We start from the raw sequence: 288358 nt of genomic DNA, 5'->3' as shown, positions 1-288358 counted from the left end.
GAAATGAGATACCATTTCACTAATTGCTGGAAAACAGAATGGGAAATTATGCTCAATAAGCTTGACTGAGAAGGTTTTAAAAATATAAAATCAAACCCAATTTGAAAATCATTAAACAAGTAGATTCATCTCATTGCTCATTACAGTCAGAGATGATTCTGGATAAATGCTGAACTACTGCAAAGCACAAATTCCTTCATCTTCTAGGAAAGCCAGTTTTCTGTGAGACCCATCCTGCACATTGTAATACAGCAAGAACCTCAGAGTTATTTAGCTGTCCCGTTCCCTGTGATATACACAGAGCTTCTTGTGTTGTGCCTCCCTATCAGCGTGCAGGGACTTGGAAACCTTCCAGAAGTGCTGTGCTGGGATGTTTTCTCCCTTTCCAGAGCAGGAACTCTGTGAGACATGCTGCTTCCCAAACAAGTATGGTGAGCACTGGCCCCAGCTGCTGCAGTGTTCCCCCCATCCCAATCCTGCTTTGCACTCTTCAAAACCTGATGAGAAGACTCCTTCCCTACAAGCTCCACAGGCTCCCCCCTTGCACACAGGCCTGTGTGCCATGCAACCTCCGCCTACATTTGCTGAGTCCTGAAGCAAAGCAGCTTGAAAAGGGGTTCAAAAAGGCAAGGTTCTAGTTATACCAAGGCAGAATTTTTTTCCTCCTCTCCTTCCAGCCTGTTAGAAATACCAAGGAGTTTATCTTCAGAGCTCCCAGAGCCTTTGAGGTTATTTTTGTACAGGCAAATGAAATCCCTCTTTTCATGTGAGGAATATTTGGCTCATATGCAGGTAATCTGAAGAAATTAATATTTCATATCCATGAAAATTTTGGATAAGCCTTGATCATGACCTGTTAATGCCATACAATGGGGGACTAATTTTGCCTATCATTTAGCAAGGTAGAGCACTGTTATGGTGTAATGAATGCACCCAAGAAAGCTTAGTGGCTTAACAATCACAGTAAAGCGTTCGTAACATATCACATTGACCGATCTCATGTTATTGCTGTGAAAAGATCCTTACCTGCTACAAATTGGTCCTGGTCGGCTAGATGGGTCAGCTGAAGACCTGTACCATATCCTTAGTGAAACAGTAGTACTGATCTATCTTTCAGCAAATTTTCTGAGTTCATTGCTGTCTTTTACATGGGAGCTGCTTTCCTGCTGACAAGGAAATTAGTGACTCAGTGGCTTAATAACACAAGGAACTGTTTAATAAGGCAAGGAGCTGTTTTAAACCATTTTGATCTCTTCTGAATTGGACAGCTTAAATATTTGGAATAGTACTTGAGCTTCTGTCTGAGTCTTTTCCCAGATGTAAGCTACATTTTCCTTGTTTCATGAACTTTTGATTTTCTGAGTAACTGCATCTAGTATCTCAAGAAATACCCCAAGTATGGACACGCAACAGGACATTTCCTTGCTCCCCCTTCACCTCAACCTCTTGCGTGCTTGTTTCAGATGAATTACAAGGAAAGGGAGGGAAGTGCTTTAGTAAGATAAGCTAAAATTGTTCTTTTATCTAACTATATCTGTAAATAGTCCACCTGAAGAAATTCTGCTGAGGGTATGCCTGTACAATGAAAAGCCTCTGCCTAGCTACAGAGTCACTAAGAGTAAGAATGAGAGGATAGGGAGAATATCAGGTTGGAAAGGAACCGTGAATGATTCGGAAGACACAAGAGAAATGACAGTCTTCTGGTTAATGCCATTTCACCCAGAGTCCTATGAACATGGCATTTACTTAGAGGTATCAGCTGCACCTCTGTGCCTGTTAGTTCAATCTCTTTTTTATCTGTAGCATTTAACCCCAGATCTTTTTGTTGTACTGAACAGATAAACATTTAAAAGCATGTTCTACCCGAACTGATAGAAAACATTATTTCAGGTTGCAAAAAGCCTTAAGACAAACAAGCAAGAACTATTTCTGGCTGAAGGGCCCCGTGGCAAGCTGGCATACAGCATCCTGTGGAAGGCTTGCCTTTCAGAGCCACTGTCAGGTTTCTGCTCCCCACTCAAAAGAATTTGGGAACATTTAGAAGCTGATTTAGATAGTTTCTAGAGAGATGACACGAACACATTACAACCACTGGCCAAACAAGTGATGGAGCACTCTGAATATTGCTGTTGAGGGAGTCTGCATGTCCCAACCTTCTGACTGGGGGGCAGATACCATGACGTATGCTTGTCTGGGTGCCAGCAGCAGCTTTGAAATGTACAGGAAACATTCAGCTATGTTCAAAATCCTCATTATTAGTTAAAAGATGATTCACCAAACAAAAGAAAGAATAAATTCAAGCATACTTATTCAGCCTCATCACAGTCCAAATGTCGAAACCCATAACCTCCAATGACGTTCTTAAGGCCCCTAAATTGTACATAGGGAAGGTTAACTGCCAGCAAATAGGATCCATCCAAGCTAATATTTAAGGTAGCCAGTAAAAAGTGGGCTGCAAGTGGGCCAGTGGGACTCGATTCAGTCTCATCACTGAATGATGAGAGCCTATCATTCCAGTTAGGAGTCCCCACCCTGAACCCTTCCTTGGAGGGAAGTCTGTACTAAATAATATTACCCCCACTGTTTCATCCATCAGCTCAATGGTTACAGTCCTTACCTAGATGTGAAGATCCACAGTCAGTTCCTTCCTCTGTTAAGAGATTATGAGCCCACACATTCTTCATAAATACTCTAGCCTCACAATATAGCCTATTTGTAGCTGACTTTCTCCCAATATCTCTTGTTGAAATTATTCCATAATTCAGTATTCATTGAAAGAGAAGGATGTTATTAAACATAACTATATTCCTATGGAATATACAAAAGAGAGAGATCTGGATTCCAGAAACCTGCTTCAGGGAACGTTTTGTATGAAATACTTAAGTATCTGCCATCTGAATCTCTGCCTCTCCAGAAAAAAAACCAAAAAAACAACAGCTTTACAGTCAGATTCCAGCATCTGGCTCATCTCCCAACACCCATGGGCCCTCTGTGTGCAAGGCTTTTCTCATGTGTATGCTCTAAGAATACCAACCTCTAGGTAATTATGAGACATGAAAGAATGACAACTTGGTAAATCTCACCAGGGTGGTTGTGAGTGAGATGTTTACTTCTGAACATGGTTGAAAAATCTTTATTCACTTGAGGTCTTTGGAGAAAAAAATGCGGGTATCTACACAATTTAGATCTCCAAAGGTAGCTGGAAATCTGAGGACCTGAATTTTGAACACAGACAGCTGTAGAGCAGCCACTGACAAATACACAGAGTTTCTTGTATGTGTCCTTTAATCTTGCTCTTAATAACAATTTCCTGGGCTGGTTCTCCACTCTACTACTCCTCTGGAGCCAGTGCTGTTATACCAGCATACTCTGCTGGTAAGGTCTGTGAGACCTGTTTCTGTTGTGCTTCTGGAGTGAACACCTTCAGCACCAGCCTCTTCTCAGCACCAGCCTCTTTTTAACATTTTCAGTTTTTTATTCTATATTGCCAATCAGATAAAATAATCCCTAAAATTGCCTGTGAAACAAAGTGTAGTTACAGATCAAGGACTGAATTACAGAGACAAAATGTTCACCATGCCAGATGAATTACTTCACCCTAAATATTTCACATGTATTTCTAAGTAACTGCATGTTCCCTCCAGAGAGTATCATCTGACTGACTTCAATTTTCAAATGTAATAAATCCCATAGCTTAAATAATTGCAGCTGCTAAGCTATCCTGTTTTATCCATTCTAACTAAACATTGCACAATGCAGAGAAATAGCCAAGGAAGTAGTTCAGCTAATCAGTTCCCAGTGGTAAGGACACCTATGCTAACATGAGGACTCCTCACCATGCTTTAAAGATCTGTTTTTATGGCAATATGTCCAGACCAATTGCTAGACCAATTCCCTGTCCCATGGAAAGTAAATTGTCATCTTGTGTTGTGATTTCAATTACCTTACACTGTCACAGCAACCTCCCCCCTTAGGCTGCGCTCTGCCTGCTGTGAGAAGTGGAAGAAGAAGTTTAAATGAATCAGTTTAGAAGACAGTGATGTTAGATGAGTGCAGATCCCTTTATGGAGATATTATTTTAACTATTGAACACAATATCTTTGTAAAAAAGATTCTTGTTTTTTGGGGGTAAAATAATTTGATTGCATGTAAAGTGCTGCTTTCTCAGTGATTTCTTAAATTATACTTAAGTCCCAGCTGTATTCCCTAGACAAATCATCTTTAAGCTAGGCAGAGAAATTAAAAAATACCTAAGAAGAGAATTCTGGCAAATGAAATACTGCCATGATAAGGTCATTCCTGAGTACCTCCATAAAAATAGCACAAATAATCTCCCCATTAATTTTTTTCTCAAATTACATTTAAAATAAAGCTTAGTAAAGTAATGAATGCATTTATTGCTACAGAAATAAGGTCATGGATGAAATGTTGTTCCTACTGACATCAGTGGATGGACATAATCTACCCAGGCTGGGTCTAGTGTTTCACCTTATTTCTTCATGCTTCTAGGAAAGCTGACGACCTCACCTGCCCAAGTAGGCTCCAGATACCGTCTTCTAAACTAAATCAATTTTCATGTTGAAATGGTTAACTGAACACAATATGAATAAAATCCTCAGTGACGGTTGATCTACATTAAAATACTGATCGATTCCTACATTTAGTCTCAAAAGCAGATGATCATGAATGTATGTAAAATGGTTGTGCAAATGATAGACAAAGGGTGGTTCAGTGCTTATCTCAGAAGCTGAGGAGTGTCAGAAATTGAAATATCTTTCTAATCACAGGCATAGTGACTTTTTTGCTCTTCCAAATCCTGCTCTGTTTTGCTCCATACCTTAAGCACCACAAGACCACAAGTTGCCTGAAACAGAGAATGTGCAGGACCTTCAATAATACCCTGCCATTGCTGTGTACATTATTATGGACTACCCTAGAGAGGCGAAGGAAATCATCTTCTCTACCCTTTCCTTCTTGTTTTATACACATTTACGCTATTATGTTTTTACTCCAGCTGGGACATCTGTCAAAGATTGAGGAGACAGAAATGGCAGATGAAATGGCTTGCTAACTCTAGATTTCTGTCTGCCAACTGGACAAGGCTAAACATCTAATGAAAGTTAACATGTGGATGCAAACCTTTTGTGAAGTTTGCTCCTTCAAGAAAACTTGCACTCAGCCACTAATAGACTTGTGCATATAGAAAGCCTTTCTCAACTTTTCTTTTTCACAGGAAAAAGCTAGGTAGAGTAGAGCATCCTCACTTATACAAACAGGACAAAAGAAAAAAAAAAACAACCAAAAACCAAAACAGAGGGGAAAAAAAGGCTAAGATAGATGCTGTTTCTACTGAAAACTTCCTCTAAATGAAGATGAACTTCTCTCTTTTGCTGGGCAAGAAAGCTCTTAGCACCCACTTCTAGCTCTGTGTCTCAAGGAAATAAGTGGCAATCCACACCAAACCAGACCAAGCTGTTTAAATACTTGGCATTGTACCTCACCTGGAACCCCTAATATTGTTTGCCAAATATAAGTAGTATTCATTTCCCACCATTGTTTACTGCAGGGTAGATAGGAAACCACAGCCTCCAAAAGTCTTAGCTGCTAGCCAGGGTATCCTGTTTGTCCTGTAAGAAGTCTGATCTTACAATGTCAATGTCAACATCTAAGAAGAATTACTTTTTTTTGTCACTCTTATGTTTGTTTCCACAACAGTGCTGGCCTTCTATCCCACTAATGTTCTTGCAGATTTCGTTTGTAATGTCATCTTGATAGCAATTGAAAGAATGCAGACATAAATTGTTGGATTTCACAGTTCAGGCTGGACTATGAGGAGCCAGATATTTTGTCTGATGAGTTCATACCCAGTACTATGAGAGATTATGATTCCCTGGCATGGGGCCTCTGTATCAGCTTGCCTTTTATTTTGACAAAAATCAGACAAAATAATTAGTGTTGTTACTCCAGCAATTATATCTATGCAGATTGCAAGTGGTTTATTGTGTGTCTTGGCTTTTTGGGTGTTTTTTTCTTTGCCCTTTGCTTGTACAGTGCCTCCCATAGCAGTGCCCTGCTCCAGCAAGAGCTTCCACAGACTCCAGAGTCTTGGCAAACAAAACCAGTCACAATAATGAACAGTAATGTTCAATATTGAATTAATTCCCATTTGGTAGCAAATGGTGATGCATCCTTAGGCAGTTCTTTCTTACGCTTACTAGATCTGGGATCACTTTTCTACTTCAGTTTTATAGGTCTCCTGAAAAAATACTTCCAGCAAACTGAGTTAAATGTAGAGGATGTTCAATGTGTTGTTTGATGATGTCCTAAAGTGAAAGGAGTGAATAAGAGGCAAATAGTAATATGAAATTGAAGCACTTCACAAAAGAAAAAGAAATAAATTGTTAATACCAACAGAGCAGGTGCAAAAAATTTGTTTCCTTCTGTTTTATAAAACCCAATAAACTTCATGGCCATGATTGAAATAGTAGGGAATGACTTAATATTTTGCAGACTGGTTGGATATTATAGCAATACAAAGCATAGGAAAAAGACTATAGAAAGGAGCTTTGCTACAAGCCCTGTTGTTTTGCAGAAGCATATTTTTCAGTTGTATCACCTGGAGAGCACCCGAAGATGCCAGAAAAGCAACATGGTTTGCTAAGGTCAGCAAGAATTATTATTTGGAGAGCACATGTGCTACAAGGAGCCAGTGATCAGGGGAGTTATGAGGGGGAATTACATATTTAGATGTGAGGAATGGCTAGAAGAGATAAGAGAAATATCTGTTCTGTTGAGGAACCCAAAATGGGGAGGGAAACAATTGGCAAAAGGAAGAAGAGGAGAGGGAGTGGGAGCCACTACTGTGAAGCTGACGCAGAGGATACTGACAGTATTCACAGCAAGGTTAAGAGTGAAGATGGTCATATTTTAATGCATTTTCTCTGAGGAAATTTCAGAAGTTTGTTTTATTTTTTCCCTTTCATTCTGCAAATATCAAAATGTTTTCTGATATGTCAAACTAACTTTATTGCATAGTTTCTTTTAAACTTTTATTCTATGCTTATTTCAGTATCACATTTACATCATATGTCAAAATAGTTAATACTGAGTTATGTAGGATGTTTGAAAGTTGAAAAAAAAAAGGAAGTTTATCTTTCAAAAATGGCATTTTATCTTTCATAAGGGCATTTCAGTGGGAATTCCCTTCAGGTTCCTTAAAAAGATTTTAACTGATACAAGTAAAATAAAACCTAAACTGGGAATTTTATACCAAGATTAGCCAGTCGAGTGTCTATTACCACTGTCAGGTTATAGAGACAGTGAATTATGTTAAATAGAGATAAATTATTTTCAGCATTAAATGAGATTAAATGAGGCAGAAGTAAACCTTCAGGCAACCTCTGAAAATAAGCATAAGGAGAGCTGCAGAGTTCAGACGTGAAGCTGTCGGTGTATTTGCACCAGCCAGCAAAGCCTTGGCAGTGATTTCTCCTCTGGGCAGTGCTTACCTTCCAGATCTGTACTCCATTTCCATAACCCAAGAGCAGGGGAAGCTACTGCCCTGCTTTAACCCCATAAAATCGAGGAGAATTTCACCAAGTGATCAAAGATAGAGGTGACAGAAGTCCATGCTCAGCTTTCTGTTTAAAAGAAAAAAAGAAAGAAACAAAAAGCTCTAAACCTTTGAACTGGTAGGATATTGTCACTAGTCGTGATCACTGTTTCACCCTTTGGGGGCACCAACACACTGTCCATGCCATATGCTCTCTACACAGGAAGTGGTGTTGACCTATTGCCTGTGTTACCAACAAACTGCTGGAAAAATTGGCCGGTTGGGTTGAGCACTGTGCCTCTCACCTTCTGGAGCAGAGGATGCTGCGTTATGGACCTTGGAAGAGAGCACGCTCCCATCTCTGTGAGCAGGACCCATGGTACTGCTCCTGAACTCATTTACGAGAATTTGTTGGAGCACAGGATCAATGATATTTCCTTGGATTTGCAAGTTGAAGGTTGTGAGCAAGCATCAGTGGTGCAGACAAACAGGCCCTACAGGGCAAGAACCACCAATGGAGTAACTTCAGATGTTAAGCCCGTTATAGTAAAGGGATTGTATCCCAGAAGACAGACTTTGCAGATGCACAGGAAACCTGAGAAAAATACCACAAATGAAATTATAACCAATGCAAGGAAAATCTGTGAAGAAACACACTTCAAGACTTTTGAGTAAGAAAAAATAAGACATTTTAAAAGCACCCGATTTCTAGAAAGTTCTGAATTTCAGCCCTTTTGGAAATCAAGCCTTTTCATTGTGCAGCACATTTTCAAAATCAGACAAAATGGTTCTTGAACCTCAGCTTGTTTGGATGCAGCAGCAAACTGAGCAAAAGCAGAATTTATTAAGCAGTCCTGAAACCAGGACATGGGGGAAGCATGTTTCTGCCCAGCTTCCTAAATGTTTCATCAAGCTAAGATGGGGCTTGTCAGTGATAATTTCAATTTGTTCTTGAAATGACAGACTAAAGGTTAAAAGATTGCTTCCCATTGCATAAATGAGACTCTTAACAGCCTCCTGCTGGGAAATGGTAGGTCAACGATAGCTTGAAAAGCCTTAGTAATTTCATAATAATAATAAAAAATTGTTCATTAAGAGAATGATATGATACAGTTGGCTGGAACAGCCAGGGTCCAGAACGTGAGCTATATCCTTAACTTGAGTTTTGACTGTCAGATGTAGTGGTGTTATCACTGCTTCTCTCATGGCAATATTTTAGGTTTTCAGAGAAGGGATCAGAGTTAGAAGAAACTCATAATTTAAACCAGTCATATGGCAATAATTAGGGTGTCACCTTCAAGAATGAAAAGTCTAGTGTCAGGCGAAAATGCTGGCTGTCCTGGGAGCCATGAGTGCCAAACTCACTCATTCTGCATGGGAAAGCAGTCAAGGAGAGAAAGAAATTGTAGCATTGTTATGATGACTCATTATTTCTCCAGCTTTGCCCCCCCTCAGGGCATCTCCTGGTGATTCTTCTCCCTCCCGTGATTATTCCCACACAAGACCTTCTGAATTATCACGTCAAACAGTTTATAGTGCCAATACCAACACATGTTTTGGGAGCGGCTAGGAGTTTTCTCCATTAACTGGGGCCTATAAGGAACCACTGGTTCAGATTAAGTTAGGAGTGAGAGAAATGGACTGCATGAGCATTTTATACCAGCAGCATGAACTACTTCATCAGTCCCTCCAGTTATTTAGGAAAGGTTCTTGTAATGAGCTGTCTGGGTTTGTTTTGGCTGTTGAAATTCTCTCATAGGTACAGAACAAAAGATCTGTGAGCAGAGAGTGACAGGTCCCTGGCAAAAGCACTCTGAAAAGAAAGACAACCTTTTGACCTTAAAGAAAATGTAAAGCTGGAGCATTCTGTCATCTAACAAAAAATCCATGACAAGGCTAGGGCTCAGGGGGTGATCGGGAAGATTTATTCACCTCCTTAGATGCAGTTAAACCTGCTAACATTATAGTAGATCTGTTGAAGGACAAGCCTGGATGGTACACAGAGGACACAGAATAACATAATGCAATTCTTTTACATTACAGTGCAAGTGCATTAAAGAAAAATCTTTCATGAAGAAAAAAATATTTGGACCAAACCAGTGACATATCCTGGTATTTACTAGCTGTACCAATGGGAGCTGCTGCTGGCCGGGTAGACTATGTTTTGGCAGAGCTTCTGCACATCATGGTCAGTCAACACCCTGTGAGGTGCTGCAGCTGCCTGGGGAGACTTGGAAGAAGGGATTGACTTGTGCAGCAGGGGACAATCATGACTTTGACGGTTGGCAGGAAACACAGAGCTGGCAATCTCACAGGGATGTTTGAGACTTTTTTCCCTAAGCCTATGAGGTTTATGCACTTAAGCTTAGCAGTTATCAGTCAGCATCTGAGAATGCATAAATAAAATATAACCTGTTCTTCATCCGCACCTCAAAACTTAGTTTTTCATTCTGCGCATAATATTATCCAAGCCCACAGGTCTGTGGGGCTTTGTCTGCTTAGCAGATGACTGACAGCACATCGTCTTTTCTCTACACATATATTTTTCTTGCCATTTCAGCTGTAGAAAAGTCACTTTGTGCTGCAAACATAGAGGATTATGCTGTTAACTTGAAAGATTGTCCTAGATAGCTTTTCATCTGTACAACAGTGGGATAAAATGGGACCTGATGGCATCCATCCAAGAGTACTGAGGGAACTGGCAGAGGTCCTTGCCAAGCCACTCTCTATCATCTATCAGCGATCCTGGTCAACAGGGGAGGTCCCAGAGGACTGGAGGCTTGCCAATGTGACTCCCATTTATAAGAAGGGTCGGAGGGAGGATCCGGGGAACTACAGGCCTGTCAGCCTGACCTCGGTACCAGGGAAGATTATGGAACAGATTGTCTTGAGAGCACTCACATGGCAAGTCCAGGATAAGAAGGGGATCAGGCCCAGTCAGCATGGGTTTACGAAAGGCAGGTCCTGCTTGACCAACCTGATCTCCTTCTATGACCAGGTGACCTGCCTAGTGGATGAGGGAGAGGCTGTAGATGTTATCTTCCTTGACTTCAGCAAGGCCTTTGACAGTGTCTCTCATGGCATAGTCCTTGAGAAGCTGGCGTCTCATGGCTTGGACAAGTGTACTCTTCGCTGGTTGAAAAACTGGCTGGTTGGACGAGCCCAGAAGGTTGTGGTGAATGGGGTGAAATCCAGTTGGCAGTGGGTCACAGGTGGTGTTCCCCAGGGCTCAGTGTTGGGTCCTGTTCTGTTTAATATCTTTATCGATGGTTTGGATGAGGGGATCAAGTGCACTCTCAGCAATTTTGCAGACAGCACCAAGTTGTGAGGGAGGGTTGATCTGCTTGAGGGTAGGGAGGCTCTACAGAGGGGTCTGGACAGGCTGGATCGATGGGCCGAGGCCAGTTGTATGAGATTCAACAAGGCCAAGTGCCGGGTCCTGCACTTGGGTCACAACAACCCCATGCAGCGCTACAGGCTTGGGGAAGAGTGGCTGGAAAGCTGCCCGGCAGAGAAAGACCTGGGGGTGCTGGTTGACAGCTGGCTGAATATGAGCCAGCAGTGTGCCCAGGTGGCCAAGAAGGCCAACGGCATCCTGGCCTGCATCAGAAATAGTGTGGCCAGCAGGAGCAGGGAGGTGAGTGTCCCCCTAGTATTTTGCACTGGTGAGGCCGCACCTCGAGTGCTGTGTTCAGTTTTGGGCCCCTCACTACAGGAAAGACATTGAGGTGCTGGAGCGTGTCCAGAGAAGGGCAACCAAGTTGGTGAGGGGCCTGGAGCACAAGTCCTCTGAGGAGCGGCTGAGGGAACTTGGGTGGTTTAGTCTGGAGAAAAGGAGGCTGAGGGGAGACCTTATCGCTCTCTACAACTACCTGAAGGGGGGTTGTAGTGAGGTGGGTGCTGGTCTCTTCTGTCAGGTGGCTGGAGATAGGACAAGAGGAAATGGCCTCGAGTTGAGGCAAGGGAGATTTAGGTTAGATATTAGGAAGAATTTTTTTACTGAGAGGGTTGTCAAACATTGGAATAGGCTGCCCAGGGAAGTGGTTGAGTCCCCATCCCTGGAGGTATTCAAAAAGCGAGTAGACAGCGTACTTCAGGACATGGTTTAGTGGGCATGGTTGATGGTTGGACTTGATGATCTTGAAGGTCTTTTCCAACCTAAATGATTCTATGATTCTATGAAAATGTTTTCAAGAATCCAATGAAACCATGGCAGAAAACCAGGTCCAAATGTTGTCTAAAAGGAGATCAAATGTTTTGTTTTAACTATAGCAGGAACAGAAAGGAAATGAGAAATTCAGAGCTATTCTACTTGGTGTGTGATATTCATGTGAGCAAGTTTTTATTATATTAATGATTTCAGCAGAAGTCAGGGAAGATATATAAATGACTCTTCAGTTTGCTGTCAGAGGAAAGTAATTTTACTGGTCCAGGCCTATACTATGCTATTTAAAAAACAGGGTCAAGGACTTTGAGAAAGATCTGCTTTATTCACCCACAGCAATGTATTTAAACTGTGCCCACACAGCCAGTGAAGCAGCTGCATGGCCCAGCATCCCCAACTGTCTTGGCTGGAGGCTGCATGGGATGCACCATGGCTCCCATCTGTGCAGTAAAGTTTGTGTTTCATGAAAACAGGGGATGGAGAAGGGAAGAGGGTGAAGGTCAAGATGCAGTGAGCTTGTGTACCCAGACCTAGGAGATGAGAAGTTGTTTGAGAACCCATGGTTTGCATGTAGTACAAACCCACAGTGTTAGTTGTGTCCTGACCAATGCTGGGACTGGTATAAAGCCAAAAAGAGTCTCATTTTTGATGCAGGATATGGTGCTAGAAGTCTCAAAAGAGATTAATTTTTTTGTTGTTCTGCTCCAAGGACAGTGAGAGGTCTGGCTTCCATTTCTTCAACCTTTAGGAAAGCCTCAGTGACAGCAAAGTTCATTACAGAAGAGAGTTTCCATCCTTACTAGAGTTTGCTACTTGGGATGTGCTTTTATGTTATTAGATGCACAAAAATGCAGGAAAGACATCTACCCATCACACCCCAAATAAAGTCTACAGAAATCATCTCTGATTCCTGCTAGAGACTGAACCTCTACATTTTGAGTTAAATCCTACTGCTGAGAACCTTTTGTGGATGAGGAAGTTCACACTGAGAAGTGATTTATGATTAACCTGGTCTACTTTTCAGTTGAGAAAAGATCTCGTTTCTATGCCCTTCTTTCTAGGCCCAGTTATTGTTGTGGAATCATAGAATGGTTTAGGTTGAAAGGGACCTTTAAAGATCATCTAGTCCAACCCCCTGCCATGGGCAGGGATGCCTTCCACTAGACAAGGTTGCTCAAAGCCCCATCCAACCTGACCTTGAACACTTCCAGGGATCGGGCATTCATGACTTCTGTGGGCAACTTGTTCCAGTGTTTCACCACCCTCATTGTAAAAAATGTCCAATCTAAATCTACCTTCTTTCAGTTTAAAACCATTACCCCTTGTCCTATTGCAACAGGCCCTACTAAAAAGTCTGTCTCCATCTTTCTTGTAGGCCCCCTTTAAGTACTGAAAGGCTGCAATAAGGTCACCCTGGAGCCTTCTGTTCTGCAGGCTGAACAACCCCGACTCTCTCAGCCTTTCTTCATAGGAGAGGTGCTCCAGCCCTCTGATCGTTTTCATGGCCCTCCTCTGGACCCTCTCCAACAGGTCCATGTCTTTCCTGTGCTGAGGACTCCAGAGCTGGATGCAGTACTCCAGGTAGGCTTTCAGCAGAGAGGAGTAGAGGGGCAGAATCACCTCCCTTGACCTGCTGGACATGCTTCTTTAGAAACAAGCCATTCTGTTTTGCTTTTCTGAGGCATTTGTGTGGGTCTTACTGTTCACTGCTAGCACTAATTGGATGTTAGAAATGTAGTGTCATCACCTACTCAGTGATGCTGAACAGTTCTGGGACAAAGCCTGAGAATACTACTATTCTTGAACCACAGTCCTTGACGATTGTGCCAGATGTGCAAATAGGGATTAAACAGTTAACCCAGTGTGCATTTGCATTTCACACTGCAACTGGTTTAATGGAGCAGAATCTGTAAATATTAAAGCCACTCAAACTGTTATCTGTGCTGGCACCAGTGTAAAAGTCTCTAGAAATAATCTATACATAAGAAGGTACTCTATGTTAAACATGGAGACTCAGAGACTATGTTAAACATGGAGACTCAGACTATGTTAAACATGGAGACTCAGACCGAGTGCAGCATTAAGCCGCTGCTGCCTGTGTCTACAGTGCTCTGAGAGTCTGAGAATGACTAAAGCACGTAGTGCACAAGAATATGCGCTTTAGTAGCCCATTGCACACAAAACCTACAGTTGCTGGCAGGAGGTGATGCCAGACACGTTGAAGAGGAAGCTGGACTTAGTTATCTTACAGATTTTTTGCCTAAACATCTTAATTTGTTAAAGGGTGGAATGATTTTAAGTTTTGTTTCCCATCAGGATCCAGTGCTTGGGCAACGTCCAACCCTGTGGGCTAGAGTCCAGCTCAGGCTGTATTTGCATCCAAGCAAGGCAGGCCTATGACTGAAATACAGGTTCTTGCATTGACTCATCAAGTAGTTACACAAATATCTAAGTACTTCTTGGAATATTGTGGCAACTCATTCTCTGGCTGCCAGTCTACAAACTGCATTTCACAGGAACTGTTTTGCTGATATTTTATCTTGGGGGCATTATTAGATGTTATGATTTAGGCAGGTCAATGCAGTTCTCTCCTCTGCCTTTTCAGCTTTCCAAATGGTTACATTAAAATCAAATTGCTCCAAACCTCCACTTAAAGATATATTTCCTGGTGGAATAAGTTCTGTAGTGATGGACATGCATTATTCCATGAAAAATGGAAAATAAAGAAAAAAAAAGCCATATTTTGTACTTTCTCACAACAGGCAAGAGCATGGCTTTGCAATTTTAACTCAGTTTAATGCACAAATTACTTAAGAATTATTGTATTCTCCTCTCATTCATGAGGAACTGGAAGCACACACAAAGGTTAAGAACAAGCAGTAAGGAAACGGAATTTGAGCTTCCTGACTTACCATCCTGGACCTGGGTGACTTGCAGCCGTGGTCCTCAGCCCCTGGAGATGATCTGAATGCACCCTGCCGGTCACCAGAGGCATGCAGGTTCAGTGTGTGACAGTTCTTGAATAATGGTTTGAGAAATAAGCCGAAGCTGGCTGCACAAACCTCATCATATTTCATGCACACAGCTGCCAGTCTCTGCACTGTTTGCTGTTGTTTGTCATTTGTGTCTTCTGTCACCTAGATAAGACATCACCAAAAACAAATAGCCGAATCCATAGAACAGAAAAAATGTCATGGCTCTGCAAAGCTTGCTGTGTTTTTTCTCTCCATGTATATATTGTGTTATTCTTTTCCTAAGCTCTAAAGGGAAAAAATGAAAACACAGATGTACTCTTCCTGTAAACATCCTGTAAGAAAAATGTTGTTAGGTACTCTTAGGCCAAATACACAGTCAATTTTTTAGGTTAAAGGTTAAGTTTCAGTTTGGAGAGAGGCTTTAAAAATCCAGGATCTGTAACATTTATCTTGTGTCTTTTGAGTAATATTTTCACTGCATTAGCAATGGTCTTATATCTATAGGGCAATATGTTCAGAGAAATCAGGCTGCTCTACTGCTGGGTTCACTGGTAAGTAATAGTAGCCTGGTTTTCTCAGACATCAACTGACGGCAGCCCTCTCTGAAGAAATGAGAGCTCTGTGTCTGAGCCTGTATTTATTTGGGTATCTATATCTAGATTTAGGAATGCTTTTTTAGCAGCCAAATGTGAACATATTGGAAATGTAAAAATTGCTGCTGGCAAGAGGTAGCGATGAGGAGAAAATCTGAGTTTCATCAGAGTCATCAGTGAGATGTAATTGTCAGACTGACCTTATTATTTCATGGAAAATAATGTAGTAAGGGACTGATTCTGTGTAGATTTTGTAGTGATGCAGATAGTGTGAGATAGAAAAGCCCTATCCACAGGATAAGGCCAAGGGTCACAGGAATGCAGCAATTCTTCCTTGCCAATTTCTTCCCAGGTGTTATCTGTCCACAAGGGAATATGAAGCAGAGCTAGAGGCAGGGCAGAACTGCATTTTTTTCTCTGTCTTAATTTGTCTTTGTCAGTAATGATGGCCAGACACTGACAAGGAGCCATGCTGCATCTTTCCCAAGAATTACAGAGCTACTGCTCTGGATGTGCATATTGGGTCAAATTCCTGCCAACAAGTCCTCTACTGGATTTCAGCCACGGCACAGGGACACTGCTGGCTCCCCTTGTCCCAGTGTCTCAGGGAAGCCCAGAATAACCACAGCCCAAGTTCAGTCTTAATTTGTTATTTACCTCATAATACCTTCCAGGAAGAACTGCATGACCACAGAAGTACTATCATCAATCTACTGCGTAGCAGGGCTCTTCAACTCAGTGACTTGGCTGCATCAGTCCTATTTTGTCAAGCCAGCTCCTTCAAGCATTAGCATGGGGATCATTACACTGTGCATAGCTCTGACAGCAAGATGGATGCTTGCCTTCCTCAGACAAAGAGCAAAACAAAGCCTGAGACGGGATGTGGCTCCTCCCTGTCCATGATAATTGAATGACAATGTTGGCACAAGAACAAATGGAATAAACAAATAGCAGACAGTTTAGGATAAAAATTCAAAAGTGGTGTGGATCATGAGAGCAGCGAGGTTTTGGAACAGCTGCCCAGAAAAAAAGGGAGCAAAAAGTCCTTACTAATTTTAAGAGGGACTTCAGCCCTTTTTTTTTATGAAAGAGATTTTAAGATGTGGTTTTCTGAGCAGGCAAAGACTCAGTCCCTTCCAGTCATATGTGCTGTGTTGGGAGATCTCCCTTCACTCCCAATCTCCACATTTATGTGGCTATCTTCCAGATGCAAGTTTGCCTGGTGACCTGATAAAGCCTGTGTTTATGTGCACAAATGACACATTCTAGAGACAGCCAAGGCTGGCACTAGCCTGATCACTATATATATGTGTCACGCTGCTGCTCACCTCTTGCACAGCTTCAACGTCCCTTGGAGGAGCTCTACTGTTTAATTAAATGTAAATCTGCAGGCAAGGCTTAGCTATAATTTTGTGCTTCCATCTCTGTTACCTCTTTTATCTGGGTCAAAGTAAACCCATTACCCTGAATATGCTGTACATCATAGGAATATTTACCTAATAGAAAGTGTAACTCTAATGTTTTTTAAATGATGTATTGATTTGCCTAACCTTGGGGTCCTTTCTAGGCATGTAGATGAACCCTGGAACACTTCTTTTATATTGACAGCAATATTTCAGGACCAGAAAAGAGATGCTCTGTTGTGCAAAAACCATCTCTGGGACTTTTCTTAAGTTTAAGACTTGCACAGCAGTGCTACACGGGTGCCAGGCCATACTACCCTTCTGATGTAAGACAGGCAAGGGCTAGTTCTCTGAGCAGATTCAGGAACTCTCAGAGGCTCACCTCTGTCCAGACCATTCCTAATGGGTGTTTGTACAGCTCTCAGTCTTGCCAACTCAAATCTAAGAGAGATTCTCTATGAAACATCTGTTCCCATTTCAAAGTTGAGTGACCACAGGCAGAGGCAGCCCATCGAAGCTGGCCTTGCACAGGCAATCTGCGGGAACTCACTCATATTGCAAAGTTCAGTGCTGCGAGGTGTGAAATCAAACTTTACGTAGGAAAATGCAGCTGGTTGTCTTCCTCAGGGACTTGGCAAGTGCAAATTCTACAGGCTATTTTGTGAATGATACTACTTAGACATATTTATCATTTGCAAGTTTGTCCTAAAATCTAAAATGTGTCTTCTCTGCTTCTATTTAAACTGATTGTTTTGTCTTGCTCTACCCCCACAGGCTGCCTAGAAAACTACCCCAAACTCTTTTCATTTTGTTCAAATATGTCCTCATTTAGATGTCTCACTTCTATACCAAATTAATACAATTTTATTATTTTTTTAGGTTTATATTTTCTAAATTTCAAATAATTTCTACTGTTCTTTGAATGGAAATTATTCTAGAGTCTTTCTGGGTACCAAAACCCAAAGCTGTAATTCTCTAGACCACCGTTTCTTCCAGCTTAAAAAGAATTCTTTCTTTTTATAATATTTGTCCTTCTCCAGTCTCCTGGGGCTTCACTATTTTTTTGTAAATGCATTTTTTTTTTTGGTTAAAAATCGTAATTATTCAAGCACATACAGTTTGGCCAGTTCCATAAGGAATCAAGGATATGTTCATCTCATGCTTTCAGTCTGAATATACCCCACTCACCTAAACAGTCTTTAATCTACTCTTTCCCTCTCCTGATGTGGACTTGCCTCCTCAATATTCATTAGCTGTTTAAACAACAATTGCTATTAGTATTTTTGTGAAAGCTACATCAGATAGGTCCTAAACAGTTTAATCATCTTCCTGATGATTATTTTCTCTTCCTTTCTCATAAGAGATATATAGGTGAAAATGTAGTGTATTACTTAACTTCTTATGCATTTAGTCAACAATGGGTTTAGTTGCAATTTTTGTACCTTTTTCTTTGAAATGAATTTTACCCCTCTGCTTGTGGCAATCAACTATAGATATCCATAGTTACTATCATTGTTTTCACTTTTTATTTCTCTTTGATTTTCTGGTTCTCCAGGTATGCCTCATCCAGCCTGATTAGCCACTATGGAAGTTTCCAATTTTTATTCCACAGGAGGACAGAATGGTGTTGCGTCCTTGATGTTGCTTTGTATAGGAACTGCCATCTCTCCTGAACTATTTTTTCCCCTTGGGATTCTTCTCCATGGGCACGTCTCCTCCCAGTTTCTGGAGGCTGTTAGATTTGCCCTTTTGAAGCACATTGCTAGCGGTCGTTCATCTGCTCAGATTCATTCCTTCATCTTAGAACCATGAACTGTATCAGGAAAAGATCATTTTCACTCAGATTGTTTTTTGTAGGTTTTTTTTAAAAGTCCTGATCAATCAAAGTAAAAACCAAGCCAACCAGGGACACTTTTAGAGCCTCTGACCACTAGGACAGAGAGAGTTGTTCCCCAGGCAATCCAAGGTATCATTGCAGTGTCTGAGTTGTGCCATATTGCATTCTCTATGAATATCAGGAAGAGGAAACGTGCCAAGAATGCAAAAATAGGTGCTTGGGTTTTTGCAGCTATAAGTGCGAAAAAGGTTACACAAAGCAAATATGCTGACTATATAGAGGAACACATATAACATGAGTCCCACTCCCAGAGGGGCTAAGAAATGCAGGACATTTGTGCTGATGAAGGGAAGGGGTGGCACAATGGTTTCAGCAGCAGTAGCTTGATGGGGAACACCACCTCCCTTGCAGAATTGACCTCACTGTCATGTGTGAAACTCTGTCTCCTCATGGCAAACCCAGGCAATTTTCCCATGAATGATGTTCAGTTCAGTTTTTCTCTCTCTTCTTCCTTTGGTCCCCTTTTCTATCCCTCAACACTCTTAAAATAAGAGGTTGCTTATTTCCCCTGCTGTCCCTGAAGGGTGCTGGCAGCCCAGCTTACTCCTTGTGGAGCTCTGGGAGAGGAAATCTTCATCAGAAGCAATTTTTTTGCTCTGGTATGTGCTCATCTGAAAGAACTGAAAGAACTGTCTTTCACTTGATATAACTGAGTCACCACCCATCAGCAATTTCAAAAAGACATAAGGAAAACCTACATTCAGAAAGTGTTGCAAACAGTAAAAAGATAAGTTTGGAATACAAAGTACCAACTGTTTTGCATCTTTCTTCTTGTCCAGATATTCTCTCCTTTCTCTTCTTCCTCAGCCACTTCCACCACCATATCTTACTTCTTGGGCACTGAAGTGTTTCATGCCTGCAGGTAGCAGGGCAGGTCATTGATAACACGGTGTGAACTCTCTCTGGTTCAAGTTTGTACATAGCTGTAATTGTGTGGTAGCTGAGTAAACAACATTGAACAACAATGCTGATGCCCCAGAAAGTTATATACAGAGCATTCCCTAAAAAATGCAGCAGGTGAAAAAGTGTGGAAATTAGATGATTTTTTTTTTTTCTGTTTTCAACGGCAAAAACTTTCTCAGAAAAAGACTGTTCTCAGAGGACCTCTATGCAGGGATGCACACGCAGTCCCTTAGCACCAGTTGTTGGAAACAAGATGGCAGCAGACCACCTCTGGCTGAATTATGGCTGCTTGAAGAAATTTCAAATGTCTTTTCTCTAGCGCTGGCAACAGTGCCAGCTACAGCAGATCAGGAAATGTAATAAAAACTGCTAAAAACCTCGTGTGACCTTTCTTACTGGTGAGGGCTGGATGGCAAAGGCACAAGGTCCCTAGCACTAGGGAAGACCCTTCCCACCTGCCCACAGCCTGAAGTGCTCAAACCCCCTGCATTTATCTGTATTCTTTTTGCTGGCAATTGATACTGGATAATTTTACATTTTTAACACAGCTATAGAAACCTACAACTTAGCTCTTTCAAAGCTTTTCTGGAAAGAAAAAGGGTAGATGGAGGCCTGCCATGCCTTGCCCAGTGAAACCTTCTATTGCCATGGTGTTTCTCAACATGAATACAACCCAGGTATTTTTGTTTGGTTGAGTAAATAATTTGTATAAGCATGTATGTGTGTATGCCTATGATGTATTTACTGAAGTGTTGCTGTTGGTGTTTGTTCAGCTAAATAAAATTTAAGAAATTTTGGCATAAGAAATGGCATAAGAAATCATTTTACATCCAATGCAATCTCCAGCTCCAAACCTATTAGAATAAGCATCCTGACATTTAGAAGAATAAGCATGACTGTGAATACAATATTGTCATAGACTTTAGAGAAAGCTGAAAATATTTAAAAGGAAGATGAACAGCTGCTTTAAACTGGAAAGGTGGGAATTAGTTCTTTTTTACATTATTTTTTTTTACACAATAGTTTCTGACTTTGTGTCTGCATTGTTTCCGCACTAGACTATAGATCTTAACACTCAGTGTTAGATCCCAACTGGGTCTTGAGCATTACTTATAATTCTTCTGTACAGAATAGTTTCATAACTTGAAATGAATATTTTCGCATCTGTAAACTTCTTTCTTTAGATGTGTCTTTCTCTCTTAATGTCTATTTCTTCCTAATAAATGAAAGCAGCAGCAGAAGCACAAACACGCTGCCCTGAGAGCTCTAGTAAAAACTTCTTCAAACTATTTCAGCACACACCCTGAAATAAAGCCTACAATGGCCCAGTCTGACTCAGCACTCATAAGTACTTTAGCCCTGTGAGCACTGGATATATTTGGGAAAAATCTGCATTACTCTGAGTGTAGTGATGCACAGTAAGAATTCAACACCAGTTCCTTTTTGTTCCCAAGATCTCCCTTAAAGTAAAGACACAATGGAAGTGTAAATGCTGGAAGCCAACAGGGTATTGCAACAAATATGCTGCAGAAGAGTCCCTTTTCAGGAGGGGGGAAAGCTTAGCAAAATTTTCATATCACAGAGACAACTATTTACATGAAGGAAAGCAAGTTTCAACCATGGCAAAGTAAACAACTTAAAAAAAAAAGAAAAAAAAGGGAAAATGTTCCAAATGCCCATACTGAATATTTACCTTTGAACAGTAAAATATATCACAAAGCATACCCTGATTCAGAGCAGAAAGAACCATGCCACTGAAGTAAAGTCTCTTTCGTAGGTACTGTAGCTACCTAAACTCTGATTTATATCCAGATGACAAGATGAAGAACTTACTGGTTTTCAGATAGATACAAATTCTGCTCAATAGCAAAACACAAAAACTTTGTCAAGTTTCAAAAACAAAATAGTGAATTTTAAAATCAGGTGTCTGTCTGCATCTCACTGAGCCTTGAAGAGATGGGGCTCCTCAAGTTCATCTTCTCAATGGTGCTTACTGCAGGCTCCTGTCTCTCAAAGCACATCTATATCGTGGCATTTTCAGAAGTACCTTATAGGCAGAGGTCCATGCAGACTGCTGAATTCTCCCGCCAGGTTGCAGGCCATACTGTGATGGGTAAGCCTATCCTTTTCCAGTATCTGATATTCCCATCACAAAAGATTTGGCTGCTTCCAGTGTCAATATTTGCACAGGCCCTCTTGCATTTTACGAAGTTCCCTGCTTTTCCCCTTCAGCAATGACTTTCACGTGCATGTTTTTAAATTTTCACATCCTTGACTGAGTACTTTTGCTCTAGTCTATTTTACAAATGCAAATTCTTGGCAAAGTTATTAGTTGACACCTGAAAGTATATTTTCCTTTGACTATATAACATCCATTGAACCTTGGGGAAAAATAAGCAAATAATCTTATATCTTTAGCTGCCTACATCAATTTGTGCAAAACACAGATAACAGGGTTATTTATACATGCATTTGGCAGGACAAAGGATTCCTATTTTTGAAGCATGGGAGAGATGGCAAAACATGCTACTTCCTTCATTTTATGAACTATGTGCTGGTAACATGTTGTCTGCCACTTCCTCCCCATTACTATGCCTGGACCCCAACGCTGCAAAGCCTAAAGATTTGAGTCAGAATGCCTCATGCCTGCAGGTTACGGTTGAGCTTTTGGTCCCAGGAGACTGATGCAGTCATGACAGGGGAGGGAAAAGCCAACCCAGAAAGCAACTACTATTACTGCATGTCAAAAAATGAGAAGCCTGACGCATTACTGTACACAAAGTAGACTGTGAGACGAGACACCCAGTCTTCAGCACAGGTCTTTCATTCACTTATGTGACAACCTGTGGTAGGAGAAAGTTGACATCAGAGGTATAAATTCAGCCCACAGAAACAGCAGACTTGAGACCAGGTGTCAAAAAACCTTCTTTACTTGATATGCAGCTGAGTCTAGATTCCACATTCGGGATTTGTTTTGATCTCATGTATAGCTGATGGTTGAAGTAACTTGCATGCTTTACCAGATAAATGGCTCCTGTAAGCTACATTTATTTATAAGACATTACCTTATAAAGACATTATTCTTTTTATTGATTATTCATTTTGTAAGCTGCTTGGAGTGGACCATAGAATAAGTGCTTTTTTTTTCCTCCCAACATCACACAAACAAGAAAGGAAGTTTTCCTTCTTTTAAATAGCAGAACAAACACTGAGAAACTCATCCTCCTAAGGTTTTATAACAAATCTGGCATTTTGCCTAATTTCACTGCAAATTTTCCCACATCTGCAGAATTCTTAAATTTACTCACATCAAAGCTGAGAAGTTCAACTAATCACCTATCCAATAACCTCCACCTTGGATATAAACACTTTTCGTGGAGTCCTTTTACTTCAGGAGGAGGTAGTACAGGCAGTCCTAGTTTGCCTGTTTTACAGTGTATTGTTTTAGTTGGGCTATTGGAGATGGCTGTGGCTCTGTGGTCACTCCCATAGTCTTCTGCACAACATTTCCAGCTGCCAAAACAGTCCTCATACCCTTGAGCTACCCTTTTCTCCCTCCCTCCCTCCCTCCCTATTTTTTTCTGATACCCATAGTGTGACCCAATCTCTGTGTTTTCACAGAGCTTTTAACTACCAGCCTGAGGCAAGCTGGAAGAAGCAGAGGAAGGAAGGGAGTAGACCAGGAATTCACTAAGGCAATTTCCCACTAGCCAAATGAGCAGAGTCCTGTAAATTTTCCACCTCAGCTGAAGACTGAAGTGAGGAAGACTGAGATGTGAAAGTGTCCCATAGGCTTCTGTAGGTCACTCAGCAATTCACGGCTTATTGTGGCTTCCAGACAGTGTCCAATACTGATTTTTGCTAGCAGAGCCATATCTCAAGCTGCTAGTTTTCCTCTCTGGACTATGTGCACAGCAGAAGAGAGAGGCATGACCTGGTCCCAGCCTGAGGTCCACTGGGCTCTGCCTTCTCCCTTCCCTGCGCCTATTCAGGTGACCCTTGTTGGGCTGAGTGTCGGGGTCCCTGTAACCCCACCACATGGCCATTAAATGCCTGGTGTGTGCCACAGCACATATCCATCTGCTTGAGGCACCACGAAGTTAACTGAGTTGTGACTTATGAGTTGACCTAAATGTCCATTCCTTTTTCCATGTTGCCCTGCATGTTTAGGCAGAGAAGAGGGCCTCCACTAGAAACCACAGATGACTTCTTCCTGCATGTAATTCAAAGTTTTTCTTTCTAGCTGTATTAATGGTTGGACTTGGTGACCTTAAAGGTCTCTTCCAACCTAAATGATTCTATAATTCTAACTTGTGTTTACTGTAGCTTTCTTATTTTTGAACTCATGTGATTCCTTTTTCTTCTTTTATTAGACCTTGTTCTTAAATAGGCCACATATATATCAGACTATCATCTGATAAAATGAACAAATTGCCTTTTTAAAAGGAAGATGATCCCCAGGGTAAAGCAAACAGAGATAATGAAAGCAAGCTGCAAATGTGATAATGGCAGGCTGATATCTACTGCCTTTTTCCAGTAATATCACAACTGACAGGTTTATAAAAAATTAATTCTCCTATGTAAAGTCAGCTGTCAATCTCCAGCAACATCGCTCTAAACAATGTGGTAGTGGTTTTTTTTCAGGAAAAGGAAGCTAAAAGGAACATCCTCTCTCTTCAAAATAAAATGCATCCATTTCAGTTTGGAATTCATACAGAATTTGCGAGTTGAACTTATTTTATTTTATAAATTATTATTTTATATTATTTTATAAATTAAATTTATTTTAGAAAGCAAATTTTTCTGGACTTAAGCATAGATTTGCACTTTTTTTGCAGAGACCAGGAAAATAACAGAATAAAGATATCACTCCTCAAGTTAATTTTTGCCATGTTTTGAATTTTGCACTTTGCAGGTGAAAACAATAAGATTTTTGTGGGAAATTGGTGCCAACTGTCAAAAATCTAAATAGGATTTATTGTTCAGGAAGGACACAAAGGAGCTCTGTGGAACTCCTAGGCAGACAAAGAGTTGCTTAGCAATTTCATGTAACATAATGTATGTGTATATATATATATATATATATATACACACACACACGTATGATTCATCCCCATTTCCTAGAAAGATGAAATGACATAGTAAATCCACATTGCTGCATGAAGGGTTATACTTTTCATTAGCATGCAGTGCAACCTCATAGACAATTATCACCATTAAAATAAAGTAATTCTAAGAAAATCTATATAAAATCCTGTTTTTCTTGGACAAAGAGAAACTATTCCTCACTAGAAGCTCTGGAAATCTTCCTGGGAAAAAGATGTCACCTTATTCCCTCATCTTGAGCAAGCCTTGCTTAAAACTAATCTGAAATGTCTCCCCTAGTCTCTCCTCCATGTTAGAAATACTTGACTGTGGGTTATACATCCTCTGGAATTTAGCAGTTTATTCATTATATAGCCAGCTCCAGGTTCTTGCATTCATGAAAGCAAAACCTAGTTGCTCTCTGTCAATCCACGCACAAACCCCAAATTTTTCCTCTTCAGCTTTTGCAGCTGGTGGCAAAGCCAGTTCAAGAAGTTCTTGGCCCTTCTCTTCCTTGGGTACTCCCATTTCTTCCCCGGGTGCTTCATTCCCACTGTCGCACCACACTGCCCGCTCATCTGCACTGGTACCACTGCTGGAGGGATGTGTGCTGGGAACCAAGGTAGGCACTTGAGCTAGTTTTTACACACAAAAAAATAAATTTAAATATTTTAACCCATATCAGTCCCCGATCTGTTTCCCAGCAGGACCCCTGGCAAAACAGCAGCATTGCAAAGGTCATACCCTGCTACAGGAAGGCAGGAATGAGGGGCTAACATGGAAAGGAATCTTGAAAGTGGCTGAGAAGCTGAATACCTGACTGCTGGGTTGTCCCTGGAAGAAGGTGGAAGGACATATCCGGGAATGAAGACAAAAGACAATTATGTTTTTAGAAGTAGGCTCCCAGGGTAATACTCAATGAACCAGATATTGTTAAGTGCTACTATTTTTTTTGCCATGCTTCAACTTTAATGGGCTATTTTTGACACCGGACTTATTAAAAGTATATACTCATTAAACAGGAAGGTGGCAAAGTGCAGCATTCCTAAAATAATAGCACAGTGTCATTTGTATCTCAGGGGCTACAAATTATGGCTGAAATTCCATGGTTATATTTCCAGTCAAACTTACTTGCAATGTTCAGATTTCAGGTAAAAGGGAAAATTCCTCCTCCCATCCCCTGGGTACAAGGATGATCACCCACTGGATAACAAGTTTCAGAGCTTTATAACTATTTCACTATGTAAATTGATGTTACTTGCTAGTCTGCTTGGCTCTACCTGTTCAGGAGATGCATTGGGAGATGTCTTGAATTTGATTCAGGAGGCATAGCAAAAAGTATTTGCTGAACAGACTGACTCACTTTAGGGAGGTGAAAGAGACTACGAAGGGAGGGAGGTAAATTAGACCTCACATGTATTACAGTAAATGCTCAGCAAATGCAATGGACTTGATGGGAGAAATATTCCAAGTACAGCTTTATGTGAGTCATTATATTTTACCAGGTGACTGACCAGCACATCCCCAAGGCTATTCTGTGCCTTCAATATTTCCTACTTATGATTAGATATAGCATCATTCAAATAGAGAATAATTGGGTTCTTATTCTCTTCCCACTCACATCAGTGCACACCAGGAGCCAATGGAGTTACAGGGGTATAAGGGCATTAGGTCTAATTGCCAGGCTTTCATATGAGTAGTCTGTTATTGAACCTTTACAACAAAATAGATTATTTTCAAGTTTTATCCTCAGGATTATTTCATCAGCTGTCCTCCTACCTTTTGAAGAAACAGCAGTACCTAGCATAGATTCAAGCAGGAAAGTGTAGGCTTAAGCAGCCACCTATACTCTGTGAAGAGATCACTGTCTGGATAGATATAGAAAATCCATTGTTTTTTTCAAACTGCAGTCAACAAGTTTTCGCATTGAAGATGACTCTCTAGGAGCTACTGATGGGCATAGTAAAACTGGAGGTTGTTAGAGAGTCTGCTTAAGAGCAGGAGTCAAAGGCTAATAACTTTCTTCGTGCTGGAAAGGGCTTTCTGCTGCAGGAATAGACTGAGCTCTGCCTGTAGACCATGTTTTGTTTCAAAACCTACGAGCGCTCCTCTTCCTGTCTGTTGAGTGTGTCAAGCCACACAGCTGCCACAATGAATAAGTTTGTAAATGATCTCCTCCTGGAGACTCCGAAAAAACACCTGAGTAACACCCTCATAAGGAGGGAGAGAGCAAGCATGAGCAAGAGCTCTGAAAGGAAAAGCAGTTAGAGAAGCACTCGCAGTGATCCGTGAGGGAGGAGACGATTGCAAGGCACACTGAGATGCACAGGAGGATGTGTCTGGAGCTTAGGCACGGCAGGGCTGGTCCTGGGGCAGAGCAGGGACATTCATCCCCCTCCAAATGGGCTGCAGGAATCTGCGCTGAGCACCTGGGTGACCCCATGCTCAGCAGGCAAAGGTATCTCACCCAAGGAAGTGCCCACATTCCTGAGACCTCACCCTCAGGGTGACAGCATTTGCCACCATGGGCAGCAGTTCTGGACTGACACCCTGCTCTGCCCGAGAGGGATGAATCCACCTCTAGAGCATTTGGCTTTCATGGGGGAGTGACTCACTGGGTTTCAGCCGACCTGCTGCTCAGTTGGCTGAGCAAAGCGCACCCCTGTGCCAGGGCCAGACCTGGCACCCTTGTGCAGGAGGTGCTGGCTGAGCTGTGAGAAAGCTTCTCGATAGAGAGGGAACCCGCACCCTATCCCTGCTTGTCTCCAAGGGGGCCCTGAACTCTGTTTTACTGAGGAAATCTGAGAAAAAGTCTCAAACCCCAGAGAAGAGTGACATGCCAGATTTAACTCTTCTGCCTGAGTTTTCTTCATGGACAACTTCTGCTCCTGTCCTCAGGAGCATCACCCTCATGGAGCACCCCAGCGCTCTGCGTGGCACTCCGGGGGCTGCTGGCCATACATCGTTTTCAGCTCAGCAGCCCATTTGCTGTTATTCGAGACATTGCTCAAGCGACGGGCCAAATATTCTCCTTGTATTTAGATTTACTCAACAGAAGATTCAATATCTGCACATACAGAGCCCTACCTTACCTGTTTCAGTAATCCACAAGGCTATAAAGGAAATTAGGAAGCCTTCTTTTTTGGCCAAGGGTTACCTGACTCATCCACAGCTGGGGTATGTCAAAATGCAGATTCTTTGAGAGGTATGTCTGCAACTGAATAAAGGATTTTTCCATCAGCAGCATTTCCCTGTCAGTGAGCCCTGAGGAAACATTTCAGATGCATTCTTGACACTGAGAATCTCCTAAGCTGCTGGGGACACCACATGTATCCTCCAGGACACAGGGACAGCTCTCAGCTGAAGTCATCGTTTTGCCGCCAGTGTCAGAGAAGCTGGTAGCAGCTGAAAACTGCTTTTTTTCTCTCAGCTCATGAAATGCACATACAGAGATGTGAAGTACAAGCCCACAAAAAGGGCTAAGCAGCACTGCTTTGGAGTCACACATCTGATAAAAATGTTCACTTCATGCCAAAGGAAGTCTTCCTGAAGCACACTTCATTCTCAGTTTTAATAATTTACAAGTATTGTGATATTAGCCTTGCTTTGTTATAAAAAGCACTGAAACACTAAACCAGAGTATGGAAGGTTAGGAGATTCTCTTTATAAGAAAAATATCTATGCTAGTTCGCTGAATAATGTCCAGAGGGGTATTTTTTTAAATGACCTTGTGGACTTTTCTCTCTTTGTTACATTCTGTTAATGTGTTCAGAGTTATTTCTAGAATTCAAAAAGGTAGGAGAAAGCCCTCATTTTCTTATAAAAGCAGACATTTTCTCAACCATTACCAGTAACCAGGTATTAATAGAAACATTGATACTGCAGGCCTCCTGATAACACCAGTAAAACAAACTGAATTTTCTATACTTATAGACTCAGGAAAAACATGTGTGTGTATATATATGTGTAAATATATATATACACACACACAGATCATATATCTTTTAAAATAGAGAAGTCTTTGAAATATACAGCCAAGATTGTTTCTACTGTCCATAATAAATAGAAATTTAAAGAAAGGACAAGACTGACACCCTTGTACCAGCAGCTTTATGAAGGGCACAGTGGCACAGCGCTGTGAAGGAGACTCCTCACAGGTGCATGATGCTGAAAGATGCAGAGCTCAGGAAAGAAAGAGTTAAATGCACAGAGTCTGTGTTTAAAGCCTTCTGTTCTAATAATCATGAAAAAAGAGGATAATCAGAGAACTCTCTGCTGAATGAGTAAACGACCACTTAGTAAAGGACCAGTGCAAAACATACAAAAATTTTTGCCATATCAAGTGAATCAAAAATAGTCAAAAGTCTCCAGTCTTCAGTCTAATAAAACTTTTTAACTTGATGCTGGACACAACACTCTCAACGGGTTAAAAGCCTGGGCCTCTTAGATGTCCTACCCCATGAGATTTGTCTAGACAAACCAACCACTTCCTTTCCTAAAGGATGTTCATACCACAACAGGAAAAGCCACAAGGCCTCGGTCATCTCCTCTTGTGTAAAATCCCACAGCAGGAAGGGGTTGGGGGATGGGGAAGAGCCCCTGCAGTTTTCCCCACCACCAGATAAATACTGGTGCTGGAGCTTGTCTCTGCAGACCCAGCTGTGGACTCCTACTCTATGGACGGCAATCAGCCAAGCCCATCATTACAGCTCTCTATCAGCCATGGTCCTTTCAAGATACCATGTCAAAAAAAATCCATGAGCTACATTAAACCAACATTTTCTATAGCATAGGCCCCAGGGAAATCTTAATAAAGCTCCAGTTTTTGTAGTGTTTTCTTCATAAAAGGCAAGAATAGGGTTTATGGCTCCTTCCATCCTTTTCATTTTCCAGCTCCTCTTTCCCTTTCAGGCTATGCACCGCCTTTAGGTGAAAAGATGGGCCCTCAACTTTAATAGCCTTCTGCATTCTTTCTCTGTCTCTTTTTTCATGTCCTGTTAAGATTAAGGCTTTTTTTAGTATATAAGAAATTAATATCCATAATTTTGAGTGTTGCTGCTACCCTCTATTAGCTGTATCACTTTATAGTCAATGGGGACCAATACACCAGCTGCAGAAGTAGGTAAATTATAAAAGATACAAAGTTCACCATGTAGCAAGGGTTGAGTGTGACAGGGAATAAGCAAGTAGTTTTTGCCGTGAAAAGCGGTGTCACGAAACAGTGTTGCTGTTATGAGTGTTGTTATGAGTGTTTTTGCATCCATCGCCTCTCAGGAAAACCATTTTCTCACTGGGACACAATAAAAGCCCATTTCACACTCAGTGCCTCTGTAGAGGGTCTCAGCACTGCAGGCACCAAGGCGAACCCTCCCCACCGCTGCAGCACCACCTCCAAGGCTGCAGAGGCTGTTACTGCTCCAACTGCTCGTCTGCCTCTCCTCAACTGTAGCATAGAATCATAGAATCATTTAGGTTGGAAAAGACCTTCAAGATCATCGAGTCCAACCATTAACCATGCCCACTAAACCATGTCCTGAAGTACCCTGTCCACTCGCTTCCCTCATACCCACAAAAATCACTGATGGAGGAAAGGCACTGGGGTTTATAAATAGGAGTGAAAGAATTAGCTGGAAGCCACTGGGAAGCAGAGATGCAACTGAGATTATAACTGAGCTTGATGATTCCTAATGACCTGGAAACATGTTGCTGAATGGAGAAAAGACAGAACATCAAAGCCTCAGGTAATCTGCTAAAATAACCCAAACACGAAACAAAAGACAGCACCTTCATTGACATGGCCCCAGTAGGACAGGTCCACCTTCAAACAGGACTTCTACTTACACATTCTTCTCCTCTAAGAAGTACATGGTCTCCACATTTGACTAATTCGAAATAACTGCAGCCTCAGCAGTTCTAAGGTACCAGCTCTTGCTCTGCTTAGTGCTCCCTCAACACTTCTAGAGCAAAGGCTCTGCTTCCCTGTTCCCTCCCTCTGCCACACTGACTCTCAGTAGACTGCTAAACAATTCACATTTATTTAAAATTAAATTGACAAGGAAAACCAAGGATTAAAAGTCCATGAATGACCAATTTGGCTTCCTGATGATGCTTTAGGCGCACAACACTACAAGATTCTGTTATCACTTAACTGATAAACAATTTAACATGCCATGAAAATCATTAGGTAACAAATCCAAATAAATGGGGTCCCCTACTATGAAGAAGTGAGGGGCTGAAGTTATCTGGCTCACCAGATGGATGGCTTCGCAGTGCATTCTGATTAACTTTTGTGCCAGTGCCAAGGCTGAGTTGTTAGTTACGCTGTACACTTGCTTTGTGAATGGATTTAAGAGCCAAAGAGAGAGTTCAAAGACAGTCCAGCTGTTGCATGAATACACACAGCTCTGAGCGTGCCACAGACCTCAGGATAACACCTCTTAAGAGTCTCTCCTTCCAAAATATTAGGTCATCACAGAGCTGATTGCTGCAGCTTTCAGAAATGTAGACGTGAACATAAATCTACCTTTGTGAGCACAGAAGGTCCTGCTGGTCACCAAGCAAGAGAGGGAAACTTTTTTTGCAGCAGTCCCAAGTTCACTTAGTGCTTACTGGTGCTGTATCGGTTGCCCCCAGTGCACAGCTCTTTTGAGCTTGTCCCTTATCTGAACACTGTAATTAATAGCCAGTTTGGGGTCTGACTGAAGCCTTTAGTGTCAGTGAAGAAAGGGACTTCCATCGGTTTTTGGGCAGCTTCTGCAGTGTCAGCGAGCTGAGTAAACACCAGCACTTGATGTCTACCTTGGAGTGACAGGTGGGAGGAAAGGCCTCTTGTGCAGTCTAGATGAACATGTTGTTCAGACTCATGGATGGGGATGAGCAGGTCTGATTGGTTGCCTTTTCTTCTGTAGCTGCTTAAAATCAGAACTACTCATGGAGAGAATAAATATTATGATTATATTTTCTTCTATTAATTAAAAATGAGAAACAGCACTGAGTCATCTTCAGTTACAGGGAATAATAAATGAATCAATTGTTACTAAAACCCAAACCACTGTTTGTCACGCTGATAGCATTTGCATTTATCTCCTGCCTCTCTCCAAAGTACTTTGCTGGTCTCCTTGAAGACTTCCTTGCAACTAATGAAGATTTCACCCTTGCAGATTATAACCTCATTGAAAGCCAGGGAAGCAGTAAGAACTGATGAACCTCTAAGCAGAAAAGATGATGTTTTCATGAAAGAGGTCAGAGAAACAAAGCAGCTTCCGAGTCGGGAGATGTAAATGTTGGTGAACCAGGCTTACATTGAGCACATGGGTACTGCCAGCTCCAAGCCGGAGTTGCTCTCCATGGGTGAGAGCCAGAGATTTGCTGAATTTGAAGGTGTGTTGGGAGAGGCAGCATTGGCCCACCCTGTCTTTTGCCTGGGCACCAGGTTGCCACTCTGTACCCCATCAGTGCTTCTGGCGATAGTGCCTGGCCAATGTCAAGCAGAGAACGTCACCTATGAATGGGCAACCAAGGCTTTGAGGCGGCCAGAGCTTGGGCTGCACAGACAGAGCTACAGCTGTCCCATCACCCAGCACCTCCATGTCTAGCAGCAGCTCAGAGAGGGCAAAGGACTGGTTGTCTCCTGCCTTGCTCAACAGCAGAGCAAGGGACCATTCAGGCAAGGCAGAATGTATAGGATTCACACGTATGGAAATGGGCATAATGCTTTTTAAACCACTAGCACTCACTGTTGCAGGGTACTAGCAAAGACAAGAACTAAATATAATTCAAATGGGAACTGAAAAATCTAGAAGCCATTGGATTTTTCAGTTGCACTAAACTATGAAAACTTTGGAAATGCTGTAAATTTCATGCTGTATGTCTGAGCAGGTGAATGTAGGGGAGGGTGGAGGAGCTGGGAGAAAATTTGTGGGCAGATTATTTGGCAATTATTGACATGAGGGTTCTTGTGCTTCCTCTCAGAAAGGAGCTAGTCCTCTGCAGAAACAAGATATGAACATACACTGAATAATAAATTGTTCCAGTAGGTCAATTGTCTTGCTCCTAAGCATCCCCAATAATATAAAGGAAAGGATAATACCAAAATTGCAATCTAACAACCCTCAAATCTTCTCAGTTTTCCACTTGGGTTTTTAATGCCTCTTTAATGCCTAAAATTGCCCTGAAAAGTAGATTGAAAAAACAGTTTTCTGGCTGCTGTATCACCACCAGTTTTTCATATTAGGACAAAGTAGTTTAAAATAAAAATGCTTACTTCCCTACCTGTCACTTGGTTTTATGGGTGTTTGGTTTTTTTTCCCCCTTTTTTTCATTTGTTTGTTTGTTCATTCTTTTGTTGTTTTGTTTTTATGTTTGGTGTTTTGTGTTTTTTTAAACAGCATGCTGGTTTCTTTATGTTTTGTGCTCCACCCACAGTAATAAAAATTCTTCTAGTGAGTTTTGACCTCAGAGATATTTCTATAAATTGATTGCTCTCATGAGCACCTGTCCACCTCCACAGTCTCTCCAACAGACTCTCAGAAGAAGTCTGCCCTAAACAGCAAGAAGTAATAAGCACCTCTAGTTATTACTGATTTCTACTGACCCCTTCTTGCATGACAATGATTATATTTTCTCCCTGAACTGACAATCTCCATAGTCTGATTTGGTTTTAATTATATGAACTAGAACACCCACGTTATATAGGTGGAATGCAAACTGGCCATTACTATGTGTATGTGTCAGCCATGATCACTTCGAGGTATTGTGGTTACTTTTTTCCAAATGTCTCCTTAGATTAACAGTTTAAAACAACAACTAACATCTGATATCATTTTGCACAATGCCATTTGTATGGACTGGATGGCCAGTCATCAAAGCAGAGTGGGCTCAGAAGGTTGCATTTTAACAGTATCATAGTAAGTCTACTAGAGGGCATCATCAGCACATGGTGAGATAAGAAAACAAAATTTTGGGGTTTTGCTGTAATTAATGATACTAGTAGTAGTGGTAGTAATAACAACAACAACAACAACAACAACAACAACAACTATGCTACTAATAATACATGGCTGTATATGCTGGTTTTCCCCATTGGTCTCAAAGTACTTCTACAAAGGCAGGTGAGATGTTTCAACTCCAGTAAAAGGTAGAGAGAAGGAAATGCATAATTGGCAACCGAACATCTACTTTTCACTGTCTAGTTAGGGTCACACCGTATCTGTCTCTCATTGTATTTGGATCTGTTGCTTTTGTTTCTCCAGTTCCACAACACGTGTAGCATTAAAAAACAAATAGGTGGTAGGGATGCTATATAAAATTTGCAGCTGCTTAAACCACAAAGGCATGGAAGGAAATACCTTACAGCAGAGCTAAGCTGTATTAACAATTTTCCAATTATAATGTGGAGAGTGCACTGAACTCAGAGGTGCTAGGTGTGCATATTATAAGCAAAGGCAGAATCGGTACTGGAGACATTTGGCCTACCTCATCTCATTAGGATTTAATGGCTAGTTTGTGTATCACACTCTGGTCTTATGAGGTCACCACTAAGCACTCTTGCTGACTCTGCCGAGGAGACAAACTCATGGCAAGTTGATGGAAATAACCTTTTCCCCCCCAGATACTAAGTTCAAGGAACCTGCCAGTTTCAGAGAAATGGGAATGGGTGAGGGGAGAGGCCATATTTTGGGCAAAATTCCTGATATGCTAGTCTAAAGGGGGCATATACATGTCATGCTTCTGTTTGGTCAAAGCACTAATGACCTGAAATATGGGCTGTGAGCCCTGGGGCAGGCAGACCCTCCTCTTGTCCCAGTGAAGGGAGCTGGTCACGCTCTGCAGTGTCAAGACCACAATCAACCAAAACTGTGACATTTCTGTCCATCTCTTTCAGAGAAGCCACAAACACCATGGAGTCCTGGTATTGATTTAATATCTGGAAAAATCATTGTAGTAGCATTTATTATTATTAGTGTTACAGCAGCACCTAGAGACCCATCCTGGGACTGGGAATCCTTTGCCCTGGCAAGAGGCAAAGAGAGGCTGGAGGAAGGTCCCTGCAGTGAAGATGTTAAAGTCTAAATGGAAAGGGCAGATAAAAGCTGGAGGGGGAAGGAGGTGAGGAGCAAAATGAAGGGTTTGCACCTGCCAGCAGACAGCCTGGGCTACACTTGGACTTAATGTAGTCTAAACACAACGGGACCCACAACCTCCTGGTGAGCTGGCTGTGTTGGCATGCAGTGTTTTAGCCTAAAGTTTCACATATAGGGTTACTTTGGGGCTTAACTTGTCAGGAAAAGCATTATTAGAAATTAAACAATATGAATTGTTTAATTTCTATGCACCAAAACAACAAGTTTCTTGTTCATTGAGGTAATTCCATCATTGAAAGAGCTACAGATGAGGCTTTATGGAAAATAAGCATTAAGATACCAGTGTTTATCAAAATCAGCTGGACTTTCTGAGTGTTGTTACAGTGAGCTGGAAACCTGCCATTCTGGATTTTATCCAAGCTACTGTAAAAATAAATCACTTTTTCTGCCTGCTGCCTGCATGAACAAACATTCATCAGAATATTTCATTTCTGCTTCATTCAGGAAATGGACAGAATACCCAAACAGTGCCCATTTTCTAATACTGAGGTATTTTGATTCATGATGAAGACACAGACCATGTTTTATTTAATGTATTTCCAATGTTAGGGTCCTTAAGTCTCATGTCTTGAAAACTAAACACAAAATTAGAAGCTTAATTACAGACATCCATGAAAATATTGGCCTTATTTCCCTTCTGATCTTATAATACATTCTTGAAAATTGTGTATCCCACCACTAACAATAAAGCTTTCTGTGTATTTATAGAAAAGAGAGAAAAAGCATTTGGCATAGTGTTTATCAACTTTCACTAGAAAGACTATTTTTCCAGTTTTCACAAATATGGCTTTATATGAGTGAGGAACTTAATGAGACTTAATGGAAAGTGAGTAGTTCCTGTATCTTACAGACAATGCTTTCAGGAACCAGCATTTCTTGAGAAAATATTTAAACAATTTTTTTTTTTTAACTTTTTTTTTGTAATTAATGCTGCCTTAAGGAAAGTATTCACTCTTTAGTGCCTGTGCATGGTTAGGAATGATACACAGCAACATATAAGCCTTACTAAAAAGAAATAAATCCAGGGATGTTCCTGTGCTTATTTTCCGGTGGCTTCCCCAAAGTAGTGTAACATTAGATAAATACGCAGTCTTCTCTGATGCTGTGGAGTGAAGGATATCCTCTGCTGTGGGGTCCCCAGCACCCTCTGACTGTTGGGGTCCGCAGCACACAACCTTTCTGGTACAGTCCCTTAGAATAGCTGTATTAGCACAAATTCTCAAAATCTGGTTCCCATTTTTAGTTGATTTCACTAGGAGAGAAAAAAAAGAAGAATATTTTGTAATTTTTCATCTCCTAAACATGAACTTTCCAGTCCTCAACTTGAAGCATCACCCTCAAAGCATGCTAGAATAAGATGACTGTATAGTTTAACCACACTAACAATTCCCCAACCAAATGGGATTCCCCAGATGTCACATCTGCTAAACCTAATGCTCAAACCACTGAGAAAAGACCTCTGCAAAGAAATGGTCTCAGCTGGTCCACAAACTGTTTTTGAGAGAGTATATCCTTCTTCTAAGCACTCTTTTTTCTGAGTCACACGAGGTGGTTCTGGTTAGAAAAATAAGAAGGGCCTTCTGGAGGGAAATAAGTGCTGTTTTGAATTTTTGCCAGGCTTTTTTCTCCATGTGATATTCTTTTTTGTGTTGGACAGAACAGCCATGGCAACCCTCCCAGCTGGTGTCAGCACAGAAGGAAGCTCAGAGGACAGTCTGCCTCCAGCGCCCGCCTGGCCCCACCAGACCGGCTTCTCCGAGACCTTCTCTGTCTGCCTTCACTGCTCTTTGCTGAGCTAGAAGGCTCAGCTGAAGACGGTTTGTGTATTTCAAAGATCCTGCAGGCAAGCTGCATCAATGATTCCCAAAGGAAGCTCGGAAAACTTGTGTTGCTCACAGGATTCAGTGTACGACGCTTTAGTGCAAGAGAAGACGTGTCTGGTAGGCTGGTCCCTTGGCTGCAAGTGAGCGCCTCATCCTGTGCTGTTCTCTGGCCAGAAATGTATCTGGCTTTTGGTCTTTCTTTGCTGAATAGATTTCAAATGTAAGCCTTTATTTTTTTATGGGCTATTTACTGTCATACCTTACATATTTAGAGAGCTGCTCAGAAGAGCTCTCGAAGACACCATGCAGCCTTTCTTCCCATGACATCCCACTGTCAGGACACGAAATGAGGCAGATGAGGAACATGCCTGTCTTTCTGCAGTGCCAGTGGACGAGGCAACATGCCTGCCTTTCTGCAGTGCCGGTGGGCGCTGTGGAGGAATCAGCAGGACCACTCAGTAGTGGTCGAAGACTGCATGCTCACAGGTACAGAGATCACTGACTCCCCTCTGCCATGGTCCACTGCACTCCCCTTCCTTGGGAGGCTTCCACTGAAGCCCCACTCTGTGCAAGTATGCAGGATACTTGCTTAGATCATCACTCTGTTAGTGATAAACACAATTTTTAATAAACTAAGTATGGAAATTCCCATTAACTTCAAGACATTTAAGCTGTAGGTTCAGCTTCCTTGGTGGGCATAGTTCTTTCAGTCAATGTGAATTAGTCATGGAGGTACCTTTTACTCTTTACACCATCTGACTAAATATGGTCCCAAGTGATGAAGTTGCAATTAAATTTTGTTTTCACAAATTTAATAAATGTGAGGTTTTCTTATTATTTGCTTTACATTTGCTTGCCCTTCCTCTTTCAGCTGTCTTAGTTGTTTTCCTACTTACATTTAACTGACTTGTGTATGTTTAGGATTTTGACACTTATTACGCTACAGAGTGGATTAGCTCTTCAGTTAATAAATAGCATGAAGTATTGTGCAAAAGCATGTGCTAGCCTATGTTTGAAATAGTCCTTAGACTTTTGGTTACCAGTACCTATTCCCAATTCTTTGTATTGCAGCAGGTATGCCCAAAGTTAGCCAGGTCAGGCATGTAGAAGAATAAAGTTTAGTCTAAGGACATTATTGATCCTTTCACCAGTAAAAACTGAAACCGGAAAAAAATGACAGCTTCAGATATCCACATTATCTTCTGTACTGAATAATCTGAGTGGTGGAAATAATACTGAGGAATGGGAACATCTAGCATTTGGACTTTACATAAACCAGGAACCCTCTTAACTGTTTGATTATCACAGTCATGAAATAACCAGAAGGACTAGGAAATAAACCTCTCGAAGTTGGGATTTTGGCACTATTTTGGAATGGAGGAGTAATTGCGCAGCATGAAATGGGACCTGGCTCACTGGTGATACTATGCTGTCAGCAGCAACTGGGTTTGCCGTGCTCTCTGCACTTCTGTCTGTGATTTAAAGGGAGTTACCAGGAAAAGACTCTTCTCATTCTGATGAAGCTCACTGATAATAAAATAGAAGATAGGTTTTATGAAGAACTAAAGACAATTTCAGTTGCCAGTATTTTCCTGGATGATTAATATCCTAAGGAAGGGAAGGAAGATGCATGGGATCCAGATGAGAGCATTAAAGACAGAATTAATAGCACTCAAATGCTGCTTGCCCAGTTCAAAGATACGGTTGTGAAGGTCACGTTGTTTGCTCATGAGAACATTCAAAAGCATATGCGAGTACCTCAGAATAGTTATCCATCAGATTACAATCAACAGGTATCAATCAGATTACACGGTATACTAGTTTGTTCAAGACATAGAAGTGACACCTAGGACAGTGGAAAGTGAAGGGGAGCTGGCTGCGGGTGAGCTTTCTGTATTGTAGGAAAATTTCTTGCTACAGCCATGAACTGAGCAAAATGAAATAAAGCAGATGAGACACAGTCATAACGCAAAATCTTTAGGAAATCCAGAATATGGACAGGAATATTGGTCACTAGTTAAAAGTGCTTGGATTCTTCAAAGGATTTTGTGATGTTTATGAGAAAACTGATGCCAGGTGGGACACCTGCAGAGATATGGTAAAGAAAGCGTTAGAAGGGATTATAGGAATAAATAAAAAAATAAAGGAAAAAGAATGGTCTGATAAAGATTGCAGGAAAGCAATTGAGATTGACATATAGTGAGGCTGCAGCCTTCAGAATCAGAATTGAACTCTGGATGTGAAACATTCTAAAGCCAGAGGGGAAGTCATGAGGCCAACAATATAAGAAGAAAGACAATACTTCCATGGCTTGGGGATAAAGATGAAACAGGATAGCAGGATTAGTAAAATAAACACATTTTATAAGGGTATTGATGCATGGAAGAGAGGATATTAACCACATCTATGTCTGATAAAGAACAAGTAAGGAAACCTTTTAGTTATAAAAAAAATCAATTACAGAAGAGCAAGGAGGAGTACTTTTATGTGTCCACTACGGGGAGATGGTTAATTGTAGGGTTTGGCGTTCGGAAGATCTCGCGATGTCACGGAAAGTTAGAGGGTTAGTCGCAGCCTTGTGATGTACCTGTAACCCCGCCTCCCCTTGTTAGTATAAAAGGAATTAACTGCGCAATAAAACGGGGAAGTTGGCGCTCACACTGTGTGTGTTATCTGTCTCTTTCCCTGGTCCGGGCCGACCAGTGATCTAAGCGTGGCACCTTGATATGTAGCAAACGCTACAGTTAATAGTGAATAAAAAGCTGTCTTCCAGACACATGACCTATTTATAGAAGAATTCAATTTTGAAGTGATTTAAGAGGCAATCAGGAGCTCAGAAACAACAAAACACCGGGTGTCGATAATTTTGCCGCTAAACTATTAGAAATGGGAAAGAATATGCCAATTCCTTTTCATGATGTAGAGGTTTGAAAAAGAATTCCAAGAGAATAAAATGCAGACATTTTCAAAAAAGGGAACAAATCAGAAAGAATAACACGCCCATTTTCTCACTCATTATGGCCAATGGTATCATGTTGCTGGTATTTTTTCATCATCACATTCCTTTTACTAAAGATATACAAAATATGTATTCTGGAAAAGTATATATTCTATGAATCAGCTGTATTCATTCTGTCATTATTGGAGCAGAAAAAATGTTAAGATTATTAGAATACCTGTATAATTTCCTTATAATTTTAAGATGGAGCCTGGCCTGAAATGGAAGCATGTGGAAAACCTGGTGCAGTTATCAGAATGGTATAACTGTGTATTTGGAGTGCAAAATAAGGTGTAGAAAATACGGAATTGCATCTGTCCCCATTTTTGAGACTAAGGGCAATACACTAACACTGCTGCTGGTTTATGCCTTTCTGAAAGGGGTAATATAGTTACATTACAACTCCCAAAATACCCAGTTTTTGCAAATGTAGGTGCTGCTGCTTTGGTAATCCTGTGACGGGGAAGTGAAGACTTGAAGAACATTATGAGAAAATTGGGACTGAAGTGCAATGAAGAGAAATCAAAGGCACAGTTGCATTTGGTTTAAATAGGCCAGGGAAAACTATGCCTTTAATGGAAAAAAAGTACAAAATTTGTGGGAGACGCAAAGAATCCCTACAGCCTTTAATACTACGATTTTATGGTAGAAGTTTTTAAAATTTAAATCATGATACAACTTTAAATCATGTCGTTCACTGGACAGAATCATAGAACATCTGTATATACCAAAAGAAGGTTTCTTCAGACATAATTTCACTTAACCATATTAAAATCATAGAATCATAGATGCTACAAACCATTTATTTGTATGGAATTACACTGTATTTCCAGCCACGTGTTATGCCAAGAATAAACAACTTCTTGAACTGTTACTTGTTGGTCTCACATTGAGTTTTGAGTCAACGCAGAGATATCCTTATATAATATTCAAGTAGTGTCAGAAGATGTCAGTTACTTAAAACCCACCCTGCAAACAGCCTTATAGCTAACTTTAAGGATGTGAAGTTTCCCTTTCCTCCTCATATTCCTGATGGTAATTCAGGGTCCAAGTGTAATGGTGCAGTACAAGATTGGCATCTCTGGCTTAACAGAATAATCAAGTCAGTATTATGAGGAGTGCAAATACATTTGTTTTTCCAGGCTGTAGGACTGATCCCACAAACGGCACTGAAGATTACTATCCTGCCTTTTTAATGTGATTACAGTACATGCAATGTAAAACTATTAGCAAAGGAGCACTGAGCTCCCACCTGCACCTATGAGAAGAATGATCATTTGGATGTACTTAATATCCCCAGCTTGGCTGAGAGTTCAGAGCAGCTTTCCATTAGAGGAAACAAGGGAAGATAACAACAGACATGGAGGAGACTCTTTGATGAGCAACTGCCTAGAAAAAAAGCCCACGAAGATGGAAAATATTATGGGCACCTACTTTTTCTAAAAAAAATGCAACTCAGTGTCTCAAAAAAGCTGTGAAATTGGATGCCATATGCCTTCCCCCTTCCTGAGGAAGCAGCTGCTTTATTCTCACAATACACACCCAGACCTATGGGGAGGCACTTTGGTTTCCGAGACAAACCCTGCGCGTCTGCAGGACCCGGCTCTGCCTGCTGCTGACCTGGCAAGGAAGCGAGAAGCAACTGCCAGCCCCAGCCATCACCAGCAATGCCATCTCCTGCTCTCCGGCAGCCTAAAGGCGCCGCAGAGGTCTCCTACTTTTTTTCTTTCTTCTACTCTCCCTGGTGTTGGCTAAAGCAGCAGCTGGTGGGGCAGGAAATGAAAATGGGAAGGGACAATAAGTACCAGTGAAAGTTATCCAGCACAGGTTGCAGAGTGGAGCTTAAATGATGTGGAAGGGTTTGAGGCTCGAGTGAATTTACATTACTAGGCTCTAGAGAAAGTGTTCCTGTGGAGGGACCAGACCTGTTTAAGAATCTGTGCCAGAGCTGATGCAGGTATGAATTGCACCAAAAAGAAAGTCTAGACAAAGCACATAATCTGCCCTTGCTGTGCCAGAGAGGAATAGTTAATTCCCAGGGTCTCACTTCGTGTTCACGGTGGGTAGCTCCTGCAGGACCTCTCTTTCCATCAAAGAGCTGTTTGCCAGTGTATTTTGCTTGTGCCACATTTGTGGCATTTTTCATTAATATGCTAGATTTTTATTTATTTTTTAATCCTCTCCAGAATGCTGTAACAGAGGCAGTATGGGGTTTGCTGACCTCTGCTTTCACCGTTGCATTTCTGTTTTCTCAGGGGTTATAATTACAAAATATAGAAAACATAGCAAAGAGGATCACACCGCTTTGCAGCTGCCAGACAGGAAGCCAGAGAAGATATATTTCTTCAGTTAGAAAGGCCTGTTCCTGCTGGCTTTTTTCCCAAAGGCAATTCCAGGCTGAGATCAAAGAGGCATCTTGTGTAAACTGAGGCTGCTAGCACAGACAGGAGGATTTTAGGCTTTTGGGGCGGAGGAGCTGGAGAGCACTTAGTTGGGGTGTGCTAGAGGATGATCCCAGGACTGCATTTAAGACTGGAAGGATTCATCTAGTCTGTCCTTTTCCCTGAATCAGGTTTGCACATGTATTTCACAGACTCACTGTGTAGGAGCAACATTTCTGCCCTGTTGCGGTTAGATGTTATACTTCTGTCCAGTTTCTTATGTGGAAAAATGGGACCTCTTGCTGTGTTTCTCCCTTGGCTGTGTAATTAGGGGCTTGCTGCTGCCCAGAGCCCTCCATGGTGAGGGAGAGAGAGAAAAGGATATGAAGGCATTAGGAGGTGTGGGTGGGAAAGCAGAGCTATCAAAGAATGCTTCATGGGGCAGTGATGAAGTGGGAGGGGGGGGAAGGTAAGAAAAAATGCAGTAAGTATGGAAAAAGTAGGCAAAATGCTTCTCAAGTATGGAAGACCTGATCTCGGCCGATCTCCCCACAGCTCTGCTGCTGAAGATCTAAACCACTGCAGTATTCCCAGAGTGCTCTAAGCCTTGATAATACACAGGCAAGGGCCTGGCCAGCAGCATCTCTACACCTTGCTATCCACAGAAATCCACTCCTGCTTTGTGGATAAAGGCCTTCATGCCTCCTAGGTCTCCTGATAGTAAAAAAGTCACACATTTAAAAATAATGTATATTACGACAGTGAGAGAAAGCAGACCAGAATCTGATGGGTTCATTTTCTATATATGGAAAAGTTTAGGACAGAAAACTGCAGTCATTCTATCCAGCAAATAATAACTTATTCTGAAAAGAAAAGACACAGCATAATCCAGTTGTCTAAAGGTTAAGGGAAAATATGAATTATATTACTGAGAAAAGTGATCCAAACCTTTAGGGGTAACACAGTGACTGGCAATATCATTGCATTTAATAGAATCTAAGGAAGAGCTTTTTCTTGCAGAATTACTGCCTTAAGGTAAACTCTATTTCTCCTTGTTTGCATTGATTTTAATTTTGCTTATACACACCTTAAAAAGCAAAAAAGTACTTTGTCCTTGTATAGAAAAGAATACAAGTAGACAGCAGAAAAAAATTAGCAAATGTGTCTTCTTTTTTTTCACTAGTAGAAAATTCATTTTCTTCAGTAAAAAAAAAAACCAGAAAGTTAGATTTTAGGCATATTTTTGGCTGAAAAGAGAAATATCTTAGTTTTTCTTTTGACGAATAAATATATCAAAGCTGCTTGCAGAACAAGGGCAGTACTTACAAAAATACTGATTTGCTGAAAACTTAATCTCACATCAAAATCAATTTTGAGAGAAAGCTTTTGTTCAGTACCTACCAGGCTGTTTGATACCCCAGTCAGGTCCAGTGGTGTCCCTGTTGCTGCTCCTGCTTGAGAGTAATTTCCCAGTGCTGGGCCTGCTCCATCCCCCTCCAAATCTTGTCAACTGCCCCACAGAGCTGCAGATCAATGCCCAAGCTGTAGAGAACAGCTCTGCCTTCTGACCATTTACTAACAGGGAATGGCATTTGGGAAAGGATGTTCCTAGAGGTTAAGTCTTCTGAAGATAGCTGTGGATCCACAGGACAAATTGTACCCTCAATCCTCCCCTGCACGGGGATTGGAGCTGGTTGAGCATCTCAGGTTCCTCAATAGCTCTCCATCATTTTTTTAGCTGAACATTATTGTTCAAGACCAACTGAAACCACAGTGAGTCTCAGCTGTTCAGCACTTTTCTCATCACTGGGCATTGGGAGGAATCAGTCCTGGAGCTTGTCTTCTCCGTCCTTCAGTCAGTTCACTCTAATTTGGTCTTCCTGCATCTGCATCCTGTAGGCAAAGGTCAATATAGTGGTTTAAGAGCTGTTTTAGAAACGTGTAAAATGATTAAGCAATATATCTTAGACCGTAAAAGTCATGGAGTTTGACATTGGATAGTCATGCTATACAGCATTAATGGTGACGGGAAGGTTTGCTGGCAGGGAAGATGGCTCACCTTGCTGTGTGACCGATAAACACAGTAAAGGAGACAGTTGGGTAAAGTCAGGTCTATTCCTCTGTCCACAGCTGGCTTCACATTTGTCATCTCCCTGTTGGCACAGACATTTTACTACAGGATCACTAGCAGGCATTAGTCACCCTGATGTGAGCAAAATAGAAGAGAAACCAAAAGAAAACCCTAAAAAGCCCCCCCCCCAAAGGCCAGCTCCATTTTTTCCTCGCAGAAAGGATGGACTCCCCACAGTGGTTTACAGTATAGAACAAATGTCTCCAAGATTTATATCTATACATTGGCTTGAAAAATCCTTCACAGGTTTCTGGCAGTCTTCTTGGAAAATGTTATGTCAGAGCTTTTCAGACATTACCTCTGAATGACAGATCTGTCTGTGTCCCTCACCACCCAGTCAGGACGTTCAGGGTTTCTGAGGATGCTTGTTTATCTGAAAGCCTTTGCTTTCCTTCCAGTTCTCAGGGTTGGACAGCAATCACTTCTGGGTAGTTTTACAGCTGAAAGGAAGGATTTCTTTGGTAATGATGCAATGACTTTTGAATAAACAACCCCCAAAACAAATCAGACCACTGCTGTCTGTTCCTTGGGCTCAGCTCCATGAATGACCAAGATTTCATTCTCCTCTTCAGTGATGGTTTGTGGCTTGACAAGCGTGTTGCAGAATTGCTTCATAAATGTGGGACTGTACCTTGGCAGAGCAACAAATGTTTCATTAAAGACCCAATGCTTTTCAAAAACTGACCTTTGAGACCATCTTTATCAAAAACTAACATAAAAATATTATTTTCAAGTTGTTTTTCAAGTTAGAAATGACAGTGTGCATGGAAAATACAGAGTACGGACTGAAATACATTGAAAGTAAGGCAAACCTTAAAAAAAATTATTATCAGATGGTTAATAGAATATGGAGGAGCTTCTGTAATTTCCTTTTCCCTTGACCTTTCTCACACTGATGCACCATCCAATTATGCATTTATCTCATTGAGTTATTGAAGAGGATCAGTTCTGAAAAATCTTCTTATTGATGTTTGAGTACCAGAAACTTCCTGTTTCTTTTGCAACAACAAAAAACCCTTTGGGGGCTCAGCTATAATAAGGGGATGAAATGTAGCATGGAAAATGCCCAAGCAAACTACAGTCAAATGTACCTCCATTTTAGTCAGCAGTTTGAGAGTATATTCTTGGGAGTATGTTGGAAAGTCGGTTGTCAGCTCACTTCAGAAAAAAGTAGAAACAAATTAATCATTAAAGTTAGCAGGCAATCCCAACTATTTAGAAGAATCAGGGACTTCTCAAACTCCTCTGCTTTGTTGTTTTACTGCTATACAATGTACCTTAATTAAAAAAAATAATGGCTGAGCTGCTTTGGGGGGGGACACTGGGGGCTCCTTGCAGACTCAGTTATTTCTCAGAGCAATTGATGCTTTATTAGATCATAGATTATTTGTACCAGATGGCTTCTCTACCTACTGTAAAGTTTGAAATGAAAGAAAAAAAAAAAGGTGTGATCAACAAAATTGGCAGTTCTGTTGGTAGTGCAGATTAGCAGTGCTGAAGAACAAACATGCTGAATTTTGAGATTCAGATCTGAGGTTCCTAAAACAAACGATCCCCAGGCCAGTGAAAAATTCCAGAATGTTGCTGATTGAAAAGCAGAGCCCAAGACCATACTGAGGAGCCCAGGATCTCGCCAGAGGGACTCTGTACTCATGTGATTCCCTCTTGACCATCCGCCCACATCTCTGTCCCTTTGACAGCACCCATGCCCTAGGCAAGCTAAAGTCTCTGCCCATGTACCTCCTGCTGCAGGACCAGGACCTGAAGGTGTTATTTTGTGCACTGTAACACTACTACTGAGCTTAAAAAATATGCTCATGCTAAAATAAATATATCTTTTTGTTTCATAAAAAGTACTGAATTAGCTTCTCCTTCCATAGTTATTCATAACAGTTACTCAAGCTTTGCATAACATTACAGTAATTTTAGAATAGGCTCATCTGCCTGCTGGCAGCAGTGAGTGAATGGCCCTGCTGAGTGCCTGAGAAAGGGACATGAATTAGAAGGACTGCCTTCAGGGGACCTACATGTGCTGCTTGGCCACCCTTGTTAACTCATTTGTGGTAATGAATGAAAAAAGTAGTCCTCAAAAAAACCCCCAAAACAGCAAAACATAACACCGATAAACCTGCAGCATACTAAAAGGTTGATATACTAGCTTGGGTACCTGTTTCTGAATAAGAGCTAGTTTTAATAATAAGAGTCTTGCTTTCCATGAATTTATCCAAGCTTGTGAAGTCTTCCAGACATTGGTCTTTTCTAATGGTGTGTATATAGAAACACAGAACAAGCCTCTGCTCCTGGACAGTTTGAATTTTTAAGTTTTTCCTAAAGGAGGAACAAATAAGATACATCACCAGTGATACGACTGTGCAATTTTGTTATTCATAAATCTGTATATACAATCTAAAGCAAGTTTCCATGGCTGGACTTTGTAACCTACATGAGGTTACAAACATCACTGAGGCCTGCATCATGAGGTCCTAACATCATGAGGCCTGCAAAGCTTAAAATTAATACTAAATACTGACACAGATGCACTGAGTGCTCTGCAGTTAGCAAAACCATATTTGAGCCTGGGGTGGCCTGTTCGTGCTGGTACATGCCTTAGCTGCTGTAAGGTAGGAGGCATGACATGCACACGCGGACCACTGCAGAACAAGACTTAAAAGCCTGTTCTGTCTTTTACCTTGTTCCCCCACTGCCTTCACTCCCACTCCAACTTTTTTCACAAAAAGCGTAACCTTGATATGTTTTCTTGACAGGCAAGGAGGATTTTCCCTGTAGGAACCCGGCTGCAGTATGAAATGCAGGCAGGCAGTGCAGGGAACATCATGCTGTGTGTGGTTTGAGGGCAGTGAGGGGCCACACAGCAACCATTGCTGGCTTGAAAGTGGTGTTCTAAGAGCTTAAAGGCTCCGAGGGAAGATTTTTGCATGGTTCTAAAAGAGTTGGGAAAGGTTAGAGGAATGGAGTCTGAAAACTCCTCCTTGTGATCATGCTCTGCAAATACACACAGCTGTGAGCTGAGCTAAGGAGTTAGGGTCACTAGATAATGTAAGGCATTGTCGTAATGGCATTTTTCAACTACTTCTGTCATTACCTTTGCTCAGAATTTTCATCTACATTTTTAAAGGGGAGTACAGAGAAGGTAAAAGAGAAATGTTTCTCACAGTGCTTGCCATAAGGAATTAAAATCTTTGCCTTCATTCTGGATGGGTAAATGTCCTTTGGCAACTGATGGCATTATCGATCTTCACTGCACGAATATAGCTAAACAGAAACCATGGGATCTATGTGTAACAAACAGAACAGGCAAACAGGCATGAAAAATAACAGGGTTTACTTTTTTTCAATTGATGTCTTAATAATTTATTTGTGCTGGGGAGGGAGGGGGTGAGACTATATTTAAAAGTAACAAGATGTTGTAATTCCACTCATTTAAAAAAATTCTGACTTTAAGAAGAAATAACATGTTATGCCTAAAAACTGTCTGTAAACTTATCCCTGACTTTGAGTCTCACCCCTTCTGCTTATACAGCAGTGTTGTGTACTCATTCACTTATTTCTTGGGCAGGTGAATCAAGATGAATGAGGAAACCAGTGTGATAAAACAGCATTCAGCCTGAGTAAGGATAGCCAAATGTGGTCAATAGTCTTTCCCTCATACTGGTAACTTTTGATGGAAGGTGAGATTAGGCTAAGTGAGTAAATCAAAACTGCTTCCAGTCCATACAAAAAGTTCATACTTGTATTTCAAAAACACAAGACCTCTATTGGATATAGCTGAACTCATCAAGCCTGTAGAGCAGCTCTTTGTGGTGGTTTTGGCTGGGGTAAAGTTAATTTTCTTCACAGTAGCTAGTATGGGGCTGTGTTTTGGATGTGTGCTGGAGACAGTGTTGATAACACAGAGATGTTTTAGCTGTTGCTGAGCAGTGCTTACACAGAGCCAAGGCCTTTTCTGCTTCTCACCCACCCCACCAGCAAGTGGGCTGGGGGGGCACAAGAAGTTGGGAGGGGACACAGCCAGGACAGCTGACCCCAACTGGCACAAGGGATATTCCAGACCACACAATGTCATGCTCAGCAATAAACTAGGGGGAAGATTGGCTGGTGGGGCCGCTGCTCGGGGACTGGCTGGGCATTGGTCGGTTGCTGGTGAGCAATGGGTTTCATTTGCATCCCTTTCTTAGGTTTCATTTCTCTCTCTTTGTTATTTTCCTTTTAATTACAATTTATTATTCTTGTTGCTGCTGTTGTTATTATTATTATTTTATTTAATTTAATTTTATTTCAATTATTAAACTGTTCTTATCTCAACCCACAAGTTTTCTCACTTTTTCCCTTCCAATTCTCTTCCCCCCATAGTGCTGGGGGCAGGAGGAGGGAGAGAATGGCTGCATGGTGCTTATTTGCTGGCTGGGGTTAAACCACAAGACTCTTTCATGCCAAATATGTTGCTGCATATTTTTTACTGCTGTCTTCAACTGTTTCTGAAGCCTGTGCAATTCTTGCCAGACTACTGGCCCTATAGGATGTGATGGTAATGTGTCTTGCTACAGGTGTGGTATGACAATAGAGTTAGGACAGGGGATGGAGATACATACATCAAGCAATTACTAGGATTAGTTGTAGACTCCTCTCACTCCCATGTGCCACAAATCTGTTCCAAATTAGATGTTGTGGAATCCTAAGACAAATGAGACAGCTGGAGACGTAACTGCATTCTTCTGTATTATCTTGGGTACACTTAAGCTTAATTGGCAACTATTGAGTTTACTAGCTTGGAACATATACAACACATCATTAAGTTTTTCTGGTTTATATTTATAAATGTTCTTATCCTCTTAATAATTTTTTTCTAAATAAACTCATGTTTCATTTCAGTGAAGCTCATACCTGTGTGGCAGAAATTTGGCAGTCTGAAACACTGTATGAAGGAGTAATATGACACAAACCCAGCTCCCTATTCAAAGAAACATTAACCTTTCATTATAAGCTGTAATTCCTGCTTAGAATTCAGTGCATACTTAAAAGGAGTTTCTTATATGAAATTATCAATTTAGTTGACCTCATAGATGAAGATCTTTGTGCAAAACCTTCAGAGGTTATGACTGATCACCAGCTTAAGTGATCACCAGCTTAAACTCTCATTTATTAAAGGACAGTGGAAAAGGTCCAAGAACTGCTCCAGCTGAAGTACCAAATTCCCTTGCTAACAATAGTGTTTCACTGAAATTGCACCTGTTAAACTGCCTTGCCTTTATGTTACAGAAAAATGGGCTGTGATTTTACCTTCAGGAGCCTCAGACAGTATGAAAAAAGGAACAGTGGCATGCCAGAACAGGATGGGCAGGAAAGCGAGGTGGCTTGGAGACTCCATCTCCAACCCAGGTGACCACTGCTTGGGGGTCCCTGAGCATGCGGACATTTTCTTTCCCTTTGGAGGGAACACCCTGGGGCTGCTGGGGATCCCTTGGTGCCCACCTGAATGCAGCTTTGGGACCAGGTGTCATGATTAAACAGAGTAACACACACGTAAGCATGACAGCTGCACCTAAACGTTTCAGAAAACTGTAATTATGGACTAATTTGCAACCACAAGCATACCTGTCCACCTCCTCTCTTTTGAAGGTTTGGTGCTCAAGAAATGACAGCTCCAACAGTATCATCACTGCTCTGGGAGCAGGAGTGGTGCATCAGAAAAGACTCAGAAATGCAGGGCTGCTTCCTCAAACACCAGCATAATGTATAAGCTGTCTCCCCTGGGATCCTCACTCAGAGCATCCAGGGAAGCCCAGGATAACCTTAATCCATGAGAGAGGGCTGAAGAAATTAGGAGTGCTTGTAGGCTGCCAGGATGACCGTACATAGCTCTTTACCGTAGCCTGCAAAACCATCATGAACAGCTAGCAGCCTTGAGAACGAGCATGCAAGTAAAGATAATAGGAAAAAGGAAAATTATCAATGGCATTTTACTTGTCCATTAGTGCAAGTTATGCATATAAGGTGAATAGCATGTTATACAGTTCATTTGCAGCTTCTTAGTAGTGACATGATTTTCAGTACTAAATCTTTGAATCTAGGCTTTCCAAAGGATCAAATGGATTTGATTGAAAGCAGAAAGTGTGAAGCAAGCTGAAAATTATGCATTGACTCCACTTAACACCATGCTATATATCTGTGATAACTAGTGACAAGTTCTGTGCCCAACCACATAGAAAATGAGAAAAATTATAGCATTAATCATAATATGGTGGTGTCAGTTTTCTGGAGAGTTTAAACTTAGATATGCGGTAGATTTTCAATTAAATTCAATTAAATGTTTTGCTAAATGTGTATTTATTAATCTTTTGTGAAAAGACATTGGACTAGATCTGAGGGTAATAATAGCATTATTTCATCTGCTCACACAGAATAAAAAAAAAAATATTATATAAACTGACACCATGACATAAACAGCCATAAACATAAGAATCAAAGAATTCCCCCACTAGCATCACACCAAAGGTCATTTTACTCAACTTTTAGGTCTCCACCAGTGAGCAGCAGTGGTAGCTTATGGACAATATGTATAGAGGTATGTCCAGCCAGTGGATTGGAAATTTCTAAGCTAGAAGTAGAATGTGAGCTATTGTGTTTAGTAAGTGCCAGAGGACCCATATATTGGTAATTTTAGCCACTGAAATATCCTGCAAAAATAAGTCCCATAATTCAATTGTACATTTTACAAGAAAGCAATTCCTTCTGTTAGTTTTAAATCTGCTGTTAACATCACTGAATACTGAACTAACTCTCATATTGCAAGAAATAATGGATAAGCATTGCTTGATGATCTTCACTTTACTATTTGTGATCTTACAGCTCAGTATTGTAACTTTCACGGCCTTCCCTTTTCCAAGCTGAAGAATTGTAATCTATTTAATCTTTATTGCAAAACCAAAAAGAAAAGAAAGAGACAAAGTGAGTACTTCAGGAAGCCTCTGAATTTATCTCTGGTTAAAACACTTCAGAAGAGGATGTCAACTGGAGCAAGAAACTTAACAACCTAACCCAACAAATAATTCCAAATTTTTAATTGTAGCATTTTTAATTGCAAACAGAGCTTATGTATACTGGCAGGACACAAAAAGCATTCTAAGCATCTGTACAAGCTTTCCAGGACTGCCTTTCCTTCTGACTTTGATGAACTTGTCAGAATTTATTCACAAACACGTTGCTATCAAGGTTGTGAGATCTCAAACGACATTAGGAATTAGAGATGAAGGCCAAACAGGACCCTTGCCCACTCAGCATCCATGTGACAACTGAGATCAGTTGTATAATGCTTCCTTATGAACTTCAACAGATATTAAAAACTGAAAGTGATTGCCTGAACCAACAAACTAACCCATCACTAAACTTTGTCAATAATACCGACATGACTTTGAAATGCAGTGATGGATGAGAAAGGGAAATGAGGAAAAATGAATACTCTGAGATGTTTGTCTCAATTTTATGCCAGGTATGTCTCTCTGGGGGAAGAAGAGGCTTTGGAGCTTAGTGACTGTAACACACTCAAGTGCAAGAATCCAAGAGAAAGGATCTTCACAAGGCAGCGAGTTGTCATAGAGGGATAATGTTGCATAGGTAGATACCAGAGCGTACCATAGGATTGCAATCACATGGCCTCTTTAGGCTATGGATTGGATTAGGAGACAATTAAACTTGGGTTTTTTCAAACAGAAAGATGAAATATTGTTTCATGTTTCAAGAAAAAAAACATGATTTACCATTCTTCAAAGTTTAAATTAATCCTAGAAAGCTGAATGATTTTTGCTATTCCTAACTGGAATCCTTTATTTTAAATAGATGTATTTAATTTTCAGTTGAATTGAAAATTATTTTGAAGACAAGTTGTCTCCTTTTGCAGAAAAAATTGCATTTGCTTGTTAATTTTCCTCCTTTTGAAACTCCTATTCAAATATAAAGACAAAGATGAAGCTACAGGCTTTGCTCTTAAAAGTGGTGCTCTGTCACTACCTTTTTGATCCACGAACATGATAAAAAACTCTTTGATGCAGCCTTGATGAGCTCCAAATGTTCTTGGACTCATGCAAGCAAAATGGATATAGCTTCAAAGCAGAAATTCTTCCAGCCCTTTGTGTCTATAACAGATGAGCACCACTTAAAAAGAAAGAAAACAGCAGAATTTGTACTTGGAAAAAAAAAAGTATAGGGTTTGAAGATATATTTCATTATGTTTAGTAGTATGTGAATCAGGTTCTACAATGATCTATTTGTAAGAAATAAAAATCTTCTATTCCAGTGGTATTCGGTTGCAAGGATATTTTTGTATGAATGTTACGTACATTTTAAAAATCAACTATAGTTTTTTACTGCTCCATGGAAGTCCCAAGTTGGGGAGCATGCTTCTGTCTTTGCAGGAAGTGAAACATCCAGTAGTTTGAACATGAAAGTGCAAATCAGGATCTGCAGTTGTATCATCTGCTATTGATTTACGCTTGACCTATTTTGTAAATGAGTTCACACACATAGATACAAACATTAAGAAAATGTGTGGCTGGACTTTCAATCTGTATTAACACTCAACAAGGCTATTGACACCTACAGACAGGGTACAACCTCAGATAATGTATTGTTATTAAAACACATCACTCAAGATGAAGCAGTTGTGATTTTAGCTTGTTTCCACAGCTGAAGCACTCCAATCAGCCATGTAACTTCTGAAGCCGTGAAAGATCAAGGATTCTGGCATTACAACTTCTATGGAAAAAGGGAACAAAAAGGAGATTCCATTTTGCTTGTTAAGTTGCTTGAATACCTTTGATGGAAATTTGTTTGACAAATGACAGAGCAGATTTTAAATCAACGGCTAAGATGAAACAATCTGCTGTAAGCAATGAGACGTTTAATAATGGACATCCTTCAGTTAAGACAATCTAATCAGTGGGAGGAGACTGGGGGCGCAGTGTAGGAGAAAATCCTCTCAACCTCCCATTACTTGTCTCACCTGTAACCATTCACCGTAATGAAATCACCCATTATTCACTGTAATGAAATCAACAGCAGATTATGCCATGAATCAAACTTACTGCTTTGCTTCCTCTACCCACTGGCTGAAATATAGCGCTTCTTAACAGAAATTGTACCTGCATTAAACTGATGTATCTCTGGACAGTTTCAGTTGGTGAGTACATAGCTGAGTGGGTGCTTTAGGGACGGTGTCTGTTAAGTGGGAAGGAGACTACAAGCAGACGGAAATTTTTCAGTGGAACATTTTTCCTCCAGCTCACACAAATTTGGTGAAAATTAAACATTTTTTCTGGAAAAACAATGTGTTCAACAAAAGTTTATACAAAAAGAAAAACTGAAGGAGTGTAGAACATTTTGAAATGGTGTGCTTCAGTCTTTCTTGATTGGAGTACTATTTAATTTTCCATTGCCCCTTTCAATGTTGTTTGACCCAAAATCAGGAAAATCCTGAGTATTTTCTACACTGACCCATCACAGTTTGGTACAACAGTACTTGGAAATATCTTAATTGATTCAAAGTCTCATTTGTTCTCCAAGACTTCATTCTATGGAATGAAATAAAGTTTGAAATTAAACAGTTTCCCTTGAAAGAAAAAAAATGGAGCTAGGCTGAGTTTTCATTAGAAAGAGGGTGTCCAGAGTTGCTCGGTTTTTCTGGCAGGTGGGGGGTGCTGTGGTGTGGTGTGGATAAGGCATTAAGGTACCATCAAGATCATCGATGTAGCATCCTTGAGCGACCTGTAACCAGCTCAGGTATTAGGAATTTTCTACATAGCGCCAGGCCAGTGTCTTCCCATTTCCATGAAGTAGCCAGCGCTGCATGTTGGGCCGGAGGCCCCCGGAGAAAGGATTCACATGATTTTGTGCTCCCTTTGTGCACCAAGGCACGATGTTCTTGTCTTGTCTTACCATGTGAAACACACAGCCCAGGAGACAAAGGAAAAGTCTAAACTCTCCTTACAAAGTCGTGATATTCCGGACAAAACAAGTCAATGCAGACCTTGACCTTTTCACTAACACAGCCAATAGGTGCCATTTTCAGAGGCATAAAGCAAAACTGCTATGTAACACACAGAGAGGTGAAAAGGAAAATTAGGACAGTGGAAAACACTGTCAACAGATGAATGTCTAAGAAGAATATCCTCACAGCAAAGCAACGCAGACCTCCTTGTCAGCAGCCATTGAGATGGTCTCTGGAGCCCAGCTGTGTGCCTTATCCATTACCCCCACTAAAAGGCATGCAATAATATTCAGCCCTGCAAGAATTTTCTCAAAATTGAAATGATCCACACATTTCGGTTTCTGCTAAGCGCTGCTGGCATCAGACTCCATGCTGAACAAATAACACTGTAAAGAGGGACCTGCCAGTGTCCTTCTAAAACTAAGACAACTCAGTAGTTTTGTCTGAGGTTTATAGAGAAGTTCTAACTTCTCTGTGTTTTCAGTTGGGGATGTAGGGCCAATTTTGGATGATGGAAATGAATGTGGCAAATGAAAAAAAAAGTTTGCATAAGCTACTAGGAAGTGAGTTATATTGTTTTCTACAACTGTCATGAGCTGGAGACAAATGTTTTTCTTCAATGTGACAGTCAATCCAGGATGCTGGAAGCTGATTTGCAATTCACCTGCCATTTCCATGGCTGTGATTGAGACAGACCCCACAATTCCTTGTCTGAGAGCTGTACACGGTGTCCCAGAGCTAGCTGATCTTGCAAGTTTTCTGCCTGCCTGCAGGTGCTTGTAAAGTTACTCTCAGTCTGCAGCTGCTAAAGAGCAGAGCTCTGCTCAGAGTGTAAAAACTAAGAGAAACCTTTCCTTCCTACAAAAGTAAAGAGGTATTCTAGGTGCTTGAAAAGGTGCTGGTAGGCTACAACCTGGGGAAAAACAGAGCCCTTTCCTGTCCTATTTTTTAGGAAAAAATGTTTGGAGTCCTCTTAAAATATGTGCAATCTTTTTCAGATCTTTGGTTTTTTGGCTCCGTTGTGTGGTTGAAATTCTCAGCCTTGCTGCTGAGCTTCCTCTTCTGACCTAGAAAGAGTCATAGGAGAAGGCTGCTGACTGCCTGGTTTGAAACAGAGGCAGGTTGTTCTAGCTAATCCCACCAGTCATTGTACCTATTATTAACTGGTTTTTTTCATACATGGCAAAGAAAGCCAGAGGCTGATAAATGATTATTCTCTTACCTGCCGGCAACACTTGCAAGCAGATGTTGCAACAGCCTTAATGAAAAGTGCTCTTACTCAGCACTAAAGACTTTTCCAAATAACATAGTAAAAATGTGTAATGTCTTTTCACTCAGCGTCATGCTGGAGAACTGTTACAGTTCCCCAGATAGCACCAGACGTGGTAATTTTTGCAATTTAGTGGAGAACAGAAGCTGGCTGAAGGCCTTCAGCCACATCTGTTTCTGGTAACTGTTCCCATGTTTGTGCAGGGTTTCTCCGTGCCTTTCTGGGCTGGGAACACATGAGCTCAACAGTCTGTCACTGCTGTCCTAGGAAAATGGGGTATATTAGTACTTCTCTCCTGCAGAGCCTTGCCTCATGGGTTCAGCACCTGCAGGCAGTGGCCAAAGGCTATTACTATTATTTCCCGTATTGTTACAGTGTCTAAAAATTTGAGACAAGAATTAGGCCTGATTGCAATGGGAGTTGAACAAGCGCAGCTGGAAAGTTCTGCAATGGAGGATTTATGGACCCTTGTAGCAGTAATCCTGATTATAATCATTTACAGGCTTACACTAGCAGGGCTGTGGCCATTTAGCCCGTGGAACATATAAGCATGGTGTGGAGCAACTTAAGAAAACGGCACAAAGGGATATTCACATGAAGCACTTCATTTATGTGCCAAGGTTTAGGAGACTAATACCACTTCATAGCCACTGACTGGTGGAGACTATCCAAGAAGCCATTCAGAACACTTAAATTAGGCTCCTGCACTGAATCACAACCTGAAAAAGCTTTTGCCTTGTCTCTCCTGAAAAAAAAAAAAAAAAAAGAAAAAAAGAGCACTTCCAAGTTGGACACAAATGGTAGATGCCAAGTTTAGGCATTTTTAACACCTCCAGAAACACAGTTTCACAAAAGGTGGACCCTATAATAAGTCTGATCCAAAGCACATCAACACTAAATTATTCTGATGAAATATGCAGTTTTATCAAAATTAAAATTTATTGTGCAAGTAAGCTAGTTGTAATGAAAAGGCTTGAAATAACAGGTGGAAGTTTTCATTTCTACTTTGTGATCTTGTTCCCCTTTTTTTTTTTTACGTTATTACTATATTAAATACTGATTTTAACATTATACCTAATGTTATAGGCATACAATCTAATGCATTTGAATGTGAGTCTAAGTAAAATTAATGGAAGCTCCTTAAAACTAACAAAATAAAATGCTTCTGTGTTCCTACAGCATTTTTAGAAATTATTATTATTCACCTATATAGATGCTGTTTGCCTACGAAAGATAACCTAACCTATATATGATATATAGATATATTTATATAAAAAATAAGATTTCTTGGTATAAGAGAGACATCATATCATACCTATATATGATATATAGATATATTTATATAAAAAATAAGATTTCTTGGTATAAGAGAGACATCATATCATACCTTAGCTTATTGGAAGTTTTGCAATGTCAGCCTTTTCACCACCATTTGGAATTAATAAATGGAAGATAAGAATGAAAGGTCACAGCAGATCAGACTGAAAGTCTGTACAGCTCAATATCCTCTCTCTGACTGTGTCCCAGAGCAAGTGACTGAAGGAGAAGATCGACGTAGGCGAGCATGTTGAGTGTACTGAATAGGCCAAGCACAGTCGAGGGGCTCAGGTTTTACAAGCCCAGTGTGGTTTCTGTGTATTCAGTAACCCTTAATGGGTTGCTTTTTCCTAGACTTGTCCATGTCCCGTGAGTCCATGTAAACTTTTAGCATCACAGTACTCTGCAGGCAGACCATCCACATCCCAAGCTTCTGGGAGTGTGTTTTGAATCTGTCTCCATTTGGTTTTCTTTCATGCCCCCTGTACTGGGAGACACAGCAAATGAACAGTCCCCGAAAGTCCACTTTCTCCCTGTGCCACTCATGATTTTATGGACTTTGTGATTTTTGGGAACACTGGAATTTCTATTCTACAGAAATTTCTGTGGAGCAGACTTCCAGTTCTCAATCACTTATATAGAAGATTGTAATTAGCAATAATGTCAGCCCCTTCAACAGATCATCCTCTAGTGGCTTTGGACATAGTCTTAAAGGTAGCATAAGAAGACATATTTTTTCCTAGGTATCAGGTTTTTTAGAATTGATTTTTACTTAGTGAACTGCAGGAAAGCACTCAGGCGCACACACACAAAGGCTGTTATTTGATTTCTCTGTTAAAATCAGCAGAGGAAAATCCAACACTTGCCAGTTTCATATTGTTCACATGGTTCCTAAAGATGATGGAGGGCTGTGAAAATTCCCAGCTGCAGGCAAAATACTCTTTCATTTGACTTGTGTTTATCAAGACTACATTGTACCATGAAAGGCAGAAGATTTGCAACTTTTGAGGGTATTTTGGAGACCAGACACTTAGTGTAATAAAAAATAGAGTAAGGCCATTCTAAGGTAAAAAACCCTATATTGATTAACTCTACTTTTAGCTGGAGAAAGTGATGTATGTTCTAATAGTGCACAGGCCATCTTTCAGCAAAATACCTTTCTATCATCTCAGATGGTTTGCTATTATGAATCTCACAAAGTCTAAATATACTTTGAAAACATTTTCAAATGTTATTCTCCAAATCCTAAAAAATGATGGCAACTCCAAAGACTTGCTGTTATTTTTGAAGCTACTGTGACTAACACTGAGGTATCTATTGGATTCACCTGCTGGGTAAAGCAGGTGGGGTGACTGAAGACAGAAATGTTTCATTTGACTGTTGCCCCTCAGAAATACAATGCAGAAATTGAGGGCATTATGAAAAAGAACAGGGCAGGACAATTTGGAAAAATTTTCTAATTTCTAATGCGCAGAACCACTACTGAGAATTCAGGTTTTTGTGCTTATTAGGGATATCATCTCTTATTGACAAGGCCTCGAAGAAGCACTGTGTCATTATTTGCTGTTGTACCAATTATGTGTGTATCATCTACAAGTACTTTGCATTTCCTTTTTATTAATCAACAAATCTGGAATACCATGAATAAGCAGCAAATTTCTGCTGAGGAGCGCTGGAAGAGCTTCACTGGGTAAAGATGCTCAGGTTTTGGACAACCTGTCAGGTTGGGGTGCTGCCGGCTGCGGTCGGAGCTGGAGAGCAGAGAACAGACCTGGAGCTGAACTGTTTGTACCAGAGCTGCTGCTGGCTTGCTTTGGCTCCCAAGGAGCCACATACTGCTCTGTGAGAGCCTCAGGAGAGCAAAAACTCTGTGAAGTTTTAACTGGAGCAGCTTTGTCTCATTCTTTCAGAAGTCTGTGATGTACTATGTTGTTATTATTAATAGCAATGTGTGCTGCATCCAGCACACTTATTATGCTTATTATTAATAACGGATGCTGCCGGATGATAATACTAATGCAAAAGGAGAAACAAAGCAACAACTTAAACAACTGTGAAAATGTTCATTGCTTCTTCAATACTCCATTAATCCCAAAGCAGTTATAAAACTTACTGCTGGATACTGGCTACAAACCAATGTGACAGATGGGGAATAAAAATAAGTGTCTTTCAAAAACGACCCACAGCAATATATTTCACTTTTACATTTTAGGCCTGAGTCTCTGCTCCTAGCCATGAGGTAACACAGTGTAAATATATACCTCTGTGAATAACTGTAATGAAAGGAGGTCCAAATGATATTTAAATTAAAATATATGGACATTGCTTAGAAATAATTAAACTCATTTTGGAATTTATTTTGCAAAGCATTATGGAGTTTACATTACCTGATAGGACTAATATGAAATTCAATTAATTGTGTGCTGAAAGTTCAAATGGCAACAAAGAATTGCCCTCGAGAGACTGGTCTCGATGTGACCCAAAAAGTCATACCCTTCTTACAGATGTAGTGCAAGGGAATGTTGTTATAAGGATTGCATAAAGGAAGAAATGGGCATCAAATTCTTCTCCCCTGCACCCACTCTTCACTACCATACTCGTTCTGCTATCCTGGTGTTACTGATGCTTCTACTGTCAAGACCACTGTTGACATAAGAGTCAACTGGATTACTCTTTTCCACTTCCAGTAATTTTCAATGTTTTCTAATTTTGTAGCATTATAAAATATTCCACAGTTGAGGTGTAGATACCTTTAGAATTTTCAAATACTTAGACATATAGGTACTGTGTTTGTTTTAAAAATAATAAAATTAAAATAATTGTTCTTTTTAAAAAAATGTTTCTGATTTCCATTTCTAAATGAAGTTTTTCACATTTTGAGGCTACACAAAGAAGTTGCCCCATGTTATGGTGTCAGGCATAGGCAACAAAAAAGTATCTATGGAAAAATTCCCACTCTCTGATGAAACAGCCACCCACTGATTTACACCTAGTTTGCTCCTTTCCATTTTGTTATTTAACTCTGTGATATCTGAGAGCTTTGCTTTTAATTACTGAACTCCTTTAAGCATGTCCCTTATCTACTTCTCAGAGCATCTGTCTCTTTTCAAAGATACACTTATCTGGTATGCCACTTATGATGCCTATTCATGTATCTTTAGGTTAAATATGGAATGTAAGTGCAGTGATTTATGACAAAGAAAAACCTTTTGCTGGAAGAATGATGGGCCTGGATTCTACCAGGATGAAAAATGATGGATGCAGGATTCCACCACATCTCTCGGTTTACAACCATATGGTCAGAAAGTGAATAACCAGTAGCAACTCTTCAGATGGCTTACATGAAATATATGTGCATGCTGAAGCAGAAAGGTATGCAGACGCCTAGAAAATGTAGCATTACGGCCTGAACGACAAAGCAACGGACTAGGACAGAAGCCAGGAGTAAGCTGGCTCCAGCTGGCTGTCCCAGCGAGCTGCCCTCGGAGATGGCCCCAAGCGCGGCATAGGGCTGGGGCAGGCAGGTCTGTGCTGCTCTCACACGTGCCGCACGTGCTGGGTGGACGAAGAACAGCCCAGCAGCAGAATGGTGATCCTAGCTCTGAACAGTTTAAAAGCACCGACATCATGTGGAGATCCTCAGAAAGTCAAATCAAGATCTTTGGTCTTTTCTTTTTCTTTAATGGCTAGATAGATTAACAAGAAAAAATCCTGATGTCAGATTTGATTGGCTGAGTGCAGTTAACGGCACGTAGCCCACACTGTCCTGCCAATCTAAGTTTTAGACCCAGCTTTGTCCATTGCTTCTGGTATTACTGCAGTATTTTTTTTACTGGATATTTTACTGCTAATGGGTTATTTTATATCTCATTGTTGCTGTGGGTTTTTTTCCTACACAACTTTCTTAGCAGTACTCCTAAAAGAATAAACCAGTAGCTGCACAGCAGCTCTGATGGATCTTCCAGCATCCAAAGCATCCACAATTAAAGCTCATTATTCCAGCTTGCTTTACAAGATAATACGTTTTTAAAAATCCCATTACAAGATAAGCACCCAAATGCTAATTAAAAACAAATTAAACATCTTTACATGCTTAAAAGCTGCAAGAACTTTATATTGTGACTGAACTGTCAACAGTAACCTTTTATTAGTAGTTCTGTGCACTGTAAAACTGCCACTCATATAGGAAAGAGAGTAGACGCAGTACATCTCGAGCATATGGAAAACAATGTCACAAATTATAAAAGCAGAAAATCTGAATAGGTTTTCATTAAATGCTTTGATAGTCATGAATTGATTGTAAACAAAACATCAAACATCAGGACAAAATCTATAGCCTGTTAAATATCCCAAACACAGTTCATTCCAAGTAGGTCTATGAAACAAGGACCCACATCAGTGTTGAAGTCTGTACTTTTAAAAAAATTGCAGCATAAACCAGGTATTTTACTAACAGACACCACTGATGGTCCCAGTCCAGAACAGTGGATCCAAGCATGATATCTGCTCCAAAAGTTAACAACAACACTCTGATTATTTACAGTGGGCAACACGAGCAAAACTGAGTGAAATTTCTGCATCTTGCGGATCCTTTGCAGATTTTTCAAATCTGCCTTTTCTGTAATTGCATGACCTTTTAAACGCATCTACCTAACTACTTAGATCAAAGTGATCAAACCTGATGATGAATGGCTCTAACCTTGCATCACTGCAATTATTTCCTGGGAAAACAAGATGCCACGGGAGAATGACCTGCTACAGCTGAAGTCTTCTACTTCTCTGCATCTGTTTATGCTAGAAAAGAACCTGGTATAAATCACCACCTGGAAGACACAAGGCAGCAGCCCACTCAGCCTCTCTCCTCCTGCCCCACAAAGTCCCGCTCCTGCAGATCTGCATTTATTCATACCAGGAGGTTATGCCAGCAGATGGTCTCACTGCAGCACATGCGATCCCTGGAGAAGACACTCAGCACGGCCACCAGGGCTCCGTGCAAGGAAGGCCACAATGAAGTGGAGCGAGCAAGGCACCACGACCCCACCAGAGACCGGGAGAACAAGGAGCAAGCAACTGAAACACCATCCATATTGCATGCAAAGACAAGCCTTCAGTGTGTATTTCTTTCTGCACTCAAAGGCGCTTAGCAAAGGAGGCTCTTCCGTGTCAAAACAGATGTAAAATGGGCACAATCATGTAGACAACATGGGTAGCTGGGGATTAAAACCCAAGTACAAAATCAGAGGCATGTGCATATGGGCATACAGATACACCTGCATGTCTCTAATTTGTCAAACACCACTTATTCATTGTACCAGAGCATCATGATCCCCTTATCACAAACAGATATATATCGGAGGGATAGCAAACCTAAGGTAAGTCTGAATCCTTTCTGGATTATGTAGTTCAGGTAAAAATAAAACTCAGTTATGAAGTAAATCTGATCTTACAAAACTGAGCTTTTGTTTATTACAGAGTTAAGACAAAATATAGCCTTTTGGTCAGAAAAAATTGTTCAGGCTGTAATAACACAGCTAAAATGGTCCTAAGTCTGCACCATTATTATTTGGGTTTTGCAAAAAGCCTACAAGGCTTTGCAAAGTCTTTGTGGAGATAAACCTAATATGCAGAGTCAGCCACTCTGCTTCAGAGAAAGCAAAATGTATCTTTTATATTCCTGATACTGGAGCCTGTAATGAAAGAGAGCACATGTTTTTCTCCCTTTTGCTTCAGCTCTATGTGTAATTCTTTCTTCTCTTCTTTTGGCAGTTGGCAACAAAAGAATTTCTTTTCCCTCTCCATGCTGACTGAAGTGACGTGGTCCCTTCCTTCCTTGCCCTCCAGACTGCTTGAACACCACTGTATATTAGCAGAGTGTAAGAGAAGGCATTAGGTATTAACTGAACTTCACAGAGTGAATCAGTGGCTATTTTACAAAGAATAGGTATGGGAATAATGAAGATGAATCATATACTCCCTGACCTGTAAGTAGTCCAAAGCAGAGAGCCATCATGAAACAAAGCAGGCAGCTTCTGTAAAACTTTAATCCTCTTTACTAGCTTCAGCTTTCTGAATGCACATGTTGCTCATCATGTGACTGTTACCCAAATGTCTGTTCTGTCATTAACTAGTAATTATGACCTTCTGTGTAGTTGATAAAGCATTTCAAACCCATCTTTATAAAGTATGCTCATTAAACAAAATTGACATGCAATCATTCCCTTCTAAAACAGGTGAAGTATTTCTCTAGAGCTTTATTTAGTTCCCCTTTTTTATTCTGAAAATAATTAGATCCTCAGAGTGAAGTGCCACACAACTTTGGTAAGGACAGCAGAATGACTCCTTTTCTCCTTTGTTATGTGACTATTGCAGCAGCATGTGTGTTCATAACGGAACGTAATGAAAGAGACATCACACCAAGTGCTCTCCAGAGGCAGCTTAAAAAGCCTTCTCCTTGCACCATTGCAGCCAACTACAGCCATTGTCGACATAGTACTGCCATCAGTACTACAGATCATTCAGAATCAACCTTTTGATTAAAAGTGGGTATCCAACAGGAATCCATCGACCCATGCCAGCAAACAAGCATTCAGAAGCTTTTATAAAGAAACTTCCCTTCTCTGAACCCAGCCCTACTGAAGTCAATAGATTTGCACTAATTGCAACAGACTCAGGTGGTCACATCCAGAACCCATGAGGAGAGTCACCCCTATGGCCTGGAGAACTGAACTTTTCTTCAACTTCTCCAAATTGCTATCCTGGATAACAACTGCAATCCTATCTTTTTAGACAGGAAGGGCCAGGAGCTCCCTTGCATGTAAAACATACGTTTTACATTTTACAGATGCAATTTGAGCCCTGTTCTCACAACAGGATAATTCCTTTCCTTCTGTGTGTGTCTTGGCAGGGATGATAGAGGCAGATGCTATTATTCCCAATATAAAAAGGGAGAATTTAGGCACAGAGAGATTAAGGATAAATATTTATTAATTGAACGTCCTGTTTGAAGCAATAGAATCTGAATTTCCAGAGAGCTTTGTGCTATTTAGAAATGTATGTGTTCAAAATACAAATTGCAGAGACTCCAGCTGCAGCTGTAATTTCTCTGTGCTTTTATAAATCAGAGGTACCAAGTCAGACAGCTGGAAAATGGGTAACACAGGGACTGCCTGTGAAAACTTTGGTTTACCTGATCTGTCCAGGGCCACACAGGACCTCAGTGGAAAAATTAGAAACAGGGTCCAGTTCTCTGCGACAATGTTCACTGTCATATGGTGACACCTCTTCCTTTAATACCCTGCCCAATCCTCTGCTTATTGTCCATTTTCTAGAACAAATTAAGCAGGATTCATTCAAACAGACCCTGATTCATTCCCAAAACAGCTCCACAACAGGCAGCACGTGAGGTAGGAGTCCTGAGGTTAAAAACCACAATGACGATGCACAATGCATTTTCCAAAATTGTTTTTCTCCACATTTCTCTGCTTTTTAAAAATCCTTTCCCACTATTAAAAAAAAAAAAAAACAAAAACCACAAAAAACCCACAGTAGCTGTCTAATATAAAAGAATTGCAGTATGTCATCTTTTGCTTGTTTGTTGGAGCAAACTGAAGAAAATCCCGAAATTTCAACATATTGATGAATATTGGTCCCAGCAGGAACTTTCTGATTCACTGCTGCTTGAGCTAACGAACCCTTAGTAATGCATTATCATCCTCCCTGAGGACCAGCCCTAGAGAGGGACAGAGATATTCTGTGAACAAGTTACGCAGAAGTTTGCTAGCAAGAAGAAACCATGAGCCTAGGAAACCCTGGGTTTTCTCCAAAGGAAAGGCAAACTTACTGGCACTATAGAGCCATATCTTTTCCCTCTACCTACCCCTTCCCAGATCTGGCTCTTGCCCCTTCTTTATTAGGCAGTTCTTCTGCAGTACCTGAGCTCTGGATGCTGAGATTGACAGGTCAATGAGGGTAGAAAGGGCCCTCTTAATTCTGCACCCAAACAAAGTGCAGCGGGCAGTGTGCTTCCCTGGGGAAGGTCTTGCTTAGCTTTATTTCCTTATTTATTTTTTCTTCAGGGAAATCTCTCTGGCAAACTTTAGTAAGTACCTAGTCTGTACAAAATACGTGAGCAGTGATAACAAAAGGTATATCCCCGGTGTCATCTTCTCCATGTTTCAATTTTGTGCTCCAAAACAAGCAAAACAAACAAAAAACAAACCTAAAACACAATGCCAACATTTTTTGGATAATCAAGATAGCACACTTTACACCAACCTGCATTTTAAAAAATGGGTAGAGTATGTTGTCAGAAATGAAATTAAAATATTCAGTCTCTGGTAGATGCTTAAAAAGAGAATTTCAGCTAAAGTGCTTAAATTCTAGCAAAGTTATATAACTGAAAAAAGGGACTAGTAGTGAGAAATATTGAGTAGGTTTACAATAAAGTTGGATCTGGAAGTAAAAATTGTATTAAACTACTTTTTTCCAAAAGTGATGCAGATACAGGTTTATGAAAATGATTTGTAAATTCGTGCTATATTTTGATCTTTAGTCATGAGAAAAATAGCTTTACAAAGAAACTCAGGAGCATTTTTTAACACTTTTAATGAAATATTTCTTTTTTTTTTCTCTTGATGTGACACTTTGACAAGCAATTTGCCTAACTTTGAAAGTTAAAAAAAGAAGCAAAATTATGTAGGAGAAAGCTTACCTTTCCATTTCAGGAGTGAAAGTGGATCAGTTTATTTTCAGGTCAGATCTTCAGGAATTATTCTTTTGCCTGGTTACTAAATCAGGAAAAAAAATCACCCATACACCTCTAAATAAGTGTCATGCCTGATCATTCCCTCAGTTCTCCACTTGCATTTAAAAATGTGGAAGTGAACAGATACATGCTTTGGCCCTATCCAATGAATACTTGAACATATGTATAATTACATCTTTATTCACAAAGTACCTACATGGTTTTGTCACACAATTAGGTCCTCTTGGCATTTGAATCTGAATGTTGATGAAGCAGATAAAGTGCCCCAGAACATTGTCTCAAAGCAGTGGCCTCCCATTGTTATTCTAAAAATCAAAACACTTCCTAGGACAGAAAATGAACACTTAGAGGCAGGATTTATTTCCAGGATAGCTGATGAACCTGTGAGAATTTAGTCAAAAAGAAAAAGGCTGAGCCCATGATGTTATTTGGCAGATGTCTCTGCACTGAAGGAACAGCTGTTCTTGGAAAGGTTTTGGTGCCTCTGGAGCCTGAGTTACAGGAATGGCTTGATGTCAATTTATTCTACTGGAGAGGGAAAAGGGCTCAACAATAAAATAAAAAGGCACTTCTATCGATAGGTGAACTTTGTACCTTTGAATGGTCCTTTGCCACAGGGTAGAGAACAGCCATTGAAATATTTGACTGGCTGCCACCAGCCCCATTTGGTCAATGGGATCAAATAATCAAAATGATGTGATCAAAACAAATCACATCAAAATCTTATCTTTCACCAAAATTCTGACTAACCGAGCAGCAAACTACTCCAGTGGATTAGAACAGCAATGTCAGGGGTTAATAATAAGTAGGGCGGCACCCATACCCCTAACACAGTCTAGGCTGTGTTAGAGGCAGAAGGTACAAAACCCAACATGAGAAGAGGCAATTGACCTGTTGTGTCAATACATTCATTAGACCAACAGTCCCTGGAAAAGCTTCTTCCCCAAAGCACTGGCTTCAGCTGCTGCTCGTTGCTTCAGGGAATTCTGGCAGCCTGTTTAATTTTTATCAATTAGCAATTAATTAGCAGTTTCTTACAGAAAACAACTGATAAACAAACATAAAATAAGCTCACACAGAATTCCCTGAAGATGACCTCCTCTTCAAAAGGCACTTGAAAAGAAAAGCTAGCATAAGATCTTTTAAAAAAAGGAAACCAAAGAAAACACTCTTTAGTTTCAAGTGATTTATTCAAAGTAGAAGATGGATGGTTTTTGCATCTTTGTCAATTGTTGGTTTGTACTTGACAAATACAGGGACCTTTGAAAAGACAAAGGCAGCACTACAATGGACCATGTTCCCTCCTTGAACAAGTTTGCAAAAACCCTTTCAAACAACAGGGACAGCACCAGGGCTAGGAATAGAGCAGGGGAAAACTGCCTATTTTAAGGGATACCTAAAAGACACTTTTGTTGGAACTGTTTTAATGGCTACTTGGAAGGTAAATGTAAAATGCTTATTAAGGTTACTTATTAATCGAGTCTCATTCATTTTCACCCCTGGGTCTTGCCTGAGCTTTAGCAGAAGTTAAGCTCCTTGAGGTATAAGGAAAGCACAATACTACTGATTTCATCTCTCCCTTGCTCTCATACACATGACATGTAACCCACAAAATCTTCTCACCTTGCCAAAGAACACATGAGCAACAAGAAACATAAAGCTTGCACAAGAAATACAAAGCTGTAAGGTTTATCTCTTCAAAGCAAAAGGAGACTGTCCACAACTGCAGCTGCATGATCCTTCATTTCTGATGCAATGATAAAGCTATATGATGCCAAATTTTTTGAAAGATAAAGAGGAAATGTTGGGACCAAGTATGGTATTTTACCATATGCAAGTGGAGCTATAAGGGGACCTGTAAGAACTGTGACCAGTCTTCATCTTTCTATTTTCTGAGCAAATGTGGAACTTTGAACAATTCATTCTCCCTGTTGAAAACTCCCTTTTCATTGAGAGGGGACGGAGGGGATCTAATTCGCTCATACATTTGTCGTTGTTACCAAGATGGAGCAAGAGCTGGGAGACCAGCTCCGGTTGTATATTCAGAAGTGGAGGGCTGGACTGCCACACCACTGGCTTCAAGGTCAGATTTTGGAAAGCCTCTCAGAGTGTCCTTTGTTCTATGAGATGTGTACATCGTCCTGTCTGCATACAGCAGCCATTGCCCTCGTGGGTGCAGGCTGAATTATACAAGTCACTGTCGACACTACTGTGTGCCAGTGGCCTTGTGAAGATTTAGCTGTTTCTTGGTGTTGCGAGCCTATTGATTCCTGCAGACTCAACAGCCTCTGAAGCTTAGCACTTTGGGGATGTTTTCACACACCACTTTCTCAGTGTGCCCTTTTCCCCTTTTTGGCCCCCTGTTTTCTGGAGGCTTTTCCTTCATCCAGACTTGAAGTCATGCACAGAAAAAGGGATTTCTAGGACATCCCTTTCTAGTAGTGTGTGCTTGCTGGAGATGGATTTAGCCATCCCCAGAGTTTGCTTGTCTATAAACACAAGAGTACAATATCTGCAGGACTCAATGGTGCTGTCTAAGGATAAAATGGTGTGCTGCAGGTCTGCTCTCGCACAACTGGGAACAAATCCCAGCAAAGCACTGGGCTGCTGCTGGAGAGGGAGCTCCTGGCAAAGACAATGGCAATGACTCACAGAGAGAGGAGAGCAGGATCCTGCCAGCCCCACAAGAACATGGTATCTCTTATCTGATGTATATGTTGATGTTGCTAAAGTGCTCCTTTTACTGAAAGCTGGGTGTCCCAGCTTAAGCAGTAATGTTGGCCCGTAGCTGGAAGAGCAGGCCAAACCCACGACAATTAGAAATCTCATGCAGCCAAGTCACTGGGCTTTATATCGTGAATCATAAGTCAGCTGCTGCTTTGAAGAATCGTTTTGGACTGCCATTTATGCCTGTGCGTTTTATCAACTTAACCTAGTGTTGCTGAATTCATCAATTCTCCCTTTCTGAAGGAATAGCTGTTAAAAGGCAGCACAGCTGTGAGTGCTCTGGAGGATCTGGCCATGCCAATACCAAGAGGGGAGTTTCAGAATAGTAGCTTTAAAACCCTCCTGCCACAGCAGAGCAAGGTATGATCTGATTTACCCAGGTGGATGATCAAGCTGTACATACAAAAGTCATTATTTGCATTCCAGGTGACTGGGGAGATTAGTAATTCACTCAAGTGTTTCTCTGGTGGCTGAAGAGCACATCTGAATCCCCTGCTATGTCTCATGACTGTACAGTTGGGAATGCAATCAGAAATATTAAGCAAAACTTCTGGATTATAGTGGCAGGCACTTGTGATGCTGAAACCTTAAGACACACGTGTCTTGGGTTTAAATTCCACACCAGTGCCTGGAACAGGGTGGAAGGGGAATTTAAGGCACCTGAAAAATAAATTTTCATCCCAAACAGACAGCAGTTAAAAAATTAACTCCCTCGATACCTCCTTGACAAGACTGTCCAACTGCTTAGGTATACTCTCCATGTACCCAAAATGTCCCCAGTCAGACCATCTTGCAGTGTACCCCTAAGCACACCTAATGTTGCGCCATCTAAGTCCCTGTCAAGACCCAGACTGGACAGACCAGGGACTCATGTTTAATTCAAAATTCCGTCAGGCTAAATTAAGGTGAAACAACACCAAATGATCAGTTAAAGATTTTATTCATGACAGAAGCAAACTAAACTGGGGAAGCGTGGTAGTAGGTGGCAGGGTTTCTCACAACAGGAATTGGCATAAGACTACTTCTGTAAACTGTGTCACCATATACATCAATTCAGGGAATAAGGAGATCCCTCCCGTCGAGTCAGGAGGTTCAGAGCAGACCCCCTTGCTTTCCAGACTCCTCCTCAGAGAAGGGTCTAGGGGTGGCTGGATCTACTTTTAGGCTCAGACTTGGTCAACAGTTTATATCTTGAAATGGATGAGGTGTAGGGATTGTGGAAAAGGAAAGAGAGAAGAAGACAGAGAGAGAAAAAGGAAGAGAGAAAGATTTCACCGGTCCTGGGTCCAGCGTTGGTCCAGTCAGCCGAGGGGTCCAGTCCCGGTGGGCTTGCACACCCAGGGCTTTAGTTGGTGTCCTTTTATCATTCTTGCCCCTCCTTTGGGCGGGCACCCGAACTCGTCAGGTTAATGAACAGTTTGTGAGCTTTTGGGCTTGGGGTTTTTTGTGGAGTAACTTCTCCTTCCCTGCAGACCGTGGCCGCTGTTTGATCTTTGTATCAGAACAGCTTATCAGAACAGGGAGCTGCGCACCCTCCAGCACACCCTCCCCCTCCTGTTGCTGATGTCTGAGCTGATGGGCTTTTCACCTTGGCTCCTTGCTGTGCAGGGTTTGTCTTTAAGCAGAACTTGCCCCACCACGATGTTTGTGACTTTAACTCTTTCAGTCTCTCACAGTCCCCTGTGGGATCAGATCTAGAAGTCATTGCCAGATTGCACCTCACACACAGCCACCAGATCAGGCTCCTCTGAACCTGTAGTAGTGTATTTGCTGCAAGATAGTGGCGGAGTAGCTAGATAACTCACTTGTCTAGAGGGGGGAAATGGAGATCCTTCCTCTCAGAACAGTGTATATTATACAAGCACTCGTCTCATACATTTTCTTTTTAGTGTAGCACTCTTGGTTCACTTCCTAACCATTAATCTCCAGTGCCAAGTTCTCTCTTGTATGTTCTCATGTTGGCCCAATGGACCTTGCCTTTTCTGCACTGCAGGTGAGATCCAGTGGAAAGGGAAGGAGTGCCCATAGGACACAGCTTGCTGACCCCTATGCTACCCTGCAGGGTGAAAAAGCTGAGTCTGAACTGTCTCAGGCTGAAGTATAATTGAACCTCCATCATCCACACAGTGGCTGGCTATTGCACAGCAGAGGCAGCAGTGGTATAAGACTCATCCTTAATATTTATGATCAGCTCATTCAATGGGGGATGGATGCTCTGCTCCCATCTTAAGGTATCAGTCTTTTCCTGTGTATTTTACTGGGAACCACAGTGTTTCTTCCAGGACTCTGTATTTCATCTAAATCCTTCAGTGAATCTTGCCTGTGCTTGTTTGTGTTTGTCTGCAAAGAACAACCATGGCCCTGAAATACAATGAGTGAAATGGTGGATAAATATAATTTGAAAAGGTCATCCTGTTAGTAAAATTGCATTCTGTGAACAAAAGATGACTGAAGACAAAGTGATCTCCAGTCACTTTCTAGTAATGAGAAGTACAAGTTAGCCAGGCTTTTTGATAGCAGTAGCTGAACTTTGCTCTCAAATCTGTATGACAACAGTTCTGAGAATGGTGATCTCCTACATTAGTTGAGGAACAGCATTTCTCCTCAGGGCCAATATTGGTGTCAATGTACATAAATCTTTTCAAGATTCAAGCTTTAGTTTCACAACCACTTCATCAGAAAGAAAGCATGGTCAGTAACCTTCCTCATACAGGAATCCTTGGCAGCAGTTATATGATTGTGATGTCTCAGATTTGGAAAACCTGCTCCATGCAATGAGATGACATTGTAAAGAAATAAAAACCAAACTCCCTTACAACTTGCTTTCACTTCCTTGTCTGAGTGAATGCTTCTAGCACACCTGGAGCCTTTGAGTTTACCTGATAATTATACAATGTTCTTAAAACACTGGTAGTTGACTATTCTAATTACTAGAAAATTGCTTTTAGGGAAGATGTTCACCAGTTAAATACACCTTGAATCAGATGTTTTCCTTCCAAGCTCCAGTCTTAGCATCTGAAGCAGTGATCATGTTACTATCACCACTGTGGTTGTAGAGCTTAACTACGTGCACTTGTATTACAGTTCTTCTGTCCCCTCTGGGCCCCATCCTGCCACAAGTTCTGTGTGAACTGATGCTTCCATCTCTACAGAGTTTTGCTGAAATCATGATAGTGGCTAAGGATGAAAGATGACCAAACTTCTTCATTCGAATATATTATTCATAAACTTGTTATTGGGTGAATATCAATGACTTCTAATACACGTCAATGAATATTAAGGAATTGGAGAATATTAATTTATTTGATTTTTTTTTTCAACTAGTGCTAATAAAAAAGTTTTGAGACCTTTTTTTAGCAAGAAGGAAAAAAAGACAATCTATGAGGATGTTTTTTTCACTTCAAAATGTGTCCAAAGGTACCTAGAAAGATTAATGTTAAAAAGAGCAACTTCCTTTTGTTTTGATTCCTTTGCAAGCAAATCCTCAAATCTGTACTCACAAAACTGTGACTGTTTTCACAAATCCCTTTGCCGAATAAGGTCCTGTGAAAAAGCTACGCTATACAATTGAATATCTGAATACCTATACATATATACATAACACGTACTTACTTGTCTTTTCCTGAATTAAATGAGAGCAATCAAAAGGGTCCCAAAGGTTCTTAGCTATATTTTAGGAAGGATTTATAAATAAATGAAATTTGGTAAAGAATTTTGAACAGTGCCTATTCATTATTAACTTTTTCCCATTTATAACTGTGTGTGGATCTCAGTTTCAATTTTCTTTCATTATGGGAAAATCCATTTCTTTTTTTTTTTCCCCTTTTGCTATTACTTTAGGGAAATTATTATTTTAAAATACAATATTCTTTCCCAGTTCCCATCATGAAAGTAACAAAAGAAATACATATCATACACCACTCTCTGGGAAGTCCAGATTTGTCTTTCCTTTTATTGAGGACATATTTTAGATTTGTTATGATTTTCAGGAAAGCCAGTGCATCAGCTTGTTCAACAAACCATTTTCACACAACTCTTCTTTATTCTCATTCCACGATTGCTGGCTGATATGACTATACACATCTTCTACCACTCAGAGCTCCAGAGAAGCTCTTTGTATTGCTGTATTTTATTAGCCTGTTATATTACATTAGCCTCCAGGCATTTGAAGTAATTAAAGGAAAAAGTTGCTTTTGGAACAGCTGCAGCGTAGTGACTGTGGGCAGCTCGGCGAAGATGCTGCTGCACCTTTAACATGGTCTAAACAGCCACGGCCACGGAAGTCACACTTCTCCTACCATGACAAAGGAAGGCACCATGGAAAGAAAACCTTATAAAGGGGGCTGCAAAGATTAAAACAGCAAGAAATTAGTTTGCATTTATTAAAAAGAATGAATGAGGATGAGGATTGTACTGGCTTTGCATGGCAAGATTGTGGTAGTGGGGTGGCTTCTGTGAGAAGCTGCTCCTGTGTCTGATAGCGCCAGTGCCAGCCGGCTCCAAGACGGACCCGCTGCTGGCCAAGGCCGAGCCCATCAGCGACAGTGGTAGCACCTCTGGGATAACAGATTTAAGAAGGGGAAAGAACTGCTGCGCAACAGCAGCTGGAGAGAATGAGAATATGTGAGAGAAACAGCCCTGCAGACCCCCAGGTCAGTGAAGAAGGAGGGGGAGGAGATGCTCCAAGCGCCGGAGCAGAGATTCCCCTGCAGCCCGTGGGGAAGACCCTGGTGAGGCAGGCTGTCCCCCTGCAGCCCAGGGAGGTCCACGGTGGAGCAGATCTCCACCTGCAGCCCGGGCAGGACCCCACGCCGGAGCAGGTGGGTTCCCGAAGGAGGCTGTGACCCCGTGGGAAGCCCACGCTGGAGCAGGATCCTTGGAGGACCTGCGGATCTGTGGAGAGCAGGAGTGGGAACAGGTTTTCTGGCAGGACTTGTGACCCCGCGGGGGACCCATGCTGGAGCAGTTCGTGAAGAACTGCAGCCCGTGGGAAGGACTCACATTGGAGAAGTTCATGGAGGACTGTCTGCCGTGGAAGGGACCCCAGGCTGGAGCAGGGGAAGAGTGTGATGAGTCCTGCCCCTGAGGAGGAAGGAGCAGCAGAGACAACATGTGATGAACTGACTGCAACCCTCATTCCCCGTCCCCCTGTGCTGCTGGAGGGGAGAAGGTAGAGAAAATCGGGAGTAAAGCTGTGCCCGGGAAGAAGGGAGGGGTGGGAGGGAAGGTGTTTTAAGATTTGGTTTTATTTCTCACTACCCTGCTCTGGTTTGATTGGTAATAAATAAATTTTTTTCCCCAAGCCAAGTCTGTTTTGCCCATGACTGTAATTGGTGAGTGATCTCTCCCTGTCCTTATCTCAACCCATGAGCTTTTGTTATATTTTCTCTCCCCTGTCCAGCTGAGGAGGGGGAGTGATAGAGCGGCTTTGGTGGGCACCGGGCATCCAGTCAGGGTCAACCCACCACAGGATAAAGGGAACTCTGAGCACGGTGGTCTATGAATCAAGCTCCTAACTTGGTATCACAAGAAGAAATAAGCATCTAAGGGGATCCATAAGTGAACACTCAGTCCTTCCCTCCCATGAGATATTTGAACTCTGACATCTCACTGCCATTCCTAGTTTTCTTTCTGGAAGATTTCTTGTAGTAAAACCCTTGTCTGGGAGACAGACAAGTTTTGAAGGTGGATAATGACTATGTACACAGAAAAGCTAGTTACAGTAATTTAGAACAGTTACCTACTAATTATCCTGGGGTTTTTTGTTGTTTGGTTTTTTTTCCCCAGAAATCTATAGATTTGTCCATAGAGTAGAAGGACATACCCAAGTTACAGACAGATACAAAAAGTAGTACTGGTAGCATCTCAAGAACTTGTATATATTCCTAAAAACTCTGACACATATTCAAAAATTTATGATTAAACCTTGTCAGAAAGTGGGCTTTTTTCCCTGTAAATTTTTGTCAAAAATCTGAAATCCAAATACATTTTTGTTTTCATCAACCCTGCAGAGAGTGCTCAGTGTGCTTCTGGCCTGAACAGAGATCAGGAAGGTGCAAATAGCTGCATATGATTGAGGCTATGACATTATCAAAAACTATCAGCTAGAGCTGATCAAGGAGGATGACTTTGAATAAAAAAAGCAGATTAGCCCTCAGAAGCCTGATAATAGTATATATCAAGAAAAGATGATTGACTTGATCTGAATGAACTTCACATGTTGGTTAATGAACCTTTCCATTTATTGCTGTCATGAGCCAGCTCAGCTGTAGGTTCAGAGACTGGAGACCCGCGAGATACATCAGTGCTAATGTTAATGGGCTGTTGCAGAAACACTTACCAGCTTTGTATTTGCAATACACATTTTTCACTTGGCATTATCTATGTTAAGTGCACAAAAGCATTGCTAGTTTGTACACTAGCCTATCTGTGCAGAATTTAGGCCTTAATATGTGAAAACTGATCCTGTATCCTGTTCACGCCAGGAAATAGATTTTATATATTTACATAGATGCTGCTGAAAAGGCTCTATTTGTTACAGCTAAGGAAAGAATCTTTCTGTCAGTAACAGTACAAGGGACAGCTACAATAAACTGCTGCCAGCAGGCTTCATTGTTTTTTAAGTCCCAAATGGAGTGTCCAAAGCTTGTAGTGATTTGAATGAGTTCCCATAGTGTAGGACACAAGAAATTGACTGGAGTCTTTCAACTACAGTCCTCATCAAAGTATTCTGTTTAATTTTCTGCCAGTTTTACAGCCAGCAACTCATTAAATGACCTGATAAAAAAAACAAAAGCCATCGATTTTCTTTGCATACATTTAAATAGAGCAGGGACTTTTCATTCTTTCATCCATGGCTTCCTGTACGAAGGAAAAAGCTGTCAGGCTTTTACACTTCCCAGTACTTTCCTAGAACCTGGCTATCACTTGGTCAGTGACTCTTAACACCCCTATCAGAAACAATAAGAGATGATTGTGGGCTTCTTTGATAAACGGGAGCAATTCTTATGGTAAATCTATAAAGTGCCTTTTGTTGCCAAATCTAATAAAAGCTCGAAAGGAAAAATATTTCTTCTAGCTGTAGGCAACCGGCCATAAACATCTGAAATGAAGACGAAACATGTCCAGATAAAAAATATTTTATGCACTTCCAGTGAGCTCAGTCTCAACTTGATCATTGCTAATCAAATCTTTACTCAGGAATATAACTTCTTGCCTTACAAGTGGGTACAGCAAAAGGTCAACCAATTAATACTAGTCTGAGTTTCACTTCTTAGTCGAAAGTCATAGAGCATATAGGTGGTTTTTTTCGGATTTATCTTCCATATTTTCAGTCACATTCTAGACACTGGATATGAAGCTCCTGACTGTAAATGAAGCAAGCAGTGAGCAGTAAGAATATGACCAAGGAAAAATGCAGTGTTTGAAGGTTAAGGATCTCTAGAAGACAATGAAACTGATAGTAGGTAACTTCTGCGAATAACAATATGAAATGGGTTTTTAAATAATCTGAAATCAAACCACAATTACATGCTCCTAGATGTCTAGTAATACCTTTACACATTACAATAACCTATAGATACGGTTATATAATGTCATGTGTCAAAATACAAGGACTGGAAAACCCAAACTGAGTTCCCTGCTAACAGATCCTACAGTGAGAAGAATATGAGGTTTTGGCTGGGATGGAGCTAATTTTCTTCCTAGTAGCTGGTACAGTGTTGCATTTTGTATTTAGTATGAGAAGAATGTTGATAACACACTGATGTTTTTAGTTGTTGCTAAGTAGTGTTTATACTAAATCAAGAAATTTCCAGCTTCTCATGCCCAACCAGCAAGAAAGCTGGAGGGGCACAAGAAGTTGGGAGGGGACACAGCCAGGGCAGCTGACCCAAAGTGTCCAAAGGGATATTCCACATCATGTGATGTCATGTCCAGTATATAAACTGGGGGGAAAGCTGGCTGGGGGCCGCTGTGCAGGAACTGGCTGGGCATCGGTCAGCGAGTGGTGAGCAATTGCATTGTGCATCACTTGTTTCGTATATCCTAATTCTTCTTCTTCTCATTATTATTTTCTTCCTTTTCTGTCCTATTAAACTGTCTTTACCTCAACCCATAAGTTTTACTTTTTTTTCTGATTTACTCTCCCATTCCACTGGGGGATGGGGGGAGTGAGTGAGTGAGTGTGTGATGCTTAGCTGCTGGCTGGGGTTAAACCATGACAACTTGGAAAAGAGCTTACAGCTCAAAAGAAGGCATACAGTTTTCAGATGCTGAAGCTGGCACCAAAAGTCTTAAAAGTTTGTCCTTGCTAGCAACCTTGTGCACAGATGCTGGTCTTGCTCAGGATCTTCTTTAATTCAGATAGAGATTAAATGGATTACAAAGCACAAAGTGGGATCTGCTAAACTGCTAAAGCCCTTGCAACAAAATTTTCTACAGTATGCCTGGAAATGGTAAGTAGAGGTATGAGGCCTTATCAAAATGGAACAATTCTCTCACTCCGTTTGGGGAGTGAGGTTAATCTAACAAAAAATATTGTATAAACTCATTAACTGAAAGAAAAGCAACTGACTCACTAGATGGTCACCCAAAGAAATAAGTCTCTGATCAGCTATTTACAGCTAGCAAGCAGAAGCAGGCAGACATGCTTATATGTAATCTCTTTTTTATTGAATTTCCATATTGACTGTAATGTGTATATACATCCCCACAACTCACTGAAATGAAGGATCAGACCTCACGACTTTTACTTTAACGACAGCGTAATCAGCAAGCAACACAGAGGAGCACACAAGAGCATGAAAAACTAGAACACAAAAAATGACAATCAGCATTTGAATACTTCTTCTCGAAAACAAAATTCTTTAGGATTGCCTTAGGGACAAACTGTAACTTTTCCAGACACACTCCAATGACAACAGGAACCTGCAGTTAACTTGCATTCTTTTCCTCTGCTCTAGAAGTATGAGACTGGAACACCTGCCGAGATATCAAAATCCTCAACATGTAACAATAGTTCATGCGTGATATACTCTCTCATTATACGAAAGAGTAAAGATGTTAAAAAACTCCTTCCAGCCCAGTCTATCATAATGCACACAAACCAGAATCAAGGCTGCATTGTGCTAAAATAAGAACTACAGCAGAGAACACCAATATAAATCAGAGCATCCTATTCTACATTGCCCATACATCCTATTTGATTCAAAGACACATAACCATTCCTTCTTCTCTTAATTAGGACACCGAGTTATTGCAGAATAGAAACTTGAGACGTGTAGGAAATAAAGACACCATTCAGAAATACATGGTTCAAAGACCATGTATTTCCAGAATTTCTTAATATTGTCATTACTTTCCTGTTCCAATCCTCCATGAGTCTTTAGATGGTTTCTTTGAACACAGACGGCTATCTGCCATAACAAATTTAGTCAGCACAGGAAAGCATGACCTTCTACTCCTCTCTTTTCTTATTTTCCATGCCTTTCCTTCACACTTATATAGTTACCATTGTGATATTGTTGACACAACTATGGGTATAAAATATACTATCTTGCTTTCACATAAGCTAAGGATTTCAGGCCACTCACATTTTAACAACTTCTTTCCCTGTGGCAATTTGAATTTATTCTCTCATTAGTCGGAACTAGAGGCTGTATTTCTGCCATACCCATTTCCTCCTATAGGAGTTGTTTGCAAGGTCTCATTGCTAAGGGAGGCACTTCTGGCTCTGAGAGAGCCATTGCCTTGCAGTTTGGAGGGACTACACATCAAACCTTTCTGTTAGGTGCCTTTCCCCAATAATTTCAGTGTCTTTACATTTATTTACTATATCACTCAACTTCTTTTAACTTTGCAAATCATAGTAGCACTGACACTAGTAGTCGTACTGACACATAGTAGTACTGACACTAGGTAGCCTGTCATCAGCAGTTTTTTAAGCTTACATTTTTTGAAATTCATAGTTGTTTCTGGAAGATGCTGGATTTGTAACTTCAGAGGCTATCTTTGATTTCTCCACCTAATGCATACACAATAATAAATAGCTGAATAATATAGCAGTAATACTACATTTTTGTATATAGCCTGATATATCTTAACATTAGTTATGTACCCAGATACCCCAGTTTTTCTGCACTTACAGCATAGGCATGCACATAATAAATCTATATAATTGTGCATGTGCAACTGCATGCCTGTTCCTTTTGAAAGATGGTCTGTAGTTTGAGAACAAAATGCTTGAGAAGTGACATACATGGGCACCCTGTCTTTTGCTATGGAATTCAGGCAATGACTTAGAATGTTTTTGAAAGTTGAGAGGAAAATGTGAACAAAATCCATCCCACCTGGACTTGGAGTGAAAAACTTCTCTTACAGATACTAAAGAATTGTGCTGGAACCTGTTAAAAGCAGGTACAAATGCATCCATAATCAATAGTGTTGAATCTAATTCAACATAGAGAGACTTAGCTGGGATCTTGCTATGTCTAATTTCTGTTTCTTGCTCTATTTATTTCCTCAATGGTAACAATGTCTCTTAAAATTTCAGCATGAATGGAGCAGCTGCTGTGTTATATCAGACCCTTCTTTGCAGCATTTTTAGTAGTGCATATAACGTTTCTCACAGAAATTGCCACTGCTGCTCTAAGATCTGCTTGATGTTTTGCAGAGTATCTTGATTATACAAGTATAGTCTAAGCATGCTTATATTTCCGTGGGTCTGATCTCCATGTGTCTAATCACAGCCTATACTCCTTGCATTCTTGATTGGTAATCAACTTCGTTAAAGCAAAATTTGAGAAATTACAGGAAGCCATGTTGTTGGATCAAGGAGAAGAGATACAAAACCACTGTGAATGCCTGATGAATGGAAGAGCCTGTGGGACAAGACAGAATAATTCACCCTCAACAGGAATTCATGAGGAAGAAAGTAATTGCGTCGAGGCCAGAAATGAGATCAGGAAACCAGAAAGGAGAATACTTTGTAAGGCATCAAAGCAGGAGTTAAAACATCCATGGTTCATTAGTAAGTTTGGAGCATGATGTCCTTTGAAAAGTAAAACAAAAACTTCGGTTAAAATGTCTAATTACTGCAGAATCTTTGGAGGCATAGACCTTACATTAGTCTGTGATATATGGTCCTTAATACAGCTGGCCTACAATCTGGTCAGTCTGAAGTCTGAGCAGCAATAATCATGTTAAATAATAATAACAATGCTATACATAATACCAATTTAAGGGCAAGTTGTGCTACACACGAGAGGCCAATAGACAATGAGTCGGTCTTTATGAAGACTGCAAACACAGTGGCAGGTAAAATGTTAATGTTTTATTAGGAGCAATGTGCATCTAGATGAGCTGTGATGAAAAATACCAATTTTGAAAGTATCCCACAGCCTTACCATAAAATATGCATTTCATTTTAACAACTAGAGAAAAGGAAAAAGAAAATTAAATTACTCATCGCCCTATGGAAAGACAAGCAGCAAATTCATCCATATTAAACCCACCCCAAGTATGTCTGGGACTTCTAAAATGGGCAAGCATTGCTGCCTCAGCACTGTAGGTGGATTGATGGTGCAGGCAGACACCACCAAGCCACCCTGCAGCCCCCCCAGCCCAACCTGTCTCCCCTCAGTAGCAGGATGGAAACGTGCTAGAGGAGACTCTGAGCTTCCACAGCTTCGAGAGGCTGCCACTTCTCAGATATTAGTGTCAGCTGGCAGCATCTGAAGACTCCTTCTGTGGAAATGCAGTCAAAAGCTGAGCAAGAGCCACCGTGGCATTCTGCTCCAGTAATATTGTGGTCCGCTGGTTTGCATGGGATTTCCCCGTGACAATGTCAGTGGTCGCCAAGCAGGATTTTAGAGCTGTGGAGAGATCAAATCTGAACCAAACCACACTGAATTTTTAAGTAGTCATTTTAAAAAGAATGCATTGCAGAGCGACAGTCTTCTGTGTATATCAGCCAGTGAGTCACAGCCTTTATTTTCGCCTAGTTTTATTGATTTTTCCAAAGATAGACCAGAGCAACTTGATATAGTGTGAAAATTGCTCCACTGTGACTTTTATATTAAAACAAAGCAAATACCCCTGAGATATAAAATCATTTAATAATGAATAAACCAACACATAAGGAACAAACAGGTAATAAAGTATTTGTTATTAGTTAATGCATACATAAACTCCTGAATCAACAAAGTAAAGTAATAAAATCTCCTGACCCCTGAAATAAAATACTTCCTCCTCTGCAATAAATGTTCAGGCATTTGCATGTCATTAAGCAAGTAGCTTAGAAACCTGCAAAGACAACAGGCAGGAATTAAAACACAGTCTAGATACAACAGTACCTCAGCAGAGGACTACCAGTCAGTCCACTTTCAGATAATATTGCTATCCAACACAATAACTGCTAGTTGAAGCAACAAAACCTGCTAAGTAAAAAGAAGCACATCACTGTTTGCACCAGTTCAGGGTTGATATTCTTTTTAATTTCTATAATTTGAGATCTGTTCCTTTACGATCAATGTTACTGTTTGCATTAGGGAGCAATATTTGTCCCTTTGTTGATTAAAGTACGTCAAGGGAATAAGCAGAGGGCAGTAGCCCTGAAAAGTTGTGTTGTTCTTTATGATCTAAACAGCAGCTTAAGAAATCGATCTTTTTTTCCATTGCAGTTGATGAGGCTGTTCAGATTTACAGCTCTTTGATGATCTGATCCTGAAAGCCAAAAGGAAATACTTGAATACTGAGAAGTGGAAAAATATAAGTAGATTTTGTGGTGCCTTGCAGCACAGTTTCATCTGTTTCAACCTATTAATAAAATGTGACTGGATATGCAGGAACAGAATCTGCATGTGATCCTTCGGTCAATGCCATCAAACCTGTGCCTAGTTAATAGGGTCAGCTGGCAGGGGGATGCCTACACAAGAGAAACACGAGACAAGTGACACACTGTAACTGCATATGGCAAATGGAAGACGAACATGTTTGATTTAAAATTAACGTAACATGAGAAATAAGGCATTTCAAAGACACACCTTTTTGTTGGCTCACCTGCTTTTTTCCTTCATCAAATCGATCACACAATAACATGAGCAGTATGATGCCATCATGGCACTGGGTTTCCCAACAAAGTGAAAAGTACTGAAGCTAGACTGTACATAAACATAAATATTTTCTGCTTTTTCTAAATGAAGTTAGAAAGTCTTTACTTGAAGAGTGACATCAATATTAAAGTAGCATTTAAATCTGAGATTTTACAACTGCCATGATAGCGTTGTCAGAAACATCCAAGTTAATTAAATTGAAAGAGGGTACCCTACAAAGTTGTTCTAAAAGCAAAACAGTCATTATTCTGATGTTCCTTCTCAAAGTGGGCAGCTGCTTCCCCGCCTGTGCTAAGAGTGGAAATCCATAGTAGAAGCTGCAGACTAGTTTGCATACTCGGAAAAGCACATTTGAATTAATAAATTGAATATGTGACAACAGGTATGCATCAGCAATGTGAATGTTGCCCCAAAATTAAAACATTATGTTTACTGTATTTCTCCTTTAAAGGATTTCTCTTTTAAAGAATCTCTCCTTAAATATTCCAGGGCTGAACAATCAAAAATATACCAGCAGTTGTCTACAGGCAGTGGTAGCAACAGATCCCAGCTCCTACTGATTCCATGTCCTGCATCTCCTGTGCGTCTCTACCCACACACAATGCCACTGAATCTTTTCTGTGTTCTGTCTCCGAGGGTGCCTCCAGCTCCATCACAGCCTCCGTACCTGCTGAGCTGAGTAGTGGCAGCATAGTTAGGATTAGTTCAAAGCTACAGCTGCTAAATGAAGCTCCTCTCTGGAGTGTATATTGGACAGAACTAAAACATCCTTTTCGTCAGTGGTATGACCAATTTGGATCTTTCCTGTTTACCCAGTCACTGATCTTCATCACAGTTTTTAGAATTTAACATTTTGGAATATCCTATCCACTGTCAAGTTTGGCTGAAATTAACTGATTACTTTAAATGCTCTATAAGGTGGATAAACAGGCTAAGAAAGGGAGAGTACAATCACCAAAGCCTTGTTCTCTTAGGGAACGAGGCAGAGAAGTTATACAAAATATGCTAGGGCATCTTGCGTTCATTCCTGTTACAATTCACTTCCTCCAATTGTAACTGCAGCTCACCATCAGCACAAAAGACCTCTAACAAGCCAGAAGCATCCTTTGCTGTACACCTGACTGGCTCATGCATCAACAGTTTCCACATCTTTATCCCATGTACAATACTTAGCCTTCAAAGTAATTTTTGGTTGCTAAGGCAAGGACAGAGGCTGAGAGCTGGATAGCATTAGGTGTTATTTATACATTGCTGATCCTGAAAAGCACTTCATTACTGACTGAATATCTAAGATGTGGTAAATCCCAAAGTTGACTGAGGGCCAAACTCTTAAACACTTTCTAGGATCAAGGTTCAGATGTACAAGATGATTTACTGACACAGCAAAGATGGGTCCTGGCCTTTCAGGGCACTCTGTAATGGAGATAATGAAGAGAGAGCACCAGCTGGAGGTAAAATTTCCAAAGCAAAAGAAAATACAGTGACATTTGCAGATTTGTATAGGGTTTTTTTTTTCTTAATATTTTCTTGATTATGCTATTTCCTCTATTAACCTGAGATAGCAGCATGTCCTGAACATAAAAAATAAGTGATAAATGGGGTTTGATGACAGTATTTTGAAGGACAGAATGGAAATTGTAATGGCAGAGGGCTCGTTAGAGGACAGTAACATGGAGAAAAGCTCAGAAGTACTTGTGGGAAAAGTAAGGGTGACATGTGTGAAATGAAATGACAAGGAACAAACCACAGGTGACTGAAAGTACCTAGGTAGAGCCAGGGCCATGAAAAGATTTCTGACCACAAAGCTATGTGCTCTGAATGTCTCCTTTAGTATCACAAGTATCAGTGGGTCAGGCTGCATGCCTTGTGCTACTGGTGACAGTAAGGAGTAATAGGATTTCTATGTAGCACATCACCACCACATGGGTATTTATCTGCTTAACATCAGGTACAAATTGCTATCATGCACTGAAGAGAATTTTTTTGTTAGGAGGAGGGGACTTTTGCTGCCAGAGCAGTTACATCCTTATCAATACATCTAAGCATTTTAGTGAAAAGCCAGAGTCTGTAAAAGCATGACTCTGGCCCATGTTGCACAATTCTACAGATGCGTTCAGGATCCTGCTTGCTTCCTCACTGAAGTCACACGAAGTTGAAATCTATCCAAATCTTTTAGTTAAGCCTTTTAGTCTGCTGCTCAGGCTGGAGATGCTGAAAGGTGAATCAGCGCATAAAGCTGAGAAGAGAGAGAACACACACAGCAAAGCGAGGAATGCCGAGCAATAGCTCAAAGTCTCAAATCAGCTCTGAAAAAAAGTCCATAATCCTAAATGAGCCTGTTGTCAAAGGGGCTCCACAGTTCAGGAAACTTTATGAGAAGAGCACTGACTACCTACATCTCAGTTAATCAGTGTGGGCCCTGTTTATCATTAATCAAGAGCTTGTCAGTTGTGAGCAACTTATTTCATTGGAAAGTAGGTCTAAAATGGGTCAGCTCATAGCTTTGAAGTATATATACTTCCCTTCATAAGTTTTAAGAGAAACTATACTGATTTTCTAGGATGCTTGTTAGGAGCAAGCATTTAAAATCAGGTCAGAGGTGTCCTATCCGTGATGTTTTGATTTGGACAATCACTGCCAAATCAATTTTTTGGGAAAAACACCTCATATACTTACATATATTTCAATCTGACAGGTCTGACTCATGCAACTCTTACGAGAAACAAGATCCAGTCATGTTGAATTAACTTGAGTAATACCCAAAATAATCAATGTAATCCCCGGTTTTATCCTCAGCTTGGTCGTGTTGAGGGCTGAAATATAAAACCTACAGAACCATTACCTCCACACATCCCCTGCATGCTGTTCTCTGCCTCTCCATAGAGGTGCAAGCATTTCCCAGAGCAGCTCTAGAGCACAATTCTGCTGCAAAGGGGAACCAGCCCTCTTAAAAGCCAGGCAGGAGCCTCTGCAGCCCTTACAGAGCCGTGCTCATAGAAATAACCTGAACAGAATGCAGGAGACATAAGGGAAGATGTGTACCACAGTTGTGTTCTCATTAAACACCTTATCTACCTTTTGTGGAGTGTAGTAGGTTATGACCCAATTGCCTGAAAGTCTCTGAGGCAACCCAGCCCAGTTTTCCTGTCACTTCATGTCCTGGCTATAAACTGAGGGGAGAGGATTCTGTCCATAAACCAAAATCTGTTTATTTAGTTTCTTTCCGAAGTATAGAAATGCCACCCTGAAAAGGACATTGTACACTGTTTGTAGGATATACCAGCATTTTTGCTACTTTAAAAGTCTAAGTTTTGTTTGCATTTAGTCTTGGTATGCTTTTAAAAGTTAGGTTCAACCTGTGCATGTTCAGGAAAACAATTTCAAGAAATGTAAAATCTAGATATGTAGCAGCCTTAGAAAAAATATTTTATTAGTTTATACAACAGGCAAAGGTAAGATCTGGATTTAGACTTCTTTAGAATTTCTCGTATTACCAGTGCTATGCCAGCAATTCACAGATTAGCCCATATAAACTGTGAAAAATACACCTATGAAGGGTGAGCTCAAAATCTTGCATGGCATGCAGGATGTTACAGTGGATCAAGCCATAGACTACAATAATACCCAAAATTCTGGGAGTGTCAAAGCTATGTTTGTTGGAACAAAAAATATCAACCATCTGATTTCTGTTCTGACAACCTGATTCTGCCATTCTTAATACAAATATTTTATCTGGTAGAATGATACTACTGAATTTAAGCATGCAGCTGGGGGCCCTGAAAAGGTGAGGCTAGATCCTCTGCAAAAACAATGTCGTTTCAGTGACTACAGACAAATAAAAATCTTTCAGCCACAGTCACTAACAGTAGAAATGAGACTTGGTAGAAAAGAAGAGGTGACATACATATATCTGATGAATATAGAGATCTTGGTGTTTAAAGAAGATGCACACTTCATATACTCTCTTACTTTCTGTACAGTGCTATTTTCTGTTCAACACTGTTTCTGTATTGTTTAAAAAGGCATTTCAACATACGTGCTGCACATGAGACTCTGGAGATCGCTGAGCTGACAGTACATGCCTGTTACTGAGGGCAAAGGAATAAATTACATGTTTCAAATAGAATGATATAAATGAAAGACATTCTTATAGAGAAAGAGATTGATCAGCATTAGTTTTAAAATAAACAGGAAAATGAAGTGAGCAAGAAGGTAGATGGATTCAAAATTAGCTGAAAGTCAGAGTTTATGAAATATTGGTTAGTCCTCCTGGGAACATAACAAAATTAGATACTATGATACCATTTAATGCAATGGCAAAAACAAAAATGAGGATGAAACTGTAATATTTAAGATTCAGATTCTATGGGGTTTTTTTCAGAAGCGTGTACTTTTTGCATTCATCCTAAATATCCAGATCTAACAATCTTCAGGCAATACAACAATGGATTTGTGGTAATTAACTTCCTAGAATATCAATAAATGAGGTATAATATATTTGATATATATTCTTACCTCTCTTACAAAAATAGAGCAAAAATAGAGATAGGGAGCTGCAGCCATGAAATAATTTCATGTGTTCTTCAGCCATGTATTTATTTTAATCATTAATATCAGAAAAATTTAGTACAGGGGCTGCCAAAGGTGTTTGAAATACATATCCATTCTCTAGCAAGAAATAGGCTGCTAACGCCTGCTTTAGATTGTGCAATGCTATGATCTGAAATGCTTAACTATTTCCATTTCCTTCAACTCAGCTATAAGAAATACTGCGTGTTCAGTCTCACCCTCTGGCTGCTAGGCATTGTCACAGCACTGCAATGTAGAGGTTGCAAATACTCCGAGAAGCTGATTTAGAACAGTCAAAACATACAGTTGCTTTGAATATTTTTTTTAATGTCTTTGGTAAGCACTGCAATAGATTATCTGGGGAGACAGTGGAGTCTCCTTCACAAGAAATCTTTAAAAACAGACTAGACAAATACCATAGTATCATAGAATTGTGGAATAATTTAATTTGGTAGGAATGTCATCTAGGTGAAGCCCCTATTCACAGGAGGTATAATTTCCACTTTAGACCTGATTGTGCAGGGTCTTGACTAGTTGGATTTTGAAAATCTCCAAGGTTGAAGACTTTGCAGCCTCTCTTGGCATTTAATCACTTCCACAGTGAAAAATTTTTCCTTATAGCCAGTGAGAATTTTTCTTATTGCAGCTCGTGACTGATGCCTCTTGCCTTCTTGCTGAGCCAATCTGAGAAAAGTCTAGTTCGGTCTTCTCTGTAGTTCACCTTTAAGTAGTTGAAGACGGATACTAGGTCTGTCCATATTCTTCTCTTCTCCAGTCTGACCAAAACCAGTTCCCTCAGCTTGAACTCATATACCATGTACTCCACCCCCCAGACCATATTAGCAGTACTCTGCTGGACTCACCAATTTGTCATTCCCCCTCTTGTCAGCCCCACCTTACAAGAGGCAGATCTGGACACAGCATTCCTGATGTGGCCTCAGAAGTGCCACCCAGCAATCAGCCCATTCTTTGACCTGCTGGTTATGTTCTTGCTAATGCAGCTCAATAGGTGGTTCCATTGCTTGCAAGGGCACACTACCGACTGGTGTTAAACTTGCTGTCCGTCAAGGCACCCACGCCTGGCTGCTTTCCGTCCAGTTTGCACCCAGCTGCATTATTCTGTCTAGTATGGAATAGTCTTTCTATATATTTATTTCTTAATTTACACATATATATATTTTTTATATATATATATATATATGCACACAATTATTTTGACCAAATCTTTTATCCTGGAGCTTTTTTATCGCTTTACTCAGTTAACATTCTTGCTTTACTCTTTGGTGTAATATTGAACACAAAAGCAGATAAGCTCTCCTGCTTTGTATACAGAAGTGGGTAAAACTTTTATAGCCTCAGTGAATAAACTCTTTTCACCTGTTTTTACCCTTGACTTGAGTGCTGTTGTGCTTTACAGTAGAATAAGATAAAAAATGGGCCATTTATGATCTACATGGACCTGAGCTTCTAATTATATTTTAAATTTTATCAAACGTCCTTGAAAATCACTTTTCCAGTAATAGATCCCTTTCTTAGCATTCATTCCCTAACAGTTCTCAGACCTTTGGAAGACCTCAGAGGGTTTCAAATTCAGTAATCAACAGTAAGTAGCAAAATGACTTGCTCTCACGCAAAGCATGGCTGAGTCACAGCAAGTTTTTATCAGTGACAGCTCTCTCTGTGTTGAACGTCTTTAAAGTCATCAGCTTTTCTAAACTGTGCTGGCAGACTATTTTTTTCTTTTGTCTAACATGCAGTGCACAATACTATGGGAGCTGTTTTTAAAAGGATAGCTAGGGAATGAGACAATTATTCTGAGTGTTTCTTCAGTGCCTCATTTTAACCTATAGAGTGGTTTTGGAGAAGTCTCCAACAGCAGATACTGATACCAGTACTGAAAATAGCATTTTACTGCTGTGGTGCAGGTTTTTCAATTTAGATTTCCAAGAATTTGCTAGGTTTGGAAAGAACTCCTGAAGTAAGGAGGACAATGAAGGAGAAAGTCCTTGGAGATGTTTCCAAGGGCACTAGGGGACTGAGGCCATTGCTGAAGTATCCAAATACCTTATATATTAGCCCTTCTAAGCTGGTGGGCAGCCATGAGTTTACCACAGGGAAGAAAGGGAGCAGGGAGGAAAACGGTTAAGCAGCTCAATGCATACCTTCCCATCCCCACTGGAACTGTCAAAATGAATTCACTTCACACTTGAGAGGCAGAATTGTAACAGGAGAATCGGAAACGTTTTTTGCTGAGTGTCTCCTTACTCAGGCAAGCACCTGCAAAAGTTCACAGTTACCTGCTTTCTGTTCCTGTCACAGCATCCCCAGGACTGTCACAGACTCACATAATATTTTGCCTTCTGGACTGGTGGGTCAGAATGATGTGCTGTCCCCATGGTACCAGGTCTCTAATCCTACAACTGACAGTAAGTTGTCATCTCCACACAGTTATATTATGGGGTGCAAATGTTGTGCTAGGGTGTGGGGTTTTCCACTCAGTCTGTATGAAAGAGTGTGACTAGATGACCAACAAGTTCGGCTGCCAGCTCAAACCTGTCGCTGATTATTTTCTGCAGCAGATCACCACAAAATAAGACTGAAAGGAATCTGGAGACAAGTCAGCCAGCCCATCTCCCTGCCTAATCCATGATGGTGGCTGTAAAATAGCTGCAATTTGTGATGAAAGTTCACAGTCGTAGCCCCCATATCAGACGGACCAGGGATCCGCTGGAAGTAATTTTATCTCCTTTGTGGCCTACATGCTTTGTTTTACTTTGCCTGGAAAACAGGGCAGGGAAAAGGAAGGAGATGATGATTATTTTGCTCTGAGATAGTGTGATGGGTTGACCCTGGCTGGACACCAGGTGCCCACCAAAGCCGTTCTATCAATCCCCCATCCTCAGCTGGACAGGGGAGAGAAATATATAACATAAAGCTTGCGGGTCGAGATAAGGACAGGAGAGATCATTCACTAATTACCGTCACGGGCAAAACAGACTCAGCTTAGGGAAAATTAGCTCAATTTATTACAAATCAGCCAGTGTAAGGTAATGAGAAATAAAACGAAATCTCAGAACACCTTCCCACCACCTCTCCCTTCTTCCTGGGCACAACTTCACTCCCGGATTTCTTCACCAAGCCCCCCCAGCAGCACAAGGGGGACAGGGATGGGTTTTACGGTCATCACACGTTATTTTCTGCCGCTTCACCTCCTCAGGGTGAGGGCTCATCACACTTTTCCCCTGCTCCAGCGTGGGGTCCCACCCACGGGAGACAGTCCTCCACGAACGTCTCCAACGTGGGTCCTTCCCACGGGCTGCAGTTCTTCACGAACTGCTCCAGCATGGGTCCTTTCCACGGTGTGCAGTCCTTCAGGAGCACACTGCTCCAGCGTGGGTCCCCCACGGGGTCACAAGTCCTGCCAGAAAACCTGCTCCATGGGCTCCTCTCTCCGCAGATCCGCAGGTCCTGCCAGGAACCTGCTCCAGCGCGGGGTTCCCTCGGGGTCACAGCCTCCTTCAGGAACCCACCTGCTCCAGCGTGGGGTCCTCCCCGGGCTGCAGGTGGAGATCTGCTCCACCATGGACCTCCCTGGGCTGCAGGGGGACAGCCTGCCTCACCAGGGTCTTCCCCACGGGCTGCAGGGGAATCTCTGCTCCGGCGCCTGGAGCATCTCCTCCCCCTCCTTCTTCACTGACCTGGGTGTCCGCAGGCTTGTTTCTCTTACATGTTCTCACTCCTCTCTCCAGCGGCTGTTTCCCCATCCCAACTTTTTTCCTTCTTAAAAATGTTATCCCAGAGGCGCTACCACTATCACTGATTGGCTTGGCCTTGGCCGGCAGCGGGTCCGTCTCAGAGCCGGCTGGTATGGGCTCGCTCTCTCTCGAACACAGGGGAAGCTTCCAGCAGCTTCTTACAGAAGCCACCCCTGTAACCCCCCCCGCTACCAAAACCTTGCCACAAAACCAATACAGATAGTCAGGGCACAGCAAGGGCTCACCCAGACCTAGGAGCTCAGTGTCCCGCAGTACAAACCATCTTGGACTGTATAACCAGTTCTTCAGATCTCCCAGTGAGACAAACAGGACAACTCCACAAGTAATCTATTCCTCTGCTTCACCCTGCTTACCATCAAAAAATACTTCCTGCTATCCATCCCTAAATCTTGGTTACTAAAAGTTAAGACCATGACATCTTACTTCTTACCTGCAGCAAGTAAGCAATCATATTCTGCTTTCCTTTTTGATGACCTCTTAGGTCTTCTCTCAGTATCTCTTAGACTGAACAGATTTCCTTAAATCTTCTTAACCCATGCTTGTTTGGCTGCTGATCACTCTCACAGCTCTTTGTTGGTCTGTCTGTACCCAACTGTTGTCTGATGGTTGAAAACAGTTCAAAAAGAAGCAGCTGTCGCATTAAAAGCCACAGCCATGGTCCTCCTTGCTTTCTGTCTGGGTATGACATTTGAAAGCTAAACACGGAAACAAGATAATTCCTTGCTACAGTTAGCTTCCTAAAAAGGGCTAAGCAGTCTCTTATCATTGTTGCAGAAAGGTTTGAATCATCTTTTTCTTAATGAAACTTGCTGTAAGTTAAAACAAGTATTACAAATTTTATGGATCTCATTCAAAAGGTCAATACCCCCACCCAAATCCATTCAGCAAGAAAAAGCCCTACTGTAAAACAAAGTTAACAACCAAAATTATAAGCCAGGAAAGCCTTTGATTTATTTTCACTAAAATGAAAAATGGCCATATGCCTCCAAATAAAATCCAGGACATTCCTAGCCACAAAACTAGCTCTTAAACAAATTTCAAATTTCATTCTTTAAAACATCCAATACATCTATCTGTAGAAGAATATTAGATTATTTTCAAGACTTGTTATGTGAATTATGCATCTTTTCTAATGACTTGGAATTCATTTTCTTCATAGCACATTGCACCCTATGAAAACCCCTATTGCCTCCAAATGTCTGATCATTTTCCACTGAATTAGAATAGATATTTAGAAACTGCATTTTCCCACTCCCCTACATAATCATTAGTTAACCAAATCTCTCTGCAGCCCTCAACTCTAGAAATCAGACATCAGCTGGGTTACAACAGCATTACTGTGTGTTTGAGATACCGCAAATTCCTGTTTTCCTCCAATTTTTCACAAAGAGCTTTTCCTGTGAAGGTTGCTCCCTAGCTAACTGCCCTTTAAGTTTACTCTTCCACATTTTTTTGTATTGCCTGCATGCCTCAGGGTCTGCTTCATTTAAAAAAGGCTGTCCGTTTTAACCTTTTATATTTAGTGTTTAAAATTCCAGAGTGAGCAGAAACCCTTCTCTTCCCAGGGCAAGGTGTGTGAGAGGCACTAGCTGCTGCCAGGTTGCTGGCTGCTGGCCAGGGCCCACTGCCTTTCCTCGGGGCAGGACCGACAGCATCCCGCTGGGGCGAGAGGAAGCAATCCAAACCAAGCAGCTCCACAGCACCTGCAGGAAGGACCTGATTGCCTCTATCTTGTGCCTAAGAGGCAGCAGCTCCTGCTGAGTTCCTGCTGGCATTCTGAATGCAGCCACTTTCTCCTCCCACAGAGTGGGAAAATAGGTCTAAATTCACGTTGAAAGGGGTGGTATAGTATGCCACCTTATTCTGTTTCAGTCTGCATGCGGATCACGCTAACAGGAAAGTGTTATACTGTGCTGATTCAGTGAGTGAATCTAACTTCTCACTATACTGATGCAAATTAGACAAAACTGCTTTGAAGTCATGACACCTAAATAAAATAACAATGTGAAGCAGGCTGACTAACTCCAGTGAAATAACTCCTGAATCCCATACACAAAAGCTGGGACAGTCAGGCAGCCATCAGCACTGAGGAAGAAAGAAACCTGGCAGAGAGGCTTTTCCAGCTGACATGTTCTGAGATGCTACAAAGAGTGGAGCAAGACCATTACACAAATGTTTGTGGGGATTCCATTTTTCTGCAGACAAGTACTGCAAAGACAGCTCAAATTCACTCAGTTTTGCACATGCTTCACTTGGAAAAGTGCTTATGGAGTACATAAATTGCATGTTCATTTACAGTCACCAGATTTACCCATTATGATGCAAACTGTCTGCATTACCCAGTATTTTTCCCCAAAATAGCTCCTATAAGTGTAAGAGCAAATCCTCCTGTATGAGATGTATTAAGGTCAGCTGACAGGTTACGATAATGTTAGATAGCGACAAGAAAGAATTGTATTTGTGAACCATAAGACACAAATGCTACATAGTTAATTTTGAGGACCAGGGCATGAGGGGAGGGCCAGGGAGGGAGAGAGCACAGGCTGAAGACAGCTGACAGAGGTGCCAAGTGTGTACATTCGGGTTTTCAAACGTCCGAAGAGTTGGGAGACCTCTAGAGGCAAATAGAAGCTGATTGAAGAATCCCTTGGGTTCTCCTCGATTTAGGTGTGTTCTCCCTGGCAGTTTTCATACTAACTTTGCCCATGGCAGGACACAGAGTAGTTGTGGGTCAGGAATCACAAATCATCTTCATGTAGGAAAAAAGACTTGAGCCATGAACAAATAAGCTTCTCTTTCTCAATTCTTAACTTTCCCAAGAGCCTCTCTTATATTGCTAGCACACTGTTTCTGTCTATCTCAAGTAGCTCCAAAGGACATTAGGGGAAGAGAAGTGCATAAAGACAATTAAGAACAAAAGAATTCAAATACAATGACAAAGAGATGCTAGAAGCATCTTATAAAAAATGAAAGGTGATGGGTTTCCAATCTATGAGTGCCAAATTGGAAAAAAATAATTATTTCAAAACCTCACCAAAATCTACAACATAGATGCTGAAAGCAGCAGAATCAGTAAAGGACTTTTAGGGTCCTGGAGGAGGACTCATCCAGGATCCGATACTGCACATCCAGATTAGGAACTTGAGAATGGTGAGCCAAAGCAGATAAGAAGATAAGTGGGGAGCCACCACATTCTTCAGTGTGAAACAGCCTTTAACTTGCTAGTGGAAAAATACAGACAACTGGGATGATTTCTAAAACATTGCCTGTCAGGAATCTTTTTAAGAGTTTCAGGGAAATGCACCCATGTACTCAGATTCCCCACCTGAGCCTTCTGCTCAAAGGAGCGGTGCTGCCTTCGCTTCCAAGAGCATAATACCTTTTGGAGGAAGAAGTAGATCCAAGATGTCAGGTTCCTAGGTTGGGTTTATACATCGTCCTGAGAACTTTAAAACCCATATCTGGCATCACTTTTATTGTCTGCTCAATCACTGAACCAAGAAGCAACCAAATTCCCAGAACACCACGCACTGGATGGGAAAACCTGCATTCGCGTCAATGCTCTAAGGAATAAATGGCATTTTAAAATGTAGTGGTTATTTACCCAGTTTCCAAGCAATAATGAGTACAGGAAGCAGAACCTAGAAAGAACCTGATTTTTCAGGCAATTTGCTTTTTAGAGCTCTTGATGCATTCACTGTCCAATTCCAGTCTGCTATAACTGCAGACAGCACTGCAATTAATGCTCAGACTTTGTGCCATTCAAATTCCAGATGTTTCATGAAAACATGGAACAGGCCGTTAGTGCCCAACATGCAAAAGCATTATCTAGAAACTCCCTGAGAGCAGCAAGAAGAGTATGTCATTCTCCAGAGGCAGCAGAAAGTATCTTTAACAGCGATTTATGTGCTGCAGAAATTTGGCAGTGTGGAGTGAAGGAGACTGGCTTTATAAACAGAAAAAGGATGTTCTCCCAAATTTGGCAACAAAGGCGGCAAAGGAAAAGGGGCAAGGGGGGAAGATAAATAGTTGCAAGAAATTTAGTTGTAAAAAGTACATCCAGTGGTCTAAAGTGTCGTGGTTTAACCCCAGCCAGCAACTAAACACCATGCAGCCGCTCACTCACTCCCCCTCACTCAGTGGGATGGGGGAGAGAATTGGAAAAAAAGCAAAACCCGTGGGTTGAGATAAGAATGGTTTAACAGTACAGAAAAGAAGAAACTAATAATGATAATGATAACACTAATAAAATGACAACAGTAATAATGAAAGGATTGGAACGTACAAATGATGTGCAGTGCAATTGCTCACCACCCGCCGACCGACACCCAGCTAGTCCCCGAGCGGCGATTTCCCGCCCCCCACTCCCCCCAGTTTATATAATAGACGTGATGTCCCATGGTATGGAATATCCCTTTGGCCACTTTGGGTCAGCTGTCTTGGCTGTGTCCTGTGCCAACTTCTTGTGCCCCTCCAGCTTTCTCGCTGGCTGGGCATGAGAAGCTGAAAAATCCTTGACTTTAGTCTAAACACTACTTAGCAACAACTAAAAACATCAGTGTGTTATCAACATTCTTCTCATATTGAACTCAAAACATAGCACCGTATCAGCTACTAGGAAGACAGTTAACTCTATGCCAGCTGAAACCAGGACATAAAGTTGTGTGGAGAACTATAGGCATTTCAAAACTTAGGCATACATGACTGTTTGCAATAATGTCACAATATTTGACTCCAATTTGCTGTATAAATACTCTACCTCTTATGTCCTGCTAGAGAGGCAGTAACAATGAGGAGCAGTGAGGAAGTCTTACAGTTATTCTGAGTCCAGCATAACCCCCCCGGAGAGCAGAGGAGTCCCCAGAAATGACTGAGCAGGCTGAGCCTGGGCAGCCTTCTAGACTGAGGCAGACAGGGAGTAGGAAAGACTGGAAGCAGAAGGCCTGCAGCAAGTCTGCACAAAGGTGCCGAAGTGACACAAAGAAAGAGATTTCCTCTGGGCTTAGAAAAGGCTGGGTGCAGTTTGTTGAACCTGTGAACTATGAAGAAGGACTGGAAGAAAGGACTCACCCTTGAGGACACAACTGTCAATGAGATTTATTTGCAACCTTTCTGTTTAATGTCTCACCCAGCACATCAGTATCTGCCCTACTTGAAGAGGAAGCTTTCCTTACTTATTCTACTCAAGTCTTTTGTGACCAGCAAAACACAGCTGTAAGGATTGGAAGCCTGTGGGATCATTTGGGCATCTGTAACACAAGAAGAAGGAAGAGAATTTTATCCTAAGCTGCTGGAAAAGTCATGTCCTGCCACACACTGAAAAACACAAGTCTAAGATATAGCTGAAAGTCATCTCCTACTGTTGAAAAATCAAGAGAGTAAATCAGAAACAACATTATCTGGAACTTTACAGAACTGCTGGGTAAGAAAATAACTAAGCAACACAGGAGTCAGACTTTCCGTTCTCAATTTCAGCATCACTACAGCCATGAGCACTGATAGACAAACCGTGAGGAAGCAGCACGAAAAAGGGAGAGCAGAGACATGTAAACATGTCCTGTTTGGTCAGCATGTAGGCAGTGAGAATAGGTAGAACACACTTGCTTTGGATGATATCTTTAATGAATTTATTGCTAACTTATCAAAATCCTCTCTGTAGCATGAGAGAATGAGGTTTTCATTCCTCCCTGGAGGTTTATAGTTTACTCCAATTTAATTCTCCTTTCAAAAGCACAAGTATATCTCTGACATCTGTGCAGACCATATACTGAGTTTCAACTCCTGTCGCAAAATCTTAAATACAGGAGTTCGTCTCAGTGAAACAGTCATGATAGCTGAACATTACCATATTGATGTGCTCCTCCCAGGCACAAAGTTTTGACTGAAATACTTTCAGAACTCCCCAGAAAACTCAGCCTAAGGCACAGGTGAATAGGTACTCACCTAGCAAGGAAAGTTTCAACACAAATATTTAAGGAAGAGCAAAGGATTTGGGATCTAAAAGGATGGTTTGGATACAGAGTAAGCTACTAGCTCTATCTACAAAAACTTTTTAGATGCTATTAATGTGAAAAGTAAAATTGCACTCTTACTTGGAAGAGTACTAATACAATATGAAATTGGATAAACTGGCTTATAAAAATCTATCAGGTAACTTGGCCTGCAGGAAGAACGTGCTAAAAGAATGCCAGGGGTATTTTTCAGAATTTGACCCTGCTGTTCAAGAGGGAATTTAGAAGTATAACATCTGCCACCAAAGTGGAGAAAAGGAGGAAAAAATTAAGACTCAACAGAAGGGGGAAAAGGCTATCAATAAGCAAAGAGTAACAATCCATAGCTAGAGATCCTACTATGAAAAGCAAGACAAAAAAGCCCCAGATGGATTCTTTACTCTGAAGCTGCTCTAACTCAAACAGGTTTTATACAAGCATAGATGGTAGCAATAGAATAGAAATGATGTGCCCTGTCACTGAAGCCAACAGCATGCTTACAAAGAGAAGCTAGCAGACAGGAAGCTAAGGCAAAATTTACCATGCAATCACTCCTCCAAGCTAGTGTCTTAGTGACACTTCCAGTGTGTGCAGAGAATGCCTTTGTGCCAGGTAACTTATTGTGCTTTGAAAATGGAGAGAACTGTCTTGTCTTTTGCATGGTCTAAATGAGTCCTGGAGGAAATCATTGTGTCTAAAGTAAGAAGTGACTATTCAGCACAACAGCTACTTCAGATGGACTTACCTGCATGATGGGCCCAAAAAGTCAAATTCCAGGCAGCATCACACATCATCATGTCTCTTAGAAATTATGAAAAAAAGTGGTTTGATTTCATCCCAAATTTATGATGCAATAAAATGGTGACTGATGAATATATTCTGTTCCCAGTGAACTCAGCATTAGACCGGGCAGGGGCTTCACGGGGATCAGGACTGGAGACACTGGCTGTATAACCTTAGTTTGAGATCTGGCAGTATGTTACAAGAATCGTCACTGATACAATCCCCAGTCCTATTATTTTAAGAAAACAAAGAAGCATCATTTAATTCAACTTAATGAATTTTCATCCTACACTAGCTCTATATCTAGCTTCAAAAATGCTCATTCATTTTGGAATATGCACTTCTAAAGCAATATTTTATTGTAAAATGTCTTGGAAATGTTGAATGCTGTTCAAGTTGGCTGGCTGAGGCACTGGGAATTGCTCTTTTATTGTATTTTGGAGTTGGGGTTTTTTGGTTGGTTGGTTGGTTTGGCTTATCACAAATACACACACCTGAAATATTCAATAAATTCCAAAAACTTGAAAAGAAAACAAGTCCTAGTGGACTTTGTACCAGGCAACAATACCTACAAAATGACTAAAATCCATCAACCTAGAGTGTGGGGCAGGATGAAGAGAACAAGATTTCTCTCCTCCCCAGTACTCCCCAGTCTTCCTTCTCAATGTGTTATTTTGTCCAGTTCCTCATCTACTAGTCATATTCCTCACAAATTATGAAATTAGCAACTTCAATATTTGTTTGCTACAACTCTTCTCTCAGTTACATAGTAAAGCACGTATGCAGTTAGTCTGAACACTCACCAACAAGTGAGTTTTTCATATAAAAAACTTCAACCAACTTTATTTGTCATCTGTTTCCTAGAAACAGCAATATCAGTACTCAAAAGTATAGCAAACTTCTGCTCAGTGTTTCTGTATTCCTCTCTTCATTCTTCTCTACAGATGTAAAGGAACTGCAGAAGTTACATTCTTGAGCAAACATTCTCAGTAGCGTACTCCAATCTATTTTTAGGCAACTGTTTTTCAGAGGTTGATGTCAATGAAAGTTTCACTGTCAACTCTTACTAAGGTATCCCAGTTAGACATTTTTCATTTTGCTCCACTAGGCTGACAGCTATATCCTTCTGGGGCACTTTGTGTTTGAAGAACACTCTTCTTGTAACAGTTGCTGAATGAAAAGATAATCTCCTGCCCTGAATGTTGTGAACTCGGAGGAAAAAATCCTTCCCAACAGAGCGTAGACATGGTCCCACTATACAAACCTTCAATATTTGGATTTCTTTATTGTCTGAACTAAACACATTCTTATAGTAAGAAAATTCATCTTGATATAATGGCCTTCCTCTGGGCATAAAGATCTGTAGCAGCTTCACAATAGCTATAAAAGCTAAAAAGATAAATCAAACAAAATCTGTAGTCAGCTCTCCTAAACATTTCTGCATTCTCAACCTTGTCCTGAAAAAAATCAAAACATAAAGCAACAGCAGCAAAAAAAGCAGAGTCCTTCACCTTACAAGAAAAAGCTTTCTTGAATCTTGAACAACTGAAAGAATATCTCATGACAATTTATAGGCTGTACTGGAAAGTAAAATGAACTTACAGCAACAAGTTCAGCCCACTGAATGTCATGTCCATATTGTTATTAAATGACATATATGATACTGGTGATGTGTCACTGAAGTTACTTTGGGAAGAAGGGAATTATATCCTGTCTCGCTTTCCTTGGAAAGGATTGGAAACACCTTTAAATTCGTTTGCTAGACCTTTAATAAGAAATGTGTCATCTGAAACATATTTCATACCACACACCATCTGATACTCTTGCAGGGCACTGTAAATAGCAACACTACTAGAAAGAATGAAAATCACAAATGCTTCAGTTTTCATATAAATGAAATATAAATATTCATATAAATATGGGAATAATATTTGTGTTAAACACTTTATTTGAGTATTAAAAGCTACTGACCATCAGTTTCCAACTCAGGTTTTAAGGACCCGATCTTGTAGAGACATGCGGTGAGCTAGTTTCTGTGCCTCGACAAAATTCATTAATCATCACCCAATACTGAAATCTGGATAAATAAATCACTACGGAAAATAATCTCCAAGCCTGCAACCAGATACAAGCAAAATGAGTTCAGTGATGTTCTGTTCAGATAGATGATGTCGACTTGTGCAAAGGATCAGGATTTGCATTGGATTGACATGCATTCAAACCAGTCTCACCACATCCCAAATGTTGCCCTTGGAATTCACCCTCTTTAGAAAGAGTGTATGGAAATTAATACTATTGAATTCATACTATGTCCTCAAACTGGGACTAGAAATTTTAAGGACCTCTCTCTGAAATTTTCTTCTGTGATTTGTAGCCTCCTTTGAGTATCCAGCTATCACTGATCACATTTAGCCTGTGCTCACAATTCAGTTGGTGAGATTTAACTGGACAACAAATGGATCAATAATATTGCTAGAATAAAGATGTGGAGTGTACATATGTATGCCTGAGTGGTGTGGAGAGAGGTGAGAGTCCCTGGTATACTTACTGCCTGAATTTGAATGATTTTCACACTCCTTCGTAAAACTGCAAGTTAAGTGATAGAAATCAGGCTATGACAAATTTGAAAAGATGAACCTTGTTAAATGCCTATGAGGTGAAGCACAACTCAGAACATTACTGAAAACCATGCCATATTTTTATTTTTAGAATATGGTAGCAAAAAGTAACAGTTTAAAAGTTATTTCAGTTTTTTTGAAAATGCATTAAAAATAAATCACACAGGAAGTTATGGCAGAAGATTTATTTTACAGTTGCAATTTATTGGCTGAGACATTTGTTATTTATGTACGAATTTCAGATTTTTCACTTACTGGTATCTGAAAAAAAACCTTGAATCTTTTTCCAAATTTCTTCTACAGCCAAGGTCCAGGGAACTCAAATAGAAAAGATGTTGTGGGCCAAGACTGAAATATATTGGCAGCCCTCTGATTGAAAACTTCCAATCCTCTTGCCTCTCAATATATGGTAAGAGCTAAAATGACCATTTTGGACTTACAAAGGTGACAGCTCCTGCATTTCCTCCCTTTCCAACCTTTTTTTTTTTCCTTTGGAATAACAGTGTGTTCAAAAACAGAACACAGAGGAGTACTTTAGACGTGACTACCTGCAAACACTTTATGATGATAATAAGAACTAAGGAGAGGGTTGTGCCTCAAAGCCATAAAAAATATCTAGAATGGGAATAGAAAAAGTGCCAGAGAAAATGAGGTTCCTCTGGGAGATCTTGTTACATTTTAATGTCTGGAAGCTCTAAAGCCAGACACCTCTCTGCACTGTGTCTCCATCTGTTTTAATTGGCTGAAGAAGGACCAGCCTCACAGTGCTTTTTCAGAAATACAGGACGGATCTAGGAGCTCTGCATGTGATTTCACTTATGTTTCAGGAGAAAAGGAGATGCAATTAAGGTAGACCTCAGAGGCACAGCTAGGACTGTCATACAAAGTGAATCATTAGGTTCAGATGAAGGTGAGCAAGATTTTTACGCTCAAACATTTCCCTCAAGACTTGTATTCTGTGATTTGCAGCTCTGAACATCTGACCCTCAGTGACTGCATTTAGTTTCTGTTAAAAGTTTGGCTAGTGAGATTTAAATGGACAGCTGTTACAGGAAAACCAGTGTCAAAGATAGTCAATCAATAACATTCCTGGAATAAATGTGTACTTGCACTTGTGTGCTTGTGTGAAAAGAAATGAGAGGAGAATAACACTGAAAATGAAAAGGTGAAAGTTTGTTACATGAGTCAACACAGTAAGCATACTTCTTGTCTCTGTAGTGCTTTCCTGCTAGTTCCCTTTTCCAGGCTAGCATTTGTCCACAATGCATGCAATCTCCTACTTGTTCTGTCATCAGAACCTAACTTTAAGTCCTTCAAGATGCAAACATTCTGATCCTACTGCCTTTAATATGTGCTGTATATTTACAGATCTACTCATAATTATGCTCCACATTCCTTACAGAAAGGTTAGCTATAAAAGTAGTAGCTAATCTTCTCATGCTAATCAAACTCTCTAGACTAACATGGGTTACAATTATGATGCTGGATGAAATGCTGAAAATTAGTCCCTACTCCACAGATTCCTTATGGACTGCAGAGTTCAGAAGAAGCAAAACTACAAGGGAATACAGACGTATCTGCTCAAACCCATCTGAACTTTTGCCTCTTCAACTCAGCTGCACTGTCTCTCAATATTGAATAAAGGTGGTTACCAATTTGAAATGAATTCTGCCAATTTCATCTTTACTTAGAACTAAGAAAAAATTCATTAGATTTCCTCTCTAGTGTGTCTTTGTGATACTGATAATCAACCATAAAGGCAGCTGAAACATTTCCCAGCTTTCCTATACTATATGATAATATGGCAAACCATGTATAAGGCATCTTCCTTCACACAGCTCAAGTATATGCACGCATATATAGTCCTAAGACTCTGGTAGGAATTTCATTGATTGGAGACAGTGTCTCCCCATAAAGGTTATGATTAATGCCTCCATCCTGCAAACATTTCTGTACCTGAGTAACTCTATGTCAGTCACTCCTCCCACTGCTGTGGGAGAACTTTCACACCCAACATAAGGAGATTCCCATATACCACTTGTTTGGAAGGGCAGGACTTCATTTTAGTCATGTCAAACTGAGTGACAAAAAAAATGACGATAACGATGTTTTGCATCAGTCTTCACCGGCAAGTGCTCCAGCCACACCACCCAAGACACAGAAGGCAAAGGCAGGGACTGGGAGAACCAAGAACTGCCCACCATAGGAGAAGATCAGGTTCGAGACAGCTAAGGAGTCTGAAGGTGCACAAGTCCATGGCACCTGATGAGGTGCATCTGTGGGTCCTGAGGGAACTGGAGGATGAAGAGGCTAAGCCACTATCCATCGTATTTGAGAAGTTGTGGCAGTCCAGGGAAGTTCCCACTGACTGGAAAAGGGGAAACATAACCCCCATTTTTAAAAAGGGAAAAAAGAAAGACCCTGGGAACTACAGGCCAGTCAGTCTCACCTCTGTGCTTGGCAAGATCATAGAGCAGATCGTCTTGGAAACTATGCTAAGGCACATGGAAAATAAGGAGGTGATTGGTGACAGCCAACATGGCTTCACTAAGGGCAAATCGTGCCTGACAAATTTGGTGGCCTTCTACGAGGGGTTACAGTGTTGGTGGACAAGGGAAGAGCAACGGATGTCATCTACCTGGACTTGTCCAAAGCATGTGACACTGTCCCACATAACATCCATGTCTCTAAATTGGAGAGACATGGAACTGATGGATGGACCACTCGGTGGATAAGGAATTGGCTGGATGGTTGCACTCAAAGAGTCGCAGTCAACGGCTCGATGTCTGAGTGGAGACCAGTGACGAGTGGTGTTCCTCAGGGGACAGTATTGGGACTGGCATGGTTTAACATCTTTGTTGGCGACATGGACAGTGGGATTGAGTGCACCCTCAGCAAGTTTACTGATGACACCAATCTGTGTGGTGCGGTCGACACACTGGAGGGAAGGGATGCCATCCAGAGGGACCTTGACAGGCTTAAGAGGTGGGCCTGTGTGAACCTCATGAAGTTCAACAAGGCCAAGTGCAAGGTCCTGCACATGGGTCGGGGCAATCCCAAGCACAAATACAGGCTGGGCGACAAGTGGATTGAGAGCAGCCCTGCAGAGAAGGACTTGGGGGTGTTGGTTTACGAGAAGCTCAACATGACCCAGCAATGTGCATCTGCAGCCCAGAAAGCCAACCATACCCTAGGCTGCATCAAAAGAAGTGTGACCAGCGGGTCAATGGAGGTGATTCTCCCCCGCTGCTCCGCCCTTGTGACACCCCCTCGGGAGTACTGCATTCAGCTTTGGGGCCCCCAGCATAAGAAGGACATGGACCTATTGGAGCAAGTCTGGAGGAGGACCAAGAAGATGATTAGAGGGCTGGAGCACCTCTCCTATATGAAGACAGGCTGAGAGAGTTGGGGTTGTTCAGCATGGAGAAGAGAAGGCTCCAGGGAGACCTTGTAGTGGCTTTCCAGTACCTAAAGTGGGTCTACAAGAAAGCCGGGGAAGGACATTTTACAAGGGCATGTAGTGGTAGGACAAGGGGTAATGGCTTTAAACTGATAGAGGGTAGATTTAGATTAGATTTAAGGAAGTTCTTCACTGTGAGGGTGGTGAGGCACTGGAACAGGTTGCCCAGAGAGGCTGTGGATGTCCCATCGCTGGAAGTGTTCAAGGCCAGGCTGGATGGGGCTTTGAGCAACCTGGTCTAGTGGAAGGTGTCCCTGCCCATGGCAGGGGGTTGGAACTAGAGGATCTTTAAGGTCCCTTCCAACCCAAATCATTCTATGATTCTATGATAAGGAGAATGACTAAGACTACGCTTACTGTCAAGAGCTGGATTTAGTCAGTTATGTGCCCATTACAGTTAACATTTTCCAGGTGAGACTTTTTAAAATAACATGGTGGTCAGAAGTACAGACATAACAAAAGTCCTGTCTAGCAGAATAAATGTTTGAGGTAAAATTCACCTTTGTTCACAGAACAAATACGAGCTTATAGCACTGCTTTGGTTTTACTTAAAATGTATTTTGAGGGGATAAATAAAGCCTGAATGATACACAGGCCCTGAGCCATTCTTACAAAGATATGAAATTTTATCTGTATAAAAGTACATAGATGAGTCTTAATAGATAGATTCTTGCATTGCCTGTAACTCCAAATAATGTGAAATTTCTCATATTAAAAAACATTAGTGAATCAATTAATGGAAAGGTTATGTTGATGGGACCTTACAAGTGTGTTTGATTTATGAAATATGCCTGCTGGTGGTTTGTAGAAATTTCATAGGGCTCTTGGAATAGTTTCAGAGAAGATTTGCATAATCTACAATATTTTATGATTTATATCCTGTACCTACACCAGAGGAGACATTTCTACCAGCTGTCGGTGCATTTAATTCTCCTGAAAAGCTCTTTTTTTTGATGCTTGGCTGAGATTCTCTCTAGAATCATGTAGAGCTACACACTGGCTTAGCAAGGCCCAGGGTATCAGCTTTTGAGCGAAGCTGGAAAATACCTGCTGGTTCTGAGGGAATTGGGTGCTCACTCTTTGGAAACATTCCCATTGCCTAGATTTGCATTATCCTGTTTGCTCTCCCTTTCCTTCTTCTGTACAGAGCAAGCAAAGCCCACTGTGTTTCTGCTACCCGTATGTATAATCACCGAGTGCTCTACTAATGAAAGCATATATTGCTAACTCCCAAATTAAAATAGTCTCTTCTACAGAAAACTGAATACAGTATAAATACTAATAACTGAAATGTCTATATCCAGGAATCTATTAATTTCTCCTTGTTGTTTGAAAACATGACTACAACTAATGTTCCGGTATTTTTCATTTCCAATTTTTGCTTCTGTGTTTCCTAATTACTGACTGAAGGGGTTTTTCTTTAAAAAATCTTTCTCTTTTAGGGGAATATGTTTCTTTTTTCTCTCACTCCAGAAGGTTTTGGAGATCCTCTAAGAAAATCCTGAGATGTGAACTGAAGAATAAATACTTGGATAGATTAGATAACATAAATTAAAACTAGAAATTTAAGCAAGGAGGCAAATGTAATTACCCATGCTTTTTTGTATGTTAAGAAACTAATTGAAATTATTGTACATGAAGCAACTGATTGGAATAAATCTATTGTGACAGTAAGACAATTTTTACATCATTCTAATGAGATGTTTAATGTCAGATAAACACATAAGTCTTGATTTTCAGGTTTCTACAAACAAAGCAAACATAAAATTAAACACAATCCATGAATTCTGAAAAGTGCTGTCTTAAAAAACACAGTTACTTCTTGAATGACTTGATGGCTTCTGAGATTAGATATAAAACACACAAAATTTCCATCATCAAGTTGTTTGTGACCCAGATATGGTGTCCTCCTGACACTTCCACCAGGTTGCTCCCCAATGATGCTATTTCTTCTCTCAGAATATTTCTAAAAGTAAACGCTCTTGTGTATCCAAATCATTAGAGGAATTGTCCACACATGCATTCTTTTCCATTTCTCTCATGCTTTATTCTAACTTTCTCTTTTGGTCTCTCTAACATGTATTATTTCTATCACATCTTCAAAAATGCTGTTCCTGAAACCTTCTTTCTCCATCCTTCTTACTTGGGAGCATTAGAGCTTCAAGTTGGAGGAGGATTCACAGATGCTACAATGGCAGCAGAAATAACATCTACACTGTAGAATAATCAGAATTAACACTTACCCAAGCACAGTGGTTCTCATATTTCAAGAGAGGACACTTGGGTCAACATGATGGTGCAACGCATATAAGAATTTGCAGTATTTTGCCCCGTAGGAAGTTGCTTCACCTATTACTGAACTTCAAACATGGGTAAGACCAATGACTATTGTCTCTATATTTGCTAAGAGAAGTAAAATATGGGGAAATGTATCTTTGAAGATATCTTGTATTATGTCATGCAGTAGCTCTTTTTAATGCCATGCTAACTTGCTAGAACTGAGTATCTAAGTGGTGCAGTATATCAGAGCCCGAAATACCTGAATAACACACATCGTGCCTCATTTTGAATATCTGTGTTCTGCTCTTCTAGTTTTACGCCTCCCCACTCATCAAATGTACTCACACACCTTCCTGTAACAACTTCCCTAATTTACATGTGTCTCTTGTGGCACACCACTTTTCTGTTCCCCCAGTAATCCTAGTCTAAATTGTTCATATGCATTCCAGCCGCTTGAGCATTTCTATACTTCTCCTGATGTTGCCTTCCATGTTTGGAATGGACTTCTTCAACTGGCAGTGGCTTCATAAAGCTATGTACTTGTGATTCTTCAAATCCCTAATTCCAGAGGGGAATTCCTCTTTTTCTGAAAATTAAAAGTTATCTGGTTAGGGGTGCATGGCCTGAACAGCAGCTATACCTACTCCATGAATTTCCTTCTCACAGAGCCGACATGTATATAGGCAGGCAGGGTTAGGAAACCTGCATTGCTGCTGATAGTGCTGTAACTATTGTCAGAGTTTTCAATCAAGTGACTTCTAGGAGTGCAAAGACATGATTACAAAGTTATATGGAAAAGAATTAAATATTCCCATGGAAGCCTTAAAGGGGCTGATCTAACTTGTGCTAAAGCTAATGGCAAATTCCCATTCATTTCATCCTGGACTGAATTAGGACAATTTTTTTACCATTTTTGTTTAAATGTTGTCTCTTACTCCTTCCATTTTGTCATCCAAATTAAGAATGTAGCCCTTACTCAAATGTATTATTTATAATCTGTTTATCAAAGGGTATAGCATGCCTACACGGTCTTCTGAAGACAGCTCAATGCTCACTCTTCCTATGCTTCAAGCAAACTAAATGTGAACAAACGCTTATCTGAAGATACTGTGCTCTAGGTAGTCCCTATGGGGTACACCATGCCATGTAGGAAAGATACACAAACTATGACAGGAAATAGTTCACCTCCAAACAGCTCACAACGCAGGCATCTGCAAAAAATTGTGGAAATATCTCTGCCCAATTCATGGGAAGCTTATAGGTCCAGCTGGGAACTTGGATTTTTATTTCAAGTTCTGCACCTGACAAACAAAATTAGGATAGTGCCAGCTTCACAAGTGGCATCCTTACTTGTACTACCACTAAAGGTAGACAAAATATATTTAGGAAAAAAAGATGGTGTAAATGAGACAAACCACAGAAACACACAACTTTCCATACTATATGGAAAAATGTTTTCCTTCATACCAGAATGAAATCACTGAAATCTTGGAACCAGGTTTTGACTTTCTTAGCTTTTCACATATGAAGGAACACTATAATCTCACAACATAAAACTGTAGCTCAGCCACCTCTTTTGTGCAGAAGTCAGAGTGTTGTAATGACTCCTGAGCACAAACAGAAATAAAACCATCAAGGTACAGTTAATAATAATTTTCCAGTGGTTATTTATGGGTCTGATCAGTATTTCACATGCATGCCAAACAGTAACTACTCATGCTTGCAGTCCCATGGGGCACAATGGAATTGCTTATAGCAGAACAAATCAAAGAGTTGCTTCTGCGTGCAAGGTAATGGTTAACAAAATGGGAATTTATAAAAAAACCACTTAAACCTTAGAAAAGCTATTTCCAGGTTATGGGATGACAGATTTATATTTCAGCAGATGAACACTACTCAGTAAGAAAACAGAGCAACATAAAATCTGTTTTGAAATAAGTATAAAAACAGTCATTGAGAATGCGATGCTTTCCAATCATAGAATGAACAGTATTAGCCGGACAACAAACAAAAAACCTAAACGGGTGGACTATGGAAGAAACCACAGGTAAACAGCCCATCACCTGCCTTCACATAGTTCAGCTGCTTTCTGTACCTTTTAAAGCAATCTGTACTTATTTGGTGACCCACTCACTCCCCCCCACCCCCCAAAGCCTCTGGAAACGAAAATATTCCAGGCTATCAGATATGAAAAAAAGCTCTCAATTTTTCTCCTTTCAACTTACTGCTGCAATGACAGGAAGGGGAATTCTCCTACTCTCCCTAGGCTTCAGCTCAGGGTTTTGCTTCTCAGCAGTTCATCTTCCACAAACGTCTCAAGCACTTAGAACCATGACACTTCCAAGCCCACCTAAGGGCAGCTGGAGTATGAGAGAGACACAACTGCAGCTGGTCCATGGCTCCAGACCTAGTGCAGCTAATGAAAACCTCCCCTAACTTCGCTGTTCCTGCCAGAGAAAGCTGTGAACAGTGAAGTAATTGTGGCATTATGAGAGCTCATAAAAGCATCTCCCACTGATTCTCCTTGCTGTCTCCACATGAGTAAAGGGTGAAACCTATAGTGAAAATTTAAATCTTAAAAGTGATGATGATACACATCAGTATTCCTTGAGTGTCTCATCTTTTATTGTAAGTTTCCCCCTGCTCCCCTCCCCCAATATATCCTAAAGAGGATGAATTTCTCTGATGGTACTATCTAGAAGCGCCCTTTTAAACAGCTACTGGAAAAAGTGGCAAGAGGTCCCTTTTTCTTGGAAATCGGTGCATGCCCAGCCCAGCGCCTACTTCTCAACTCTAAGCTCCCTTGCTCCTCTCCCTCCCTCCCTCCCTCCTCAGCATGGCCCGAGCTAAGTGGAAGCCGGCAGAAAGGCAGTCAGCTGGGTTTGCATGCAGGTTTCTACGAGAAGGGCAAGCTGTAAAATTTGTCTGTAGTCTGTAAGAGAAAGCGGTAGGTGGAAGAAAAACACTTGAGAACCGCTTCAGTAGGAGCTAACTTTCCATTCAGAAGCAAGCCAGACGATTTAAAAGCCAGTATCAAAGTTCCTTTTATTTGACGGCAGCAACGTCCTTCCCGCCGAAAGACGAAAGCTATTTTTAGCCGGGTGGTACCTTTGGAGCACGTTTGTTTGCCTCCTGACTCCATCTGCTGGGAAGACACCCTACTACCTGCTGTCCGCACTGCCACGTTTGGCAGGAGCGCAGAGGTGAATCACGGTGCATTCGCTCACTCTCCCACCCTTACCGTGGCTCTCTGGATATTTAAATATTGGGCAGCTTGGGGCAGCCACAGCAGAGAAGTAGTCCTCCCTGCAGTACTTCACGCACAATCACTCGACGCTCTCCCGCAACGTGGGGGGGTGTTGGCTCAGTTGCCTCGGGATGCCCGTGTAGCGGGGGGCTGCTCTTCTGAGGGGACCAGAGGCGCTGGGAACAGGGTCTTCCTCGGCCTCCCCTTCAGTTTAAAACGCTTACGTAACTTCTGGAGCAGAGGCGGGAATTTAGGTGACTTTGCCGTCCGGTGAATGCTGCGGCCACCCGCTTGTTCGTCCTCCCCGGCTCGGCGGACGGTAGGTAAACGGTTCACGCAGGCCGGAGGAGCAGCAGAGGAGACGGGACGGGAGGACGCGGGGCTGCACCCCCGGGGGCGGGCAGGGCCCCCCCGACAGCCCGGGCTCCGCTGCCGCCCCCACGGCCGAGGCAGCGCTCCGAGCGCCCAGGTGCCCGAGCGCCGGCGCTTGACGCCGCGCGCCCTCCATTCCCCCGGCTTTCCTCTTCCGAGAGGTGCCCGCGATGGGACCGAAACGCGGGCTCGGGTCAGAGGAACTTCTCCTAGAGGGGGGACTCCGGCCGGGCCCCTGGGCGCGCAGGGCCCGCGCTCCTGCGAGGAGCCGGCGCTGAGGGGAGCGGGACGCCCTGAGGCGAGGCGCCCTCACGGCGGGCAGGGCCCGGCCGGCGCGGTCCGGGGACCCCGGGACAGCCGGGACAAAGGGCTTTCGGCCGCGGGCAGCCTCCGCGGGGCCGAGCGGGGCGGCCGTCGCCTCCCCTCCGCGCGGCGGGGCTTCCCCTCAGGCGGTGCGGCGGGAGCGGCCCGCGGCCCCCCTGGCCTCGCCGCCCGCCTCGCCTCGCCGCCCCCTCCCCGCCCGCCAGCGCAGCGCCGGCTCCTGCGCGGCCGCCCCGCCGGCAGCAGGCGGCCGGCAGCCGCGGGGAGGCGGGCGCGGGGGAGGTGCCGCCGCCGCCGCCGCCGCCGCTGCCGCCGGGCGCTCTCCGTCCGCCCCGCACCGACGTCGGCGCGAAGCCCCGCCGGCGCCCGGGGGGGAGCGGGGGCTGGGCGCGTCGCGGGCGAGGCGGGCGAGAGGAGGCAGATGCTTCCCGAGGCACGGCCCCGCCGGAGGGGCTCGGCCCTGGCCAGCGCCTGTCCGTGTGCCGGCTGAAGTGCGCGGCCCGCCCGCCCCCCTCCGGGACGCGGGGACCCGGCGGGCGGGTGTCGGGGAGCGGACGGCCCCATGCGCTTCTCCCAGGAGTGAAGGGCCGTCCGGGCTGCGCCGCCGCGGGCGCCGAACCGCCGCGGAGGTGGCCCGAGGTGACGGGAGGCCGGGAGAGGTGCCGCGCCAGCGCCGGGAGCGCTGCCACCGTAAGTCCCGGCAACTTCGCCGCCCGCCGCCCCGGGGAGACCGGCCGCGGGGCAGGCGGGGAGGCGAGCGCGGCGGGGAGGGGGGCTACCCGGGGCGGGGGGCAAGCCCCTGGCTGGCACGGCAGCCACAAACGGGGGGAAGGGGGAGGAGGGAGGGGGCTGTCGGAGCTGTGAGCCGCAGCAGCGGCGTGTGCGGTGCCGCCCCGGCGGCAGGGGCGCGGGGCTGCGGGCGCCGGCGGCGCTGCCCGGCGTTGGCGGTCAGGGCGCGGGAGGGAGCGCAGCCTCCGCGGGGCTCGGCCGGAGCGGCCCGCCCGGCGCGGGGGCTCCGCGGGGGCCGAGGGGGTGCCGGGGAGCGGTGGATCCCGGCGTTTCCACTGAGGCTGTTGCACTGGCGAGCGGGTCGCTGCCGGTACGGTGTGGATCGTAGCGAGTAGCCGCTCTCCATCCTGGAAGTACGGGGCGTTTAGATGACACCCGAGTCACTCGTCCGTGCTTCTCATTTATGTCAGATACCATTTCCGTGTTATTTTTCGTCTGCTGGACCGATATCTGTACTTCCTTTGTCATTTCGCACCGCACATGTAAAACTAACATTCGTAGGTTTCAGAATATTGCCACTCATGACAGTAGGTTGATGCATGAGACTATTTACTGGCTGCGTCCAAGTACAATATAAATGCCTGCCAATTTTGTCTTTAAATTGCTATATTGATTTCATTCTTGCAGGCTTTTTGACAAGGTTAATGTAGTTGACAATTTGTAAGGAAAAGAGAAAAACTTCTATTTTAGTTACAGAACGTCAGTTGTAACCAAAATGATGAAAGAAATAATCATTCAGAAAAAGAGTAAATAGAAAGATGTGTATCCCGAGACCTCTGGAAGTCAATACTGTCAATACCTAACAGGTGCCTTACTGCCACACTTTTACATACACTGACTACCACTTGAACTTCTTAAGGGTACCACAGCCTGTGATAGTCTTCCCAGGAGTGTGCTCTTTCCCTGTCACAATGCAGTTGTCTGGCTAAAGGGAGTTTAGAATGAATTAATCAAGCCATTGCATTAAAATGGCTTTGTCTTTTTGTAGGCAGTGAATGAAATAAAGCTCTTGCTTCTGCTTCTTTTCCCCTCCAGTGTTCGTAGGATGATATTCAGGTGGGGAGCCCTTGTGTTTGATGGGTGGAAGGGTCCCTACACAGCTCTAGGGCTGAATGTATCAGGGCTGACCAGGATAACATTTCTCTGCTACCAACAGCTCAAACTGCAGGTGGTGTCGAGCTGAAGAGGGAATTCATATCACCACTCAGAATCCTAAGCATAATTGTCAAGTAGGTAAATTAAATACAGGCGAGCTAATATTTCCTTTTAATTTCTTCAGTCATCTGACAACCTTTACCAGTAAGTAACCTTTGCTTAAGTTATCTCTCTGGTGTTTACTGTAGCTGTCATACGCTGGCTGACATGGAGTTATTCTGAATGAACTAGACCATTGTGTTTCAGTACCTATCGGCATGTAGTAAAGCATGCTAACTTTATAAATCTTGACTAAATGTTGGCCCTGTTAAGATCAATGGCAAAATCCCAATTAACCCCTCCAAAGAGCGGGCTTCACCGTAGGTCTTCATTATCATTTATAGTGAGTACCAGCCAACTTTGGTTAGAAATTCAAGTGGCAATGTTTAAATTTGGCTAGTGATGGCACTTCTAATAACTCTCCAGAGCACTGCTTTAGAATCATAGTAAAAGCCACACAGGTCTCAATATTTTAAAAAACCCTGTATATAATAAACTGTATTGTGCTTTCAAGAGGAGTAGGCAGTTCAGATTTGTCTTATTCTCTGATTTTTATGGGCAGTTTCATCAGAGTAGATCATAAACAAGTTAGATTGCAGTTTGCATATGTACCATATTTTAACGGAGGTATTCAGACAGTATGCGCTGGGAATATTATCAGATAATGTTGCTTATGTCGAAGAAGTTCACAAACTGTTAAATATTTGACTTAATATAAAAATGTCAGCAAACAATTGAGCTATTATAACATAGTTTAGTTCTCTGCAGCTCATAAGCTTTAATGGGAGATGAAGGAACAGAAGCATCTTTTCTGAAAACCTTGTTGAAATATTACCGAGTAATATATTCACAAGGATTAGCTTAATAAATTGACTGAATCCAGTTTAGCAAACTTTTTTTCTTCATGTCTACAGCAGCGTGGTTTTGAAAACCATCTGAAGAAGTTGAGAATTTTCATTAAAGATGAAAACAATGTTCTACAGGGTGTTTGCTGAATTGTTTTTCTTCCAACTCTCTTCCAGATGGAGGTAGAATGGAGCTATGCTTAAAAGCTAGCCAGTTAGTATTATATGTTAATGCTTCTATGTAAGAAGCTAAATGGGCACTTGCAAGTCCTGTTATATAGTAGTATTGGCATGACCAATATAGCTACTAATAATTTCCACTAATTTTGTATAAGCAAAAATGGAAGAAAAAGAGCATACCTTGACTTAGAGTTCCTGAAAATCATGAGATAGAAAAAGGCTGTTCTATATTTATTTTAAAAATTATGCATGCAAATACAGTTTTGGGGAAAATGAGCAACTAAATAATTGAGCTATACTTGGCTGAAAGTTGTGCTAGCAAGTACCATGAAATTCAGTTCTAAAAATGCCCTTCGGTTCTACATATTAGTAAGCTGGTAAGCTCAGTTTTGTTTTATTTCTGGTAATTGATGTTTGGGTTCTAACTGTTGCCATTGAAGTCAATATTGAAACTCATATTAATGCTAGCACAGATCATACCTAGGCCTTTCAGGGGTGATCCTTTTATTCGCTGAGCACTTTCAACCACTCTTTGTGTTAGAGTGGCATCCAGACAGGTCCCTGCCTAGAACTGCAAGCACAGAGTAAAATTCACTCTCTCGAAAAAAATTGCAATGCAAATAGTCAAGAGAGGCTAAGACATTTTGCCGAAGGCCATGTAGTAGGCCAACAGATGATCTAGGTCTGAAAGGAGTACTCTGTACTTAACAAGGGTACACCGAGCATCTTTTAACAGGATTGAATGTTAATTGATTCTTTGATAAAGGTACCCAGAAATGAATGACCAGTGCCTTAAGGTTGTGTGTTATTTCCCTCTGATCTTGTTTACTTCAGTATTAACCTCAACGTTTACTAGCAGTAGCCTGCCAAAGAACAGCACATAATTCCACATTGTTTGTTCTGTGCTGGTTTTTGGTCTTACATCCACATTCCATTTGACATTGGTTTTAGTCACTTCCGTACTTAGGAAGGAGTGGGTCTGGCTGCTAGAAGCCTCTGGTACATGAGAGCAACACACGTGCCAGTGGCAAGACATGCCCCTGTGGCTCAGTCCTGAGAAGCAAAGTGTTGGTCTCTGGGTGGCTGCCATACCTGCGTGACAGAGCTGCTTTGGGTTCCTGAAATGACTGCTTCAGGTTGAGCCCTGGGATCTCTGCGTGGCGCTGCGTTACAGAGGTGGTGTTTTGTATGAGAACTTGCTACAATACAGATGCTGTGATGAATGGTTCTGATGCAGAGAAAGCCCAGATGTAAATTTCCTAAAAGGTAATTCTCATTCTTCTGAAGCAGAAGAAGCAACTGTGAAAGATCACACAGCTAAATAGCACTGTTAATTTTAAAAAATAATTTTGCTTGAAGGTCAATATTTTGTGCTGAAGCTTTTTGTTATTTTTGTTACAGTTAAGCTTCCGTGCATAGCTTTTGATGGTGGGATTTGGCAGGTGGAAGGAATGGAGAATCTGTATGCAAGACTGTTTTTAAACTGTCTTTCGTATTGGATAAAATTTGAACTGATTTTGCCTATGAAATGGGGAGACACACTGAATTGCTCATATGGAGAACTAGCTAATACAAAATGATGATGGCAGAGATACTGGGCACATCTTAGTCAATAAGGAGCCCTGCTAACAATGCTGGGCTTGGTATTCACCCAAAAGTTACAACTGGAAAATCCATGCCTCATGCTAGAGGTTGTATTTAAGGGCATGTTTCAGCTGGACACCTTTTAATCAAGATGGTATCCACAGTTGTTGGAGGAGTCTTACTTCAAGTGATCTGCTGAACAAACCAAGGACATGGTTTTGCCTCACCAGTGAGCCTGTGAGCCGTTCAATTGGCTCCATGCTTGAGGTGATCCTTGGTTAAGGATACAGATCCCCAGGGTGGGGAGGACCTGAGGGTGGTAGTTGCCCTCTGGTAGTGAGCTCCATTTGACTGCCTGTGCTGCTTTGTATGGACATATGCAAAGACTTACCATTAAACCAAGGAAGAACAAGAAATTTTGGTATTCAGCCATAAGAAGAAAGTGGAGTCGTTGACCATAGCTGGTAGGGAATAGCACTGGGAATGAGAGTAGATATGAAGCACATCAGAGGTATGCTGCCATGTATTATTTCATGGTTCCCAAAATGCCTTCTGAATTATGATCGTATGGTAGACAGATGAACTAGTACTGCTTTTAGCAAGTTGCATACTGAACTGCTGTAGTCCTGAAAGGTGAGTTACTGCAAGGATCAGCTTAACGTGTGCACCAGAGACCCAGGGAGGAGCTCTCCTGGGTCCAGGAGAAGATGGACTGATAGTGCAGAGCTGAAAAATGCAGTTCATATAAGTGCATCTTATCTATTACACCTCCACATAATTGCAGTACTCCTGGGTTTTTTTTCACAGTAATCCTGTGTGGTTCAGTAAAGGTGACATGGAATGGCATAATTTTTAAAATAAGCTTCTGGACCTTGGCTTTTTTATCATTTACTTTGGTTATACTTAATAAAAGACCTGGCACAGATTTTGCAGAATTAGCTGTTCACACCGCACTTTTAGTAGTGTTTTTGGAAATCAGCATGCATTTCAGTTTCACGTGTCACATTTCAGTGTCAACAGTTTCATGTGACACTGGTTAGCAAATAATTTCCTGCTTGGTCATATCCAGCAGTGTCTGTAAGAACTATACCACTTTGTCTGTGGCTTTTGGTGAATATTATTCGCTGTTACCAAGAGTTAGATGAATAATACATTTGATAAATTTTGCAGAATTTTTGAATCTATGGTTTCACTATATTTTATTCATGGTAGTTCTAGCAGTATGTACTTTAAAGGAGTAGAAAGATACAATGTGAGCTTGGTGGTGGCTTTGACATGTTTCGTTTGGGATGTCCTCATTAGCTTGGGGTAAAGCACAAGTTGAAAAATTGTTATTATTCAAAAGCAGGTGTTTGAAATGCCTTTCTCTTCCTAGATGTGCTACAAAGTGCTGAACTACCCTTCCACAATTAGAAAAGCAGATTTTTATTCTGTTGGTTTGTCCTAGAAATTGGACGCTAATGCAGGCAATGCCAAGTGAGTTCACAGACATATTTGGAGGTTGCTTGAGTCAAAATGAATTGTGTCTTGTCTTCAGAGTTGTCTTCTCAGAACTAAGCTGACAGTTAAAAATAATCTCTTTTAAATATGTGAAATGTTTCTGAAAACACAGTGTTGCTATTACAAAGATGTTAAGGCTCCATGGTTAAGATTGTGCTGAGATGTACTTGTAAAAGAAAAAGAAACTAAACTTGATTTTACTTTTTTATTAGTGACTGGAATGAGACACCACATTTGCCACAGTGTCTCTTCAAAGGTCAGCTGAATTTTCTGCGTGTGGTTTTTTTTGTGGTGAAATATTTACTTAGTTTTCAGCGCTCGCATAACAAAAATTGCTGTAATCCATGGCACTGTTAGAGCTTGATGGAAGAGTGAGAAAGGTAATCAAAGACTGAATAAATTCATAGAGTGAATTAGCTGTTTCTGTTTCTCTCAGGCAGCACTGAGGCAAGCTCTAACATGAGAAAGCTCATGTGACTGTAGCATTTCAGCTGTGATGCATGCAGATGGATGACTCCATTTCTGTTAGTTCTGATTTCCCTCCAGCTGATATCAGTAACGAATGTTAACTGCTTAGAAAAATCACAGGTAGCTCTGCAGTTGTATTTTGTTGATATTGTTTGTATCTGGATCTTCCCTGCACATTGTGTGTGCCAGAGCATTTATCTGTAGCAAATCAAGCTGTCTTGATTTAAGTGATCTGTGAAGAAGTGACGTGAATCCCACAAGTGATTTTTCTTTTTAAATTTACCCCTGTTATGATGCAGTACCAAACTGGTGATGCTCTACGCTGCCTTCAGTACAGAACCTATTTGTGTCTCACTTTCTGTTGCACAAGCTACATTCTTTTGTGCAGAGCTATCACCATGTGATTTGCTCCAACTTTCTTTCTTGATGTTTGTCTCATTCACATAGTCTTAGTTACCTGTAGCCTTAGTCTGTAGCCTGTATTCTGTAGTCTTAGTTACCTGTAGCTGTGCAGCTGCTTCATCACTAGGCGCTTCTCTTAAACTGCGCTCCCTTTTCATTGTTGAAACATGATGGTGTAATTCGCTGTACCTCACCTAACAAGCAGATGGTAAGCATCTTTGCATGGACAAGTATGATTCCCCACAAAAGGGGAATGAATGCTGTCCCATACAGTTACAGCTCTTTATATGTTGTGGGCTGTCATCTCTCATCCATTGGAGTACAATGAACAACAAAAGATACTTGATGATCTTTAGATTGTCATACTAGACCCTCTCCAAACTATACCAGCAGTCTGAAACACCCTGTGGGTGTGAGCATTTCATACTCTTAAACATGCTGTGTGCATTCTCCTCCAGCCTTAAATGTTGAAGGCCAGGAGAGAGAGGATGCTTACATCTTCACTACTTCGATTGCTTAGAGAAACTTCTTAATTTTTTCTTGACTTTGGTAGAGAAAGGTATCTAAGACTGCTGAGTTTCCTTACGTGACGAAAAGTTGCATCTCTCCTGATAAGAACTCCTTCTGTTCTCACCAGTCTCACCAGCTCCTAATGGGATCCTCATTTTCTTTTGTTTCCAAATTGCCACCCTCCAAACAACATGGAATGGGAACGGTGGGTTCGCTGCTGTTATCCTCACCTGTGCTGTTGCTGCTGGGGTGGAAACACTATGAAGACTGAAGGGTATGGGATGCAGCAACTACATCAAATAACAAGAAATTTAGAGAATAAAGTGTTTTGCAGAAAACTGAGAACTCAGAAGAGATGCTTTGAATGATATATGCACATGAGCATTTAGTGGTAGAGATGACCTTCTGGAAAGCTTTGTTACAAAATGCCTAATTAACTGCTAGACATCGCTGTCTTCCATTTACATGTACATGTACATTCATGCTCAAATATTTAATTTTGCATATGTAATGTATCAATAAGACAGATCACTGATACTGGTTTAGTTGATTATACAGGTGTTTGAGTGGATTATTGAATCTTAATGTTTTATATTGCAACTCTTCCAGGAACCCTATTTCTAACAAAGAAAAATGGCAAACAGGATTAGTGTGAGCCTGATTCAAAGGGTAGTTTAGTCTGACCAATTTAAAGCATCTCCGGTAAGTCTTTGGCTTTGCTTCAGGATGTTAAAGAACATCTGTTGAGAAACTGAAAGAGTAACCCATAGACAGCAGATCATGTGCTCCTGACCCTGCAGAGTTGTAGTGCTTGGAGTTTAGCAAATCCTTTAAGCCCTGGTCTTGAGAAAGACTCAGTGATGGGGAACAAATTGGGTGTGAGGAGACTTTTAATTTTCTGAGGGCCGCTTCCCCTACTACAGACTGCTCAAGAGCTTGACTCATTTAAGCCCTTGAGCTGTTTGCGTTACAATATTTTCCTCTGTGTTCAAATGTTGCCAAGTACGTTTGGGGTTGAAGCGGGATCAAGTAATAAATAATAATCATTGTTACCATATGTTCTCACAGATAAAGCAGGCCCAGTATTTTCTACTCTGCTGTTTTTTATCATATTTTTCATTTTTATTGTCTTATAGTATTTGATATTATGTGCTTCCTAAAGACTGGAGTAATTTCAGCACTGAAAAGAAAACTTGTATGTTTGGATTTATAAGTGTTTAAATGCCTGCTGACTTTATTGGCAATCAGATCTGCAGTGTTTTGAAGGAAATGTGTTTCTCCCATGAAATGCCTAATGTAATCAGAGGTCATCACTGGAAAAACCTGTAGGTAGTCACCGTATAACTGTATCACTTCTCTTTCACCTACCATCCAAAATAATTCACATCTGAAATCCACATGCAAACTAAAAATCCAAGCCCACTCCAGCATTTTGTCATTGGTGTAGCTGTTCGAGTTGTCTGCATAGTGACAGAAATGACACAGATCTCTGTATTTAAAGTAGTCCATGGTGAAGAATGTAGCAGCCTGCCCTTTAATAAGAGGAAAAGAAGTAGGGCTTAATGGCCTATAGAGCGTGAGAAATTAGTATGGTTAAGCCAGAAGGAGGTATGTATGTACTGTACACAGAAGGGGTCCTGTGGAACCTTGACTATTAACTGAAAGTATCTTCATACTCGCAAAATATTGGGACCATCTTTTATTAGTATCAAAGCCTATCATTTCTCTACTTGGTAAATAACTTGCAATGTATGGTCAGTATGTTATTTACTATAATTCAGGCCATCAAATATGTTACAGCTATGCCATATACCACATCAAAGAATATGTTTGATAAGAGGTTTCTTGAAGTGATTAATTGTGGTTTTCAACTCATATGTAATTCCACATGGAGAAATCATGGATATAACACTTAAAGATAGTTAGCTATGCCAATTACTTCAGTGTAGAATTTTATAGAATGTTTTTCAGTACTAATTTTACTGTTGAAAGTGTTCCATTTTTTCAATGAAAAAGGAAATATTAATGAATTGCAGGAATGTTTTAATGAAATCTAGATTTTTACTATCATTATAAAAATAGTTTTGCAGGTGAGCAGAGTTTCAATTATGTATAAAAGTATTTTATTTATAGTAAAATACTATTTTAATCAGAAAAATGCACCATGTACAGTGCAATGGGTGTCCTTTGGATGGACTAGGATGCAACAGCCTGGAGGAGATATTGGGAGAGAATACAGCCCTATTCACAGTGCATACTTACAGAAAAAGAAAACTGTCTCGATCTTCAAGCTGTTGAATATATTTGGAAAATTTTAGCCAGATAATTTTCATGGTCTCTGAAAATCTCCTCTAGTGCAGGATATATTGTTTTGCTTATGTCCGCAAGTTCTGGTCGCTGTTTTTCTCTGAGAAGTTCTTGTGCTACCATGCGGTGGAAAATGGACTTGGCAGTAGGTGGTTCTGAGTCAGGCCTGAACCTTCTACCATTTGTGTATGAACACACCCACACGTGTACAGCCCTGATCTTCCTAGAGTTTTGGTCTGCAATCACAGTTTTGAGGTAGTGTAAGCCAGTTTATGCTGCCTAACTGAGAGCAGATATAACAAGACTAAAGCACAAAGGAGGAGCAGGAAGAGGTACAAATAGTGTGGAGTGTGGGAAAATGGGAATGTTTCAGACATGGAAGAGGGATACTGAAACTGAGATTAGGAGTTAGTACTGAGGGCCAGAGGAGTGTGGAGTTTGAGACAGGAAGCATTTGAGAAGGACAAGCTTGTTTGACAAGTTAGATGCTGAGGGACAAACTGATATCTGAAAACCACTGACATTCCCAGGAAGAGGCATTTAGGGGCTGGTAGTGGTGGGAGCTGGTAGGACACCAGGACAATGGGATGAAGATGCATTGGAAGAGACAGAGTTCCCTCCCTGCTTCCCTACTAAATATACCACAGTCATGAAGCCAGGAAAGCGAGATAGTTAAGAAGGGGAGAAACTGAAGGCCAGGGAAGGAGTTTGGTACTGCAGTGGCAGAAGGCTTGGAAGGAGCTAGGTCTGACTAGGAATTGTGAAGGATACTGAAAGAATGGAGAGTGGAAATACGTGAGAAACAGCAGCTAATGTCTGGGAGGAGACAGGAGTGGAACAGAAGAAAGTTCGTAATGGAGGAGCTCAAGGTGAGAGAGGCAGTACCCTTGACAATATGCCAGTCATACATGACCTTCCAGAATCTCACCAGTATTCTGCTATCAGCAGATACCTGTGAAGATTTCTGGTGAGGTTTTATTTTCGTTTGGGACTTAAACATACAGGATGTCAGTCTGCCACTGTTGTGACCAATTCAGCCCTGCTGACATAGGCTTTTGCATTGGACTTTAAAGGTTCTGGTCTCTTTCATGAGCCATTTTCACCATGCGTAGTTAAAACACTGGCGTACTGATCTTAAGACAATGGTATTTATTCTTCATGGGTTTATTGTGCTGAGCTTCAGAGGGTAGGGTACAGAAGCTATCTGAAAACCTGGTTAATTTAAGGAACTCTGTTTAGTTCTTCGCATTCAGTGTGTGAGCAGGACTTGCTGACTGTTAGCTAGGTACCACTGTCTTTATGGTAATAGTCTAAACCAAGTTCACAGACAGAATCTGGAGAAAATTTTATGTTCCTCATACAAAGGCAAGAAGTGTACACCTTCTGAGCTTCCAGAAAGTTTCATTTAATGCACAGATTTGGTTGATGGAACCAGTTTTTTGCTGGACTGCAGGCAAACAGGGAGAAAGATTCTCTGTTTCTCATATTCTTTTGTACAGACAAATGAGAACATTTATAAACGTCTATAAGGGAAAAGTTCTGAAGCTGACAGAAGATATGTGGATGGATAGTTGGAGCCTTTTGAAGTATATGGTTTCAGAGAGAGTTCTCTGTTCAGGGAATAAATCTTAGGAAAGCTGAGGACCTAATGGGTCCTTTGGTGTGAGTGAATCAGCCAGATGTAACTGATTATAAAAAGACTGTTTTGCAGAGTGGAGTGGGGTGCTGGAAACTTCTAATACTATGAGGTAAAAATGAAATAAAAGTATGTATATTAAAGGAGGACACTTGAACATCTAGAATACCACTAGAATGGCTAGAGCATAAGAGATCAGATGGGAGGACACCTCAGTAATGGTGGTGACATGTAGATAGATGATAAAATGTGGGAGGTCAGCAGTCACTTGTATGCGCAGTCCCAGAGAGGAGTATCAACCACAGTTCACATTAGAAAAGAAGAATACTGCAGAGGCACAAACCCAGCAAATTGCCAGCGAGTGGAAGTATCACGCAATGAAATATGAAAAGCAGGTGTTTGAGAAGATGTGTGTTAAATACTGCAAAGCAAATTGAGGAGATCAAAGCCTTCAATGAAGAATGTCTCTGGGGAAAGCAGACAGCAGCAAAGTTGCAGTTAAAAAAAAAAGGAGATTTATAGTCATGAGACATGCAACTTTTAAAATAAATTAGGAAGAAATAGCCATAAAAATGAGCATCAGTATTTGGGTACAATTTTTGAGACTGGCTACAGGAAAAATGGAACCTGTGGCACAAAACAAGGCTTGTAGGATATGAGAACATTTATTCTATGTAGATAAAAGCCCAAGGATACAAGTAAGCGTCCAGTTATCTCTATTATAGATGCTCCTGCAGATTAATTTTGGATATAAAGTTTAGCTATTAATTAAATTTGATAAATACATTAAAAGCAGTGAAAACTGGAAAAGAATGTAGCCTGTTAAGCCTGTGTAATACTAAGTTTCTGTGTGTGTTTGGAGACAGAGGATGTCAACTGCTTGCTGCAAAATGTAGCTATTAGGCAGTACCAGAAGTACATACTGCACCGTGATAACTACTTCCACTTCGAGCCCCTTGGCAATAAAGATGTTAATTAGAAAAGTGAAGAAACCATGGGAAAAGGTGCACTTGATGATGGCAGTAGAGAAGGAAAAATGATAGGGTATTCCATGTATGCATAGATATTAAAGGTCTTTAAGGCAATGAATCAGGAACAAATCAACACAAGAACAATCATGCAATGATACAGGAACAAAACAACCCACTCAATGCTAAATGACATCACTTCCAAGCCCTCTCTAGCAAGCATATTCATTATGTTAGATGCACAATTTGGTACTGGAAAGTCAAATAGGACAAGGAGGGCAGCTAATTAATGCCTTCCAACACTTTATCCAGAAGGCAGCATTTAAAAAATGCCTGCTGATGAATCGTCTGTGCAAGATGTATCGAAGAAGAGAGGTCTTGAAATAGCAGAAATTCTCACCCTCTTACCAGAGTGAATGCCACTAAAAACCGATAGTGTTAATCACATGATACTGGGGACATTTCTAAACCACAATCGGATCCAAATCATTAGCGAGCAGATGAATGAGAACAGTTGGGCACTGGAACAGATTCCCCAGAGAGGCTGTGGAATTTCCATCCTTGGAGAAACTCAGAACTAGCCTGGATATGACCCTGAGTAACCAGATCTAACTTTGAAGTTAGCCCTGCTTTGAGCAGGGGGGTTACTAGGTTATCTCCAGAGGTGCATTCCAGCCTAGTTTTTTCTATGACTCAGGGAATTACTGTGGTCTGGAAAGGAGGCATGCAAGCATATCTAAAAATGGGAGAAAGAAAAAAGGGCTGAAAGCACTAATTGCCCCAGAGAAACTGGAACTCAGAGGAGGGGTAGCAACTTACCTGCTAAATAGCAGAAATTATGTCATCTCTGTAAGAACTTGAAGGAGAAAAAGTTCTATTCTATGGTCCAAGAATGGCCAAAGAATTTTAGAAAATACAGACACAGTTTACCTTGAAATAAAATGAAACATTCCATAGGAAATACCTCTACAGGATGTGCTGCACGAGCTGGGAACATTGCACTAGTGATGTACATTGGCAACATTTATGAAAACACAACAATACACTGTCATCTGTCTTTTAAATGTTTTTCCTTCCATGTCTTAGATCTTGCTTCTTCATCTTTCATACATATGGTATGTTGAGCTACTGAGAGCAGGTAGTGAGTTTTACAAGTCTGTCTTTGTTTGAGGAGAAAAATGCCAAGCTGTCAAATGGAAGCGCATTGGCTCCTCATCTGTGGAATCACAATAATACTGTCTCTCACCAAACAGCAGTAGTTTGAAGGTGAGTTCGTTGTCAGTAAAGCATTTATACTGCAGTAATGAGCACCAAGGAAGAAGCCATGTAAGGAAATGAATACATCTGTCTACCATGCAAGGTTTGATGTATGTACAATAAATGAAACCTACTAAATACCAGTGATAAAGTATTGAATCACTTTTCGTTCAGTGGGCACTGTTCATCCTCAAAAACCCAATGAAGAAGGATTTCAATGGAATGGAAAAAGAAGTGTGAGGGCAAGTAATTAAAAATTGTGGTACCTGTCCACAAGAAGGCTAAATAAAGGTTACCCAAGTGGCTTATAACTTTGGAGTTACCTTTATAATCTGGAGAGTCTTTAATCATCTGACTTGATTACATGAATTTAGTTTTATTAATGTAATTCCAAGAGAATCTATATGAGATAAGCGCACCAGTGACTTACAAGCACAGCAAAGTATCCTATGTTTTTTTGTTTAAAAGATCTTTTAGTATCATTGCACACAGAGTTTTGGCTAAAATTTTTATCCATTAGTAAAATCAAAGGTGGAAGGTGAAAACAATGCAAAAATTTAAGAGCCTTAGGCTGCAAATAAAAATTTCAGAAAGTTAAAGCTGATATACTTAGGATACTATTGAGAGCTACTATTAAAGTGATCTTAATGCCGCTGAATAGTTAAAGCTCATCAATCTTAAAGAAGGTGGCAGTATGACAGCCAGTCTGTTAGCTTTCATGTTTAATGTTAGTCCATGAAGAGCTGTCATTTTCTCTGTGGATCATTAGCATTAGCCTGATAAAAGAGGTACACCTCTGTTCTTCATCCTCTGCTTCCTTTTAAGGTATTTTTTTAAGAGTAGATTGCACACACTACAAGAGAAGTAGTGCTAGGGCATGAGTTAGCTCCTGCAACTGGAGGCACTGCCATCCTGTCACTGAGACTGAAGTGTGTCAGGAGCAAGTTTTTCTGTGACAGGAACTAATACAAGATGTGATCTGTTATTCAAAGTAGTTAGAATATGGGATACTGTAAAATAGCAAAGATACTTGTTTAGCATACTTAAGACACCTGTAGCATTACTCATAGTTTTTAATACCTGTTGCAATATGTGGATAACATACAGACAGGAATATCATACTGGTGAAATCCTGTTCGGTACACTGACTTCCTCAAATTCTGCTGAATCCCAGAGCAATACGATTATGTATGACAGAACTCCCAGTGAATAGTAAAAAAAGAGAGGGATAGACTTTTGGAGAAGGAGGAAACCACTTCAGGTATTCACACATTTGTTTGAGAGAGATCTGTCTTTCCTCTTTCTCTTTCTTGTTCAGCTTGTACACTGTTGCTCCTGAGCAGTTTCCTCCTCCTTAATTCTGTTTGACATTTCAGCAAGGTATTAGCCGGAATCCTCGCGTATGGTCAAAGCATGAGGGTAGAAAGGGTGAGAAGGTGGCCTTGGTGTTCTGAAAAGTTGGTGAATTAGATTTTTCTTATAATTTTATTAAAGCAGTGTTTCGCAAACTATTTTCCATAGTATCCTCATCCTAAGTGAACTTAACTCTTTAGGCAAACAGCAAGTAAGAAGCACTACCACACAGACAGGAGGAATGTAGTACTTCTCAAAGTACTGTACAAGCTAACTTGTGCCATGCAGCTTTTCCCAAGAAGAGGAAGAAGAAAATCTTATCTATCACCTATAGGTAGGTAGAATTAGGGTTTTCTGTAGCTAGGAGATGATACACTTTTACAGTATGGTCTGTGTGCATGATGCAAATTCCTGTCTCTCTGAAGCAAGGTTGCTATCCCATCTGCTTACAGATCTTGTTCTGCCATCCTGCTTAGAGCCAGTCTGGTTGGCTAATAATAAAAAAACCCTCTCTTTTGCATTTTTCTTCCCATAATTTCTGCAACCCTTGGGTAGAACTCTCTTTCAGGGATTGGGAAATGGTGTATAAGGGGCATTTCCATAAACAAGTCATAACAACTTGCATCACTAGCCTGAATTCATATATTTAAATCAGTGGTTATGCAGACTGGAATCAGAGCATCTGTCCTTTTATGCCTGGAAGTAGAATGGTAAAATACAATAAAAATGCATGACACAAAGTTAATCTCCTTGGTGTCTAATGAGGAGTCTGGGCTGATCTCAGGTCTCCCAGCACTGAGGCTGTGTGTGGTGGCCTCAGAAACTGTAATCCAGGGAATCTAGATGCCAGCAACCCTTTCAGCTTTTTCTGGTCAGCAGACACGTGGGACAGGGATGTGCCTGTTGCAGCAATGCTGCTCCGAGCCATGCTGGCTCGCTCTGGTGCTGGCGGGGACCAGAAGTGGTGTTGCCAGGCTGATGTAGCACCGAACACAAAAGACTGCATCCTTGCTCGCTGCCTCAGGCTGCCTCAGTGCCACTCTCAGACAGGCGCACATTTGCCCGCTCTCAAGCCTGGCACAAATGTGATGGCTTGTCCCTCCACTGTCCAAGGCATGGTCTTAGAGTTTTGTAATGTAATTGTTCCTTTTGAGAGTCACAGGCGTGAAAGCTCTGTGAGCACGCATTTAAAGAGTGGGCTTGACCTGCTGACAACCAGGTGCACCAAATTATTGTGCTGTGGTGATAGAAGTGGAATGGCAAGAAATAACAGGGTTCCCATGGAGGGAGCAGTTAGATCAATATAAGTAGGCTCATCCTGGGGTGGGTGAGAGGAAGAAACTATACTGATGGATAAAAAGCATACCTGTGCTGTTATCACATCAGTTGCTGCACCAAATACTTCTTCCAATTACAAAAAGGAGGTTAATACCCTTAGTAGGCATAGTGATACTGGTTTTAAAACTATGCAAACCAACCCTCTGGCCCACAGTACATCATACTGTTATTATATTAAAGCCTTAATTCTTAATTGGAAACAGTTGACTCATATGAAGTCCTCTTTGTACTGTCAGTGTAGTGAAGAGTGACCGTAGTGAGAATGAGAATAGGATCTAATGTGAAGAATTATTAGTTTGCTTATAAAATTAATGTCCCTTTGCATTAATCTGTTAGTGAAAAGGAATCTAGAGATGGTAGGTATAAATGTAATCCATGTTTGTTTCAAAGTCTTTTAACTCTGCTGCAATAGTATAATTGATACCAAGGGTAAATGAGGACGTGGCCCTCTGTTTTATTAGTCCTCTGACTAACAAACTGCACAAGAACTTAATACTTTTTTGATGGTTTATGTTTAATCTTGGAGACTGTATAAGCTCATGTCAATTCTGCAGGGTTTTTCTGATATTTCACACTCCACAATTGCAAGGGATGTTAGATACAACAAAAGTTGCTCCCTATTTGCCTGGCAGTTTCCCACTAAGCAGGAGTATTTTAAATAAAAAGGAAAACCAACAGTTGAAGCAGAATGTAGTGACAGAACAGTTAAGTAACAGGGCTGAGATAATCTCACAAACCCACGAAATATAAACTCAAAGCTGAAACCTCATTTTTAACTTTTCTTTTTGACCACATAACAAGGAGAGCCTAAAGTACAGTCTGATTTTCCCCTAAAGCATGATATTAATTCCATCATGTTTGCTTGTGTGTATCTCCGCATGTGTGTGCGTATATTGCATCTTTTACTTGTTTTCAATGGGAAGCCTGGACAGTGCCTGTTAGGCTAAGGGAGGAGAATGGAAAAGACTGGTGAATAGATTGTTAAGATGCAACCTTCTCAGGAAGGAAGATAGGCACCAGAAGGAGAAGAGTTAAGAGGAAAATACAAAGAATAAATGCTCATGAAACATGGCTATTGCTGCTGCTACTCCTACAAGAGAAAAAAGGATGCATGAGAAAGCTGGCAGAAAAGAAAGAAAACCCTGAACTTTTGGGAAACCCTGAGCTTAAGGAGCACAGGGAGCTGCTTCCCCCCCCCCCCCCCCCCGGTTTTAGGGAGCTTTCCTGCGAAGCCGGCTTTTTCAGTTTTCTCAGATCTGCTTATTTACCTCTACAGGTCTTTTACTGGAGGTTGATGAGATGCCCAGTAGGTGGCATCCTTTTAACACAGTGCTAAAGCCTGTTTTTTTTTTCCTTAAAAGCATTTTTCTGCAGAATTTAAATTGATTATCACAGAATCGGCAAATGCAGAAATTATACTGTTGTGAGGACTTGAAGTTAAAGCTCTCAAATCTGGAATCCCCAAGCTTCAAAAAAAATCTGTATTTGGGAATCTGAATGGAAGAGAGAGAGGAAGAATGTGTTTTCCCTCCTTGATTCAGAGCAAGTTTCTGAGTGAGTTTACAACAAGGTACAGCTTCACAGCACCTACTGAAACCACTTCTGTGGTTTTTAACTTAAGGACTCTGGTCTAACTTAAGGACTAATTGGAATGTGATGATTAGGACATCATGTTTACTTTTGAGCAATTGACGATAGAGATTGTACATCTTTCTTACAGTATGCATTTAATTTACTTCTCTTACATCTTGTTCATTTTTGATATGTGTTCATTTTTTTCTTCCCAAGAAATAATCCTGACGATAGCTGGGGCAATGGGTGTTATTACAAACCCATCTCTGCTTATGTGTTTGCACGTAATTCTACATATGAATGATATCATTGGATGTAGTTTGAATAGGCATGTGCTTCAAGCTGTTAGTGTTTGGCACATGACGTCAGTATCAGGTACCAGCTGCCCATTCGGTTAAACCAGTGCCCCATCTGAAAGCACATAGATGATTCACAGACTGACTGCAGGTGGAAAACAAATATGCTTAAAGTGTTTGGGAATGTGTAGTGTGTCAGGATACTGAGCAGCCAGGGATGTCTTGAGAAAGCATTTCCAGACATCTGTTCTTCAAATTGAACAGGCACCTCCTGGTATGCCTGCAGGTCCACCTTCTTTGGAGGAGAAAAGTGGCAGAAGTCTGCTCCAGTTCATCGTGGCTGGAAACTACCCCCAAAAATCACAGCCACTGTCTAATAATACAGGATCTGAAATAAACATATTTGGTAGCTGAGCAAGTCTCACTAGTTCTAAAGCCCTCTATGCACAGAATAGGATTGACAGATCTGCATCAAATGGAACATAGACTGTGATTTTTTTGAAGCAGTTTTCTCCAGCTGACTGCTCTGAAGTTTGTGAATTACGATGGGGATAAAGACACCATACTGTCCTTTGCTTATCTGCAGTGGGTCAAATCATGTCTCCAAGTCCTAGTCCTGTAACAAGTCAATGATGCAATTAATTTGCATCAGATTCTCAAGTCACTCTGAGAAGTGAAGTTTAAAAAAGTGAGGTTGAGGTACTGACCAGTTTTTATTCCTTATGTTATTTAAGTGAAGATTTATTCTAAATGTATATTTCATCCCAAATTGAGCTGAGGATGTTGTTTTAAGGGGCATACAGCTCTTTTAATATTCTGTATACATGCTTGCTCGGTGTTATGCTTCTTGCATATAGACCGATTAAAGAGTCCGTCTCCATAACTTCTTATATCCTTGCCTGCTCTGCCTGGCACAATCTGTCTTTAAAGAGACAAAACTCCCCAAAAAGACAACAGTAAAAAAAGATGGTGGATTATTGCTGGTAAATATTTAAAGTGAAAGAATATTTCCAGGGCTAGGAAAATCCCTTTTACAGCAAGAGTATAGGGAAACTTTTCCTGGTGGAAGTGTCAAAAAGCAGCACCACATTAAATGAATGTGTCTGATAATCTTCTAACCAACTGTGAACTGCAATGGCATCTTCCTGAGTCTGCAGACAGACCATCTCCGTTTATCAGCTACGAACCATAACTTTCCCAGGTTGTACCAGACTGAAATTCATATGGTAGGTTCATAACCACCCTTCAGAGTGTGAGTGGCAGTGTATGAATCACACCAATTTATAAAACTGCTGCTGCTGTTGGGAAAAAGCTCAGAGGAGCTGTATTACTAGGGTCAGAGGAAAGACCCCAATAAACAAAGTTTCAGACTGGGATAGACTGATAAAGTCTTCTGAAATAAGCAGGATGCTGGAGGAAAGTGAAAGGGCAAAATTTCCTTCTCCCTTCAAGCTTACGGTGGAGGTGGAGTTTTGATATTTGTGATAGACCCTGGGGGGAGGGAGATAATAATGCAAAGAACACCCTGGGGCAGTGCTCTCTTAGATGTCACAGCATACGCTGTCACAGCAGACAGACATATTTGTCTCGGCATTTGCTCACTGATGCTCCAAAGTTGCTTTAATGACTCATCTTCATTGTTGATGTTAAAGCAGTATGTGTCTGGTAGCAAGGACTGCCTGTGATCATAACTCAAGCTCTGTGGCAATTGCTGAACAGATTGGCAGCCTGGTCAGTGCATCTGTCACAGGTTAATGTGCAAGCATGGGGAGCTGTGCTGACACAGGAACCCCCAGGGATTTTTCAAGTCTTTTGTGTGTTGGAGCTTGCTCTTAGATTTAGCTGACGGGTGTGCAGAACCAAACACTGCTAAGCACGTACCTGAGGAGGGCCATGCAGGGAAGTTTCTTTTCTTTCCAATAAAAGGTACCCTTTACTGCTGTGCTAATAAATGGTCTATAGGACTGACACCCCACATATTTAGGCAAACTGAGATCCAGTTTGAAGAAATGAACAGTTTTTGAAGCATCTCAGTGCATTATAAATTATGTCAAATTCTTTAGGAAACCTTTATCCCTATGTATTACAGTCTCTTTAAATTATACTATTGTCAGTCTCAGAGTAGTTGGAGACTACTCTTCAGGGCTCTTCAGACACCAAACCAAAACACTATGCCTGTCCCAGAAGGTTTACCAGCTAAGAGAAGAAAAAGATGTAGTCAATGTTGATGGAAATGGAGCTAGTTACGATGATAGGCTGTAGTTAATAGCGACCTATTCAGTAATACTACAAGTTTATTTGGAGTGCTTCTTTCCTGCCAGATGTTTCAGCAAATGTGACAAAGTTTAATTATATAGTTACAGAGTTAATTAAGAAATTATAGCAGGCACTGTGTGAAATTAGGAACTGTAATCAGGAAGGAAAAGGTTTTTATAGATCAACTTTGAAAACAGAAGTGTGAGTAAAGCCAAGAGACGAGAGAGGAGGAAAAGAGACAGTAGGATGAATCAGGTAGGCTTTTGACACAGCATTGGCCAGTATGAATAAAGAAGACATGGCAGAGATCTAGATACTATATATTAGCAAACATGAGTTCAAAAGAAGTCATAATATTAAAGGAGAAAATACAGAAGTGATCCAGAAGATAGACTGGAGCAAGTACATGGAAAGTTTGAAGCAAGAAAAGTAATTTTTAAAAGGATCCAGAAAAGAATTGTACGTCAATGAAGTTAAGGGAGGATGGGGTCAATAGGTATGGGTCTTCAAGACGTGTCACAGCTAGACAGCTAAATTCTGGAGGGTGAGTCTTGAAAGGAGTTGCAATAAATAGCTGCACTGGATAAGCTGGCAGAAAAAGAGAACTATGTAGGCAGTAGTGACTTTTATGGCTGCAATCCAGTATTTTTTTTTCTTACTTAACGGTTTTTCCTTTTATCCTTTCTGCTTGATAGTAGTATTTCTTTAGAAACACATCTGTATTTGGTGATCCTCGAGATAGGTTTGTGGTTGGATTGTTGGTTTGGTGTCTGGTTACATGGTAGGTTGCTGGTTTTGTTTCTATGTTGCTTGTTTGTAAATGTCCCTCAGATTTGTCTCCTGCTTTATATCCCTCAAAATACAAACCTCATGAAAGAAAGCAAACTTCATGAGTGTAGTAGCATCTGCTTTATAATCAATATTTGATCCTATATTTTGCTTTTGAACCTAGTACCGTGAAGCACCTTTCAGTTGCTTTGTCTTGTTACAGAAAATGGTGTGGTCTTGACTCACAAAGGAGAGCTATTGATGGTGCAGTTGCAAAGCAGTGCATAGTTTGAAGAGGCAAATATTTACTTGAGCATGTTTGTTTTCATAATGTGAAGCAGTCTGGGTATTTAATAATTATGACTAGCTAGACCAAATTAGGTATGTCATGATCTTTGTTTTAGGCATGCTTTATGTGGCTCCTGCTTACATACCTGACTTGATATTTGGGCATGCCCTCAGTATCTAGTTGTCCTTCAGCTGAAATCACCACTAAGACCAACAGTTATAGCAGGTCAGGCAAGTCCCTAACAACTCTCTGCCATACCCAGAGTGGATAATTCTGAGATGAAATGATTGATTTCTTCATTGATTTATCGATCAGGAATTACACAAGGTCTAAGTTAACAAAAGAACTGAGCGGTTCAGAACGTGACCTCCCATACTTTGTGCCATGTTTATCTATTAATTACTTTTTCTGCAACCAGCTCTGCCTACCAGATTGGCAACACATATGCAAAACCCACTTAAAACTATTTCACCACAAACAGACAGAGGTAATGAGCTCATTTCTATGGAAATACTTCAATATTGTTATTATTGCCTGTCTACCAACTGATTTGTAAAAATACTTGTCCAAATTTAATAGCTTCTCATTTATCAAGAAAGATTGAAAAAATAATAGCATAAAAACCACATAGGAGGTAATTGAGTCACAAATAAGCTTGGCTTTCTGTGAGATAATTGATCTGACCTTAGTTCAGAAGAAAAATTGATTAAATCAGTGCTAGTAGGTAGCACACGTAAGGGAGAGAAGTATCAACTGCAAGACCAATAATTATGTATCTTGTGTGTTGCAATATTTCATCAATGCAAATCCGTTAATCCTTCTGAAGGTGATCCTGCTCACATTTGATAATGTAATGCAAAATACCTTTGCTTTGAATATGATGATCTGCCTGAAAAAAACAAACCAAGAAAACTGACTCTAAATTTACTCCTACTTGAAGTTTGCATGAGCTTTCATTGTTTCTGAGAGTAAAGGTGTGCATCAGAAAATTTGTTTGGAAAATTAGAGTGGGTGTCAAGCTCTAGTTGCTCAGAAGAGAATGCTTGAAACACAGAGGTGAAAGGGACTCATCCAAATGCATTAACTGATGCGTATATACTCTTCTAGTTTTCCTTTGGGCTCTGTAGCACTCCATGTTTCTTCAGCCTTTCACCTTTTTGCAAGCAGAATTGCCTCTGCCATTAATGAGAGTTATGCCTCAGGTCAAGCCTGAGAAGGTGAAGTGCTGAGCTGATTTGACACCTGATGTGTCAGAAGGTGATTTCATCAGGTGTCAAGGGTTTATTGGCTTTGGGATTGTTGAAATCATTCTGGAAAGTCAGCAAAGAATACAAGAGTGTAATCGGTGGTTCCTTAGATAGTGGTCTTTATCCAGAATCAATACTGAACCAACACTGCAGGGATGTTTGAAGACTAAACACAGAGAGCAGTCCAAAATGAGATTCTGATAATTAGTCAATGGTAATTAAGGACACTATTTAGTTTTTCTGTTTCTTTATGAGATTATTGCTGGTAACTATGCTGTCTAAAAATAATCCTCAGCAAGGTAGCACACAGCAAAAACTTGCAAAATGTTTCATTCTTCCCCTGGCAGCCTCTGATCCAGTCAAAAGAAGGCAGGAAGTTTTTGAGACTTTCTCAGAGAAGATTATATGAAAAATTATAGAATCCATGTCTTGTAATTACATTGTATGTCTATCTGTTCTTTCTTCATGCAGTGTCAATAAAATGTGAATTGCAGTTGTTCTCTGCTGTCCTAGATCCTGGCCCAGTGAAATATTTTATGTATTTGAGTGCTGCCAGTTGAAGCATGCAGAAAAAATATTTTCAAGAGTGGTCCTTAAATTATCATGTAGTACTGCTGTGAAGTGTTAAAAGACTACTCCGATGCATCTCAGAGACAGTAGATAGAAATTAAGATGATATGGTATTTAAAGGTGTAATTTTGAAATTAAAAGTGCCATACAAGCTGATATTATATCTCATACAAACAACTGAGGAAGAAACTTCCTCTACGTAACTGCCATAGTGCTTGCTATATTTTGTCAGTGTGTGTTCATAATACAGTGGTAGTTTCAATACAACAGAATTAGAATATCAATTGCCTGTTTTTATTAGAGCATATTAAAGTGTTTAACCAAAGTGAAATTGATTGCATTGAATTGCAAATTTCAAATGGGGAAAAGCAGTTGAAAATAAAATTAGGATCACTAGAGAGAAGTTAATACGCTCTTTAGCTTTCCTGTGCAATAATAGGAGCTTGAATTATGACTGCATATTCTGCTAAAATTGGGTTATACCGTTAGCTTTGTATATTCGGCTTTAGATAGTCTTTAGATTGTTTCCTGAAACTTCTCTGGGTCTTATTGTCACCACAGTTAGCTTGTGCATGTCTGCCAGAGGGCAGAAACAGTTCATAATGCCAGTCTTTCCCTAATCTCTGGTTTCAGTTTAGTTGGATGGGAACTGAATCACACAAGTTCACCAATGAACTTTACTATATTGCTAGTATAAAAATAAACAAGTATAAGGAGGCAGCGCGTTTTATTTTAATCTGATGTACTGCTCAGAGGTCTGCAAAACACAATACTCGCTGCCCTTAGGAGTAAATGGCTGCAGCTCAGCTGTACAGAGTGCTTTGCACTCTCCTGATGTTGAAGGTGCCCCAGCCAACTGGGGAACCAAGTCTGCTTATATGATGGAAAGACAAATCTCACTGAAGTTAGTATTGGGCATGATATAGACTTTTCTCCAGGGTATGGAAAGGGAGTGTTGGCTGGCACTCACCTGCATGAGAAGGAAAATGAATAATTTCAAAATACTAATCAACCAGAATTACTCTTCTGTTGTGCTTATTTTTAGCAGTCAGCAAGTAGTTTTAAACTTACACTGGTAAGTTTACTGAACAGCAGAAAAACATGGATAGTAAATGTCAATATTTTTAGGGTTTGGAACTGAACAACTTACCACTTTCAAACTATGACCAATGTGAGAAGTTTTCTAAATGTTTGAAATAAATAAAATAATAGAAACACCAAAGAAACAGAAACAAGCCTTCTTACCCAATTGTTTTATTATGCTTTGGATTTTTGTACTTCTCAACTTGGTGTCAGGAGTCATCTACAAAGACATCTCTTGAACAGTGTAGCTAGCTTGACTGATGAGCAGTAGTTTACATGTTGTATATTGCTATAGGACATTGCAAAAGTCATCACGTGGGCTTATAACTGGTTTTGTGTTTGCTAAATCAATTCAGGCCTATAGCTCACCATTTCCCAAACTCAGGCCACTTGTTGTGTTTGAGACTATAGAGGTGATGTGTGAAACAATGGCAGTTTTTTAAAAAAAAAAGTCCCAACCCTATACCAGAGTCCCACACATGTAAAGGAAACCAACTGGGGAAAATGCATGAACGTGCAAAATTTCAGCTGTTTTTCACAGGAGAAGTGAGAAGTATTTTTTTCAAGATGACCTACAGGTATTTTTTCAACAGAGTAGGGTGGTCCTTTCTTTAACATAGGTTGATGAATGCTGCTATAAACCCCACGACACTAGCAAGAAAAATTCTTCAAAGAATCTTCATTGTTTCTCAGGTTAAGTGGAAAGGAGCTTGGAGTTTGGAGACCTAAAAAGCTATCATTAAGACAACTGCACACTGAAAATATTAGATGTGCTTTTTACTGAAAAAAATGTGAACAGATCCTTTTTTTTCTCTTTAGAAAATAATTAAGTGCCTAACCCCTGTTACATGTTCTTATTTCCTGCATCTCCTTGCATCACCACCGATGGATATCCTGCAGTACCTCCGACTGCTTCTGCCGGCTGGGGGCGGCTCCCTATCTGGTGTGGGAGCTCCTTCTTGCTGACAGCTGTGTGCGAGGGAGCTGCTACAAGTGAAATTAAATGGCATGTGGAGCCTGACTGGAGCTCTAGAGATGGCAAAGGTTCCTGGAAAGCACGTTTGGCTGGAGAAAGTTATTTAAAGTTGTACCAATACTTTCCTAACTCGTGTCCATGATGGAGTACCAGGTGGCGTTCTCATGGAACAAGCTGTCCTTTTTTCCAGCTGCTAAGTCACATTAAAGTCAGCTAAAAATACATTAGTTTCCTGGTATTAGTTCTTTCCATGTGAGCAACTCATGTGGGGTAAAACAGGATTCTGAGGAGGAACAGAACTGGTTTTTGAGATTGCATCCAGGGTAGGAATGTGGATCTCAGATTTCAGAAATGAAGGAAAATGAGGTCTGTGAAGCCCTGAAGGGGAAGGAAGTTCATATTTCAGGTCACACATGGAAAGGGAAGATCTGTGCAAATTCTCTTACTGTTAAAATTTGTTCTGGGAAAAAAATTATTGGGGCTTAATAGCCTGAAATCAAAAGTGCCTCTTTAATTTATGTGCTGAAAGAAAGACCTTGTTCAACCTCCAAGCAGTTGCTATTGTGGCTGCACTGGAGGAAGGGAAGTGGTTCCCCTGCTCTGCTGCAGTTGTGAGTTACGTCAAGACATCTCCTCCTTTACCACCATATTACTGCATGTAGTTTTTGATCATGCAGTCATGGCAGCAGTAAGGGCCAGTCTTGTTCCTGATCAGAAGAGAAGTTCTGTTCTATTTCTGGCATCTGCTTTGGGTGTTGTGTTGTAATTGAGTCTTAATTAATAACAAGCTGTTCACATCAAAACTTAAATTAGAAACAACATGGGCATTACTAGATCACTTTGCAGTTGTGTTCAAATGATATGCAGCTGTACAAAAAGTACTTTTTGAGTTTCATGTTCATAAAACTTGTAGAAATTATAATTAGCCTCTTGAAGGCAGCCTTTCTGAAATCTTCTGTCAGTATAAGTTTGGAGCACCCTGCCTACATACAAGGGACTAATTTTTCTTACCTGCCAGAGAAAACTGTTCTGTCTCTTGTTATAAAGGTGTCCTCAAATTGGTGTGGCAGTAAAGTCTTGAACCCTAGTGATCCTTTGCTGGCCAAGAAAGCATATCAGTTCAGATCTTGCACCAAATTGTCCTGACTAGGGACTCTGGTGCAACTCTAACACAACTGGCTTTCTTTTGATTTAGAAAATACTTTATTATTCACAAATGAAGGGATGTGTGTGAACAGGTTGCCTTCCATATGACCAAATGGTCCCTAATTTGAGTGTCTGTGTAACACAGTGCCTCTTTTTAGTCTGTCATGCCTGCCTATATGTTATATTCATGTATATGCTGTGTAACACAGTGCCTCTTTCTAGTCTGTCATGCCTGCCTATATGTTATATTCATGTATATGCCTATATGAATAGTTCCTCTTCATTCCATGGGCCCTTAATCTCCCTGTGTACCTTATATTTTCTTGACTCACCTAGTCTCTTTTCCCTTTATTGTCTTATTTGTTAGCTCCACTGTAAAGCATTATATTGCATCTGTACTGCATTATACTCTTCTGGTATAAATCATGACAACCCCCCAACGTTTGTTTGTTTCTGCAATCTAATTAAGGAAAAAATTCACATTGACCTCTTAGGATCAGTGTTAATCGAAATAACAAAAATATACTTAGAAATTTTCAGTGGTTTTTGTAATCTATTTGTAACCTGTGCCCTCACACTTGCAAAGACATAACTTCGATGATAATTCTTACCACACAAAAAAAAAATCTTAGAGAATAATGTTGTGACTGTTGTCACATCTGGACTTGGAGTGAGCTCTTTTCTGGAGAAGTTACTACAAGGTTTCTTCATTAATCATGTTTCTGTACTACTTAAATGTGACATCATCAGCCTTGAAAAATATGATTTTGTTATTAATGCAAGCTGGGAAATGGGAGCTTGACCATATCCCAGTTTAGAATCAGTAAAATTAGAATGAAAACATTTCATATTATCCATAGTTCCTTTTGATTATGTATCAAAACTCAGTCTTAAAACTATTTATTAACTTGCTAATGGATGAATATTATGTGATAGAATAATTAAGGGATAAGTAGTTTAGGATTTCAGGTCAGGACTATGTAAGCATGTTTAATGTTTGGATATAATATTGGCTATTAGTGTAACGGCTATATAGAAAAAATTAATATAGGGGTTTTGCCGAATATTGATGACTTACAGAGGAGCAACAGTCTAGGCTAAGCCGTTCTGTATACAACTGTCTGAAGAAGCAATCATCATATTTAGGATTATAGTTATACTTGCTGCTAGTTTGACTGAATTCTTCCTTTTTGGTTTAATAATAAGAACTATTTTTTCCTCTCACCAAACTCTGCAGGTTGAATTTATTTTGATTATGAGAGATTTCTCTGTAGTAGCATTTACCTTCAGGTTGGACTGGGTGATTTATTACAAACTAATTTTTTGAAATGGCATTAACAAAATGTGGCAATAGTTTCCTAAAATCCCGTTGCAGGGAGGCACAGATGAAAAATAAAAATGTTTAAGGAGAATATAAAAAACAGGAAGGGAAAATTAATAGATGCAGAATATCTAACACAGCCTGATTTTAAGAAGATTCTCTAGGGAACGGGTTACAAAATCTTCTGACATTTCATACTAAGTATAATATTATTAGAGTAAAAAGAGGCCCTGTGGCTCAAATTTCTCTAAGGAGCGTTACTAGTGTAAAGTTTGTGACCCTCATCATTGTCATGGTTTTTATTATGTAATTTTATATGTTGCTCTGACAAGAATACCAGGAGTCTGCAGACATCGCAAAAGATTTACATTGTACATAATGGTATCAGTGAAATTAACACGTCTTAATTATAAAAAATACAGCTTGCTGAATTTACCGTGATGAAAGATTTTTCTTTCCATCTTTTTATATATGGATCATTGGACAGCACAGACAAAAAGGCTTCTGTGCAGGCTCGTGCTTGTGTCTTTGTAAAAATGCATGGAAAAAGAAAGACTTTGATGAATTGCATATGTCATAGGGTCCAATAAAAGCCTATAAGTTGTCATTAATGACTAGCTAAATGTGTGGAGTTGGTTAGTTTTTCTTCCATATGACCTCTGTGTGCTTACGTAGACATAAGTGAGTATACTGGATGCCAACATATCTGATTGGGATTAAGAGTGACGTGATTTAGATTGTCTTCTTGACTTCCTTTATCACTTTACACAAATTATTTCATTACATCAAGCCTGTCAGTTATTTCTTGTGGTGAAAGGAGACTTTTGACCATGTACTTAGTGGACTATTAGAAGTTCTGTGAGTAAAGTTTGATCGCCTTTGTCCATTCTCATGCCTTCTTGTCCGTCCTCATAATGATCTGTGCATTATAGGGAAAAATTTTGCAGAATCTTCTGTACTAATTATAGGTGATATAATTTAATACTGGTATTGATGTTATCAAAAGAGAAAAATCACTTGTGCTGATAACATGAACCGTATCATTGACTTTTCTGAAGTGTTATAGGTGTAATAAAAATCATAATTTTAAACAATGTACAGTGTCATAATAGAATCAACAATTTTGAGAAGTCTTAATTTCCTTTTTTGGTTTCATCTGAGAGACAAGAAAAATGGGGTCAGAAAGTTGTTCAACAATCAGTTTCTACAGTGGAAAGTTTTATTAAATTAGAATATAACCAGAAGTTTATAGGGAACAAAAAGTTCAAAAGGATCCCGAATAAGAAAAGTCAACAGTAGGCAGATGCAAAGCATTTTGATATTCCCAAATAAATTTTTTCAGTGATGTGTTGAATGGTGTTAACTCATAGAGGAAAATACAGACAGGGAGAATGTGAACTCAGCTCACATGAGACTACAGCAGCTCAGGCAGCTACAGAAAATTGTCAAAGGAATCAGGCAGAAATACGTTGTCTTAGTTTAACAGCAGAAATAGTATGATACTTCTTTTCCTCCATGTGTCCCCACAAAAAAATGTATTTAGATTTTCCTAATGGAATAGTATTTCCCAACGGAAAATTAGAACACTTCAGTGAAATAATGATTTTCCCTTGGAAAAAACTTGAAGACAAATTCATGACCTACTGTCATTCTAATATGCATCTAGTATTTTGTGGGTGATTGCCCTCAGAGGGCAGAAAAATCTTGGAAGACTGAAATTAAGGCTTCTAGTCAACATGCCGTACTTAAACAAGGCTCTCATTTGGTTCATCCTCATTAGTAAATCACCCAGATTATATAGACCACACTCCAGTGGCTTTCTGATACGATAAAAAGATTGCATACTTGATTTGTATTTATACAGTTCTGACAATTAAGTAACTCAGAGCTTTTAAGGCTTTTTAAGTATGGATACATCTCAGACTATGTTCCCAATCACTGCAATATTGTCATACTTCAAAACTGCTGGAACAGCTTCTGGCACATTCTTGTCCTCAGCCAGCTTAGAGCTCTCTCAAGGATCGCTGGGTGCAGTTCAGTAACTGGCATGGGCCAGGGACGTGCACAATAGGCAGCTGGGATGTGGATACCCACTTTTCAAAGAGAAGACAGTTTAATAGCATGTGTGCTGGTTATTGCATGCCTTAGTGCCAGGGAACTGTTTTAGACATGTTCATATTAGCAGTATAAATGTAATCTCAGGGTCTTGAATGTGCTACATTTTGCATTGTGCTCATTCAGAAGTTTCATTAATAATTTTCTATTTCTGTAGGCTGTACTTTAGAAAAGAACAATTGTATGTTTTACAATGTGTATATGTAAATCCATCTTTTTAAGTGCATCTTGCTGATATTAACCTGAACTCAGTCTTAAACACCCCATGAAATACAGCAGTCTACGATTCTAAATCAAGGACTGCACTGATAGGATTTTTGTCGTTAACTTATGAAAGGCAGATTTTTTCATGCTGGAATAAAACGTACCCTGGAGTCCTGCACAGAACATCCATTGCCTTTAGTAGAAGTCTATTTTGCTGCTAAGGCAACAGTAATAAGGAGGATCCGTTTCTCTTCTCCATGTCCATATAGATGTCTGCCTTGAGGGAAAATGAGACCATGATGAGACAGAGGGTAAAAGAGAGATTGTGCAAGAGGACTGCCTGCCACTATGGTTTCTCTCATTTTTTATTCTCAGTAGGAATGACCTGTGCATGCCAGAGACCTGAGAACTAATGCTTTTTTGCTGAATCAAAAATGTTTCTCTGCAAACATTTATGTTAAATAAACTTTCGGTCAGATGCACTGGATCGCCTGACCCAGCAGTGGTGGACCAGAGCCCCCAAGAGCTGAGGCCCTAAGAAAGCCACATGCCCTGGGGCTCCCCATCTTTCTCCTCTAGAGCCAAGAGCTGCAAGGCTTGACAGGCCCAGTCTCCGTAGTCTGGAGCCTGAAAGCCCTGGGCACACCTGTGGGCATGGGGGACTTGGGGCCAGCTGCTATGCGATGGGGAACTGGGGTGTAGCTGCTGGGGCAGGGGTGGGGAGGCAGGGCTGTGGGCTGGCCAGCCCGGCCGGCTGTGCGGGGCGCCGGGCTGGGGAGCCCCTGCAGCTGCTGGGGGAACCGAGGTGGGTGATTAGCAAGCGTGAAAGTGCCGGGAATGTCGATTTCACCGAGCAGCTGCTGGGTGCAGTGAGGTTGTTTCCTGGAGGAAGTTTCACGTGCTGGGGTTGTCAGAATGAAATACTCTCTCAGTTTCCAGTTCGTGGGAAATTGAAAAAAAATATTTTTGGTCTGATTCAGAGTAAAACCAAATAACCCTCCCTGCTTCCCCCCAAAACTTTTTCACGAGTCAAAAATCCTACTGTTCAGCCAGCTTCACTCAACAAACAGACCAGAGTCTTCTGGGAGAATATGCTTTATTCATGCTTGGACTGAGATCTGATTTTGCAGGCCAGCGCAAGGTTGAAAATGGAAATCTGATCTTAGACAACTTACCCCCTGTAATACTGACCTTCTAAATCAGCTGGTAGTTTCTATATTTGATCAGCTCTTTCATCTTCACGTGTGGTGTTAAAACTCGCCTCAGAAGCTAATGCAGAAGTGCTGATCAGAATTAATCGCGATGCTCTTTAGAAAACCAAATTAACATTTGGATTAGAGAGCCTGATACCTATTCCCTGAATGTTTGGAATATTAAAACACAACTCACACTGTAGATGTTAAATGTCAGTACTCAGAATAATATCTAAATCACATGAAACCCAAGCAAAGGAGACATCCAGATTATGGAGGCCTGCTTTCATTTTGTGACAGAAAGCACAAGAACGTTTTTTAGGGAGAAACTGTAGGTGTGGAACAAGCTTCCTCAATCTATATGGCATCTAAGTAGGACCATCTTCAGAGTTTCTTAAATGCCTTTCTGGCAAGGGTGATTGCAGGGCTCACCCTGTGCCACGTAATTTTTATACCATTTACTACTCGGGATTCATTTTTAATCTTGTGTTTATATTCTTGGCCTTGACCATTCCTGGTTCAATGCCTCATGTGTTGGCCAAGAAAACAGCCATTCCCATTAGTAGGAGCTTGTCTGGGATTCATCAGTGTGCCACAGATACTTAGGACAAGGGTTTTTTTTAATGGGAAGATGTGTCACCGACTGCTGAATTTGTGGTCTAGTTTACAGAGAGTGTGAATCATTACAGACCCCTGTGGTACATTTTGCATCTGGTTCCTGAGGTCTCAGCTCAGTCCCGTGTCACAGCCGGGACAGCACTGTCACACTTAACTAGACAAGCAGCTCTGGGCAAGAGGCGTTTACCGGTTACAGTGGACTGCACGACTTTACATGAGCATGGAGAAAGCAAGACAGCAAAGTCCTGGCACTGGGTGGTAAATAACATTCAGCTGAGTGAATCTTCAGCTGCAGTGAGATAGCAAGCTCACCACTGGAGTTCCTAATTCAGTCTGAATAAGTGTTGGGAGATCTCAGCTTACGTGGGAAAGGTGAACTGTGGTGTCCTCAGCGCTGGGGTTCGCTCTGCCTGTACTCTGGTGATGTGGTTGGAGGCTGGGAAGCTGTGGTTAATGTAGGCACCCCAGGTCGAGCTTACAGAATTTACTTGTGGTTTTCCTAGAGCCCTGAGTACTTACCGAGCAGCACTTCTTTCTGCAGATGCCACTGGCTTCAGGTAGAAGATGATGCTACTAATTTAACATGGAAAACTAGTAAAATCTGGCTTGAAGTAGTTACTTCAGCCAGCCTTTGCTCCTTGATAATCTATTTTATTTGGGGGTATTCTCTGATCTGTTAGGGAAAAGAGCATAAAAATAAATCCCTCTCTTCCACAAATAAAGAGACAAAATATTTTTCTGTGTATGCATCACTTGCTGCAAGGTGGCAATCAATCAGCACCATCCAGAGGGATACAATTAAGGATTCTTACATACCTTCAGAGAGTGGGCTGAAGTTACGCTGCTCCAAAAAGGACAGTAACATAACAAAGCTGAGTCCTTTGTGGACTCATCTTTGCAGTTTTCTGATATATTCCAGAGGCTTTTCCAGATTATATTTTTTATGTGATACCAGATTATTTTTATCACAGAATAGAAGAATATATCTTTTAAATATGCTACTGGGTTTGAGACTGTAACGTCATCATAAAATGATTACCTTAGCAGTGGTTGCACAGCTGTGTACTAGTATGTGATGTATGAGTGTTTCTGTAGAAATGAACAGTAATAACTATATTTTTCTGAAAACTATGGAGAAATACTTGGCTACATAATAAACACCAGGAATAATGTTCATTCTTCACAGAAGCCTCTAGAAGATGCTTAATTTTACAGAAAATATTGACAGTTCAAGAAATTAGTCTTTTCCATCCTCAGGTAGTTTTCTACTTCAGCTCAATAGGGAGGTACCTCTGTTTCGTATTTTTGTTTTCAAGGTCACTGTTGAAGTAATTGCTTTTTGCAGAGAATTAGCAGATATTCCATCTTTTCCTAAAACTCCTTGAGATACCTTTATGAAATGTCAGTGCAAACCCTGTTTCTCTCCCTGCAAAATCCTATAAAAGCTGAAATCTCTTAAAGGCTTGAAACTCAAACCAAAGTTATATTCAGTCATCAGGGGTCATTCTTAGTCTACTGCACCTCAGCTCTCACAGGACTGAGGCTGCGTGGCTGATTCAACACTCGCTGATGCCAATGGAGAAAAGTCCATTCAAATCCTTACATAGCAACCTAATGACATCAGAAGATGACAGGTGCTATAACTCATGTGCAGATTTAATACAACAGCTGGTTCAAAAATTAAGATGTACTAGTAACTGATAAACTGCCTTTTAAAGTTGTTCTCAAATTGGAGTCTTAAAAGTGCAGCCACTTTTGTTGAGGAGCTTTTTCATCAGAAATACTTGCCAAATTGCTTTAAAAAGCAATATGGAATTATCTCAGCAAAATGGTTCTAAAATATGTTCATTTTTGAGAGACTTCTTTCTTGATAAATAAGTCTATAAAGAAGAGGATCTTGGCAAGCCAACACCTTGATTAATAAAAAAAAAAAACAAAACAGAAAAAAACCCCTCACAAAATATTTCATTGAAAGCACAAAACTGAAGTTTTTTTAATTCTGTTATTGGAAAAACAGCATTTGCTCAAGAAAAAATAAATAGCTTAATTTGATAATGGGAAACAATCAATTAGGGAAACACTAAAACACTGCATTGGTGTGACTTTGAATCCATTTCTAGACCATCAAAGGCAGTCAGCTTCTTAATCTTGATTGTGAGAGGTCACTGAGAAATCACAAGTAAAATATTAAGAGGAACAGGTATTACGGAGATAACTGAATTGCATCTGCATAGGGTATCCACAGTTGTTTTGATGGAGAAGACTTTAGGAGTATACTGCCCACGTACTTCCAACTCAAGTTTCCTGTGTTTATTTTGCTAGTAAAATACTGTATTCATGGAAAGACATAAAACTCTTGGGATAACTCCCTGTACACATTACTGAGAAATTCTTCTGTAGTTCTTAGCAAAATGTATTTTTAGGATTATAGCTCTGGAGTGTTTGTGATTGTAGTCCTAAGAGCGGCTCAAAAGCTAGCACCAGTTATACTTTCTAAGTCTTAAGGGCAGTTCCTTTAATGCTTATTGAGGAAAATTGCTCACTGGTTTCAATGGGAATTCAGCCTCATCAGTAAGCACTGCAAAGTCAGGCCCCCAGAGAGTACCACTTCATAAATCAAGTATAATTAATTCATCAAGAAAAAAAAATCCTAATTCTGATTCAGTATAGAACACCCAATCTCATTTCAAATCATTAGTTACCTAATCATGAAGGAAATTAAAATATTGTTAGAATTAATCATGTGTGACTCAGCAGTCCAAAAGACCTTCAGCTAACAGATCAAGTTAAAACTTTCCACTGATGCAATATACTAAACAAATATGATGGGATTTTGTTAGATTGGATCATTGTTTGTGCATAAGCTGTTGTGAGGTAAGTCTAATGCAACATTATTGATAAGGCATGATGAAGAGAAAGCATTTCTGATAAAGAATGTGGTTGTCTGAGGAAAACAAATGCTACTTGAGATCAAAATCCTGCTTTTCCACTTGGGATCTGTGTTGACAATAGAAGTGGTGATAGCAGAATCTGTCATACCAGTGCCATTATAAAAGCGATGGAGAATCTGCCTCTGCTTTGCAAATGAACTTTGCTTATTTAGAAAAAAAAAAGTACTAGATGATCTTTAACACAGGAGCTATTGTCATGGTTTAACCCCAGCCAGCAACTAAGCACCAGGCAGCCACTTGCTCACTCCCCAGCCCCTGTGGGATGGGGGAGAGAATCGAAAAAAAAGTAAAACTCGTGGGTTGAGATAAAGACAGTTTAATAGGACAGAAAGGAAGAAAATAATAATAATAATAATAATGATGATAATAATAATAGAATTAGAATATACAAAACAAGTGATGCACAATGCAATTGCTCACTGCTTGCTGACCAATGCCCAGTTAGTTGCCAAGCAACAATCCACCCCCTGGCCCTGGCAAACTCCCCCCAGTTCATATACTGGGCATGACATCCCATGGTATGGAATATTCCTTTGGCCAGTTTGGGTCAGCTGTCCTGGCTGTGTCCCCTCCCAACTTCTTGTGCCCCTCCAGCCTTCTTGCTGGCAGGACGTGAGAAGCTGAAAAATCCTTGACATAATATAAACACTACATAGCAACAACTAAAACCATCAGTGTGTTATCGACATTATTCTCATACTAAATCCAAGACATAACACTATACCAGCTACTAGAAAGAAAATTAACCCTGTGCCAGCCAAAACCAGCATAGCTGTATTAATCCGGGAGTGGTGACCTGCTTTGGGACTAGTCATACTACTTTGGGCCTATAAAGCAGTGGTTGGTGCAGCCATGCTCAGATAGAAACCTCTTGGACTGCTCGTCCTTAAAAAGCTTGGTCCCCTTTCCAGAGAAACTAGACAAAAGCAGTAGTTTGTGGTCCTATCTGTAAACGTGGCAAGAAGTCAAACACATGGGAACTTGTATCTGCTTTTCTTTTTTTCCTTTACAATAATTCTCCATGAACTTTCAGAAAGTCAATTATAAAACACATCACAGCTGTGTAAATAAAATATCTTCCTCTAGCAATTATATAGGCATCAGAACAAAATGCAATGTTGCTGAATTCTGAATGTACTACTGCAGAATCTCTGTTTGCAGCCTAACTGTAATGTTATGCTGTAAATTCAGCTGTAAACAATAAAATACCTGATGGGCAATGGGGCTGAACAAGCTTTGGAATGGTAATTTTTGCATTTCCTGTCTATTCCTGTTTCAAGTGTGCAGCCTTCTACTGCACTGGGAGAGATTCTTTTGTCTAATGAATTGTATTTCTTTTGAATGAATTCAGCAGGTAATACTTCAATTACATTTTGATATTCACATCTCACTGAAGAGAACAGGATTTGTTCTTCCCTTTTATACTGATGCTGAATTGGATAGTTTTCCATAAAAAAGAAGCAAGAATGTGACATCATGCCTAAAACGCAAGTTGACTGCACAGTAGTTTGTATATGCCAACATAATGAGAAAGAAATGTGCCTCGAATTTGTAATTACTAAAACTGCTGCACTCATGGATTGCTCTGTTTCCTTTTACTGCTCATGGAATGACAGCACTGTGGTTACAGTTCCATTGAATACACATAATTCATTTTCTAGGACAAATAAGATAATAAAACCTTCCTATGAGTGTATGCTTTCTTAATTACAGTTGCTTCAACTAGTTGGCTTTAGTTTCTTTGGTATCAGTAACAACAGAACCTCATAAAGTGTCCATACAATAGAGCTGCTGTGGATTTCTCTTTGTCCATTATTATGTGGTTTCATGGGTACTATCAGAAGTCTCTGATTTTTTCTTTTGAAAATAAATTGTAGGATATAACAAACAGTAATGACCAATCTGCCAAGAAGAATCCCATTCTTAAGTATTTCTGTCTGTGCTTAGACAGTTAGATGAGCCCCTCACAAAGATGCTTTGAAAAGTATGTTCAATACATACTCCGCACAATATCTGAATCATTAGTTGTGCCTTATGTTTTACCAAGGAGGTCTCAATTCTGATCTTCATGGTAATTAATTGCTTGCTTTGCCATCAGAAGCAGCTTAACTCTGAATCTGAAGCAACCCTGCTCAGAGGACATATCAACATCTGCTCTCTGTACATGCTAATAGCAGGGACATGAGACAAACACTCTCAGTAGGGCTTTTCATCCCAAAATTCTGTTCCTGGAAAACGGGTTGTATATTATTGTATTATTGTCAGTATTATTATATTCAGAGATAATCTTTCCAGGAATCTCAGGCCTTTCAAAACCTTTTTCAACTCAACTTCTTAGATGTATCAAATGCAGGAGATATAGTACTAGAATCAAATCTTTCTCTGCTGGGATGAGAGTGGACCTATAGATCACTGGACCTTTATCCTACTCCTGGACAGTATTAGTTGGATTCCAGAGCCTTGTCCTGCAAGAACTGCCTGAGCTACTTGGCATAAATCAGAACAAATTGGAAAGAGAAACAGAACTTGGGATGAACAGACTCTCCAAGTCTTCTTTTGGAAATAGTAGAGAAGGACCTTCTACTGCCTTCTCACATGGAAAATAAACTGCATTAGTGAAAGACTGGATCATTGTACCACAGTGGAACAGGACACATTCCTTCTCCTATTGTACCTTACAGGATATTTGGCAACTGAGAAGTCAAATAGCCATATACAGTTCTATTTCTGGGGAGCTGTTATTTTGCCAGTTGCTGTGGAAGAAAAAGGAGCATGACCTGCCTTCACCCACTGCTGAGGAGAACAGGAGCTTGAATTCATTCGTGCTTCCCTTTTCATTTTCTGAATGTATGGTTCTGAGATTGTACTTTTCATTGTACCTTTCTTTCATTTCAATGTACGATACTTTAAGAAAAAATAGTTTTGAAATAATAAAACTCTACAAATTTTAGGGATGTAACTGACTGAATGGCAGAAACAGGTCTAATTGAAGACTTGAGCCAATAACCAAGGAAGCAGCAATCCAACTTTCTGCCGTACCTGGGAAATGCCAGTCAGGTAAAGTCTCTTTCTGACATCTGTGGTGGCTTTTGATAGCAGAATTTGATCACAGTCCACAGCTATAGACTTCGTTCCACAACTGGTGAATTCAACAAGAGTTCTCTCATTGCTTTGGGGGGTGGATTTGTCCCATTATTCCCACAGAAATAGTCTGGTCCAAAAATTTCTAGGAGTAATCGGAAAGCTACTGAAATCAGAGAAAAGATTCCTGCTGATGTCAGTGGGCCTCAAATCAGGTTTGAGCACTTCCAGCATAAAGCCAAATAGCAGCTTTCACTTATGTCAGGAAACTGCTTACAAAGTATAAAAATTCATTTGACAGTAGGTAAAATAGTATTTGACTAAACACCCATGTTTTAGTGAACTTTTGTTGCTGATGAGTTGGAAGGACATATTCTAATATCACATCAAATACGGATTACAAGCTACCCATTTAGTTTAAAAGGACACTTAAAGTTTTCCTGAATCATAAATTAATCATGGACTCAAAGTTGCTGAAACAAGTAATTTGTCCATTATGACTTCAGGGAAAAGTAGTGAATTTACCACCCAAAATTGTGTGCTTGGAAAAAGAGATTGATTGTCTGCCACAACTTGTTTTTAGAAAGATTTATCATGAAACTTGAATTCCTCTAATACTTGTGTTACACTACAGTGAATGCTGTGGGCCTTCTTCTGGGAGCAAATATTATTTCTGTGAGTAATGGCTGCAAAGACTGAGCCATCTGGCAGCAACTGACTTCTTTTTACTTCTTACTGCTTCAGTTGCCTTACTGTGGTAGGTAAATGAGATATTATAATTAGGGACCCACCGACACTGTATTCATTTTTAGAGGTCAAGTTCTGAACACACTTTTCTGACAAATCTCCCAGTACTTTCTGTGGGAATGTTATTTATGTCAGGATTAAGGCCCATATTTGACTGTTAATTTCATGGCACTGTTGCACAGCCTGATAATAGGGAAGCTCATAAAATAAAGATGCACTTAGCTCTGTGACTAAACTCTGAAATGCATGTGAAAATTGTTCTTTCTTTTTATAATTACAGCTGGCATTTCAGTGCTCTCTGCCAGCTCTCACTTTCCTTCATCCACACACCCTTTATTTCTTCCTGATACTGGCAGAAAAATTGATTTGATCACTTCCTAACACGTTTGTAGAGAAGATCTTCCATAATTTATAGCTGGTCCTGACAAGATTGCTGAAACTTGACAGCTGATGTATATCCATATAACTGCATTGACTTTCATTCTGGTTTATGTTTGCAGAGGATACAGGTGTAGATCCGTGTTTTCTTTCTGTCTAAACAGATAAGGATAGTCTCTTTTTAATGTGTTATGAAGAACAGCACTTACAGCCGGTTTTCCTACCATCTATATTTTGCAGCTGTAGGAATTATTAATTTCTCTGAAAAGCCCCCATTTTTTGTCTTTGCTTCTGATACAGAACAAACCTCTCCCTCCATTTCCTGCATCTGCTGCAGCAAGAGACCTGTCAGTTCCCGTACTGCTATCTGTGTCTATCTTAGGAAGTAATTTGGTACAACAGGAGTAAATCAGTAGAACAAAGCAGTTGGTGCTTACGTTTGTCACATCTTCATTATGCGCATTTTGGGATTTTACTCCAGCCTAGGGTTATTCTGGTCCCTTGACCAAAACTGACCCCTCTGCTCCTACACTTGGTCATCAAGGCTGGCAGCAAGTGGGGAGCAGCAGGGCGGAGAGTTGGTGTAAAGCAGTGAGTGGAAGGAGGCTCCAGGAGGGAAGTCGCTACCTACCACGTGTTGCTTTTTAGCGTGCACTGCATGGAGAGTGGGCCAGAGCCTCCTGCTGCTCCAAGAGCCTCTGGGGTAGCAGATGAGGCCTGAGCGCAGCAGAGATGTCCCTGCAGGTGTTTGCTGTGACTCTGCTCCTACCCCGGACTGCCTGTCCAGACCGAGGAACAATTGAGCTCGCATGCTGTAGGGACTCCGCGCAACACTCTGGGCTGGCTCTCCGTGGCCACCATTGAGCCAGCTATCTGGTATTCCTGCCTGTGCACAAGTTTTCCTCCATCCCCAGGCCCCGGGTGCCGAGTGGTGTGTCATTCTCTGGATTAGGGCCCCATCAGACTATATGGCATGTCAGCAAAAGTCACAGAGAATGGGCTTCCCCTCCCTCCTGCGGGACCCACCACCCACTCCTGATCCCTTATCTGCAGGATACCCACCAAAGTCAGGAATGAAGCAGTTCTGTGCTCGACACCCTTCCCACAAACTGCTGTCCCCCATGCTCTAGTGACTACAGGATACACACCACAGGGTAGGAGATCTCAGAACTGCGGAAGCACTGCTCTCCCTCCGCACTGGTCACGGGAGTTTTCATTGCTTGAGATGTGGAGGGGTAGGGAGAGGCGCAAGGGAAATTTGTCACTTTACCACAGCTCCTACATAACTTATATACTATGTAAAAGAAAAACTTCTCTGTTCATCTCATTGGTCAGGCAGGGATGGGATCCACACGGTTACTGTGTGTATCGACGCTGTCCCCATACCGTCAGGCTATGAAGCACCATGTTGAAGGAAAGGAAGATGCCATGAAGCACAAGCCTCTGTATGGGACTCTAGCGGGGCTGTATTATGGCATGCTGCCTGCACGGTTGGACAGTCACTGGCACACAGCTAGGCACTTGTACAGGCTGGGACTAGGAGGGGAGCTTCTGATGTAGCTCGCTGTCAGATAGAGGAGTTCATACACAGCTCATAACCACAGACTATTTTTAAAGGCAAAACAGCTTTTGTAACATACATTACCTCTTCCTCGATCATGACCCATGTAATTGCCATTCCACTCTAATGCCCTGAAGAACAGTATACTGACCCGGATTGGACTCTGGAGCACTGACACAGAGATTTTTCAAGGCAAAAGCACTAGAAGCAAGCCGAGAGGTACTCCTGTTTGTGCTTTTGTAGTGATCTTATGTGGGATCCCAGAGTGGCACTGGGGAGTGTACTCACAGCTATGTTATCCTGTATCCCAGGGCACAGAAGTCCAACTGGGCAACATATTCGATGATGGTTCTCACCAGGAGACTTATTCAAGCTGTCCAGAGCAGGGATACTTGTGCCATGCTGCCCCCAAAGAGTGGTTGTTGCCCTTGCTCTTCAAGAACAATTTTCATCCTTTCAAATTTAACATTGTTTGGCTCATCAGTCCTCTTCATGCATCAGTCATGATGCAACCTTCTGAGACTGCCAGTGCTTAGCCTGCTACTGGAGAAACTTTCAGCCCTTTCATGGCACAGGATAATTTGCACCTGGCTGGATCTTCTGGAATTATGCACCTCACCATTGCAAAAGAAATAAAGACCAATAGAAAAGGATGAAAAAAAATTAAGGTTGTCCATGAAGGGATCAGAAAGGGTGAATGGACAGCAACTGACGTAGGGAAGTTAAATAAGGATTCCAAGCTAGGATCAGAGAAGATGGAGGAAGAAGGATTGCTAGACATTCAAAGAGTCGGGGGCTGACAGTTGATGATAAATATGGCAGCAGATATACAGCATTTCATTCATTTTATAGCACTTGAAGGACCTCAGGTTGTGGCAGAAACACTTGATGGTTTAAGTGCTTTTTGATGTTCATGCATGTGGGGTAGAACTTTGTGACAGGGCAGGCCACTCTTTGGATAGGACCTTAGATCCTCTTCAGGGGCAGGCATGCCTTTCATTTACACTTAGAGCACAACTTCTGGTATAGTTTTCTCCTAAAGGAGAAAACCAAGCAGCTCCGCCTACAAAACTGACATGCATGAAGTGGAAATACTCAATGGATTTGTTTCAAAACTGTTTTACTGCTCTAAACTGAAACGCTAATGCAGATTGGGCCAGTGAGTCCCTAAACTGCCTTTTCGTGCTGTTGATGTGGATCTCTGCTCCTCTTTCCCCCCTTTTTTTTTCCAATTCTACTGCACAGTCTTCAATGTATAATCCTTTTCCCAACTATTTTTCTAGTTTCCCAGTATCCCTGCCTGCTCTTCTTGGCACACTAGCTCTTCCACCCCTTGTCATCCATCTTCTGTTTCTTCCGCTTTCTTAGCTTTGTCTTCTAAAGCAACAAACCCATTCTGGAAGTTTTTATTATTTTTTATTACTTCCTCAATGCCTGTGTCTTCTTCCTCATGATGGTGTTCAGCCATGCTCATCAAGTACTCTTCTTTGCTGAACCATCTTCCTCCCTTCATCCTTGTCCTCAGATCTTGTCTGAATTCCATCGTGATTTCCAGCTGCATCTCTAGCACTTGGGCACTTTTTTCCCTGTGGGTTCTCTCAGGCAATACTTCATACATAAATAGCTCCTATCAAGTACCCTCTTGATGGTAAAGTACATCCTGCAGCTTCTACATTCAACCATCTGCAATTACTTGGTCTCATCTGCTGCTACCTTAGCTGACATTATCTTTTCTTCCCTATCTCTATCTTTTAAAGAAAAGAATGAATATCAAAGTCTCTTTAGTGCCCTTTGTTTAAGGGGTTCCTATGTTCAATGTGTGCTTGCTGTTTTAAACATTTGTTTAGGACAACCTGGCTCCCTCATTTAGACCCAACAATTAACTGCTTGCTTGGTGTGTTCAAACCGTGTGGTTTGTTGGTGGTTTTTTTAATCTTTTACCTGTAAGGTCTTGTTTCTGCTTGCCACACGGAACCCTCAGGGCGCTCTGCAGACTAGATCCACAGTATGTATCCTGCACTCTGCAGTGGAACAAGCCGTGAGGACAGTTCTTTTTTCACCACAGACAAGTCCAGTGCAGACTTTCTTGTTGACGCTTTTGCTTTTGATATGTTTATTAGACGCTTGTGTGGTTGTAATACTGGTTGAATGAGCTGCCTCATTGCAAAGTTGTGGAGAAGGGAGAAGCAGTCAAAAAAGTGATAACCTTGAAGAGAATTCTGTTCACGTGGCCAACTATGGATGTTTTCATGTTGAATTCAGTAACAAAAAACTTAAAAAAAAATTTTTTTGGCCTAGATGTCATCATGTCTGTCAGATTTGCATTGGGAAAAGACTTGTCTTTTTATTCCCTAGATGCTGATTTTTAGGTGACATAAATTGTCTACATAAACACATCTGCTAATATTAGCAGGTTTTACTACCTTAAAAATATGTCAGATTTCCTAAGAACACATTCTTAAGTTCTTTCAAACCACCCTTTAAGTATTTAAGTTTGATAAATTGGGTTAGTGGTTTAAAATTCATGTTTTGTGATATGGGGATACAACTCTTTTTCTTCAGGAAAATGAGAAAATTAAGTCTTCTCTTTGGAGACTTCATTAGTTATAACATGGGTGTGATGATATTCGCCCTTCAATAATGCATATAATTTATTTCAACATGACTGTGATGGCTGAGATATCAAAACTGACAATTCATAATGCATCAGCTTAATTAGCACTTCAGTCTTCTTTGTGAAAATGAACAATTCAGATGAGTCTTGGAACAATAAGGTGATTCTAATTCAAACTTCATGACCCGAAAGAAACCAGAAGAATGCTGAATTATTTCAGTAAAGCCAGCAAAATTATCTTATAAAACTTTAGCTTTAAAGCAGTCAGGAGTCATAGAACCACTGAATCACAGCTTAGGTGAGGTTGGAGACGTCAAGAGGTCTCCAGTCCAACATCTTACTTACAGTGTCAGCTAGGAGATCAAACCAGGTTGCTCAGGCCTTTCTTCAGTTGAGTCTTGAAAATCTGCAAGGATGGAGACTACAACATCTCTGGGCAACCTGCTCCAATGTTTGACTATCCTCATAGTGAAAAAGTTTTTCTTATATCCTGTCAGAAACTCTTGTTTCAATATATGTTTATTGTCTCTTTCCTCCTACCATCTTGGTGGTTCTCTGCCGAACTTGCTTCAGTTCATTAACACCTTTTCTTTTTATTGGGAACCTGAAACTGTATGCAGTATTCTAGATGTGATCTAACAAGTGCCAAGTAGAGAGTGATAATCACTTCCCTGGATCTTCTGTCTGTGCTTAGTACAGCCCAGGATACTGTTGGCCGTCTGTCAAGACCCCCAGGTGCAGGACTTTGCATAGTATTGTCAAATTTCATAATGTTCCTGTCAGCCTGTTCCTCCAGCCTGTCTAGGTCCTTCTGAATGACAGACCTGCCCTTGAGTGTGTTCCTCCCCATTTGGTGTCACTTGCAAGTTTGATGGGAGTGCACTCATCACCTCCTCCAGGTCATTGATAGAGATGTTGAAGAGGACAGGTCCTGGTACAGAGCCATGCAGTAGTGTAGTTACAGGCATCCAGGTAGCATATGACCCATTAACTGCTAACCTCTGAGCCTGACCATCCAAGCAGTTTTTTGCCCATTTAACTGCCCTCTCATCCAGGCTATAAAGTTCTAACTTGGTTACTAGAGACAGTGTGGAAAACCTTAATAATGAAAAGTTACACTTAAAATAGTGTCATGGGATGAACAGTCAGCCTTCTTTTCTCTTTACCTTAGGGCTAGGTTCAGTCAGTGCACTGAATGTGAGAATGTGCAGGCAGGAACTGCTTCCCGGTGGGGATCTGCAGTTGGAATGGTTTCTTTAGATGTAGATGCCAGTTCACTCCTTTTTTCCCCTTCCCCATCCAAGAACTGATTAGGGCTAACGCCCTTTAAAATGTTGAGAATTCCTCTATTTATGTATCATTACTGCATTGTAAAGGATCCAGGCTTTTTACTGGCCTCTTCTTGTAAAGATTTGTGGCTGCAGGATTGCAATACAGCGTCGTATCACCCATTTGGACGTGGTGATGGTGATAAAGGTGCACTCCTGGTCTGATGTTGAGGCAGGACTTCTGTGCAGAGAAGAATCCAAGAATCAAAGGTGAGCCTTCATGCATCCAACCTGGGGGCAATAAAACTGAGTCCTAGATTTTAGTTTGCGCACATTTTCTGTTTTATCCTTTTGGACACTCCATACAAACTGTAGGAATTACCTAGGATTCTGGAATAGCCAAGTAGGTGACCTCACTACTAAATCTTGCACACAGCTGCATATTCCCATAGGAAGAATACAGAGTATGCCAGTCTAGAAAGTCTACAAACAGTCTACAAACTAAGAAAGTATGTGTTTAGATTTCCCCAGGAAAAAAAAAGGAGGAAATTGAACTGATTTTCCTATTTCTCTTCCCTATAAAACTACATAGTTATTCCTGAACTGCCTACTGAAAATGGCTTTGGGCCCAAACTATCCCGTGATCTGCACCAAGACAGTCTCAAAGATAGTGTTAGTTGACGTGGGTCAAAATCATACTAGGATACCTTCAAACAGATAAGAGGAAGGGTGGTTGCAAACCAGTGCTTGCACCATACCCTGATGCTATTATAATTACAAATACAGATATATTCACAGTGGATTCTGACAGTTGTGTCAAAAAAAAACCCCAACCCTAAATTCCAACTGGATCCTGATTTGGGTATCTAAATCCTTTTCTGACACTTCCCTTATTTTCCAGTTCTTTTTTCCCAATATGAGTAGCAGTGGAGATGGAGAGTGTGTGCTTGTAAACAATTCCAGAATCAAAATCAGAGGAAGTTTTCCAGCTGACCTAGATGAACTTGGATGAGGACCTTGCTCATGGCTTACTTTTCCTACAGCTTCAGTGTTTTTTTTCCTGTTAGTGTATCTTTATGAACTTGAGCATGGAAATGTGTTTACATATAACTGCAAATGAGAGATATATTTCTAAATTGCCAGTTTTCATTGATGAAACAAAAGATGACAAGACTGAATATGACAATCCTTACTGGTAAGAGATGATTAGATAAGGAGAACATTTAGAGCAACTCCTGCAGAATAAAAGCCTCTGCCAGACAGGACTCTGGAAACCATGAAATCTGACAAATATTCACCTATCTTTGTAAATGTATCATGTTTGTTTATTATTTGTTATTTGGGTTTACAACTATATGTCTTTCCATCAGTGTTATAAGTTATAGATACACATAACTTAAAGGATATGCATAGTGGCTAAAATACAATTACATGAAGATGGATGAAAGATGTGAAGTGGTAAGTCTTAACCTAAAACAAAAATTGTTTCGTGATAGTTTTGTGTGCTTGCAAAGCCAAATATATTATCATTACAAAATTCCATAAAACATTCTCAGTAAAAATAATGCACACAGAACATTAGGACAGCAGCACAGCAGATTGTCTTTCTGTATTTCATCCTTCCTAAATGTTGTTGGATTAAATAATTGCTAGTAATTGTTATACCTTCTGTTTTTGTGGACACAACTGGCAATTTAATGTTGCTGCAGTTAACGATTTTTAAGCTTAGAGCTGTGATACTGTTTAAAACTTTGCAGCTGTTGTGCTGCATCATAATTGGGCTTCCTTCTACCTGCCTGCCCCTCACCTTTTAAAAAATTCACAAGTACCTCATGCCAGGAAGAGCAATATTTTTCTTTCTTTAAATTAATAGCAGAATGAAAGACATTTCATTGATTCTCTCTATATTCTTGTGGTGTTAGACATTCCTTAATGCCTGATCACTGAGAATTTTTTAACATTAAATAAAATCTGCCTGTATATGCTAGCTAGTTGCAAACATTGCATTATTTGCCTGGTTTATTTTAGGCTAGATACTGTGCATAACCTCTGGGCTTCTAAAGCATCCATAGAACTGAAGAACTTAGTAACTGCCTGCCACCTCTGAAGACAGAAAATTATTTCCCATTTATTTTAGAACTGTGTAGGACTTCATGATGTAATCCTTCTCAGTCCATTTGAGTCCTTTGCTTGCTCACTCCTCTTCATGGTTGTAGGTATTTCACCATGAGGGCAGAATTCAAATGCTTTCAACCCTTAGGAACTGGCACAAAATCACTGAATATCATGACACATTTGTGTCATTGGAAATTAAAAAAAAAAAACAAAACCAGATACTTTAAAGGAGCAGTCTTGTAAATTAGGAGTAAACCTGCCACGTGTATGTACTAGATTATACTAAGCACAGTGGAGTTAGTTAATTGCATTCAATTTAGTGATTTTGAGAGGTGGAAACTTGATATTCTGGTAGACTTCTAGTGTCATTTATAAGCTGCTACTGCTGCTATGGGACAATCTTACAGTCTGTTGTATTCATCTGTCATTCATCAAAGGACAACAAAGATGAACAAAAGATGATGTCATGGCTGTGCATTCAGCCATCACAAAGCTGCTCTGCTACAGTCGTCATCGCAATATGGGATAGAAAGAAAATGTACACCGCCACTTGAAGGCTAAACGCCTGCTCCGGACAGGGCTTGCACAGCAGTGCAGTCTCCTCCCCCAGCATGTGAGATGGAGCTGAGCATGATGCTAATCAGGAATGCCAGAGCCCCGGCAGTTGTCTGAGCTACCTGTCCCTATAGACTGATGCTTTTATGGGATGCTCCATAACCATAGTGATACATACACATACTCGTACTATTTACCTTTTTGTTAGTAAACTTTCAGAGCTGATACACTTTAAAATTCTAAGTTCATTTCTTCATAGGGATGGTCAACGTTATCCCAATACGTTATTGTAAGGATATCCTTTTTCACTATCAGACCCTTTGTATAACAGAGTGAATATTTCAGTAATTTTGTGAGATGTTTGCTAATGCAGTTGCTTATTCTTATCCTAGTGCATTTGTCTCATATCAGGTTTTGGGATCTGCTTTTCATTAACCAAGAATTCTCCCAGGTTTTAAGAAAAGTGTATGCTGGTGTCTCATCCCCTTGTGTACTGAGCCAGTCACTTAACCACATAAAGACACTTTTCATGTAATACCAGAACTGCTTACCAAAGAACTGAAAATATGTAGTGTGTGAAGCTGAATGTAGAACTACAACGAAAACAGAAGTTGTGAACAGAACCACATTAAATGTTCAGGGAATGCAGAAGAGTTACTCAGCCATTTCATTTGGCTCCTTACCCTGTCTGAATCAAAAATGCTGATGGAGGAGGGCTGTTGTGTTGCCCTGTTAGCTTCAGTCCCATTTTCCAGGTGTAATTCTGCATCTGGTTATAATACTGCAATGGCCTCTCCTGTCATGTCTTAGTGAAGGGACACAAATGGCAATTTGTTCTTTAGAAAGGTGGCTCAACTGGTATTGTAAACAAAAGGCCAAAAGCAAATGGCTTTCAGCACTCGGCCACAATGGTGACAGTGTTGAAATGGATTATATGAAGTGTTTCTCTGACATGCAGTTACAAGGCAATAGCATGGTTAAACAGAACCAGTTGTGTTCCCATCCATTACTCAGCAGAAGGTAGTATAAGACCTAAATGGCTGAAGTAGCCACCTTTTGTAGAGAAGCATAAGTGGTTGGAAGTCTTGTTTGGAGAGGAGAAAGCTGTGGGGATATGCTCATGGTTTACAAAGTCATGAAGGTGGTTAATAAGATGAATGCATGCCAAACTTCTACTCACTGAGTACAAACTTTCTACTCCCACAAGACTAGAAATAGGGAGCAGTATTTAAAAACAGATAAAAGCAAGTAGTGAACTAGTGGAAGTTCACTGTTACTACAGGAAGCCATAAAGAGCAGACAGTATTGGCAGGTTTTCAAAAAGGGATTGGATAAATTAATAGATAACAGGTTGATAAACAGGCACTGTAGGGAATAGACAGACAAGGATGAGGTGGTCTGCTCTAAACTTCCTTACTCCAACAACTGTGGTCACTGGATGGAAAGGAGAAAGAAATGAGGAACAGACTGCAGAGCTGAGCTAGATGGATCATCATTGTGACCCCATAGGCCATTTCTTGTGGTCTGATGTCTACTTCCAGTGTGATATTACCTTTAGGTTTTTGCCTAGGTCATGAAGATTCTTCCTTCATGGCATCGATGAGTGATGAAACCTCCTATCCAGCCACAAAGCAATACCTCTTATGTAGTCTGTCACCAATTTTTCAGATACTAAGTCATCATCTCTTCTGTCATGCGCAAATACACCCCTCTTCCTATTGCTGCAGAATAGTAAATGATTTTCCATAAAGGCACCAGGGTACCTATTTGAGTGCTTTCTAAATGTACAGCTGGAGTGCTTTTTCTGATGTGCAGTGAGATCTTCCCTGGGGAATGCTAAGCAGGTTACCTCTCATCCTATCACTGGTGGACAACAGAAAACTAACCTCTTTTGTGTTTTTTAAAATGCTGCTGAATCTTTCCTTTCCTAGATCTAGACATCCGATTCTTTCACTATGTCTCATGAGACAGCTTTCTAAAACTCAGGTTTTATGTTGCTCTCCTCTGAACATTAATTTGTCCCCATCTTTAGTAAAAATCTTTGCTCAAAAGGGGACATTGTACTCCATGCATAACCTCACACATGGGTGAGAAGAGATTTTCTAATGAAAAAAGTGAGATAATACCAAGCTCTGGAGAGAGCCCTGCATCATTGACAGGAAACCGTTTGTACCAAATCCTTAAATCTTATTTTTCAACTAGGTCTGCATCCATCTTACAGTGCTGTCATCTAGACCATGTTTCCCAGCTTTGTCTGTGAGAATGTTGTGGGGGACTGTGTTAGAAAAGTCATGTTCAAGTCAACCTATGTCACACCAACAGCAGCCTCAACTACTAGATAACCTGGTATGAAATCAGTCTGGCTTGATACTATTTCTTCTTGACATACATGGATCGTTTCTTATCAGTGTATTATTTGCTAGGTAGTTATTAATTGTTTGTCCACTGTCACACCCCAGTATAATTTTGGATATTGAAGTTAGGCTGAGTTGTTTAATTTCTCCAATGTCATCTCATTTCCTTTTTTTATGAATGGGTCTTCCATCATCTTCAGGGGCATCAGCCCTGCCCCTGTATTCCCCTCTGGGAGTTCAGCCTACTCAGGCTCACAGTCTGTTTTCCTTCGCTTTTGGGGCTCTTCTAGCCTGCGCTGTGCTAACAGTCTCATCTCTCAGGCATTATCAGTGAGTCAGCATCTCTTCCTAGTTCTAAATAATCATGGTGTATTTCACTAATGCACCAACCACTCATTAAGTGTTCGGGAAAAAACCTTCTTACTGTTTCCTGGACTGTCTCACATCCTTGGGAGTAGCCCCTGGTGAATAACTACTTTGCTGTTGCCCTACAAATCCACTTTTTCTGTGATTTTTTATTGACCTCAGCAGTGGTCAGGCTGTTGAGACTACTGGCTATTACACTGAAGATATTCTTCCTTTTACTCCATGGTCCCTCTCTGTTGAACTGTTTCTCTTGTCACATACTTAAGTCTACTTGCACGGACATATTTTCCTTTGCATATTTTTACTTTGCTAAACACAGGGGGTTACTGATCTGTGACAAGGTCTCTTGGATATTGTAATAGCAAATAACAAAGTACGAGTTGAGGCATAAGTCTACAAGGTAAAAGTGAAGTACGATTGTGGTAACTTCCTTACTATAGTAAGTATCATAGTTTCATAGTAAAAGAAAGAACAAAACACAAATAAAATGTGAATTCAAAACAGAAGATTTTTTTTAATAACTTCAGTGTGTGCTGAAAAATACACTGCTAACCATAATACATCTCTCTTTCTTGAAAAAATGTAGTTTGAGTTCCTTCACAATTCTTCTAGATTCCAATAATACCTAGTTGATCTGGATAAATGAGACTATTCTCCTAGCATAAGAATTCAGATCTGTAAATCAGTTAAATCAGTCATGACATGACATTTCAAAGCTTCTATATAATTTTTAAAAAATCACCTCCTGGCAATATTAAAATATCTCACTAAAATATACTAATTTAGTAATATTCCTGGGGAAAATATGTTTTCTTACAATTTGTCCCTCTTATGGCATTTCTGTTTAATCTCATTCCCTATCTGTACTTTTGCTTTCAAGAGTTATTGTGACAGTCATTAAAGTAAACACTCCTAAAGTCTTTCAATCACTGTAGACATTTTTTCTATGTTTTTATGGCAGTTCTTACTGCTAGAAACACAAACTTTTCCATTCTTTGCTAAATGTTACAGATGTCATAAAAAAACTGTGCTCCACCATTCTAAGTGAAACAGTTTTTCTCACTTTTTTAAAAAAGCACAAATCCATCTCCCAGAAAAATGGAAAATAATTGATAGTTCTGTATCTTTTAAAGTGTTGCAAACATCAAAATACCATATTAATAAGATGTTTCCAACACAGCTGTGTCTCCTCTAACAGTCCGTCATCTGTAGAATGAAGTTTCAATTATATACTATTCCAGGTTACTCTAAATTCATTTATTTTCAGTTAAAAGCAAAGCAAACAGAACTGAAACTATGATGGTAGCTTGAACAATTTCTGTTCTGCTGTGGAACAGTGTTTTCTCTTTCTTAGTGTCCCTTCTGCTGTTTTTCAAAACTAGTCTTCTGTTAAAAAGTAAAACTGCTCATTTATTCCTCAAGATTTTTTTTTTTATTCCCTAACAAGTTCTTTTAAAGGTTTAAAAACATTTAATACAACTGTTCTGGTTTGGTTTAAAAAAGATTATTATTCATGTGATCCTAAGAAACAGTTGGATGAAATGTCTTTGTAGGACTGTCTTAAACATTTTTGATGAACCACTTCTCTGTTAAGAAAATTGTACTTCATTGGGATCAAAATATTCATGGAAAGGTATTCTCTTGATAGACTTAATTGGGAATTGCCAAACATGCCCAAGGTTTCATTCACTCTCATTCTGTAAGTTTGTGTGGGTGTGTGGACAATGGCTAATTTGGCGTGGCCGATCCGCAACAAACTTCTTGATTATCCTTTGTGAAATATGACCTCCCTCTTTATGGAAATTGTGAAGAATGTTATTTGTGTAATTAAAAAATACTCAGCTGGAAATATCCACGATCACTTGAATTTACTACCCGTCTCAAGAGATTTACATTTCAAAAGCAGATATATTCCAAAAGTTTTTGCTTTGCTTCTTTCATTTTTATCTGAGAAATATGTTCTTCTTTTCCTGGGAATAGAGAAGCACGGATTAGCGTTTTAAAATTGCTATGTGTAGAGCAACTACAAATAGCATGCAAATTTCCTTCAGAATGAAAGTGGTATTGTTGACAACCAATTTGAATGCACTGTCATGGCAGTACTAAGAAGCCTTCTTTCAATCTCCACAACAAATTAAAGAGGAAAAAAATAAAGTGCCTATGACTCAGTAGCGGGGGGAATTTTTCAAAATTGCTTAAGGCAGTTCATTGCAGGTTTTAGGACAGTGCTTTAGTCAGGACTTCCATTTTCAATCAAATATGTGTTTCTGAGTTCTACATACATGACTGATATTAGTCAGCTGCCTACATTTGTTGTCCAACGACTGAGTCACTCCAAATCAGAAGTAACTTTTTAAAAACCCTGATCTGAGTTTTAATTCTTTTCATGGAAAGGCTCTGGGATTTTCACTTCTGCTTCTGCAGGGGTACCTGCCAGAAGATAGCACTTCTTATTCCCTGTCAGTGTTCCATGGAAAGCATCAAGAATGGCTGAAATGAGTCATTCACCAGTGTGACTACCAGAAACAGCAGTGAAAATTAACAGCTCTGGATATGCTTGCATTCCTGTTGTGCCATACCTCGTCCGTTAGCTCCTCTGCCTGACTGCAGGTTTCCTGGTGAAATGCTAGTCTAGTCTGATGCTTCATTTATGTTGTCTTTCCTGCAGAGGTGTTGAAATACGGGGTTTAAGAAAATTCCGTGGCATGTGCTGAAGTGCAAACCACGCTTCTAAAGGATAGGGCTTTTGGTAAAAGTAAAGACTGGAAGTGTGGAAAGACTTTCTGCTGTAACAGGCCAGACAGAGGTAATGGAAACTGAGTTATGCCTGTGTCTCCCTTAGTGAACCATTCTTTTCAGTCTTTCTTCTGAGACAATCATCAGCAGTGATGAAACTTAGGAAATGAGAGCTACATCCTCAGACCAGCTGAAGAGGGCACCAGACACAGGATTCAAGGTAGATCTTCATCCAGGCTCTTTGTATTCCCTGTTATAGATGGATGAGATCTGGGGTCCAGTTTGCAGAACATTTCAACTAGACAGTGATATCTAGTATCCTTTCCCCATCCCCTGAAATACATGCCAGTCATTTTCAAATTCTTTCCTGTCAGTGTACTAAAACCTGTGTTATGTGCAGCCATATGTGATTTTATCCTAAATGTTGGCACACAAAAAATCAGATTATGTAATTCACACTCCTTAGAAAATAAGGCTTGAAAAATGTTTGATGATGACTTGAGAACAAAGAAGAAATCATCACAACAGCACTAACCCATTGTTGCAGAATGATGAAAGCTTTTTTCCCTGTTTTTTTTTTCTTTTTTGGGGGGAGGTCATGGCTTATTAGCATTAAGCAAATGGTGAAGGAAAAAAATATGCTTTTAAAACAAAAGGTCAAAATCTTGCATTTACCCTTTTTTTTCAGCCCAAACTAGACAACATCATTAACTCAGTTTTGCATGTAGTTTCAGTGAACCAAAAGTCATATTTCTGGTGAACTTGTGTTTTGTGATGAATTTTGTGCAATTTTGGTAAATTTATTTTCAGATAAAATTGACTTTCTTTTCTCCACCTATGTCCTTTGGTCAACAAAACTCGATACTCATCACAAGAGAAGTCAATCACAGTGCTTTCTGCTCATAATTAAAGAAGAAATTCCAAATCAATGTTCCATTTCAGAAAGGTAAAAGAATCATTATATTTTGTTTTAGCAGTGTCTTTGATCAGTCCACTCAGCAGTATTCCTCTGTTTTCCTAGATGTCACACTGTTGAACACAATTCTGGTCTCAGCTTACCAGGCTAAAACCAAAAGTTTAAAAATCTCTTTAATTTTTTCCATGCTTTTCTATTGAAAAAAGAAAGCATGTTTTGGAAGTCCTTTGGATTGCTTGGAGGACAATGACAAGGCCTTAGTGTCTCCAGTAGTCTGTCATAACAATTCCAACATGGTCATCTTCTTCCTAAGAAGCAGGAAAATTTGAAAAAATTATTATTTTAATAGGAAGGTGTTGCTGAATACATGAAAAGCAAGTGTATGGGCCAAGTTTGTTGTTCTCTTTGACTGTATGAGCAATGACAGACAGCCCATTGCCAGAGCTGTCATGCAGCCATGGGTGCCACAGCTGACCCTATCCCATGTGGACATTCCTCCCTACCCACCCCAGGACTGTGGGTGAACTGGTGCCCGTGGAGGTTCAAGTCTTGCAAGCACAGCACATCAATGAAGCAGGCTAAGGAGGTCATTTGGCTAAAAAGAGCTAGGAGCAGGCAGTGGGGTAATCATCTGTGCTCCTCCTGGTTCTCCACATGATGAAAATTACAGCTTTTTCTTTCAGAATTTAGTCACCCTTCCGATTTGCAAGGTGACCACAAGTAGAAGGTAGTAAACCCACTTCCTTCACCTTTGTCCCTTCTTCCATGTGGATTCTCACTTATGTCATTTAGTATCAATATTTGCTTCAGATTAAGTCAGTTTGAAGTTTTTAATGGACTTCATAGCTCTCTTTGTGGTTCAAGTGCTCTCAGCCACGACAGAATCATGCAAATCTGCACATGTGCTTTGTCAACAACCATTCATTAGCCATTTCTAAATTTATCGTTTATTACAGTGCTATGGGCACTGAGTATATCAAACTTTTAAGAAAACTGATATCAGGAATCTAGTTAAAAGGAAGTTTTCCTCATCAGTTAGCTTTAGCGCTAATAAAAGGAAATACTTGTTTCTAGGCATATCCAAGCTAAAGTGACCTGAAATCTGTCTATTGCCTTTCTAACATATATTCCTTTGCAGATACATATGTATTTGCACATACAAGTCCCTCAGTCAGGCCTCTGTACACAACTTTACCATTTTGTAATAGAAATAAAAAGAAAGCAGTATGAAAACAGAAATAAAAAAATATCCTATAGCATGTGGCATCCACCGATGTTCCTAGTTCACTGTCTGTCTAAGTAATCAACTCTCCATGAAATCTTGATGAAACATCTAAGGCCAAGTGGTGTGTAGAAGACCAAAATATTGCCTTTAGTAGGCTGATAAAAGGAATAAATACAAAAATAGGTGGGTTATTTTCTTGGAAGGAGGAGGACTAGCTACTACCATGTAATTGAATTGCTCTACAAACTGAAACCCAGATCTTATCTCTCCATAATATGGGGATACGAAAAACCTGGATTGAGATCTATACTTGAATCCTGTGCCTACAGCTTTTTTTTTACTTTATCACAATTTGAAAATGCAAATATTTATTTTGAGACTTAACACATGGAAGAGAAAGGTGAAATGCCCATCCGATGCCATGATTCATATTTGAAAGAAAATTATGGCTTAAGTGTTTAATTTCAGCAGAAACCTGCTACACTTTGAGCATCAAATTCTGACCTTTTATTAATGCTCATATGCTAGTTTTTTAAAAGAATTTATTTTTATCTGGGGCCATTTAGCTATTTTCCATAGATGTTATGTTGTAAACTGCTTATAAGGACTAGAGAGAGGCATTTTGAGAAGAACTGTTCTCTGCCCAAGCACACTTGCATTCCCAAAGCTTCAGTTAGCATCTTCACAGGCTAACCATTGCTTGGTGCACAAAGTACTTCTACCTAGCAAATAAGGGTTTGTGGTGACATGAAACTGGAAACAAAATGGTTGCCAGTATTCTTCTGAGGAAGTGATTAAGGATCTATATGAAAGGACTGTCTTGAAGCTGTGCATGCTGCCACTTCTTAATACTAGTTGATCTTGAGTTACTACCTAACACGGAGAAATCCTGCCTTGAATTGCAAAGCTCTGATAGGGATTCAGAACTATTGAGAGACAGCACAGAAATCTGATTCATGATTAGCATCCTGAGTTGCCACTGGTTTAAAAGTTGGCTTAGGTTAGACAAATATGAACAATATGCATGTCTCCTTGTTAAGACGAGCAGGTATACGTAACTATGAGACGGCATGCATGCAGAAAGCAGTGATAAAGAGTGACAGCTGAACAGAACCTGAGTGCTGTATGTGGTTGTTAAATATTTCCTATTTCTAAATTAAGCCATCTGTCATTTCCCCTACTTATCTATTAATTGGTGCTTATAAGCACTCATGCTGCATGTTCAAGGAAAGATCTTCAGAGTCAATGTGACAAGAACCTGAAGTACATGGCAAACAATGCTGAGTTCAGAAATACAGAGTGATGGCCCTATTCATGGTCAGCAGTCCTATTAAATTTAGCTCTTGTTGGTTTCAATTTAGGAAAGCATGAAAATGAAGGCCTAAATCTGTGTCCCTTAAATTATCTCTGGCTTTGCTTATTGCAATGAGACTTCAATGCATGCTTAGATTTACATATGCATTTATATCTTCTTCTGAATAAGGTTTTCCTGAAAGGCACTATTAGTCGGAGTATGCAGAAACTGGCTTTGTGATACCAGAATCCATAATCCTGATCCATCCTCTCCTGTAAATTATGCTGATTTATAAACGACTTAATCCTAGAATGAGGGTTGTCTGCATGTATGTTTCTTTGTAGCCAGTGAACTGTGAATTAGCAAGATTAAGAAAAAGAATTGAGCTCCTCTTTTGTCTGTGAGGGTGGTTTGGCTGCTGGAACATGCAAATAGCTTTACAGATCTGCTTTTACATTAATCAGTGTTTAGTCAACAAGGGGCTATATCTCTACTCATGGCTGTTGTCACACTGTGAAGAAATATCTACTTCCCCAAACTAATATTCCATCTGTGGCACAGCTGCTTTAAATCAGTTACACATGGGTAGATGCTAGCCTCAAAGGGAGTATTCTTAGTAGGCATGAAACCTGGGGCCTGCTGCCACTAATTGCAGGCTTTCACTGACTTCACTGGATATTGGAAAATGACCATACATGCAAAAAGGCTAAACTCTAGGACTTTAGGACAGTCTGTCTTTTTGCAGCCTTCATAGTTTCTTGTTCTGATAAGTAAAGGTGGGGGGATTGATGATGTGTGGTTTCTTCTGCTGCACTCAGAAGTAAGATTGGTGGGGCTGTACCTACAGCAGTCATTTCCTTTGAACAGTCAGGCAGTTTTAAGGCAACTCCTTCCCCTTCACTGCTCATGCCCTGTTGTCCTCTCTGGTTTGGTTCTGAGATGTAGTTTTGGTGTGCACGAACAACACATCCTGCACACTGGAGCCTGTGTTCCAGTGCTTGTGGGAACATTAGGGCCTGACCTCACGAGCCTGTATACCCACAAGGTCCCCAAGGGCATACCTGATGTGCATGTGTCCACAAACAATTCTTAACCATCAACAGCTCCCAAGACATCCTGACACACTTTTTGTCCTCCGTGACAGGATAAAGAGCATATATGCCTTCCTGTTAGCCCTTGACATCAAGCCCTCAGTCCTTTGAGACTGCTGCTCCAGCCTCCTCCATCCATCCTTCTCATTTGAAATCCTCACCCTTTACCTTCTATGCTGAGCCACATGCTGAACCCCTTATTTCTTTTACTGTCTTTTAAAATTATCCCTCTTTTCCTGCTTCTCTTTCTTGCACTGGTGACATCTATGGCCCTTCCACTGTCTCAGGAAACTAATACAGTGTAACCCAGGTCCTCAGGGAAATGGTGCATCTCATAAATTTGTGGAGTAAGAGAGCTAGAAGTGTCTCCAGAAACAGTAAAACTCTGTGGCAATATTGGAAGGTTGCTCCTCCTGAGCACCAGGAGATAAAATAGGATCGGTGAGCAGTGCAGCATTGCAGTCAAGAAAATGAAGGCTGCATTCTTGAAGATGCAACTTTGCACCATACTTTTGGGCTGAAACAGCAGACATGCCTGTTATGGAGAGATTGAAGATAACCTTTGGATGGGAGCATAGCACGAAGCCTCCCACTCATTTGTATGCCTGGGTGCCAGGACCCCCATGCAGGGCAGTCTGGAGGAGAGCATGCTCTCTAGTGCCACTCCAGTGTGCCTTCTCTTCCTGGCTCTGTCTCAGTACAGCTACAGGGTATATCTAGGGATACCTCTTTGGCCTGCTCCCACCACAGCCACCTTCAACAATCCCATGAGCCAGAGTCCAAACCAGGTAAGTGAATTACTGTTTTATGCACATCTTTGGGTTTGAAGGACAGGCAGTGCACGAGGCTTCTAGTGGAGTCTGGGGTTTGGGCTCAGAGCTGTGGTGAAAAAGCTGTTTGTAATTTGTCTGCTTAACAGGGTTGCTGTGCTTTTTTACAGCATAAAAATACACATTTAGTACCATAAAATTCCCCCAGAGCTGTGAGCTGTCAGAGAAATGTTAATGTAACTATATTAGAAACTGCCTGCTCTCGATGGCTGCCCAGCTCAGCTCTGGCACCTGCAGTATCTTGTGAGAATATAACTCCCCCACCTTTCCAGACAAAGATCCTGTCTTGTGGCTCCTTCCCTCTCAGGCACAACAGGTTAAGGGCTGATGACGTGACACTACGTGGGGTAAAACTGCAGACCTCGTCCTGTCCCACAAACACCCAGAGAAATGAGCAGTTTCGGAGTGTTTCTTCTGTTTCAGAGTGCTGAGCAGATGGAGGGGCACAAAGAGCACTCTGTTGTGGTAATGTCCTTTCCTTTCCGCAGAAGCACATACCGTCGGAAAGTGCCAGGGTCACCTGCCTTTAGTCTGTGGCTGAGTGTGGGCAGAAATGGTGCAGTCCTGCTCCTGAGGCTTCCTCACCCTTTCCCATGCCTCCAGGCATCTTGCCTGGCACTAGATAGTCATGGCAGTGGGGCTGGGGTTTCATAGGAAGACACTTCTCCTCTTCCCCCAGCAGAGGGGGAGGGGGGGGGGGGATGAAGGCAAACTGTTACATGGGCAGGAGTACCCACCAAGTTGTCCAGCTGGTTGCGTGGTGGCCATGGAGGGCCATCGCAATGTTGCACACCGTCTGTGTAGCACAGTAGCTCAGCTGTTTCTCAGTTTGGACAGGCAGTCAAGGGTGGGAGCAGTGTCATGGCAAACACCTACGGGGACATCTCTGTTGTGCTCAGGCCTCATCGGCTGCCCCAGGGCTCTTGGAGCAGCAGAAGGCTCTTGGCCCGTTCTCCATTCAGTGCATGCTAAAAATCAACATGAAGGAGTGATATCCCTCTAGGAGCCTCCTTCCACTCTCAGTGCTCAGCATGAACTTTTTACCCTGCTGTTCGCTACCCCCCCAGTGCCCGAGGCCTCCCCTTCCCTCCTCACTTGCTGCAGAGGGCAGCAGCTCACGGGATACACAGTCTCCTGGGGCACAGCAGGCTGCCAGTAACCTACCTATTACCCCCTCCTGCTGTGGGGGCTGAGGGGCCGAGGGTGACCCTGCTCAGAGCCCAGCTCCGTCTGCCCCTCACATGAGCTGGCCATGGCAGAAACAACGGACCCCACTCTGCCCGAACTGAGTCCTTGAAAGCCTGGGGGCTGTCCAGCAATGGCTGCAAACAGTAGAGGGATGCTGTGGAGTCTCTCGGACATTCAAGGACAGACAGGCTTGCTTTTCTCTCCTCTGCAGGTCCCTCTAATGAAGAGTAGGGCCAAAGGAGCTGCACTTTCCCTTTTCTTTACTTCAGCATGTTGTCTCCATGCTGCTGCAGGCAGTCGGCAGGGTATGCACCAGAAGGCCATGCTGGAGCCTCACAGCTGAGGATACACCACAGAGGAAAGAGAAGAGAGGGGGAGGACATGGAAGCTGTGGTTGAAAGGCACCCAAAGACAGCTGGCAGCAGTCCTCAGTCTACCTTGATCCAGGCTGGCAGAGCCTCAGGGGCAGCAGGATCTCCAGAGGTCACAGAAATGGCAGCTTTCTGTGGATGGCCCTTTGGCCTTGGTGTTGGGACAGCAGTGAGAGGTTTCAGAGAGGAAGAAGCTTGGCCCTGTGCTGAGGGGAATGGCAGCAAGATTTGGTGGCTGCTCTGTGTGCCCATGCCAAGCCATTACCTATCCTCACAGGTCAGTGCAGGAGGACAGCAGAGAACAGACAGTGGCTTTGGGGCCTCTGTTGCTTGCTGCAGACTTTCAGGTGTTGTGACTGCTCCTTTAGTTAGGCTACAGTAGTCAGATTGTTTTGATGTTAGTTTCCAACTGCATCCAACACAGAAAAAGTAACTCCAAAACCTCAGAGAAAGGCAGAATGGTTTACAGAGAAAAGAAGCCCTCCCCGATGGGCTTTGTGGGGCACAAAGCCTGTGTGAAGACAGTTAAAGGGACTTGCTGACCTCTGGAAGACCAGCACCTGAGTGTGTGTGTGTGTATTTCCCTGCCAGACAGAGTCTTCTCATGTTCATGAATTCAGGTTACCTCACAAGAAATTAGAATTCATGTCTTGTCCCAAAACTACAGCCAACGCAAGGTCTGAGTCACCTGTTCCAGGGAACAATCTCATAAGAAGTAATCACTAACAGCATTACAAACATTTCCTTGTGCCAGACCTGCAATCCTTTCTTTGAGGTTGGTTTCAAAAAAGTCCAGGATAATATCACTTAGTTTATTCCCTAGAAGAGCATTGGAGCAGATAGGGGAATGAGGTAAAAGAACTAAAACGAGATTTGCTTAGTACCTTATCCTCCTTTTGACACTTTCTGGAACTTTGTGAAAATGTGTGCAGAGGGAAAATACTAGCAAAATATGGCAGTAAGCTGAGTTTTTGACAACTATTGATCTGTGCCTCGGAGTTCAGCACTAAGGTTTCTATTTTGAAAACATCCTGCTTCTTAAGGCCTTTTTCCCAGTACCTTAACACCCCTGCGAAAAGGAAGGGAAAGTGTCTCAGCAGCAGGTTAAGATGAGGTTTCAAGGGAAAAAGGATGGATGAGAGCCCTCAGAATAGGTACAAATAGGTGAAACAGGAGCAACGTAGCTGGCTGCTCATGCTTAAAATGCTTAAATCCTTTTTCCAGAACTAGTCCTTCTAACTTAGCAGACTGAAGTCAATGGTATTTTACATTGATTTGTCTCAGTTTGCACTTGAAATCTCTAGCACGGCAGGGAAATATGTCTTCATCTTCACAGGTCAACTCAACCTCTCAGCTACAAGACTATCTTTCACCATATACTGATATAACCTCCATCCTTTCCCTAAGCCCATCTGTCCCGGTTTCAGCTGGGATAGAGTTAATTCTCTTTCTAGTAGCTGGTATAATGTGTTTGGGATTTAGTATGAGAATTATGTTAACACACTGATGTTTTCAGTTGTTGCTAAGCAGTGTTTATACTAAGTCAAGGATTTTTCAGCTTCTCATGGCCAGCCAGAGAGAAGGCTGGAGGGGCACAAGAAGTTGGGAGGGGACACAGCCTGGGCAGCTGACCCAAACTGGCCAACGTGGTATTCCATACCATGTGACGTCATGTCCAGTATATAAACTGGGGAGACATTTGTCTTCCCAAGTAACTGTTATGCATGATGGAGCCCTGCTTTCCTGGAGATGGCTGAACACCTGCCTGCTGATGGGAGGTGGTGAATGAATCCCGTGTTTTGCTTTGCTTGTGTGCACGGCTTTTGCTTTACTTATTAAACTGTCTTTATCTCAACCCATGAGTTTTCTCACTTTTACCCTTCTGATTCTCTCCCCCATCCACTGGGGGGAAGTGAGTGAACAGCTGTGTGGCGCTTAGTTGCCAGCTGGGGTTAAACCACAACCCCATCACAGCCTGAATTCAGTCCTATTGCAACAGGCACATATAAAGAACCGAATGACTGGAATATATTGCAGCTCAGTATATTTAGATCGATATCTCCTAAGTCTGGTACCCTGTTATTTTTGAATGTTGTAAAAATACATTGCTCTACCACTTAGTATGTAATTTCAGTACTAAATATGACAGCAATAATTCTAGGAATGAGAGAGGTATTTACTGTAAACAAATCCAAAGAATAATAAGACATAGCAGCCTCTGGAATCCCTTTTTCCATCAGTTATGCACATATTACTGACATAGTATAATCAGAAGGTATAAAGTGTGTACTATGTAAAGAGCTGGAAGCAGCAGAAGTGACACCTTTGGCAAGTCAGAGTCCTAGAGCAGGACTCAGCTACTCAAAGCAGATGCACCCATCCACATCTCCAGCTACAGGGAGAGCCCAGGGTCTCCCTGAGCCTGGGGCTAGAGGAATGGTGGCCTCAACAGTGGGAGGTAAGCCCTACTTGAGTGAGTGTGTATCAGCTAACTAAATTTATTTTGATACTGTGTCTTGGTATGAAATCCTCTGTGAAGGCTATGATTTCTTTATCAAAGGGAGATCTGCCACACTTCCCTTTTCTGTGTACCTTTTGATTACAAATTAAGGGAAGTTCAGGAAAATACTCTAAGGAACTTTGGCAGTTTTGTAGCTTGAAGGAACTCTACACATCCAGACAGCTAAAAGCTTTAACTAAACATTTAATTTAATTCCATATAGCCTCTCCATCCTTCAAGCCTCCTGAGGCAGCGTAGTAAATACAAAGGCAGTGCAGATAACACTGTTTTAAGCAGCTGTGAAATGAGTCCACTGTGTATAATACTAAACAATGCAAACAACCAGAACTGAATATTACTGTTAAGTAAGTTGTGTAGTTGCAAGCATCTGATGGGCTGCGAGCTGTGGTTGTTTTATCACGCTCTTTTCTTCCTTCATTTTTTCCACTTGTCATACTGTATAAGCTGAGTCCTGTGTATGATTTGGCACTCCATTGAACAAGGTGCTGTACCAGTTTGCATTATAGTTATCATGATGGGGCTGTGGTGCCCTAATTTTGAGATCCCATGTCATTACACTAGTGAAAACTAATAGCCCAGTAGTACTCGTATCCTGCTTCTATTGCTTTCCTCCCTGAAGCAGAAGCAGTCATGAGCTAAATGCCTGTATCATTTGGACAGATAGCAAACTGGCAATTTAACAGAATGATAAGCTGTTTCCAGAAATAAAGCAATTAATTTAATTTATGCTCTTTGATTATTTTTCAGGTCTATGAGTACATTGGGCTGGTGAAATCAGAAAGAGATGCTGGAGTGTGGAGTCTGTGTTTGGGGATAAGGCGGAGTCTGTTTCATTTTGCTTTATTTTCAAATATTCAGAGGTTCTCTAGATATTACTAGTTCATATTCTTATTGTGCATCCCTCTGAGTGTACAATAAGAGCATTGGGGAAGCAAAGTGAGCCTTAGACGCAGCTAAATATTTGAATGTCTCCTTCTTTTCACTGATCTACCTTATCCTGATGGGCAAGTCCCGCTATGCAGTTCTTCCCCAGGGAAGAACCGCTCCACAGCCCCTTGGAAAGCCCAGGGGCAAGGATGAGGGATGCAGGCAGTCCTGCTTGTCATAGGCTAGCAGAGAAAGAGTGAGGCAAAGACCTGTTTGACTGGAGGAGAGTTCATACAAAATTACCTTCCCACATTACAGCATACAAGTATTTTACTAGCTGGTTTTATCTTTCTGGGCTGTACCTCTAGGAATCAAACAGCTCCTTCATTTTTCAAAGATGGGTATACATGGGGACACATCATGCACAAGTCCAGTATTTTCCTAATTAGATGATTAATAGCCAAGGGTGCATGCAACACGCAGTTGATGTGTGTGTGATCATGTGGTTTATGCACAAAAATACAGCATCACTTTTTCTGGAAATGCTTAGGCTTTTTCTTTCTTTTTTACATTTCATGGGATTGCTAGTACCATCTGTCTCACATGATTAGTGGAACAACAGACTAATTATTCCCTACCAAAGCAACACAAAAATACTGCATTGGTATTCTTAGGGGTATTCTGGACATCGGTGTGCAAAACCTTGTACTTCTTTGGGACCCCTTATTTCTCATGTTTTCCATTTTTAGATTTTGGTTATGGATTTGATTATTGAAATTGGCTCCAAAAAGCTAGCAGGAGATTAGCTGCATATTTGAATGGCTTCGTTCAATGAAGATTAATTTACTAATTTTTTAATTAATTTTCTCTAGTACTTCCAACCAATTGGAGAGGGTCCCTTATCACTAGTGATTTAATCAGTGTACTATATTACAAATGGCATATTTAATTAGCAAAGTAGCATTAGTATTGATATCAGGTAAACTGTTATAGTATTTCATTATAGTTATAAATCTACATATAGTTGTAAAAAACCTAGGAAGTCAGTAATCAGTACGATGGTGCAGCAACCTGCCTTGTGTATCTGTTCTTATAAAAAATGTAATTTGGTTAAATGATAATTTGAATTAATTTATGGTTTCAAGATCTCAGATGGCATAGATTAGTGAGAAACTGCAGGAGTTTGCACAAACAGAAAATTTTGCTGATGGTCTGTCAAGGATGAAAATAATTCTGTATTGAAAATATTGTGAAAAGAGAAATGAGAACATGCTTCTTTTAAATTAAGTTCACCAATAGTAATTAAAATTGACCATATCATAGTGACAAAGATTTAAACTAAACAGTATTATTAACCATAATTCAGAAATAATTGATACTTGTATTAGGAAATATATTAAATGTAGTAAATTAAAAAGAAAGACCACTTGTCATGTCTTTTGGTCAAATGAAAGCCAACCAGGTCTTTCACAAAGGAAAAAAATAAAAGTCCGAGTTGTGATAAACACCTACTGCAGGACTATTCTGCTTCACTATCCCTGCAATGGCTAGTATTGTCTCCTTCAGAGAAACATAAATTAGTTCTGCTAAATTGATTTTTGTCGGGGAACTACATGAGGAATTGTTGAAATGACTCAGAAAACACAGTTCATATACTATAATGTTAGTAAGAATAAAATTAATTTCTGAATATAGGCCATGTTTAACCACTCAGATGAACTTTTAATCATGTGTAGGATCTGAGCTGTGCTTTAGGAATAGTATGCGGATTTTTTTTTTCTACTGTGCAAAACATTAGACTTTTGAAAGTATTTGACTTCTTCTGTAACCAAGAAAAAGTCACCTTTCTGAATACTTTCTGTAAAAAGGGAATATAGTCCATGTATTGTGTTCGAAAAATCATCAAAGAAAGCCTATGTGCTGCTTATGGCTTGCTCTGAATTCTCATAATCATACTCAGCAGCACTTTTATTTTTCTGTCCTCTTAGCAGCTCAAGGCTTTTTCAGTTAAAATAGGCCAGTTAAATTTATAAGCAAGAAAAAAAGTAAAAAAACCCAACCAAAAAATCACCCCAGCTAAATTTTGCAATCTCCACGACTATTCATGTTCATAATATTAAATAGATAGAAAAGTACTTGCAGATTTGAGGCCTAAAAATGCTCTTGGCTAAATTCTGTTCAGCCTTTACAGATTTCACTGAAGTCTGGCTAAGATTTGCTTCAGTACTGAGTAAAGACATAAGGATTTAGCCCTTGTCATACAATCTTTGTCAGAATACAAAATGGCATTATGAATAACTACTTGCAAATAATCAGAATGCGAAAGCTAGAATAGGGCTTCATTATAGCATTTGTTATCTTAAAAGGAGAAGCTGAGCATATTCCTACAGAACTGATACGACTGGACGTTTTACCTTCCAGGCTCTTAGTTCAGGCACAGCTTAGTCTATGATTTCAAGGACTCAGAATAGAGATAGTGTTAATGAATGAAAATCATATTGGCGTTACCAACAAGGATTCATTATGCAGTATTTTTATACGTGTATTTCTTGGGACTTACTATTGTTCAGTCAAACCATAATTAAAAAGAACTGACTTATTTCTGATTTTTCATTTTTCCTGGTAACAGAACAAAGACCTGATGCCAGGTGTTCTTGGTCTAAGCCAAGCACTCTGCTGATGTTAAGTTCAAGGCAGCCTGGTCTTGCAGCATCCCGAGCAGAGACTGTGGGCTTCACACCACGGCTCAGTCCCACGTGCAAGGACATGTGAAGTACAAGAGTTTTCTATTACAGGCTGTTCAACCAGGAAGTGCTGCTATTTAGTATCGTAACATATGTTCTCTTGATTATTTCAAAATAAATATACCCAAAGCTAGACTGAACCAGTGGCTCCTAGGAGAACAGTTGACCGACTCATCAAATGCAGCGGCTGACTCCAGAATGGATGTTGCTGTTCTCTGGAGTACAGCTGTCACTTAGCAGTGTTTGCTTTTCACTCTTCGCAACTTGTTGACATAAAGTAAATTTCTGAAAGGCAGAGGTTGGACTTGAAGAGAAAAATAAAGACTAAGAAAGATGAAAGAAGGTTAGAAGTGGCTTACTAATTCTTGGTATGGTAGTTCAGCTTTATGCACACTTATTAGCAAGCAAGAAAAGAATTGCTTTATCTTATTGGGCTCCTGCAATTCTCCTGAGATGGAACCAATTATAGATGAAACTGTATTGCCGAGTTTATATGCTAGAGGATTCTGATCTAGTGTTTCACCTAATTAAATTTTAGCAGGATAAAAGAAAAGCAGTGCTCCCTAGAGATAAGGGTGGGTGCATATTTCTAATATCCATGTATACCATGCACTGCTGACTCTAAGACAAGGCTTGAAGTAACTTGGTAGAAGTTCTGATAAAGCTGTCTTCTTTCTGGGTATTCAAGAAGCCTTTCCTATCTCTATGATCAAATAATTGTGTCACCTGTCTTGTCATAACCTTCACTGTCCTAATCTCAGTGAGGAAGAAAGACTGATTGAAGGAATTAGATAATTCTTTGAAATTAAGTCAATAACCTATGTAGAGCAAATGTCCCACAAATATTCTCTAGGTGACACAAATTCAAATGAGAAAGAAAGGCATTAATTGGAAGCCAGGTTTTGGGTAGTCCTTCTTGAGACATGTCTTGAGAGATTTACAGCTGATCCCCTAAAGGACATTGTGTTGTCCTGTGTGATGTATGACTCCCCATGCATCTGTGGGGAAAACTGGGAATGCAGAACCAGATTTCACTGAAGAATGCTGAGATGAGTTATGTGTATAGGGGGGAGATGCCAAGTATTGGAGCCTAGCTCTGTGGTAAGAGAGGAACTAACACTGTTGATGGCTCCAGACTCACAGTCTTGAATGCTCCCTGGCTAGCAGGGGCTCACACTAGCTCTGTCTTGCAAAATCCTGCTCTTTCAAGCCTTGCACTGACTGCAGCGCATTCATCCACAGATGTCTTCGGTTAACAGACAACTCTCCCACTGGGATTATGAGTAATATCTGAGTAAAGATGGCATCCTTGCAATTGTACTGAAGTTAGAGCAACCCAAACCTCTGTTCATACATGTTTGGCAGTGAGGACAAGCATCAGTTAAAAATACATAAACCCAGAACATGAGGTTTGCCATGCATTTGTGGTAGTTTGTGGTGCACTGCTTATCTGTATATTTATGGATCTATAGAGTCCTGTCTGTGACTCAGATTTTATAGGTATGCAAGTATAGAGATAAGCAGTGTGCCACAAAAAATACATACACGTGGGAAACAGTACATAGACACTACTGGTTTATTACAGTGTTATTTTACCACAAGTTAGCAGCACAGTCTTTACCTTTGCTCTTAATCTGATCTGACAGAGTGAAAAGAGCTCTTCACAAACCATTCAGATATTCAGATGTCTCATAAATGTGCTTGAAAGAATGTGCCACACTCAGTGCCATGCACTTGCACCTGCCAACCATGAGATGAAAGCAAACCTGAAGGCTGCCAATATCTTTATGTACAACTATTTGCCCAGCCACTGTGACCCATTGTTCTGCTGTCTTAGATCTTCTTCATCTGCAGCAAATAGAGCTTAAAACCACTCTATTCATAAAAACAGAGCATCTAGAAAAGGCTGCCTATTCATGGAGGCTGACTGAAGCATGAGTTTGTTGGCCACAATCTATTGTGGAACACAGAGAGGCACCACTTGAATCTCAAGTAAAAATACCAGTACTGAAAGGTGATTTATGTCTTAGAATATTTTTTCTTTGATGTTTTGGTTTCCAAATTTCATGAAATATAAACAGAAATAGCTTGCTTATTTTTTATGTTTCATCAAGTGAGATCTCAGTTGACTGAGGTGAAGTTGGAAATCAACAGGAAGCATTGCCAATTTATTTGTTTAGGTGTTTTCAGCCAGTCTGTTTAAGTTCAGCATTATTGTTATGCTTTCTAAAGGATCCATTCTGACAAGGCACCACTTGTTCAAGAAAGGAACAACAGCAAGGAAGTTTCCTAAGAAAGGACAAATTTTTATTTTTTGTTAAAGAGAATGCTCTTTGTCAAACTTTGTTTTTCAGTCCTTGAAAATCCAGATACTGGCATGTTTCTAGTATTCAAGTGCCACATTCCAGAAAAAGAATCACATCCAAAGCCCGTATTTCCAAGTGGAGCTCTCTGTAATGAACTGTTCCCTCAGCAAATTGCTAGCAAACCTTTCCAAACATAGCTGCCCCAATAAAGAGTGTCATGAGAAGGTCGTAAGTGTATGAGAACAAAACACCAGTCCTGGAGTCAGTCTTGCCAGCAGTTCCGTCTTGGACTCGATGCCAGTTTAGGACAAAATGTTGCTCTTATGTTGGAGCTCAACTTCCACACCTGAAAAATTAATGTAGTAAGTTTTGCTGCATTTTCCATAGTGTTTAATGAGATCAGTGAGCTAAAATGTGAACCATGCCTAGATAGGTGGGACTAAACTTTCTTGCTGGAATTATGGTACACACCTTGGCCTCATATTAATGTAGCAACTTCTGCATGCTGTGGGAAAGCTAGTGCCATGAGGGCCCTGCTAGAGCTCCTTCAGCTGCCATTTCCACCCTAGGAATGACTGGAAAGACCCCAAATCCAGCCAAATGGGCCCCGCAAGTTCCTCATAAATGGAGATTTCCAAATTGTTCCTCGTACCAATGCGATATCCAACTGTATTTATCCCAGAGGAATGCAAAGATGTCTTTGAACTTGTCTTTGGTCCTGTCATTTTCACCCCTTTGCACATTTTGGCCTTCCTGAGAAACTTAATGCCATCATTGCCACTGTGCCCTAGTTTTCAATGTTGCATATCCCACTGTGTCCACTAACGCATTGTAGCTGAAAATAGGCATATCCATGAAACAGAAGGGTAAACTGTCACAAAGTATACAAGATATAATTGCAATGCAATGACTTTTATCATCATTAAATGGCAAAGAATAAATAAGAATGTTGCCAAGTCATGCATTTCTTTGTATTTATTTGAATTATCTGTAAAATATTGCAATAATAGACCTTGTGAATTAATACTGAGAAATTTGGACTACTCTTTGTTTATTAGAGCTTCCTTCCTGCAACACTCCCAAAAATGGATTTGTAATGGAAATTGTTTCCACTAGGAACATAATAGGCCAGGTGAAAGGAATGAATAAAAGCTCAGTTCAAAATAGCTCAAAATGGTATTGGAAATCTTTGATAGAAATCCAGCTTCTGTGGTGTAGAGTCTTTCTAAAAAAATGAAATGGGCATTTTTACTGTAACCAACAAACAAATTATTGCTGGACCCTTTGACAATAGAGTCTGGTGAAGCAATGCAATCATTTCTTTCATCTGTGATCTACAGGTAGCTCATCTGAGGGATTTAAGCTCATAAAATTGCATTATGGTAAATTGCTATAATTTATTTTGTGTATCCTAAATAACTATGTATACATGAGAATGTAAATGTATTCCTAGTCTGAATCAGACATAACTGATAATGAGCCATTCTGTTATTTCTGATGTTGTGTGGGTTGTTTGTATCAAAACGTTTTTTCTGCCTCATTATTTTGGGGGACAATGCCAATTTGTTGAAATAAAAAACCTGCAGGAACATATACATTTCAATAATTTTCTTTTACGGAAGTTTGTCAGGTTCAGGATGTGCAAACAAACAGAAAAGGATAAAAAGGCTGCATGTCTCTGCTAAGACTAGAACGCGGGAGATGGTCTGATCTGAGTCAGACAGGGCAGAATGGCAAGAAGTCGCCTACGCTTTATTGAGGATGTGCTAAACACATAGGTCTTAGCCAGTCATAGCTAGTCCTCATTGCTGAAGCTCTCACTGCTTGTAAGTTATTAAATATTAACTGAACCAATTGAGAGAGATTGATTCTCATGATTGTTGGAAGTAATTATGCAGCACTGTGTTGTAGCAAAGCCCAATGTGAGACCTCAAGTGAGGGAAAGGTGGTTTTATTTTCAAACAAGATCAGTTTTACTCAATCACACTCTTGTACCACATATTCACAAGCCACAAGATATGTGTGCCCAAGTCATCTGTTCAGCACGCAGACACCACATTGTACCCAGGTGGTCTGTCTTCTTGCGGTTGCTTGGAAGACAAGGGATGGAAGCTCTTGAATCCTCATCCCTTCTCCTGGGTGCTTCTGAGCTTGGAAACCCTTGCCAATATTGGGTTGGCCTGTTTGTCCATTTTAGAAGTAGACAGTGTGATTTTTCATCTCTTTCCTGTTCCACCTGTGTGAATCATCAGGATTTGTACACTGCTTTTTGTCTGCTTATATGGGTCTCATGGCTCCTACTCTGTTCACTGTCTTCCCACCATCATCTGTAAATGCACTGAGTCTTTGCTTTAGTCTGCTTATAGACTTTGCTTTAGTCTGCTTATAGACTGCCTTTTTTTAGGATCTCCCTTCTTTCAGTCTATCTTCTGTTGTCTTGGTTCTGGCTGCCCTGAGAAGATGTACATAAATGAGCCAGCATCTTGGTGACCTGCTAATACACATGCCATCAGCACATGCCATTCCCATAACCCTTTTCCTGGGAGTTGTTCCTTCCAGTGCTTTTGAGATGGGTTGACCCTGGCTAAACACCAGGTGCCCACCAGAGCCGTTCTATCACTCCCCCATCCTCAGCTGGACAGGGGAGAGAAAAATATAACAAAAACTTGCGGGTCGAGATAAGGACAGGAGAGATCATTCACTAATTACCGTCACGGGCAAAACAGACTCAGCTTAGGGAAAATTAACTCAATTTATTACAAATCAGCCAGAGTAAGGTAATGAGAAATAAAACGAAATCTCAGAACACCTTCCCACCACCCCTCCCTTCTTCCCGGGCACAACTTCACTCCCGGATTTCTCCACCAAACCCCCCCAGCGGCACAAGGGGGACAGGGATGGGGTTTACGGTCATCACACGTTATTTTCTGCCGCTTCACCTCCTCAGGGTGAGGGCTGATCACACTCTTCCCCCGCTCCAGCGTGGGGTCCCACCCACGGGGTCAGTCCTCCACGAACCTCTCCAACGTGGGCCATTCCCACGGGCTGCAGTTCTTCACGAACTGCTCCAGCATGGGTCCTTTCCACGGTGTGCAGTCCTTCAGGAGCAGACTGCTCCAGCGCGGGTCCCCCACGGGGTCACAAGTCCTGCCAGAAAACCTGCTCCACGGGCTCCTCTCTCCGCAGATCCGCAGGTCCTGCCAGGAACCTGCTCCAGCGCGGGGTTCCCACGGGGTCACAGCCTCCTTCGGGAACCCACCTGCTCCGGCGTGGGGTCCTCCACGGGCTGCAGGTGGAGATCTGCTCCACCGTGGACCTCCCTGGGCTGCAGGGGGACAGCCTGCCTCACCAGGGTCTTCACCACGGGCTGCAGGGGAATCTCCGCTCCGGCGCCTGGAGCATCTCCTCCCCCTCCTTCTTCACTGACCTTGGTGTCCGCAGGCTTGTTTCTCTTACATGTTCTCACTCCTCTCTCCCGCGGCTGTTACTCACTCTCCCAACTTTTTTTCCTTCTTAAAAATGTTATCACAGAGGCGTTACCACTATCACTGATTGGCTCGGCCTTGGCCGGCGGCGGGTCCATCTCAGAGCCGACTGGTATGGGCTCGCTCTCTCTCGAACACAGGGGAAGCTTCCAGCAGCTTCTTACAGAAGCCACCCCTGTAACCCCCCCCGCTACCAAAACCTTGCCACATAAAACCAATACAGCTTTCAAACCCAGATATTCCTAATCATTCTCCATTCAAGTGATCTTAACATTTCTATGATACATGATCCTTCTGTGCAGCATGAAAGGTGTTGAGGCTGCACTGCTATGCAGTGGAGAGCAACGGGCTGTAGCCAGGCTGCTCACTCTGGAGCTCATACTCAACATAGCTGTCAGCTGCAGCATTCAAATTCACAAGAATGATAAATGATTCAGATTAAGAGACAAAAAAATTCAGTAGTCAGATGCCTTGCCTTCCCCAGCTGCCTATCTTAAGGATTTGCTCTTTCTGATTCAACTAATGGTATCACAGTCCAAGGAGTTAGCAATTTTGGATAGCAGGTAGTAGGAATTAAAAACCACCAGAGTGATGTGCTAAAATGGTCTTTATTGGCCTAATAGGGGAGTTGTATATAACCTCACAGGACTGTATCTGTAGCCATACAGCTGACAGTTTTTTGGGCTATTCTCTTGGACTGTGTCTTTGACTGGGACAAACTCTAGCTTGATGTTGTCATGGTTATTTGATTGCAAATATTGGTTTGGAATGTACTAAAGCACCCTGAAGTATCAAGCAAGGGCAACGTTTGCTGTGCATGTTCCTGTTGTTCCCCAGTGGATGCTCTTTTGCATTTTCATCAAAACCATGAGATGGTGTTCATGTGACCAATGGAGAAATTCATAGATTATGTAGAAACAGACATTTAAAAGTACTAATTTGTATGACCCTAAAATAAACATTTAAAACAGAATGTGAATGAATCATGTCCTACAGGTCCCTGTTTGTCTCAACCGAGTATGACAAGAAAGATAGATGTATAGCTCAGATATAGCCATCTCCATGGGAGCTGACTCTTACCTGGAAGTCAAATGGTAGTGTTTCTGACACTCCCCTTTTTAAAAGAACATTAACATGAAAGGACCAGATTTTGCAAGTATCATTCACAGAGGGGCATTTAATATTCCTGGGTCCATCTCTTACCTTCAAGCATCCTTTGAGAGTGTCTTTGCAGAGAGAAGGGAAGGGAAGATGCCAAGGGGGACAGAACATGCTCTTATAAATATCATATTCATAAGAGATCAGGCACAAACTTATTAGCATAATCATTTGAGCATACTTACTTTGTGCTGTAAATGTTAAATTGCTCAGGAGTGTTACATACTAGAAAATAACAGCTACAAAAAACAGAAGCATTATTTCTTTTTTGTAGAAAAAAAAAAAGAAGCAGCAGCTTTATTTACTTACTACTGTGATTTTCTTTATTTACTTAGTACTGTAATTTGTATCACTAGAGATGTCAGGACAGTCCTGGGAAGGGGTTTGGTTGAAGGGAATTGTGCTCCTTCTAATATCCAATTACTCTGGATGTGTCTGAAGTACCATAACAAAAGAAATGCTGGACAGATCCCACTAATTTTGCTCATGCTGAGCTGATCTTTATCCCTTGAATGGTGACATTGAAATCAATGTGTCTGCCTGGGAAGTAAAATACTCTTTAGCATGAGTCACAGTGTCACAATTCGGACTGAGGATCAGGTTTATTATGTTGATTAATCATCTTCATTAAGCATTAGGTTAAACCTGCACACTTATCTCTGGATAAGGACACTGTCACAGTTATCTCACAATAGGAAATTCTTTGAGATGCAGCAGTGATTCAGACTAACCATACCTGCTGTCCAGGCCTGAAAGGAGTCCTTTAAGATGACCTCCCTCCCCTTGGGACCAGCGATCAAGTTCACGATCCCCCGGGAATGAAGTAAGGTGAAACAACACCAGCCAACCAGTTTAACAATATATTCATACAACATGCAAGGCACGAGGTTAGATGTGATAACTTAATGGCAACTACTTAACTGGACAGCTCAGCTAGACATACAAGTCCCGTGCCACATGTATAAAGAGAGGAGGGGGCAGAGAGAGAGAGAGAGACAGAGACAGAGACAGACAAAGAAGATATCACCACCTGTGGATCCAGCAGCATCCCATTGGTCCTCTTGATTGTTGGTGTCTTGGTGGTGGGGGGTCCCTCCCCAGCTCCTCATGGCACCGCTTTATACGGCCTGAGTCCCAAAATCTCTGCCCAGTTCCAAGAAGTAGTCAAGGCAACAGCATGTTTGCCACGCAGACTTTGGTACCCACACGATGATCGTGTGGTGTCTCCAGTCCACTGCGCATGTGGATGTGTTCTTAGGGGCTTGTCAGTTGTTGGGTGCTCCCATTAAGTGCCGTTACCGCCAGTCAGCCTTTCGTTGCGCCTGCGCCATAGCTTGTTGACAGTTATTGTGCCAGGCTGTGAGTTCCTGTGCAGGGCTCTGCCCTGTAAACCGGCGTCTTGTGGGTTCCTCTGTGCCAAGAAACGTTTAAGACAAATGCCTGTCCCCTACACCTGCCAACATCTTTTGTTTGCTCTTGAGAAGGAATTTGTTGCAACCCTGCATGTGAGTATTTCCCCCTCGCCCCCATCTTGGTCAGCACACTGCTGCTGGCCCACTGAAATGCTGAAGCCAAGTCTGCAAGTTCTATGTTCAGCTCCTTTAAGAAGGAAAGACTTTGGATGTATCTTTTCTGCTTGTGTCCAAGCAATGATGTACCAGCACTATCAGCATTACAAAAGGTAGAGGTGTAGGCTTTCAGAGGTAGCACTAAAAATTAAAGCAAATGAAAATATATTTAGAAGAGCAAGGGATATAAAATCTTAGTAATATTAGACGCTCATATTTCTGCCAAAATCAATTACTGCCACAGAGGTTTTCCTACCGCTGAGATAATGGAGCCTGCTGTGATAGTCAACTTTTGACACTAATTTGCATTTCATTGCTGTTATACATTGCTAGGCTATTCCATTTGCCAAGATTTTGCTTACTATGAAACCAATGCACTGACTTCCTGTGCCAATTACATCTCTGTCTCTTGTGCAACACAGTAATAAAGGATGGATAACGTAAAAGTTACCATCATTTTATGAGTAGGTGAATTCCCAGGCATTTGGAATGAAAAGGATTTAGGATAGGATACATACCGTAGCTACATATGTAGTAGTAACCAAGATGATGAACTAGCACAGTTTACATTTTTATTCTGGAAAAAAACTTATTTAAGCCATTTCCTTTTCTTGGCTAGGAAAATCCTCTGGTGTACAATGAATGGATTACAACATTCTTAACATTTCAGGGGGAATGCAGGAATTAGGCTGTGAAACAGCAGTGTCCGTGTAGAGATTAATTTCAGAGTTTGTAATTAAACTCAAAGGAAGATTTTTGATGATGGCTCATCATACTTTCATCAATCTGGACATGCATATTCTTAGATATAGTTAGGGTTTCATTAAAGGCCCAAGTACTTTATAGATTGTGGGTGTTAGCCTAGCTGTTCTTCTCCTGAGATTAAAAAGTGGATCTCTACATGCAGTGGTAGTACTGCCATGTATGGGATTAACTCCCAATTATCTACAATAAAGGATGAGGATCTGTCCTGTTATATTTCAAATTGTTCATGTCCTGTGTCTCCAAGGCAAAGATTCTGTGTGGAACCGCAGGACTGGTACTTTATTAAAGGTTGTAGCATTGATTTGTTTAAAAAGGCTTTGACATTGAACTGTGATAGCTTCTGAACAGTGCAACTTGATTGGACAGATATACTGGCAGGAAAATGAATGAAGCACATCAATGTATTTCATAAACCCACAGAAGCAAGATTTCTGTGCTGGTGACTCACTTTAGCCTGGATGTACAGAAAATATAGTTATCTAATTTATAACTGTATAATTATATTTATAAACAAAGTGGTCTTGAGGGCTCTGACAGATGAATTAGAAAGAAATGTTAGCGAGAAAAAGACTAGATTTGTTTAACAACTTAATAAGAAATTAATGCTTTGAGGAACTGTCTTCAGCTCTCTGATCTGCTGCCAGAAGGAAATCCTCTCTTTCTTGCTCTGGGTCCCCTGTGGGTGAGAGGCTCTCCATCCCACCACAGCTGCAGTGGTGCCGCTCCACATGGTGGGCAGCACAGTGTGGCCTCAGTGTTTGCATTCACTTCCATGGCATGAGCAGTGCACCTTTATTCTCCTTATACAGCTCTTTTCTGGGACTACTTGGTACGGGAAGAAGCACCGATCAGCTGAGTCCATATAGGCATGAACTTACACATACACAGACTCACAGTCCTGAGATGCTCACCTTAGTCTTCTCCATCTCATGATGCAGCAAGAAACCTGATCAGGAGGCAAATTTTCTAGATGAGGAAAAGGAGAAGTTAGTCAGTTGGTCCCCAGAAGAACTGGATTATCATCTTGTCCTTGAGGCCCCTCACGATGTGCATCCCATTCTCCATGTATAAAGCAAAGTAGGTGATCTGGACTGTTATTTCTCTTGCCAGCAGTAGGACTGACTGCACATTAGAAATGGAGTCATTCTCATGTAGTCCACCCAGAGGAGACAAAACAATTTGTAGTCAAGATTAGTAATTCAGAATTTGCTGCACTAGCTCAGATCCATGCTTCCACTACTCTGGTGGCTTGTCTGCAGCTTTTACCAGCAGTAGACGTTTCAGAGGAAGCAATGGTTGCCGTCCTCCAGGAAAACAGTTAAATGTGGACAAGAGACATATAGAAAAACTTGTGCTGGCTTTGTTCACGTTCGTGTCCAAAAGGGCAGGAGTCTTGCTAACATCCATGCCTTGACCTGCACTTGCACCACAACTTCTGTATGCAGAATGTAAACTGGATTCTTTCCTCTCAGATTAGCCCCAAACCCATCTTTTTTCCTGGCCTTTCCCTGTGCCTTTTCCAGCCTCACCAAACAAAAATAAGGTTTTGCAATACTGTGAGAACACTGAATCAAATGAGACCAGGAGATTCACCAGTCACCTAACTAAAACCCATCTGCATCATCTGAGTAGCACAACAGGAAGAAGTTTTAATTAGCCTCCTAATAGTGTCCCTGTTACTTGCAAGCACATTTGTGAATGGACCTCAATACATCTGTTGGTTCCACATTACATACAAAGTGCTACCTAAAAGCATGGATAGCTGTATGTGTACCATTGTGAACATCTAATAGTTTGCAGATAGCATATAACCACTTTTGATTGTATTTTTATAAGTCAATTAAAAAATTGGTCTAAAAAGTCAAAAGGAATCTATATACAAAATGAGAATAATTAACAGAGAAAGCAATATTTTATTTCTTGGGAACGAAGGCTCCTCTGATGGTACTGCCTTGGTGTACATATATGGACCTCCCTGTCCTCTGCTGATAACTTTTGAATCCATTTGTCTGGTTTTTCCCAAACTGGACATATCTCAAGGGTCAATAGATTAATAGATTTCCTTACAAATAGATGGATGGGTAGATGATGGAAACCCAGTATGGATGTCCTGTGAGTCTCCTGACTGAGAAGAAAACTGTGAGGGTGAGTTCTCTGTTAGGTGACAGACTATCTGCATAGGACATAATAAATGTCTCTGCATCCAAAATATCTGTGTTCACACTTTGAGATCAATCTTAGGACATGAAGTCCTTAAGAAAGAAAATGTCATTAATTCTAGCTCTTCAAGAACATATTGTTTGCAGTTTTCTCCTTCTGGGTGTACTTTCAAGGGATAGAATAAGGATTGTTTTACTGTGAAATTTAAACTGCTTTAGTTAATTTGGCTAAATTAGCTAAATAAAAATTTGCATGTCAGCTGAACTACAAAAAGTCACTACATTTTGCTGTTAAAAAATTTGGGTTTATTCCACTTGGAGAAAACAAAGTGAGCCTTCTGTGTCTCTCACTTCGTTTATGCTTATTTGACCATTTACTTTTTTTTCTCTCAGCTTTCTTCCTAGTATATTTGTTAGTGAAACAAATGACTTCTAAAGAGTATGCTGGAATATTTTTCCAAACATGGATAGAAACAGGATCTTACAAGAATTTCTTACATTGCATAAAACATAGTAATGCTATTTGTAACAGATGTTTAGTTAAGCAAAAGCTGATTATTAAAGGATAATTTCAATGTACTGTGGTCTTAGTTTTAGGTTCATTGTTAAAATTCACAACTCTTTGTATCCTGTCCTCTATTTTTCCCATTCTGAACAGGTGTCTTTGTAAATGCACAAAAAATGGATCAGAAAAGTACCACCTTTCCCATCCATCATCATTCCATCCTCAGTCAAAACCTCTAGCTAGCACTGTGCCCCAATATCATTCCTATTGTTGTCCCACAAGTGGGGTCATTTACCTGGTGTGTGAAATGCCAATATACACACGGAGCAGAAGTATTTTACTCCCATTCATATTTGCGCAAAGGTGGAGGCTAGGTCGTAATCCACAAAGCTAGCACCCCTTATGCCTAAGTGGGCAAGCAATTTATACAGTTCAGTTATACATATTCAGTTTCCAAAGTTCTTCCCCAAAACTATTACTGGTAGTTGCTTATCTAGCACAGTTTCTATTGGGTTAAAGTTTCCCTGCTTCAAATTAAAGGTACAGTGTTCTTTTATTCTACAGCACATGCTCAAGGAGAGTGGCAGGGGTTAAGTCTTTTGGTCTTGAATTGAGTTGGTGGTCGTGATCTCCCCCTGCCTCCTTTACCTTTCCTCCAGTTACCAAAGATTTTTGCTGACTTCACGCCTATTAGCAATTATTCAACTTTTTGGTGCCTCCTGTGGTAGGATGTTCCTTTCTTATCAGTCTTTTATTTCTTCTTCAGGGGCACGGTGGTTAGCAAGGCATGCCTTGTGTATACAAAGGGTATCTTATTTCACAAGACCTTTGTGGTCTTCTTAAGTACATCACTGAAAGTATCCTGAAACAGCCTATTGCTTTCCTTGTGTAGAGAGAATTGTGAAAACTTTAAGGCTGTTGGAATATGAAAGTAACACATGATTTGCATCCTCAGTCCCAACCCTGCAAATTCCTCTCTTGTGGCTCTGAATAATGAAGGAGATCCTGTTCTCCTTCAGATGTATTAAACCCCTCTCCACAGAGTACAGAAAGCTGCGGTTCAGGTCTTCAGCTTTCCAAGTTTTACCTTGCTTCAGGTCCCTGCACACTTGTTATGTGTTTGTGTGGCGTGGGGTTTTTGGTTGTGGGGGAGGGGCCCGCAGGGGTGTCTCCTGTGAGGAGCTGCCAGAAGCTTCCCCTGCTCCAGGTTGGACCCTCCTCTGGCGCAGGCCGACCCCACCAGGGGCAGTGGTAGCGCCTCTGGGAGAACAGAGTTAAGAAGGGGAAACCGTAGTGAGTAGTGGGATTGGGATGTGAGAGGAACCCCTCTGCAGACACCGAGGTCAGTGAGGAAGGAGGGGAGGAGGTGAGCGGAGGCAGGGGATGCCCCTGCAGCCCTGGTGAGACGGCAGGCTGTGTCCCCCAGCCCATGGAGGGGAGCAGAGGCCCCCGAAGATGGCTGTGACTCCCTGGGAAAGGCCACACTGGAGCAGTGTGTGACTGAAGATCGGCCCGCAGAAAGGGCCCACACCAGGGAAGTTCGGGAAGAACTGAAGCCCGCAGGAAGGACCCACACCAGGGAAGTTCGTGAGGAACTGCAGCCCGTGGGTAGGACCCACGTTGGAGAAGTTCATGAAGGACTGTCTCCCGTGGGAGGGACCCCACGCTGGAGCAGGGGAAGAGCGTGAGGAGTCCTCCCCTCGAGGAGGAAGGAGCGGCAGAGACAACGTGTGATGAACTGACCCCAACCCCCATTCCCATCCCCCTGCGCCGCCGGGGAGAGGAGGGAGAGAGAACCGGGAGTGGAGTTGAGGCGGGAAGGAGGGAGGGGTGGGGAGAAGGTGTTCTAAGGTTTGGTTTTACTTCCTGATATCCTTGTTTTGTTTTGATTGGTAGTAAATTAAATTGATTTTGTTTCTTCCCCAAGTTGAGCCTGTCTTTTGCCCGTGACAATAAGTGCTGAGTGATCCCTCCCAGTCCTTATCTCGACCCACAAGCCTGCCTTTATATTTTCTCCTCATCCCACCGTGGCGGGGGGGGAGGAGTGAGCGAGCGTCTGCGTGGTGCTTTGTTACTGGCTGGGCTGAAACCACAACAACACTTAAAAAAGGGATTACACTTGTCTTGACATTAACTTCTAAATCTGTAGATGTTGGACACACTGTAGACCTGAACCATTTCCCCTCATTCTGACATAAAACAAATGGGAATTAAATGCTTGACTGGTAATTCTACAGCAGTGCTAGTCAAGGACATTTGCTGTGCTTGAAGAGGCATAAAGTTATCCCACATAGCTCTGTCCCGAGTACAGAAAACAGTACACCCAGCTGGAGTCTGGTCTCCTCTTCATACATTTTGTGTCTAACTACATCAAGAATGGTAGGATATACCGATTTTATATGACACTGAAAGACAACAAGAAAGGTGGGAAAAAAGTGTAGAGTAACATGAAATTGAAAAGGAAGTTCGCAGATCCCATTACAACTTCTGTTCTTACTGTTTACCCTCCTTGGGTGTACCTGTTTGTGATAGCAGTATGGCATACTACTGCAGTAGCCTATTTTAAAAGCTTGTAAAAGAAGAGTTTGTGTGGCTTGATACGTGGGGAAAGAGAGAATGGTATATTCCTTGTTGTGAAATATCCATCACCATAGGTGGAGAAAGCATACTCCTGTCAGCATTCGTAACTTCAAAGAACACATCGTGTACTTGTGTCCCATGTATTTTCTGCAAGAATGCATTTCTGATAATAACTACACAAGCTGCCTGATCTATTTTCATGGATCCCAAAGCAAATGTTTCTCTCTGGAAGTCCCTAAATAGTGTTATAATGATGCTAATTCCAATGAACTAATTCCTTAAATGATTTTAGTCACCAGAATCTGTAGGTGGGCCACTGTACATAAGCAAGATATATATGTCTGTCTGACTAGCTTTGCCAGGCTGTTTTTTAAAAGTGCAATTGTTGTTAGGATTACTTCAAATATGAAAACAATCCTTTTATTTTCAAAGGAAAGTAAGAATTTTGCATAGTTTTGCTAAAAAACAAGCCTGAAGGCAGAAATGACAGTACTACCTCATTCCCATTTTAGAATTTTTTTTCAATCCAAAGGCTGGTTGAGAAGTTTTTCCATTATTTTTTACAAACTTATCTTGAAGTAAGGTGCAATGTCCCGTTCAAGTCATAGATAGTGAAGTGAAAAAAAGTCCTTAATTGGTATCCAGGAAAGCAAAAAGAAACAGTTTATCTTTTGTCCTAGCATTAGAAATCATAACTGTTCTTTTTGATATCACGCTGTCACAATCCACAGGGTTTTTCATCCTGTCTCTTCAGAATAAAAAAGGTTATTTCCATGTCTGATAGCAAACTTTGGTGAGCTGCCAATACACAAGTTTGGCTTCTGAAACAAAATTTCCAGCAGCAGCCCAATACAAGAATTCACATGGACTCAGCTGACTGGATGAGAAACTTGCATCCCTGGAGACAGCTTATCCCATGATTTTAGCAAACTGCAGGAGCTAAACTCTGTTTTGGCTTTGGAGCCTCTGTTGGGCTTTGTTGGAACTTCAGCTTGTGCAACCTGTGGAAGGAGTTTGGAGGGGGAAAACAAACTTCTGGCAGAGTGCAGTGGTAACAAGTCTGTACAGAGATTTTGTTAAAGTCTGTGAGGCTTTTAATTAAACAGGGTAGTTAGCTTTCTCCCAAGCTCTCACTATTAAATTTGATTCAAGCGAGGCATTATTGTTTGTGTGGACAGCGTTGTGTGCCCCAGTTAGGAACTGCAATTACCAGGGAGGATGTTTTAGTAAGAAATCTATGATGAGTAAAAGTGTTTGTGTTTTTGTCAGCTTTCCTCACCGCGGGAGCCTGCCATTCTCTTGGCAGTAACATTCTTTTTCTCTCTCTGCTCCAAACTTCTTTTCACTGACATCAATACCGAATATTGACTTTGTTTGAATGACACCATTAGCCCAAACTAAGGCCAAAGTTAAATCAGAAGAAATATTTCTTCAAAATTGATAGTAATTCAACAGTTGTTACATTTCATTTACAATTTATGGGCCAGGTGTTTATTCCTATTTAGTCAGCAGACTGTAATATTATTAATGACTGACACCTGGAATTAAGTCCTGAAACTGCACTCAGAAATTAATCTACTTCAAAATATTTTTCAGTTAAAAATCAGTTTAGTTAAGTGCATACATTGATTCATATGGAAGTAAGCAGAACAATAATTTCTCCCAGGAAACTGTCCATAATTCAGATATTTTACGTCTCACAGTCTTTATTCTACCTTCACAAATTTAGAGTCGGAAGTTCAGCTGCCAGCAGTATTGTACATCTGTTATGAATGCTGCCATGCAATGTTCAAAATCCTGAATTGAGATCAGCTTGAAGAACCTGATGTTAAAAATGAAGTTGCCAATCTTGCCCCAAACTGTTACTTCTATAATTAAAAAGTCATATGAGATACTTATATAGCTATAAACATCTGCTTGAACCACTGACCTCTATCCTGGCACAAGAACTCCCAGTGAGACCCTATTGTACGCAGTACTGACAGTATCACTTATCTTGCAATGGTTGATAACTCCTGTTCAAACAGACTTGCTGCCTGAAAGATCACAGTCCTGATCTTCCAAAAAATGAGTCCTACTAAACAAGCATTTTTTCCAAAGAGCTGTCACTGCAACTACTTGAAAAGGGACTCAGTGTTCAATAAAGGTGTAGCACTGGGGAGTTCTGCTAAGAAGGAGCTCTGCATTGCTAAGTATCCAGCATCCAGCACAGGTCCAAAATAATACCATTACTTCATTGTCTTTCCTTTGATAATAAAGGCTGAAATGCAAATGCAGAGTAATGAGAGTTAAAATTACACCACTAAATATACATCATAGATTTTCAACACATTCGAACAGAAGTTTCCTAGAAAAATTTCAAGGTCCCTTAATAGGCAGATATTTTTTAGTCACTTTTGTGTATCTGCCAGTAACTCCTTAACTATCTCACCAGAGCAGAGAAATTTGATGACTTTCTGATCAATAGTTGTACAAAGAAATTAAAATAAGATGCACCTTGTAGAAAGATACAATAAGCAGACCCTTTTAGTAACTATATTCACAACAGAAAGGAAAAGACTGATCAAATATACATCTGAAAATAGGTAAGGTTAATAGAGATTAGCATCTAGTACTAATCTGTTCCTAATTTAATGTGTTTAATAGTCTATTATGCTACTAAGATATCAAAATACAATGAGATTGCTGATAGGAAAATAGCACCTTTAGAATGAATTACTTATTTGGAAATACTACAAATGTCAGGTCTTGTAACCGTAGGCGCTGCAGGACTGCAGGAATTAGAGCTCTCAGCTGACCAAATGTGCCACAAGGTAACCCCAGTTCATATGCAATCTGAGCACCAGTCTCATACCTCTAATGGCATTAATTTCAAAGGAATTACCCTAAATGGAGAAGGAACTATATAAAGTCCCAATAAAACTAGCAACATTTAACTGAAGCATTTGGTAAGTGTTTGGTTGGATCAACACACACATTGAAACGAGTCTATTCATTAAATATCTTGCTTGCATTGTCTCTGCTCAAGAGTATAATGCAGGACTGCTTGATCACAGCTAGACTAATATCATATGTAATCATAACTACCTTACTAAAAAAATAAGCCTTGATAATGCAGGAATAGTATTCTGTAAGGTGTAAGACCTGTACTAACTGAAATCAAAAGGAAATGTATTCCTCTGATTTCAAAGGGATCAAATTCAGCTACTGTTATCTGAAAAATAAATAGGTTCATTCATGTATTACTCAAAAATTATTGAACATTGCACAAGTTACAGGACAGGTACAAGACAAAAATTTAAAAGCTAGTCTTTAATGGAAGCCTTTAACTGTCTCCAAATCTTTTTTCACATTTTTGTGCTTAGCATTTATTTAAATCTGTAAGAATTGGATATTTTCATGATGGACCTATATCTAAAAGATTTTGCACAGTCATTTTCATCAAATCCTAGCGCCAAATTGTATTGCAATGCCTAGAAGTTCAGAGTGTAATAACCTCAGCTGAACTAAGCTAAGTGTTTGTCTTCCTCTGTACTTCACAGAAAAGAAAAATAAAAAAATAGTATCATTACTCTGTTTCAAGAGATGTGAAAAAGTCCTCATCTTCCAAGATGAATCTTTATTTTCATCTAAGCTTTGCTTCATGTCCTTTGTTTTAATCAACAGCATCTCATCGCATAGAAACAAACATTTTCTAGTCTTTCAGCTAGGATGTATTAGTCAATATTTACTTGGTATATATGGTATTTGTAGCTTAAATGATGGCCTAAATGATATAAATTCAAAAAGGAAATGTAAAACCAGTTAATTTTTTAATGAAATCAAACAATTAATTTTGTTATGATACCTGGTTAAGGACTAATACTCTCCTCACAACTCAGGGAATGAAATATGATTGCATCGGGTTAACTTTCAGAGCTTTGGCACCATTCTAACTTACCTGGGGCTATCACTAGGAGCTCATTTGAAAAGGCAGGACCACTGATCGCACCACCTCGCTTTCTATACCAAGACAAAACACAGAAGATTTATTTTATATGCAACAGATCACCTTTAATTAAATGTCCTGCCGAATAGTACTGAAGCTCTACCACCCTGGTACACAGACAAGTGACCACTGTCAACCCACCTTTGATTACTTAGTGGGCAAAGAATTTAAGCAGGGAAGTGTCCCATCCAATAATAGCAGTGAACAACATGCAACATACACATCCGTTATCTTGGGAAAGAGAGATCAGATGTCATCAGAAGCCACAGCACCTTCATGTGGTGGAGCCTGCCTAACTGTTCAGGGTGTAGATGGCCTTCAGCTACCGATCTGCTGCTGCTGCCCACAGGAGGTCTATGGCTGCATAGATAGAAAGGGATAGCACTCATAATGTGCAGCCTGAGGGACTAGGGGTCAGTGACTTCGGTAAGCTAACCTAGGATACAGCAGCCGTGTGTACTATGTCTACATCTCCTGAAATATGACCATTGTAAACCAGGTTAATGCTGTGTATTCCTCTTGAAGACGGGAGCATTGGCGGTATCAGGATACCAGTCTGCATTGCATCTTTTTGGCTGAGTCATCAGCTTAAGGAGTTGGTTCAGTATCTGTTACCAGAAACCCTGGCGGTGTCTGGGACCTCGTGTCAAGAGCTCCAAGCATCTGTCTTCTTATCATCATCTTCCATGATTTATGCACCTGAATTTCCCCATGGAAGTCCAGTGTGTTATTACTTGGCTTTAACCCAATCTTTCTGATTAAGCAAAAGCAGCTCTTGCCAAAGATTATCATTTACATGTGAAAATCCTCTCCTGACTTTCGCAGTTTGTCAGCCAAAATGCACTGCTGATCAGTGTAGAATACAAAGGTGATAGAGGTGTTTTCACAGATGCGTAGTTCAACCTCAGCCCATCAGATGTGTATAGAGGGGGGGAAAAAACCACCCTACAACTCCATTAACATGTTTATATTGGAGCAAGTCCAGCGGAGGGCCATGAAGATGATTAAAAGACTGAAGCATGTCTCATACAAGGAGGGAGTGAGAAAGCTGGGACTGTTGAGCTTGGAGAAGAGAAGGCCTGAGGGGATTTTTTCAGTGTGTATAAATACCTGATGGACAGAGTAAAAAAAAAAATGGAGCCTGGCTCTTCTCAGTGGTGCCCAGTGAGACAACGAGCATAAAGTAAAACACAGGGAATTCTGTCTTTTACCGCAACTTGGGGATATTTTGATTTGCTGTGAAGCTTACAGAGCTTGTTCTAGATGAAGTGACACATGCTTTTTATCTGATTCAATGAAAAGTCCAATAGGCCCATACCCTGCATTTTCCAGAGTGCTCAAATTTCACTCCTCATTTCTACCAAAGGTACTATGGAAAAGTTTCATTGCATGTAATAGAACTAATGCTCATTTATATCGGAAAAGGGAGCAGCTGTGTTTCACTGGTCTCTGAAGAAATAGTGCCTGAAGACAGATTGCAAGTTTGAGCCACTGCAGTAGCTCTTTGTGTCAGATGTATATGTACAATTATATATTTAATTGATAATTTTATTCTTTGATAGTTGCATATTCTGTGTATACCCGTTGACTTGAAAACCTAGTAAAATCTGATAGTTACGTTGTTATGTTGTTACTAGTAAAGAACAATGAGCATTTGGTTCCTGCAAAAAATTAATCTTCTCATTCCTCCCCTCCCTCTCCAGCTACTGACCATCAGCTAGCAGGTCCTTCAGCTGGGAGGCAAAATATATCATTGATTAACAAAAGATATCTTAAAACCTTGGTTGTGCAAGACTGGCTGTCTCCTGGGCACCTTGTTTGGTTCCTGGCAGGACAGAAACTTATTCTGGCTGAGGAACTGACTGAAAGGCTTCTCAGGTATATGACAGAAATGTGACATTTTTTCATCTTCAGCCCAGACCTAATTTGGTATATAACCAGGAGCTCTAGTACACAGTAATTCTCAATTGCAGACCATGCACTAGCCCGCCCCCCCCCCGACTGTAAGTGAACTTTTTGAGCTTTTTCTTAAACAATAATTTTTGTTCTATTTACACATTCAGTCTCCTAAGACAGTTCTTCAGAATTGTGCATAAGGTCTCATGGCATACAAATTTCACCTGACTTCACCAAGGTAGAAATTGACTGGGCAGTTTTGCTGCGGCCTGATAAAATTGAAGGAAACCAGACTGTCATCTCTCCTCCCTCTGCAAAAAGTTACAAAATTGCTAACCACATGTAAGACTAGAGGCACAGCTATCTGCCTGAAGTCTTCTTGGCATTTGCCCAGTGAGATCACCAAAGATCCCAACTGGAAGGTGATCTCATTCTGCAGTGCGTCCTGTTAAACACAGAGTCCATCAAACACACTCATGCTGCTGGTTGCGTGGTCAACAACACAACCTCCAAGGTATGAGCTCATTGCATCATCTGAATGACTTAAGCTGGTGGACACCAGAGCCTCATTTCAGCAAATCAGTTAAATAGCATTTACAAATGGTATTTAAAGCTAGGCTTGCATTTAGATGCTGTGCTAAACAGGGATTGAGCATAGTGCATGCCAGAGAGATCTAAGTATTTCAGATCTCTATTGAAACATGTTCAAAGCACAAAATATGAGCGTAGACTCTCCCTTACGGTATTACAAAAATGTCCCACAGACATTTTCAGCAGTATTTCAGCTCTGTTTTATGGTTGAGCAGAGAGTGTAGCTTGAAGGGAAAGTAACTTTGCTTGGGTAAAATCCAGTGAGATAAAGGGAGCGTGTTTCCTGCAAACAAGGCCTTAGTATAGCGCAAGGGAGAGCAATGTGCATTTTCACTACCTGGAAGCTATATTGGTGGAAAACAATCTCAAACACCTCCAGCAGAGATTTTCCAGTACTCAATGAGACTTTTTTTTTGCTGTGGCATGAAATAAATAAAGGCTCTGTCAAATATTTTCACTATGATGGCCTTCTCTTACACAATGATATTATGCTCGTTGCCCTGAATGGAAGCTGATGTGCTAACCTAAATATGTTGTAGGCACTTTATTTTTATAGTTGTCATTAGCTGGGTTTGAAAGTAGGTCACAACAGGCGAGTGTCACAGTGGACAATCTGTCCTTTTCCTTGTAATTTTTGCCAAATACCAACACCCTAAAATCTGTACTATTGCAATAAACTATGTTAATGGAAGAAGTGTATTGTCTTAAGGTGTTCTATGCTGCCTTCAATGTCAAAAGTAATGTTTGTAGTTCATGTTATGTACTGATTTTTTCCCATGTATCTTCTACTTTTCCTGGCAGAATTCATGAAAATAAAGCCAGGTTTGTGCTGCTAATGACCAAAGACCAAGTGAATGATCCAGTCATAGGTGTCAAAACTTTTGAGCCAACATCTGGTTTCAGAAAATCAGTTCACTGTTTGATTTTGGACCATTATTTTAACTCAAATGTCAAATAAGCACCTAATCTAGTAGAATTACTCAATATAGATGAATGACTGGGCAAGAGTTTCACTTAAAAGTTCACAGAGCAACTGTTGTTGTATCATAGGAGCGGCATGATTTTTTGGATACTCTCCCATTACTATCAGCAATGTAACAGGAGATCGATGAAGTAATGATTGTCATAGTTAAAACACTCTAAAACAGCGAAATCCATAAATTTGCCCAACTGTCTTTGAGCACTGCCCATCTTATGATGACACTGGAGTAAAAGTGGAGTTTCAGGCATTCAGGACTGGCCAAGAAACACCAAAAGTGAAAGGTTGTTATTTTATACCAGTTGTGGCAAGTTGTCCTGGTTTCAGCTGGGATAGAATTAACTGTCTTCCTAGTAGCTGGTACAGTGCTATGTTTTGAGTTCAGTATGTGAAGAATGCTGATAACACTGATGTTTTCAGTTGTTGCTCAGTGGTGTTTAGACTATAGTCAAGGATTTTTCAGCTTCTCATGCCCAGCCAGGGCACCTGACCCAAACTGGCCAACGGTGTATTCCATACCATGTGACGTCCCATCTAGTTTAGGAACTGGGAAGGGGGGGCAGGGATTTCGCCGCTCGGGGACTGGCTGGGTGTTGGTCAGCGGGTGGTGAGCAATTGCCCTGCGCATCATTTGTACATTTCAATCCTTTTATTACTACTGCTGTCATTTTGTTAGTGTTATCATTATCATTATTAGTTTCTTCTTTTCTGTTCTATTAAACCGTTCTTATCTCAACCCACGAGTTTTACTTCTTTTCCTGATTTTCTCCCCCATCCCACTGGGTGGGGGGGGAGTGAGTGAGCGGCTGCGTGGTGCTTAGTTGCTGGCTGGGGTTAAACCATGACAACACAAGTTAAAAAATACATAAAGGTATTCAGCAACGTGTACTATTCCCGTGTCCAGCAGCTGTTCTGTCTATATTGCAATGTGTAATTGCATGTTGATGAAGGCAGTACAGCAGGTGACTGAATGCAGCCTGCTGAGAGGGGCATTTCTGAAGGAGTTGTACCTAAACTAGAGTGCCCAAGAAGGATGCATGCACTTAGTCATTCCTTGCGTAGCAGCTGATAGAACTGTACAATGTGAATGAATTTAATCCTTTTTATAGTGGTTCTTTCAGAACTCACTTTCCCAAGTAGGGTTTGGGGAGTTGTTCTTTTGCTTGGGATTTTTTTTTTTTTTTTTTGCCATTGGTGTTTTTGCTGTTTCTTTTTAACTGTTTTCAAAAGGGTTGTGGGATTCTTCTTTGATTGCAACTGAACCTGTCTCCATTCATTAAAAGGGGAAGTAAATTTGAATGATTTAGGCATGATGTGATCCCTGGAGTAGAAATGTATAACCAGAGCTCAGTAAGCCTAGCCTAATTCTATAGCAAAGTGCTGGGGATTTTGCAGACATAATACAGACAGCTAGATATGCTGTAAACTTTCAAGATAAATTCCACATGGGTGTTTTACCAAATAAATATGGAAAGCAATTAACACAATATTCACTGACAGTAGACTAAATTAATGTTACACCAGATTTTTCATTGTCATATGCTGTAGAGCTCTGTGCTGTCAGTATAGGACTGCATTAAGAATATACTTAAAGAAGGTGGGAATAGTATCTTCTGGAAAAAAATGCAGCTGGAAAACGAGATAAAAGATAGTGGGAAAGTGCTAAATATAGAGAAGGGAACTATGACTACAAGGTCTGGAAGAAGACATTTTAGGACATATGGCCATGGAAAAGCAAGTTCTGCTACTTGTGTCTTTGCTGTGAGCTGTACTCTTACATAGGAATAGTCAAGATGTTTTTCCACAGCTGAAATAATACCAGCTTGGCAAGACTTATTCTACTGAAAGGTTCCTTTTGTAGACCCCTCCATTCCTTCTGTCCCAAACAAGATTCAGGCTACAGAGCTACGCAAACATACAACTTTATTTTCCAGTGCCAATCCTGCTCCTGAGCTCATTTGTTGCTTTATGGTGATGTCTTCCTCTGTTAAAGCATTGCTTTTCCTTGTAGCTCTGTGAAACACCTGCTCAAATGGAATCAATGAATGAGACTACAAAAGTGGTATTATCTTGCACATACTGATATCAAATGAGTTAATAAAAAAACCCAACAATTAAATCTGCATACTTTTAATAAAGAAAAAAAACATCCAGATGCTGTTTGCGGCCCACAAATAAAATACGTGGCTTTTACATTGCATTTTTGCTTGTATATGTGCAATGTGGGAACTATATTATATGCAAAACTAGATCTTATTCCAATAAAACAGAGTTGGGCCTCCCACTACCTTGGTGAAGTCGGCTATCTAAGTACAGTGCAGAAGATTCAAAATGCAGACATAATTAGAAATATTTAGATTGTTTGAGAAAAACATTCTTTAGGTGCTTTTTAATTTGGTGGTGCCTGAAAAACATACTTCATAGAAAGGTCAAGTGCTTCATCAGGATGAATACTCAGGAAGCTTCAGGCAAAAGCTACAACTTGCTTATAAGCAAACAAGAGCCTGAACTCTCTGCATCACCTAGAAGGCCAAATCAACACCAGAAGAAGGGCAAAAAAACGTCAAGACACAACCTCTACAGATCCCATGAGAGCTAGGCTGTGTTAAATACCCTACATCTTGAGATTTTATACAGCTCTGCAGAAACTTACACACACACAAACACACACATGCACAAAGGCTTGGATTCAGCAAGACAGTCAGGATGTCAAGCAAGGTCAGCCGTAGCTGCTGTTGAATAGACTATGCTGACTTCTTTCCAAAGCTCCTAGAAATCTTTTCTGAATCTCAGTGCTCATCCAAACAGGCTTCCCTTTTGTCCTCTGTCTGCTATATAAAGTACTTTCCATATGAAGGCCCTTTGTCTGGCAACGTAATTTATGGAAGAGACCATCTATTATTTTTCCACATGAAGCTTTTGATCATGGATGGGTATTTGAAGTCATTAACAGCACAGAGAGGCTAAAGTTTCAGGTCTTTTTACTCATTGCCAGTGAAATAAATACTCAAGTTGGCAACCTATGGTGTAACAGGAAAAATCTTGCTGAGAATTACAGACTACTTCCAGGTTTTTATTTTGAAAAGCCTTACAAATAGGCTGCTATATTGGAGACATTTCTTTTCCTGTTTAACTTTATCATTTGTGGTCCAGATTATCCTTTGTCTCTGCAGCAGGATTTGGTAGGAAGATTTGGGGCAACCCTAAGCCTAGCTGTTACATAAGTGTCCAAGTTTTAGCTCTATAGGTTAAACTGAAGAACAGCTCCATGGCACCTGCATGGGTCTGGGCTGTGCTCAGGAAAGTAAAACTGACTCTATATTTTCAGCTGACTCAAAACTTGGAGGCTTGTCCTCATTAGTGACTTCAGCTGTCATTTTGGGGTTGGTTCTGAATTCCTTGGGTAATGGAGTCAGAAATTCAGTTCAGCAGCCCCAATGAAATAAAACCCTGCTAAAGACAGGCTGTAGCCAGTGTATATTAAGAGTTTACCAAAAGCAAACCTTGGCATAAGGAAGCATTGAGAGTTAGTTTTGGCAGCCTGAAGAAATACATTATGTTAGAAGTGATCATAAATGGGCTTTGACTGACTTGCTTGAGAACTGCAATGGCCCCAGAGGCTTTCAGTCCTAACAATGGAGCAGGTGGGAACCAGAGCACATGATGCTTCACCCACAGCATGTCTCACCGGCCCTGGCTAACAAGATGCTTCAGAGTAGGCCCTGCTCCCCACCAGTGCCCCGTCCAGCACAAAATTAGGCTAAGCATGAGCTGTCTGCCAAGGTACAAAATAACAGATGAAAGGAGAGCGAAATCAGATAAATTAATTTGAAATAATCACAGTAATAGCAAATGGGACAGTAGTAATGACAAGAGGCCAATAAAAAGATCTGTATTACATTTAACAGGTTCTGAGGAGCCAACATTGGTGATAACAAATCATTCCCAAGCTATGCCTTTTTCCTTTATGGGGTGTATAGGTTAGCTTCCCAGTGCTGTCTCAGAGCTCCACTTAATATGTGGAATGGAAGAAGGAAAACCCAGGACTCCCAGAAGGGCAGTTCTGCTGCTTTGTGTCTGTATTGCAGTTTCTGCTGAAGGCAGTGAGAACCTTGGCACTTTGGAGGATCCAGCACTGAGATTACCCCCAACAAAGTGGGCAGCAAGAGCAAAGTGTCAGCCTGTAATCTGTGAGAGAGCCCAAATTCTCAGTGTTGTCCTCAGATTGCAGGACAGGAAGAGATCTTCAATAAATGCAGCTTAATGCAAGCAGAGCTTCACTAACTCCTCAAGAACTTATTTATAGTAGCTCATCTTAGCAGAACGATGCAGTCAAAGACCTAAAGATCCAAAGCCTGTGCTCTGCTTTTCCTGGCCGGCAAGGTTGTAGTGAAAGGACTTGTTTCGCTGTTGTACTGGGTTCCTCCTGCTTCATGATTTTTCTTTTTTGGGAACATTTCGTCCACCTCTGATCTGCCAGATGACAAAGCCTTCTTCCATGGACCTGAATACTTCGGTGCCAATACAGCTTCTGTGATAGGTGATTGGCCATTGATAGTTATGTGTATTTAGAATCTGTGTGAGGTCTTTGCTGAGACTCTGAACCCCGCAAGGGTTCATGATAATTCTTCTGCTTATTAATATTTATAAGCAGAGGAAGAGGGCACCAGAGCTGCTGTTTGCATGGTATGGGGGCTGGCAGCGGATTTCCCTGAAAGGTCAAAGCTAATCTTGGTAGCAAGTAATGACAGGCCCTTCAATTGACAAGGCTCGTGCACATGTTTCAGCCACCATCTAATTTAGCCATCTCCAGGCCTTGTTTTCTTGCAAATACCTTGTGTCTCACCTGGACCCGTCTATCCCTGTGGGATACCTGGATGAACCAAGACTGCAAGCCTGGAAGGACATTTGGGACAAAGAACCAAGGCTTTTTATAAGATTTTCTAGGAATATGTGAGTGAGTTACACCAGTAATGTCTTGTCTCACTGTTCAGGTGATTCCCATTCCCTATCTGTATTCCTTGCTAATCCACTCTAATTTACAGAAGAGGAGAAGAACCGTAAAGAAAACACTAACCTTCTCTCTGCAGGCCTCTGCAAAGACCCGTTCCCCCCTTTATTCTAACCTAAGCACGCGTGTGTCCACTACAAACCTCACCTGCCTAGTTATCATTGAAAGTAAATGTCTTCACATATGTTAGTCTTGAAGTCTTCCACAGAATTTTAATTTAAGTGTCTAATAGCTACCTCTTGGTAAAATGTCAGTTCATAGTAATTTACAATGCGTAAATTGCCCCATTGAACTTCTGTAGTGAATGTGTAATGCCATAGTGAGCAATGTGTGGATTTTGCCCTAACTGAAACTGGAAATTTAGACTGTTAAATTCAATCTAACCCTTTATAGTAATGGTGCCGTAATTCCTGGCAGGGACAACACAGTATCCAAGATGGAGATAATCTTGTTTTTACTGACTTACCTGTGTTTCCTTATATCTGCGTCATTCATTACACCATTATATCTTCATTCATCATTACATCAGTTGTAAAAATAGTCTAAATTACAATGACAGCTTTGGGTCACTTTTCTATTTATTGTAGTGTAGACGTGGTAACAGACATATCAGTGTTGCAGTAGATATAGTAGTTTAAGAGCATAGGTAAAGCAAGGTTTGCCAGCAGAGACAATAACTCTCTAAGTAGACCAACTGGTATATATGTAAGAGTTAGCCAAGACCTGAGACACACAAAGCCTTCTTCAGAGACTGTCACAAGGGGGCTTGCATGCCTCAAAGCTTGTCTGTCTCTATTAGGGCATTTAAAATACCCCATTAGATACAACCCCTCCAGATCAATGGTGACATATTCTGACTTCAAATCATAATTAGGATTTCTATTCATTATTAGCAGAGCTGCTATAAAATTAGAACCAGACTCAAGAAAAAAGTATTAGTGTTTCAACACAGGCTCATTTTTGTCAGGGCAGAAATGAAACCTACATCCAGCTGTAGCATGGGTTATTCTGCTGCCAAATGGGGAAAAAAATGCTTTAAATGTGTGTCATGTGCATTTGATTTATAACAATCCACTCACAGGATTTTTCACACTTTATATGATTTATATAAAAACAGTGACATAATAAGAAAGTATAATATTTTTCTTGGTTTTTTTCCCACCCCATAAAATATTCACTTGCTTCAAATAATCTATAGGAATGTATGGTTACAAAAAAAGGACCAGTGGGAGTTTGCCTGGGGAAGGATCGAATGGAAAACTGAGAGAAAATTGGCCACAAATAAATATTAAATAACTATTTTTCTTTCCAGTATATGCTGCAGCTGAAAGAAAAATTTTAACACAAATCTTAATATATGGAATCAAAAAAGTATTAATCCAAAACAGTATTGATCCAAGAGGGAAGAATATCACATATGAGGTTGCATTCATCCAATTAGATGAAGATTCTTCCAATGTGATACAGAAATAACTTGGGAATTAGAAAAAGCAATGCCCTTACATTCAACCTGTATCCTGCAGTTTTTCTTGCTTCTCCCTAACTCTTCATGTGTGCTTGCGAAGTCCATCCAGATCTGCCTTGTCATTATATTCTTGTTCCACTGAACTCAAATACTTTTTAGAATATTTTTAAATGCATTGACAGGCATGTACTGTACATAAGACCTAGGCTGTATGTACAGTATGGTCAGGATGCCGGTCCAGTTAAAGTTGTAAGGCAACCATGGAGGTGGCTTTTTCCTTAACTCACAGAGTTTTGACCGAATGTAATATATTTCAGTTTATTTAGCAATGTTTATTTAGCTCTAGCCCTCACAATTCTCATTGTAAATTATACTAATGTTATTAAAGTTAGCAACAAAGATTATTTTGCAGGTCATAAGGTCTCTGAAAAGAAGAGAATTACAGATACAGATTAATTCCAAATATCTGTTTTAATTTTGAAAGCTATGCAAAAGATTATAATCTGACATAAATATATGCAACTCCTTTGAAGTCTTTGCTCTACAGCAGGGTAGTATTGATCCCAAGCTTCTGGATGCATCCAAGCTGCAATGTCACCAAGATTAGATAATTGCATACTTGCTCATTTTACAAGCACTTCTGCAAAGCCCTCCAAAAATTGCAAGCACTTTCGAAAAGACCTTTCACAGCTGTGCCTAAAAGGCTAAAATTATACTATGCTACTATGTGAGATGCTAAACCACAGCTTCACAGTGTAGTGAAATGGCAAGGAAGTGTTCTGCTTTGAGGGATGTTCAGTGATGAGCTTGGCATTCCTGCAGTGTGGTTGATTTCATCTATCACATGGTAGACCACTAGCCAAAGCTGCTTCATCTAGTCCCGTTATTCAAGCACTCTTAGAATATCAGGAATGCTCTGCTATAGATTTTACTTCTCTGCTTTATTACACAACTTTCTGCTTCTTTGTTCTATAACTTGAAAATACTTGAATTTAACATGATAACGTTTACTGGCATTTGGTAAGTTTTTTTAAAATATTGCTGGTTTTATCTTGTTGTCTGTTACTGAAAGGAGAGCTAGTAAAATCTTGAGTGATACTTCAGAAATGTAAGGTTTGTATTTAACATTAGCATTACAAATCTGACTGTAAAACCAAACAAAAGTAAAGCCTTCAGCATCAGATATGAACAATATGATATGCCAACTGTATCCTGAGCTGCATCAAAAGAAGCACGGCCACCAGGTCGAGGGAGCTGATTCTCCCTCTCTGCTCCGCTCTCAGGAGACCCCACTGGGAGTACCACATTCAGCTCTGGGGTCCACAGTACAAAAAAGACATGGACCTTCTTGAGCAGGTCCAGAGGAGGGCCACAAAGATGGTCAAAGGGCTGGAATACCTCAGCCATGAAGAAAGGCTGAGAGAGTTGGGGTTGTTCACCCTGGAGAAGAGAATACTCAAGGGACACCTCACTGTGGCCTTTCAATACTTAAAGGGGGCTTATAAGAAAGACAGAGAAAGACTTTTTTTACCAGGCCCTGTAGTGACAGGACAAGGAGCAACAGTTTTAAAATGAAAGAAGGTAGATTTAGATAGGATATTAGGAAGAAATTCTTTACTGTGAGGGTGGTGAGACACTGGAACAGGTTGCCCAGAGAGGTTGTGGATGCCCCATTCCTGGAAGTGTTCAAGGCCAGGCTGGATGGGGCTTTGAGCAACCTGGTCTAGTGGAAGGTGTCTCTGCCCATGGCAGGGGGGTTGGACTAAATGATCTTTAAGGTCCCTTCCAACCCAAACCATTCTACGACACTTTGAAGGGTGCTGAGAGCCTCACTTAATTCTTATGTGAACCATCATTGTTTTGTTACAGTGAGATTATTTTAAGAGTGTATCCTTCGAATAGTGATTGAAGAGGATGAACTCATTTTCCAGAAATGCAGTGTGATCTACTCTCTGTACTGTATTATGGCTCGAATACAAGTGCAATTGCATGTGTTGTTTCTTCTTTCACTGCAAAAGCACCAAAGTCAATTTTCTTTTAATTTTAATTCCACAACAGCTTAAACTGATATATATCAGGACAGAAGTGCTGTTGTTACTCGCCATCACTTCCCCTTCCCTTTTATCACCAGAGCCTGTGGTAAGTTCAGAGAGTTGCGGAGGCAGAAAACCTTGTCAGTCATGCCCTCCAGGGCTCAGTTTCTGCTGGGGTAACTGTCTGGGCCATGTCTTTACAACATGAGCACAAGGGAGGGCTGGAAACATGTGGCTGAGGCACAGTACACCAAAAAGCAATAAGCATGTTATTTATTGCAGCAGTAAATGCTTATTATTTATATTTGAAGTTGAATTCTGCAGTATTCTTTTTCTCCCCCCCCTGCCCCTTTTTTTAAACAAAGATGGTTCTTTCTGGGGTAACTTCATGTCCAGCTTAAACCCAAGCACATTCCTAAGAGTACAAAATAGGGTCGTATACATTGTTCAGACAACTATTCCTGGGTAAAACAGAATTATTTTACCAATTTCAGAGATGTGCAACAAGTTACATGAAGTCCTGTAAGAGGCTAAACTCCAGAAGTGCTTGGAACGCCTCTCTTCAAATACTGCTGTTAACACTTTGGGCTAAAATACTTCATATTTTACACCTTCCTAGAGTACATTTGAAAAAGGTAACAACTAAAGCTTTTGAAAAAAATGACACAGTCCAGTCTTTGTAAGTATTTCAAACTTTGGCTACCGACAAATCCCCTGAAATACTTTGCTAGTCCTTTCCTGAAATTTTCTTTGCTTTTACTCGATTTTAAACTTCATAAAACCCCTTGGCCAACAGCCAAGAGAGGGATTAGGGATGGCTTCCTTAGTACTGAAAAAGTAGTAATTTTCTTGGCTAATACGTGGTAGGAATCACCTGCCAGTAACAGCCATCAGAGGATGCAGAAATACCATAACCAGCTCTATATATAATACAAATGGGATTCATTTAACTTCAGGGACCTAGAAGCTAGGTGCCAGTGCTCAGTTAGCTACGTCAGCTCCCCTCCTAGGTAATGGAAACCAAGGGCCCTTTGCCCCAGGTGCCCCTGGCAGGTGGAGGGAATCAGCTCCTCTAACTCCTTTAATGCTTTACTGTCTTTTATTTCATAAAAAGGTTCAGCCTTTTCTGAAAACCTTCTGGGTAGTTTGGCTTGCATATTATTAGAGTCCCAGGTAAATAATTCTCATTCAAAGCACATTTTTTGTATTTTTTCTTCTTTCAAAGTATACTTATCTCTGTTGTATTACCCAGTCTAATAACAACCATCTTCAGTTTTCTCTATAGTGTGTATGATCATATTGGCTGCTCAGATGGGTAGTGTGGGGGCTTTTCAAAACTTTGTGATTACCATAAAAGTAAACACAGACAAGTTTGTAGCTACTTTCTGTTTCTTTCTATTTTTGTCCAGTTTATTGGCAAGGATTTGGTTAAAGGGAAGCCTAAGGTAAAATAGCCCCTTCTTGACTAGTTTTCGATGGGAAAATGAAGCAACAAACACTACAGCTCCCATGTAATCCAAATGAATCGATAAAGTAGATTTATTTGGTCGCTTAATCTGTGTAGGTCTGAAATTGCCTATTTGCCATGGCTAATAGTTTCAATTTGTTAACATAGCACACATTCAGCTCTACAAGATGCAGTTCACTGTCTCCACCAGGCAAGCTAATGGAAATTAATGGTGATCTGCTTGAGTAACAACTGAGAAGTCATGACACAACTGAGCATTTGGCTCCCTGATAGTGAAATTATCTCCAAGACTACCAAAAGGAATGAGATAAGATCCAGGAAGTGACCTAGATGCCTGCAATTTTCATGTAGCAATGCCTTCAGGTGCCTGACGCCTGAAATGAAGAATTTGGAACCTGTATTTCTCAGGAGATTTTCATATGAAAACTTCAGGAGTGTTAGACAAAAGATCAAGGAACTGTGTGAAGGTAACCAATCGGGAATACAGGAGTACAAGACATTAGATATGTCTTCTGCCTTGCCTCATCTTCCTGGTCGCTTGACTAGAGGCTGTAGGGAGGCACATCTCTCCGCCTGGGACTGATGGCCACCAGCTTTATGACATATTAGGAAGAACTGAGCAGATCTCACCATTTCCCTTGGAAATGTGGTTGCCACAAGATCCTGGTGCCAGTTAAACCATTTGCAGACCATTGCAGGCTAATGGCTAGAGCATGTGCTTGGGAAATAGGGGGGCTGGCTGTATTCCTTTCTCATGTGGGGATCACACCCATGGCATTTCCTCTGCCTGAAGAGGCTATAGCTACAATACTGGTCTGCGCAGGACCTGGGGTTATAGAAGTGTGATGTACAGCTCACTCCTGGCCCAAAGCAGTAGCCTAAATTAGGAACACAGAGGTAAAATGTCCAGCTGGGAATGAGGGGACAATTTTAGTACTTTCCCCCAGACTATCTGTGCATTTGGTAATGCAAACAGACCTACAACCTCCTCCTTGGATCCAAATTCCCTAAATGCTCAGCAGCAAGGTCTGCTGGCTTGCCTATGTCTTGCCCACATGCCTCTGCCCTGTGTTTCCTGCTCCAGTGTGAACGCAGGTAGAGTGGGTTGGTGCCCTTCTGTGCTGAGTGGCAAGGCACTCCCTAGGTGGGTCTGAAAGCCTCTCCACCAGTTAAGAAATCCTAGAGACCTTGGGGTTGGAGGCGGGTCCACAGTTATTCACCCCGAGAAAGCTGCATGGAGTGGAAAGGAAGCCCTGTAAGGAACTTGCAGCCAAACAAGGAGGTAGTAAGTGAATTTTCAAAGTTTCTGGGGGTAATACACCAACTGAGAAAGAGATATTTTTGCATCACACTTCTGTTCTTAGCTACAACCCCCACAAGTCCTGTTTTGTGCCGTTAAAACCATTTCTCCCTCCAAAGGTATGTCAGCACTATTGTGAAAGATGGCATTGCAGAATTATCAGAGCAGAATAATTAAATGAGAGGTTTTTTCCAGTTCTTCCTCCAAAAAAGCCTTTCTTTCTTATCATTTCTTCAGACCTCTGCAAAGAAGTGTTGCTTTACTGCCCTCTTTTGAATCTTCCCCCTTATATCCTCCTTTCTGACTAAATTTGTCTCCCCTTGTTTGCCTTGTGCAACTGGCTGTGCAGGGAGGGTTGTCCCACCTTCTGGGTAACGGGATGGTAATTGTAATTGAAGCCCTGTTCAGCTTAGTACTACAGCTGCAGAAATCAGGACAGAGCCAAAAGAGATGTCATTACTAAGCAGGATGCTATGCTCATCCTCAGATGAGCTTTAGGACTAATCCCAAGGTGTCAATAGTATTACTATAATAGCTGAAGCAGGAGGAATATCTTAGCACATAATGAGCTATGCTACATTTATGAAGAAAGAAGGAACAATATTCTTGGTTAAAAAACAGACGGGGATGTCATACATAACTATTATAAGCAACAGAGGGTGAAGAATTAATACAATAATGGAAAAGTACTGGGCTTTAGCAATGTGCTTGTGATGAATCACTAGATATGGATGTTCTAAAATTGAAATGCGTGAAGCACATTATATTATCTTAACATCAAGCAAGGACATTGTTGGACTTATGGAAAAAGGATAAATAGTATAGAAACAGGAATCAGGACAGCACCTAAAACCTGCCTGTGAACTTCAGCAAATGAAACAAATTTTGGGGTCATTGTAAACTTATTAAACCCCCATAATAATCACTCTTACATTAGGTCCAGTGATCCCAAGAACTATCAGTACATTATCTATAATTCCTGTTGTTTATTGTAATAAGCATCATCTCAGGAAAACCTCATGCATACCTTGAAACATCTGCAGTGAAGAGCCATCTGAAATACCTACGCATAAAACAGCTTGAAAGATTAGAATTTATTGTTCCTCCATCTCTAATGGTAAAAAACATGTATTCTATTCTAAGTGTGTAGCTGAAAACTGATTTCCTGACCTGCTTCATAGTGTGGCCCTATAGTGTGGATGTGGAGGTAGCACAAGTCAGGTGGTAATAAGCAGCCAGAAGAAGGCAAGGAGAAATGCCTTTCACAGGTACTGTCATGAAAGCCCATGTGTGCTTGAGTCACGGCATGAGTATGCACTAGGGACCAGGCTCATTTCTGATTTCTCCCCCTGTGTTCCTGGTAGCACAGCTCCAGTGCAACTATGGTCTCCGTGAGGCTGCTTTGGTCTGACCAGGCTCCCTTCAGCTGCAAGCAGGCTGTCCGTGGGCAGTAGTTGGTATAAAAAAGTGACAGTTCTAGCACAAAAGACCCAAAACCCAAGGCACCCTAGTGTACTGCTTTGCACATCCCAGCTTGCCTGTCACGTCACACCTGAACCTGGATCACTGGAGACAGGGGCAGAGCCATGGAGATGCTGGTCTGTTCTCCATCCGGAGGCTGACAGGGTCCATCTCTTGCAGCTCCCCTTTATGTGAGTCTTTCTGCCTCCCTGTGTTTCTGCACTGCCCATTGACCAACACTTTTTACCTTCATGTTCCTCTTCATTTCAATGCGATCATCATCCTTGATCCAATACTGGTGCTAACCCAAGTGTGCTGTAGTGTTATGGGCCATTCTTATGGTTAAAGTAGAGAAAAGCCACTTCTTAGTCAGGGGCTTTATGCTTGGACTGTTAAAATATTGTTGTTCAACAGTTGTTGAAACTGGTGTCACTGGAAAACACTCCTGTGAAAGAGGAAGAAAAATGAGATGCTGGATTTTATGTAGCATCTCAGCCATTCCTGTGGTTAGAGCTGACTAGAAGAAGAAAGATTAGAAATATCAAGACTATATAAGATTTAGCGTGGGAAATAATTCTTACTCATTTACTCATATGTAGTATCATATGGCACAGTCATCACAGTTAACAGAGGGGAAAATAATGTGTTATATATTTTACAGATGGCTTTTTTTTTTTTAATTAGGAGAGACAGGAGCAAGAAACATTTTAAATAGCTCTTTCAGTACATAGTAACAAATGTTCACAAACTCTCAGGAGGGTAAGATCTACCTGCAGCTACAGCTATAACCCAACTTGGTGCTGCAAGCACTCCCAGCACAAAATACAGGAAAAGTAGATGTTTCGCAGGTAACTTCAGTTGCTATTGATTTTGCTTATGCTTTCTAGGCCACAATATTGTGTGCCGTTTGTGAAAAGTGATGTGTATTTTAAAACTGTCAACAGTTTGTAAGGCAAAGTCCTTCCTTTGCCTGCTTTTCACCAAATCCCTATAGATGCAGCAGAAGTAATGAGGCTAGCAAGAAAAATAGAGGCACCTACCAGACTGGCTTTACACCACACTACAGAACACTTTACAGTACAGTGCGTAACTGTATGTATACCATATTCGTGCTTGTCTATCCGCTCATTGCACAGCTGACCAAGATGCATTGTTTATATCTTCGTGAATCTTTCTGGCAGTTTTGAACCAATACACATTGCAGTGAATAGTCTGGAGAAGATGCAGACAGTTCCAGGCATTTTCCTCTGATCTAGCTGTCCAATTTTTGCTTCAGTTGAGTTGTCTACCATTGCTGATCAAATACAACTATGTGGCTGACAGCGTAATTACATATTATTTCTGTGTCATTTGCCTGCCCCATTACCTCTGGCTCACCAGAATGGTTCTGGCAAGGCTCAGGCAGTAATAAGGCTACTTCTTATTAGAGGCAAATCCTCTGAACCCCCTTTTCCATCACTTTGTGTTTTATGTAATCTCAGTGACACAGAACTGCAATGCTCCCATTGGGATCTTGTAGGAGATTTACATCCACGTGTGCTACACTAAAGTGGAAGTGCCACACCTTTATTACATTTTGAGATTACATATTTCTGGTTTAGATAAGGACAGTTACAACTTATCTCGTATTTTCCTTTCCCTCTGAAAATGGGTGACCTTGAGACCATTTCAAGATGAGAAAAGCTGTTACAGTGCTGTTCCAGAGATAAATGTTACACAAGTGGTTGTGTTGCTTGCTACATGTCAAGTAGACTAAGCATCCGAGTCTGTGTGCCTTTTACTATTAAATTTCTGGGTTTCAGATATGTAGGGTGCTTACGGGATTTTTTGCCCAGGTAGAAAACACCTCACTCCTAGTTTTTAAGCTGTCTGAAAAAATAAAGTTGTGTGAGTGCTCACTGTCTTACTGTGGCTGCAGGTGATCTACAGGCATGTTGCTCAGCCCATGCACCACTAGTGGTCCATGAGACATCAGAATGCACCGTGTCTTGATGAAAGCCATGTTTCTCACTCTAATGCAGAAGTTCCATTTTTATAAAACTAAAAATGATGTGTTAATGCAAAGAGCTTTGCTTGCTTGAACTCCCAAAACTGTGAAGCAATATGATGATACATGGTGGCCCCTGGATATTTTTCCCAGAAAGGCCAGATGGGTGTTGATTTAGGAAAAAAAAAGAAAACCAAAAAGCTGCCAATCCAGTTCCCTCCCAGCCTGTGGAGTCGTGTCCATGCTCTGCCTCTCCTGTACTTTATGCGGCTGAAGCAGTCGTTCTCGACAGCCAGAGGGTTACGCTGCCATGTGTGCATCCGCAGCCTGGCCCAGCTAGCTGCATTAGGGAGCATGCAATCCCATGGTCTGGTTCCCAGTGTCTCTCTTTTCCTGCCACACTTGCTTGTTCACCTAGCTGGGTGTTACCCAACCTCTGGCTTTCTCTAGCCCCATAGATATGCTTTTTAAGCTGCCATTATGCTTATCTGTGAACCAGATCTTTCTGGGGTTTTTAGGTCATTTTTAAAATACCCAGATTCTTCATAGGTCTGCAGCTGTGAAGGTCAGAAGCAGCTGAATCAGGACAACCAGGGTAGCCTCAGCTGGCAAAGACACAGAGCTTAACCCAATTCTGCTGCTGGTGATGTAGTAACATGGAGCTGTATCCCACATCAGCTGAATTCACCACTAGAGATCTACAGAGGAGGCCAAATTAAAAGCATACCGGCCTCCAGTGAAATCAAACATGAGCACATGCAGGGCTGGACACACACACACACACACACACACAGGGAGTCCACTTTAAGTCTGAAAAGATGCTCATACACAAAGACAAGGATTTCATCTTAACAGGTAAAGTCTAATGCTGCTTTTGTTTTTGTTCTTTAATTCCCAGAAGGGTCAGCTACGACGTGTCTCTCCAGGAAGACTCCACAATGAAAAAAACAACCCACGGTTGCTTCTTACTACTGATCATCTTTCTAATTGTAAGTATGAGAAAACTGAACCGCTCATGACACATGCCAAATTTAAACTTGTGATGTTCAGAAAAATGAGTACTGTTATATTTGTTATACTGCACAGGTGAAGGAATGAGTTCCCTTACCGATAAATTTCAAAATAAGGTTAATAAAGTTTCTAAATAAGATATTGCATAAAAGTTTGAACTTGAAACCATTGTTTCTTAGTGAGATAGAACTGGCAGTCTGAAGAAGGTAATGCATGTGATTTTTCATTTCTCTGTTTTACAGGCTGCAACATATAAGTGACATGGAAACTTAACGTGTTTGAAAACTTCCTTAACTTGGTTGTGTGAGACAGACTGACTTAAGTAATTGTGGTTTCTCACTGTTTATAGTTACTCTGCTATTAGGAAAGCAACTGAAATGGAAAATAACAGTATAAAGTTTAGTTATTCAGTTCAAATGCTATTTTCAACTGTTTAATATCAATATTACAGTTATTTCAATGTATGCAACATGGCTGAGTAACTGGTGTTCTAAACATGTAGTAAATTAATTTCTACCTAAATACCTCTCATGTAAGTTGAATGCTTTCTCCAATCTCTACTTGTGAAACCTCAAATTATTAGCAATTATCATAAAATCATAGACATTACATGTAGTCAGAAATGAGAATACTGCCCAGAGCTTCAGTTACAGAATGGTGAGAATATGTCTGAATGATGCTACTGGGAACAAGCACCTCTCTACCTTGGTGTGGTATGAGTAACTTGCATGCTGGATGCCACCTTATTCCCCAACTAACTGTTTATCTCTGTGTTCCTGAAGAAAGCTTTGATTCTTACTCTTCTTGTGTTTTGTTGATTAGCTCCTCATGCCCCTCTGCTTCTCATCTTCTCTTCCAACACCTGAATGTGGAACATTTGTGTGCATCTCTCCATCAACTCCCATCCTTTCTGGCTATAAGTTGTAGAAATGGGGCTAGAACACATGTTGGGGAACAGTAGAGACTGCTCTCCCTGGTTTGTTTGTTGGGTTGTGTCCCTCCTCTTCTCTCAGCCTAGCATAACTTGCCCCCGGTGCTGTTTGCCACTTAAATTTATATGGATAAAAAGGAAGGAATGAAAGTAGAGAACAATAAGAGAACAATGGATAGAAAGAGGGAAAAAGAAAACAATTAAATGAGATCATGGAGAACCCAGGAGAACAGCAAAGAACACCTTGCTTTGGTAAAATAATGAATTCATAGTTCAGCATTAGAACCCTCAACCAAAGAAGAGCCGGAGAGCAGGAGAAAGAATGGAGGAAAGTTAATACATTTCTGCTAACTTGGTCTCAGAAGAATTTGTCCAGAATTGGTTAATGATTTGAGGAATCATCCCTGTGCTTGGCAGAAGTCTTCTGCCTTGAGGTATATTGGAATATTCTGGTATTTGTGACCTATTGTGGCTGTTCCACATAGCCCTGCAAGGGATGCACATAGCAATCCACTGGCTGGGAAATCACCCATGGTTAGAGATGTGTCTCATAAAACAGCCTGACAGGGACCAGATTCCTTCTGGGTTTGAATCCCAGCTGATCTGCATAGCCTGACAAGGGCCTTGGCAAAGAACAGTGATTCTTCCTATAACAAGCCAATGCCGACTGAAGGAACAGTTATTTTAATTCCCCAGTCAAGTGATAGGACTGTAAATATTCTGATAACTAAAATTGTCAACAGCATTTCTGAGCATCTGAGGTGCTCTGACCTACAGCTTGGATTTGTAGGTCAACCCTGAAGGACTGGGCTGATCCTTGCCCTGTTGTCCACAAATCTTTTAAATTTCTCACCCATGATAGCATATGTGCAATGTTAGTTCTGTGCTCATTCCTGCAGTACTCCAGGTCTAGGACTTCTTTAAGAAACTGCAGTGAGATCTGCATCCCTTTCCTTTTAGATATCTTTGCACCAAAGGGCTGTCCAACTTCTGATCTCAATAGATAACTGAAACACAAATTTACTTACATTTTCACTGTTTCAACCTCTATATTCCTTCCTTCCCCACTGCAGTGGCCATACTGTCATCTACTTAGACACATCCTAGAATAATTTATCTTCTGGTAAGGGAGAAGCCATGGTCATAGAAGGAGGCCATGAACAAGCTCTGTTTCCTTGATGAGACTTGCCAGAACACTGCCATTAGATCAAATATGAAAAATATTTGGCATCAGTCATTTTTCCAAAAATTTCCCCACCTGTAGCTGGTAGAAAAACATTCACTTTTTACATTTTATTGGCGGTCTGTAATAAGGACTCTTCCAAAAAGACTGATCCCACTCTGTTGGTTCTTCTAATCACACCTTGGTTCCCAGACCCATGAGCTGCTGGGACTTACATGTCAGCCACTGTCTGAGGTTGAGGAAGATAAAGTAATTAACGTGATTTGTGACACAGGGGTGATGTCCCATTCCTGTTCTCTACCCATCCCACAAACCATCCTCCAGATCTTTCTTCTCTGATGGCTTTGATGGTTTACTGTCATCCTCTTGTCCGTGTCCTGCACTCCCAGCAAGCTGTTGCAAAGCAACACAATCTATTGAGGTCCTTGCTTTCTCCTCTGGGCTCCAGGCAATCTGCTTATGCCATTTGTCCCACTGTAGGTGCCAGTCCCGCTGTGGTGGTTACCGCTATTGAGAAGGACATGCTTTTACCTGAATTTTCTTTTCTTGGGGTAGCTGTGATTCCCTAACACACTTCCAGTGTCAGAGCATTCTCTGTCCTGCATACAGTGTCAGTGCTTTGCAGACTTCCTCAGATTCATCCCATATCTCTCCTTGAAGGTTTTGTCATAGACTCTAGTTACATGGTGTCCATAGACAGCCCCTTCCCACAGTCTCCTTTAGACTTGTCACCAAGGGGTTTCGGTACCTTCTGATAGAAACCCTCTCTCTTACATATGTCATTTTTTGCATAGAATAAATAGCACTTTACTCTTCTGTGTACAGGTCCATAATAACTCACCTTTGCCAAACAAAAACTGAAGCACCAGTTGCTCCAAACTAAAGCTCCAGTTGCTAGTTTAGAAATAAAACTTAACTCCTTATTGTCTTCCTCTTTGATGGCTTCCCTTGGTTTTGGATGCACAAAAATGCATCGCCAGATAGTCCTCTACAATTCAAAGAGAATTCCATTAGAAAATTTAACTGCTTATTATTTCTTAGTTCACTTTATTCCTGATGCTCTCTAGTTTTTGATAATTATTGAGAGCCACAGAATGTGACTGAGATTTGTTCCTCAAGTACACGAGCCCCTGTGCACTGGAGCAATTAGTTCATCTCCTCAGTGCACATTTCTCTCCACAAGAAAGATGGAGCATCAGCACAGTGTGTCCAGGGGCATCAAGCTGCAGAGAATGAGGAGAAGGAAACAAAAGTCTCTTTCCTGTGTGACGAATCAATTTCGCAGGATATTGAGAAAAGAGAGTTCTATTCTCTGCACAGTTATGTCAAGTAAGAATTGTCATCTAGTGCCTACAAATGGTAGTTTGGTCTTATCCTGTACACGAGAATTGATGGAGTAGTTTTTTTCACACATTCCAGTTTTGTCCTGAGCCAACCACAAAGTGCACAGTGAGGACAAAATGGATGCCGCAGCTGAAGACCACACTATTATTCAATTAGGTCCATTAGACTGAGATTGTACTTTAAAATAAATTAATTTTGAGTGAAAAACATATTGTACAAGTTCATTAAGTCCAAATCTGTCAAATTGTTACCAAGCCTCAGTCACTAAGCTATACATAATCTGGTACATTGTGACAGCTCCTAAAAGGCTTGTGAATAATTCCCATTCACAAAACATGGAAAATTAATTATGTGAAAGCCTAAATGTAATTTTCAGTAACTACACAACTGGTGTGTGTTTGCAACGCAGTTGCAGTAGGTTCAAGTCTCCAGAAGCCAATTAGTAAAACATTTGCCACCCTGATGAGGGCACCGCTCATGGTGTACCCATTTGATCCTCGCAGCTGGGGGTGCAATACGCACTGGTGGGGTGGGGTGGCCATGTGTCCCCCTGGGGTCCTGCTGCCTGCCCAGCTGTGATGGGTTGACCCTGGCTGAACGCCAGGTGCCCACCAAAGCCGTTCTATCACTCCCCCATCCTCAGCTGGACAGGGGAGAGAAATATATAACATAAAGCTTGCGGGTCGAGATAAGGACAGGAGAGATCATTCACTAATTACCGTCACGGGCAAAACAGACTCAGCTTAGGGAAAATTAGCTCAATTTATTACAAATCAGCGAGAGTAAGGTAATGAGAAATAAAATGAAATCTCAGAACACCTTCCCGCCACCCCTCCCTTCTTCCCAGGCACAACTTCACTCCCGGATTTCTCCACCTAGCCCCCGCAGCGGCACAAGGGGGACAGGGATGGGGTTTACGGTCATCACATGTTATTTTCTGCCGCTTCACCTCCTCAGGGTGAGGGCTGATCACACTCTTCCCCCGCTCCAGCGTGGGGTCCCATCCACGGGGTCAGTCCTCCACGAACTTCTCCAACGTGGGCCATTCCCACGGGCTGCAGCTCTTCACGAACTGCTCCAGCATGGGTCCTTTCCACGGCGTGCAGTCCTTCAGGAGCACACTGCTCCAGCGCGGGTCCCCCACGGGGTCACAAGTCCTGCCAGAAAACCTGCTCCACGGGCTCCTCTCTCCACATATCCGCAGGTCCTGCCAGGAGCCTGCTCCAGCGTGGGGTTCCCACAGGGTCACAGCCTCCTTCGGGAACCCACCTGCTCCGGCGTGGGGTCCTCCCCGGGCTGCAGGTGGAGATCTGCTCCACCGTGGACCTCCCTGGGCTGCAGGGGGACAGCCTGCCTCACCAGGGTCTTCACCACGGGCTGCAGGGGAATCTTCGCTCCGGCGCCTGGAGCATCTCCTCCCCCTCCTTCTTCACTGACCTTGGTGTCCGCAGGCTTGTTTCTCTTACATGTTCTCACTCCTCTCTCCAGCGGCTGTTTCTCACTCTCCCAACTTTTTTTCCTTCTTAAAAATGTTATCACAGAGGTGTTACCACTATCACTGATTGGCTCGGCCTTGGCCGGCGGCGGGTCCGTCTCAGAGCCGACTGGTATGGGCTCGCTCTCTCTCGAACACAGGGGAAGCTTCCAGCAGCTTCTTACAGAAGCCACCCCTGTAACCCCCCCCGCTACCAAAACCTTGCCACATAAAACCAATACACCAGCTCAGTAGCTTTCACCATGAGTCTCTAAAACCTGAGTCTGTGCAGGTACTGTAAGCACAAGCCTTTTCCTGCTTAGCCAGTGGCTGTTCCACCACCTGGTCCAGAGCAGGTCCCACCTTTCGGTGGGTAGGAAGAGCTGCTGAAGATCTGTCACAGCCTCCTCCTGTTGTCACAGCTTCGTCAGAGCCTAGCTTGCTGTCTGGCACTGAGGGCTTCCCCAGTCTTGGATGATGAGAACCCCCTGGGTCTCATCACCTGAGACCATGCCTCTGAAAGATGTTGCTCTGAAGAGCACATTTCCCTTTGTAACTATGGGTTCCTTCAAGCTGTATGGAAGTGGACTTGCAAGTTCTGGAGCTCTTCTCACACAAGGAAAACTCAGGAAAGCAAGCTGCTGAGAATTTAAGGTGGTGAGAATTAGTGTGAGAATTTGACACTCAAGCTGCTCATGGTTTCCCAAGAGGGAGAGGAATGCCTTATTCTGTTCTACTCACCCAGTTTCAGGGGTGATCAGGACTTTTTGTCTCCATCTTTGCTTTTTTAAAAAATAAGAATGTTGCTATGTAGCTGATTGCCCTAACGAGGCCTCTCACAAGATGATAATCAGGGCTGCAAGCAAAAATTCATGAAGCATTCTGCTGCCTTCCTTTAAGCCCACAGTTTGCATCAGGCTACTCCAGGAGTAAAGCTTCCTTGCGTGAGCAAATCCTGCAGCAACAGAAAAGAATTGTAAGATTTGTGAGTTGCTTTTCATTACAAGTGCCTTGTCTTCATCTGCTGAGGCTGATAATCTCATGCTTGTTTAAACAGCTGCCAAAATCTGCAATATGTAATCATATGGGATCTCACTGTGAGATAATTTCCATCCTCCTTCAACGGCAATTGAGTATGGGAAAATTTTAACATTCAATGGTTAAGTAAAACATGTCATATTGAGGTATTTCCCCAAAGAAATCGTCTGCTGTTTCCTAGCACATTTGTGATGGATAAGAAATTACTGTTATGTTTACTGAGCACCATGCACTAATGACCTTCGTAAGGCATCACAGTCATTTTCGTTTCTGTCCTAACACTTGCAGCTGTGAAAAGTAGTTTAAATGTAATCGACGTATGAGAGGAACTCCGCAACCAGTCTAAATCATGCTAAGCTCTCACTCAAAGGTGTGATGTATTGAAGGACAGGAGTTTAGTGACCTACAAAGTGGTGACTACACATAGCCGTTTTAAAAGAATTATACCTAATGAATGGTTGAGCTATTGAAATCAGTAACAAACAGTTAGAGCATCCAGAATTTGAAATATGTTTTGACTGATCTCAACAATAAACGTTACAAAATTACCATATTTAGTGGAACGAGGGAAAAAAACAAAAGCAAAGAAAGCTACAAATGCCTTCTTTTCCTAAATGTCATGTATAGTCAACAGTTAGTATACTTCAAGCTCCTTGATAGTGGAAGAAAAATATTTGGGGATGCTTGTTCATCATGTCCTATATTTTGTGGGGGAAAAAAAAGGAATTCTGTACTTGCTTTATCTGAATTCTCTCTTCCAGAAATGGGCACAGTCTTGCACAGGTTAATAGCAGGTGTCTGTCTTACAGAAACTGGGGCACTATTTGTTCTTTTTGATATAGTTTAATAATGAAGCCAAATTGTTTTCTCTAGATTCCTTTATTAATTCTAGGTATAAAGTGAACTTCGACATTCCCAGCAGCCTGTTTTTCTCTTTGTAATGATAACTCATTTTCTTATAACAGTCGTTTGTCACGTGGTGGCTTGGTGGTCGTATGTATGACGTCATTTACTTGGACTTTTAGGAGTGACATCATATGTACGGCTGCTAAACTGCTGCATGGGACATCACTTAAACAGTTTTCTTCTGAAGAAATCATACCAATCATTTTCAGGCTATGAACACATCCTGATTATTAAGTTGTGAATTATTTCTTTCTCTTTAATAAAGATATTTATAAATGAATGAGGCATTCCTTTATTGTATCTAACATCATTTATATTTCCATCTGAAGTAACTGATGGGTGGATGGGAAGGGTTTTTAATGTGCAGTAATGGACTCTGAACATTCACAATTTTTTCAGTACCTTAGGTAGTAACCAGGTCTTGGCTTTTTTATGGTGAAAACATGTGTTTTAAAACTTAATTCCTAAAATACCTAGCTATAATCATTAAAACATAGTAGCAGAGGTGATTCCTAATCATTAATTTCGTGAGAGCACACACACACAGACACACAGAGACTCGTGGGACATTCCCAGCCTCTCCCATTAGCATGATACACACTAAGCTTTCCCCCTGTGCAGCCATGCCCAAGCTCCTGCTACTTCTGATAAGAGAATAATGACCCAGAGATTTCTTTCTGTCCCATTTGCTCTTTCTCAACCCCCACAGTAAGGAGCACAAGAAGACTAAAATAAATAATAATATCTGACATCACAAAGTGTACCAAGATTTTTGTCTGACTGAGCCCCAGGAATATAAGGCTGGATCATCAGCCCACTGAACTGACTTCGGGGAGGTCAGGCTTTAGGCTCCGAGTCCTGCAGTAGTGGTGGACGTGTGATTCTCCTACGCGTAGTAGAAACCACCAAAATTGCAAAAAACAGAGGTGTGACTGCTCAACCCCCAGCAAGCCACCAAATTAATTTTTCATTAGTCTGCTGAAATGGTCATCTGATTTTAAGGTAGAAGAAAATATTGTTCAAACTTCCACAGCCAGCTTTTCAAATCAAGGCAAACAGAAATAAGTAATAGCAATCAAAGGGAAGAGTACATTTAAAGGTCATATCGCAGATGAACAATACTAGTAACGTACCTACATATAACCCCTTAATTTGATTTCACACACAAGCTATTCAATTACATCAGAAGTGCCTGGAAAGTTTTTTGTGCAACTAACTTTGAAAAAATGAGTCTTTGTGTTTGGTAAAAAAAAAATAAATAAATAGATAATTTAAGAGGCAGCTGTAATCTAATATCATTATTCCAGTTTTTATCCAAACTTGCTTTAGATATACTGTAGGCCATTACATGATTTCCAATGATGAAGTAATTTCCATTGAGCTTTAGTGACACAGTCTCATCCATATTTTTAATCTCTCTGAATGAATTTCTGGCCCAAATGTGGGCAACAGAAATTTTGCTGGCAATTTCAGCTGGGCCATGATTGCCTTGCACAGAAGCAGTAGAATGGGCAGTCCTCCTGGTTACGTGGTTGAGCACTGTAAATAGTTTTGTGCACAATCCAAGACATTTATCCTATCCACCACCACGGGTACTCTCTGCCTCCAAGAATTAAAATATTCTCATTAAGCTGTACCCAACAAGAGTTGACTTCTTCTTCAGGAATTGGATTAGTCCCTTACACACAGCAAGTTATGAAAATGACCTTTAAGAGTAAGGTGTCTTTGGTCTCTGAATTGTATCTTACCCCCCAAAATCATCATCTCTAGTTACAAACTGTTACATCTTTGTCAGTTAAAAGATGTGAATAGAGGATTCCTTTTCTGATGCTATATCTTACTTTTGATTTCAGCTTATATGTTTCTATACTGTGCAATCTTCTGGGAATGGTCTGTTGTTTTAAAAATGGTGTATAAAAGAGGCTCCAAGAAAAGCTAGAATAGGGGAAAGATGTTCTGAAGCACTGAACAATTCCTACAGTTTCTATCTTTGTAGCTGGCATTTGCCAACTGTTCCATATCTGTGTTGTGATTTATTCTGTACAGATAAAGCAAATGAAACTGCAACAGTATTTATGGCCAGCAACACCAGTCTTTCTGGTCTCTGTCAGTGTGAAAAGATTTTGATCTTGTTTGGTCAAACATATGTGAAGAACAGATCATCGCCTTCCTAGAAGAAAACAAAAATAAAATAAAAGCATTGTTTCAGGGCAAGGAAAACTGCTGATGTTTTCTGAGCGTAATCAGATGGTTATGCTTTCCAAACATGGGTGTGTTCCCAAACTGGCCCAAAGTAACAGAGGAATCCTCGAGAACACAGGTGATGCCACGGAAGTCCCCCTAGCTTTCTTTGGCAATACCATTATTCCTCTCTTGAATGCAAACAGCTTGGAACTGGGGTATTATTCAAAATAAGAATGGAAAAAATAAGCATGGAGTACCTATGAATCTCTTCAGAGAAGTACTGAAGCCTGTGGCGATACATGGACACAAAGGGCTAAGACAGACCTGAGGGTGTCTGAAGAAACTCATCTGCCCTTTCCTACACTACACGCTGGATTTAGGATATTGCTTGGTTGGTTTTAAAATGATCCTCATGGACTCCAGCTACTCCCTTTAATCTTTTCATAAGTGAGGGATCTGTGATGTGTGGCTTTGCTTCTGTATTTGCCATTCTGGCTTTCTAGATGCTTAAATTTTCACTTGGATGGTCAGATGAAATGTTCCAAATGGCTTCACTGCCCAATTATATCTTTGTGTGTGTGTGTGTGTGTGTGTATACATACACATAAAATTTATTTAAAATTGTTTCAAAATTTATATGAAATTGTTTCTGCCAGAAAATATCTTCCTTCTTATTCCTCCTATTTTATTTCAAGTACCTGTTTAAGTGCAACGAGATAAACTGTCTTCACTGTCCTCCAGTCTTCAGATAGTAGCTGTATCCAGTTGAAAATGAAAATGTTTCTATCAATCAAAGGAGATTAGATTAAATTAAGAAAAAATAATTTATTAGCTATAAGAGTACAAAAATATTAAACTCAGATGGTTTGGCACAGAAGTATTGGGATAAAGTAATGATGCACTTTTTTTTTTCCCAACTAAGTCAAACAACGTCCTGTTGTTTTCCTGTGTATTTTACCAAGGGGTTTTAGTTGTGCAAATGGGATAAAAAGTTATGTATTAATGAGATATAATTGCCTGTGATGTTCAATAAAAAAAGGGGAAAAATGTAAGAAGTAAGCTGATATTTGAACTTTTAAACCTGTCATGTCTTCAGTTTGAACAACTACAAATGCCTGCTTAAAGATCTGTGTGCTAGTATTTGCCGCTAAAAACATCGAGTTTGTGTGTTTATGAGAGTCCTAAGTTTTGAAGCCGCCTGTAAATTACTCTGTATGTGTTTGTGATGGCTTTAGTATGATTTTGTATAGGGAAAAATAGAGGGTCGTACAAGGGAAGTTCCACAGCAGCATTGCTTTTGCTTGGGGAAGCAGAGGAAGTAACGCTTTCCTATCACCTTCACGCAGAGAAGTGTCCTGATACAGGATTAAGGCAGAACAGAATTAACTAAAGCTACGCACTCTCATTTCCACCCTGGCTCACAGACCTGGGCTGTGCAACAGAAGGATGGATAGAGGGAGGGAGGGAGGGAGGGAGGGAGGGAGGGAGGGATGGGAAAAAAGATAACTGACCTCTCTCCATGAGATTTTTGCCTTCCAGAGGCAGTGATCCTTCCCTTTGCCCTGCAGGCAGCTCAGAGTGGGAGAAGTCAGAAGATGCCACTCAGTCAAAGAGGACCTTGCTATTCAGACTCTCAAATTTAGGGACACTGCTTAGGTACTTCACTAGGAGTTAAGGCAAGGTAGTGAGGTTTAAACTCTCTGCTCTGTGTTTCTATGACATTAACAGTTGAAGGAGCACAAAGCAGGTGACATAAAACATGAAATAATCAGTTTTGTGGCTGTGGCATTGAGGTATTTTGTGTGAGTGGTCTGGAGGGAAACTGGCACAAGTGAGCAGAAATACATGGGTATAACTTTGGGCAGATACAGAATTTTTTTACAGATCGCTCAGCTAAATGAAAAGATTTTTAAGACTTTTTCAAGTATTTAATGGTCCTCTGTTTTGCCAAGAAAAAGGGCTTGGTTAAAATCCTGAGTTTATAGTGAGGTAAACTAGTAAAAATTTAGCATTTACTTTGCAAGCAGTATAAGGTCTATCATAATGCTAAACATATGTGCAAATAAAAGGCCTCTGAAGCATTTGTAATAGAGATTTCTGATCCTCACTTTTTTATTTTATCCTCCTGGTTTATTCACTTGTACTAACACTTTTTCCTTTCTATACAGAGAATGGTTCCAAGTCTTTCTTCTACTGTAAATTATACTGATCCTACATTAGAGCCTGTAGTAACTGAAAATTCAGTCATACGACAGAAGATAATAGATTCACAGTTCAAATGCTATGAGAGGATGAACAGAGCTCCTCCATATAAGAAAAAAGGTAAAAAAGTTTTAAAGAAGGTCTGTTTGTGTATTGCCACTCTTACTTATATCACTATAAATATTTTCTTCTGCATACTAACCCATAGTTTTCCTCAGGGTGCAGTTTCCTTCCTGTAAGCAGTGGTCAAATTCACACTAACTTCGCATCCTCTTAAGCTGAACAGCTCTTCCTCACTGTGCAGATGGTACCCCTGTCATCTACATTTCTGGCTCAGTGCTTTGCTGCTTGAATATGTCTTGTTCTTGCTTAGGGAATGGCATTCTCCAGAAGCTTTCAGCAAGCTCACACAAAGACCTGATTATGAACAGTGATCTCTTAAACATAAATGCTATTCTGCTTGCTTCACTCACTGTTTTGTTCTTCTGTCATTCTTCTATTGACTGATAGCTGCCATGCTCTGTACCAGCACAGATGTGCCAGGTATTCCATATTCAGCAGTGACACTAGCAAAAAGAGGTTTATAAAGCACTGTGGATACATCTTTATTGAATACGAGGCACATATTAAGATTAATGAAAAAGGAAATGACAAATAATAATGGTGCTACAATAGCACAATATAAATGAAGCAGCATTTCTGGTTGGGACTGAGTGTTCTGGTCACTTTTTCTCACAGAAAATATGGAAGAAGTTAGGAGGAGGTTAGAGAAAAAAATATGGGAGGCATTGTGGGTATTTATACAAGTAAAGAGCAGAGATACTGAGGGCACAGTTTGAAGAGAAAATATATTAAAAAATCATGATTAAAAAGCCCCAACATAATAGATGGGATAGAGATAATGTGGGAATTTTTGTAATACAAGAACACAGGCATTTCTATAGCTCTTTACCATAAAGATTTTATTGGGCTCTGTAAGACTCAAAGAATTAGATGTTAAGATACTCAGGTCTTGATGCAGAAATGTTTTTGAATGAATGTAGAGATTCCCATTGCTTCAAATAGGTTTTCATTCAGGCCAATAATGGGGAAAACCCACAAGTATTTAAACAGGGTTAGGGGATAGAAAGCATCATGTTTCAGACATAAACAAGCCTTTAGTTGCTGGGCTTGAGGGGGAGATAACTTACTGTCTGCTCAGACCAGTCTTAGTCTCCAGCTCTACAAATTTGTAATTTTTGCACGCATTGATAGTTCTGCTGGATTAACCTTTCTTTTGCACCTTGCTCATGTGGTTAGTTGCAAAGGGCTGCAACTGGCATGAGCTGGGAATTTGAATGTCTCATGACATATGAATTCCTGGTAGTGTTCTCAAGGGCAGTGTTGTCCCAGGAGGACAGCAGTGGCAGACCCGCAGCCATCAGACACAGCACAGCAGTTCCTGCACTGCTTTGACTGGCAGCTAGATTTAAGTGATGCCATTGGGGACTGCTATATTCATAGCAAAATGCACTGAATTTATTTATAAACCAGAATGAAGATAATGGGTGATTAAGGAATGATGCCAACACTTCTGAAGTTGCTTTTTCAACTGAATTACAGGATTGTCACCAGCCCTCCAACATTTACACTTCATACAGGGTGGGAAGGGAGCAAGGGTCTAAGTCTCTTGGCTGCAAATTTGAAAGGGAGGATGGGATGAGGTGGGAAATTCCTTTAATGCAAAGGACAACCGTAGGCATGTCTCCTGAGACGAAAAACCCAACACATGAACTGAAGGGGTATACTGGGTATGCATTTTCAGCACAAACAGTAGTGGAGTCTAACATCGAAGTTCCCAGGAAAGCCCAGTGTCTGGTACAACTTCACAGAGCCAGCCGAGATGTGTCTAATTTTTCCCTGGTATCGCTGCAGTCCCTGATGGACCCTATTGGTAGACTGGCACAAAGGTACTTTAAATGCTTCATAATCCTGGGGCTCAAAGCTGATGTCAATGAACTGCAGAGTATCTCACACTCAGGAGCCAGAGAGATGGTATAATACAGGTGAGCTGTGGCAGCAATACAAATAGCCATGTGTCAGCAGAGCCAAAGTAACAGACCATGTACACTCACTTATCTTGCCCATTTCAAGGTAGAGTTGATTAGCTTCAATCCCAAAGAAATAACAAAATGAGGAGCTCAGGCACATGGGAACACCTGACCATCCCTCGGGGACAACGCAACACTCCCACACTCCCTGTCCATCCAAAAATGTAATATTTTTAGCTGGTGATACAACAGTATGGTGTTCAAGTCTTCCTATTCTGTTTTATTACTTACATTTTTTTACTTCCTGCAGGACTTAAAAAACATATATATGTATGTGTGTGTAGATCTATATGTGTGTGTGCATATGTATATATTTATGGATGTATGTGTACATATATATCCTGTTACTTACCTCAAATGAGACATTCCACAATGTATAGATCAACATCAGTGATTTTTTTTCTTTATCAGGCAAGGCAAAGGATTTAAAGCTAGAAATTCCTATCAACCCCATTCTGCAGTATCTTTCAGATACAAGTTCAAGTTGCAAATATTTTCTACTCTTCTTTTTCTTTGATATTACAAATAGATTCCTAAAAGTCTTTCAGATATATCTCAAAGCTAGAGAAGAACATGAGAATGCCTGAAGGAAAGATAACAAACTGCTGATATGATGGTTGGTTAATTAGGTGAACAAGTAGAATTAACACGTTCAACTTGACAATGGAAAAATAGCTGTGCATAAAATCTTAGCTAATGAAGAAAAAGTGTTTAAAAAATATCTTTTTTGCTGGACATCTGATCTGGAAAAAATTCACTTGGAACATTTTATGCTTTCAATTTTTAATCCACAACTATTTTGACTTAAAAACAGTTATTGATGCAAATTTGAACAATTCAGATGTCTTTTTACAGCTTTCTTGCTTCAGTAAGAAAGCTTATCTGTGGATAGTTTCAAAAGCACCAGAAGCAATTAGCTGCCCATGTTTTATTAACTTTCAATGGTTATTAGGTGCCTTCCATATGATTCTTTCAAAAACAACCTACATGGTCATAGCAGCAATTCTGAAACTCCCTTGGGACCACAGCAAAAAAGGCAAGATGTATCTTCTCACTGTATTTCCCTTTAACCTGATGGTCATGATGATAAATACCTTTTCCCCAACACAAACTGATTTTAAATGGAAAATAACTAAGAAGTATAGGGCAGTTTTTAATGTGTTACCTGAATAAATCCACAATGAGTCAGAAAATAGTTACAGCAAGCAGTCTTATAATGCAGTTTCTGTGGCCCATAGTATGTAACACCTCTGTAATGGGAATCAAGAATGAGCTGTGTTCTGCCTCCCTACTATGGCCATTGTTTCTGGGGCTGGGAACAGTCCTTGTAAGGGACACAACCTCGACAGTGCTACCTTCCCAGAAGGGGCATGATGAGGACAGGATCACAGCATGCCTACCCAGGCATCAGCAGGCAGAGGCTGCCTGTTACAGATTGGTCTTGCACCTGCTTCACTGGATCTGTAGCTATGTCACTGATCTCTAGCGTTGAGCAATGCAACAACCTTAAAGACAGGAAAGTGTCTCTGCAAATGTTGCTTTTAGCTGGGACATCCCTGCAAGCCCTTCCTACCTTTACATTTCAAAGACCTGATTTTCAGACCTGCCGAGCAGCAGAAGGTGAAATGAAAAGTGGGTGTCTATAAGGTCTTTAGGTACCACTAGTGTACACACTTATGGCCAAGGATGGAAGGAGGATCAAAAAGAGGAATTTGCACGATCAGACCCTCCATTCAAATTTTAGTTCAACAGGCTTTAAAACATTATTTTCCAGCAAAATGAACACCACTAACATCATGTCAGCAAAAAAAAGTACCTTGTAGCACCCGAATGCCACTCAAAGTGTAGCAATAACAAGGGCTTTTACTGCAAAAAGAAAACAGGATTTTCTGCTGATGGCAATATTCCTTGAGAGGCTAGAACAGAGTGGGTTCAGGAGTGACTGTGTGTTGAATTAACACCTGCATTCCTGTTAAATGTCCAGGTCTGTTCTGCAACCGAACGTGGGATGGCTGGTTGTGCTGGGACGACACGCCTGCTGGAAGAATCACTGCTCAGAATTGTCCAGATTATTTTCCAGACTTTGATCCAACTGGTACATATTTCTTTTTATCATCTTGTCTTTTGAAGGAAGTCTTCAGAACATTAATGCCATTGAATGGAAGCATGTTTCCAGTGGCATTTTTGAAGCATTGTGAAATCTTAGAGAGTTTGGCTGAAATTAAAATGGGTTGCTTAATTTAAAATATTGTAAAAAATTTTATGTGTATTTATATTTATATAAGTATAACCCATGGATTTATGTAACCTAGTTTATGAAAATATTAACTACTTAGTTATAATATCAAAACTTTTTAGCACCTCATACTAATTTTTTATAATGAAGAGAAAATGTTTATGTGCATGAAATATGTATCAGCATGTTCTTTGTTCAGTTTTTATTGGAAAATAACATTTTATTGAAGAAAATGACCAGAAATAATGTTCTTTCCGTCGCCAAGTTTCAGTTGATCATTGAATTCTTCATACAAATATTAGCAGCCATGCAGATGAAGAAGCAATTCAAGAGCATTTTAAAGGACAAATGAAAGGAAAGATCAAGCACAGAAATGCTGCTAAATAGATATGAAGAAATATTAGACGCAAGTATAAGTCCACAAAGAGTATTGTTTGAAGAAAGGCACAGTTGTGTGTTCCACACTACATGTTGCTTGTAGGCAGTGCTTGATGCCACAGCGTGCTAAATCCAGCATAGATGCAGTGTACTGATTGCAATTAAGAACTATGAAACTAAACATTTGGGGGGGAGGGTATATAAATCTAAAAATTTTCAACAAGGTTAAACCAACATGTGTGTGCCCAACTGAAAGGTAAGGAAACAGACTATTGCATAGCTGTGAATAAATTACCCAGTACCATTAGCTAAAACTGTTGATTTTGTTGAGCTTGTTGCCTATTCAGAAACGGAGGAGTTTCCAGGTTGGATCAGACCCAGTATGCATTTTGCTGAATCCCATTTGCAGTAGTAGCCAGATTGATCGATATTTCTGTTCTTTACAAATCAAGCTATCCACAATTAGAGAATTCACCCAGCAACTGGGAAACTTCCAGTAGCAGCCCCAGTCTGAGGGGATTCAAACCTGCATCCCAACTTTGATAGAGGAACCTCTCCCTTTCCAATGGAAGCAGGCATTGACAGGATGGATTGAAGGATTTGTGTGCCTGGAAAGTGAGCTCACATGGCAGTGTGACTGTCCATGTCTTGTGGGAATACCCTGAGCCCTACCCCACAAACCTTTACAGCAGTTTACATCCCTGAGATAGACAACAGGCACCAAATCACAAAGTCCTGCCTTTTGTGACCTTTTTTTCCTTTCTGGCACACTTAATCTTGACCTTTTTTCTGTACAGTGTCATAGATTTCAAGGAGGAGTCTTGCAGGGCCACACTTGTGGCTAATCATTGGAGCACCTTGGGGGAAACAGGCTGAGGAGCTGAGACCCTCAACTGGAGGGGTGCCTTTGACCTAGGTCTCCCTCTCTGTGGACAAGTGCTTCAACCATCAGGCTCTTTGCACAAAAGATGCCAGAAGAACATTTTTCAAAGAATTGGCCAAACTTGGTTCAGTTCCCAGACAGAAGTGTCCACGTTCAGGAGAGAGCTTGAGGTTCTGGATCCTGAGGTTGCACAAGCCTTTTCCTACATGCATGTTGGAGGTGCCTCTTGGATGAGGTCTGTACCTTCCACTTCTGCCCCCATTTTGTTCATGATATCCTGCCCATGTGGCAGCAGCCTCTTTGATGAATAGGAAAATTTACTACAAGGCTTCTGCTTTCCCTGCTTCCATGGTTTTCATAGAAAATAAAAAATAATGGCACTAACAGTCCTAGTTTATGTATACTCCATGCGCTGCTCAGCTTACACCTGCAGAAGTAGCTGTTGGGCAGCCCTGTGATCACAGATGTTTCCCCATGATTCAAGGTCCTCATGCTTCAGTGCATGGGGATGATTACAGAGCCGTTCTCCTACTCATTCCCAAGCCACTAATTCCCAGCTTTTCCACTTGCTTGCTTGCCTCCAGTGACTTGTTCTGAACTAATTGCTCTGCTACAACACCACTATTCAAAGTAGCACTTGAAGCTCTCCATGGAGAAGCACCTCACTCCACTTTTAATGCTTATTAATGCCAAGGTCTGTGGCTTGTACAACTGATTGCAAATCACTCCTTAAGGTACAGATGTATGCTGCAGAGTCTGGCCCACAGTGTGTGCATACTGTGGTTACTCTTTCTGCCACACTTTAAAACTTGCAGATTTGGGAATTTTTTTGTATTCATGTTCTCTGTACACAGCCATAGAAGGCAAAGCCGGCTCCAATAATTAATTTCCCACTGTCCTCTCTGCTGTTCCGTTTAGGAACAATACCTTCGGGACTCCATATTTTCCCCTGGCACATGTCTCTTCTCCTTGCCAACTTCTTTGCCTGCATCCTGGTCAGTCAACACTGTTTCCCAGGCTTGGCAGCAGCTCAGCATCTCCTGGTTGAGTCAGGGCTGCTTTCCTAGAGTAGCTGTTGAGTAACCCAGCTGTGATGGGTTGACCCTGGCTGGATGCCAGATGCCCACCAAAGCCGTTCTATCAATCCCCCATCCTCAGCTGGACAGGGGAGAGAGAAAAATATAACAAAAAGCTTGAGGGTCAAGATAAGGACAGGAGAGATCATTCACTAATTACCGTCACGGGCAAAACAGACTCAGCTTGGGAAAATTAGCTCAATTTATTACAAATCAACCAGAGTGAGGTAATGAGAAATAAAACCAAATCTCAGAACACCTTCCCTCCACCCTTCCCTTCTTCACGGGCACAACTTCACTCCCAGATTTCTCCACCAAGCCCCCCCAGCGGCAAAAGGGGGACGGGGATGGGGTTTACGGTCATCACACGTTATTTTCTGCCACTTCAACCTTCCTCAGGGGGAGGACTCCTCATACTCTTCCCCTGCTCCAGCGTGGGGTCCCTCCCACAGGAGACAGTCCTCCATGAACGTCTCCAACGTGGGTCCTTCCCACGGGCTGCAGTTCTTCACAAACTGCTCCAGCATGGGTCCTTTCCACGGTGTGCAGTCCTTCAGGAGCACACTGCTCCAGCGTGGGTCCCCCACGGGGTCACAAGTCCTGCCAGAAAACCTGCTCCGTGGGCTCCTCTCTCCACAGATCCACAGGTCCTGCCAGGAGCCTGCTCCAGCGTGGGGTTCCCACGGGGTCACAGCCTCCTTCGGGAACCCACCTGCTCCGGTGTAGGGTCCTCCCTGGGCTGCAGGTGGAGATCTGCTCCACCGTGGACCTCCCTGGGCTGCAGGGGGACAGCCTGCCTCACCAGGGTCTTCCCCACGGGCTGCAGGGGAATCTCTGCTCCGGCGCCTGGAGCATCTCCTCCCCCTCCTTCTTCACTGACCTTGGTGTCCGCAGGGCTGTTTCTCTTACATGTTCTCACTCCTCTCTCCGGCAGCTGTTTCTCACTCTCCCAACTTTTTTTCCTTCTTAAAAATGTTATCACAGAGGTGCTACCACTATCACTGATTGGCTCGGCTTTGGCCGGCGGCGGGTCCATCTCAGAGCCGGCTGGTATGGGCTCTCTCTCGAACACAGGGGAAGCTTCCAGCAGCTTCTTACAGAAGCCACCCCTGTAACCCCTCCCCCCCGCTACCAAAACCTTGCCACATAAAACCAATACACCAGCACATATTACATCTGCAGCATCAAACCAGCAGGTAGCCAGCCTTTGCTTTACAAGTGGCTGATTGTCGCACAGGGACTTAATAGTGTAGGAGGGAGACAAGAAATCATGGGGGTGACTAGAAGTCTTTCAACTGCTAATGGTAGTGGCTGCCACTGACAGGTGGCCAAAAGCACAGGTTCAGCCATCCTGAGAAGTCTGTCAGGTTTTGTGCCACAAGTCATTATTTCCTTCGGTTACTTATGCCTGTTAAACAAAATACAGCTAGATTTTCTGATGAGAAACAGAAAATTCATCCTAAGAACCATGATTTTACAAGATGAAAACTGCAGTGCCTGTCAGATTTCCTTCCCATTAAGTCTCTCTGATATCAAACCACCTCAGCATGTATTTTAGGCATACAAGTAACTCCATGGACTTCTGAAACAAGGATTTCACGCTATGCCACTGTGGGCTTCACTAAGATCTGCAAAACCACTATGTATCAGCTCGCTGATGGCTAAGTTACTTTCATTTGAGGCCATGCATAGCTTTGAGTCCTGCAATAAAATGATGTCATTCAGCTTGCTTTTTGTGCTTTGATACATATGTCATTTGTAGCTGGAAAAGTAAAATGTTATCTGGCAGCATAGGATCGGATCCTCCTCCCATTGGCACATGTGGGTGCTGTATACCAGCTCTCTATATCTGAACACTCAACAACATTCAACATCGATGCCAAGAAGAAATTGCTAGAGTATGTTAGACAGTAAATAAGATGAAATCATATTCTGGAGAAAAGGACCCAGAAGCAAAATGATGGAGAACATGCTCAGTGCTCTGTTCATTTTCTCTCTGACAACTTCATAACTAAGTACCAAATGTAGTCCCACTTATCTCACTGAACTTACATCAGTTCTTACTAGATAGGAATCTGTGTTCTGAAAGAAAGAAGGACAACTGTGATAATCTAGTCTGTTCAGTTACCTAGGGCTTCCCACACTTCTTTCCCCACCTGAGGAAGCTCTGTCCTGTGAAAGGAAATTAGTATCTTAAAGCTAACAGACAAACAGAAACCCCTCTCTACAAGCTGCGACAACTTTGTCTTTTCAATAAACAACTCCTGTCTCTTGTAGCAATTTCTTTCTCACAATGACCACCATGTGCAATGTGATAATGCATAAACCCAAATCAATTTGTCTGGAAAACATACCGAGACCTACTGCTTTAATTCCAGTGACAGCAGGAAATAAATTGTATCATCTACTCCTGACCGAGAAGCTCTGAGCAGGGCTGAGTTTTATACTCCCCTATTCAGGCAACATGCACAGTTTCTCTTGAATTATATTTTATATTCCTATTTTATCCAGGTTAATTTTTGGTGTAATCCCTTTGAAATGGTTCCAGGTCACACTGAAATTGCTAGGAATTGAATTTGATAGGAATATAGTATGTATTTCATGCTGGTAATATTCTTGCTGATAATTAAGGGAAATCTATTGTGGATGCAATGGCCTTCTAGCAAGGCAAATTTACTGGGGGCAGCAGGAGGAGCAGAACAGTGTCCTGTGCCATCCATAGGCTGTTGGGTTTGTGGCAGGGGAGAGTTACATTACCCACCGCACTCTCCCTGCGCAGTGCGTTCGGTCAGGATGGATGTTGTGCAGTCACATAGCAATGGAGCTGAATGTGCAAGCTGCGCTGTGGCAGCCATACCTTTTCGTTTCACTTTCGCTCCCTTTCCTCTCTGGCAAAGAGCAGTGGTTAAGAGCAGTAGCCACCCCAGCAGAGAGCAAGCCCAGCCCAACTTTGTGATCCAAGGCTGCATTTATCAAAACTCAACTCAGTTCTCCACTTTGTTGGGCTTCTGTCTTTCGTCCCATTTTGTAAACCAGTTACTCATAACTCCTTATGTGGCTCCAAGAGCAAAGTTTCCAGAAGTGCAATTTGGAAACAGATCCATATGTATCCATAAACAATTAGCTTAGATGATGATTAATGTGTTGTTACCTCTCACAACTGAGGAACATGGAAGCACAGCCTTGCCTTCCTGCTCTGACACTGACTAAAGGCAAGGAGGTCCCCTTGCTCTGGAGTGTGGATCATGGTGGCGGAGGGGACAGAGGCACTGCGGTATTTGTATTCTCTGCAGCTTTCTTCTTGTGCCATACTGCAGTCTCTGAATTGCTTTGTCTTTCTTACAAAATAGAGGACTATTAGAGAAATAAGGATAAATGCTGCATGCAGGAAAAGGGGGTACAGATTGAATAGCTCTTGCAGACCCTTTTGCATTTACCAGCTGTGATGCCTGTGACCACAAGGGACTGGATTTGGGGGACACAGGCACACCCTTCTCACAGCAGGCAAAATGCTCAGAGTGTTCAGCAGAGTAGGTTGCCAAGCTGACAAGAGCAGTCATTGCAGATGAGAAAGCATGGCCTTCCACAAACCAGAGATGGAGAGAGACCTTCTGGGTCGCAGCAGCAGCTGCGGCTCCTTCCACCCCCAGGCTCCTGGCAGACAGGGAGGCCACTTCCTCAGGCATCCCCTAATGCAAGCACTGTGCTCCTTCCCACCCAGCACTGGGTCTCGGCAGGGCGACGTGCCCGTGCTCAGAGCAGGTAAGGAGCAGCACCCTCTGTGGGCAGGAGCCCCAGGGACCTGCTGGGGCACCCTGAGCAGCCTAGGAAGGACCAGGGAGAAGCCTGGGAGAGCCCTTCTCTTGCTGCCACAAATGCAATTTTCCTGACTCTGCCTAAAAAAGCCAGCTCTGATTTTCTGCTGGTCCTATTTTCCTATCTTGAAGTGGTATCATTTAGACAGTGACAAATAAAACAGACCTGAACACTTTGTCCAGCTGCTTCTTTTCCTCCTACCCTTCTGTATGTTTCTGTCCTGCTTCTTAGTGAGCTTGACAGCTGTATTTTAAAAATCAGTTCTTATCCCCACAGTGCACAATATGACTTTGTTATACAGATTCCAGTTCTGCTGACTGAGACATTCTGATGATAGTGATAACTTCACTCACCAGGACACTGGAACTGAAGTTTTCTAGGGTCTCCATTGTATTATATCAGATGATTTTTTTGGTTTTGAAAAATTTTCTTCGAGAATATTTTATTGAGGATGTAAGTAAATCACATGTGCTACATCAGGTATTCCCTCATCTGCAAAACTAAGTACTACACAGGTCTGTCCAAACAATGGCAAAGAATCCAATGTCTGGTATGTGCTGAGCGCACACTGCAACAGAGGAAAACTTCTTTCTACTTCCAGTTTGTAACTCAACAATAAATTAAAAAAATGGTGTTGACTCTTTTAACATCTGCTAGCTATAGAGTTGGTCTAATTGTAAAAAAACTGATTGATAGAGCTATCCTGTTTGTTCCAGAATTATTAGGTGAAGATAACTGTTACATATAAATGACTGAGTTGGTTTTATGAAAATATGATACATAAAACACTATTAGTAGCACAAGCAATACCACACGCAAAAACATTACTACTCATTACTCTTTTTAGACACTTCACTACTCCCATGAAACTGCCCTCATGCACAAGATTTCTCTTATCCTATTTTCCCAGACAGCTCTTGAAGTCTCTGTCTTTCTAAGCTAACTACAGATAGCCTGCACAACTGCCTATGAATTGCATAACTTTGAGGTTGCTAAAGTCAGATGAGACGAATCCCATGCAATGTCACTGTTCCTCCACTTTGAATAACATGATGCCCAAGTGGTGCCGTATCCAAGCTGATAGGGTACAGGCAGAGCCTAAAAAATCAGTGTTCACATAGTATTTGAATAGTCTTAAAGCACACACTTCCACTGTGCCTTGCTGGAATTGCCTTACCTAACATTCTTCAGAGCTTACTAGATTCTTCTGGTTAGCATAAAAACCAACACGTGCCCAGGTTCATAATCCCACACTTGCTGCTGGGCCACTGGAGAATAACTTGCAGTAGAACAGTGGCTGGCTTACAGACTCACAACTTTATTTCTGTATAAAATCATAGATTTAGAAAAGATGTTTGACCTGTTTGAGTCACTGGGATGGACGGGAGGGAGGCTTATCGCCCAGTCCCATATTCTGACAACGTCACAGCAAGAAATCTGTGGGACATAGCCACTTCCAGACTAGGATCAGTTGTGCTTGTCTGGCTTCGAGAAAAAGTATGAGGCAACAGGCTTGTCTCTAACTTACAGAGTCCACATTAAACTTGGGCAGAGTGCCTACCGAGGCACTAAAGTACAGAGATGATAGATGGTATTACCATTATACTCTATAGCATAGTAACAAAAGCCGTGTACTTTGCAGAGTGTATGGGATAGTAGGTACGATGTTTGTACACTGTGTTCCATGGTAGCGTAACCATTAATCTTTTATCTATGACTGAAAACTTTTTCCAGCTTTAGATAATATCTGGCAACAAGTACAATGGGAACGTGGCTACACAGGCAGTCTGAGATTATCTCCAAGCTTCAGCGATGCAAGGCTGAGATAACATGTACTTTTCCTCTTGGTGTTGTTGATGCACGTATTGATTTTCAACAAGTCCACCAAAACAATGATTTGAAACTCATAGTATTTTCAAAAGTATGCTCTGTTCTGGAAGATTGTCTTTTTTCTTTTTTTTTTTTTTTTTTTTTTGCAATGGCACTATATAAAGTGTATTTCTAGTCAGAGGAGGATAGCTCAGTCTGTACAATCCTTACCTTGCCAGTACGATCAATTGCTTTCCTTAGGGTGTATAGAGGGAATATGAATATTCCAAATGAATAGACTCATTAATCATCAGAGCTGATTAAGAAAAATAAATGCAAATGTTGAACACAAAATGTGAAAATGTGTATGTTTAAATGGTAATTGGCTCTGTAAAAGTGTATTGACCGGAAGTGCTGTTAATCTCTGTATAAAGCCCATAAAATTATAAAGCTAGAATAGGCAAAGGGAAGTCAAGATAGGCTTTTTAGACTATTTTAAAAGTCAGACTTGAAAATCTCTGTTTTTCATAAATAAACAACTGTGTCACTATTTAAGAAAACATCAAATAATTTAAGTTTCTGATCTTGTCCTGCCTTTGTTATTCGGGCAAACTTTCCAGTGACTCCCATTTGGCTAATGTTTGAGGGAAGGCCAAAGGAACTAGTCCAAAACTTGACAAGTGATTAGAAGTGACTGTCTGCGCCTCAGCATCCAGGGTTTCCCAGGCAGAAATGTGAGTGTGGCTGGGAGGACACAGGCACAGCACACATCTGTGGCTCCAGGCATCCCTTAGAGCTGTACAGTGCTAAAGCCCTGACCATCCCCCTGCCACAGTAAAAGGACGCACAGGAAGGAGCATGAGCCTGGAGAGCAATCCATATGGCAGAGCTTTCGGGAAGGGTGCCAGAGCCTCCTGTGGTGCAGGAACCAGCACCAGAGACACACGTGGAGAGGCCGAACACACATCAGATTATTTAAACAGAGAACTCCGCAGCCATTTCAAATGAAACTGGACACTTAGGACCTGTGCCAAAATGTTTGCAAGGCTGCTTCTCCCAGTGCCTGCATGCTTTGCAGCCTCAGAGGAAAAGGAGCAGTGCTCCTGCTCACGCCTGGCAGGATTTAGCTGGCACACAGACTGGGCAGGACTCCTCCATCCCTCTGTATAAGCATATGGCTGGTGTTGGGGCTGTCACCGTCTCCAGCACCCAGGCTCTGTTTCATACATTGCTTGCTGCCCTTTCTCTACACAGCATTTTTAACTAATTATTTCCCTTGATACCTGAAAGCCTGCTGCAAGATTCAATCTGCTAGCATCTGTGTATGGCTACCAGCATGTCCTGGAGAGTGTCAGGTTTGAAAACAAAAAGTTAGATTTGCATGCCAGCCAGTGGGCACATTCATGTTCCAGCATCGATAATGCAGGTTGGGACAAGAACTATCGATATGCAGACATCACTGTGTTTGCCTGCCTGTGCACACTTCTGTCAGGTTCGGCGTCGGGGCCTAACGTTACTTTCTGTCGTGGCTTAACCCCAGCCAGAAGCTAAGCACTACGCAACTGCTCACTCACTCCCCCCCACCCAGTGGGATGGGGGAGAAAATTGGGAAAAGAAGTAAAACTCGTGGGTTGAGATAAGAACGGTTTAATAGAACAGAAAAGAAGAAACTAATAATGATAATTATAACACTAATAAAATGACAACAGTAATAATAAAAGGATTGCAATATACAAATGATGTACAGTGCGATTTCTCACCACCCACTGATTGACTCCCAGTTAATCTCCAAGCAGCGATTCCCCCACCCCCAGCCCCCCCCAGTTTATATACTAGACGTGACGTCCCATGGTATGGAATACCCGGTTGGCCAGTTTGGGTCAGCTGCCCTGGCTGTGTCCTGTGCCAACCTCTTGTGCCCCTCCAGCTTTCTCGCTGGCTGGGCATGAGAAGCTGAAAAATCCTTGACTTGAGACTAAACACTACTTAGCAACAACTGAAAACATCAGTGTGTTATCAACATTCTTCTCATACTGAACTCAAAACATAGCACCGTACCAGCTACTAGGAAGACAATCAACTCTATCCCAGCCAAAACCAGGACACTTTCTCTTCCAAAACCAGCTTTCAACAGCCTCCTTAAATGAATTATTATCACATAAATAACTGCATCTGAATGAAGGCTGGGTATATATTCTCTGCTGTATTCATTCAAGACAAAAGGAGAGAGATAAACAAGTATACCATCAGATAAATCTCTGAGAAAAAAACCAAACCAGACAAATGTCTATTAATTGCATGAGTTGAAAATCCTTTGAATTTTGTTACACAGGCATTTTATTTCCAAACATAGATATTCTTTTTTTATGGATTTTTTAAATATGTAATATGCATATAGTAAAATAACTATTCTTGCAATTTATTGTCAGAGAGGGCTTCAAAATACTGTGATGAAACTGGAAACTGGTTCCGCCATCCTGAAAGCAACCGAACTTGGTCCAACTATACCCTGTGCAACTCTTTCACCTCTGAAAAATTGAAGGTATGCTACAGTTAAAAAGATAGTGATTGTTTGGGAATGGTTTTGGGCTTGTCTAGCAGTAAGACACAAATGAGAGAGACCAGAATAGTTCTCATCTTTCAGCTCAATTTGTTGCACCAGAATTGAATAGCATTGTCCTCATGATTTTAGCTTATTAAAATTATTTGATGAGTGCTCAAACCTAAATATAGGTTTGCTATGGGGTGGATAATTTAGTAGCAATTCATGTGACAAGTTTTGCAGTATTTTTCAAATGCATTCTTTAATTCCTATGATTTTCCCTGATTGTCCAACAGTTATAAAATGATCCTTTAGAATTTCAATTTTGCTTTCTGTAACAAGTATCTTCCAAGCTGTTGATGTCTTCTCTGCAGGGCTAAAAATATTAATGTAAGCTAAAATTATTTTTCTTAAACAAAGAATATCACCCTGTACTTGCTCCCTTTGAAAAGAAATATTTATGAAGGTACCATTAATCCAGAAAATCCTACAAGCCTGGACACATTTAACTTTAACAGTTTGACTGAAGTCGTTGAGACTATTTACAATAATGAATTAAGCATTTGCATTAATATTTCCAAAATCAAGTTGCTAAGCTGAAAGAGGAGAACTAAATATAAAAGCACCAAAAGAAACAAGGAGAGAGAAATCTGAGAAAAGCTTAAAAAAAATTAAGTTAGGGAAGCTCATGAAAATAAACATATTTCTCAAATGTGAGTGGAGCTCCAGGAAAATCTGATTACAGATTTATGACAGAATAATTTGTGACTATTTGGAATTGTGGAAGGAAAAGAGTCAAAAAGTGATTTGATTTGGGGTTTGTATTGGAGGATCTTTTTTTATGCAGCCAAAAAACAGTATGTGGTTATACTTAGTAATGATCCAGCCTAAAGGGCCTTGGAAGAGTCTACTGGACTAGGCAGGAGGTGAATTCTAAAAGTTTTTGCGGCATGAGGAACCATCATGGTAAAATCGGCTCACCTATGTGACAAAGAGAGAATAATAGTAACATTCTGAGATCACAGAGGCATTAAATGGAAGCACCATAAAAATATAATTTTTCCAGATGTTGGCGCATGTAGGGAGGCAAAAAATGTAGTTCTGTTACCTATTATCCATGTTTCCAGAAGAACAATTTTGAACATGATTCAAGCAAAGTGCAGATAGAACACAAAGGAAAATTATACGTACATCGAGATTCTTCTGAAACAAAAAATAATGGAAAATGCAGAAAGAATCTATCTTTACAGAAATGCCAAGTTAGATTATGACCTTTAATCCAAGTCTTCAAAAACAAGAGTATGCTTCATTTGTAGACTATTTCCATGTACCTACGGATAATATAATTAACTGAGTAGGAGGTATTCCTATTCAAGAATTCTGTTTCCTCAAGTGAAGAATTCTAGAGGGACAAAAAAAAGAACATTTAAGTGTTTCTTTTACAAGTTTTCTAAGCCCAGGATGACAAAATCTGCATAAGCTAAAAATTTGGTGAGTCAGTGTGTTATAAGTCCTATATATCAGAACGGACATGACAGATTGCCAGTTCAAGGAGTGCAGAAATTAATAAAACAGTTCATTATTTGTTGAAGTTAACTGGAAATACCAACATGCTATACTTTTGAGGCAGATCACTTAAAAAAACCCAAACTGTAGCCAGTTCTTTAAAATGTGGCGGTAGACCATATGCTTTGTTAGCTGATGGTTCAGTCCATTCTGATCTGTCTTTGTTGTTGTATTTGGAAAGCTTTTTTTGAGCAGTTACCATAGCAAGTTTACATGGAGTAATCAAAATTGCTATTGCTGAGTCCCAGATATACAGTTAAACTGATTTAGCAGTTGTACGCTGAAAGGTAGATAGTTGGAATAACCAAGAGTCCTCTGGGGTGCACATGTACTTGCATGTAGCTATCTGGAAGCCTTTCCTACTTCTAGGTGTTTCAGGCTCAGGGTTGGATACGGGATAGGCAGCACAACAACATATTTTTGAACAGTTAATCTGTAAATTAAATTCAGGTTTAAAAATTATATCAGTCTAATATCGTGAAAAACCACAGCAACCACTTAGTATGGAGCGGCAGAAATGTCACATGCACACAGGTGTAAACCTCTCCCGCTACTCTCTATTCAGAAAGTTGTCTCTTCTCTGCACTTTGCTCTTCCCTCTCTGGGGTTGCTGGTGCTTCAGAACAAGTTGTCAAGCATTTGCGCTTGCTAGCAATGTTGTGGTTAGTCTTTGTGAAGGAAAACTAGGAGACCTAGGATATTTGCAGTAAATATGCATAGATATCCACAATTTGGTGAATGATATTTACACTCAGATCATGTCTGTTCTACATGGTCAGGATGGTGTAAATGTGGCTTTGGCTTAAATTTGAATCAGGCCACCACCACCCAGGTTAATGAAAGCAGGAACTGATTCCAAAGTTGTAAAATGACTGAAGAACAAACTAAATAAGAAGATGTGCACCTTTGCTAAGAGGAATGGCTTTGTTTTCTAAATTTTATTCATATTTGTTTTCAAATGAAAGTTTAAAATTACTTGGAAACACCACAAAAATGTGAGTGGCAAAACTTAGGGCTACAGAAAGCAATTCATCTAATTGTTGAAAAAAAGGAAAATTGCTCACACGTAACAGAAAAATGAACGAAGTGGAGCTGAAAAGAAAATAAACCCAGCAGAGGAACTAAGGTCTGCTATCTAGTCTTTTTTTCAGGACAGGCTGATACTATCTTAGTGCTTTCAGAAAAGAAGGCAATGGTGAAGCCTGGCATGCCATTTAGCCTCCTGCAGTCTTCTGACAGCTGGATGATGCTTAAGAGCTTGGCTGAGACCAAAGTATGACATTTAAATACCGCAGCATTCTGCAGCCCAGGTGCTGTCCTGTGATTTTGTTTTACTATTGGCATACAAAACATGGATAGGCCTATCTTAGATTTCACTGACATTAGTCAAAGTGAAAGCCCAATTATCTGTTCGTGCATACTGGCTTCACAGCACTGTAAGACCATCTAGTTGCCCAATAGCAAGGTGCACACCAGTGTGAACCAGAATGTGTCTCAGGCTGTGCTGTTCTAGTGTGGTAGGAGTTGAGGATAATTTTGATCTCATCTGCTGCTTTCATGACTCTGTAGGCCTTAATCGTCATTCCCCTCTGAATTCTTTCCAAAGGGGAGAATCCCAGCATTTGTACCCACTAGTCATAGCACAGCTACTCTACCTCAGTCATTTTAGTTGCTTTCTTTCCACCTTTCCTAGCTCTGCCGTGTCTGTAAGGTGTGGAGACAAGAAACACACATGCATTTAAGATGTGCTATGAAAATTTGAAGCAGAGGCACAAGGATGTTCTACCCTCAGTGCCTTTCCTGATGATATCCAACATTTTGTTGGCATTTTGGCTGTCATTACACACTAAGCCAGTGATTCTGATAATTGGCCAGGGTGATTCCAAAATCTCCTTCCTGAGTGCGGTTTCTAGTTCTGAGTTCAGCATTGTGTAGGCAGGGTTTAGATCATTTGTCCCTAGGTGTATCCTCCCACTTTTTTCTGTATTAAAGCTCATATGGCATCTTCTTGTCCCCTCAGTTATGTGAGGCCCTTCTGTAGTCCCTCACTATTACCTGGAAGACCTAAGTATCACCTGGAAACTTAGAGATTTCTCTGCATCAGGTTACTGATGAATATGTTGAACAAAAAGCCAGCCCTGATACCAGTCCTGAGGGCACCTAACCACTGACTTATCTCCAAAAGTGACAATTAAGATTTTTCTCCCTGTTGTTTAAGCTGCTTAAAAACAATAAAAGCTTTCTACCAGTCCTGTGGCAACCTATTTCCTTTAACAACTTTTTTTGTGTGGAAACTTGTCACGGACTTTTGAAAATCCGAATGTGTTATGTCTGCTGTGCTCTCCTAGAGCTCGGGAAAGTTAGTTACACATAGTGTGAGCAGAGATGTCACCAGTTACTTCAGCGCAGCAGAAACAGATCAACTCATCTAAGAAACACTTATCTCGTCTTTAGACCATGAGTCATGCTATTTAATAGACTGCTGATATTAAAAGTATATTGAAAAAGAACCTTTGAAAGAAAAGAAATACAAAATGGGGGGGTGATTTTGTAGATTATTCCTCTATGAGAAAAAAAAAGGGAGTGCCTGCAAATTGTTCATGTTTGCCTTTTTTTTTTTTTGTTAAATTGCAGATGGCGTTCATACTTTATTATATGGCGATCGTTGGCCATGCTTTGTCTATAACATCCCTCTTGATTTCCTTGGCAATTTTCTTCTATTTCAAGTAAGTGTTTCTTACAGACATTCTCTCCTCTTTCCCTGAGGGATCTCAAGTGGTAACCAAAGAAAAGATTGGAAGGAGACATGGCAGTGAGGAACAGCTCTTCTGAGTGCCTTTTTATATAATCCTGGTAAAAAAGTCTCAGCATAGGGTCTTTTCACCAATGGGACATGCAGTGCATAGCCAAGATCATGCTGTTAGATTTATCAATAGTGGTGTAAAAGTGCAGCCCATAGGGAAATGGCGTAACTGGGGGTGCGGTAGGGCCCTTCATTTACCAGTTGCCTATTGTTCCTTGAAGGGTATGTCCAGCCCCTGGGCAGGTGCAGTGACTACACAGGGCATTGGCTTGGAGCCCCCAGCTCCTGAAGAACAGGAGTACCTTCATCTGGTGCTGAAGGACTGAGCTATTGACTTGAGTAGGTGCTTACAGGACTCAGCACTAAAGTGAATCTGACACTAGTGAGTAGCCTGTCACCATTATTAAAAGGAAAAACAGTGATGTCCTATATCAGAACTTTAAAGGAGACTAAATTGAGATTCACTGAAAGCACTGCAGCTACTGTATGGCAACTTAACTAGAGCATTTAAATCTTATCCTTTAGTGAACCTGTCTGCACACCATTTATTATAATGTGTCTGCAGTGAAGGAGCAGAGGGCGCTCAGATTTGCTGTCAGACAGGCAGTCACAGCTTCAGTCGCAATCAGTAGTGAAGGGCTGTTTGGGAACAGCCTTCAGTTTTCAGCTCAGGGAAATGGTAAGCACTAGAAGACATCAAAGGCCCTGAGGAAAACATTCAAGAATAAACAATGGACAAGATCCTGAGCTATTATACATCCAGAGCTATAATGACTTGCATAAGCTATATTCTCCTAGCTCTTTCAGCAATTTTTTTAAGGTATTTCACTTTTGTAACATTACTGTAAACTGCAAACTTCCCCTACTGATAGCACACTCAGAAATCAGGGTTGTAATGTCCATTCACAGATACTTTGATGAAACAGAATGATACATCCAGTATAATGACCCAATCTTACTGATGTCAGCAAATGCACATCAGTTACTTGCAAGCAGATAGCCAGACCATCAGTTCATGACCAGAGATAAATGCTCACCATCAATAAAGTATATATGGAGACAACTGCAAGATAATCTAAAAGGCCAGGTAAAGTTTTCCAAATGTACCTGGATAAAGGTTTCCAAGGATACAAAGGAGTATTCCCCACACTGCTCACTGGGAAACAAAGTAAGACTTTTATTGCCAAAAAACTTACCTCATTCAAGAATAGAGAAAAACCCCAAACTCTTCAAAGAATGCAGTATTCTTTGAGCAGTCAAGAATACAAGGAAAAGGGAACACAAAAAAATCTTTTTTTCTTCACAAGCTTCTTTACAGATTTTAAGAAAGAATAGTTGGACACTAATGGCAACCTGCAGTAACTAAAAGTCCATCACTGTTGTCATTGTAAGAGTATACTGTTTCAAGGTTGTAATTTAGCCTGCAAGAAATTATTTCAAACTAAATTGTGCCAGAACACAAATAGGCCTGTGTGAGAGTATTAGTAAGCTTATTTCTACATGAATGTCAACAGATTTGAGCCCTTGATGAGCATCCAAAATACAATTTTTTGTTTCTTTATCGTCATCCTCATAGAAACATAAATTATATTCTTTTGTGTATTCATCAAACTATTTCAGCAGCTCAAAGACATATTTGCAATCCAGAAGTGTAGAATACTTCTAGGCATTAATTATCTTTCCAGCAGGCAGATAGAGAGCATGACTTTTGTATACAGGTCAGAATTTATCATTTGGTTTTATTTGGTTGATGTTTCTAGAAAAATGAAAGCCAAAAAGAAGCCCTCAAATCTCCCAACTCAAATTTAACAAACACATCAATTGCGTTTTTTCAGATCTTAGTGACCAAAATAGTAACTGTGAATTATGAGCAGGTTCTAAATTAATACCTTCCCACTCATGCCAAATCATGAATGTATATATGCCTTATTTTCAAAAAGACCAGGATTAGTTCTCCGTAGAACCTTTATTTTCCAAAGCAGTTCTTCACACTGAAATTTCCAAGTCTGAAAAGGGAAAAATTGGTCATTTTTTCTATTCCTTTATCTTGCAGGCTTAACTTAAAACAAAGAGTATTTCTGTAAACATTCAGCTATTCCTTTTTGTCACCTGTAAGGCCAAGGAATCATAATGAAGCACAGCTAGTGCATTTTCTATCATGACCATTTAGTTTTAAACAGTTACCATGACTCTTTTAGTACAGACTTTTTAAGTGTCTAAACTAACTGGCATTTGTTAAGTGTCTTGGAATTGATAGATTTAATATTCCACAGCATAAGTGAAAAACTTCAATGCAATGTGACAAACTTTACATGCTAGATTGTGTGATATCATCAACTTCATTATCTGTGTTTCTGAGATGTGGTTTTTTGGCCACAAATGCACATATGAAGATTTGTAGAATCCATCAGCACATAGCAAACACAGAATTCCAGCTTACACATGCACAGTAATTGCATAAATTTGGGAATAAAAAGAACCCCTACCTCTAGTGCACAAGGGATGGTTGCCTTGCTCTAAAACTCTGCAGTAAAGGTGCTCCACAAAACCCCAGATACCTTGTGCCAGTGCTTAAATCAGTTCTAGCCTCAGAGTCCCTGTATTATTTAAACTAAATCTTACATGAGGCACCTTAGCCTATTTCTGGTCTCAATTTTCATCTATGCGTACTACATATCTATGGATATGCTCAGGTTGTGTGCCTCCTAGCAGTAATTTCCTTAGTAACATTATGCAAAGCTTGTCCCTGGTTACTTCATCTGCTGCAGGTCCCTGGAATGGTACACCATGGATGAGGGTGTCCATATGGGCTTGAAAAGGGTATGCTTAGTAAATTGAGCGGCCAGAAGAAGCTGGCATAAATCCTAGGGCTATACAATTAGATGTCTCTGCCTCAACTGTCAAACAGGAAGGGTAGTAAAAGAACAAGCCCCCAACATCACCACCACCAAGAGTGAGTCTAGGAAACATACAAAAATGAAATAGTTGGACTTTGTATAGACTGAAAGAGTCTGTAAGATTACAAGCTCAAAATAGGTTGATCCCAAATACATGTTATGAATTCTGCTAATTTCCAGAGAGGCAGTTTGATGAGTGACTGTGATAATGTGCAGTAATCAGATACAGAGATAGCTAGAAACTGCCCAATGAACTGATGAATTCCCTTCCCATCTAAGTAAAGATGAGGAGGACAAAACCACAGACACAGTAATGCTTTGAGAAAACTGGGAAGAACACAATTTAATCTGATTTGGAATCCTATACCCAGGCTTCAGAGTTCTTTGGGACAGTAAAGACAGGTTCTGGTTAAATTGGCTGCCCAAAATGAATGAGGAAGGTGATTCCCTGCAGCGAGCGAGGCAGGATCGGGCTGACTCACTCTTAGCTCTGAGTCATGGACAACGCACAATCCTGACCGGTCCCAGGCCGCGCTGAAAGACTCATCTTTGCAGCAGCCTTCCAGACAGTAACACACCTCCTCCTCTCTTTCCTCCTCCACTTCTCCTTCCCCTTCCATGACTAATCCATGACACAAAGGTTACAGGAAGAAGTAGAGAAAGAATTAAAACAAAACACTGCAAATTGGGAGGACAAAGACGAAACCAAACTACAATCATAAGAAAGTGAGAATAAACCTGTATGGGCGCAGGGTTCATGTTACCTTCAGTTGTTCTCTATCATCTGGCTATGACAGCAATAGATTATTTGACCTTCAACAGAACGCGAGCTGTCAATCAGACAGTCAATCAGATAGCAGGAGATTATTTCAGGACTGTAAAATAGCCTTTGACTGTAGAGGCAGCAACAAATGGCTTGCAGAGGTTGCTGTTTCCCACATATAAGCCTTTCCTGGCAGAGCTTTATTTTCCTTTCAGTTTTGGGTATCAAGATTCATAATGATCTGGCATCACAGATGTTGCAGTACTTTCGGAAGGGAATACTGAATCAGTAGTGATGAGCATCACTAAGCAATACTAACTCATAACAGGAGACAGACTATTCATAAAGTAGTGTCTAACAGTTACGTGCATGATCACATTAATGTGATACTTTTATAATTGCAAACTGAGACCCCATTATCTTATACGATAAAATACACAAGAGAAAAGGGACTCCTAGCTCCAAATCACTTCCAGTTGAATTATTAAAACAAAGACATTTGTATAAAGACAGATGGGAAGTACAATAAGTCTAGATTTGCCAGAATAATAGATGGTGTGTTGTGAATGCACCTGCAGTCTACTTGTTGCCAAGGCTTTTAAAGGGGGAGTTGAAGAAGGATAATGGGTGGAAAAATAATTTGTGGAAGTTTGTTGGGAGTCTTCCCCAGGGGTAAGGGAGAGCATGGTAGAAAGCATGAAAATAATTTGAAAATTAAACAAGTGGGTAGGAGATGGAAAATGGCTGGTGGTGAAAGTCAGTATTCTCAGTATTCATGAATGAGAAGAAATGAGAGATTCATGAAGAAAATAATGCTAAAAACTCCTTGGAAGTCAAAATATTGTAGATGCAATATAGAAGTGGGGATAGGAACGCAAAAGTAAGGGTGAATCCCTGAGTAGATAGGAGAACCTATCTCTGCCAAAGGAAATGTAGGAGACATAGAATAAATGTGAAACGTAGGGGAACCACGAGAAACATAGGAGACTCTGAAACTCTGAGACACAATTGATAGAGGCATAGTAACACAAAAAACTCACAATTTTTCAACACAGGTAACTGGATTAGTGATGCCTTCTTGCATACTGATTAATGAAGTGAAGTAGGGAGCATATAGAAAGTTGGGGGGGGGGGGGGGGGTGACAAGGAGCCTTCAAAAACACCATGAAGGAATGGTTAGGAAATCAGAAAGAGGGCCAGAAAGAGAGCTAAGAGAGGTCAGAGAAGGAGAAGATTACAGATGTTTGTCAAAACCAGAAGAGAGGATGAATCAAGTAAGGGTTTTGGTTTTGCTAAAATGTTTTCCTCTCGGTGTGGGATGAGTCAGGCAGGTGCTGACGCCATTTTGAAGGCACACACTGAAGGTCAAATTAAAAAGTGAGGGTATGGAAATATACGCTTAATGATCTAGGTGGGCCTTTAACGTGAAAGCTGAAGTCAAGGAAAAAGGTGGGGAGCACTGAGAGGAAAGGAGCAGAGCAATGCAGGAGTAAAACTAAGAGAGAAGAGCAGGCAGGGAAAGGAGCTTGGACAGCAGGTGAAGGCAACATGCAGTGAAGGACAGTCCAAACTAATAAAGGAGTAAGAGTGGCAAAAGTCAAGCGGAGCAGTAAGGAAGGACAGAAATGGGAGTGGAGGCATGTGTACCTGGCAGAGATTTTCACAAAGGACTGTCTCTGTACCGGTACCCATGTAGACAGGCAGCTGGAGAGACAAGAGTCTACATTTCTGTGGCCAAGTGCAGCAAACTGAAACCGCACCTGGCTCCATATCTGGTGCTCATCAGTTGCCAATATCTGATACTAAAGGAAGAATATGAAATCAGGGCAAGTGTAAGGAGATATTCTCATTCCTAGCCCCCGGGACCTACATCTCATGGACATCCTGAACCAAAGAAGGTGTCTTGGTTAAATAAGGAGGTCAGCAAAAGTGATGAGCATTGCAGGATGATGATGACCATAACCAGAAAGATGACCTCAAGCTAAAGGAAGAATTCCATCCAATGACTCAGAAAATAGGTGTATGGAGAACTAAGAATAAGTGGTAGGTGACCAAGGAGCTATAAAGGGAAAATAAATACATAAACAAACAAGCAAAATTAGCAGAAAAGAGTTCAGTTGGTTAGATTAGATCTCTGTTTTTAAAGAAAGTGCATTCTGCATTGACATCCACATGCAAAGCATCAGAAAGTCGCAGCCTGTGCTCTGTTCCAGACTGCAGAAGACTCCTAGTGCCAAGGGGGGAAGCTTACCTCAGCGAGACAGCAATACTTGCTCTTCTTAGCTGTTTTTTATCTACCAGTTTTGCCTGCTTGCTCTCAGTGATCACTGAATACAGACATCACAGCATTATCTAACAACTCCATGATTGCCTTTCTGCAATCACCTCCTGCCAGCCCCGGGCTGTGCTCCGGGGCATGGAGCGCCACAGGGATGTTGTTCCCTGCATCAAGGGTAGCGGAGGAGGTGGCATGAGGATTTGGGCATGAATTAGAAAGGGGACACGGTTCAGGTCTGAAACTGCAGTCATGATTTGGTTTCACAAGAATTCTGCAAACTTCTCTTGTGAAATTCTGCTACGCACAATAGCAGAAATCCTACCCTCCCCCAAATCAGTCATTCGGAAAAGATTGTTGCTCCTTCTAAGCAGGAAAACAGCCTCTTCTGGTTTGGGATCTCAGCTGGAGTTAGAAACATTCAGGATACCAACCCAAATCTCCCTGTAATTTAAGGAGATTCCTGCCCAAATTTCCCATCCTGTCTCACCACTAATTCCTACAGTAACAAATAATTTTCATCTGAATATTTGAGAAATTCCCTGAGTCTCTGGGGAACAGTTACTTATAAAGCAGTACTCCTGATGTTCATTACTTGTATCATGCGCATCTAATAATTCTCAGGGTTCTGCTTCACCACTTAATATCTCGATTACCATGAAATAAAGAAAGGCATCAAGGGCTGAGAATGTAGCCGGATGGCTCTTTACAGCGTGGTCTAAAAAGCATGTGGTGCTAAACAGGTGTAAAAACAAAACCAAAAATTTGTCAGAGGTTATGACTGCAATGTAAGGCATGTATTTTCCGATTATGCCTTGCCAAAAGGCATTCTTGAGAGACTGTTGCCAGAAAGAGCTCGTTAAAGTGACATCAGAAGAAAAATACTAATTTACGATGTGTGCTACATATTTTTCAGGAGCCTCAGCTGTCAAAGGATAACACTGCATAAGAATTTGTTTTTTTCTTACGTGCTGAACTCCATGTTTACAATTGCCCATCTCATTGCTGTTGTGCCTAACCCTGGCCTTGTAAAAAGGGATCCTGTAAGTACTGCATGACTCCTCTCCATCTTAACACCCAAGTAAAATTGCTACGGCCATGCCAAAACCAGACATTCCCATTCACCAGTTAACGTTAGCCATCTGGTAAAACACACATGAAGGGTGCAGATTCTGAGAACTTCACTCAACCTTACTCGGATCTTTCACGGAGCAATAGAAATCTTTGAATTTGGTACAAGAAGCAGCCTCAGACTTGCTCCAGCCAGCCCATGCATACAAACATGTGTCAGATCCCCACCTCTCTCAGCACTACCTGACTTTTCCCAGCAAAGCCCCTGAAGGGGCAGGTGCCCTTGGTGGCCGCGTGTCCTTTCCCACAAGCACACATGGTAGGGAGGGGCAGGGATGGAGAGAGAGACAACTTTTTTTTCAAAATACTGCCCCAAAAGGTCTGTTTGCTGCATTTTTTTTCTTAGGAGGTGGTAAATCAAACCATAGCTTGCTTCACTGCTCTTAGTGACACAAATTGTGCCAGCCCCTCGCCTGATAAATAAGTATGGCAGATCTCAGTCACACAGCTCTGATCTTGCTCTCTAACAGAGCAACTGCATTGTGCTCGCTGTCGTTACAGCAGCCCCGGCTGATGTGAAATTAATGCAAGCCTGGGAATCTCTCAAGTTATGTCACAACACTGATCGGCTTGTCTTCTAATAAGATCATTCAATTACAGTTCAACCATTTATCTGCTTCTAATTTTGTGAGAGCAATTAAACATTAGCACCTGATATTATCTGATCATGTGTGTCTCAAATGTGTGCTGGTTAAGTAAGCTAATTAAAGTTTACTGGTTAAGTAAGCTAATTAAAGCAGGAAATATATAGACTAAAGAAAACATCACCAGTCCCAGGGACCATCTGGAGATTAAAAAATAGAAGAGCAGAAAAATAATTAAAAAATCACATATTTTGTTTCTCCTTATTGCATAGCATCATATGTACGTAGCCTGTGCAAGAGATGCAATGAAAATACACTTGATATTTGAAGATAAAAAGCTGGCAGATGATATCAGGCACCTAAATTGAAGTAAGATCATTGCCCCAGGGTTAAAAGCGGTACCTTCTGACAGCAAAAGTAAATTTTCTGAAGTGCTTTAAACTAAAAGTTGAGGCCATGGCGAGTGCTCTTATGCTTTAAGATTTCATTAAAAAACTGTATCTAGTGCCTTTGGGCTGGACCTTTATTTGGACTGAAATCTTGACCCCAGTGAAGTCAATGACAAAGCTCTCAGAGGCTTTGGTAGACCCACATACCCACAGGACAGGTACCGGCACGCTGAGCATCACCCGATGAAAACCCCCAACTTCCATTGCTATGGCAACAGACAGTACAGAAATTAAATAAGCGGTTACCTTTGGAGGCCGTGGAGCCCCAGAGCAGTGCAGAGGTTCATGCATGCAGTCAGCTTTCAGGTCTCTGGCCTGAATATGAAGAGGCACCTTAGTGCTGAATACAGTCACAGAAATCGCCCAAGCGGTGTCCTTCCGCTGATGTTACCGAATACAGCTGTGTTAGCAAGCCTGGCTGCAGCTAGTTAGCTAAGCACATGCTTTGATGAACAAAGTCTTTGTTTTGCGCTTTCTTCTTCCAAACCAGATTCACATGTCTTTGAGTCAGCAGAGAACTGCTGTCTAGAGGCAAGGTGCAAAACTTGGGGCCAGAAGACCTGGGGTCTCCCATTTTCATTCTGCAGTCAAATATTGGATAAGAGTACACTCACTGCTTAATCCTGCCTCATGTTCTAGATTTCCCTTCCTTAAAAAAAAAAAAAAAAAAAAAACCAGAAAAAAATAGGTGAGGTGACCTGTTAATATGTTCAGTCTCCCAACATTACTAGGAAGTGTATTCTGTTATTTTAGTAACATAATAAACTTGTAAATACATGACTGGGAAAAGAAAATGAACAGCCAGGGGCAAGTTTTTAACACGTGATGAAATTACATGTAGTCTCAATATGAGTACATGAAGACTTAAAGGATTTACGTTAAAAATTTACTTATCCTACCAGGTAGATTCCCATAGTATTTTTATTTTAATGTCGATTAACAGAGCAAATGAAGGCTTTATAGCTTGTTTTTTTCTGTCCCTACCGCACCCTCTGTTTTTTTAAGTCCATCTTAAGATGACTACTTCCGACTTCCTGTAGTTTGCTGCATTTATCCACTTTCCACCTATGCATCTTCTGAGCTTGACAGGCTCTTGTGTGTGTGCCTCCTACCTCTGATATATACAGAAATAGGGAAGTGTGTAGAAGGAATTTCAAACAGTCACAGATATCCCTTATGTAGTGTCCATATACAGAGATGAAGTTGGTGGTAATTACTCTGCAAAATAATAAATGTGTTTCCACCCCAATAGCTCCAGCTTTTTTTTCCCTGCCTAAAGTTTCACAATAGATTTTAAATATGCAATGCCATGGGAAAATACTTACAGTGAATACTTATTTATGAAGATATCAACAAATCCATATAATTTTGAGAGAAGAAAGAAGGTTCTGTTAAATAACAAAGAGAAAACACAGGAGGAGCAAGAAAGGAAATTCATCTCTAACACCAAGACACGCACATTCTTCCTGTGATCCAGACACAAAAGATGTGAGACAATCCAAAGCATCATTTACATGAGGAGAGGATGTACTGCATGCTTACTCACATATAGTTTGCTGCACAGAGTTAAACACTTTGGTGATCATTCTGCTCATGTAAAATGGTAAGTCAAGCTGCTTTTTTGATACATCTTGATTTGCTTTTTTATCTCATTTTTTCCTGCTTTCTGGTTATATAATTCTCTCTCTCTCTCTTTCTCTCTCTCTGATTTATCTGGATCTGAAATGATTGAAGAGAAAGATGTGAGCCCAGGTGGCCATACAAGAAATGAAGAAGCAATGAAGAAGTTTCAGAGACATTGAACAAAAATAAATAGGACATGTGTATGAACACTTATTTACATGTACTGAAAAATGTTACATGAGCTAATTTTTTGCATGTTGTATCTGAAGTAGCAACTGCATCAATTACACTATTACTGGAACACATTTTATAGGAAGGGGTATCTTCTATCACCTTCTTAAATGAGACTGTCCCACAGAAGAATGGTGATCTGTGAACAGCACATTATGTTCTCCATTAAAAACCCTGGAAATAGAAATGAAACTCTTGCTGCCTAATCTGTTAATACAATCTTGCACATCAGATCTGTATTTTTCATTTTTTGTATTCTACAAGGCTAGTAATTTTAATATTCAGTACTGATGGGGGTAAAGGAAGACACAGCTAATGACTGAAGGGATAGCTCTGCTAATGAGAAACTGAATAATTGATCAGCTCCATGGGCACCAATATAAATATGTTTGTAGATGGGACTAAGTTTGGTTACAAATCAGTGATGGCTCAGTAATTAGAACCTCTTTCAGAAAAGCTTTAAGAGATCTTACTGTATTTTTATCACTTTCCTGTTCTAGTGGAGATATCTGTTCTCTTCTTTCTCCAGGCTCTTCTATAGCCTCTTCACCTTTCATGTGGTAGTTTCACCCTTGCTTCTGGTGTTATATGGTGTGAAATTTTTTATTTCAATTGCAGTTTTAGAGTCCATAGCAAGGGCCAGTGCTCCCCTGGTAGCTCCTGGGAGCCCTGCGTGGGGTCTCATGCTTGGCTATGGTATCAGAGAGTAAGGACCCAGCATCCATTCAGGCATGCTCCAATCTCACTGTCAAGTCCCAGCTCTCTGCCACACAGCTTATTTATGCCTTAATGTATAAATAATCTGTACATGGGTACAGCAGCAGAGCTGGTAAGGGAGAACCCAAAGCAATCCATGTTTTATTACAAACACCATGATTTCATTTTCACAGCAAGGACAGGTTGGGCGTGGGCTGGGCTGAGCCTGGCAAAGTCTCCTTTCCACTGGCAGTATCTGTAACTTGCTCAGCTCTTGAACATTGGGTGTGATAGGCTGAAGCTTGTTTTTGCCTCCTTGTGTAGATGTAGACATACTTTAAAGATCCTTAGCCCGTTTACCATTCTAGCTGATGGTGCAGCATGCACTCTCCGTCTCTGACAAGAGCACATAGTCCCTTCCCTTTCCCAAGCATATTGCTAAAGTTTCTATAACTGCAGGCATGAAGAGGGGTGAAAAAGGGCACTTGGTTTAATTGTACTGCCTGAAACCCATCTCCTGGTAGAAGGCAAACCTTCAGGAGAAACCACTAAGCTGCTTCCCACTCAGCATTATTAGTGAGACAAAGAGAAAGTGAGAAGAAGAGCACAAAAGCTGGTGTACACTAGCATTACACTCTTCAAAACAAGGCCATGGTAGTAGTAATATTAAAAAATCTAGTATCCTCATGGACACTAGAACACTATAAATAATCTCACCATTGACAAATTCAAGTGAAAACCATGACTGCCCAAGTGTATTAGGTTTTCCTCCCTATCACACTAAAACAGTAGAAATAAAACATTGAGCTGTGGGGGCAGATGAGGAGTGTATAAAGGGTAGTTACTGTGATTTATGAGGTTACGATACTGGTGACTTCCCCTGTTCTTAAAGGAATAGGGAGGGAATGGAATGAGAGCCAAGAAAACAAAGGAGATTCACAGCATTTCAGGAACAGTATCAATGTTAGGACTTTTTACCATATAAATGTTACCTTGTCATCTCTTGTTGCTTTCAGTTCCTTCTGATGTAGCCTGGCAGAGCCTGGGGGTTTTTAAAACATGTTTTCCTCAAATGAGAGGCTCATAGTTGGTAACAATGAAGATAAATGGCAAAACTGCTGTTCCACGTGACTTGTGTTTGCCTCAATAGTCCCAGCAGTCCTCATGGTGCAGCCCCCTTGGAAGCAGCAAAGGTGGAACTCCACAAAGACGAAGGGTGCTTTGATCCTCTGAGTTGTTTCATGTATTGTGCTCAGGGTAGAGCTTCAGAAGGCTGTGTTCTTGTTAAATAATTTGATTCTTTATTGATGTAACTATTTCCGGAGCTTTACTGTCACTCTCAAAGCATCTCCAAAGTCTTTCATCTTAGTACATCTGTTCCTCCATCCTGCTTCCACTACATTACTTACAGGGGCCTCTGCAGCCCATTTAGCCCTGAAGAGATGACTCAAAGCTATTCTAGACTATTGTCTAGATGCGAAAGTAATCAAAGACCAAACTTTTAATAGAGAATTACTAGCCAATGCCTAGCGGTCACGTGTCCCAAATCTTCTAGTGTATTATCTTCTATGCTAGAAGAGGGTCGGTGTTCTTGTGAAAGCTGTCATCATCTTGCCTAGGAGCTCTTCATCTAACAAAGGGTCCAACTGGCTGTTTAAAACATTGCCCTTCTGCTGCTTCGGGTATAGGAATGAGGCTTGGTGAGACCGGGCCCATAGTATGTTTGTGAATTTACAAATTGTGCAAATTTTGTACATTTGCAGATTATATTTGTGCATTGACTTCACTAGGACAAATTGGGTCAGCAAGGTTGACCTGGGGAGAATAAAATGTGTTACTTGCTTTTGTGTAAGTCAAAGAGGGCCAAAGTCAGTCTCCAGTTACACTCATGCCAAGCTCTTTTGAAGTCAAAGTTTTTCTACCATTTTTGTGTCTCACCACACCATGTTCAGTGATGAAATTCTGGCAATTTTTGTTCAGCTTCAAAGTAAAACAGGGAGCAAAAGTGCCGGTTGTGGGAAAGTGAACCAAACCCTTTAATTCATCATCTACAAGCAAAGGACTGGGGCTGTGCTTTGGACTTCGCAGGTGCCCCAGAATAATTTTTGGCATCTGCAAATCCCATTAGTTTTCCTTTGCCTGAGCAGGTACATGAAGACAAGCTCGCATCTCCCATCCTTCCCATTTCCCCTGTGACAGCTGCCTGTCTTGTCATTAGCTTTCACTAGTAAAGCAGAGAAGAAGAGTGAGTGTTCGAGTGGCACGAGTTCTTTCCTGACATAGGAAATGCTATACCAGGACAGGAGAGTCACAAACTATCTTTTGAAATAGGAACCAGTGAAGTCACTAACATCCTTCTAAGATCCATTTAACTTTTTCTTTTTTAAAAACACCAAAAAGGATGCCACTGCTAATTGGGAAACCAATAGAAAGAGAGGGAGAACAGGAAGGCTTGGCTCTAATGCTCAGGTTTAGAGAGAACCTGTCCCAGCGAAGAGGCATTTCTGAATTGGACTACAAAGTACCATATCACATTTCTGAGGTTCATAGCTGTGATGTCTGAGCCTGAGAGGTGCAAGCAAGCACAGTCCCTGATGTGCATGTGTCTACAGGGGGGTCACCTCAGGAGGTGATAGGGAAAAGAAATTCCTGCTCTGTCTGCCTATGCCTTCATCCACAAAAGAGAACTGACACATGGAGAGGACAGTGCTCCTGCTGCCATTGCATTTCTCTAGTATCAGCAGAATTGCACTTCTTGGTACAATTTTTTGCTTCCTAGCTGCATTTGCTGTCTAGACTTCCCCTCACCAGTCCTGTCCAGCCCTGCTAAGCTGCAGGGACAAGGAAAATGGAGCAGTACTGTGCAGGATGCACAGGAACAGGATCTTCTGCTCTCCAGCTCTGGCACCCAGGAGCAGCCAGCATGGGATCACTAACAGCGTCCTATGCCTGTGAGCAAAGGGCAGTGTGACCTTCCTTGGAGGCAGGGAATGACTGTGACTTCAGTTCAGGAGCATGTGTTTGCCTTCAAGAGGATGAGTTTGATGCTGGTGAATCATTTGCAAATGAAGTTTCTCCCAGCAGTAAGCTCAGGGGCACTGCCAGGACTGTGCTGCACCAGTTTTACCCTCATTGAAATCACTGGATTGCACTGGCGTAACACTGAAGTAATTCAGATGTAAATCAGAATCTCTTCTTCCATCCTAGGAAAGATCAAATCTTCCCACTCCCACGAGGTTCAATGAGATTAATGCAGACTAAAGGATGTTGTGAATTCAGAACCAGCCATATTCAAACAATTCTCACAAATTTTCAGGCTGGAATAATATCTGCATTCATTTTAAGACAGATCTGTCAGGGTCTAAATGGCATGAAACAGAGCAGTAATTCCCATCATTTTTCCCAAGGTCTTTATATTCTTGTTTATATTCTCAAAACTCTCAGAGTAATGGAGGAAACAAAGCACCATGTAATCCTGGTGGTGTCAGATTCACTGATCTGATGTGGCGTGCCATGCCCAGAATATGAAGTATGGATGATTAAAGGACATTCACAGCATTCATAAATGACACTTCTGTGAAGAGTATTTGTGGTTTATGCAGAACAACTGAATCTGGGCTGCAAGAAGTCAGTCAGTCACCATCTCTGAAAAAGATCTGAGCTTTCTCAACAACGTTATTATGGTTGCTTTCTCCATGGGAAGGCACCATCAAATTAACAGCTGTCATCAGGAGGGGGAAAAAAGAGGTTTAAGACTCTAAGAATAAATATTTATTTGGGGACAGATTTCCTCATCTTACTTTCCTCAGGAATTATTCTGTCTACATTTCAGTTGCTTGCTCTTCTTCTAAAGCAGTATCTATTAGTAGGCTCAGGTTTCTCAAAACTGTTGCAACATCACAACAGGAGTAGTGACAGCTTTCATGTAGCCTAGTCCCAAGGTATTTTGTGTCAAAATAACCCAGGCTCTATCAGATCCTGTGGATGGTATTTCGGCAGTGTGTTCCCTACATGCAGCCTCTTATTTAGGAGTCAGAGTACCATTTCCTCCAGACATTTAATTCCAGAAAGGACTTTGTACTGCAAAATGCATTGTCCTGAAGCTGCAGGCATCAGGTTTTCAGGCTGCATCTTTTCTGCTCAGGTGAGGAAGACCTGCACTCTCAGCCACAGCAAGGATGGAAGGTAAATATCCAGCACGCAGGCCAAACTGCAGATTTAAATGTCTCTGTCAAAAGTCTGATCTAACCTGCCATTCTGCCTGATCATTGTCCACCTGCACCAACTCTGGACCCTGAAGCTCTGCCATTGTGGCAGTGAGAAGTGAGCACTCCCAGCACAGCTGTTTTCAAAATCAGCAAAACATCAGCATCCCCAGTCTTGCTGTCATCGACTGCAATTCTCCTGTTTGGCCATAGTGTACATTTGCAGCCACTGGGGTTTTTATATGAGGTTGTCATAGCAAAGCACACACTGACTGTATGTGCAAAATGAGTGAATCCACTCCAGATTTGCTAAAATTCATGACATGCCTCCAGAACTGCTGCTCAAGAAAGGTGTACTTATTTTACTCTCAGAACGGAGCTGTAGCAATCCCTGCAAGGCTGTTAGTCTTTCACGGTATGGAGTTGTGCTTGATGGAGTTCTGACACTAATTCAATTCTCACATGTTTTACTGAGGCTTTTTATCATTTTTCCCTTTGGTTTTCCTCAAGAAATGGGGGAGGTTTGTAATTACAGAGTGAAGATGGCCTAAAAATGTAGGGTGAGACATGGGTGACCATAAATTTCTATCAATTGCAGTGTCTCCTGTGCATCTGAGAGACTGAAAGGTAAAAACACAGACATGGAAAAATGTCAAGTAGTGCCTTCTTCTTAAATGTCAGATCAACAATTGCAAATGCTAACAGTTGCCTTTTTGGTGGATTCTGTGCTACGCTGTATGGACATGGCACCCTCTAATGAACTCCTGCTCCCGTGCTTCCTACACAAGGCCTCCCAAATAAATAGAGCATTTGAACAGCTTAGGTTTTGATATTTCTCTGGGAATATAAAGCAATTATGTTTAGAAACCTGGCTGTTGTAGAAGAAACTACTAATTCAAGGTAATTCAAATCAAACTTGAAGTTCTTCCCCAAGTTTTCCTTACCACGTGCCCTTAAAAGGGTCTACCTAAAACCTAAGAAATTTGAGTCTGAATTGGCCAGAAAGTACATTTTTCAAATTCCCTCAAAAGATGGACATTTCCAAAAGGAATTCCTCTCTGAAGGACAGTACCATAATGTTTCCAAAATATGATATTCTCCCTGATACCGTGCTGCCACTGCTATTTTCCTTACTGGGATTTGTCTAATTAAATGGCAGTGCTGCCAGTGCAGGCAGCTGTGTCTGAGTCTGAGAGACCATCCACCTCGCTCTAATGTTGGTGGCTGAAACAGGTCAGGTGAATTAAATGCAGTGTGCGCATTCCTTTCCAGGGACTACTTCAGTCTACACATCTGTACCGTGAAGTCAGACATCCAGGTTAGGCAAGATGAATACCATCCATGCTATTTCATTGTCCCTCAGTGACTGCTGTGCAGACCAGTATTATTGTCCATTTTCAGTCATGAGCTCCTCCTGAAGGTATTTAAGACCAAACAGAAGTAGCCTGAAACAAAAGACAAATAAATGAAAGGGCATGAAAGTGTCTTTACAGATGACAGCCAAGCACATGGGGTAAGAGTATGGGAGAAGAAACAGTAATGGCTTTCAGCAGGAGGAAAAAGGCAAGAGGCTTGGGCTAGTTATGTCTATGACCTTTAACTTTAGTTGGCAGAATGAGCTATCAACCAATAATAAGTCAGTTATTGGGATGATTAAGCTCCTTTCCTCACCATTTCACATCTGAATAGCTTATGGTTACATATACGCAACTGACTGGGTTTTTTTTATTTCCTGGTGTCCCCTTGGCCCAAGGTCCTTTAAAGGGTTGGAGGCTACCCCTGGCAGCAGGTCACCCCAGAAAAGACAGTGGAGCAGAGTCTGAGTGCATCTAGAGAGCTAAAACACCAATAGACATTTAAGGTCAGGTATGTCTTACATTTGAACACCTGTTTTGCAGATACATACAGCTGAGCTAGTAGCCCCACGCTCTTTTTATAGCTAAAGATAGACAAATGCACATTCGGGGCACTATCCATCTGACTTATTTTAGATATATCCTTTAGGATGTGATAGTTTTTGCTGTGATCTCCATCACCTCTATTGATTCATTATCTTTTGACTACAGGAGAGACAGCTTAGGTGTCTATATTTAGTCTCACAAATCCCGGTCATACCATTAGAAAATCCCTGGGGTATTTAACTGAATCATGGAGTGTCATATCCATGTCATCAAAGCTATATGTGTACCTAGTCCCTAGGAAATGCTTTTGAGGGTCTACTTCTTATACCTCAAATGTAAGCATAAGTACAGTCAGCTGTTAGATATACTCCATGTAGGCTTAAACTAGCCTCGCTCAAGGCATGACAACATGCCCAGAGCTCAGGTATGGCTGCAGAATCAGCCAAGGCACTGCATGAATATATGTTTGAGTAACCTCTGCCTTGTCCCATCCTCCTGTGCCCAGTGACTCTTGCTCAGGTATGATGGTGGAGGAGAGGTGCCTGGAATAACTGAAGCTCTTCTCTTACCCCTTTTCATTGGGGATTACCTCCCACCACTGGGAGAAGATGGCAGCAAATCTTGTGACCACTCTGATTCTCTTCCCAGTCCAAATGAAGAGCAGGTCGAGTAGTTCCTGTAGTATTTTTTTAGGCTACCCCAACTGCCCCTGTTTTTTCTTCCTCGGGGCCCCTCTCTGACAGCCTCTGTGCCCTCCTGTGTCAGTCAGGCTCATACTTACGATGCCTTCCTGAAAAGCTGCCTCCCTCCAGCAACCCCAGCTCAGACACCAATCTAATAAAACCAATTGGGCATGACAAGGCTGCATTTTGCTCTGCCTCGCACCTTGCCTGACGCTTTACCACGCTGCACCCCGTGGGCGAGGAGCCAGTGCTGGATGTGCCACGGGAAGCCCGCGGGAGCTCAGCCCGGCATGGCACCCTGCGGAGTTCAAAGCCGCGGCCCAGGGAGAGCAATAGCTGCAGCAGCTGGGACTCAGGGATGTGCAGATGTAGCCATATCAAGTCCTGTCCAGGATGCCTAATTCTGGGCTGGCTGCTCAGCTATAGCATAGGCATGGACACAGATGCTGTTAAAAATATCCCCCGTTGCTTAATTTCATATTTTGCTTTCTTGTAACACAAAACCTAGGATCCCTCTGAGCAACTGTGTACATTTTGTTCTGTAAATGGTTTAAAAGTATATTAAAACATTAATCTTAGCCCAAGCTCCTGTGTGCCAGGTTTCTGACTGGAACACAATTTAATGGATGACTCATAGTAGATATATTGTATAATGGTACAACGTTCTGATAGCCAGTGATTTATAGCTACAACACTTAGCACTCGCTTGCTTTGGAAAGCCCTTTTACTGCTTATTTGTGTAACATATTGATACTTTGAATTTAAGAATATTTTCATAGAATAGTGTTCTAATAGCCAGAAAAAAACCCAAACAAACAAACATGTAAGGCAGATCAGTAATCAAACTTCAAGCTACTCCTTCAAAATGCTAAGTTAAGAATGTCTGAGAATATATTGTATTGCCTTCAAACTGAATTTGAATAAATCATGTCTGGTCTCTGTGGCAAGCAGTACAAACTCTCCTCGAGGAGGGTCCTTCACTGCCATGCACTGGGGAGGTTCACGGACGTGAAGAGAAACCAGACTAACAAAGTAAAAAATGTTTATTTCCCTTTAAACAAAGAAGTGCACAGCTGTAGTGATGGCCCATATAGCTGGCTTGGTTTAATATCAATAACCTTGATTGGCCTATTCTTAACAATTCATTTGAAATGTCAGTTGGAGGCATTTCAATGGACAGTGAGCATTTGAAAAGAGAGGTTTCATTATGCATACTGAGGGGCTATCCCACCCTTGCTTTCCATAGGGCAGGCTCTCTGGAGCTGGCAAGGACTGGTGTGAAACACGGACCTCCTAACTTGCCAGCCTGTGTCCCTTCACGCAGGAAAGCATTGCCAGAACGAGGACACACAGGAATCTGTACAACTTTCCTAGGCCAAAACTGAGTCAGTCCTTTTACTCTGACTGAATTACTAGGAAGACCTGCTCAAAAACAATTAGCAGTTTATGTCATATTACATTTTGTTATTATTGCTGAAGATAGTATTCTGGGGTTTATGTAGTCTGAGTGTTTTGGTTTGATTTGCCCTAATGGGTAGTGATGGTAATTAATGCTGCAGCTTTCTGTCTGTAAGCTATTAACCAATAACCAAGAAGAGCCTTAACAGAGAAATAACAAGTACACATGATGAGAGGCTGCTGGATTAGCCAAGGAGATTGACATGCCCATTACATTACTGTGCAATTGCAGGGTCCTGTGTAGGCAGATGGACCTTTGGGATTCCTTTGACAGGACTGGAACATTAACAGTATTTATAATACACCAATATATCCTGCAAAACATCATAGACACCAGTTGTAGTTCCTTCTTGTAAAAGGATAATAAATTATTTTATTTCTTCTCTGTGAAATGGTTCCAGAATCCTTCTGAAGTTCTTTCATTACATATTGCAGCTGAAGTGTTCACAAGAGTTACATGACTCTTAGCAGGATTTGCAAGAGAGGAGAATATGACTGATTGTGTTCCTATTGACCCCTTTTGCCCCTGACCAGTTAGCCAGAATTTAAGACCATTGCAGGTTGCTTTCACGAGGAAGGAAAGTTAATAATAAAGGAGATTTTTTTCTCAGGTGCTCTCCTGCAGAGCTGTAAAGAACTTTCCTCAGCTTTTGTGTTCATCAGTGCAGCAAGAACAAGTAGCAGGAGGCAGCCTCCTTGCCCACAGATCGAGTTTCTTGCCAGGCTGCATTCTGCCAAAAAAAGGGTTCATTCTTGGCCGTCCTCCCACAGCCACAAAGGAGCTGCTTTCTTAGGTGCTTACCTGGCTTTCCTGGTAATTGTATCACACTTTTACTTGCTGCATAGCCACAAACCTGTGCAGTGCAATGCCATCTGTCTCCAGGCTGTCGAAAAGAGCAGCACTTGCTTATTCCTTTGTTTAGGAGACAGGCATATCAGCCTGAGCAACAGTTGCTGGGCTCCACTAGAACCAACCAGATATTTCCTCTCAGCCTGCCCTGCTCATGAATTAAAACCCACTAGCTTCAGTCACCTGCACACCCATAGACTGAAAGCTTATGACATTTTACTCTCCTTCATAGAGTGAAGGTGCTGTGATAAACCTTTGAGTCCTGGATTTGAGTGTGCTGCATATTGTACAAGACACAAGGATAGACCCTCTGCCTCAAAGAACTTGCAACAAAACATATTTGACTTCAGCAGAAGACAAAACCTCTAGGCATGTTTTTTATCTCAAAGTTAACAACCAGTTATCAAGCATGGAAGTGGTGGAAGATTTGCTTCTGTATCATCTTGCAGTTTAATTTTACCTGTTTCTGTGAGAATAAACACCTCATAAAACTTCCTAGTTCTGCAATTTTCCCAGCTAAGACTAATGTGCACAGAGATGTTGGTTACATTTGCCATGCTTTATTTGTATCGTGCATGAATCCAGTTCTCATCAGTAACAGGTTCTTTTTTACCTGCTCTGACCTAAGAAAAACACTCTCTTTTTATTGTAGCAAAATAGTTCCGCTGCATCAGGTAGCCACAGATGAAGTGTGCTGCATTTGTTAGCTCACCCAAAGCAAAGCCTGATTTTTGCTGTAGTTTGATTAATATGAATTTAATGTAATTCATCTCAATGCACTGTTGTGCTTAAACTCTTTATGCTAACATTTTCAGATTCATTCTCAAATTAATGTGATATGGATCTAAGTACTAATCATACCCATCCTTCATGCTTTGCCAATGGTATTCTTACTTCTTTAAATCACCGCATAGGAAGTGATTAAATTCCTCAACGGAGTCATGAGCTGTCTGCATGGCCATTACCCTAAAAGAGAGGTATATGATTTCATTTTTAAAGCCACAAATGATAGTTCACATGGAGGGTACAGGAAAGAAAGAAATGTTGAGGAAATGAAGTAAATGAAGTTTAGGTATGTAGTTCTCAGGCAGTGTGCTTTCTATGTGTGCATTGGTTTGAGCTACAGATAAAAGTTCCAGCAGAGACTGACTTAGTTCAAATGGAAAGTATGTTTAGTCAGTCTCTGCTACGAGGTTTGGTGAACAGTGCAAACAGCTGGCAAAGAGAAGCAAGGATGCTCTGTAGTCATCTCCCTTTCAGTTCAGTGATATGAAATGGTGGAAGCATTAAGTTAAAATGCCAGGTTTGACAACATACTGTGGATTTTGTTGCAGAACTCACCGGCCGTGCTCTGCTCCCCTCCAGCTGCCGGGCTGCCGCATGAGACCATTCCCAGAGCCCCAGTGCCTGGATGGAAAGCTGGGGCAACTTTGGCATGGGCAGGAGCAGAACCAGCTTGTGTCCAACCTGCAGGCACCCCAAGTCGCTCCCACTGGAGCCGTCGGGGAAACGATACCTGCAGCTCTCGGGTCAAGCCCCTGACCTGCAGCTCCTCTGAGGAGATCCCCACAGGGCAGTGTGCGGCTGGCCCAGCCCAAACCTGGGACACAGTGGATTTTATCGAACCTGTCTGGAAAACTGCTGTAATGCCTCAGAAAGCTTGCTGACTTTTGACAGGCCAGGATAGCTGGCTGATGTCAGGGATGGTGCCACCTGAATGGATATGCAGCCTTTGGGAAGCGCCTATCAGTCAAGGCAGCCGTTGAGGGGATGGATGATCGATAAGGGGAGAAGGGAGAAAGGCCAGCCACCAGCTGGGAGGCTGCATTGAGCATGGGCAAGGGAACAAGCCAAGAAACATATTGACCCAGACCTGTGAAAAACAGTCCAAGGATGATTTAAGAACCTTAATGAACACATTTGCCAACAGAAAAAGGAGAAAATACTTCTTCCTTCTTCTTTTTTTTTGTTTTTTTAACCTTTTCAAGCCACTCTACAACCCTTTTTGGGCATACTTTGTAAGAGCTGTTCAGATGGGTGTGGAAAAAAGATGTGACTGTCTGCTTTGCCCTGTGTGGTGAGCAGAAAAAATGAATCACCAAAAATAAAAATCAGTCCTTCAAGTTAATCCTGTCAGAATCCTATATCCTAACCTATCAATAATCCTATATTTTCATGATCATCAAGCTTCACTGCAAATATTGAAACAGAACTAAATGCATATGTTTGGGCAATTGCTTTGGGAATGTTTTTCAGCAACAGAAGGTGGTGCACTGAGTGGCTAACAAGCTTTTCTGGTCCAGAGGGGCAGTCCAGATGGATGCAGAACATGCAGTCCTCTATCTGCTGAACTGCCAAAGTGTCCCTTTAAATAGACAAGTAAATCCTAAAGACATCTCTTACAGCCCAGATAAGGGCTTGTTTTCCAGCTTGGAAGACATCTGGAGAAGTTAAGGGTAAGGAGTATTTTCCTGTGGCCACAGATGACAACTGTCACTTTGCCATCACTGCTGTGACTTCAAATTTCCAAGTAGCATGTGGAGCTCTCCCAAGAACAGTGGGTCTCTGCTGGCGCAGCAATGTCCTCCCACTCCTCCTGGCCCTCCTGGGTGCTGGTGGCATGGAAGCCCATGTGGAGGACCAAATTGCCCTCTCCAAGGAGGCAGGTGGACATGCGATCCTCTCAGAAAAGAAACAACGTTGTCCTGCACCAGCTGGCTCTCTGGTAGTGGGCATGACACGCTTCCCTCCACCATCTGCCCACCGCTTCCCGGCGTCTCGAAGCCACAGTCTCTTGTCAAGGTCTATGTCTGCAACCTCATCTGAACTGTAGGCAGGTGCCACTTCCCACCTTCACCCCCTCTGTTTAGCTCCATGTGTCGCTTTCTTATTTGGTCAAAATAAACTAAAGCTGTCTTCTCACAAAGAGAGTATACCTGGTACTCTACCAAAAAAATCTCCACTGCCAACAGCACTTGCCCTTCCTGAAGGAGTCAGTTCAGAGCTGGGTGCAGTTTAAAGAGTAAGTGACTCTGGCTCAGATGGGATTGCTGAACAAACCTTAGAAAAGTTTGATCAAAAGTAAAAAAAAATGACCCAAACTGGAGCTCTAAGTTACTGTCTTCTTCATGGCCTTTCTTGTACATCTAGAACATGTTGCTTGTTATAGTTCTTAAAAACATCAGATTGCTGACTTTTTAAGGGGATTTTTTGTTATATGGTACTTTTTGGAGTGCTGTTATCATACATGTTTTCTATTTTGTGGGGGCTGTTTGTTCCATTCATCTCATTTATAAAAGTTTAAAATCCCTGTCACTGATAGGTGCTGAACAAACCCAGCAAGAGCTGGGGAATTTTGTTCCACTTTGCTTTCTTATAGCCTATCAGTAACATTTGTCTTCACCTGCTTAAACGTAAAATGCTGGTCAAGTGTGTGACATTATCCCATTTGTCTAACAGGTAAGCTGCAAAGTGCTGCAATTCTTTCATCAGTACATGTTGGGCTGCAACTACTTCTGGATGCTCTGCGAAGGCATTTATCTTCACACGTTGATTGTGGTGGCAGTGTTTGCTGAAGAGCAGCGTTTGCACTGGTATTACCTCTTGGGCTGGGGTATGTATGTTTTAATTTGTAGCAAAATGATCAATTCTTTCAGATGTTTGAATTCTTCTACCATTTATACACCTGAATTTTTTTATTTATACCTCTAGATCATAGCTTAAGATTGAGTTCTTGTGTCCTAAATTTGAGTGCATTTATTTAGATGGGCCTAGAGACTTACAAAAATCAGCAAGAATCAGTATCCATTATTTGCTGCATCTTGGGATTTGCTGAAAGAAATGCTTAAGTTTTGTCAAGCAAAGCTTTGGGAAAGGAATAGATTTCTATCCAAACGCATCTCTTTTCTGAACAAAAGTTGTCTATTTTTGTCACTTTATATGCAAAAATATTGATCTGTGACAGTACTTGTAAAAGTATATTATTTCTGGAATGAAGAAGAGGAAAAATCAGTGTCTATGTTTCCCAAAGTGAAAAAACACAGTATGTAGAAAGAAGAACCAGAATGTCTCTGGAAGTGAATCCAGTATCAGATATATTTTTGCAGATGTTGTTTTAAAGGAGAAGATTCAGTTTTACCTACCTACACAGGAGTAGGTAATGGCTCTGGTGTCAGGGCTGATTTTGTCCAATAACAGTGATCTCTAAAGCATTTCAGAGAAACCTACAGGTGTCAATAAGCAAATCTTAATGATATTCTATGACAGAATTTACAAGCCCATGCACTATGGATGCAAACTGTAAGTAGTCACATGCATATCGCCCAAGGAACCTTGACTAGGTCTGGTCCTTCATCTCCAAATATGCAGATCTCTTCTTTTTTCACTAAGGGAGCCCTTCCTTTTAATTAGTAGCAACAGCAGATGTTTATCCTTTGGACTGTCTGGTCCAAGAAAAGGGCATATAAATACAACCATTATATTACAGTGGAGTGCAGTCTCTTTCACATTTAAATCACTATTGTAAATCCAGTCCACATCAGTGTTGACAAAAAATCATTATCAGGAGCTTTTTTCCAGTTTGGGAAACATGAATCTCTGGCCTCATTCCAGTTTCTGGCAAGCCAGTCCCCATATCTTGAAACCTCGGTGCAGCTAAGCAGCAAATGATGGACCTTTTTCCATCATCCCATTGCACTTAGGGATGTTCACTTGTATTCAGCTCTTGCAATCCCAGTCTGAAGCTGCTAGAATTTACTCTATATCTTCCATCCTCTTTGGAGGTGCTCTACTTGTTCAACATTATTTCAGTTTCAGCAGGAAAATAAAAAATAGCCCTACTGCTTAAAGAAAGAAAAATTAGGAATTAATTAGATCAGAGAAAAATGTCCCAGTTCTGAGTGTTCTGAAGAAGTTTAAAACTCTGACTTCTACCAGTAGTTAGGCATCCAGTATCAGGTCCTACATAGGCAGTAACAGCAAAGTGGAAAGTTGTTATTCCCCTGTTTGGATTTCCATCTAAGAGCATGCTAACTTACTTTCCTCTTATGGTATAAGACTTAGTGCTCTCTGGATACCTACATTAGATACCTAGAAAATCAGCACGATTTTCTATTTTATATGGATTGTAGTGCCAGCTAACAGTTTCCAGGAACATAAGAACTCTAAGAACTCTTTTTTTTTCTTTTTTTTCTTTTTTTTAAGAAAATGCCATCATGCACTCTTTTTTCTTATGAGAATGGCATCTTTTCTGAGAAGAGAGGGACCTGTCATGCTCTTAGAATTAAAAGTATGTGAAACATCATCAGCTCTTAAATGAAGACAAACTTCCTGAAGAACCCTAAATTGAGTCAAGGTTTCTGGACTTTGTCAATCCAAATAGCTGAGCCCTCTTGGAGCAAGCCACTGCGCTATCACAAAGTTTTCATAGTTCAGAATATATGAATATACAAAGTCTGATAGGGCTCTGCTTTTGAAACGGCAGCCCTATATGAAGAGTCATTTTAAACATTTCCTTTCAGATAAAGCTTTTTCCATTTTCATGTCTTGCAGCATAAGCCTTCCCAAAATAGTGTCATTCCATATCCAATTATGCAAGAGGAAAATGGTCATAAGCATATTTTTTTCAGGTGACGTTCAATTTAGGCCATGCAATTTAATGCAACTGGGACAGCTAGCCTGCAGTGAAAGCTTATGAGCTAGCTGTAATACTGCTGAGAATGACACTAGCATCATGGTGCGTAATTCAGTGAAGTTATCTGATAAGATACTCATTAGTATCTGTAGCACTGCCCAAAAAATAAACAGGGTGGTGGCTGTGGTAATAGGATGATGATATCTTGAGAAGGAAAAGTTTAATAAAAATGTACATAACTCATGACTATGAAGTCTGCAGCCTTTTAAATTAAACTAGACGAATACTTCCACAAAAAAAGTAATCATTAGCACCTCCTAACTAAGGTAAAAATCATTAATAACAAAATGATCTAATTAGGACTACCTGGCCACCCCTTAAGTTTGCATAAATCAGTGTAATTCCACTGATTCCAGAAGCAGTAGTCACACAGTCTAACTTTAAACATCCAGCTGTGTTAATCAATGGAGAGAGATACATTTCTCCAAAGGGCAATGCAGAGCAACCAAGCAGATTGTGCTCTGAATTACAATTCTAAAGATAGAGGTAAATGTACAACACAAGATGAAGTTACTCATTATTCATTGTTATAACTAATCCCTATGCAAGAAGATCTAGATTGTTTTATTTGGAAAAATCACTAATGACATTTGTAAAATAGCTTTATAAGAAAAATAAAAATCTGAGCAAATATCTGAGCACTTCCGCAATAGGTTTGAGATGATTGAATGGAATCAGACATGGACAGATATATTTCAAGGCTAATACCTTCAGGTGATAGCTTCTCTGGGAGGTGCTGCTGGGGATGTCATTTCTCATTTGTTATTGTTTCACTGGGTCAGGAAATCACCCTTATGCAGGGCAAGAAAACAGTATCAAATGTGTGCATCCAGCTACAGTCCACTCTGGCTGCTTCAGGCAGCTTCATCCACATAAAAGTGAAAAGGGAATCATTTATTTGCACAGTGCTGAAACAGAGTGCTTTCCAAATTCAACTGGAAATGAAATTAAGCATAATTGCCAGTTTGTGCCATAAAGGACCTGGAATGACCTATGGGGATATGTCATACCTTTTCCTGGGATGGCTGGGGTAAGACATTTTCTGCGCTACTCACTGCTCACCACGTGTCGGTGGGACACCTGGAGTGATACATGTTGTGCCACCAAGACCCAACAGACCTTGGTGCTCCACTTCTCATTAACTCTCTGCCTTTTGGCTCTTTACAAGAGAAGAGTAACATCTAGCCCTAGAAGAGCCCATCCAGCCTGCAGCTGGAAATCTGAGCAGTAGGCAGTCATGAGCTTCTTGCCCTGTAACTGACTAATGAAAACTTTCCGTCACATTCTTGAGATTTGCTTGTGAGTTTGTTGAGCCAAATATTCTAGGTTAATGCATTTAGCAGAAGAAAAAAGGTCCCTTGGCATCATGTGGCATGCTCTACTCATGATGCTCCAAGCCAGAGCTTTCAGATGAAGAATTTTTTGCTATTACAGAAAGGCCCCTTAAAGATTGCACTTCAATCTGTCTGTCAACAAAACTGGCTCAGACTTGCTCCATTTCCAAATGAAAAAAACTTTCTCAAGCTGTCAATCTCATAAGCCCACCCTAAGGTTGGAAGCTCCTTTCTTTCTGTTCTGAGCTTTTTGTTGTTCTACCATTCATCATCACCCAAAAAAGGCATTCTGCAGCCAGAAGCCAAGTAATCATTTTCTAATAATATATAAAGGAGAAGGCAATCTAGTTTGTTCTCCCATAGCTGCATTGTCCTCCCAGGGTAAACTGCAGTAAGAACTTTATTTGGCAGTAGAGTAAGTAGCTGTTGCTTAAAGATACTTAGAGACATCAAAGTGTCCTATTTACATACTTTTTGACCTTATTCTCACTCCAGCATTGGCTGGCCTGTGCTCAGAGGTAAGACTTCCCCAGAATTTGGCTAATTCTCTGTCTCTTCTAAAAGTGTTTATGAAATCACTAGCACCTGAAGAAACAAGGAGCCACGTTCTTCCTTCTGTGACTAATCATGGTATCAGCAGGACATTTTCACACATTTTTATTTATAATTATAGAACATCCAAAGCTCAGAAGAATCGTCCATGGTTTTTAGGGAACAGGCAGCAGTAACACCAAAGGTGTCCCCAGAGCTCTCTCTGCACAGGACAGACAAGGCAGTAGATCATCTCCCCACTGGCCAGCTGTCTGTATGTGCAAGGTTGTACAAACTGGGGTCAGTATTATAGTGCAGACTCCCTGATTCCAGGTTTCTAGCCTATTGGAGAGGGACACAACATACAAGCAAGCTGAAGGAAGATGACAGGAGTGGACCAGATTGTCACTCTTAGTGTCAGGCTGGAAATAAGAATTTGAGGCTTCCAGTTTGTTAAGCATGGCATGTTCTCAGGCCTTTGGCCCAGTGCAAATTTGCTCCCATCACCTCCCTGTCAGAGCAGTGGCCTCCCCTGAGGCTTCACAGATAAATCAGGAGATGTGGATTTATGGTATCCACAGCTTCACTCCCTGCTGAGATAAAGCTGCATGGGCTTGGCTGCACAGAGGCTGGGAACCTGCAGAAGATACCACAAATTCCCATCCCCCCAAAACCCCTCCTGGCTCCAAACATTTTCTCTTGCCATAGGCTCCAAAAGAGCAACTCCTTGCTCTGTTGTTTATTGCTCCATAATCTGGCATGCGAGTTAGTGTGCCTCTCTCTTGCTCAACAGTGATTTACATGGTTTTAACAAGTGTCCCTGGTTTCCCGAGGTAATACTCTGCTGAGAACCGAATGCTCCCTGCACCGTTCCCACACTGCCTGCTCACACCCGTCCCTGCACAAGCCACAGCAGCGCAGGGGAGCCTGGCAGCAGCTTTGTGATGCTGCAGGAAGGCATGGCCCATGGGCTTTGCTTCTCCTTTTGGCCTGCCTTGAATGTTATTCCCTTCTGCATTTCACCATTGAGGTAATACTAGGGCCCTGAGTGCGATGGGATTGCCGTTCTTTCCGGAAAGCTGTGATTTCACATGCATGTGTTTTGTGGACAAGACGTACTAGTGTGTGTGACATATGAAATTCAAGCTAAAAAAATACCAAGACTGATCTATAACTTTAATCATTTCAGGGTTCCCTTTAGTGCCAGCATCTATTCATGCTGTTGCAAGAGCCAGATACTTCAATGACAAGTGAGTAGCATGTCTGTTTTTGAAGGAACTTAGCATTATTTAACGGTGTAACACATTTTATTTCAGTTAATAATAAATTTTAATGGTGTATTTCCCCTCCAGCTGCTGGATGAGTGTTGACACGCACTTGCTCTATATTGTTCATGGACCTGTAATGGCAGCTTTATTGGTAAGAATATTATTTGCTATCAACAGTTTAATAATTATTTTAGATATGCTGCTAACCTGTACAGAACAGAAGTTTCTGTACTTTAAGTGTTTTGGTCAAAACTCAGAAGTAGCTAGAGGCTTTCTCTACTCAGTGTTACAAGGACAGGTTCTCAATGTTTTTCAAAAACAAGTCCTCTAAAGGGACCTCCCATTGAAGAATCAGATTGAGGCAAACAGAATCACTAACTGCTTTTGAAAATCAGGGCGGGTCACTTTCTCCCAGTGTAACTTATTTGTGACAAATGTATTGCATTTATGTGACATCAATGAGGCATTTAGCTATGCTTTAGCTGGGGTGAGCTGAGTGCAGACTGGTCGCTCAGCATGAGTCTTACTTGTCATTGAACTGGTGTGGTCCAAAGGTAGGGAGCTAAACTAGGCCAGGGAAGGGACTGGACTGGGCTGTCTGAGTAGGACAAGATTCAAAGTGCAGCTCGGCAATGTGTATACATATAGCATCTTGTATGCTAGTGGTGCTGTTTGGCACAGTAACCCTGACCTTCCTGAGAGGTGCAGTAAGGGTTTTATTCAACCCAAGCCCCAAGCTCACCTCAGTGTGTCACCCAAGATGGACTTTCAGCTTTTGAGCTGTCTCTTGCTTGCAACCTTCTGCATGGACGTACCTGTAGTAATTACCTCAGAGATCAAACAGCAGGGCAGTGAATACTGGGAACACCTTTGAATAAAGAAACGACTTTCCACCTAGTAGCTGAAAAACCTGAAAATCTTTCTACACTTTCTTGAGAAGCAGACTTGCACATCAGCCATGTGAAGAAGCCCATTCCTCCCTGCCATATAGATAGTCTGCTGTTCCCATAAAATCACATCTATTGTGGGTTTACTGGTTCAATCTTAATTGCTTCTGCTGTTGTAATGCCAGCTAGCTTCTAGGAGAGGCCATTCAGCCTTTATTTTTATCGCCATGCTCCAGGTCTGTACATCTTAGCCACAAAGAAAAAAAGGAGGGACTGGTTTTTATGTAAAATGAGCAATCTTTAACTGTTTTCAAAGTAAGGTATTATAGTTTCTGGTTTGTGCTTATGCCATTTCTAGTTTTATTTTTCTTGTGATGATATCAATGTCTACAGAACGTCCTGCATGATTTGATGCAAAAATCCCATAGTGACAGGCTGGCTCAGAAGAGCTGAGGTTTTTTACCTTTCTAAAGTCTTTTTTCTGCTTTTCACAGTTACTTCCAGAAATTCTAAAAGTGAAGGTTAAGCAGAGTGAGTGAAGTCAGAGTAGGATGGAGAAAAAGGTTTAGATTTAATGCTGAATGGGACCTCAGAAGTCATTTATTATTCCTTTTTTCCAGTAGAGCACAAATGTAAAACAGTTGAAATGTCTCTCACTAGTTAAGAAGTGATGAAATGCTTTACCAAAGCCTATTGACTCATGTTTTATTGTTCTGAAAGATTCAACTGAAATTTCTTATGTATCTATGGAATTCAGGTTATTAAAATATCTATGTAAGTTTTGCAACTTACGTACTTCTTTTAAAAAATCATCTGAAAAAAAGTCTATTGATGTTCCGAAACGTAGGTGCCTCATATTACTGTAACAGAGTGGAAAAGAGTGATCTGGGCACACTGGAGAGGGAGAAGGTCTGTGATACCAAGGGTGTCCACAGGGTACCCTCTGGGCTCATTATCAGCCTGGGTTTGCCCTTCCTGCTCCTCCGCGGGCTCTCAGCACAGCCCGCAAGGAGCTCTCTGTGAAGCCAGGGTCAAGAGCAGGTTTCCGTATGCTGAGCACCCACAGCTGGAATCAGAGTTCTAGAAATGGCTGAGGAGAGGAGATGCTGAGCTACTTGGCATCGCCGACCATAAGGGTCAGGGGCAAAACTTTCTGAAGCCTCTGGCATTTCTGCCCTGAGCCAGCAAGTGTTAACTTTTACCTGTGGGTAGTGTACCACGGGGTCCGTGCAGTCTGGTGGAGGCAAGGGGCAGCCTAGGTTCTTCTCAAGAGCAGCCTTGCCCCCCTGCTCATACACAAGCCTGAAGTAGTGGCCCATGTAAGATGGAGCACAATCCCCAGAGAAATTGTGTGCCCCCATAGGTCCTACATGCCCAGGGACACCCTGGGGTTTGTCTCACCTGGCTGCAGGCATCTTCAGTGCGGACTGGCGCAAGATACCTAGGTGACTTTCAGCCTCAGAATAGAGACATGGTTACTCCTTGGGGACAATTTGTCCATCCCGTTTAAACTTTAGATATAAAAATGAGATTAATTGTTCCCTGGAAATCCTGAATTTGCCCACATCAGTGTCAAAACAGCCAGTGCTTCCTAGAACTGTTCCCTGCCTGCCTGAAACATCCATTAAGGCTTCCTAAGGGAAGCATGTAAAGCAGCTTAACATCTCTTTTCTGAAGACATTCAAGGTACTTTCTAAGGCCTGACTCCCAAGCAGCTGCCCATTATGAGCTGTGATGAAGCTAGAAAACTACAGTTTACTGCCATTTATGTGCTCTGTATTTTTATTTTGAATGTCAGTTTAATTTGAGTGCTTTCACCTATAATGGCTTTGCTTTTGCAGGTCAATTTTTTCTTTTTGCTTAACATTGTCCGAGTTTTGGTGACAAAGCTAAGAGATACCCATCGTGCTGAGTCCAACATGTATATGAAAGCTGTCAGAGCCACTTTAATCCTGGTGCCCTTACTAGGAATTCAGTTTGTTATTTTTCCCTGGAGACCAGAAAACCGACTTGCTGGAGAAATATACGATTACATCATGCATATATTAATGCATTACCAGGTATGTTATATAGTAGCAACTTCAGCTTAGGTGAGGTGCTTGCTGTTAAGTTAATTTAGCCAAAGATGCTGTTGCCAGTTGTCTTGCCCTGAAACTGAGCAGGACCGTGGTTTTGCAGTTCTTTTCTAACTGCTTTCACATTATTGGATTATCTGCCTTTGCATGAGTTGCACAGCTACATAAATAACAACCAGAAGATAGGGAAGACAATGAAAAATGCAGCAAAAATGATCAGATGGCACTATTTCTAAACTAAGGAGAGAAAACTGAGATCACAGAGGGCTTTTATGTTCCAACATGATTTCTGTTCAAGTGCCTAAATTGACTGAAACTGGTGCTGTGAGGTTAATATTAAAATTAGCTGTGTATGCAAACTGTTGTACAGAGGGAATGCCAACACACAGAATAAATGACTGAGACAATGAAGCTTCATTTAGGAGTTAATATTCCATTATTAAGCAGTTTAAATTGAAATATAAGACTGACAATTTTATTTCATAAATGCTTTGGAAATACAGCATCATTCAGTAAGTCTGGTTTGTTTTCTTTTAAAAACAAAACAGAACAAACCTAACTGACTTTAAATGCTTGGTGATCTGGTTTACTGACTACAATATATCCAGTCCTGTATTGACTAGGAAAGGCAGATTTCTAATGTGTTTGTGAATAGTGGTCAACATGAGTGAATACAGTGACCTGCTTCTTGTTTCCTTTCATTCAGAAGCTAAATGCAGAAATTATTTTAATGTTGTAGTAAGAAAAAAGGTTAAAAAAAAATCAGTGGTGTTTTTTCCTTAAATGAAATTATAAATAATGCTACCAAAATCTATGCATCCTGTCATCTTAGATTATATTTTCTGCTTATCACCCTTATCCCTTCAAAACTGTGGGTGTGCATGCTACTGCATGCATAGAATAACTGAAGTTATAAGTCTATCTTTGCAGTGTATGCCATCTTATATTACAGTTCTGCTTAAAAGGAATGTGAGTCTGCTTATTCTATTGTTACTTGTATTGTCACTTCTTTGGTCTCAAGGGCTATAAAGGAGTATCTCCAAATAAGTTTTCTAGTGACAAGTTGCTTACAGTTTTACCAAGTTAGGATAAGATAGAGTGTTACAATTACCATTTTACTCTTAAAACATCTTTCAAATCCTGTGAGGTTGTCAGAGAATTACAAAAAGAATGTTAGTAATCTTAATTAACAATCTTAATTATGATCATTATGCAATAGAAAGTCACCAAACCAATGTTAAAATGGAACCAGAAACAAAACCAAAGTATCGTGAAACTGTTGTACCAATGGAATGGATTAGGTGAGGGACGGATCCAAGGAGACAAAGTTTCATCTCCAATGGGTTCCTTCTGCCCTCGTCTCAGTCATCGGGAACGGGTGTCTCTCCGTGGCTTGTTGACCCCGATCACCCCCTGCCAATACATTTTGTTCCATTTCAGCAGTGGGGACAGTGCTGAGGACACCGGTGTGGGCACATGGTGGGGGCTGCCCCTGCCCCACTGCCGCTGTGCCCAGAGAGGCCACTGGGCATGCCGAGGGGTGACAGCCCACCCAGGGCTATCCCTGAGCCAGGGCAGCAAGGCAGACCTCACAGGAGAGCTCTTGACACCTCTGCAATGTAATCTCAATGTGCTTCCCACCAGCATGTAAAATTTGGCTTTTTGGGAGGGCTGTGCAGTTGTCTTGGCTAACCGCAGCTGACTGTGACGCTCCCTTTTCTACTTAGAGTGGATTTTTAATTGTATTCTAAAATAAACTTTCTTAATCCTTTCCCAAACATTTCTTGTATGCATATTTAAGATAGCCAGCTATATAACCACTCCTCTGCTGCTCATTTTCTTCTAAGACTGATTATGTAATTAGCAGATATTGTATTAGCATGTGTAATGGCTATATTTCCCCGCTAGCTATTGCGCTCTCATAAACCACAGCGCAGCCTGCCTCTCCATAAACTAGCAGCAGCCTATTACTTTTTGCATCCTGTGGCATGTCAATCATATACAAGCAGGCATTGTGGGTGCAATTATGATTTTTTTTCTGGTGGAAAATACAATACATTCTCCATTTCTGCACTGGTTAAGTGATTAATTTTTTATGGCTTTTCTAGAACAAAAGAGAGACAGATTTTGAACAGCACACTGCTTTAAGTGAGCACGATGGTTTGATGTATTAGTTACATTGTCCATGTACACAGAAATGGTGCAAACAAGCACTGCAGTCTATTGTAAAAATCAGAGGATTGAAAATGATGAATGAGAAAGGGTTTGTTCCCACAAGAAACTGTGTCATGGTATTTTTTTCAGAGAATGGTTTTCCCAGCTGATAAACAACATGTCGAAATGTTACATGCTAGGTTTCCTCTGCTGAAGTTACTTTTGAATAACAGAAGCCAGTCTGGTTTCGAATTGTCCTGGGTTTTTTGCAATACTATCATCAATGCTCACCATTTTAAGCAGAAGTGTTTTTTTCAAACATGACTATATGAGCAATTCCCAAACACTGTATATCTACCTACCTTGTATCAACTGCCTTTTGTGCTGCAAATATGAATGCATGTACTTTGCCAGCCAGCATCCCATGGATACTGTAAAAATAGAGACTAATATCACCCCTCACCATCACCAATATCAGCCCTTCAGTCTCCAGACTGTGCTGAAATGAAGACTGCACCAGGCAAAAGAAAGATATTTCAACCCTTAAGTGGAATAACTTATGCACAGAGTGGGATGCTGTAGGTGCATTGCTGAACACGCAGTTAGCTTATTAAACAGAGCTCCTAAAGTAGGCACCAGAAAGCAAACGTTTGCACTCCAGAAGAGCCAGTGAGTTGCAGATTTTCCCTAGAGGACCTGACTTCCAAAAGCCTGTTAGATGATGTTGAGAGCACATGAAAGATGCAGACTTCCTCAGAGTGTAAAGCTTCACAGTACAGGATGCACTGGCTCCTTGCACACTTCTGGCATGAAAACACACCTCTCCCTTAAAAGCCTGAAAACTCCCACCAGAGACCATTATCCCAGCTTCTGATCTCTGACGTTCATCCAGCAGAGGCCTCACAAGAAAAAAGGAAGAGTAGAAAAATGCAATAACCCCATGATACATCGGTTAGTCCCACATATAGACCCCCCCACCAGATGCTCTCAAACAAGCCCAGCGATTAACGCACTCCTGCTTGCGAGCTCCTTCCACCAACTGTGCCTTCTCACCAAATTCTCTCTCCAGCGCGTTGTAGCTGGGTTTGTAGAGGCTATCACGGCACCTAACATGGCACTCTTGCTATGCCAGAGAAGACTTAGCCATGGAGGTCTGCTCGGTGCACTGGAGAAATAACCCCCCAATCAACAGCAATACATAAGCACTTAAAGTTACTCTTCTTCGCAATACCTTGCTGACTGTGGCCCTAAATGTGCAAGTCTGCCTCTAATGAGAAATTAAAACACTATTCAACATAAGAGACTTGGGTTTTATTGGCAAATAAAAAGTTTTTTTCTATTAATGATGCCAAACCAGACAGAAACATTTTCTCCTTCTGTGCAAAGTTAAGGTCATAGGACTGCTTTTGACAACATAAGTGGGGTTTTTTATTTCCTGTTCTTTTTTTATTTGCATTATTAGTAATTTCAAGACTTTCTAATATTCTGAGCCAATAATAGTTGGGGAAAATGTTTTTTTGAAAGCTGGATATTATAAAGAGCTATTTTTGTATGAAAAATTCATGTACAAAATGACAGTAATGAAATCTCCAGCAGAGAGTGGGAGAAGCAAAGTGTGAGCTTTGGCTGATGGGATGTCTCTGTCATTTTGCAGCAGGGAGGCTGCCATCTTCAGCCCTTTCATGACAATCTCCCCTCAGTAGCAGCAGAAACTGCACAGACACATTCTTTGCTTTGCTTTTTTTTTTTTAACTTAACATAAATGAACGCTTGAGAACACAGTCATTTACCTCAGAGATACTGTATTAATGTGCTGTGAATGAAGATGATGAGGAACACGATATTGTTTTTCTCAAAACTTTTTATCTTTGCTGAAATGAGAGAGATGGGAATCGGAAGTACCTGTATGAAGAAACTTGGCCATGCTTTTTTTTTTTTTTTTTTTTTTTTTTTTCTGTCCATTCAGATCCAGAGTGAGAATTGAATGGACATGGACCAAAGCTCACACAGAGAATCACAAACTGATTTTTTTTATATTATGGCCATCTGTACAATTACATGTGCCATCATCGGCTACCATCAATAATGAATATATCATCCCACTAAAGCCTAAATGGCAACACACTGTGTGTAATTAGGGCAGAAACTAAGGCCGTGGACATGCTCAGGAATACCAGGAATAAGCATATCTATATATACTTTCTTGGTTTTATGGAGACATAAGCTAGAAGAAAAGCAACTGAGGTATCAGAAACCCATGTAAATTTGCAGTATCTGCATAGATATTTTTTGTTTGTTTCTTTTTAACCTGAGCAAATTACTGGAACTTCTCTTCAAGACACTTAAGTCTTCTAGGAGAGTGAGATACAAATTAAATACCTGTCAAGCAAAGAATGTCCTTGGACCACTATAGGCACTTAAACACAGGGAAAAATTCACTATGGTGTCAGTAAGGTACATGAAGGTCTGAGAGCTGCTGAATCTGCCCAATCCCTAAGGCATGATTTGGCCGAAAGCCACATTAATCTGGTCTTCACATGGTTCCAGAAATAAAGAATTTCAGAAGAATCCATTAAAGGCCTTAATCTCAAAAGAAATGTATTCTTTATCTCTGCCTTCAATACAACAGCCAACGTTATCCTGCTGGCAGCAGATGATATATCACAGGTCAGTTTAACAACTCCACAGAGTGGCGGAGAGATAAAATCGACCTAGAGATCTCATCCTCAACAAGAACCGCACCCTGAGCAAAGACCAGCAGCAGTTGGAGAGAATATGGAAGATGTATGTCAAAGAGATATGAGAAAAAACCTATGGGCCTTACATGAAATAATTAACCTACATCCAGTCTGTCACATGTTTTAATAAATCCACTGTAGATTTATCATCATCCCAAGCCCTCCTGGCTCTCAAGAGACAAAGCTAGTGTCTGCTGCAGATATCTGTGTAGCTTTACAGCTGGAGATAACAATAGTCCTCTGAACTATGGGCAAAATTTTATGTATAAAATGGAAGAAAGAGAAAGAGAAAGAAATAGGAAGAGAAACAGAAACAGAAATAGAAACAGAAACAGAAATAGAAATAAATAGAAATAGAAACACAGCTGAGCTGGCAAAGCTCAGTGGGCCATTGCTGGTGGAAGAAGAGCAATGAGACATATATGGGACAAACTAGAGAAAATAATTTCTTCAGCCAGAAGATGTACAACATGCATGGTCTCAAAATAACAAGGAACCAGATCTGCTCTCAGCTCACTCCAGACCAGAAGAGCAACTGAAAGAGCTATAAGGCATCACCACAGCTTCCTCTTTAGCTTTTCTGTCAGAAGTTGTCTGGAGAAAACACCAGTTAAGGGAACCACACTCTCCAAAAGAAGAAAAGTAGAGCAATTGCAGGATATAACAGAGGAATTAAAATACCATACAGGAACAGAAATGGAAAATGGCTTCACTTCAATAGTTCAGGTTCAATTTTTGCCTGCAGTGAACTGCAGTTCCCAAATTCGCCCTAAACAGGGGGAAGAACAGACTTAGAAAAATTTCTCTGCTTCTTTCTCTCCTCCTGCTGTCTTTTGTGTCTGCCATGCCTCATGTGGACTGTGCATCGAGCATCCCCACTCCCAGAGGAGATCAAGATCCATCACATTTGCCATCGTGGCTGACTGCTGTTAATAAAAACACACTTTAGCAAAATAGCAAGACCCCTGCTGCAACCATGTGCAATGCAGTTCAACAGCAGATGTTTTGCAAGACTGTGCAAATTAATGTAGTGCACACAGCGCAGGAGAAAATCAATATAGGCCACCGGCAAGTGACACATTTGCTCCCCTTGCATAAATTTTTGATTTAGGAATCTGTGGTCTGTCAAAGTCCTGCTTTAGAGGCATAAGGTTTTGGTTGACTTTGTGGTGTTTCTCAAACCAGAATGTATGAACAAACTACTGTGCATTGCATATTGTACACTGGGATTTGAGTTTTTTGAGAATACTCACTGTTTATCCAAAACATGAAAAGAAACTTTCTTTTTGTCACTATGTCTACCTCCTTGCACATGCTTTTCTGTGTTCATATTTGAAGTCATGTCAAATTACAAATTCTGCATTAGAGAAAATTTCTTGGAGTAAAACAATTGCCAAAATTCAGGTGGTCAGCCCCTCTTCAAACCAGCCTGTGTATTTCTAATGTATAAGCATTTTGTTAACACAGTTATTGCTTATCCTACATTTCTGGTCCAAAATATACACTTGAGAGTCCAAGACATTTTACAAAGCATTAGCTACAATTTAACTGGTAATCTGTTAAATGAGGGTTTATAAAAAAGATACAGCTGTAAAGCTCTTCAAAGCAGCCCTTGGGAGCACAAGCTATTGTATTGCAGTTTTCCCCTCAATTTCACAAACTGCCATACGTTTAGTTTATAACAACTGCTTTAAATAATTTAAAATGAAGGCATTTGGCTCCCAGTGATGCTATGTAATGTTATTTTAATAAGAGTGATTGTGGTTAGGACATGGACCAGTGTAACTACGTGATTCTGAATGGCAGGGTCTGTGTGTGAGAATTTTCTCTCTTATTAATTTCACACTTTCTCACCTCATGTTCCTGCCTTCACCCTCTTTAGTCTTGTAGCAGTAGTGAAATATTATCTGAACAACTGTGGCAATAATTAAATTAATTTTATGCCATTTAGGACCAAGCTATGATCTGCAATCTCTCTTCTTTTTTCTTCTGTCCCCTTACCTTCTAACTCACCTCTTATGGGGTTTTTTTTCCTTTTTTTGACCACTTATACCTCTTTTCACATAATCTCCTTCCATTGTGATGCCCCACATACGAGTTCACTTATCCTGACATACAGTTCAATTTAAAGCCTTCCTGGGGCAGCTGGATTCTCCTTGGCTGACACTTTTAACTGGCTAACTGCACTCTGACAAATAAGTGGCAGCATGTAGGACAATTGCTCTGCCATCTCTTTGGCAAAGTCAGTGGTAGTGTGGTACTCCACTGTAAGCAAAATATCTATCTATCTACTTACATAGCATTTAATGTTCCTTCTCTGGGCCTCTTGTACAAAAATAACTTCATAGCCAAAATAGATAATCTATAAATGCTAGTAATATAGAAGGAGATGGCAAAACATGTTGAAAAGACAAAAATCAGTGTAATAACGTAACTGTGAAAAAGGAGGAGGTTAGGTGAAATGTCTGTGATGCAGAGGAAGTGAACTAATGTTTTTATCTTGTATCTGTCAAGTTCAAATTTCCAAACAATGCCAAAAAAAAATTTATATATTCTGATCTCTAAACTCTTTTCTTTTCCTTTCTCTTAGGGGTTACTTGTGGCAACTATATTCTGCTTCTTCAATGGTGAGGTAAGCATGCGAAATACAGCAAATGAACAGAATTTGAAAAATAGTCACTGTGTTGTTCATTAATGCAGAAATAAAGTATGTTGCGCTACAGACTTTGAAACCAAACAAAGTCACTTTTTACTTTCTATATACAAGCAGCAGTGTGCATTTTTGGAAGCTCTGTGCAGAGCGTGACTTGAATATCTCTGAGCAGATTCATCAGGAGTGTTACCATTACAAAGCAGATGGCACCAAATGAGATACAGGCATGCAACTCTCCCCTTACCATCTGCAATTTTGAGACAGAGGTCTAAGTAAAGGAGAAAAATGCTCTACTTCCCTTCCTGCCCCAGAATAGTGGGGGGGACCACAATGCTCCATAAGAAGCAGGCTGGTTTTGAAACATTCTCTCCCCATAGGAATGACTGTATAGCCATGTACAGGCAGTGCTCCAGTGTGTCCTCACTTGCCTCCAAACAATGTGTTACCCCAGAATCCTGGTCTCGAACATTGCCTTCTTCCTTCTTCGTTCTCCTGAACATCACCTTCCATTTTTTTTCAGATTAGATTTTGCAAAACAAATATGCTTAATGTTTTATAGCTTTAGTGTAAAAGGTTGATTATTCTGTAATTCTCCACCTCTAATGAGAACATACAGATTTGTGCCTAGATTAAAAGTTGTAGCAATGCTACAAATGAGGAAAGGCAGCAAGAAAATGGACTGAAATCATAAAGTATCTTAAAGGCTGTTTGTTTCTCAGATACGTTTCATCAGATAGCTCTAATTCCAAAGTGCTTTTGGCAATGCCACAGTGTAAGAAAAGCATACCCACCTTTACACCTCCAGGAATACAGTTTTCAAGTTACACCATAATGAATATAACTGGAGCATCTGCTTGCCAACATCATGACAGACCATATATATCATTTAATTCAAAATGAGATTGCAGGGTATGAATGAGTTTACCTGTCATATGAACAAGCATATAGTGTGCAAGGCAGAAAACTAAAAGCCACATTCCAGGAATGAAAATGAGTCTAAAATAAATACACAGCTCTTTTGTTCATTAAGTATTGTGTTCCATTTAATTTAGAATTCAGAATAAATATATTTGGATTAAGAAAATGCACCATATTCATACATGATATTCATACGTTCAACCTCAGAGGCACGCTGTGCTTTGTGGTCTTCTGCATTGACTGAGCTGCTGTTAGGAAGTGGCAATAGCAGCCAGTCATTCCTTACATGGACTGAAGATGCATGGTCTAGATCCAAATCCTGAATAACAGCAATAGTCACCAAACCTCTATTCACCTCTGAAAGTCTTTTTGACACGTCTGGCAGCCCACAGTAAAAAGACCTCTTCGTTGTGAAAGGCTCTTATCTGGATATCCACTTTTGATACTTGAATTGTCAGCAAGCCATTACTGAGGGGACACATCTGGAAAGGATGATGCCCAAAAGGAGATAAAAATGAATCTGATATTGAAATGTGGCTTCCAGTTTTGTACTCTATTGCTCCCATAAGTAATCACATGGATGGCTTAACTACCTTTGGGTATGTCCAGACTGCAGGTAGGATTAATGACTCCTTGGTGGAGTGGCTGATCAGAAATGTTCAGCAGTGTCAGGCAGTAAGAACAAACAGCTGGGGGGATTCAGGTTTCCCAAACATGTTGAGAGTGATTTTGTTGGTGCTTGGGTATTTTTCACCATTAGACTCATTTTTAGAATTGTTGTATCTGCTTCAGTCTTGCAGACTGTCTAACATGGTCAATGGCAGGGATGCTGAGAAACCCTCTTGTTATTTTCTTATAGGAAATTTTGTTTACTAGACAATAAGGGAAGCTTTTTTTTTTTTAGAATTTCCCTTTAAGGTGGGCAGGGAGTCAAAGATGACACCTCTCTAATGCAGACTCAGGACAGTTTGGTGCTACTTGCATTAGCACATTCCAATAAACATCAAGCAAGTTTAAGTACTAGAGTAGCTGGGCTGGGCTGGGCTTTGCCAGAAGAGAGGATGAAAGGATTATGACCCCTTTCCTCCAAGTCCCATCTATTTCTGCAGTTACACAAGGTGTAAATATATAAAGCATAAAACCTACAGAGGAGCAGCAACAGACTAATGCTAAGAAGGTATCAGGTCCTTCCAAAGGGAGCACTGGTCTGAGTTTGTCTGCCCAAGAGAACTAAGCTGAGATAACTTCCCCCAGTCCTGCTGTGTGCAGTAGGACATAGACCAAAGCCACAGTCTGGTCTTCAGGCATGGTAGGAGATTGTTTCCAAGCTGCTGTATACATCTGCTGCCATAGAGCTCAAAATTATTTCTCATGAGAAAATTCAATGTGGGGCAAGGAGAGTAATTTTAGTACCACAGGAGCCTGGATATTCTGAGATTTACTTTTTCCTACTGGAATATTTAACTTCAAGGCTGAAATACATGAAGTTTAGCCAGGACAAACAATGCTAAACTCAGTACCACCTGACAGTGTTTTATATTGCATTCATTGCCTACTACCACACCAACTTGACTTAGTACCATGACCCCATCTACAGAAAGAAATGTAAAAATAGTAATAAGAAGCTGTACCAATGCCTGCATTCATGTGGAAGAACACATAAACAATGGATTTGTTTTGGACTTTTAAAATGGCAGATCTTCTTGTGCATTTTCGTATAAAATCTGTGTCCAGCAACACTGTAGTTTCTCTGTCCAACAACAACAGTGTTGTACAGATGATACAAGGTCTCTGCAATAGTCTGCTCACCAGACCATGTTTCCAGGCCTGAGATTGCTTCTAGACTGCAAGGCTGGCCAACAAAATGGAAAGTCTCTTTGAAAAAAAAACCAGCCATGTATCTTGTGTGCCAAAGAGGCATGAATGGCTAATAAAGAACAGAAAAGTCTTTAAAGTCCTGAAGAGCAGAGTAAATAAACTCAGGCTCTTCATTTCTTTAGACTGTACTTTCTTTCATCTGCTATCACAGTGGAAAGCATGGCAGGCATCATCCTGCCCCTCTCGGTCCCCAGGAGCCTCTTTGTTCGTTAATATGTTATGGCTGTGCATGTGATTTTCAGTAATGCTGCTTACACATTTAAAATCCATGCATGAACAGTTTTAGTTGGCACTGAATTATGATCATCTGAGATCCTTGGAATCATGGCAGAAATCTAGATGAACATGTTGTTTTACTCAAGCGCAGCAGCTTGTACTGCCCATTATCCGTTTGTGGCTGGATTCTTATACAGGCCAGCAGTTCAGCGGAGAATAAAAACACAGCTGCTTTGACCTCATGCCGTCACTGCTCCATGCAGCCTTTTAAACCTGAGTAATGGCACTTCTAATCATGGGCTGAACTGGAAGAGGTGTGCCTGTTCTGTCCCCAACCATAGATACAATTGAAGTGTCACTCCCTTCTGAGAAGAAAACTAGAAGCTCCTCACGGCAGGCTTTATAAGACTCAGTGACATTGTTCTCCCCTCATCAGTTAACCATGTTATCATCTCCAGACCTGTGGTTGCTCTGGTGGCCCATCAGACTCCAGTTCAACTGAGAGCAGTTTGAGAGCTCAGCAGGAGCTCATCACCTTCACAGCAGCTCTTCTCCCCATGCAAGAGAGATCAAAGCCTTGGGGTCTATGCAAGGGGCAAGGGGCTAGGAGAGGAACAGGAAGGCTGTAACAGCATGTTCTTGCCACCTTCACTGAGGATGCCGAGATCAATCTCAACGGATGAACAGCTGTGAAATGCAGACACACTCAATACTTAGGGGCAGAAGCGAAGGCCAGAGGTGCGCAACGGCTAGAGGTGCTAATGATGCTGGTGGTGGTGGTGGTGGAGAGATGGCTGCAGGTGGGCAGAGCTGCTGTGCTTGCGTTATCCTCATTGTGTCCAGCCTCAGGTTCCAGGAGCTGCTGCCCCAGTGTGATATTGGGGAAAGTCACTGACTTAGTACTTCTGACGATTTCTTCTTCCGGTCCTTCCCTATAGCTTCTAGGGTGACTGAGCTATAATATTCATGCTATAACATCAAAAGGCAATTTTAAAGTGACTAAAATCTTTACAGGGTTTACCTCACATGTAATGTTTCTGTATCATGTGCTACAACCACATTACTCTTTCACACAGCAATTCTTTCTCACTGATAAAATTTGTGATTTGAAACATCCCTGCATGCAGCCATTTCACCTTAAATCTCAATATTGGCATAATAAGCTTTGCTCACAGCCCCAGTAATTAGAGTTCCATTGTAACCATATGCCTTTTCCATGCTTGATATCTAATTAACCTACACTCAGCCATTTGTTTTCTTTTCTTTATGTGTGAGGAGAAGGTGAATAGCAATACATCTCTCCAAATGAAGAGAACTCTTAACTACTTTGTTCTGAGCTAAACAATAGCAAAAAAGAGCTAGTATTGGAAAGTGGGCATGGATATCGTTTTCAGTTAGTTTTAAAGGACTAGTCCAGCAAATCTTTGTTTACTCAAGAAAGTAGTCATACCAAAGTCAGTGCAACTACTTGCATGAGTAAGGATTTATAGCATCAATCTTCATACCTTGGCTTGCATCTTGGATTAAAAATAAAAAGCCAAAGCAATTGAAATATCCATTCTTGGCATGCTGCATAGTCCCACTGTACACTTAGTAAGCATCTCAGATTCATAGCAATTCCTTATGAAGCCTTGTCCTTACGTGACATGAAACAGCTTTCTTGCAGGCAGCTGTGGGTGCTGAGTAGATAACATTTTACTATATTCATATTAATAGAGTGATTAGAATTGTGGAGACTTGGAAAATATCAAAGTCATTCAGATTCATCTACATGAATCAAAGACACTGTTCTGCACAGAGCATAGAGAGTGATTTCAGACTACTTCCTGAGCAAAAAATGACATACAGCGTCCACCTCAGCAGGAGCACAGAAACACTGGGATACTCCTGTCATCACAGTGCCTCAGCTGCACCTGCCTTCCTCTGGAGGGGTGGTCATTTACAGCAGATTATTATGGCAAACTGCTCCTATTCTCACATTTTGCTGGCTGGAATCGCTGATCTAAAGGAACAGAGCCAGGGTTTGCCCACTCCCTGCTGATGTCTCAACGCTTCCTTTGGGAAGGAGATAGCGAGTGCCAGCGTGCCTGAATGTGCAGCTGGAGAAGGGCTTTTTATTCCCTGGCAGCACTCAATAGCTTAAGTCATATCCTAGCACCACATATAACGTCACTCTTAATGTAAATGTTGAATAAAATATTTTATTCTTAGAACATGAATGTCCTAAGTTTGCAATTCTCTGCTATGCAGAGGGCTGTGACCAGTGTTATTTTTTGCCAGCGCAGAACCTGCTCTTAATTTACCAGAACAAAATCTCTGTTTAGCTGCACTAATCCTCCAACTCTTTCTCTCTACAAAATTAGCCCTGGCAAGTTCTTGAAATGTACTTACACTTTGCCATTCATGGCCAGTTTTACTCAAGGTTAAGTTTTTTCAGGGATCACAATGCATTAGACATTCTAGGGGCAAGGATCCAGCTGCAGCATTAGAAGGGTTTTAATCCCATCCCTCCTTCCTCTTCCTTCTTCTACCATAGCATCCTACTGTGTTCCCGTGCAGTAATCTGTTCCACATTTATCTCTTATGGGAACAGCTAATCTATACCCACTCTTCACAAGTAGCAATTGCTGCCATATGGTAGGCAGGGATGGAGTTAAGGCCAAGAGCTGAGCAACTGCTTCTGCTTCCAGAGCTGGGAGCAGAGGGGAGGAGAGAGGTAGACTGAACCTGATGGAATTAGACCTGGAGCTTTTTCTTTTTCCTCTTTTTTCCTTTCCTTTTCTTTTCTTTTTCTTTTCTTTTCTTTTCTTTTCTTTTCTTTTCTTTTCTTTTCTTTTCTTTTCTTTTCTTTTCTTTTCCTCTCTTCTTTTCTCTTCTCATCTCTTCTCTTCTCTTTTTTCTCTTTCTTTCTTTTAATTTCCTTCTATTTCCTGCAGCATATTTTAAAATGTCTACAATTATAGGGGTTTAGATTATGCTTCACCCTAACTATGTGTTTCTTTAACAGGTACAAGGAGCTTTGAAGAGGCAATGGACACAGTACAAAACCCAGTGGGGCCAAAGACGCCGAGAGCACTGTTCCACGCGATCTACCTCCTACACTGCAACGTCAATCACAGAGGTCCCCGTTTACCTGTACCATCATGATTCCAACAATGAACAGTTAAATGGAAGATACGTGGAGGACTCTGAACTTGTTGCATTAAAATCTGGAGAGACATCTGCTTAGCTAAGCACCAGCCATTGCAAACACAACATTTCACATTCTGCTTTTGAACAAAGTGGGGAGAAGGGTGGGAGTGTGGAAATCCAAGCCACTGTGTCAGAGGGCAAGACCGGGTGAAAGGACACATCATATTCAAACCACATCAGCCTCTGACAGCAGTGGCGTAGAGGCAGTCTGACGCAGACCTGGAAACAGCATTTCTTCCTGTGCGCTGCAACAGGGAGTGAACGTGGACCTGCCCACCAGGCTGTGTAATCTCCACATCTTCTGATACTGGCCATATGAACTGACCATCCGACAGTAGTAACAGTGCCAGGTAGCCCATAACAAATAGGAAAGAAAGAACCAGTATGTGGCAATTGGAAACTTTCAGCACTTTTTGCTTTCAGTACTTTTCTTTAACACTAGGTTTTGAACTATCACCTTTCACAAGATGTAACCAGCTTGTAGTCC

The 288358-nt window shown here is 41.1% G+C and overlaps 1 protein-coding gene across 1 annotated transcript; it reads left to right on the top strand.

The window, feature by feature from the left end:
* The first annotated feature begins 109078 nt into the window (after positions 1 to 109078).
* On the top strand, positions 109079 to 288070 carry CALCR (calcitonin receptor). Its single transcript, XM_075049378.1, has 13 exons — positions 109079 to 109344; positions 212016 to 212106; positions 223357 to 223510; positions 227465 to 227575; positions 238108 to 238220; positions 242421 to 242512; positions 249441 to 249567; positions 265795 to 265948; positions 271082 to 271142; positions 271245 to 271311; positions 273889 to 274107; positions 281605 to 281646; positions 287687 to 288070. Exons 2-13 carry the CDS (start codon positions 212056 to 212058, stop codon positions 287906 to 287908), a joined length of 1413 nt encoding a protein of 470 aa, XP_074905479.1. The 5' UTR covers positions 109079 to 109344; positions 212016 to 212055; the 3' UTR covers positions 287909 to 288070.
* Positions 288071 to 288358: the final 288 nt, after the last annotated feature.

Source organism: Buteo buteo, chromosome 2 (genome assembly GCF_964188355.1).
Source record: "Buteo buteo chromosome 2, bButBut1.hap1.1, whole genome shotgun sequence".
Taxonomy (NCBI): Eukaryota; Metazoa; Chordata; class Aves; order Accipitriformes; family Accipitridae; genus Buteo; species Buteo buteo.
This window is presented reverse-complemented; position numbering and strand designations above follow the sequence as displayed.

Excerpts from the sequence above, each read along its gene's own strand:
- CALCR (XM_075049378.1), top strand. The coding sequence starts at position 212,056 with ATGAAAAAAACAACCCACGGTTGCTTCTTACTACTGATCATCTTTCTA. Across the intron at positions 265,949-271,081 it reads GTATTACCTCTTGGGCTGGG|GGTTCCCTTTAGTGCCAGCA; the intron begins GTATGTATGTTT and ends TAATCATTTCAG. Across the intron at positions 274,108-281,604 it reads ATATATTAATGCATTACCAG|GGGTTACTTGTGGCAACTAT; the intron begins GTATGTTATATA and ends CCTTTCTCTTAG.